We start from the raw sequence: 288,358 nt of genomic DNA, 5'->3' as shown, positions 1-288,358 counted from the left end.
ATCAGATCCTGACATGAAAAAAATGGGACTAACCTGAAAGAATATTCATCCAAACAAAAAAGAAACGGTTTACAAATGACGGAAATATCGCTGTAAATACGATACGATTCTTTTTGGAAGTCGGTTAAAATTCTTGTCACCAATGCCAAGCTGAGCAAAAGTTTTATGAGCTTGCACATTAAAGTGCATAAAATCCGCCATTTTGATTTTTTAAGAACTAAGTTACCCAGTGACACTCGGCCTATCTAGACGAGTCTAATGACATATCATTTATCAGTATGTGTGCTTGGCAAATTTGTTCGTAACACTCCCGAAGGTCGGCGCGGTCCGGGAGGGGGGTAACGATGCCCAGCGCGTACGACTTCACACCCGCGCAGTCCTTTCCTCCCGTCGCCCGCATACAACAACAAGTCATAACATTCAAACACATACTCCTCCTTTGGGCTTCGCCGCAGTCGGGTAACAAAACACAAATGATCCGAGCACAGTCACACAATACATTGTACAAGCAGTCGAGGTTTTAATACAAGCTTATCGTACCTACTGTATCGTGATTCATGAACCGCGTATAGCTACATATTTCAATCGTGTCAATCACTTTCCTTTACTCTATTCACTTTATTTACTAATCCAGATACCTACCTTTATTCTGGAGATAAAAGGAAATACCTTATCCATTAAAAAATACAAGATTATGTACCTACCTACTAATAAGTAAATTTATTTTAAAGTTAACCTTTCAGAGTTTCCAGGTAACTTAAAAAAAGTTATCTCTGGATGGGATAATTTTGAATTCATGCATCCAAAAACGGCACAGTATTTCCTACTGGTCATAATTAAAAAAATCTAATACTATTAATACACTTTACTCTGTTAATACACCGTGCGTTCGTTCGTCACCGCGGCACAGTCGCGACTGTCTTCACCCCACGATCACCCCATGTTCAAGGAGCGTAGGTATAGCTCGCGTTTCGACCTCTAGTATGAAGTCCAACTACTGGTTGTAATATCTTTTCTGTGCTCGCACCCATTAGCTCACTGAACTACACTTTAATGGTACTCTTTAAACACGTGTGCTAGAAAGTTGTGAGAAATTTCGTTGCTGCATTATTATCATGAAGTTATGAAGGTTTAAATTCTTGAATAGATGTAGGATGTACATTTTTATTTTGCTATATTCCGCGTTAATGCCACAATGTCACCCAACATGAACAAAATGATCTCAATGATAGTAGCTTACAAAGTTCCATGCAGTTATAGTTGAGAACGCAGCACACGAAATTGTAGACGAATACATATACCTAAGACATATGATCCAGTTAGGTAGGTCCAATTTCGAGAAGCCGATGGACGTTGGTCCCAAGGTGCTGGAATGGCGACATCGCACTACAAAGCGCAGTTTTGGTCGCTGGTTGACTGACGATGTTTGGAAGTCTCTACAAAAGGCCTACGTCCTGTAGTGGACGTCCATCGGCTGATATGATGATGATAATGATAGTGATAGTAGCATAATACCTATGTATGTAAAACTAGAAGCCTAGTCGCAATTTTACCCGCACAATTTCCACTTCTGTGGGAATACCATGCCAGTGAAGAAATAATGTTTAGAATTGGTTTTGTAGTTTCAGAGCCTGTTCGTAACAAACAAACAAGTTCTATTATATTGAAGAACAAAGAAAATATCATGATTTTCCTTAATTCCTTTTACTAAAATTCTTTGAACTCTATTTAAAATTTTTCTAAGAGCTACGGAAATTGAAATTGATCCAAATCTAACTGAACTAGAGTAGGATTAAACTTTCTCAGATAACACAAGTCTCAAAGTCTTAATGGGACTTAAAGATATGGAGAGAAATCGTTAAGAAGTTTTACTTTTACAGAACTTTTCCCAAAATGTTCTATTCCATCTGAGAAATCGGGATTAAAAATTAGCCCCGGCTTTACAGCTCCAGTTAATTGTTTTAAGTTTATTTTCCATCCGCTTCTTGTCTTGGGAATTATCAAATGTTAGCTGACCCGACCGACGTTTTCTCGGAATATTCCTTGTAAAATTTATCTGATTGAAGCACTTTTTCGCATAATTGCATTTCTTTTCTAAACTAGCGGACGCTAGCGACTTCGTCTGCATGAAAGCCCTGAATCTAACCACTACATTCTTTATTATACTTACAATGGAAAAGTATAAAACTTATGTTTCTCAATTAAATTAAATTTTAAGTCATAGACACTTATTTAAATTTTATTGTGTTGATAGTTTATAGTTGACAACAATGATGCAAAGTAATTATTAGCTTAGCTATGGTTTGTATTGATGGTGCACAAATAATGTTTTAAATCTTTCCTGTTAATAAAAATACGTTTTCTATGGCAATCCGCGGTTATCTCTATATAATAATTAAATGATAAAGTTATAGGGTTATAAGTCCATCAAGTCAGCTACCTTTAAACCACGAGGAAACCATTAAACAGTAATTGAAAACATGTTGTTTATTACGCATCTAAAGTTAAATAGGAGAATTTATTGCTCAGAACGTTAATGTAAATTACCGGTATCGTTTAAATCACAGTACTTAATAGATGAGGAATAAATATCATTTTGTATTGAGGCCGGGACCCCCGGAGTGTGTGAAAGGCTCTAAGTATTAATAGTTTTGCATACAAGTAGCCTATTTGTCGCCATCAGTGGTTCCTTCCCACGAAAAAGGTATGCAGTTTTGCCGTATATGCGTTCGTTATGATTCGAATTTACACTTATCATTATCTGTATATATTAACGGCCTACTACAAGGCCTGACCTCCTAGGTATAGCCATACTTAACCGGACCTTAAATAAATAAATTATCATTAAAGTGTTTTAAATTAGATAGCAGGCTAATTCACTAACGACGTAGTTGTCATCAAATGTCATCCGGTGCCTACTGACAACCCTTCGTGAATATCATACAGTAAGAAGATGACATTTCTCTGTTGATTTGATGTTAGGTTGTTAATAAAAGCCAAATTAATGAATAAGCCAGCTAATTTCAAAACATTGTGTAAAATATTTCAAATCTAAAATTTTCAAATTTAATTCAAATAATCCAAGAGTATTGCAACTTTCTGCCTAAGCTACATACTCACTTACCTTTAGGTAAATTTCTATAATGCCCGAAAATAGAACAGTATTAACAACTGCAGAGCATCAACAGAAATAAAGCAATACTGTGTGGCACATACATACCGACTTAACTCAAATTGTTCCAACTCGTTGCTTGGAGACTGGTTTCAGTGAAGGCTTTTACAGACCCACAGAGATGTTCTCTGTCCTTCTGAGACTTAAGATATCTGATAAAACGACTCCAAGAACTCATTGCACCTCTTCTAACCCAAAAGCTAAGCTCAAAGAGGTGAATTCGCTGTATTCCTTTTCTGATTCTTTTAGGGAGGGTCACAGGGTCCCCAACTTCTTATCATCTTTGCTTTTGAAAACATCTCCATTAAATGAGTTGCAAAATCATACTTCACATAAATAGTGCCCCAGATCTCGGCGTTACCCAACGCGCTAATCATCCAAGCATCGTTAGTACAGTTAGAATCGATCCCGCATCAAGTACAGGCATGCATGCTAATGACTTCTTTGTTTTTTTCATGCCTTTGTTATGCCGAGTCATGTTGGTCGGCCGCTTTTGATTCTTGGTATAGGTTGGTACTAATGTTGTTTTTTTCTTCGACACTATTGTCTAGGAGTGGGTCCAGTTACACGGTATTTTTCGGATAAGATCGAATGTGGTGTGTCGAATTAGATGACTGTATGAAATGACCGCTCAGTTTGAAATAGCAGTTTACTGTAAATGTGTACATCTAAATTTTTTTACATAAAATTATAATGTTTATTAGTTATTTATAATCTTAAGTTTCTGTTACTTTTAACAAGCTTTAAATGCACAATTTTGAATTACAATTATTTAATTATTATGAAACACGGCTAAAAGTCACGCGTTATAACGTTTACCCGGCTAGTTTTGAATCTATACGGGGCCCTTAGTCATGAGCTGGTTCTTGCAACACAACACTATCCAAACAGCGTGCGGCAGTTTTGGATTATTAAGGGCCCGTATGGGTTTGAAACTAGCTGGAAAAACTCTGATGTTGCATCACGTAAGTTTTACCGTGTTTCACAATAACAGCATGGTCTTGAACCGCTTGCATACGACGGCTCCGTGAAACTCGCTTGATCCATTTCAGCACCTTGTGACAAGACATCCATTGGCTCTTCGAACTATGTGCCTGTTCATTGCCACTTCGTCTTTGCTACTCGTTGAATTACGCCGATGACTAATTCTTCTGAAGATTTTCTCAATTCTGAATTGATCACACATAATATGTATCTCACATAAGAGAAAACAAAGGGTACTTTTCTTCTGGGAAAAAGTACCTACTGTTAACAAAGGATTGAAAAAAAATCTTCGCGCGAGCAAAGCTGTGAGCAATAGCTAGTTATTTAATAAAGGGCCTATGACTTAACGTTGGGGGTTATCGTAATCCGTGACTTGTCATTTCCGACTCCGAGACTACAACCTTTGTACGTAACATTAGCGATTTCTAATCGAAACCTATGTTAGCGTGTAGGCCGAGAGCTAGCCTATCAGCGGGGAGCATTAATAAAACACGCGCTATTGACATTTGACAAGGAAAGCCCCGCGTAGAGTTTATAAACGATAAGGAACGTTATTTACACGCAGCGATCTAAATGGCAGTGCGATTTATCGTTAGCTATCAATCCTAGGAGTAGAAATTATCATAGGAGACTTATGGACTATACTATCTTATGATATAGTCTGACAAGTTCGTTGATAACACTCCCATGATATGCGGGCGTCGGGCGGAAAGACTGCGCGGGTATGAAATCGTGCGTGCGGGGAAATAACTTGCATCAGTCGTGGGTTTTTGATTCATCGCTACAACCTGCGCGCAACATCGGGAGTGTTACGAACGAACTTTCCAAGCTATATTTGAGTTTGTCGTGAAATTTATTGAATCAAATCCTTCGTCTTTTAGATCACTAAGATCCAAAGAAAATTATTTACTCTTTTAAGGACTATTACAGAATGTACTAGAGTAGGTACTATGAGTTTTTAGTGTTGAAGGTCAGCCAGTAAAACGAACGTTATACAAACAGGTACTTCGTTAATTTATTGTCGTGAAAACGCTTTCACAGAACAGCTGTATGATAATTTTGTCCATGTACCAAGGGTACATGGCTGTGAGGTCACACTATTCCTCGGGTGATTTCTATCACAAAGCGCTGCTCTCCTTTTAAAAAATATTATCGTAACCGATATATCGTGTCGTGAACACTCAAGAAGATTCCGTTAAAACCTTAGGCCCAGCCCGTTATCCACTAAGCGTGGACAAGTACATGATCGGTTGACAATTTGACGAGAGATTAATCTGCGGCTGCTCCATGGGAACTGTTCTGATGGGACGCAACCAATGTTATCGCTGCTGTCATGTGACGTTGGAAGAAACATGAATTAGTCGGGAAGTGCGTTCGTAATGCTGGTCTAGGATTACATCAGCACTTTACAATTAAATATATATATAGCTAAAAGTTACCTACGTAATCAAGGCGTAATACATCTATGTACAAGATTACTCGTACAAGATTTTATTCATATACTAGATCTATTAAACTTTCATTTACATATTAGTTTATCATGATCATCATCATTAACAGCCGATGGACGTCCACTGCTGGACATAGGCCTCTTGCATGGACTTCCAAACAAAACGGTCTCGAGCCGCGAGCATCCAGCGGCTCCCTGAAACCTGCTTGATGTCTTCGGTACACCTAGTGGGGGTCGACCAACATTGCGTTTTCCGGTGTGGGGTCGCCATTCCAGCACCTTAGGACCCCAACGTCCATCGGCTCTTTGAACTATGTAGCCTGCCTATTGCCACTTAAGCTTCGCGACTCGCTAAGCTATATCACAGTGACTTTGGTTCTTCTGCAGATCTCCTCATTTCTGATTCGATATTATTGGGATTTTATTTACAAGAAAAACCTTAATATCAGCCTGAAGTTGGGAAATCGGTAGTGTTGATACACCCCCGTGCCTCGCTTAGCACGTAAAGCCGTCGGTCCTGCCTGATCTTTCACCGGTCGTGTCGGTCTGCCGTCCCATCGGACTATGAGAATGAGGTAATGGAGGCGCCATGCGATTAACCAGGTCAAAAAACAATTACCTATTATTTTTGCCACTATTCTACGTAGGCGTGATTTGTATATAAGGATAAGTTCCCTTTCCTAAATATATATATATATATATATATATATATATATACACAGAGCTAGTCCAATTATCCGTCCACTTTCCTATACTCGCGTCATATTAAAGTGGGCTGATAATTGTGCCTCTGAGTATATTTGATACATTAAAACTCGGATAACAGAAGATACCCGTCATGTACGCTAAATTGCATTAGCGTAAGGCGCCGCAGTAATTTAGCTTCGGGCTCAGTTTAGTGTTACTCTCTGGGTTATTGAAATACAGAAAATCTACTTCACAAGTTCACAGCTCTTAGTACATTTAGAATACACAGATACTAGACTACAGTTTAGAGAGTCTGGTTATAAATATATTTCTTTTAATCTTTTTTAGTACTTCATTATATTATGGCAATATAATTTTTACATATGCACCTCTAATTTACAACAAATTACCGCAAAATTAGCTAATAGAGATATAAATGTTGCTATATTTAAAACTAGCGGACGCCCGCGACTTCGTCCGCGTGAAAGTCGTTGTAAACTTTCAACTACCAATACCCTACCCTACCCCTGCCCTACCCCTACACTACCCCTACCCTACCCTACCCCTACCCTACCCCTACCCTACCCTACCCTGCCCTACCCTACCCCTACCCTACTCATTAAGGCTGCACTTCTTTATTTATTCCCTCCCCCGCGAGTCGCGTCGAGCGCGGCAACCGTTACACAAAAATAATCCATATACCTAGCATGAATTAGTATGCACGCGCGATGGCTTAGCGTATTTCTTGTATAACATTGGTGTTTATTTACCGATTTTTATGATTCTTTTTTTATTAAATAGGTAATAATGTTAACTTTTTTAGTTAGGGATGAGTGATGAGTGTTATAAACATAAGAGTAGACAATTTTAATTACAAATCTCCGAACTGCTAAACTATCGGGAGTTACACGTGCTATTGTGAGTCAACCATAACAGATAGACATATATATGCTGTTGTGTTTTTATAGATAATTTTAAGGAGAACATTTTCGTCATACATGATTTCTATGTAGCTTTAACCTTTAAGGCTGTACACGCGACGGAAGCTTAAAAAATTGAGTGACTTCTCCCGTTTTCAAAAACATTTCTCTTCTCTGCTCTGCTCCTATTGATCGTAGCGTAATGAAAAGTATACTATAACCTGCCCAGGAGTATGTAAAATAATTGTACCAAGTTTCGTTAAAATCCGTCCAGTAGTTTTTGTTTCTATAAAGAACATACAGACAGACAGACAGACAGACAGACAAAAATTTTACTGATTGCATTTTTGGCATCAGTATCGATCACTAATCACCCCCTGATAGTTATTTTGGAAATATATTTCATGTACAGAATTGACCTCTCTACAGATTTATTATAAGTATAGATTAAAACTAAGGCACTATTGCAAAAAATACGGTATTACACTATCGAAGTATTTAACTGACAAATAATAATTAATAGTACATTTTGTTGACGGACATATTAGTTAGTTAGTACGTATTAGTTAGTTATTTAATTTTAGCATCAAAAATATCATAATAAAGTTTAACTAATAATGTATTTAAGATTTTTTTAAATAATTAGTTAACCTAATTTATTGATCGTTTCATCAACGCAAAGTAAAAACTGCTATAACTATAAAACTTGTTATCATATAATTTTTTTTATAAGATTTAGTTATAAAATCTGCATGCTATTTTGTAGCCAATTGTATGCTTCCACATTTATATGAATTTTAAAACTAGTTATTAAAAGAAATATATTTTTAACTTATTTTATAGGACGTGTTTTAATGTACTATTACACACTGTATCCTCTTCTAATCCTCGATAATATAAATAGCTAGAATACCGACTTTTATATCTAAAAATTATTTCCACCATGATAAAAGTTAGAGCCCATCACGCTGTTTCGGTTTTGGTTGCCGGGCTTAAAGAGCTAACGGTTGACTCTGTGACGATCATCACATGCGTATGGGGGTTCCGACTGATGCCGGAGGCTACAATATCATTTCTGGATCGAGCTAAAAATCAGCACCGCATTGTTCAGCACATTGCTTGGTTTATGCAGCACAATGCTGAGCATTTCTGCACAATGCTGAGCATTTTTTTTTCAAGGTTGTGCCAAATATGACAGAAACAGAGTGGTGTTTGCTTGCACTACTTGAGTTTTGATATTCAATTGTACAGGTGGTTGAAGCTTGAAGTATTGCTTGCTTAGGCATTGGTGTGTATTTTGCTCAATTTTCAAATATACTTTCATTTATTTGAAAATTGATAAAATATCAGTAGCATTTGATTCATTGATACTTAATCAATGAATCAAATGCTACTTCTCCGCTTTAGTACTCCAGCGAACATTTGGCCATAGAAAAATTATAAAAAAAAAGTATTTTTTTTTAAGAAACTTACTTTTATCAAGACAATTATTTACCAGGTCCTTATTTATACATCACATTGTCATCACCATTTACTTTTATACGGGGGTATACCTGGGTTCCTTGCGCCGAAGTTGTATGGGCCGTGTGGTTGTAAAGTTAGTGGTGTTCCACCACCGTGCCTCAGCGAGTCTTTGTTTCCCATCAATATCAATAAAATCTAATACTGCTCGTTAAAAAAAGATTACAAAATCGCCTATCCACACTGGAGCTGTGTGGTGGGTCGCTCCATATCACCTCTCCTGTAAAGAGCCTGGTCCTGTAGAGAGCCGTTAAAATAGGCTAGCTTACATAAGCAGAAGAGCCGTGATAGCCCAGTGAATATGACCTCTGCCTCTGATTGTGGGTTCGAATCCGGTTCGGGTTTCAATTATATGAATTTTAAGAAATTAAATGAAGGAAAAAACATCGTGAGGAAACCTGCATACTCGAGAATTTTGTGGTCTACCAATCCGTATTGGGCCATGCCGTAGTGGACTATTGGCCTAACACCTCTCATTCTGTGAGGAGACTCGAGCTCAGCAGTGAGCCGATAATGATGATGATAACTTAAGCAGAATTTTAAATACATCATTCCAAGAAAATCGCAACAGAACGCGTAGATATGGCGACTTCCTCCGACAATACTGTCCAATAATATAGCCGGATCAATAAAGTTATACATTACCATTTTTTTCTTGTTACACGTACGTGGTCCATCCGTCATCGGTAACCCACTTGCAAATGAGTGCTAAACATTCCCTATTACAATAAAGAGTGTATCAATGCCAATAACAATGAGTGCGTTGACCTTTACGGCATACGTGCGTTTATTTCTCGTTGCACGGCTGATGGGTACTGTATATAAAACTATTTTAACTGGCACGTCAACTCATTCTCAGACTATGCTTCTATGAATTAGAAGACAATGTCTATGAACCTGAAGACATCATGTCGCACTTAAAGTAATGCCTTCGTTCATAGACGCTATATAAGTTAGTAAGTGAGGTGTTAAAGTTATGAGCAGTACTTGCACAACGTGTATCTCAGAAATCTGAAAGGGTTCAGATTATTTAAATATTGTAGAATTGTCTAAAATTTAGGTTTTTATGTCTTTCTATTTATGTATAGGTAATTGGTGAGAAAATTTTAAATGTATGCCAATAAGAAACATTTTATTAAAGCCTCCACAATTAGAATTGAAGCTTTGTTAACGAACTAATTCCTCGAAACTTCATTATGATTATAATATACAACATACTAACAAAACCTTGCAGTTTCACCTGCTTAGTACTCATTCAAACACGGGGATAAAATATAGTTTATGTTACTCCCTGATAATGTAGCTTTCTAATTGGTGAAAGAATTTCCAATTCAAATCGGTCAAGTTATTTTGAGATTGTTACATACCAAAATACAAATCTTTGCTCTTTATAATATTATTGTAGACATAGTCGGTCGTATTTATAACAAAAAATTGATTCAGATGTAGCAAATAAAATTTTTCGAAAACCATGAATTTATAAATGTTGTTAACTTTGATATTCTGCTATCTGTGAAAAAAGGAATCAAATTACAATATGACTAATAAAACATCACAAAAGATAATATAATTGCAAATTTAATGAATTCTTCGCACATTTTAAATACCACAGTACCCATCAGCTGTGAAACGGAATGTAATAGTTATGCAGAACAACTCGCATCCAATATATCAGCCATCGAAGTTAAACTGGCGACTGATAAATAAAGAGCTAGATGTACGAATGCCAATGTGACTCACGAAGTTATTTCAACACAACATTCAAGATGTAATTATTTTACTATTGTTTTATTTAAGAAACGAGGAGATCCGCAGAAGAACCAAAGCCACCGACATAGCTAAACGAGTCGTGAAGCTGAAGTGGTAACGGGCGGGGCACATGGTTCGAAGAGCCGATGGACGTTGGGGTCCCAAGGTGCTGGAATGGCGACCCCGCACTAAAAAAGGCAGTGTTAGTCGACCCCTCATCAAGTGGACTGACGACATCAAGTGAGTCGCAGGGATACGCTGAATTCAGGCGGCTCAGGATCGTGATGTTTGGAAGTCTCTACAAAAGGCCTACGTCCATCGTCTGGTATGATGAATAATTTTATTGCTTTTATACAGAATGAGGGCCTGGAGTTGCCAGACCGTCTTCATTTTATAAAAGCTTCAAGTTTGAATATTCCTAAAAACAAGTATATGCCTTGTTGCTCCAGTGGTTAAGATTAGAGGTATCACTAGGTTCTCGAGGGTCGAGGGTTCGAATCTTGGATCGGTATATAATGAGACCTTTGGCAGCATGTTTTAAGGGTCCAAACCCACAACGCTCCAAGTCTGAAACAAGTGTAAAGAGTGTATTATTTCAATAACAATGGAATAGAAATCAGATTCTTCAAACTATACATCAAAAATCGATTGACGTCTGAGAAGCATAACCGTTTGAATATAAAAATCAATTTTAACACGTTAGAACTATTCTCAGAAATAAATAACATCGGTATGGCCATTGAGACCTAATACGGGCTATAATTTAGTGTTTTATAAATATATATTATAGACGTGATTCACATTAAGAGACTTTATGGAACGTGATATTGTTTCAAATTCAATGTGATATCAAATGGAGGTAATAATGGCCAAATAAACTTTAGAGATGTCTAATAAATTGATATCGATAAAAAGCTAAGAAACTGGTTATCCATTAAATTACTAAGCATATTTGAACGTTTGTCATTCAATTAAACGGCTAAATAGATTTAGATGAAATTTACACATAGGTTGTATAAACATATAATATAATAATAAAAGTTCGTTTAAGTATATTTCGTATATCTGTGGCCATGCAATTACGCAAACAAGCATGTAAGCAAAGTAACCAATGTAAGCAAATTCATAATGCATATTTTGAAAGGGCGTATAAAGAATTTCCAAATCGAAACGGAAAAATGAATGTGAATGTGAATGTGAAGAAACGGAAATGTGAATGATGTTGAAATCAGCTATTTAAAACCGTGTTTCGAAATCGCAACAATCGTCAGTTAACAATAAATAAGAAAATATGCGCGGAAGGTCATATTACGCTGCTAGTTAAATCATATCTGTCCAAGAATCACCGATAAACAACAATAATGTCCGAAAAGCCAATATTATTCGTATATAATACAACAATTTGTATGGTAACATACGTTCACCGTACATCGATACCGCTTATCGATTGACATTTGACATCACTATCTGTTTAAGTGTGTGTTACACGCTGTTACTCTCTCCATTATCGAGAAATTGCAATTATTGTGCTCAAATAGTGTTGTGAGTTTACGATTGCTGCCTTGTCCTTTAACGACGTCTTAAAATGTATGTATACCTATAAAACTTATACTGAAATTGCGACGGTGAGTTTGTTTGTTTATACTGCTTTCACGCCTGGACTAGTGGTCCAGTTTTATCGTGAAAGTTACATTCTCAGCAAACAACATAAGCTATTTACTTAAAAATCTATAGAAATTTACAATATTCCTCTATCTGCTATTACTAAATAAATGCTTTGTTGAATTAATTTTAATTAAATTAATTCACCTACTATTTTGTAGCTCGACGATCCAATGCAAAAACACTTTATTTAACTTTGAACAACTGCTTGATAATTTATTATTATTTAAAGAATTATAATATGAACGTACCTACAGATGTGTTCGAGGTCATTCAATAAGAACGAATGGGTCCACATGTACCTAGATACGAAATAATTTTTAACCAAAATTGTATTATTTTCAAGTAAAAAAAACAAAATTTAATGTATCCTCTAAAAGGGTTACGAGATTGTTTTTTTTAAGAAAGTCAAATGCAATTTTTCTACTTATTCCCAGCTACAGGTGCATTAAGATTTACAATTTCAACACGTGATCAATTAAAATATTGACTTAGACTATTTAAACACTTTCTACTTTTTTTTTTTAGTATTTATTAACCGACTTCAAAAAAAGGAGGAGTACAATTCGAGTTTTTTTTTTGTATGTATGGTACCTGATTACTCGAAGACGCCTGGACCGATTAGAATAATTCTTTTTAGGTTCGAAAGGGTCCTGAGGTAGTCCCATTTTCATCATGTCAGGATTACGCAAACAAGCATGCAAGACGATGGGATCCTGGAGAAATCGAAGGGAACTTTCAAAAATCATAAGAGCCCCGTCTAGCTACAAACCTTTTGAGTGAAGAACAGTAGCTATCTTGTGATTGGGCTTGATTAATTATTAGTATTGATGAGGACATTTCACCTAGTTATAGGTTGTGACTGTCATTAGGGGTTTTAACACGACTACACAGAGCGACATACCTTGGGGGAATTTTTCTTGGCTACATCTAAATATACTCGTAGTATGAATTCACTTAAAATTAATAAATAAAAAAAAATATTAAAATAAATAATCTCAACAATCAATCTAAATGTTTTATTACGCAACTAGGACTTTCAGACCGTTTTTACAATTGCAGTGTTTATTTTTTATACACAGATAATACTCGTATATAAAGCATTTCGCGTTTCATATATTCACTTTTGTGTAAATTTGTTTCGAAAATGTATTTAGTTGGAGTGTTAAGTTTGTTCATGCTGGTAAATACTATTATTAATGTATTTTAATAAAACGTTGTGACCACCCAGAGTATTTTTAACGATTTTTATTAATTACGCAAAGAAATAGAATTAAATAGATTTAATAAAAAAAATTATAATTTAACACTCACCGGGCGCAATTTTTCTAGGCAACCTATTTGAAATGTATCAATGTGAATATTTCCTATAATTCATTGCTTATCCTACTATCCTACTAATATTATAAACGCGAAAGTTTGTATGGGTGTACTCGCATGTTTGTAACTCTTTAACGCCGCTACTACTGAAGCGATTTGGCTGAAATTTGGAATGGAATTAGATTTTACTCTGGATTAACACATAGGCTACTTTTATCCCGAAAAAATCCATGGATTCCCGAGTTTTGCGAAAACCTGATGATTTTGTTGGTATGAATGTTTGTTACTTTTTCAACTGTAATTTGAAATAGAGATAGATTATACTCCTAGTCTGGATTAACACATAGGCTACTCTTCTCTTTCCGGAAAAATCCATGGTTCCCGCGGGATTTGTGAAAAACTGAATTCCACGCGGACGAAGTCGCGGGCGTCCGATAGTGCCAAATAAATAACAGTTATGGGTAAATATTCCTTATGCCGGTACTCCTATCTAAGCGTGCGTTCTTTTCCATGTTCTGTGGAAAAACCACTGTGTTTTAAATTATTACAAAGTTTAATAAAACTCTTTTTTTTTATTTACATTGCATGTTTGGGTAGTTTTTTACAAAACTTTAATTTAAATATTTGTAAATAGGTACAGATACAGAATCATGCAGAAGCTACAATAGTGAGAGTGGAGCAAGGCGTGTTGAGAGGAGAACAAAAAGTGACAGTCACAGGAGACACAGTGTACTACAGTTTTAAAGGTATTCCGTATGCAGCACCGCCTACTGGACGTTGGAGATTTATGGTAATAAAATAACTAACTGTTATTACAATTTACTAGTTAAAAATATTGCAAAAATACTGATAGTGATAGTGATACACACTATCACTATCATACACTATCACAATCGCACACTATTGGATGAACGACAAAAAATTACTTCACGCACCTAACTGTACTTAAGAAGGTAGGATAAGAGTGTAGGTAAGATAAGGTGAAGGGAAGGAAACTCAAAAGTTTTTTTTTTTTCAAACTTTCTTTTTACCTTTTATAGATGTGATTAATATATATATACAGGATGCTCGGGAGTATTTCCCATGACTTCTTATTAACGAGACCGCTTATAGGAACCGAACCGCATAACTAACATTTTATTAACTACAAAATAAATGTGTTTTCATCCAAAGTAATTCAAATAATACCGAATATCCATGTATGTAACACACGCCCTTTAGCTAACAAAGCGATTACGTTGCAGTTTAAAATATAAATAGTCTACGTCATTATTAAAATAAAAGGATGCGTATTAGCGACACATCAACAAGTAGACAAAGATCTAGTAACAAAAGAAATATTATTTAATCCGAAAATTAAAAGACACATGTTCCTTGAACATCTTAAATTCATTTTTGTTACAGAATTTAACCCTAGAGTTATAGAAAAGACTCCCAAGCACCCCGAATATGCACGTATATTTATGCCAAATTTCTAGTTTTAATAGAGTGTCTCTTACTAACAACTTTGTCTATATAACTAACTAAGGAATTAGTATGCAATTTTCGAATTACTATTACGTTTTCTAAGTTGGTCGAATATAACTCTCTAAATAGCAATTACTACCTAGCTGTTTTAGTTTTTCTTATAATTTATTATAAATCCTACTTTTGTAAGTATATTTTACTTATCCATAAACAACTGTTTAGCTGGTAGAGGGGGGGGAGGGGTGAGTGGACTATAATAGTAAAAGACCCTTCATATCTTTTAAAGACCTATCTAACGATACCCCACATTTATATGTAGTGAAACTTTCTATTTATTTAATTCAGGATAAAGAAAGAGTGCATCTTATACACTTAATATACCTTTTTTGAATTATTTTTAGGCTCCTCGACCTCCTCTATCTTGGACAGGAATACGAAACGCCACTCAACATGGAAATGTGTGTCCACAAGTTGACGCTCAACAAAACATGCTATTCGTGCCTGGTAGTGAAGACTGTCTTTTTCTAAATGTTTATTCTCCATGCTTGGATCCAGAATCACCTCTAGCAGTTATGGTCTATATACACGGAGGTGGTTATGGTTTTGGTTCCGGAAATGATGATTTTTACGGTCCAGATTTTTTAATGAACTCAAGAAATGTCGTTGTTGTGACAATGAATTACAGACTTGACACTCTCGGGTTTCTATGCTTAGATATAAAAGAAGTACCAGGAAATGCAGGTTTGAAGGATCAAGTAGCAGCGTTGAAGTGGGTACAAGCAAATATAATAAAATTTGGTGGCGATCCAAATAAAGTAACCATTGTTGGACAAAGCGCTGGAGCTGTTTCTTGTACTCTACACGCAGTGTCCCCTATGAGTCAGGGACTGTTTCATCGAGTTATAGCAATGAGTGGAGTGGCACTAAGTGAATTTAATACTGAATTTGAACAAACACGTAGAGCTTTTAAATTAGGAAATAAACTGGGCTTCAATACTACTGATCCTAAAGCATTATTACGATATCTCCAGACAGTTCCTGTAAGACAATTACTGAATACTGATATATCGATCATAGCTGCCGAAAAATATATAGACTTTGTAATGAAAGTGTATTATTTTGTACCCGTTCTGGAGAAAAACCTTGGTCAAGAACAATCATTTTTAGAAGAATCACCTCTTGTTTCGGTTAAGAACGGACTACATAACGTAGAAACTTTAATGGGATACACTTCAGATGAAGGACTTGTTGGTATTCTGTTTTATGAGAATGGACAATCTTTCGAAAATTATAAAAGATACCCTGAAGTTTTGTTGCCAAGAACTTTATTATATAAATCCTCACCACAGATATATATGGAGCTTGCAGATTTGATTAAAGGATACTACACTGGATCGCCATTAACGACCTTAGAAACTATGCAGCAAGCCGTAACTTACTGTACGGATGTTTTTATTTATCCTATTTTCAGATATGCAAGACGTCTGGCTAAGTTTAACAGAAACGATAACATATATATGTATGAGTTTGCAAGTGTTTCTAACCGTAATGTTGTAAGCCAACAAGGTATTGGATACGAATTGGATGGAGTCGGTCACACTGATGAGCTACATTATCTGTTTTACGCAAATGCTTTGAATATACCGATCGACGAGAACACTTCTAAATTAATTGAACAATTTGTTGCCTTGCTGACAAACTTTGCAATATTTGGGTAATACTATGTTTTTTTATTTACAAGTTAGCCCTTGATTACAATTTCACCTGATGGTAAGCGATCATGTAATCTAAGATGGAAGCGGGCTCACTTGTTAGGAGGAGGATAAAAATCCACACCTTTCGGTTTCTACATGACATCGTACCGGAACGCTAAGTCGCTTGGCGGTACATCTTTGTCGGTAGGGTGGTCACCACCCACCAGTCAGACCTGGACCAATTAAAGAGAAAACCTCTATCGGCCTAGCCGAGGATCGAACCCAGGACCTCCGTCATGTAAATCCACCGCGCATACCACTGCGCCAAGGAGGCCGTCAATGTTTATTATATTAGTACTATAAAATAGATTCTTATACCCCCAACTTAATTGGGGTCAACTAAGGTTTTAATAAGTTTCATTAAGACCTGTTCAGCAGCTACAGGTAGAAAAAATAAACTCAATTGTGATTAATATTATATCACTGGACCCACTGCCTCTTTGGTTAAGTGCTTAACCTATGTTGCTTCGAATCACAAGATGGCTATGAAATACTGGGGTTTTAGATCACGTTAAGCCAACGGTTCCGATCGATGCCGTTTGCATCAGTCTGATCGTGAGCAACAGAATCAAAAATTAACATCCTAAGCTTAAAGAGCTTAAACCTGTTTCGGAGCATGATGGCCTGGATCGTAGGTTTATGTTCCTATTTCTTGAGAGGAGGCCTATGCTCAGCGGTGGATCATATAAACTAAGAACAACAAATAACGACATCGACTTCATAGCCATCAGATATTGTACCAAAGATCTCCCGGTCGGCAGTAAGCCTATACGAGATTAGTATGTCTCTCAACAACCTAAGAATAACAAGGCACGAGGTACTCGGCTGGAATAACAGCAGAGCTCCTAAAAGTGGTTGGAAAACTATACTTAATATCCCTCCTGCAATTGTTCAATTCCGTCATTCTGGAGAGCATAGTTAGGTAACCTTAGGCGTGGCACAGTATCGTGGTGATTTTATTCTTCAAAATTATCCCATCTCACTTTTAAGTTTTATATTAGTTGTTCTTAAGAGTAATCAAGAATCGTTTCGCTCGTAGGTTTGACGACTTGCAGCCTCTTAACTGTTTTACGAACAAAACTTTCGTGGTTACCATAGACCACATCCATATATTCTGCGGTAGGTTATACGGTAGAGCAAAAAGTATAACCAATCACTTTGAGCCGATGGACGTTCCTAAACTGGTTGGACCGAAGACGATCGGGTTTGGAAGTCCATGCAAGATGTCTATATTTAGCAGTGGACATACATCGGCTGATAATGATGATGATAATGGTGATGATAATGGTGATGATAACGGTGATGTTAATGATGATTGATTTTCAATAACAATACGTATCCAAACGTATAACGTTGATTTATTTCATTATCTTAAGAAAGTTCTAATAATTGTAATATTTTATAGAAATCCAACACCTGACTCAAGTCTCGGCATCACCTGGCCCAAATATACTGCTAATTCAGAAAAGTATTTATTGATGAGTGAGAACTTGACGGTTGCAGCTAATCCAAGACCAACTATGACTAGTTTCTGGGAACATATGTATCACTTAGCTGGTGTAAAATTTTAAGTATTTTCTTACTTTTGTATTAAAAATACAATTAAAACATTCTGTTATATTTCGTAATAAATATATTATTTATAATATGAAGTATGTGTTTATTATCACGGTTATTCATATTCGATATAGGTTATTAATATACAAGTACATTCTAGAGTCCTCAGTCGTATCTGTATGAACGTTTGTCTCTTCACGAAAAACTTAAAAAGAACTGAAGGAATTTTCATGCGGGTTTCACCAATAGATAGATTGGTTTATGAGGAACGTTAAGGGTTTTTTTTATTTTGTGAAATTTTTGTATTAATTGATTGAAATAAGACGATTATTGGTGTAACAGTTTTAGAAATAAATAAGATAATTAAAGGATATATAATTTGCCTACCCATTTAATCTCTGAAATATCACCATTGTTATATATATAACTTATTAACTGCGTGATCGAATCAGAAATGAGGAGAGCAGAATGACCAAAGTCACTGACTAGTTCAACGAGTCGCAATGCTAAAGTGGCAACGAGCGGGGCACATAGTTCGAAGAGCCGATGGACGTTAGGGTTCCAAGGTGCTGGAATGTTGATCCTGCACTACAAAGCGTAGTTGTCGGTCGACCCCCAGTTGGACTGACAGCATCAAGCGAGTCGAATTGAGATATGCTGGATGAAGGCGGCTCAGGGTCGTGATGTTTGGAAGTCCATACAAAAGGCCTATGTCCTGCAGTGGATGTCCATCGGCTGATATGATGATGATGATGGTATAATAACTGAGAGAGAGGAGACCCGAACTCAGCAGTGAGGCGAGTATGGGTTGATAATGACGACTATTTCGTTTTGGTCAACCCTTCACTAGGTAGACCGAGGATATGCTGAGCTGTACACCTTTTCTTTTTAAGGGTTACAGACAGACATGCTGTCATAAGGATAGGGTACTGACTGTCTGTAACTTTTAGATTTGAATAAATTTATTTTCTTTCTTTTTCTTATCAAGCGGGTTGCAGGGAGCTGCTGGATGCTGGCGGCTTGTTGTGCTTGGAAGTCCATGCAAGAGGCCTATGTCCAGCAGTGAACGACTATCGTCTGATAATGATTATGATGATGATCACTATTTCGTTAGGCATCTGAGCCGCATGAATTTTGTTTCACAGTAGACTCTCTAGTTTAACAGGTCTAACGCGCGACTTAGGTCCAGTAAGCAAGCAATCACGAATGTGCCCCGTTGGGTGTAATATATTATGTTTCAAAATAAAAATAACTGAATTTGTTGATACAGCGGGTGTCGGAAGCCAAACTGCGAATCTTCAATGTTAACCTGGCGTGAAGTAAGTGAAAAATTGTTTCATCAGGTGTTAGGTGCGTACGGCATACCCAAATAATAGCTGGAATGATTTTGATACAATAAATAACCCAGTTACAGTTCTAAAAGTACTTAATTGTCTGCATTTCACGCAAAAACTACTGAATGCATTTACAAAACTACTGATAGACTAATTTTTATCTCGAAAAAATCCATAGTTCCCGCGGGATTTGAAAAAAACTTCATGTGGATGAATACTTTTATTGGATCTTATAGCGGAATTCATAGACATTCTAGGTGCACCCCCAGGGGATCATCAACCCACTGAGTGTCAAATTCTCATACAAATAGAGGTTAAATTCGACACTCAGCGGCTGAATGATCCCCTGGAAATTCCCCTACAACATCTATGAATTCCACTGTTAGTCTTAGTGGAGTCAGTGCCGGTGCGGAGGTCCTGGGCGCTGTTTTACATCGGGAATAACGCCCGGTTGAGTTTGTGTCTCTCACACTCACACGTGTGGTGTGTAAAGCCGGATTTATATTTGTCTGACGGGTCGTGTCGTGACGCATCAGAACAGAATCGGTATCATACATTTTATATGGCAACGTTTACACTTATGTGTTGTGACATGTCGTGATGGCTTCTGATGTGCTGCATACAAAATGTATGATGCCGATTCTGTTCTGATGCGTTACGACACGACACATCAGACAAATATAAATCCAACTTTACACACTGTTGCTCTCTCCTTAAACGTGAAATTGGTATTATGTAGCAATTTCACGTTAAATTAAATTCAGATCACTTTTTGCGGTAATTTTGTAGAAACGTAACATATCTATAGTTTAAAATATCCTTGGCTTTAATAGTGTTGTGAGTTTACGATTGACGTCTTGTTCTTTAGCGATGTCTTAAAATGTAAGTATAACTATAATAACCATACGTTTATAAGCTTTCACGTCTAAACCATTCATCATTAGCAAACCCATTTTCGGCTTACTGTTGAGCACGAGTCTCCTCTCAGAATGAGGGGTTAGGCCAATAGTCCACCAGGCTGACCCAAAGAGGATTGGCAGAATTCACACACGTAAAAAATTAAGAAAATTTTCAGGTACTTATGCAGGTTTCCTCACGATGTTTTCACTTTACCGTTTGAGTCCTCTAAACCACTTAACTGATTTAAAAAAAAAATTGGTTGCCTGTAAAGTCGGTATACGGGCGAAAGTTTTATGTGACTTTGAGTGGTAAAATAATTTTAATGTGAATATTCATTCGTATAGTAGGAAGAAGGATGAAATAATAGTAACAATTTAAAACATTTATTTATACAAAGAATTATATTTAAAACATTAATTTATACAAAGAATCTCGCACTGAATTTCATATTAACAAAATTTTATTCACTCGCTCTCATTGTGAGCGCATAACGTGAGCGGAGCGTAACGCAGTTTATTGAAGTGTCACCCGGCAAAATTTATAAGACGTTGTCACGTCAAAAATATTTTATCAATTAGCATAGACTACATTTATCCCTGAATTCTCACGGGAACAGGAACTACTAGACTACACTTCGACACATCGTATTTTTGCCACTCGCGGCGCCACTGGCACTAAATGGCGCCTACAACCACATTTTTCCCTTTCGTGTCATCGAGGCTTTAGACTCAGTAAATATTTAGGAATAAAATGAACTAAAAGATATCTTAAAAGTGGCGCCGCGAGCGGCAAAATACGAGGTGGCAAAATGAAAATTCGAAAACAGCACCTGGAAAACTATAAATATACTCATTTTCTAAGCACTCTGGAAAGTAGCTCACTACAAATGATAATTTTATACTATAGATCGGTTACATCCCTACAAAATCACCACAAAAATTTATCCGAATAATAAGCTACAACACTGAGCGCACACATGCACAATTTTGTTTTTAATTCCATTATATATTTATGTATACATATATAGTTTTTACACTTCCTAAACACATAACTCGACATTGTTGATGATACTTAGGTATAATTTGTTTAAATAACGTTCGTTGTTGACCACAACTAACATTGAGTTGTGTGTAAATTTCTTCTTTTGACGCCTCATTTTTCATTCGCTAGTAACACATCTAACAGTATTTAATATCATTGCTCACTATACTCTGGCTGTAGGAGTTCGCATCTTTCGACTCTTAGTACTGACCCCAGATATTACAACTTTTCTCCTCTTGACGGTGTCAAGTCGCGCCTCGTGTAGCCAACAAGTCACCTTTTAGCTACGCGCTTAAATTCGTTCCAGTAATGTAACCAAATAAAAATACCAAATTTAACTTTGTACACCTGTTTAAAAATATTTTATTGTTCAGTTACAATGGTCTGATGACGTAAAAATAATCAAGGTTATTCATTTTTAACGAATGGGTCTTTTGCGCCTAGCAACATGATATTTTAACCATTTAATTTTACACATAATAATACCTAATAGTAAAGTTTTGGGCTTATAGCGAAAAGCTTCAACCAACACCATAAGAAGCTTTCGCTTAACTGTTGGATCAAGAGTCGGATACAGAAGGCAGTGATTCTTGAGACGGCGCGTATTGTGAGGAGGTTCCTCACTCTGGAGCCCTGACCACCGGTTGCTTGAGCACTCAAATATCCGTCAGAAATAATTGAATGAATGAATGAGGGAAAAATATTAATAATCCTGGGTTCGATCCCTGGCTGGACCGATTGAGTTTTCTAAATCGGTAATCGGTCTTCATATACTCATATGTGATGTACCTAGGCATACATTGCCATTTTTTTTATATTTTATACATTATTTAATTAATATACATTGCCTGCAAGTTTTGGGTATTTTGCCTACATTACATTTTAAATACATTGCCTGGGCATTGTATAGAATGCCTGTTTATACACATTGCCGGTAACATATATATATGTCGTAGAAAAACGGTCATCGGCTCTGCCACAACAGAGTTGTGTTACAACAGGTACGCTAATACTTAAAATCACTAATAGCTTACACAATAGACTACTCTTAATTTTACTATTTGTGGTAGAGGAAGCACATCGAGCAAGTCCCAGGACTTGTGACAAGGGTGTGGTTTAAAGACGTCTTTTAAAATGCATAAACACTCACCAACCCTGCCCGACATGCTCTCCATTCCCACAGTAAACAATTTAAGATCAATAATTACTTCATTACGAAACATTATATATACGACTAGTGGACGCCCGCAATGTAAAATTCAGGTTTTCACTGGTCCTGCGGAAACCAAGGATTTTTTCTGGATAAGAAGTATTGCGTTGCCCAATAACCTCATCTGTCTAACAGTGAAAATTTCATTTAATAGGGTCAGAGTTGTGTAAATAACTATACCTAAGCACTAAAGAAAACACAGTTATTATAATTTATATATTGTTACGCCTATGGTTTAGTCAAAACCTGGCGCTAAATTTAACAAAGATTATGTATTAGTTAGAAGGGACAGAACTCTGAAAACCTACATTAAAGTATATGATTGGGTCTAGATAACAAAAGAAATGAAAATTCCGCTAAGTTTACAAAGCGAAGCTTGACTTTGTCAAAATAAAGTAGTAAAGTAATTATATTTTTAATAAAGTTATCATTAAAGATAACAATATTAATTTTTCGGGAATCGAAAAATACCCGTAGAAAGAGACAATTTTGTATCGATGGGGCTGGAATGTCTGTGTTTACTTGCAACTTGAATGTTATTAAAATAAAAACAATAAAGCATTTTCCTGTAAAATGCGCTTTATCTTGGATAATGGGTTATAATCTATACTAATATTATAAAGCTGAAGAGTTTGTTTGTTTGTTTGATTGAACGCGCTAATTTCAGGAACTACAGGGGAAAATGACGGCCTCCGTGGCGCAGTGGCATGCGCGGTGGATTTACAAGACGGAGGTCCTGGGTTCGATTCCCGGCTGGGCAGATTGAGATTTTCTTAATTTGTCCAGGTCTGGCTGGTGGGAGGCTTCGGCCGTGGCTAGTTACCACCCTACCGACAAAGACGTACCGCCAAGCGATTTAGCGTTCCGGTACGATGCCGTGTAGAAACCAAAAGGGGTGTGGATTTTCGTCCTCCTCCTAACAAGTTAGCCCGCTTCCATCTTAGACTGCATCATCACTTACGATCAGGTGAGATTGTAGTCAAGGGCTAACTTGTAAAGAATAAAAAAAAAAAAAAAAAAATAAATAAATAAATAAAAAAAAAAAAAAAAACTTTCAGTGTAGATAGCTCATTTATCGAGGAAGGCTATAGGCTACATATTATCCCTATATTCCTACGGGAACGGAAACCACGCGGGTGAAACCGCGCGGCGTCAGCTAGTATATGATAATATTAATATGTATACAAAGAGCGCATATATTACAGGTACAATCCTGGAAGGTTTTGGTTGAAAGTGAAGAATAAACCCTTTGTGCATAAAAATAATTGATATCAATGACTCAAAAACATTTTCTATTAATTTTTGTAATTAATAAATCATTCTATTTCATTTGTAATAAATAGGTCCAACTAGGACTTTCAGACCGCTATTACATTTGAAGTGTTAAATACTAAATCAGCATGTTTTTTTTGATACACAAGCGTAATATAAAGTATTGATTGTGCGTTCATATTTTATTTGATAAGCCTACTAGCGTTTACGAGCACACAGAATAAAAATAGTGGCATTAATTTTTCAAGTGAAATAAATATATAAATAAAATTTTTGTGTTTCGAAAATGTTTTTAATTGGAGTGTTAAGTTTGCTCTTACTGGTAATTATTACTGCGGCAAAAAATCACGAAGTACCTTCATTTTTAGCCGCAATCAATAGCGTTTACGTTGCGTAGTTTGTCACAAATTCCACGGGAATCGTGGATTATTCCGGGATTAGGTACTTTTTATCACGGAATAATCCATCTGCCAAATTTGCCCGGACATCTGTTCGCCCGGGCTAATTCCTTAAGCGTCTCTCAGATCCACAGTTATACAAAAAAAATTAAAATGCTTGATTATGATTGCTTGTAACAATAAACACGTGAGAAAATAAAGTTATTTTAAATTGGTATAGCAAGAGCCGTGATAGCCCAGTGGTTATGACATCTGCCTCCGATTCTGGAGGGCGTGGGTTTGAATCCGGTCCGGGGCATGCACCTCCAACTATTCAGTTGTGTGCATTTTAAGAAATTAAATAGCTCGTGTCTCAAACGGTGAAGGAAAACATCATGAGGAAACCTGCATACCAGAGAGTTTTCTTCATTCTCTGCCTGTGTGAAGTCTGTTAATCCGCATTGGGCCAGCGTGGTGGACTATTGGCCTTACCCCTCTCATTCTGAGAGGAGACTCGAACTCAGCAGTGAGTGAGAGAGTTGATGACGATGTTATATAGGTTCGATGACTCGTCATTTCTATACATTTTATTGAATTTTATAAGTAACAAAATAATGTAAAGTTAAAATGATACGTATCAACTAATATAACTATAACTAGCTACCTTCTAAATTACAGAAACATGTGGATTCTGTCACAGTGTCAGTGGAGCAAGGGATGCTGAGAGGAGAACAAAAGCAGACAATCACGGGAGATGCGACGTATTACAGTTTCAAAGGAATTCCATATGCAGCACCGCCCACAGGCCTCTGGAGATTCAAGGCTAGTAAATATATTAAAAAAAAAAACAATTGAATAGGTTGCGAAGCGCAACACTTAAAAACTTGATAAATTCCTGTTTGAACCGACTTTAAAAAAGGAGGAGATTCTCAAGTTGATCGATACATCGATTTCTCGAGGACACCGAACCGATTTGATAAATTCTATTTTGTTTTAATAGGGTATATTCCCCATGTGGCCTCATATTCATCATGTTCAAGATTCCATCATCTTCTGATGTATTAATTCAAGCCATGAATATTGAAATTTTTTTTGGTATTTCAGACAGTGCTCTTTTAAATTGTTCTTTCAGAACCAGCTAAAAATAAGACACCGGCTTATCACTTTCAAACTGATTATCAAGTAGAACATAATAATATTATGACGTTATTTTTTTGTTTTTTAGTTTAGTGGGTACGTTTTTAAGTTTTGAGTCTTATTAAAATATTTTCGACATTAAATTAAAATATATTATAGTTTAAACGTTTTTTTCTTTTACCCAGGTTAACTCAAAAAATGTGTTTTTTGTTGAATAAACGGCCGTATCTTTTTTACGTAAACTTAGAAGTTTGATTTGACCTGACCTGAGTCATAAAATTAAATTTGAACTTGATACCTCAATGTATTTCCGAAATAAAGGGTCACTGACAGATAGACAAAGTGATCTTAGCTCTGCTTTTTCCTTTGAACTACGGAACCCTAAATAAACGCAAAAAAATCTGGCAAAATGGTAAAACTAATACTTTGCTTTTCCCATCCAAACTAAAGATGAATCCCTATTTCCCTTGGTCATTCCAAAACCTGAAAACGACTAAACCTGATATCATTTATCTGATACTTTGAAGATTTTTACGGAATAATAATTAAAGAAAATGGCGAAAAAAAATTATAATTTTATAATCTTAACAGCTGAACGGTTCTGAATGAAATTACTCGCTCCTCAAACTATATTTTTTATTATTTTTCCCTCGTTTTAATTTTTTATTAAATTATTTATATTTGATTTATTTTTAAATTAGTTGATTTTATTTATTTATAGGCACCACAACCTCCACTACCTTGGAAAGGAGTGAGAAACGCCACCCAACATGGAAATGTATGTCCACACGTTGACGCCCTTCAAGATATGCTGTTTATACCTGGAAGCGAAGACTGTCTTTTCTTAAACGTATATACTCCAAGTTTGAAACGGAAATCTTCTCTAGCAGTCATGGTTTTCTTGCACGGAGGAGGTTATGCATTTGGCTCTGGAAATGATGATTTTTACGGTCCAGATTTTATAATGAACTCCAAAAATGTCATTGTCGTGACAATAAATTATAGACTCGACACATTAGGGTTTCTTTGCTTAGATACTAAAGACGTGCCTGGCAATGCTGGTTTGAAAGATCAAGTAGCGGCATTGAAGTGGGTACAGAAAAACATAAGAAACTTTGGTGGAGATCCAAAGAAGGTTACCATCATTGGACAAAGCGCAGGAGCAGCTGCAAGCGCTCTGCACGCAATCTCCCCCATGAGTCGAGGACTATTTCGTAGGGTCATACTAATGAGCGGAGCACCTATAAGCGAGTTTACAACTGAATTTGAACGAACACGAAGAGCCTTTGTACTTGGTAGAAATCTTGGCTTTAACGCTACTGATCCTACAGAACTGTTACATTTCCTCCAATCTGTGCCTGTAAGAGACTTACTCGATACCAGCGCATCAGTCATAGCAGCTGAAGAAGTTATTGATTTTATTGTGAAATCACATTATTTTGTAACGGTAGTGGAAAAAAATCTTGGACAAGAACCATTTTTAATGGAATCACCTACACTTTCGGTTGAAAAAGGACTGCATGAGGCAGATACTTTAATAGGATTCACTTCAGCTGAAGGAATTTTTAGCGTTCCTTTCTTTGAGAAAGCATTGACACTCCAAAAATATGGCAGATACCCAGAAGCATTGGTGCCGAGAACTATTTTTTATAAAACATCACCAGAGACGCATTTGGAACTTGCAGATTCGATTGTAGAATTCTATACCGGGTCACAGTCGATGGCTTTGGAAAATATGCAGCAACTCATTGCCTACAGCACGGATATGTTTACTTATCCAGTAATGCGATATGCAAGACGTTTATCCGATTTTAATAGAAATGATAATATCTACATGTATGAGTTCACAAGTAAGACCAACCGGAACTATTACAGTAAAGAAGGCGATCGGTATGGAATAGATGGTGTGGCTCACATAGATGATCTACTATATCTTTTTAATGCGAATTCTCTAAATTTAACTATCGATGCGAGTTCTGCTAAAGTTATTCACGAGTATGTCACCTTGTTTACAAATTTCGCGATATATGGGTAATTATACATAATATATATTAACATACTCTCGCAATTTTGTCCATGTTTGTTTACGCCATCTTCGCAATATTGTGTTTCTAACAATAAATGAAGGGCTCAATTGAATCGGAGTCGTGGGAATATGAGTCTCGCCGCTTCTATATTTATTTTATTAATATACGAACAATAAACTAACTAATATATTTCAACTTTTATAGGAATCCAACGCCTGACACGAGTCTCGGCCTCACCTGGCCCAAATATACCACGGAATGTGAAGAGTATGTTGTAGTCGATCAAAATCTGACGATCGCAACAAATCCAAAGAAAATTATGGTTGATTTCTGGGAATATATTTACAACAAAGTTGGTGAAACATTTTAAATACACCTCATACAAACCTACAAACCAAAATACAGTAATATATATTTTAATAAATTTTATTAATTTTTATGTTTGTAGATTTCTTTTAGCTTTATCCTAGATATTATGTAAGAATATTTCATTAATGAAACAGATGATAAAACACTTCAGATCCGTAGTAAGTGGCAATGCCTATACAATGTTGTTATTTTCTATTTTTACGAGACTTGGTCGCTAACTATGGGCCTCATAAGAAGGCTCAGAGTCACACAGCGGGCGATGGAACAAGCTATGTTAGGAGTATCTCTGCGTGATCAAATCAGAAATGAGGAGATCCGCAGAAGAACCAAAGTCACCGACATAGCTCAACGAGTTGCGAAGCTGAAGTGGCAATGGGCGGGGCACATAGTGCGAAGAGCCGATGGACGTTGGGGTCCCAAAGTGCTGGAATGGCGACCCCGCACTAGTAAGCGCAGTGTTGGCCGACCCCCCACCAGGTGGACTGACGACATCAAGCGAGTCGCAGGGATTCGCTGGATGCAGGTGGCTCAGTATCGTGATGTTTGGAAGTCCCTTCAAAAGGCCTATGTCCTGCAGTGGACGTCCATCGGCTGATATGATGATGATGATGATGACGAGATCCTTCCTTTTATTGTATTCCTAAATTACTTGTACTTGTATTTATGAGCAGACAAAAAAGGGTTGAAATCAGCCAATTTAAAATTCTTATATATTAATGGAATACAAATAATTTCTTTTATTTAAAAAAATATGTCTTCTTGGCTTGTTAAGATGAGATCTTGAGTAATGTACTTTTTTACATTCTTTGAAGACTGTTTCAAATACAAGTCGGTCAATGAAAAAGCTATGATTTTTTGAACGCAAAAGATAAAATATATTCCATATCGTATCCACAACTCGACTGCCTCCATGGCGCAGTGGTATGCGCGGTGGATTTACAAGACGGAGTTTCTGGGTTCGATCCCCGGCTGGGCTTATTGAGATTTTCTTAATTTGTCCAAGTCTGGCTGGTGGGAGGCTTCGGCCGTGGCTAGTTACCACCCTCCCGGCAAAGACGTACCACCAAGCGATTTAGCGTTCCGGTACGATGCCGTGTAGAAACCGAAAGGGGTGAGGATTTTTAACCTCCTCCTTACAAGTTAGCCCGCTTCCATCTTAGACTGCATCATCACTTAATAGTCACGTAATTTCACAGTTTAAAAACTTTTAAGCAAATTTCGAAAATAGGAGTGCGTGTGCCGCGATAAATAATTTTAGAAAGTTTCAAATAAACAAAGCCCGGGCAAAACAAACGAGTCAGAGTGTGAAACTGTTTACAAATGTTTAAAACTTTAAACTGTTTCGCGAACAAATAACAAGAATTAGCGACACGGTTTTATGTTTAACCAACGCGACGAGACGTGAGAAACAAGAAACTACGTGACGACAAGCGAAAAGTATGTTGGAGTACCCGACTGGCGAAGGTTATTAAAACTCACGTGAGAACCAGCTCATGATTAAGGGCCCCGTAAGGGTTCGAAACTAGTCGGGGATACTCCGACCTAATATCACGTGAGTTTTAGCCGTGTTTCATAATCAATTAATATGAATAACACTCACAATAGTTTAAATTCTAAAAAAATAGGATTATGTTTATTTTAAGCTGACGCCCCGCGGTTTTACGCTCGTAGTTCGAGTTCCAGTGAGAACAGGTGATAAAATATAGTCTTTGACACTTAAAAATAACGTGGTTTTCTATTAGTACAAGATTTTTTTCTCGTAAGCTTCGTAATACGCAATACGTAATGCTCCTCGCCGGGTGATTTGGACAGCGCAAAAGCTTTGCTATCTACAGACGGCGCCGGGGCTAGATGAAGAATAGTGGGGCCGTTACAATAGGGTTAGTAGGCTGAATGTATTTATTCCTAACGCCTCCGTTACCGTGGTGGGAATACACGTGTATGATCAATGATAATTTTATATTATAGATGGGTTACGGCCCTACCAAATCACCGATCCGAATAATAGGGATACAGCACTGAGCACACACATGCACAAATTTGTCTTTAATTCCATTATTTTTGTTGCTAGAAAGGCGTCGTCTATTGCGTTTTTATTGCGCGAATAGTAAACGAAATTATTAGGAAATTTATGTTCCCGCTCTGCTCAAATTAGTCAGAAAGGCTCAGAGTAATTCAGTAGTAACTTCTTACACACTAATTATAACTATTGTCACATTTAACTATGGTATCGTAACTTTAATTTTAAGTTTTCGACTTCAATTACCACTATTAAATCATGAAAGAAAGAAAGAAAGAAAGAAAGAAAATAAGTTTATTCACTTTTTAGTGTCACAAACAGTACATCTTATCTTAGATATTACATGACTGTCTGTGACACCAAACAGAAAGGGTTTACAGCTCAGCATTAGCCGTTCATCGCAGGAAAGCAATGCGCAGCGCTGATTTTCAGCTGAGACCCGGGTGACGTCACAGTCAGTTATAATTATAAACTAAACATCTAATCAAAATACTTTAAATACATCCAAAATAAAAATTCATACAATAAGACACAAAATTAAAAAAAAAAACCAAAAACAAAAAACCTTGATAAGAGCGTATAAATAAAATGATAATAACATAAAGATAAATGCCAACATACAATAATTAATATTACATATATATATACATATAATATATATAAATAGAAATATGAATACTTATACCAATTAATAGACTGTACCTAAATGTGTTATTTGCATCTAAAGTTCCCATTAAATAATTGATGCCTCCACTGCATAATCTTCTAACTCTTTTTGTCTATATAACATGAACTTCTTCAATTTCTGAGAGAAGCTAAATTTGGATTGAGAGTCGCGAATAGGTGGCGGAATGTTGTTCCAGCATCGAGTGGCGGCATATTTAAATATGACATAACTTGACTTTTCAAAAGTGCTTGTAAATTAAGCCTAATTGAAATAAATGAAATTTGAATTTAAATTTATTGAGCCCAGCCTTATTAGTATATAATATATTATTTATATTATGACTATATTAATAGCTCATTTATATTATAACTATATTCATATAAAACTAGCGGACGCCCGCGACTTCGTCCGCGTGAAACTCGATGTAAACGTTCAACTGCCCCTACCTAACTCTACCCCTACCTTACCCCTACCCTACCCCCGTACCCTACCCCTACCTTTTCCTGAATTTTCTTTGCTATAAACCTCACGGAGCCCGAGACCTTTCCAACGAATGCAAAACCGTAGAAATCGGTTCGTGCGTTCTGGAGTTATAGCGTTAGGAAGGAAAACAGAACTTATTTTTATATAGTAGAGAAGAAGACTATAATTAACTTAATACTTTACTCATATGACACGGCGCCAATTGTATGTTCACAACACTATTATAGCACAATAATTGCAATTTCTCGATAATGGAGAGAGTAACAGCGTGTAACACACACTTAAACAGATAGTGGTAGAAATTAAAGTGTAGCTACGATAGCTGTCCTGCTTCATTTTATCCTTTCCCCTATCTTCCATCTCACGTTACGCACGTTCGCCTGCTGCGATCGACAATGGTTGGAGTCGCCCCGCTAATTCGTTGAGAGCTGGTCGTGCGCACGCTGAGAAATATTTTACCGCCATCACAAAAAGCCGTGTACGCGTGTGTTTTGTGGATAAATCATTAAAAACCAACAAGTTGAGTGCTCCTTATAAATAATAGACTGTGAATCAATTTTGCTTGTTTTGTGTTGCCACGCACCCGCTGTTTAAGTCTTATGGTGGACGCATCCTGGACAAAAGAACGGGTCGAAGATCACGTGAGTTCCTTCCTATCCCGTATCTTATCATTCCGGGTGTATTCCAACGAAGCTATCGATCGAAATTAACGTAAATTACCACCATAACATTTTTGGTCCTATTCGAGCGGATTTGTACTATAATTTCGTTGTCTAACCTACCTCCGTTGTGACGTACTAAGTTCGCTATTTCTTATTTCGTATTATATTTTTATATTATTGTTATAATATACTATTCCGCACATATATATATTTATTATAATCGAAGAATAAGATGTTTTCTTCGGTTAGTTTCGCTATATAAATAAAATCGATACGCTAATTACGCTAAACTATTACGCCGCGTCATAACTAGTAGGTAGGTACATAACGGTACATATTCCGAATTCATTCATTCATTCGTTACGAGAAACGAAGTATTCCATTTTATAGCATAAATCTTTTGATACTTATAATAGATTTCAAGTAACTTTTTGTTGACATCTTAGTATAACGCTGTTTGTTAATATTTTTTAACACTTATTTAAAGAAGAAGTATTTACTTTCTTTTATTTAATTAATTTACAAATTAATATTTCATCATGAGTAAAAAAGAAGTCTTGCCTGCAAGCTACAGCGCAGATGAATGCCATCTCAAGCTGTTAGAAGCGAAGAAAGAAATGATGTTTAGCCGCTTACAAGGTATTTACGACTTGACCTTACTAGTTAGCGATGACAGTAGCAAACTACCTTCGTTATTGGTACAGGCAGCCAATATAGACGTTTTGCGTAAGGAGTTTGAATTAAATTTGGATCAGTATACTATGGCGCAAATGAAAGTAAATCCAAACGCTGTTATCAGTTATCAAAGTTGGAACGCATTTGAGGAAATGTTTTGTTTTATTAAAAAATCTTTGGAACCCTATTATTATAGTAAAAATGATTCTACAAAACCTTGTCTTTCTAAATTTCCCACAATGAAATCCAGTCTCCCTGCTATTGAATTACCCGACTTTTCGGGAGATTCGTCTCACTGGCAGCTATTCTATGAACAATTCAAGAATTTAATACATAATAACCCAACGCTTTCTGACAGTGAAAAAGTGTGTTATTTAGTTGGAAAATTGAAAGGTTCTGCGGCATCCGTGTGCGCAGGGTTGCCAGTATCGGGTGAAAATTATTCTATTATATGGAAAAATTTGATAGACAAGTATGACGATCCTCGTTCATTGGCTGGTACATATGTAAATCAACTTTTGAATTTTAAATCATTAAATAATAATACCGCTTCTGGTCTCGAATTATTTTTAAATTCTTTCAACTCCTCCGTCGACGCTCTTAAACAATTAAAATTGGATAATTTAACAGATTTTTTCCTATTACATCTCGCACTTCTGAAGCTTGATCCCGAAACGGTGAAACTTTTTGAAATAACTTATCGCAAAGAAAAAATTCCTTCTTACGGACAATTAGTAGAATTTGTCAAAGAACAAAGTAAGGTTCTTTCTAGAGGATGTAATAGTAAACCATCTGATTCGCACGTTTCAACCAAACCTCATAATAAAAAAACGCCTATTGCAAAATTTACTAAATCTTTTGTGAATACGGAGTCTATTCAAAACTCTAAAGACTTTAAATGTATTTTATGTAAAAATGAAAAGCATAATCACTTATATAAATGTCCGAATTTCATGAAATTAACGCCGCAAAAACGATTTCAAGTAGTAAAAAATAATTCTTATTGTACTAACTGCTTAAGCACTCTTCATAAAACCGCCTCTTGCTTATCGACTCACAATTGCGCTCATTGTAACCAGAGACATTCGTCTCTGTTATGTTTTTCTCACGCAAATAAATTTAATTATAGTGATCCGGTTAATATAAACACTGCACAAAACGCAACGCACTCTCATTCTATATCGCTACCCGCTAATAAAACCGCTAACTCTCATAATAATTTTAATTCTTACGCTAATATACCCGCTGATGTAGCTACACAAAAAGCTAAAAATGAGTCGAATAATGACACGTCCGCTAATGGACACACATCGCTATGTACAATTTCTCGTGATTTTCATGAACGCAACGCAACTACATTGTTAGGTACCGCTAAAATAAAAGTTATTGATAACTATGGCCGCACTCACTTTCTGCGATGTCTAGTAGACCCTGGCTCGCAGAGTGATTATATTACTATAGCTTCTTGTAAAAAATTATCGCTTCCTGTATATTCACAAAATCGCTTTACAGAAGTACAGGGCATAGGTGGGACTTCTCAAAAAATACTTGGGATTTCTAATTTGAAATTCACCTCACGCTTCGATGACACCAAAGTATACGATATACGCCCTCTGGTGGTAGAAGGTATTACTTCTCAATTGCCTGATGCTAAAGTAAACTTGTCCGCACTAGAAAGCTTGATAAAAAACATTCCATTAGCCGATGACAGTTTTTCAGAACCAGGTTGTGTTGATTTATTAATTGGTGTTAAATTATATTGCGATATTTTGCTTTTTAATAAAATTACCGCTGAGAATAGCTCACCGTCTGCTATAGAAACCTCGCTCGGTTACGTCATCATGGGCGACGCGCCGATCGCTTCTGGGCTTATATCTACTTCTGCCTTTTGCGCTTTCAGTCGTGAACCTCTAGATAATCTCTTAGAGAGGTTCTGGAAGGTAGAAGAAGCTCCTCATCAGAAATTTTTGAGTCCCGAAGAGCAGGAATGTGAAAAAATATATGTCACAACGACTACTCGTAAAACTGATGGCAGTTTTATTGTATCTCTTCCCTTTAAGGAAGACCCGGTTCGCTTGGGTAACTCTTATATACCCGCTAAGAGAAGGTTTCTCAACCTTGAGAAGAAGTTTAATAACTCACCTGATTTAAGAATAAAATATAACGAAGTTATTCAAGATTATTTAGATAAGGGTATTCTTTCTAAGATTTCTCCTCAAGAAAGCATTATGCCTGGTTTTTACTTGCCTCATAGGCCTGTTATACGGGACGACAAAGCGACTACCAAACTTAGAATTGTTCTAGACGCTTCTATGAAAACTAATGTTAATATATCTTTAAATGATATACTTCATACAGGCTGCAACTTGCAAGCTGAAATATTTAATATTTTAATAAACGTTCGCCTCTTTAAAATCGCTTTTTTCGCAGATGTGAAACAAATGTATTTATGTATTGAAGTTCTCCCCGCTCATCGTAAATTTCAGCGAATTTTATTTAGATTTTCTAATAATGAACCACTAGAAATCTACGAGTTTAATCGCGTTACTTTCGGATTGCGTTCGTCTCCTTTTTTAGCGCTTCGCACGTTACGCGAATTGGCTAAAAGAGAGAAGGATAGATGGCCCGCGGCCGCAGCGATAATCGAAAGAGATGTTTATATGGACGACCTCGCTTCCTCTGCCTCTGATCCTTCAGAAGCAGTAGAGAAGGCTGAGCAGTTGATCCAAATGTTTAAGTCCGGAGGGTTCGATTTAATTAAATGGACTAGTAACTCTCCTGAATTATTACGTAACATACCTCAAACGCACCGACAGTCTGAAGGAATATCGTTTGACGACGAACACACCTTTAAGATTTTAGGATTACATTGGTTTCCCGTTCATGATAGTTTAAGTTTTTTTGTATCTCCCCCCTCGCTCAAATGGACGAAACGCTCTATTCTCTCCGCAACTGCTCAACTCTACGATGTCTTAGGACTCGTTGGGCCTGTGATTTTATACGCCAAATTGATAATTAAGGAATTATGGATTTTAAAGTTGTCATGGGATGAAACGCTCCCTTCTCATATTATAGAGGCTTGGTTACAATTTATAGATGAGCTGCCTCTTTTATCAAAGCTTAAAATTCCGCGACACCTTGGTGTAGAAAATAACTCTAATTTATCTTTACTCACATTCGCCGACGCCAGTGAAAAGGCGTATGGTTGTGTAATTTATACACACGTGACAAATGGAGATAATAAACCTATCATTTCATTAGTTTGCTCTAAATCACGTGTGTCTTCTCCCTCTAGTTTAGTTACGCTGGCTAGACTAGAGTTAAACGCTCTTGTATTACTTGCAAAATTAGTTCGCAACGTATATGATACTTTAATATCGCGACAACCTGTAGACAATATTTTTGTATTTTCAGACTCTACTGTCGCTCTGTGTTGGTTAAAGTCCTCACCTCACAGATTTCAAACTTACATTGCTAATAGAATATCGCAGTTTCAGGAACTATTGTGTACCGATGATCTTTATCATATTTCTGGTATAGAGAATCCTGCAGATTGTATATCTCGTGGACTATTGCCTTCGCAATTATTAACCCATGAACTCTGGTTCAATGGGCCAACATGGGCTTCGTCGCCTATTAATCAATGGCCCGTTCAGAAATTCTCACCTAACGCCTCTGCGCTTCCAGAACAGAAAACTATATCTCTTGTCATGCGAAGTGTAGATGAACATCCTTTACTGACGTTAAGTACTAAGTTTTCTTCTTGGCATAAGTATCTGAGATCGGTTGTCTTTTTATTGAAATTTCTCAAGAAATTACCTAAAGGAATTCATATTACCGCGGAAGATTTAAATGTCGCAGAAACAAAAGTCATTGAAGTTGTTCAAAATACAAATTTCTATGAGGATATTCAAAAACTAAAAAAAGGAATTTCGTGTTCGCGTGCTATTCAAAAATTAAATCCGTTTATTCGCGATAATATTCTTCACGTAGGTGGTCGCTTAACTTATTCCTCTTTAGATTATTGTCATAAACATCCGATTTTATTGCCTAGAAAAGGTCATATAATCGATTTGTTAATTGATTACTACCACCGCGAAAATTTACATGCAGGTCCTCAGATTTTACTTTCTATAACTAGACAAAAATATTGGATTTTATCCGCGAGGCGCGCCATAAAACAACGCATACATAAATGTATCAAATGCTATAGATTAAATCCTAAGCAAATATTCCCGTTTATGGCTAATTTGCCGCCATGTCGCATAGAGCAGGCTAACGCTTATACCTATACAGGCGTGGACTTCACAGGTCCGCTCTACATTACTCTATGTAGAGGCCGAGGTATACATAAGCAAAAAGCTTATCTTTGTATCTTTATATGTCTGGTTACCAAAGCAGTTCACTTTGAACTTGCACCTGATCTTAGTTCCGCTTCATTTTTAAATTTATTTAAGAGATTTATCTCTAGATCTGGTGCAAATTGTAAATTTATATATAGTGATAATGGGACTAATTTCGTTTCATCGAAAGGATATTTTGATGAATTATTTTCGCTATTAAAAAGTGATGAGTATTATAAGGATTTTAGTACTGAACTCGCTAAACGCCGCATAATCTGGAAACTAAATCCTCCCACTGGGAGCCATTTTGGGGGCATATGGGAAAGCAACATAAAAAGTGCAAAATCCCTTCTTTTTAAAGTGATAGGTAAGCAGATTTTGACGTATGAAGAGATGCTTACAGTAGTTACACAAATTGAAGCGATATTAAATAGTAGGCCGCTTTACCTTGCGAGTACGGACCCTTCTGAGCCTTCTGCACTAACGCCAGCTCACTTTTTATATAGAGTGCCTTTAGAGTATTTATCTGCGCCCGATCTTAGTGGTGAAAAGGAACGGTTACTTAGTAGATTTATGCTTTTAGATTCGCTAATTCAATCATTTTGGAAACGCTTCAGGGTTGAGTACTTACACACCCTCCAAACACGCGAAAAATGGAATACTACGTCTCTTTCGGTTAAGGCAGGGACTGTGGTCCTTATTAACGTAGATAACGCTCCGCCCTTGCAATGGCCATTGGGCATTATAACACGCATATTCCCTGGCAAGGATGGGATTACTAGAGTCGCTGAAGTAAAGACTAAAACTGGACTCTTCATTAGGCCTATGGTGAAGCTTTGTCCTTTGCCTGCGCAATAGACTAGTCTTACGTTATTTTAAGTAAGTGTCTTATTGTATTAAATATCTATTAATTTATCAGAATTATTTTATTATTAACTATATTATTTATCGCTATTAATATTTATAACTCATAAATATTTGTCTCTAAGTACTTATACGTATAATTTGTTCATTTGTATTATGTACTTTCGCTATTTTCTTTATTTTTTTTATTGCGAGCTTAGTAGCTCACAGGCGGGGGAATGGTAGAAATTAAAGTGTAGCTACGATAGCTGTCCTGCTTCATTTTATCCTTTCCCCTATCTTCCATCTCACGTTACGCACGTTCGCCTGCTGCGATCGACAATGGTTGGAGTCGCCCCGCTAATTCGTTGAGAGCTGGTCGTGCGCACGCTGAGAAATATTTTACCGCCATCACAAAAAGCCGTGTACGCGTGTGTTTTGTGGATAAATCATTAAAAACCAACAAGTTGAGTGCTCCTTATAAATAATAGACTGTGAATCAATTTTGCTTGTTTTGTGTTGCCACGCACCCGCTGTTTAAGTCTTATGGTGGACGCATCCTGGACAAAAGAACGGGTCGAAGATCACGTGAGTTCCTTCCTATCCCGTATCTTATCATTCCGGGTGTATTCCAACGAAGCTATCGATCGAAATTAACGTAAATTACCACCACCAGATAGTGATGTCAAATGTCAATCGATAAGCGGTATCGATGTATGTTTTCATACAAATTGTCGTATTATAGCCGAATAACAGCATTTTTTTAGACATTGGGGTAATTTATGGCTGATTTTTAGACGGATACGTTAACTAACTAACTAGCCGGTTTTTTTTAACTTTATAAACTATACTAATATTATAAAGCTGAAAAGTTTGTTGAGTACGCTTATCTGTCGGTTCCGGTCAATATTATTAATTTTCAAATTCAGAATCATTTATTTCAAGTAGGCTCAGTTTACAAGCACTTTTGACACGTCAATTGACTATTTGTAAAGATTCTACCAGCGATTCGGAAGGTTCTGCTGAGAAGAAACCGGAAAGAAACTCAACAGTTGCTCTTTTTTAACCGACTTCATAAAGAAGGAGGTTCTCAATTCGGTCGGTATTTTTTTTTTTTTTTTTTATGTATGTACACCGATTACCATTTCTGACACCACATGAAACAACACTGTCTGCAAAATCTAAATCTATAAGATATTCTCACATGGCTTGAACATATTATGATGTTATTTTTCACTTTTTAGTTTAGTGGGTACGTTTATAGGTTTTGAAGTCGGTTGTATTTTTTTTATTAAAATATTTTAATATTACTAATAACCCATGCCCGCCAGCTCTATTTGAACCAGCGTGATGGATCTAAATGGCAACTTTAGTGGCCAAGTGCAGAAAAACCCCAGGAAACAAGAAAAAGACTATCACTAGTAGGTAAACAAATAATAATTAAAGAATAAATATTTAATTATTAAAACCCTGATTTTTCAATGGCTAACTGAACTTGAAAAAAGAAGTGACTATTCATACATATACCCTACGAGTTCTTAAAAAAAAAGTAAAACTTTATACCTATCCGGAAAAATAATTATATATACCTAATTCATACGGTTACCGTACAAGTAGGTCCAGCCGAGTATAAATACCCGTAGTGCAGCGCTCACTGTCGCGACCGCTTAACTAGCCGTTATCAAAACATCGTATAATGTGTTTGACGTGATTAATTCCTGCTCCCTTTGTGTCGCTAATTTAATTATCTATACGAATATAAATCACCGCAATTATTGCCGTTTGATTTATTCAAGCGCGCCCATTAGCGGCCGAAACGCGTAAATTCCGCCTATATACGTACCGTGTAATTTATCGGACGTTAGTTTTTACGCGACTATAACTGTTATAGTCTAGGATCCGGCATTAGAAATATATACGCTCATCTGTTATTTATTAATGATAAAAATTAATGATAGATAATACTCACAGTGACACATTGTACATAGGTAGCCTAGTTAAATTGCGGCCAGACACATTTTTCATACAAAACCTACTAGTAAGAAACCATGGACTAGATCGAAGACAATTTAATACAGTTAAATAAAACATAAAATAAACTTTCATTTGACATATTAGACGACTAAATAACTGATGAGAGTTAATAAATTAAAATAACACGAGTCACTAGGTGCGGTGTGAAAGCAGGCAATCTTTACTTTTTCACTTGCTTTGGGTATATTCTATTAATTAGCGTACGATTTTTATAATTCACCAAATATGGAAGGAGATTATATAAATTATAAAAATATATATCAAGTATTACTATCCGGCCGCAGTTTATCTAGGCAGCCTATGTACAATGTGTCAATCTGAATATTTTTTATCATTTATTTCTTATCCCGAATCAATAACAGATGGTATATATTTTTTATGCTGGGTCTCGTACTATTAAGTTTATTTCAGTTACATAATGTACTATGATTTAATTGCAAATATTTGGTATAACAAAGAATACAGATTTTTATCAGACTGTCCTTATGATTTTTTATCTAGGGCTTGATTACCATCCCGCCACTCCACAAAAGTTTACGCAGTATACTCGTACAAGTATAGTAAGCCTATTTACCTTTAACCTGAAAAAGACCTTAGCTTCGTGGCAGCACTTCGCTAGAGACTCTCAAAGTTTGATGTTTCAGCAGTGGGGTTATCTCCTCCTGAGAGTTCGGATGGGGTGGGCCTCGAGGCTTGGCCTCCTTGCCCGAATAAGACGCGGGGAACTTGCTCCCCCGGTGATTTTTTCCAGTCCCTTTCGGGGTGAGGCCTCTTGGCCTATGAGTCGATTTTGTTTGTTCAGTCTAACCAATGCCCCTGCCTTGACTGTGATTCCTTGCTATCCAGAGCTGGGACGATTATGTCCGGTAGTCTGTCCCATATTTGTAGCGATTCGGTGGCTACCCTCGGGACGGTGTGACCAGTTCTTCGACTCGCGCGAACTGCGGTCGTATCTTGTGTTGTCCGATGATTGCGTCATCCTAATCGTCGTCTCCTTCGTTGCCTCCGGTACCCATGGCCAGCCCGTCCATACGGCGAACGGAGCAGTCGCTCCAGGCGCCAAATCCTAGAGAGCGCCTTAATGATAATCCTAGTCAACCGTTGACGGTACTGCGCCTGATTTTCAATTGATTACCCCAGAGTATGGTCGAGATCTTTGCTTCGCATTCTTACTTTACACTCATAATTTGGTATAGGTATCTACATATTATTAGGAGCAAACAGGAGAGGCGCCATGATTAGATCTCGCTCCATTTTAAAATTTACTTCGGGCCGGCGCTGCCGGTACCTATACCCTATGATGATGATGATGAAGTTTAAACAATATAATTAAACTTGAGCAGACAGATAAATCCAATCATCGATCAAAAGAATGTAACACTAACGACCTACTTATCTCCCCGTTCCCAGTTTCCTTCGTTAACTACCCAAACTTTCGTAGTTACGAAGTTTTCCGCGCTGACATCGTCTAACGATTTAGCAATTTAATGGTTTCAGCAAGAGTAAGTCAACATGTTTGGATTCCTTTGCCAACTCAGTTTATATACTTCGTATACTTTACCTGCTTCTGATATCGACCAGAATGTTTTCCAATGGGCGTTTATAAGCTATTGAGATGAAAGTTTGAAGGACTGTCCTTTACACGGTTTAAGGTTTTTCAATAGAAGTGTAATACTAGTATTAAGAGTACTTATTAAATATTTTCCAATTTTTTTTAACATTTACAAGTTAGCCCTTGACTACAATATCACCTGATGGTAAGTGATGATGCAGTTTGAAATGGAGCGGGATAACTTGTTAGGAGGAGGATGAAAATTCTTACCTTTTTCGGTTTTTACACGACATCGTACCGGAACGCTAAATCGCTTAGTGTTGTAATCGCTAAATCGCTTTGTTGGTAGGGTGGTAACTAGCCACGGCCGAAGCCTTCCACCAGCCAGACCTGGACCAATGGAGATCGAAGGCAGGACCTCCGTTTTGTAAATCCACCGCGCATACCACTGTGCCACGGAGGCCGTCAAAAAGATAACGACCATGATATTTTTGCCAAAATTACATCATCGATAAGTCGATGCTATAAGTATAAAGATCCGCCCGTGAAATATATGACAATATTTCAACGGGCGGAGATCGAACTCACGACCTCTCAAATGTGAGTGTAGTCACTTAAGTACTGAGCTATAGATATTTAAATATTAATTTAAGGGGGAACGCACACATGCAATAATATTGGCAATATTATTGAAAATGTACACAAACAATGAGTTCCCTAAAATTGATTTTGTACTTACGGCTTGGTACGAAATAAGGCAAGTGGGTTCATATTTTATTATAGGTACCTATTGTTGATAATTTTGACAACATTATTTTATTCACTGAATATGTAGAAATAATGAATAAGATATCTAAAAAGACACCCAAATTACAACGTCATTATCTAAACTATCACAGCACACGTCCAACATCAAACAAATCCTCTCCTTCCCGAGATCCCGACATAGTCCGAACTTAGACAATCCTGGTTCCGTACTTAGGCGCCGAGGGAGTCGCTAATCTGACAAGTAACAAAGCGCAATACAGCCTGTGGCCATTGGATTTATTAAGGGACCAATGTCACTCCGCCGAGTAACTTTCAATTAGGAGTTTCCGTGGAATTAGGATCACAAAGAACTTAAGCGCTACCTCATTACGTAGCGATCAAAATACATTGCTAAATCAAACGAACATTCGAATTGCAGAGCTATTTAAAAGCGGCGATGGAAGGTGTTTACTAAAATGTGTAGAGATTATAGAAAACATAGTCAAGGATGGGAACATAGAAAACACAATTAGGGTACGCGAAAATTAGTAAATGGATACAACAAGACTGCGGATGCAATGTGAATCTTGAGTGGTTGAATCTAATTAGTTTAACCTATATTCGTGTGCTAAGCTTGTATTTGGAAGAAGCGTTGTTATATCTAACTAGCTGACGTCACGTGGTTTCACCCGCGTGGTTCCCGTTCCGGTAGGAATACGGGTATATTATACAGCCTATAGCCTTCCTTAATAAATGGGCTATCTAACACTGAAAGAATTTTTCAATCCGGACCAGTAGTTCCTGAGGTAAGCACATTCAACGAAATAAACAAACAAATAAACTCTTCATCTTTATAATATTAGTATAGATTTGTAGGTACATATTCTCTTAGTACGTAGTTACATACTAAGGGTCGTTTGCTGTCAGGGTCTTTCAGTTCTTTATGATATTATATATTAGTCTTGTCCTGCAATCTTGTTTAAGGAACATTATGATCTCCTGATCTATCTGTTGTAATTTATTTTCCGCATTTGAAATTACACGCGTGTGACATGTAGGTGTATTAAACGGGATGACAAATCGTATTAAGCGTTAGGAAATGTATAAAAACATGTCTCAAGTTGTAGGGACTAGCGTAAAATGACGTATTATGTGAGAAATCGTTTTAAGCGTGATAGTTTTAAGCGGGTTCTACTGTATTTAAAGGTGAAATCATTTAAACTTTTGTTTACAAAAACCTTAACGTTAAATCAAAAACTTGTATAGATGTAAATGGGCTCGAATGAAAATGTGCCAATATATTGTCATTTATAATATAGATCCGTGATTCAGAGCATTTTAACAGAGGCTATCTTAAAACAAATAATGTAAAAAAGTATCAAGTCAAATAAGTGTCCAAAACGTATTATTCAAATCAGATTAGGGTGATAATAGTGGGTACACACCGATATAGATTTGAACAGTCGACCGGTTTCTGAGAACGTCATCGCTCCCACCGAGTGCAGATCAAATAATAGCTCCTTTGACCGACTATTTGAGATGTGAAAAAAGTCGATTCGAAGTCACCGGGCGATGTGATTTGAATAAACATTCGATGTATTTCTGTTACTAGAAATCGAAGTTGTTATCCCGACGCGGGATCGGTGTTGGAACTTCGATTCGATAGCTCGATGTCATAGACAGCTTTTCGTAACGCGTATAAAATGCACTCCAATACGAATTGAACTAGAATTGACGCATTAAATTCGATTCTTTTTTTTTTGTTTCGTTTCTCTAATGACACAAAACAAATTAATAAAATTATTATACCTATGTGATAATGCAGTTGAGGTCAGTAGCCTTATAGTAAGCAATGTTCAGATGGACGGATAAAATAATCCAGGAAGTGTTTAATTTTACCTGACTACTTTGAAACCAAAACAAAGATATTTTAGAAGTCTATGTATTAATGTTATAAGCTCATGTATTACATTTGACCATTTCAACCACTAATCCGATTTTAATAATCTTACGTGCCAAATTGCTCTATCATCATCAACTTTTAATAGACTTCAAAAAAGGAAGAAGTTCTCAATTTGATTGTGTTTTTTAATTATTATTTTTTTTTGTGTGTGTAACTCAAAGTCTCCTAGACTGATTTGAATTTATTCTTTTGTTATTATCTAAAGTCTTCATTAGAACTAACTTATGGGCAAACAAGACAAAGAAATAATAAATATACCCAATCATATTTAAATATTAACGAGGCAATATCCCACTAATATGCAGCGGACATCAATATCACGTACTCAATAGCTATAAATGGACTGAATAATAAAATCAGCTAATATAAAACCATTGAATATTCTGAGACATGTATGGAAGGCTTTTGCAATAACGCTGGACGAAGATTGAATAGACAAGTCGAGAAACCTGTTAAGTCTTGTAGAAATTATTGCTGGCGGTATTTGGCAAGCGTGAATACAATCCAGGGCTTCATAATAAAGATGATTGCTAATCATATCCGCAAACCAGGCACCAAAGAAACCGCAAATAATACAGACCATTGTAAATTCCACGTAATTTATAGGTATGTTTTTTAACTGACTGCCAAGAAGGGTTTTCACGCGTATCTTGTTTAATATTTTTAGAAGGTACTATTAATTAATAAATCAAGCAGAAATCTACTTGATTTTAAATGGAAAAGTGCATCAACTGACACAGCATTCTTGCTAGAAAAAACCTACTCTTCAAAGGATTCTCTATCTTCATCAAGAAAAATAATATGTATTGAACCTTGTGCCTGTAATATTAAAGCAAGGTGTCGTCCGTTGGTCTTACGGTAAGAAATACAGATCAAAAGAGCCTGGTCTTATAAAAAAAGAATCAGAAAAAAAAAAAATCAGGCTATGAATTAATTAACCAGAGTTAGCACACTCTAGCTACTCGTATCAACAGGGAAATCCCAGTTATTCACATTTAGTAGTGATCGTCACAGAGTCTTATAACTCTTTACTTACAGGAGCGTGCTGGTCTGAATTCAGTGTTTCTTTTTATACTGGAGAGAGAAGGATCTCATCTGTAATGATACATCAAAGCTGATATTAACAAAAAAAAATATTTTTTATATAGATTACTTAACAGTTACGTATGCAAGTAATGTTTTTTCGGGTCTGTCGGTTCCAGTGTACGGTCAGCCTTAGCATGAAATGCAAACATGACGTTAAAACGACTGCCCCATTGTATACAGTGGACGTTGTTCCCGACAGCTATCTCAAACATCTGATGATGATCGTTAACATTAAGTGGCGGATTATTCTAATCTTAACTGCTACTTGTTAGCCCTCTTCAGGTTAGATGAGTATCGCTAAGTACAGCAACTTGTTGGTAACCGCTCAACATAGTTACATACGTATATTACGTATTTCCTGGGACCCCGTAATTGTGTTATTGTCTCATAGACCCATTGTGCAACACAGTTAAAATGCTTACTCTCGTTACGTTTTACTAACCCTCATTCATAACAGAATTTTCCATTTTCTCTCTATATTGTCATAAATCTATACTATAAAGCTGACGAGTTTGTTAATTTGTTTGCTTGAACGCGCTAATCTTCAGATAGATAGATTAGTTAGATAGATGCTATCTATCTATTTCTTGATAAATGGGCTATGTATGGGCTTAATAATATATAGCCTATAGGCTATATATTATTCAAACCATGCGGGTGAAACTGCGCGGCGTCAGCTAGTGTCTTAATATACTTAATTCCTGATATTGTGTCCAATTAATTTCTCGTTTCTCTAGAAATCATGTCTTAGATTAAGATTTAATATGTATTTTTTCAATAGTCTGAAGACGTTGGATTTGTATTAATATCTCCACTTTCAAAAGACGTAACAATAGGTATTAAAAGTAAACATTGTTTTCTTTAAAATTCACTCTATCTATAGTCACAAGTTATTTGATTTGTGCCAGATAGCTGTTCAAATAGCATTCTAAATGAAATTGGATGTTCGTTTTAACAATAAACAATAGGTACGCCTACATTATGTAGTTTATGTATTAGTTTTGGATAACTGGTTTTCAGATAACTACAACTTTGGTGCAGTTCAGCTCTTCATTCAGGATTGGTATGGATATTGTAACATCACCAACTTCCAACTCCGAGTTTCTTGCTTTTTTTGCTTGACTAGGACTTCATAAATTGAATTCAATATAAGTCACTAGGCCGACAAGAGTCGTGGTAGCCCAGTGGATATGATCTCTGCCTCTGATTCCGGCGGGCGTGGGCTCGAATCCGGTCCGGGGAATGCACCTCCAACTTTTCAGTTGTATGCATTTTAAGAAATTATATGTCACGTGTCTCTAACGGTGAAGTAAAAACATAATAAAGTAATTCTCTGCGTGTGTGAACTCTGCCAATCCGCATTTGGCTAGCGTGGTGGACTATTGGCCTAACCTCTCTAATTCTGAGAGGAGACTCAAGCTCAGCAGCGAGCCAAATATGGGTTGATAATGATGATTGTGAAACTAATAAAGTAGTTATTGAATACCTTTAAACCTATTATGATATATTGAGTACCTTCTCCAAGAAGCCTTTTAGAGATAACGTTACAAAATCATTAAAATAATGCAAAATACGATTTTACAAAAAAACACAGAGCTCGATCGCCCGAATGTTATTATAAAATTCGTCTATCTTCTAAAAAATCCAACCAATGAATTTCGTTTATGTAGTTTCGTCATGATGACAAATCTATATCAATAAAACCCAAACTCGTCGTCATCAACCCATATTCGGCTCACTGCTGAGCTCGAGTCTCCTCTCAGAATGAGAGGGGTTAGGCCAATAGTCCACCACGCTGGCCCAATGCGGATTGGCAGACTTCACACACGCAGAGAATTAAGATAATTCTCTAGTATGCAGGTTTCCTCGCGATGTTTTCCTTCACCGATTTAGACACGTGATATTTAATTTCTTAAAATGCACACAACTGAAAAGTTGGAGGTGCATGCCCCGGACCGGATTCGAACCCACACCCTCCGGAATCGGAGGCTGAGGTCATATCCACTGGGCTATCACAGCTCTCCCAACCCAAACTCACTATAACCTATATTCACGCTCATCAATTCAGTCTATCACCATACAAAGGGAGGTACGGCCCAATCAACCAATTACAAAACTTGACAAAGAGGATTTAGCCCATTAGCTCATTGGAGGAAATTAACAATTGCTTGAACTCTAAATAAAGTCGTCAAGTTAATTCCGTCATGTCAGTTATCATTTGACTTGGTTTGCCGTTAAGAGGCCGAGTTGATTGACCCGATTCTCAGCCGTTATCTCGAATATTGAACGCCTTAATAATTGTTAGTCAATCGTGGAGTGCTGCAGCAGTTATTGAGTCAAAGGACGGCTATATTTAACTTAATTGGCTAATAATTAGGTTACGTTAATCAAATATGCGATGAATAATGTTTTGGTTTTAAGAAATTAAATACCACGTGTCTCGAACGGTGAAGGAAAAACATCGTGAGGTGACCTTCATACCAGAAAATTTCCTTAATTCTCTGCGTATGTGAAGTCTGCCAATCCGCATTGAGCCAACGAGGTGGACTATTGGTCTAACCCCTTTTATTATGAGAGGAGACTCGAGCTCAGCAGTAAGCCGAATATGGGTTGATAATGATGATGATAAACGTTTTGATTGTCGTTTTGGAGATGAATTTTTTAATGACATTAAAACCAATAAAGTTAAATTTTGAACAGTCGTTGATCATAAATAAACAAATGTGTAATAAAAGATATATAATTATATATAACTCTCTGTTTTGTACATTTTGTACTAAAATATGCATTTTCTACATCCTCTACAGAATTTAATAAAATTAATATTTAGTTATCTATAGAAAAGTATACTATTTATTTGATTTATTAAGTAAAGGTTAAATATGCAACACATCCCAAAGCCAGCTTAATTTAAATAATTGTTTCGAGCTGATTGTAAAATAGTTAATACGTTCGCTGCGGTACTAATTTTTCTTTACTTTCCTCTGGTGCTGTACGAAGTTTTTTGACCTCATACTAAAACTTTATGTGGTGCGGTCCGAGGTCTATTGACCTTGTATCTCTTGACGACGCTAGACAATTGACCTCGTACGTAAACATTGTTGAGATCTTCTTTTGCATGGGCAATGGGCATGATAGTGCCTGTGCCAGACTTCACTCTTCCATAGCCAACATAGCATCTTGTATATTTGAGGGAGTGTCACTTATGTTTATGATGAATTCAAAAAATAAACATGTACTAGGCCTGTAGTAAAATAAATAAATAATAATAAAATAAAAGTTTATGCAGAGCATACGAAAATCTCGTAGATTGAAAAAAAACTAAAAAACGCGCTTTTAGCACGCACTAAAACTTTGACAACTGTGACTTTTTTCGTATTCCTGACAGCAAACCCTTTTAATTGATATCCATATCATGGATATCAAATGAATGGATTTCAAACAGCCAGTCCGCCATCTTCGGGAGGCTGCCATATAGGATTTGTAATAATATTTCTTAGCTAGTCATTTATTGTCATCAGAATTCAGAGCGTGTGCAAAATTTCATCCTAATCGAAAACCGGGAAGTGGGTACATTTTCTTACATACATAGTTACAAGTGAAGCTAATTTAGAGCGTGATTTAGCGCGTAAAAATGTTGCCCGTCAAACCATCAAAATGAAACTTTCCATCCAAAAAGAAGTTTTTGAAAATAAAATAAACCGAGTTTGAAAAATTGTTAAAAAATTTATGCAGTCGTATGAAAAATTTTCAATAAGCAACTATGCTTTTAGCGAAAACTTTGCAATGTTTTCGTGAGCAGTTTTTGTTGCTTCTTTTGTTATACATTGTGAATTGACGGCGAAAGTTGAGAGTCCGCCACCGAGGAGTTCCTATTATAGGATATTCCTGTTTTTTGACAAAAATATGAAGTGACTTTCACTATAAGTTTTGTTAATTAATTAAATTTTTATTACGAGTAATTTTTGAGTACAAGTGACATCTTTTATACTTATGACCTTCATTCGTCTTTGATTAATGAACCCCTGTGAACAAAAATCAGCTGCAAAAAATGTTACTATATATGTATGTACCTATGTAGTAACTAATATCTATGGTCTCATTCCTTCAAAACGGATGGACTTATTGATATTTTTTATATCTATCACGCGAGTTAAAATGTAATTTTATTTTTATAATCAGTCTTTTTTATTTAAAATATTTATTTATGCTTTAATTTATTGTTTTAATTTATCACACTAATATTAGAGAGGCGAAAGTTTGAGAGTGTGTGTAAGAGTGAGTAAGTGAGTTTATTTGTTGCTCCTTTGCGCTGCGGTTACTAAAATGATTTGGCTGAAATTTGGAATGGAAATAGATTTTACTCTGAATTAACACATAGGATTAACACATACTGAAAAAATCTATGGTTCCCGTGGGATTTGTGAATAACTGAATTTCACGCAGGCGAAATCGCGGGCGTCCGCTAATATAGAATTATTAAATAAAAGCAGGCATTACTTTCGGAGGTTCATCATAAATAGAGAATATTCGATTTACTATTCTTCGAAAAACGATTATTCCAGGCGTCAACATCATCTAGCAAGCTAGCTAGCTAACGTTGACGTTTGCTAGTTGACATAAAATTATGTCATCCGGTGCTTACTGGTAAATATCACTCATAAGGTAAATGAAATTTTGTCAATTGATTTACTTTAACAGTTTGTTATTAAAGACAAAAATAGTAAATAGGCCAGCAGATCAAACTTAAAAAACTCAGAAAATAATTTGCTACAAAAAATATGCAATCTTAATGCAGTTACTTGTTCAGTTCTAGCTTGTCCATTTCTACTTTACAATCATAAAAGCATTCAGACAACGTCAGATAAACATAGTTTATAGCTCGCCTATGTCGCGTGGGGTAAACTTCGAATTTCCATATAAATCGTCCTCAAGATAATTCTGCGAAGTAATGTCAAGTGTGAATATTCTCATATATATCTCATACATAGTAACCATGGATATTTCTAAAATTATTGACTCTGCTACTTACTTTATCATGGTTATAGAAAAAGTATTGTATGCCACTGCACGTAATTACCCATTGTATCACTCGTGCTGTCTATGGTGCAATTCACCTTATTGCACAAGGATCACTTGTGCTAAAATGACCCTCATTACATGACAGTGACATAAATTTAGCCCCATTCAGCTGAATGCTTAATATTAATTAAGTAACAGACTAAGTTATGACTGTACGAGTATATCCTTAAGTAATTTTAATATTTTAATTAGTTTATAAGGTAGTAGATTGTAATTTCTTTATCTTTGGCTGAATAAAGGATCTTAATATTATTATTATTATTAATAACTATTATAATCGCATAAGTCACCGACATAGCTCAACGAGTTGCGAAGCTGAAGTGGCAATGGGCGGGGCACATAGTGCGAAGAGCCGATGGACGTTGGGGTCCCAAAGTGCTGGAATGGCGACCCCGCACTAGTAAGCGCAGTGTTGGCCGACCCCCCACCAGGTGGACTGACGACATCAAGCGAGTCGCAGGGATTCGCTGGATGCAGGTGGCTCAGTATCGTGATGTTTGGAAGTCCCTACAAAAGGCCTATGTCCTGCAGTGGACGTCCATCGGCTGATATGATGATGATGATGATGATGATAATCGCATTCCCGCGGTAGGATGTTTTTAACGTATATCTTTAGTAATACGAGTATATCTTTCAGGATAACTTTTAATTTTCTTTTTAGTATAACTTAAAAAAAACAAAAGCTTCCGAAGTCTGTCTCCTACATACAAACTGACAAATTACCTCTAATAATTAGTGAAGATAAAGAAAATAATTATTAGTGGTTAAATGCATGTTATAAAAATTTAGATATTGTTAATTTATGTATTAAGGTTGGAGATAAGTATAATTTCTTATGTAAATTAGTAACACTATCACCTTATATTACTTCGTCTAATGAGGTTAACCCGTTAACGTGAAAAGGACATTTTTGTCATTTTTTTTGTTTATAGGCAAAGACGTCCCGCCAAGCGATTTAGCGTTCCGGTACGATGCCGTGTAGTAACCGAAAGGGGTGTGGATTTTCATCCTCCTACTAATAAGTTAGCCCGATTCCATCAGGTGAGATTGTCAAGGGCTAACTTGTAAAAAAAATAAAAAAGTAAAAAACTAATAATAATGAATCATGATCAATGATGTTAAATACTGTTAGATGTGTTACTAGGTCATGAAAAATGAGGCGCTCAAATGAGGAAATTTCCACATCTCAATGTTAGTTGTGGTGAACAACGAACGTTATTTAAACAAATAATACCTAAATATCGTCAAAAATGTCGAGTTGTGTGTTCAGGAAGTGTAAAAACTATATGTACATAAACAAATAATGGAATTAAAGACAAAATTGTCCATGTCTGCGCTAAGTATTGTAGCCTATTTTGTAGGGACGTAACCGATCTATAGTATAAAATTATAATACAATTAAAATTTCATTTTATACAGATTTAGGCAACGATGTTTTCCGATTTATGTGGGTAAGTATGTCCGAGGAAGGACTACCATCACCAAAATTAATGCTGCTGTGTCCATAAACGATATCCTGAGAGGTCCAGAGTTCGATTTCCAGCTCGGGCCAGTTTCGGATTTTATAATTTCTAAAAAGTGATTAAGCGGTCCGGTACGATGTCGCGTAGGCCTCTTTCAAGTAAGCCTGCATCTATCTTAGACTGCATCATCACTTAACATCAGGTGTGAGCGTAGTCAAAGACTAACTCATATAAGAATAATTATTTTTAAAAAAAAACCTGACTGCCTAACTTGCTCGCACCTATTCTAACTGAAGTTTTTTTTTAATAGGATGATCCTTCAATTTGATACCATATCGCAATATTCGAAAAAAAATATTTTTGTTTTTTTTTTATTCTTCACAAGTAAGCCCTTGACTACAATCTCACCTGATGGTAACTGATGATGCAGTCTAAGATGGAAGCGGGCTAACTTGTTAGGAGGAGGATGAACATCCACACTCTTTTCGGTTTCTACACGACATCGTACCGGAACGCTAAATCGCTTGGCGGTACGTCTTTATCGGTAGGGTGGTAACTAGCCACGGCCGAAGCCTCCCACCAGCCAAAACCTCGAGTCTATAGCGTCTCACAGACGTCGTATTGTTTTTTAACTTCGATTATCTAAGAACACTTGGGTCATTAAGACGAATCTAACGATATCTTAATTACGTAAATCCATTCGGCGGCTTGGAAGATATGAGGTAAAAAAGAATATTACATACATACAAGATACGCGCGAAAAACAATCTTTCTTGGAGTCGGGTAAGTAAATACTCCTATATTAAGTATAAAAGAAACAGCTCTACATAACATAATCTAAACTAATATTATAAAGAGGTAAGACTTGTTTTTTTCATTGGTCACGAATAGACAAAAAAAAAACGATTTTAAAAACTTTTTTCACCAAGGGAAACCTTTATTTTTATCAAGTAATATATATATATATTACTTGATAAAAATTTTATCCCACCATTCCAACCGAAATAGTAGAAACGCAAGTGAAACCACGCGGTATTTCTATTATTAGAACTTATATAACTTATTATAATTATTAGAACCCTCGTAACTTTAATTTTAAGTTTTCGACTATTATTACCACCATTAGATTAAATTAAATTATGACATAATCCTGAATTTTCAGAAGTGCTTGTAAACTAAGCCTAATTTAAATAAATGAATTTTGAATTTGAATTTTTTGAATTATAATAAACTAATCGCAAGACACATCGCGGTTTTACCCGCGTATATAAATATCTACTCACAAATAACGTGACTTTCCAATGGTGAACGAATTTTCAAAATGGGATCAGTAGATCCAGAGGTTACCCCCTACAACACAACAAACTTTACCTCTTTATAACATTAATACATACTAATGAAAAATAATTTAAGATTTGTTAGACCCGGTACTGTTAAGTGTTGCATTACATAAAACTATATGTATACATAATGTGCCGGTATATTGAATGTGTCTGTCTATTGAATGTTAATCGCAGAATTTTCTGATGATTTCCGCGAGCTGAACTAATAATATAATAATTATCTTTAAAATATGTAATTTTTTTACGCCGCTGAAAGCATATATAATATTCCTTAACCCTACATCCAGTAGTCACAAGTCCTGAACTGTGCTTAGTGTTTTTCTCTCTACCAGGCGATGGACCCGGCACCTGCACATCGGCTGAATCCATGGAATGCAAAGATTTTCGTCTCTCAACACCTAATCATTTATTTTTATTATCATCTAATAGGTCCCTGCGACGCTTACATACACATTAGCATAGGCTCCTAACATCGTACTTTAATTTAAAGGGTTTTCCGTAACTCAAAAGGAACCCTTCTAAGTTCACTTTGTAGCCCGTCTGTCTGTCAAGACCCTTATTTCAGAAATGCGTGGAGGTTTTAAATTGGAATTAAGTTGTAAAAGTTCATGTAAAAACAAAATTCAAAAACGCATTTTTCTGCACTATCAAGAGAATCAAAACTCAATAAGTACTTCCCGTTGACCTTTTTTTTTAATTCTTTACAAGTTAGCCCTTGACTACAATCTCACCTGATGGTAAGTGATGATGCAGTCTAAGATGAAAGCGGGCTAACTTGTTAGAAAGAGGATAAAAATCCACACTCTTTTCGGTTTATACATGACATCGTACCGGAACGCTAAATCGCTTGGCGGTACGTATAGAACTAAAAAATCCAGAGTGACATGACAAAAACCACAAGTTCAAGAATATATTAAAAAACTGGAAGTCTGAAATTCAAAAAAAGATTGGGAAAAACTGCACAATTGTAATCGTGAACTAATAATACAATAATATAATGATCTTACGTACTGAACCATCGGTGGGCGACCCCGATTCCCACTTGTCCGGATTTTTCCTTTCCTGACTAATCTTCAAACCTACTAAGCGCATTTAGTGGTTCATGAACAGATATTTAGGTGATTTGACACGAACGAAGTCATTGTATACCTATATACTCGTTCATCTATTATAAGTAATTATCAGTAAAATAAACAGTCACTTTCATAAAATAATTTAGAAGAATACGAGTGGGAATGTATTTTTTAATAACTACATTTATATTAGTACATGGAGTGACATGGGTAAAAACATTGTAATTATTTTTAAACGACTTAAAAAAAGGAGGAAGTTTCTCAAAAATGTTGAATAATTTATTTTTGTAAATAAAACAGAACCATGCAGAAGATGTAATGGTGAGAGTGGAGCAAGGCGTGTTGAGAGGAGAACAAAAAGTGACAGTCACAGGAGACACAGTGTACTACAGTTTTAAAGGTATTCCGTATGCAGCACCGCCCACTGGCCGCTGGAGATTTATGGTAACAAATATTCAATGATTGTTTTTATAATGTAACTAACCGACTTAAAAATAGAAGGAGAATGTCAATTCGATTCGACCCATATGTTTTTTTCACGTAGTGTTAAAAAGGAACAAAAACGTTTTACAGTAAAAGTATTAGATGCATTCCAAAACACTCAAAATAAAGTTAACATACGTTTATGAAATGTCAGTCTAGTAGTACTCATCATTTAATTCATGCTTCACAGGTAGCAAACAAAGTAAATATCGGACAATTAATTACTATACTTTAATTAAAACAATTAATTTTTAGGCTCCTCGACCTCCACTATCTTGGACAGGAATACGAAACGCCACTAAACATGGAAATGTGTGTCCACAAATTGACGGTCTACAAAACATGTTGTTCGTGCCTGGTAGTGAAGACTGTCTTTTCCTAAATGTTTACTCTCCATGCTTGGATCCAGAATCACCTCTAGCAGTTATGGTTTATATACACGGAGGTGGTTATGCTTTTGGTTCTGGAAATGATGATCATTACGGTCCAGATTTTTTAATGAACTCAAAAAATGTCATTCTTGTGACAATAAATTATAGACTTGACACTTTAGGGTTTCTATGTCTGGACATTAAAGAAGTACCAGGTAATACGGGTATGAAGGATCAAGTAGCAGCATTGAGATGGATACAAGCAAATATAAAAAACTTTGGTGGCGATCCAAAGAAAGTAACCCTTGTTGGTGAAAGCGGAGGAGCTGCTTCATGTTTTCTACACGCAGTGTCTCCTATGAGTCGAGGACTATTTCATCGGATAATAGCAATGAGTTCAGGGCCACTTAATGAATTTAATACTGAATTTGAACAAACACGCAGAGCTTATGTATTAGGAAACAATTTAGGTTTTAAAACCACTAATCCTAAAGCCTTACTACGATATCTGCAGACTGTTCCTGTAAGACAATTACTAAATACAAATGTATCGGTGATAGCAGCTGAAAATTATATGCATTTTTTAGTGAAAGGATATTATTTGGTACCAGTTGTGGAAAAAGACTTAGGCCAAGAACGATTTTTAGTAGAACCAATTGAGTGTTCAGTTAAAAAAGGGCTACATAAGGCAGATACTTTTATAGGATACACCTCATATGAAGGACTTTTCAGTATATCATTTATTGAGAACGGAAAAATAGTCGAAAATTATAAAAGATTCCCTGAAGTTTTGGTGCCGAGAAATATATTTTATGAATCCACACCACTGATGCATATGATACATGCAGATTTGATTAAAAAATTTTACACTGGGTCGCGATTAAAGGCACTGAATACGGTGCAGCAATTTGTAAACTACTTTACGGACATTTTTACTTATCCTATATTTAGATACGCAAGACGTCTATCCAATTTCAACAGAAACGATAACATATACATGTATCAGTTTGCAAGTGTATCAAACCGTAATGTTTTAAGTCAAGAAGGTATTCGATACGGATTAGATGGAGTCGCTCACACTGAAGATCTATACTACCTGTTTCACCCAAATGCTTTAAATTTACCGATCGATGAGAACTCATCTAATTTGATAAAGCAGTTTATTGCCTTGCTGACAAACTTTGCGGTATTTGGGTAACGTACCATGAGTATTATAATAGAAGTCATAAAATTAGTTTCTTTATTACCACCAATTTAGTTTGATACATTTAGGTTTTCTAAAGATCCATAAATTTCGAAGAAAACCAATTTTATCAAGATCTATTTATAAAGCAAAACCTAAAATAGGGTACATACAGTGGCGTGCACTTCATACATGCATTTAAGTACTGCACACCCTAAGAATTGTCTTCTTAATGCTTATTTAATGAAGATTTTTCCAGTTTGCTTAATTTTATTACTAGTGCATACCCTGATTGACAACCTTATGCACGCCACTTGGTACAGTACTCAATTCTGCTAATGCCATGACACTGAATCAACTGCCTCTTTTGTCCTGTGGTTATCTAATATGGCTGTATATCACGAGGCTTCAATTTTACAAAAAAATACTTGAATTATTGGGTTTTGAGACACATTTCAAGCAATCGATCCCGGTTAATGCCATTAACAATAGTTTGTGATTACAGAATCAAATCTTATCACTGAAGACTGAAGAGCTCAAACCTGATTTGGAGCAAAGTTGAATGGGGCTTAGGTTTTAGAACCTCTTTTCTAAGAGCATGAACGTGCCCAGTAGTAGATTATTTAAAATAGGGTGATGATAATGATTAAGAGAGCTGTGATAGCCCAGTGGATATGACCTCTGCCTCCGATTCCGGAGGGTGTGGGTTCGAATCCGGTCCGGGGCATGCACCTCCAACTTTTCAGTTGTGTGCATTTTAAGAAATTAAATATCACGTGTCTCAATCGGTAAAGGAAAACATCGTGAGGAAACCTGCATACCATAGAATTATCTTAATTCTCTGCATGTATGAAGTCTGCCAATCCGCATTGGGCCAGCGTGGTGGACTATTGGCCTAACCCCTCTCATTCTGAGAGGAGACTCGAGCTCAGCAGTGAGCCGAATATGGGTTGATGACGATGATAATGATGATTGATTTCTATTATAATGCAATAGGCATTCAAGTAGTGATTATCTATTTTATAATAATATAAGCACAGTAATATAACAAACAAATGTATTTTTTATAGAAATCCAACACCGGACTCGAGTTTCGGCGTCACCTGGCCCAAATATACTACTGAATCAGAAAAGTATGTAGTTATCGGACAGAATTTGACAATCGCAGCTCATCCAAGTCCAATTACGATTAATTTCTATGAATATTTGTTTCACCTAGCTGGTCTAAAGTTTTAAGTATTTTCTTACTTAGATAATAGAAATATATATTGAATAATAAATATTGTTAAAACATGAAGTGTGTGTTATTGAGTACATTAAAACAGAGTCATCAGATGAATTTCTTTGTCTGTTCACGATAGACTTAAAAAGTACTAAATGGTTTGCATGCAATTTTCACCGAAAACGTATAGTAAAAGAAAAATTATGAAAAGGAATTTTGTATATAATTTATACATTTTTTGTATTAATTGATAAAAATATACACACGGTCACTGGAAACGTATAGCGATCCCTTTAAGGGGTGATAGTAGGGATCACTAGCTATCAAATTGCATTGGATTATATGGGCAAAAATGTACCAATTTAAAAAAAGAGGCTTTTCTTTTTTTAGGATTCAGAACGTATGTAGTACAAAAACGGAACCTTTATAATATCACTCGCGCACATTTTAATTTAATTTTAATTTCCGCCGCCTTCTTTTTCTCCGGAACTACCAAACCTAAAATTTTGAAAAAAATACAGAAGTTAGCTTTCTACTTGAAGATTTTTGGAGAACTTTGAAACTGTAAATATTTTTATACATTTTTTAACTAACATTTTTAACTAACTTCAATATTGTACCAACTTGCATAATATCACGACTTTTCATCTACATCCAAGATGGTATTTAAGTATACTGCTATCTAATCGACTGGCAGAATCAGATGACAGAACCACCGCCCTTGAAGCAAGATTTTCTAATGAAGAGTAGCTTGACTCTTACATAGTTTGAGGACAATATTTTTTTTTGTGATTACCTTTTTTTTTTTCTTCCTGTCTGAGTAGGTGCCGATAGCTCCCTGCGGAACCACTACGGCGTCACCGGGGGGGTTGGGCGAGCGCAGAAGCATCGCCTGATGTGACCCGAAGGCTGAAAGAAAGATAGAGGACGGAACGGCTCTCTAAGGGCGTCTCCTATGAGACTCGGACCTCGGCTTAGAGGGCCACTCTGGAGGAGGTAACCGTGACCTGAGTGAATCAGTCCGGACGCCCCCAAGAACGTGAGTTAGAAAACCCACGTCCGAGTGACGTTAGATATCGGGGACCTCGTCTTCGCCGGCGAAGACGCTGTGATTACCTTACCACACCCAATCAGTGGCACAGTAACAAAAAGAGTAGTTAAAATGTTGGTAACTAAAGTTTCAGGAAGACCAAGTACAAAATCAACACGTGAAGGTTATAATAAAGCTATGACAGAGACTCGTAAGCTCATGCCGAAATTCGGATAGTACGAAAGCTTTTCGTGTAGATTCAAGTGCCTCTACAATAAACGAATTAATTTTGGCTACAACTTCATGTTTAAGTGGTTTTAAATATAGGTCTCCTCATTACGTTTCATTATAAACATCTACACTTACAACTACTATTGGGTCATTAATCGATGTTTAAGAAATCCTTTGTTTTCGACATTTTTCAAATTTCAGGATCAATCCGGAGGCAGAAGATAATATTCGATTATTTTGAAACTTTTTATATAACTTCTTATAATCATGTATCTAACACAATTTTACTGCTATAAGAAATTAAAACAAAACGACTATTGTTTTTCATACAAACGTGACCCAATATTTAGGTGACTTCACATAAACGAAGTCGCAAGGTATACCTACATACTAGGTATGACACATGCATAAATTAAATGCAGTTTATACAACTGCATTTAATTTATGCATGCGTATTTAAACAACAAAATAAGCATTCACTTTCAATGAATCATTTACAAGCAGACGTTTGAAAATGTATTTATTAATAACTACATTTATACTAATGTTTGGAGTAACACGGGTAAAACACAATTAAATATTTATTGAAATGTTATTTTTACATGTTAATTAAATTATTAAAATAAATGCAACAGAATCATGCAGAAGATGTAATAGTGAGAGTGGAGCAAGGCGTGTTGAGAGGAGAACAAAAAGTGACAGTCACAGGAGACACAGTGTACTACAGTTTTAAAGGTATTCCGTATGCAGCACCGCCCACTGGCCGCTGGAGATTTATGGTAACAAATATTCATTGACTGTTTTTATAATCTAAAAGTTATTTTACTTTATACCCTTTAGCTATTTTTTTTTCTCCGTCTCCTATAAAAATGGTTGAGGTGTCATTCGATTCAAAATTGAAAGTAGATTGTTTTGAAGGCCCGCTTGCAAAATTTGCAAAAATTATAAGCAAAGTTATAGCAACTAAAAATAAAAAAGGGGTTCTGTTTTTGACTTTTAACTAAAAAATCATTTAAAATATTTTCAATTTGATTAAAGATTTAAAAAAAAATGAAGTCTAAATAAATGTTACTTTATGCTTGATTTGACTGCGTTAAATTAAGCATAAAGTGAGCTTTAGATTTAGTTCATGGTTTCTTAGATTTTGTATGAAAAATGGCCGCAATTTAACTACACAACCTATTTGCAATGTGCTACTGTGAATATTATATACCATTTATTTCTTATCACTAATAAATAACAGATGATGGTAAATACTGGACTTTAGACCATAATATAATTGTACTAAAAATTATAACAATTTTTAGGCTCCTCGACCTCCACTCACTTGGACAGGAATCCGGAATGCCACTAAACATGGACATGTGTGTCCACAAATTAACGGTGTACAAACCATGTTGTTCCTGCCTGGTAGTGAAGATTGTCTTTTTCTAAATGTTTATTCTCCATGCTTGGATCCAGAATCACCTCTTGCAGTTATGGTTTATATACATGGAGGTGGTTATTCTTTTGGTTCTGGAAATGATGATTATTACGGTCCAGATTTTTTAATGAACTCAAAAAATGTCATTCTTGTGACAATAAATTATAGACTTGACACTTTAGGCTTTCTATGTCTGGACATTAAAGAAGTACCAGGTAATGCGGGTATGAAGGATCAAGTAGCAGCATTGAAATGGATACAAACAAATATAAAAAGCTTTGGTGGTGATCCAAAGAAAGTCACCCTTGTTGGTGAAAGTGCAGGAGCTGTTTCATGTGCTCTACACGCTGTGTCTCCTATGAGTCGAGGACTATTTCATCGGATAATACCAATGAGTTCAGGGCCATTTAATGAATTTAATACTGAATTTGAACAAACACGTAGGGCTTATATATTAGGAAACAATTTAGGCTTCAAAACCACTAATCCTAAAGCATTACTACAATATCTGCAGACTGTTCCTGTAAGACAATTACTAAATACAAATGTATCGGTCATAGCAGCTGAAAATTATATGCATTTTTTAGTGAAAGGATATTATTTGGTACCAGTTGTAGAAAAAAAATTAGGTCAAGAACCATTTTTAGCAGAATCATTTGAGGTGTTAATAAAGAGAGGATTACATGAGGCAGACACATTACTAGGACATGCCTCAAAAGAAGGACTATTTGTTATATCGTATTATGAAAACGGACCAACATTCGAAAATTTTAAAAGAAACCCTGAAGTTTTGCTACCGAGAACATTATTATATAACTCCACACCACGGACGTATATGACACTTGCAGATTTAATTCAAGAATTTTACACTGGATCGCGACTAACGCCGTTGGATACGGTGCAGCAACTTGTGAACTACTTTACGGATGTTTTTACTTATCCTATATTTAGATACGCAAGACGTCTATCCAATTTCAACAGAAACGATAACATATACATGTATCAGTTTGCAAGTGTATCAAACCGCAATGTTTTAAGCCAAGAAGGTGCTCGATATGGATTAGATGGAGTCTCTCACACTGAAGATCTACGGTATCTGTTTCACCCAAATGCTTTAAATTTACCCATCGACGAGAACTCATCTAAATTGATAAAGCAGTTTGTTGCCTTGCTGACAAACTTTGCAATATTTGGGTAATGTACCATGCATATGTTATCACAATATGTAATATTATAAAGCCGTGTGCGCGCGCGCGTGTCTGTGTGTGTGTGTGTGTGTGTGCATGTTTGAGTGTCCGTGTGCAAGGTTTTAATTTAGAGCAAGGTAGAATAGGCCCATGTTTTAGAAGAGCATGACATGAAGAGTGCCCAGTATTGGATCATTCAAAATAGAATAATTAGCGATTATTCATTTATATTTATCTATATATATCTATACTTACAATAAAACTGTAGCAGGTCCAATTCTGTACATTGAAGATATTTTGAAAATTTTTGGTGGGGTTGCATTAAATAATCGATACTGAAACTAATAATATTCATTTTAGATTTTTTGTCTGTCTGTCCGTGTTTTTTTGTTATTCGGGCATCACGCTGAAACAACTAAATGTTTTCAAATAAAACTTGGCACTGTTTAAGACCATAATGTAAAAAAGGTTATAAGATACTTTTTATTGTGAAAATAAAATAGGGGTTGAAAATTAGTATGGAAAGTCCTTTATTTTTAGAGTTTTTTAAAAATTTGTTTATAAATCATTGTTTATAAATAAAAAAATACAAAATATATTGTAATTCAAAAATTTTTAAAATTACACCTGTAAAGTGATGAAATAGAGCTTGAAAGTTTACATTGATTTCCACGCAGATGAAGGGCGTCCGCTTGTTTTTTTTTTTCAGTCAATTCATTTATTTTGCTGAGAACACATACATTCTAATGTATTCAGCCATTTCTGGCATACAATAATTTATATTACAAATACTATTAACAAAATATAAAAAAATAAAATCAATAGCAGATGATTAATCAAAAAATAAAAATTAGAAAAAGTTAAAAATTACAATCTGTGCAGGTACAAGTACTTATGTCAAATAATAATAATTAATAATATAATAATAATCTTTACAATGCCATAGGATAAACATAATTAATAAATACTAACAAAAAAAATTGAAATATTAAAAATGTCACAATACATAGTTTTTTATTTGCTTTTATAATTAAAAAAATCTCTAGTTGAATAAAATCTATAATTAATGAGCCACTTTCTAAGTGCGGGTTTAAATTTTTTATAGCATTATTATAAGCACAATAATTTAACTAACAAATGTAATATTTTATAGAAAACCAACACCTGACTCGAGTTTCATCTGGCCCAAATATACTACTAGTTCAGAAAAGTACGTGGTTGTCGGACAGAACTTGACAATGGCAGCTCATCCAAGTCCAGCTATGGTTAATTTCTGGGAATATATTTTTCACCTAGCCGGTCAAAAGTTTTAAATATTTTCTTACTTATAATTATAATATAAAATAATCCGTTTCCACTTGAAAATAAATATTGATAACATAAAGTATGTGTATTATTAACGTATTTTGATATTTGTTGTTATCAACCCATAACTGCTGAGCTCGAGTCTCCTCTCAGAATGAGAGGGGTTAGGCCAATAGTCCACCACGCTGGTCCAATGCGGATTGGCAGACTTCACACACGCAGAGAATTAAGAAAATTCTCTGGTATGCAGGTTTCCTCACGATGTTTTCCTTCACCGTTTGTGACACGTGATATTTAATTTATTAAAATGCACTCAACTAAAAAGTTGGAGTTGTATGCCCCGGACCGGATTCGAACTCACACCCCCCGGAATCGGAGGCAGAGGTCATATCCACTAGGCTATCAACGACACCGACTTTTGATATTTACGAGTAGGAACATATTTGTACTCATATTTATAACATGTTCTGACTGTTTTCATGCAAATTTTACCTCATGTTCATTCAATAGGTATTCCAAAGATGTAAAACATTAGAACATTATTTTCAAACACTTCGATACAATTGCTATTTTGGTTCCAAAAGGGGTTGATTATGTAAAAATCGTTACTTATTAAAATTTGTACCAGTCACTTGAATAAAAAAATAATTTACATTAAATCATAAGATAAACAGTTGAAATAAGAGTTAATGTTTTACATCTTTGAAATCCCCATTTAATGAACATGTTTTTAAGCTAGATGTATAACTTTGCCTAGTACGATTCTTTTTCAGTGTGACCGAAAAGTACATACACAAAAAAACTTAAAAAAAAATTAAAAAATATTTATGATGGAGTCGACCGCAGTTACTCTGTGTGCCTGTAGTTCCAGAGATTGCCATACAAACTGACATCTAAGCTTTACTTTTGATGATGTTTTTAGTTGTTAAATGAATTGTAATGAAATTTTGATTATAAATATTGTTAATTTGTGTATTGAGGTCGAAGACAATATAAATAATTATTTAAATTTGTCATAAAACGAATTTTATATGTAAAATTAAAGATAATAATATGTAAGACCATACGTTTACGGTAAAGTGTTGCATGACAAAAAATTATATATACCTATGTTTGTAAATTGAATGTTACACCAAAGATTGAGAGAATGCTGTAAAATAACATTGTTTAAACTCAAAAAAAAATCGAACGTGCTTATGGGATGATTTTTGAATTTGCATTGTTGAGTATCACCACGTATAATCTTTTAATTTATGTAATTAAAAGTACGATTAGGGCGAAGAAAAAATCCAACTCTAAAAAATTTCAACTGTTTTTTGTTGTTTAACAAAAAACAGTTTTTTTTCATATCAAATCAATACAAATGACTGGATTAGTAAATTTAGGCAAGTAGATTTAATAATTATACATTTTGAAAAAAAAAGTTGAAAAGTGCAAACTTTTTCTAGTATTGGAACCTACATTTTTACCAGTAATTTTGTAACTACAAAAAGTAGATAAAAGTTTTATACCAATTTATAAACCTCGGTAATTGTACAAATTTTCAAAATAATAGTACACTTAAGCCTCATACATTTTTTACAGGACAATATGTTTAATTCGGGTCATCATTTTTTTCATTAAGAAAGAAAAATAACTATTGCTAAAATAATTATTCAAAGCTTTTTCTACAAAACCAATAAAACAATATTTATAAAAGTAGTAATATAGTACATTGGTAATTTAATCCGCAATGCTTAACAAAAACCAGATTTTTAAAATCTTAGTTACAACAGCTACACAATTGAAAAAACTGACTCAAGAAAGAAAAATTTGTAAAATCCGAAAAAAATATATAACTTGGTCACCCTAGGGATTTTTGGAAAACTATTCAGAATTAATTTTAGATAATTAGTAGTTGTATCTACCATTTTCGTATTATCCATTAATTACGGGAAACCCTGTACATATCAACACTGAAAGCAGTCACTTTCAGATAATCATTTAGAAGAAATACGGATGAAAATGTACTTACTAATAACATTTATACTAATGTATGGAGTAACACGGGTAAAAATACGATTGGATTTTTCTATAAAAATATTTTAAATATGTTGAATAAAGTATTTAAAATAAATGCAACAGAATCATGCAGAAGATATAATAGTGAGAGTGGAGCAAGGCGTGTTGAGAGGAGAACAAAAAGTGACAGTCACAGGAGACACAGTGTACTACAGTTTCAAAGGTATTCCATATGCAGCACCGCCCACTGGCCGCTGGAGATTTTTGGTAATATTTTTTTAGTATATATTTGATTAGATACTCCAGGCAGAGCTCATTTCATCGCAGTGTTTTGGTGAGTGGAAATGGTAGCTTTAAATAAATCTGTAAATTATTAATACGATTAATTTAAATTTTCTCTGTCTGTATGTCTAAAAGCGTTTTGCAGTAAAACTATTTTATTCAAAAGTATTTCTTTTTTAGTATTAAAAAATAACTAAAAATTAAAATATCAAATGCCAGTCTAGATGGTGGAACTTTTTATTTAATTAATATATCACAGTTATGACAAAGAAAGAAAGCATATTATAGGAATAAAATACTTTTATTAAATATTTCATTTTTAGTCTCCTAGGCCTCCACTATCTTGGACAGGAACACGAAACGCCACTGAACATGGAAATGTGTGTCCACAAATTGACGCTTTTCAAAACATGCTATTCGTTGGTAGTGAAGACTGTCTTTTTTTAAATGTGTATTCTCCGTGCATACATACAGAATCACCTCTAGCAGTTATGGTTTATATACACGGAGGTGGTTATGCATTTGGTTCTGGAAATGATGATTATTACGGTCCAGATTTTTTAATGAATTCAAAAAATGTCGTTGTTGTGACAATGAATTACAGACTTGACACTCTTGGGTTTCTATGCTTAGACATAAAAGAAGTACCAGGGAATGCAGGTATGAAGGATCAAGTAGCAGCATTGAAGTGGGTTCAAGCAAATATAATAAAATTTGGTGGCGATCCAAAGAAGGTAACCATTATTGGAGAGAGCGCTGGAGCTGCTTCTTGTACTCTACACGCAGTGTCCCCTTTAAGTCGAGGACTATTTCATCGAGTTATAGCAATGAGTGCAGTACCACTAAGTGAATTTAATACTGAATTTGAACAAATACGTAGAGCTTATATATTAGGAGACAATCTAGGCTTCAAAACCACGAATCCTAAAGCATTATTAAGATATCTCCAGACTGTTCCTGTAAGACAATTACTAAATACAAATACATCGGTCATAGCAGCCGAAAATTATATAGATTTTATAGTGAAAGCGTATTATTTTGTACCAGTTGTGGAGAAAGAATTTGGTCAAAAACAGTTTTTAAAAGAACCGATTTTGGTTTCGGTTAAGAAAGGACTACATAAGGCAGAAACTTTAGTAGGATACACCTCAAAAGAAGGACTTTTCGGTATATCATTTATTGAGAACGGACAAACATTCAAAAATTATAAAAGAAACCCTGAAGTTTTGGTGCCCAGAAATATATTTTACAAATCTACACCACGGATGCATATGCAACTTGCAGATTTGATTAAGGAATTTTACACTGGATCGCGACTAACGCCGTTGGATACGGTGCAGCAACTTGTGAACTACTTTACGGATGTTTTTACTTATCCTATATTTAGATACGCAAGACGTCTATCAAATTTCAACAGAAACGATAACATATACATGTATCAGTTTGCAAGTGTATCAAACCGTAATGTTTTAAGCCAAGAAGGTGTTCGATATGGATTACATGGAGTCGCTCACACTGATGATCTACAGTATTTGTTTCACGCAAATGCTTTAAATTTACCGATCGACAAGAACTCATCTAAATTGATACAGCAGTTTATTGCCTTGCTGACAAACTTTGCAATATTCGGGTAATGTACATATTATGTTAGAAGTCATAACATTCGTTTCAATATTAATTTATTAGTTACACTTAGGTTTTCTAAGGATCCTTAAGTTTCGAAGTAAACATGTTTTATCAAGATCTATTTATATAAACCAAAAGTAGTGTGCAAAACTCAATTCTGCTTAATGCCATTCCACTAGATCAACAGTTTCTTTGATTCTGCGGTTATCTTGTATGGCTTCATATCACGAATGTTCAATTCTACAATGATCGTCGTCATCAACTCATTCGGCTCACTGCTGAGCTCGAGTCTCCTCTCAGAATGAGAGGGGTTAGGCCAATAGTCCACCACGCTGGCCCAATGCGGATTGGTAGACTTCACACACGCAGAGAATTAAGATAATTCTCTGGTATGCAGGTTTCCTCACGATGTTTTCCTTCACCGATTGAGACACGTGATATTTAATTTCTTAAAATCCGGAATCGGAGGCAGAGGTCATATCCACTGGGCTACCACGGCTCTTCTCTCTACAATGATAGATTTGAAATACATATTTAGTTTTGAAAACACATTTTATGTAATCGGTCGTATTCATTGCCATTAACATCACTTTGATTGTGATTATAGAATCAAAACTTAACAACGAAAATTGAAGCGCTCAAACCTGATTTGGAGCAAAGTAGAATGGGGCTTAGATTTTAGAACCCAGCATGACTGTGCCCAGTAGTGGATTATTCGATAGTGATATTGATCGATTTCCATTTTAATGATAATAGATATTCAAGAATTAGCAATTATCCATTTTATAATAATATAAGCACTGTAATTTATCTAATAAATGTAATATTTTATAGAAATCCAACACCGGACACGAGTTTCGGCGTCACCTGGCCCAAATATACTACTAAATCAGAAAAATACGTAGTTATCGGACAGAATTTGACAATATCAGCTTATCCAAGTCCAACTATGACTAATTTCTGGAAATATATTTTTCACCTAGCCCGTCAAAAGTTTTAAGTATTTTCTTACTTATGATATAATTATAATAAAAATAATTTGTAAAATGTTCGTGTTAACTGATTAAATTATGAGACGATAATAATTTAAAGTGTCAAAGCCACTGCCATAAGCCACCTGATTATCGAAAACGCTACCTAACCCCTTGGAGATATAAAAAATATATTATGTATAAATAAGAAAATATAATATTACCTCTTTTACGCGGAGTATTTTGTTGGTATTTTACATATCAATAAAAAAGTCCACGACAGCATAATATATTATTAAGAATAACACAACTTTAAAATCTTTTTTATAGAAAATAAATTTGTTCCAAAACTAATGCATTATTTGCGAAGGTGCTTTTAAAAACATTTTATTAAGTTTGCATTGTATTGCGTCACAGGTATTTGATTTTGAACGAAATTGTCTTTGACATCATTCACTTTTAATGAATATCTTAAAATGTATTATACTTAGTTTTAAAGAAAGTTTGTAACAAAATAATGTTCAATTAGCAACATACCCATTTATGATGATATTTGACAGCCAGTAACTGTATAAAACAATAATAATTTTACACTATAAATCGGTTTGTCTCTACAAAATCACCGCAAAAAGTGATCCGGCTACAAATGTGGAAATTTCCTCTTTTGAACACCTCATTTTTCATGACCTAGTAATACATCTATTAACAGTATTTAACATCATTAATATAAAGTACCTATTCGTAAATTGTCGCCAGACTCAGACTTCCACGGACGAAGTCTAAAATTTTTATTTTTTTATTTTTATTTTCCCGAATACTGTAGAGCCAACGATATAAGATACTTTAGCAGATTATGTAAGATTCTTTTACGGTTTATATTATACCGTTTCCATCACAGAGCCGATTTTGATTAATGTCGTGTCAAATTGAAATAATTGCAACTGCCGAAAATTAACTTTGTTATTATTTATTAATTTTAATTAATTATGATAGTAATACTAAAATCAATAAAAATAGGTTCAAAATCATATTCAATAAATCAACCTATTTTTATTGATTTTAGTCTTAACCAAAAATAACTAATGGAGCAACGAGACAAAGAATAATAAATAATAATATCAAAAGACGATGTGTACCAAATAGTCATCACACAGTGTAGAAGAGGAATAATATACAAGCTTAGTATACCTATCTTCCCGCGAAAAAGCTTTTCAAGCGTTGAAAAAAAAAATGGGTCAATAAGTTAATATCATATTTTACGGATAATTTAATCAAAAAATTAAATAAAAGCGGGCCTATAGTTCCGAAGTTTACCATACAAACTTAATTATGCTTCGATAATAATGAAATGTTTTTAGTTGTTAAATGAATTGTAATAAAATTTTCATTATAAATATTGTTAATTTATGTATTGAAGTCGGAGACAATTATAATTAATTGTGTAAATTTGTCATTAAACGAATATTATATTAGGTAAAATTAAAAATAACATGTTAGACCCTACGCTTAGTGTAAATTGTTACTTAACAGAAAATTGTATACTTTATTAAAAATATCATCATTAACAACCCATATTCGACTCACTGTTGAGTACGAGTCGCCTTTCAGAATGGTTAGGCTAACAGTCCACCAATGCTGAATGGCAGTCTTCACAGACGATAAGAATTTAGAAAATTCTCAAGTAGGTTTCCTCACGATGTTTTTCCCTCACCGTCATGTCTCAAACATATGATATTTAATTTCTTGAAAAATTATATATATATAGAATATGTGTCCGTAAATTTAATTTTAAACCAAAGATTGAGAAAATGCTATCACTGAATATTTAAAACACATGAAAAAATATAGGGTCGACCAATGATGTTAGAAGAAAAAAAAGAGATAGACAAGTCACCTAAACCACATTCGATGTTTACAATTGGCACGCAAAAATTATTTCAGCGTTGTCAACGGCGCGATGACAGTGGGACGACTGAGCTCAGGTTTGCTAATTAGCATAGTTTTAATGTGCCACTTGCGGACCGCGTATAACCTATCTACCTCTTTTTTCTTCTTACAACATCGGGGTCGACAAATAAAAATCAAAGGGGGATTATGATTCCTTATTATTGTGGGTACGTTTAGGGCAACCAAAGAAATCTAACTTTAAAAATTTTCAGGTCACGGTTGGGTTTAGGCAGTTTATTTTGTTTATTATGTAAAGATGGATTTTACCATCATTGTACATCAAACAAAGGAGCTTGATAAGAGGGTTGCAAATATATTTTTTTCCGTAACTAAAAACCTAAAATTTTGAAAAAAATACAGTAGTTAGCTTTCCACTTATATTATATTAATATACTATTATAACAATCTAAGTTTTAGATAAATATTTAACGAAACAAATAAGTCCAGAAGAAACGAAAATAAATATAGTTACAATTATTAACAATTTCAGGTCAGTTTTCAAAAATATCATAGATTAACAACGTTCGGAACCCTCGTCACGCGAGTTCAACTCGCACTTGTCCGGTTTTTTTTCTTGTCTGTCTATAATTTCCTACTAAAACACACTTCATGCGGTTCATCAAAAAAAGGAAAAAAAAATATTTAGCTGATGTTGCAGGTATGTAGGTACATGTATATCTGAAACTTCGTATTAACATATTAAGTGTGCATGCATAAATTACATGCAATTATGCAGTTATATATTTTACATAAACAAAATTAGCAGTCATTTTCAATCAATCATTTAGAAGACAGCTAGTGGAAATGTATTTAATAATAACTACATTTATAGTAATGTATGGAGTAACACGGGTAAAAATATAATTATTTTTTTCCATAAAAATACTTTAAATATGTTGATTAAATTATTTAAAATAAATGCAACAGAATCATGCAGAAGATGTAATAGTGAGAGTGGAGCAAGGTGTGTTGAGAGGAGAACAAAAGATGACAGTCACAGGAGACACAGTGTACTACAGTTTCAAAGGTATTCCATATGCCGCACCGCCCTCTGGCCGCTGGAGATTTATGGTAACAAACATAAGTTATATTAACTTTAAAATAATATTTTACGGCCTCCGTGGCGCAGTGGCATGCGCGGTGGATTTACAAGACGGAGGTTCTGTGTTCGATCCTCGACTGGGCCTAGATAGGATAAAGTTTTTTTCTTTGTTGGTACAGGTCTGAATGGTGGGAGGATTCGACTGAGGCTAGTTACCATCCTACCGACAAGACGTACCGCCAAGAGATTTATTATACGGTACGATGTCGTAACCGAAAGGGTGTAGATTTTCATCCTCCTTCTAACAAGTTAGCCCGCTTCCAACTTAGATTGCATCATCACTTACAATCATGTGAGATTGTAGTCAAGGGCTAAGTTGTAAAAAATAAAAGTATTGCTTTTCTATGCTACTAGTTTATACATATATTTCATCAGACACCGAAAACAGAGATAACCAACTAGCAGTTTTCAACAAACAAACAGTTTTCAAATCGATTCCTGAGATTAGCGCGTTCAATCAAACAAACAAACAAACTCTTCAGCTTTATTATATTAGTATAGACAGGTATATATTAAAAACATAAATGAATATAATGGTAATATATTGTTTCTCAAAAGTTAGTCTAGGTGGTGGAAGTTATTATTTAATTAATATATCACAGTTATGACAAAGAAAGAAAGCATATTATAGGAATAAAATACCTACTTATATTAAATATTTCATTTTTAGTCTCCTAGGCCTCCACTATCTTGGATAGGGGTACGAAATGCCACTGAACATGGAAATGTGTGTCCACAAATTGATGCTTTTAGAAACATGCTATACGTTGGTAGTGAAGACTGTCTTTTTTTAAATGTGTATTCTCCGTGCATACATACAGAATCACCTCTAGCAGTAATGGTTTATATACACGGAGGTGGTTATGCATTTGGTTCTGGAAATGATGATTATTACGGTCCCGATTTTTTAATGAACTCAAAAAATGTCGTTGTTGTGACAATGAATTACAGACTTGACACTCTCGGCTTTCTATGCTTAGACATAAAAGAAGTACCAGGAAATGCAGGTTTGAAGGATCAAGTAGCAGCGTTGAAGTGGGTTCAAGCAAATATAATAAAATTTGGTGGCGATCCAAAGAAGGTAACCATCATTGGTGAAAGCGCTGGAGCTGTTTCTTGTGCTCTACACGCAGTGTCCCCTATGAGTCGAGGACTATTTCATCAGATCATAGCAATGAGTGGAGTGCCACTAAGTGAATTTAATACTGAATTTGAACAAACACGTAGAGCTTATATATTAGGATATAATTTGGGTTTCAACACTACTAATCCAAAAGAGTTGTTACGATATCTCCAGTCTGTTCCTGTGAGACAATTACTAAACACAAATACATCAGTCATAGCAGCTGAAAATTATATGGATTTCATGATGAAAACTTATTATTTTATACCAGTTGTGGAAAAAGACTTTTATCAAAAACAATTGTTTTTAATCGAACCACCTGTTTTTTCGCTTAAAAAAGGACAACATAAGGTAAAATCTTTACTAGGATACACCTCAAAAGAAGGACTTTTCGGTATATCATTTTTTCAGAACGGACCAACATTTGAAAATTATAAAAATCACCCTGAAGTTTGGGTGCCGAGGAGTATATTTTACAAATCCACACCACAAATGCATATCAAACTTGCAGATTTGATTAAGATATTCTATACTGGGTCACGACTTAGGACGCTGGTTACGATGCAGCAAATTGTAAACTACTTTACGGATGTTTTTACTTATCCTATATTTAGATACGCAAGACGTCTATCCAATTTCAACAGAAACGATAATATATACATGTATGAGTTTGCAAGTATATCTAACCGTAATATATTAAGCCAACAAGGTATTCGATTTGGATTGACTGGAGTCGGTCATACTGATGAGCTGCAGTATCTGTTTCACGCAAATGCTTTAAATTTACCCATCGACGAGATCTCATCTCAATTAATTAAGCAGTTTATTACCTTGATGACAAACTTCGCGATATTTGGGTAATACTATCAATTATTTTAGTAGCTAATTTATTCTTATTACCTGCATGTTAGTTGGCGTGAAACAAGGTTTTTCAGAGATTCTTTGATTTCTGAAACACAATAAGTTTCGTCGAGATCTGTTCAACAACTAAACCGAAAATAAAGTGAAAAGAAATCTCTAAGTATCATTTCATTGGACAAACTGACTCTTTGGTCCAGTGGTTGGCGAATGTTGCTCTAAATCACGAGGTTCTGGAATTCCAAGGCTGGAATACTGAGGTTGGAACACACTTTAGACCATCGTTCCCGGTTATTCCTAATAACACCAAAATGATTGTGATAATTACAGAATCAAATCTTAACACACCAAGATTGAAGAGCTAAAATCTGATTCGGAGCAAGTTATAATCCGGCTTAGGTTTTAGACCACCTTTCCTGTGCCCAGTAGTAGACTTTTAAAAATAGGGTGATGATAATGATGACTGATTTCCATTATAATGCAATAGGTATTATGTATTCAAGAAGTAGCGTTTATCCATGTTATAAATATATGTACAGTTGCTTACCTAACAAAATGTAATATTTTATAGGGATCCAACACCGGACTCGAGTCTCGGCGTCACCTGGCCCAAATATACTAATCAAACAGAAAAGTATGCTGTGATCGGAAATAATTTGACAATCGCCGCTTATCCAAGAGCGACTATGATTAATTTCTGGAAAAATATTTTTTACGTAGCTGATGAAAAATTTTGAGTATGAATAATCTAACGAAATAATCGTTATGAATTTTTATTTATTTTTAAAAATATATTAATAACATAATTATTTTTTTTTTTAATAAAATCCCTTTATCCTTGTTTTGTTAATAAAATCCCTTTATCCTAATAAACAATATATTAACACGAATTTCTGGCTCCTTATCTTAGTTTAAAGTTGTAGATTTTAAACATTAGTTGTAATTTCAAAATATAGTATTTTGTTGGCTTTTGTGACAAGTTTTATTTGTATTCAAATACAGTGCTCGATGCTCTACTTCTTTTTCACTGTTCGCAATATGGTACAATATTAAAACTTAATATCGTTTAAACTACTTGAGTTGTATTCGTTCGAAAATTTCGTGAGTTGTGAATTTAAACTAGAGATGTTACATAAAATAACCAGTTTGCTTAGTATTTGCAGTTATAAAAGAAACTTATCCTTTAACATTGACGTTTATATTTGCATTTTCAATTAAGTTGTTGTTATGAAATACGCAATGTACGTAGTCTAAATGAAAATGTTAGAATACGATTAAGAGAAAATGTGTAGTATAGGGTGCGGGATAACGTTGCATTGGGCTTTATCGGACCCTTATCAGCCAGTTGTTTCGCTTCGGTGAGCGCAGTTGCTAATCGGTGCATCGGCTCTCCCTACAGATTGCTTAGTGGATAATGCCATGGGGGTCTCATATAGGATGGATTTGAAGAGATTAGGAGCAATTTGCCAAGCGTTGCCAAAATAAGATAGCTTGGATTTTAAGAGGGTCATGCAACGACAGTCTCAATAATTAGACGGTTTATAGAGACATGCAAGAGATTCAATTCAATTCTTTATTTGCTTTACCTACCAAATTGTAATTTTTATTCTCAATGCAATAGAATGACGAATAATATATATAAATTAAAACTAATTTTGTATTTGCTGAATACATTCAATTTATATTAAAGATGTCCATAAAGGAAAGAGTCAAAGGTAAAATTAATTAAAGAAAAAATATTCACAGGTATGGCATTTTGTATTACTCTAAAAAAAAGCAAAATACTCTAGGCCCGTGATATTAATTAAATTAGTATCGATTTCTTAGAAATGTAATAAGAAACACAATAATAATTTCATACTAATGAAAACAATCTTCATTTCCAAACCAGTGAACATAAAAGTATAAACAAGTTATGTTTGTAGAAAGTATTGATATACGTGGGAACAAAATATCAATACAATAAACACACAGTCACAAATTGCACAAACTCTTAAGCCACTGGCTTCATGATTGAATGATTGTGTATTGAATAAGAAAGGCAATTGGGCGTTAAAATTGGAAACCTTTGTTATGAATTTGCCGTCAATATAGTATAGTTCAATAGATTATTATTTATTGACTTATTGAATCCTTTAATGATTTTACTTTTATGTACTAAAGTTTTCCTACCAACTACGGATTATTTTGTATCGCAGTGTTTGTTCTAATGAGACATTAGTTATCGACTACAGTCTAAATAACTTGTAGTCTTGGTACAGTCATGACAAGTGAACCCAGACAACACAAAAGCAAGCTACACTGCGTCTTCGTCGGCGAAGACGAGGTCCCCGATATGTGACGTCACCCAGACATAGGTTTTCTAACTCACGATGTTAGGGCGTCCGGACTGATACACTCAGGCGAAGACACCTTTCAAAACGGCCTTCTAAGCCGAAGTCCGTGCCTCACAGGAGACGCCCTTAGAGTCATTCCGACTTCTGTCTTACATTCAGCCTTCGGGTCTCATTTGATAATGCTTCTGCGCTCGTCCAATCTACCCGGTGACGTTCCGTATAAGGCCTACAATACTTACACAGACAGAAAAAAAAACACTTATTAGGAAATTTACTTTGAAAAGATACAATATTGCTCTAAGGTTTTGGGCATTATGGCGGAATGTTAAATCGCTTGGTAGTACATTTTTACGGTAAGGTGAGTTTCAACCTTACCGTAAAAATAGAGTAGAGTAGAGTAGTAGAGTAGAGTAAAATTTAGAAATTATAAAATACTAAATTAGTTCTAGCTGGCAAAATCCAGCGCATGACGGGACAAGTACTAATTAATCAAGACCATCCAAGTGTTTAATGTTTGTTGTCAAAAAATCATTTGAGTAATACATAGATTACATTGAATAATAGGTACAACGATTCTTGCACTAATTAATTAATTTTGTGTCACAGTAAAGCGTAAGTTTATTAGGTTTATTTGGCTGGTGGGAGGCTTCGGCCGTGGCTAGTTACCACCCTACCGACAAAGACGTACCGCCAAGCGATTTAGCGTTCCGGTACGATGTCGTGTAGAAACCGAAAGGGGTGTGGATATTCATCCTCCCTCCTAACATGTTAGCCCGTTTCCATCTTAGACTCCATCATCACTTACCATCAGGTTTGATTGTAGTCAAGGGCTAACTTGTATAGAATAAAAAAAAAAAAAAACAGGTACGTTTGTTGTTTGTTAATTTTTGAAAATATAGTTATTTGTACACGTTCCCCGGGATTATTATTATTAATTGACAATTCACCATAATTTATTAACTGTCTGACTTACGTTATTTAGTCTTAATTTGCGTTCAACCATTTGCGCACAATTAAGAAATTATGGTGAATTTTCAATTAATAATAATAATCCAAGGGAAGTTAACGTAATTTTGTACAATTAATTATATTTTCAAAAATTAACAAACAATAAACGTACCTAATAAACTTACGCTTTACTGTGACACAAAATTAAACAAATACATGTGGCACTAGACTTTGTACTCTAAGCCAACGAAATAAGAGTGCTTATGAGTGAAATTAAATTATGACATAATAGTAAGGGGGTAATATGAAATGTGTGGGCAAGTACAATGAAATAAAATGGTTGAACGGACGGATCTCTACAATGGTGGGGTTCAAATCGATTAGTAGCGTGATAATAGCATCTAGCTGGGATCACCATGATATCCAAAATTACAAGGACAAGTTTTTTTATATCTAACTAGCTGACTCAATAGACGTTATAGACTCAAAAATACAAATAACTATCATGGAAGACATATTCTATGACAGATCCGTAAGTATTGTAATCTATGTAAAGTAATTAAGAAGTGAAATAAGAGTGATCTCCATACAAAATTAGCTATCTATCGGTTTTGTAAGTTTGTGCACGTTTCTTAAGGTTTATCATAGTTTTGTTATTTTTTAAGCCTCTCTTGTATTTATAACAGGTTTATAACACGTTGCATCTGCAACGCATTTATGTACTCGTCTCGTACTCGTAAACAACGTCTTCACAGCACATATTTAAAATTTCGAAAAAAATGCTTATATATAAAAAACCCTAGCAGTACTATCAATCCGTCTGCAAAAGACGGACATAAATACTTAGCATCAGGTAACACGCATGTCCTATTACTTGTACTACATAAGTAAGACAAAAGCAATAGCAAAAGATAATCAAAATCCAACAAAATGCATCAAAAAAATGAAAATTTTCAAGTAAACCATGTCCCGGGATTTCCAAAATGATGTAGTGCATACATTGTAACCCCATGTTAGATCACTGGCAGCGATCAGGCTTAGCCCTTTCTGCCTAATAACGTACGGGTTACTATGATCATTTTAACATGTTCATTTCAATCAATATCTTTTCATTTTTTATATTTATTATAACATGTTTACTTAGATTTAGGTTAAACCTAAACCTGATCTTGATGACTTGATCGCGAACATTATTTTCTTAGATAAAATTAACTTATATTACTTTGCCATCATATTTTTGGTAATTCCCTTTCAAGTTCTAGTTCAGTCATCATTTAATGTGGATTACTTATAATAATATTCTGCTATAAATCTTAATTTAATTTTGAATACATTAAGTGACTTTACATATCTATACTAATAAATAAAGCTGAAGAGTTTATTTGTTTGTTTGTTTTATTGATTGAACGCGCTAATCTCAGGAACTACTGGTCCAATTTGAAAATTTTTTCCAGTGTTGGATAGCCCATTTATCGAGGAAAGCTATAGGCTATACTATTATCCCCCTACGGAAACGAGAACTACGCGGGTGAAACCGCGCGGCGTCCGCTAGTTATTTATATTTTTTTATTTTATGTTCTAATAATATAACAATCAAGATACAAGACGTACTTGCATATTTTATGGTTATACAACATTAATTTATTTATTTATTATTATATATTTGAAAAAAATGCTAAATATCTGGTTATTTCGTCAAAAGTAAAAGTATTTCAGCCTCCTTATAATTTATGGTATTCTGGTTATTGAGGCCATCTCATGTTATCCCACATGACCTTTTTTTCGATTTTGATCACCACCATGAACGAGCATGATCTAAGCTCCATAATTGCATGTTTTAACTTAGCATGAGCATGGGCTGAGAAACTTTAAAATATCAATGGTCTAAAACTAACTAACTAAACAAAGCGTTTTTTTAAAAACCACGCAATGTTTGTATAGTACTCGTATTTTGATTAAATTAACACAAAAGCAAAGACAAGTTTAGTTAACAATTCTACAATATGTATTATAAACAATAGCTTTAAGTATGATTGTGCCACAGATTGTTATTGTTTTTAGCTTTTACCCCGAGGGCTCGGTACATAACACGAGTCGGTTATGGCGATCTTATTGTTATAATTGTTATCAAGCGAGAAGCGTTTAGCGTATTTATTTGTAAATCTGAATATATTTTTAGCAGAACGCAGAAGTGGATTACAAAAATAAGAAAACCAATGTCGAACAAAAATTCACAATATTTGTCAGAACAATTTAATTAACAAATCAAGCTGTAACCAAAATAATGACCTTGAGTGGAGTCACGCACTTGTAAATGCTGTGTGTAGGGTTAAAGGATCCTTTTTCCACTCAAGTCACTCTCCCCGTCTATCCCAAGTAACTCATAAAGTAACTCATATAACACACAACAAATAATGTGGACGGCTCGAACGCCACAAGCACGCTGAAAAAGACCGCATGACGAGCGCCTTCATATCCGTCTCAGACTACTATTTGCTACAATATTATTTTATTTAAATCAACATCCCATTATGATATTTTGAAACGGCGCACTACTGGACCAGCTATTAACTTATTTGATATTTATTAATAACATATTTAAATAAACAACAAATCTACTGAAAATGTCATCTACCTACTGACTATCCACTTTTTTTTTTGTTTTTTATTCTTTACAAGTTAGCACTTGACTACAATCTCACCTGATGGTAAGTGATGATGCAGTCTAAGATGGAAGCGGGCTAACTTGTTAGGAGGAGGGTGAAAATCCACACCTCTTTCGGTTTCTACACGGCATCGTACCGGAACGCTAAATCGCTTGGCTGTACGTCTTTGCCGGTAGGGTGGTAACTAGCCACGGACGAAGCCTCCCACCAGCCAGACCTGGAAAAATTAAATTCCACGAAGTCAGTAAGCACCAGATGACATTTTTTTACATAAAATTTCAATTTCGTATAATATGTCAACATACGTCAAAGTTAGTGAATTACCCTGCAAATCTATTTTTATATTAGAGTGAGGGTATTTGTAAATTAATTAATTTTTAAATAGGTTACCCGCCTTTAACTTGGACACACCCGTATCCTTTGTTACGGCGAATTTCATTGTCGCGATTCATTGAATCGTTTTTTGAATCGAATCGTAAAGTGTTGAGTGCTATGAATGATTTATATTAGGCTTTGTGTCGTTTCCAGTGCGAATTTTATTTACTGCCCACTCTGTATTAAACACGTGTAGATATGTCAAAATGTTTTGGTGATTGATTCATTGAATGAATGAATGAAATATACTTTATTGTACACCAAAAATTATAATAACAGCCAAGAAATTAACTTAAAAACTAATGTACAATTGGCGGCCTTATCGCTAATGAGCGATCTCTTCCAGACAACCAATCGAAAAAAGAGAAAATAAATACAAGGAATAATGCATAATGACGGGTGTACACATAAAAAGAGAAGTAGAAGATATATTACACTTAGATAATAATATATTAAATCAAAATATATATATTCATTGGTGCTGCTGTTACTGGAATTTTGAGCATTGGTTTAACAAGAACTGCAAAAGTTGTAATTTAAAAGCTATGAATCTATCTATACTAATATTTTATAGCTGAAAAGTTACTTTTGTTGGAGTTTACACCTTAAGAATAAATTTTAAAATTTTACATATAGCTATATGAAAAAAATATGGGCACTAAAATTCGATGAACGAATGACAGCGTTTCGTTTTTTTGTGCGCCACTTATTCTGCGCACCTTTCAGGTGTATGCTGCGGAGCAACATACACCTATTGAGACAGTCGATCTGAAACAATTAACTCCATTCGTGCGTCGGAGTTTGCTTTTTGGTTGCATGCGCTAATCTCAAAACCTGTTGGTTAGTATTGAAAAAATGTTTTTGTGTTAGACAGCTCATTTGTTGAGGAAGGTTTTTAAATTACGCGGAGAAGAAAAGCGGGACATCAATGAAAAATGTGGAATAACATCCCCAATGTAACATGGAATCAACTAATTGGATTGGTATTAACTGTGATTTAACTAACATTTAAAATTAAGTTGTAGTTTTTTTTGCCTATTTTCTTTAGTAACACATTTTTAAGTGTCAATGCTTGTAAAATGTAAGGCATAATAAAATTTTATAAAAAAATCCAGTAGGTAGGTACTCGTATTTTGATAGACAAATTTATTTTCCAACTTATAAAACTACTACGGAATAATAATTTTCATTCATGACCGAAAAAATTTATAATATTTTGAATAGATTAAGAAATATTCCATAAATTGTTCAAAAATAAGGACCGACACAAAAATCCTGTATGCCATGCACAGGAGTAGACTTGATGAATTATTGCGCTACCAATTAGCCACACACAATTAAAAATGCCATTAAAGACCACCCGAAGTGACTTTCACTATTGGAGCTATTATTTTTACCCTGGTATAGACTATACACCGTCCACAATACTATTTTAAATTTGACAGATTGATTTTATGATTTTTTATTTCATACCCACGCTGTATTTTTTAGGATTATCTAGTTTTCACTTGCTACAAACTATTATTTTTTAGTTGCAAAATCGATATAGGTAAATTATAATAAAAATAGGTATAATATTGCATTTGATGAATTATTATTTACATTATTAATAAAAAAAGATATATAAGCTTATATCCACCCCGCTGCTCCAGTGTAGGCTCGGTTGCTATACTTCACGTCTTTTCGTTTTTTAATCAATAAATATATTCTGCTCGATACAGGCTGCTCAAGGTTAGTGTTTGGTTTACCTACAGGAAATCTATGTTCAGCTATATATTATGTCCATTAGCTTGTGATGATGATAAATATGTTGTGTTCAATGTACTATCAAGAGATACGCAATTTGACAAGTTTGTAAATATCAAATATTCCTACTTTAGTATTTTAGTCAAGTACGACCGATTTTTGAGCGGTAGCAAGTAGTTCAGTTAAAATGCTAAAGTAGTCTGAACTAGGTCTTACTTTTAAGGGATTAAAAAAATGACAAGTTTGTAGCTGTCAAATAGAGAACAGCATATTGAACGGAGTATGGGGCGTCTTTGACAGAGGAAAGAAGGAAAAAAATTCACCAATAATAAAATTATCGGGGTACCGCCGGCTATTAAATGCAGACCGCCCGTGAAATACGGATAGCCCGACGGCCGCGGTTTTATTGTAGTGTGGAAGCGGCGAATTGGATTTTTTAGTAAAAATAGTCTCGCCTGCGGCCGGCGTGTGTAAGAATGGTGTTTTGTCGGATTTTTGTCGATGTTTGGCATGAAAAAAGTGCTACGGATTTAAACTGAAGCATACAAAACATGGTAGGATAAAATATTGTTTTGTTTGGCTACGGATATGCCTAGCATTCGGGGTATGACGTAACTGGAATAGATTTTCACAGTGGATTTACACAGCAGCCAAATCCATATTGTAGACGCGAAAGTCTCTGTTTTCCTGCTTAAGACTAAATCGCTTGACCGATTTAGATGAATTTTGATACAGTGATAAATGCATTCTTAATCTTGGAATGAGAAAAGAAAATGCATCCTTAACCTTGGAATGAGAAAAGAATAGTCTTGTGGTCAAGGGGTAAATTGTAAAGAAAAAAAGCCTACTTAGTTACTATTTAGCCTAAAGCGAATAAAACCATGGTTATTAAAATCTTGAATTTGTGAAAAAATTTAATTTAATATTACATTCGATATTTTTATTTATTAGTTAGGTAAAGGGTGATGCTTTCTGAACCGTTGGTAGAGTCACTAGTCAATTTAAAAACAGACAAACCTGACGTTTCAAATTAAGCACTCGTAATCCAATTATACTTAAAATAAATGAATTTAGAATTTGAAACAATCATTATGTACAACAGGCTAATTCACTGTCTTTGACTTAAGCTACTTCAGTTATACGAGATTGAGATTCTATGTAACAAATGTCATCCGGTGTCTACTGGTGGAGTACACTATGTAGATGACATTTCCCAATTGATTTGACGTTTATTTTAATATTAAAATAGTGAATAGGACAACAGGTAGGTACATATTATTTCATAAATTTATAGAAATTATCCACCAGTGTCGCTTACAACGTTCAACAAATATAATAATAAACCATTACAGAACCTTCTTCACTAACTCATGTAGATAACATTTAAAACGGCCATAAATCCTGTAACCTCAGTCACCTCTCCGCTCAAGCACCATACACACCGCCTTAGCGATAAAACGCGTGATATTTATGCTTACTTTATGCAGAGAGACTGCAGAATTCCCTTGATACGGAACCCTGCGAAATTCATTTAGCGATCGAAACTTAGTTCCTAACTATAGTAGGTATCTACAGTGTTTTAGACTCTCTTTTTTAGAAGTACTTTTGTACCGCTCTCAGTAGAGTGAACTGGCAGAAATTGTTACGCAGCGCAAAATCGTGAATCAAAGTCAAACAGGGTATAAACCCTAACTACAATGTTTTTTTTAGATTTCTACGAGAAAACACTTTGGCGTTAAACAGACACAATCTCAAAGTAGCAGAGTATTAACCTCCTAAGATTATTACTGAGGTTTTATTATACTTCGCCCGCGACTTCGTCCACGTGGAATTCAGTTTTTCACAAATCCCACGGGAACCATGGATTTTTTTACAAAGTAGCCTATGTATGTATGTAATCTAAAGTAAAATCTATTTCCATTCAAAATTTCAACCAAATCGCTTCAGTAGCCGCAGCGTAAAAGAGGGACAAACATACTTTTGCCTTTATAATATGAGTGTGATATCCTCTTTAGAAACTTCAGCATTAAGAAATAAGCTTAGCTCACGTGGTATTGTTTTTGTTGTTGTTGTAATTTTAATTTACACGGGATAAATCGTCCCGTATTTAAAACTGATGATGATGGTGAGTCCCGAGCGAGTCTATGGTAAATATTTTGCGTTCTAATACGAGTACGATCCTATGAATAGCCCAGGAGCCGTGGAACATTTTTACAATTGATTACTAGCAAGTTATTTTCCGTGAGTAGCTCCATCTCGATCTAATTTTTCAAACAAAAAATATCCTCGTTATTGATAAGTTGGAGAGGAGTTTACCAAAAGTTACTAACCGATGTTTATTTTACTGTTGCTTAATTAATAGATATACAACTTAACAGCCACAATGTCCTACAAACTGCGTGGTACATTATCTCGACGCTCAGAATTTTTTTTCTTTACCTTGTAACCGAGTTAGCTACCAGAATCAAGAATATCGTAAATAAAAAAGTTAAGCGTCTCATCGAGATGAAGCTACAAACAGATGAAGTTATTTACGGAAAATTAATTTTATATTTATCTATTGTATAAATGTGCCATAGATCCTGGGTTAGAACTGATTACGAGCATGTTCAAAAAACTACCAGTTGAGATCAAAGTCGTCAGTAAAAGAAATACGATCTCTAATTCAGCGTCATATGCCAAGAGCTAGTGATTTAAAATATGGTGGTAGTTCAACTGAAAAACTCGAACAGAGACGGAATATGCAAATTAATGACCGTCGGGGTCTATCTACTTATTCATCTGAACATTTAATAGTCTGCGAGTCTCGTACATTTTTAATACACCATTAGGGCTTGACAATACTTATAAGAAGAAGAACTATTAAATTTATAACATAAATTCCTCAATTACTTCAGCTTCAGAACTGAATGAACGCTTGATATTTAGCCATTGAAGTTACTTTGACGGCCTCCGTGGCGCAGTGGTATGCGCGGTGGAAAGACGGAGGTCCTGGGTTCGATCCCCGCGATTGAGATTCTCTTAATTGGTCCAGGTCTGGCTGCTGGTGGTGAACCGAAAAGAGTGTGGATTTTCATCCTCCTCCTAACAAGTTAGCCCGCTTCCATTTTAGATTGCATCATCACTTACCATCAGGTGAGATTGTAGTCAAGGGCTAACTTGTAAAGAATAAAAAAAAAAACTTCCCTCTTCTGTAAGGGACGTCTAGCCTTATTAGTGTGATTCAAAGAGACTGATAATGATGCAATTTGTACCTAATTTTCAGCGCGACTAGATCTACAATAATAAATAACAATAACAAATGTTGAAATAACAAAGCATAATGCAAAAATACTCAGTATAATTTTAAAATGGCATCATGCTGTCCTTTTTAATATTTTCGTCTTTCTTATCAACCTACTACGAGTAAAATAAACGTCAAATCAATTAAAGAAATGTAATTTATCTACTATGTGATAACCACCAGTTAGCACCAGATGACATTTTTACATTGAATATCCTATAACTTCCTATATATCAACTAACATACGTAGAAGATACTCGTAGTAAATAAGCCTGCTGGTCCCTAAACTATTCTACAGCCTTTCTTAATGAGTACTGTTTACCAACAATTAGAAATGAAGGTAGAATACGCATGTAATTTGTCATGTTCTAAGCTTGTTAATCAAATTTATTTTCATTAATTTAAAAACAAATTAATTATAATTATTATTGTGTCTTAAGGGCCAGTGACTTTTCATAAGTACATAATCTTTCTAAGTAAAGCGTGCGCTAAATAAAAATTTAGCGTTATTTAAGAATATAATTTTTTAAAGTACCTATGGGTGTGTCAACACATACGAGTCAATTATAATAATTACCAGTAAAAGGGTTCAAAATATCAGGTACTACTTACTTAAATCAACAAATCAAACCCTTTATTAAAAATACTTTTAGGAAAAATTCATTTTGGATATGAGTAAGCAACTCAACATGTTTACCAATCAGACAGATGAGCCTTTATGTTATGTTATACATAACGTAAAACATTATAACATATGGATTATATAATTTATTATGTTTCTGGATTCTGGATAAGACTTTTAAAACTTAAAAAATATAATCAAACACAAACGACGTATATCTAGCATTAGACACCTGTAAACTGATTTGATGACAATAATGTAGATATTTTCGTTAATAAGAAGGTTGTTGTGTGTCTATAATATATGCACACTATTTATTTAGTTGAATGTTATATAAAGAACAATTCTTGCAAATACATAATTTGAATTTGAATTTAAACTAACCACCAGATGAGACAGTGAAGCGTGAATAAATACGTATAACGGTATAATCACCCACTGTATTATATACAAACTGCGCACCCAGTATCATATGGCACTGCATTTGATTATACAATCGCCCCAGTAATTGTTCGCGCCACCCACGAGCTAACAAATGAAAGTCGTTCTAATTAATTAGAACAGCCCTGGCCGTGAGAACTATTGTGCGACTGGTGTAAGTTACAGTAGGGTTCCATGTGTTTTGAAGTCGCGAACTTTGACTAAGGCTTAGCGCACACTCATGTGTTGTAAGACCATCAGTTTCTCAACTTCAGGCTGTTACTGAGCATCATTATCAGCCTTTTTTAACGGCTCACTACAAGCTTAGCTTAGCTTGGATTTTGTCATTTACCTTACCTTATCAGCCGATAGACGTCTACTGCTGGACATAGGCCTCTGGATTCCAAGCACAAGGGTCTCGAGCCGCCAGCATCCGGCGGCTCCCTGCAACCAGCTTGCTGTCTTCGGTCCATTTAGTGGAGAATCGACCAACACTGTGCTTTTTGGTGCGGAGCCGCCATTCCATCACCTTGGGACCCCAACTTCCATCGGTTCTTCAAACTATGTGGTTTGCCCATTGCCACTTCAGCTTCGTGACTCGCTGAGCTATGTCAGTGACTTTGGTTCGTCTGCGGATCTCCTCATTTCTGATTCGATCACGTAGAGAAACTCCAAAAGGATCTTACCAAATTTGGCTAGGCAGGGAGAACAACACGAGCAGAGAACGGGGAGTGTTGATCGATCGTCAAGGAATTCCTTAACCCTACATCCTATAATCACAAGTTCAGGACTCTGCTCGGAGTTTTTCTCTCTACCACGCGATGGACCCGGCATCCGCACGGTGAATCCATGGAATGCTAAGATGTTCGTCTCTCTTTTAATAAATATTACGATATTGCCCTTATTTTACATTTACAAGCAGCGACGTCACACGAAACTTTATAACGAGCTCATTAGACGTTAAACTTCTCTTATTGAGTTAGTATCGCATTGATCGAGCTCTGTGAATATCTAGCTCAACTTTATAGGGATTTGAATAGAAGCTCACTGAGTGGAAAGGACTGATATACTTTTATGGCTTTTTGGTCACCTCTAGTGGCGTGCACACGACTTCTGCCGGTGAATTCACTAACTTTTACGTAATTAATCGATCTTGAGTTATTGAAATATTGTGTATTGTGTATAACACGTTATACACAATTCTTATTGTTTATTTGTTAGCACTATTATTTTTACTATTCTTGTACGCTCAAACTGAAATTGTATTGTGGCGTATAAGGCGTTTTTAAAATACCCACGTCGCTTGAGTTTTTCACTCATCCGACAATTTTTAAATTTCAATCAATTTACATAAAACTTTTTTGAGAAAATTTGATGACCCTTTAAAAATCACCTCACCTACATCAAAGTACGTAGTTTATCTACATCTTTCATTCTCGAAACATACCGCTCAGTAACTTATAGATGGAATTGTTTAATCAATAGCTGCAAGTGGGAACTTTTTAATTGCGTCGCCTTATAGGAGAAGTTGTGAAATGAATGGTATAAAGGCGTACTACCCTCATAGCTATCTTCGTCTCGCAAAGATCTGACTTATCCCCGCCAACTTTCCTAAGAACTGCGTTCTTTCCATTTTGTAGTGGAACATAGTACCGGTATAGTCTAAGAGTTTAAGTTAACCAGACCTTTGTCATATGGTGTAATTTGTCATATTATAGGGATTCGTGGAAAAAAATTACAAGTGATTACCAAAAGTTGTTACTAAGCTGTTTTATTTACTGTTGCTTAATTAATAGATACACAATTTAACAGCGACAATTCCCTACAAATTTCGTGGAACATTGTCCCATTCCACGCTCAGAAATTTTCATTACCTCGTAACCCAGTCCACTGGTAATCAAAATGAAACATTGATATAAATAAATGGTCGCATTAGTAATGTTGCAGACCTCATACTAAACCTATGTTTTTTTTTTTTTTTAAGTTAGCCTTTGACTACAATCACACCTGATAGTAAGTGAGAAATCTTGAAACGAAGATCTTTTCATGTTAGTTTACGTATATTGCGGTGGAATACACGAAAAGTTATTTTAATTTGAGGGTACTAAGCCATTCAGACTGAGAAATGACCAATAATAAATACATTTCTATTTATTGTATTTTTTTATGATCAGTCTAATGTAGAAACGGCAATTTATTTTTATTTTCACTATCAGCATATATTAACCTGGTCTCTCGTCTTATATATAGGAGAGAGGATATGGAGCTTAGACCACCATGCTACTTCAATGCGGATTGGCGACATTAGGATTAATTAACGATAACACTATTAAATATTAATGATAGTGACCGACTGGCTTCACATGCTTACCGAGGCATGGGGTGTAACACCACCAATTTCCCAACTCCGGGCTGTTAATTACAGAATTTTTTTAAGAAAAAAGAAATACTCAATATCCCATTGTGCCCAACCTTAGTTTCAAATCCAGGCCCCTTACGATCCGTATAAACTAACCACTGGACCAACAAGGCATTTTTTAAGATTACCATAATCATCATTATCAACCCATATTCGGCTCACTGCTGAGTAAGAGTCTCCTCTCAGAATGAGAGAGGTTAGGCCAATAGTCCACCACGCTGGCCCAATGCGGATTGGTAGACTTCACACACACAAAGAATTTAGAAAATTCTCTGATATGCCGGTTCCTCACGACGTTTTCCTATTGAGACACATGATATTTAATTTTTTAAAATAAACAGAACTGAAAAGTTGGAAGTGCATGCCCCGGACCGGATTCGAACTCACACCCTTCGCAATCGGAATCAGAGGCAGAGGTCATATCATTATTACCATAATATCAATGAAAAAAATAACGTATCATAAGCGTCACAAACAGATCAGCGCGTGGTGACGTGACATAAAATAATTTCAATGCGCACAAATTGCCGCCCCGAGGCGAACGAGAAAAATATCATTTACACAAGCGACTACGTCACGTCCGACGTGTTTGACGTCGCGCGTGCCGAAATAACAGGCGGCTTGCGTGTGTGTGCACGGCTTAATTGGACTTTGACTTTTAATAATATTCTAAATTCTTTATTATTTTGACGGCTTTCGTAGCGCAGTCGTATGCGCGGTGGATTTACAAGACGGAGGTCCTGGATTTGCTGATAGAGGTTTTTTTAATTGGTCCAGCATGGTTATTATGTAACTCGGTGTACCATTCAAGTAATCAGTCACTACATCGTATTTTGTTTTTACAATCATCTAACATTGTGTTTTTAACAAAATGACACAATAATCATCATTTTACGTAAAAAAAACTGATATTTATGTTATTTTGTTAAAAATATTCATGTTAGACGATTGTTAAAACCAAAACATCACTGCCACTTTTTTCATTTTTTTTTTATTTATTCTTTACAAGTTAGCCCTTGACTACAATCTCACCTGATGGTAAGTGATGATGCAGTCTAAGATGGAAGCGGGCTAACTTGTTATGAGGAGGATGAAAATCCACACCCCTTTCGGTTTCTACACGGCATCGTACCGAAATGCTAAATCGCTTGGCGGTACGTATTTGCCGGTAGGGTGGTAACTAGCCACGGCCGAAGCCTCCCACCAGCCAGACCTGGACTAATTAAGAAAATCTCAATATGCCCAGCCGGGGTCGAACGCAGGACCTCCGTTTTGTAAATCCACCGCGCATACCACTGCACCACGGAGACCGTCACTTGATGTAAAATAGCGTAGTCAAGGTGATTTCGTAGAAATAACTACTTTAGATGATCACAGAAACGAAAATGCGACGAAAATTGATGTAGCGACTCATTGTTGAATGGTACACTGAGATACATAATAAGGCCGCTGGTCTAGATAGTTTTTTTTTTTTTATAAATATACTTAAATAAATATACTTAAACAATACACACCACTATCTAGCCCCAAAGTAAGCATACAGAGTAGCTTGTGTTATGGGTGCTAAGATAGTTGATATTATAATATTAATATACAATTATATACTACATATAAATACTTATATAATGTATAAATACACACAGACACTGGAAAACACCCATGCTCATTACACAAATATTTTCCAGTTGTGGGAATCGAACCCACGACCGTGGATGCAGAAAGCAGGGTCACTACCCACTGCGCCACGCGGCCGTCAAAGAATAGTTAATAGAAGCCACGTAAAACAATTGGGTCTTACAGGTCGTAAAAAATTAATAAGTTATCAATTTATCAAACAAACAATTTACAAAGTAACAAAGAATAGATAGATAGATAGATATACTTTATTTGCACACCACAAAGACAAATACAAGTGAAATAAAAACAAATCAGGAATAGATCAGCATACAAAAGGCGGCCTTATCGCTAAGTAGCGATTTCTTCCAGGCAATCTTCGGTTTAGGAAAACTTAAGACATCAGCAGGTGGCGTAAAACAAAAATAACCATAGCATTAGTAATACACATACATACAAATAATTTGCATCCTAATACATAAACAATATTACACAAATACCTACAATAATGAATAAAATACATATCACAATATACTAATAAATACATTATATTGAAGAGAAATAATAGATACAGATCGTCTTTCCTGCACCAGATAGTGAGTCTTAACGGCATTTTTAAAAATGTCCAGTGTCTTTGATTGCCAAATGTTCAAAGGGAGAGCATTCCATAACTTAACGGCTTGCACAACGAAAGAATGTTTATAAAATTTCGTCTTATGCACGGGTAAACATAGCGTTAGTAATCGACACTGTCTCAGTTCAGACTGCACTCCCTGAAACGTAAATTTCTCCTTCAGATACACAGGAGATTTTGGATTAAACAACACAGTACAAAAGTGAAAGTACATGCAGATCCCATGCATGACTAATACACGTATTTACAATGATATTTAACTTTTTTATTGAATTAAAATTACAAAGCAATTAATAATTTAATTTAATTTGTGTAGTAACTGGGAAATGCAGCAAAATGAGTCGAGTATTGTTTTCAGATAATAATTGAGTTAAACGTGAATGCGGAATTCAATTTCAACGATATTGACAAACCCGACAAATCGAGTTACAGCACACACTCTCGAATTTACAGTGCCAATGAGCTTTTTGGTGCAGCTTTTAATCTGAAAGTTCTGGCTTCGATTCTCGATTTGCAAATATTCAAAATTTTTGTTTTAGATAGTATTTGAACCTGATCTCCTTAATGAGTGTAGAAATGGTATTATATTATGAGAGACACATTATTATTATTTTAGCAGCAGAATCAGAAGCGGATTACAAAAATAAGAAAATCAATATCGAACAAAGGTTAGATTCGCAATATTTGTCAGGACAACTTAATTAACAAATCAAACTGTAACCAAAATAAGACCCTAGAATGGCAGAGAATGACTTTAAGTCCCGCACTTGTGAACGTTGTGTGTAGGGTTAAGGACGTCCTTTACATTTAAGCAACACTCCCCATTTCAAGTCACTCTCCCCGCCTAATTACACAACAAGAAATATGGACTGTCGACAGCTCAAATGCCACGAGCGTACTGATGCCGATAGTACGACGAGCGCTTTAAATCGCAAGTCGTTCCCGCCAACCGATCGCTACCCCTCTCTAAATCCCTACTCTTTACGAAACAAATCGCGCCATCTGACGTCATCCCAGACTACTATTTACAACAATTATATATTACTAACGGACGCCTGCGACTTTGTTCGCACGGAATTCTGTTTAACACAAATCCCGCGGTAATCATGATATTTTACAGGACGAAAAGTAGCCCAAGTGTTAATCCAGAGTAAAATCTATTTCCATTCTAAGTTTAAGCCAAATTGCTTCAGTAGCCGTAACGCAAGCGTAGCTAAGTACCAACTTATCTGGTTGGTGGGAGGCTTCGGCCGTGGCTAGTTACCATTCTGCCGACAAAGACGTACCGCCAAGCGATTTAGCGTTCGGGTAAGATGTCGTATAGAAACCGAAAGGAGTGTGAATTTCATCCTACTAACAAGTTAGCCCGTTTCCATCTTAGATTGCATCATTATATAACATCAGGCGAGATTGTAGTCAAGGGCTAATTTGTAGAAAAAAAAATAAAAATTAGGGTTCATTTACACGAGCAGCAAATGCAAGTGATACGGACGACTACCGTCGAATGCAGTCGTCGGTAGCAGTTGCCAGCTGCCGTTGGCTCGTGCTGCTCGTGTAAATGAACCCTTAAACTCCATGTTAAATACACATAAAGCGAGATCGAAAACTTTAAGTCGTTATTAAATAAACAAAACATAAACGAATTTTACAGTCAGTACGTTCTCTCGATAGCAATTTCATTCACGATCCCACTTCTGTAAACGACGCACTTAACTCTTGCAATCGATGATTGCACTGAATCGTTTCATAATCGCCTGTTGTAAAGCGATCACGTTATTTCGATTTCATTTTTGTAAACTTTCTAGAAGTTTGTAGAGTATCGATTATTATTAAAAAATATATACACGCAAAATAAACCATTTTGATTAATCTATTTTATGTGAATGTTATGTTTGTGTTCTTTCGTAGGATTATTTTGTTACAGGAAATTAAAAACTATGTAACAAGAAGACACAGCTTAAATTTCAGGATGACCAAATAAATATCTCACCTTCAGGTAGACATGAGTTTTAAAATCTCTAACATAATTCATCATACTCGTAATTGATAAATATTAATATCTATAGATTTACTTCACCGATCTCCTTATACTACTTCTTCCTTCTATATTACTACTGCGAACCTCGTCTTCTCGCAGAAGACAGGTACCTCAAATAGACACGTTAAACTATTTTAAGAAACAAATGGTGTTGAGATACTATTAGTATCGGAAACTCACTTCACACAAAAGAGCTACTTTAAAACCCCTAACTACAAGTTCTACCATACAATGCACCCAGATGGCACAGTTCACGGTGGCTCCGCTAACGGTTCCAGTCAAAAATGCTGGGCATGATTACCAATGCTCCTTACAACTTTAAAAAGGCTCAAGAGACGAGCACCACAAGATGTCATGAAATAGGCACTACATTATTATATTTGGGCAAACCACTGGATATCGCACCAAACAGGCCTTAATACCAATCCTTAAAATCCCGCTGAATATCTCACGACAGATTGCAGGAATATGAGAGACAAAAAAAAAGACACGTATGTGTCTACGTAGTTAGCGATGGACACACAAATACACGTGGTAACTCACAACACCAATTCCTACGTCAGGGGTTAAAAACATTTTGCTTCAAAGCCATACAAAATCAGCGCCCAGCACAAATTAAAATCCGAGCGGGTATCGCACAATAAATCTCGAGCCATACAGCGGTCAGACATCCAAAACAAATACTACACTTTTATAGGGGGACACAAACTAATTTGCATATGGAAAAGCGTCACATGTATCACAGAGTGAGTGCGGGCAGAAATTTGCGCGATCAATACGGGTGACCGTTTGTTTGGAGTGAAAGCATTTTGTGCGAAAGGAATAAATTTGTCTTTAAAAAAAGTCCATCAAAGCGTGAGTGCTCACACTTTTTGGACTTGTTTCTAGTATGAGCTACATTTTCAAATCGAAGGCTTTAAGTTAAAAGCTTAAACTAGTGGAGAAGGGACTTCGTAAGCTTGAAAATGTTACTGACATATACCGCGGAAACCATGTATTTTTTCGAGATAAAAGTAGCTTATAACACATATATGTTTTTTCGGTCCCATTAAAATCGGTTAAGCCGTACCAGAGATTAGCCCGGCCAAACAGAAACACAGACAGACAGACAAAACTTTTAAAAAAGTTAGATTATGTTTTATTTTGAAATTTTAATTTTTATTTATTTATTTTTTTATATATAATAATGACAATGATAAAATTAAAAGGTGCACACATAAACTTGTTAAAGTTTTTCTGCGCACCCTGCGCTGTTGACAAAGCTGTAATTAAATCTATTAAGAACTTAAAAATAATAAAAAAAAAATTAAAAAGTCTAATTTTACAATTAAAAATACACATAAAACATAAAAACACTACGTATAACTTGATATAACAATAATCAGAAACAAAAACGGAAAAAGTGGGAAAAAAACAAAAACAGAAAAAGAAGACATCAGAGACAGACCCCTCCATTTTATATTGGGTATTGTTGATTATAGTATACAAGTAAACGAGGGAGGCATAAGTATTGGTTAAAACTAAAAAGAAAGTAGTGGTTGTTTTAAGGCGCCGAGTTTTTTTTTCCATTTACATCTTCATCATTTGCATCTTTTTTTACTACAATATATAGAACTAGGCAGTAACCGACGCAGTACTGAGTCTAAATTAGTAAAAAATAAAATCTCATTATTTATACACAAGGCGGTATTCCACGAACGAATCTGACCGGTGTCAGTGACCAGAACGATCGAAAAAATAATTAATGTTGCATTTAAAAAGATAAGAGATAAACTTTACTTCGTATAATTAATAATTGATAAGAAAGACAGCGTTCTATCATCGTAGGTGTATTTTTGTGATACAACCATGTCAAAACCAAGTACCAACGACGACTAATTTAACTAGCTTTGACTTTAACTTAGTACACGTGAAACTTTGTTACCCAAATATCAATTTATGACAGGTACCTAAAGATTTTCTTCTAAACTTTTTTGAGTGCATTCATAATGCGATAATAGTAAAATTTGCTGGGAATAATAATGTTTTGTAAATACTTTTAATTTTTAAAGTTACATTATTTTTCAATTGTTATATGAAAGCAGAAATCTAACCAATCGTATCGCAAAGCCACAAGTGGTCGAAAAGTATGCCTAGTAAACTCTTTGTGCCATAACATAATTGAAAACACTACCAAGGCAAGCCAAGTTGATTTTTGCTGCTACAACATTGCTGTGTACCAGTCTAAAATATATGATTCCTGGTGAATGAAGATTAACGCTTTCATCATAGATTGACGGTTTATGCTAGTGAATTCTACGACATATTACATAGTATATACATTATAGTACATCTACACTTCACAGGATTTTCCAAGTTCTTTTTAAGCCATATCTTTGATCTATCAATGTTTTATATATGATAAATATATAATATGATAATAATCCAAAAACTTCAAAACTATTGGCCTAACCCCTCTCACTCTGAGAGGAAAGTCGAGCTCAGCTGTGAGCTGAATATGGGTTGATAATGATGATAACGATGAATTTGTAAATGTTTCAAAACTGGCTTTGTTTGGTGAGGAAGCCGATAAATTCAGCCGAGATTTAAAAAGTGAAAACGGTATACAAAAAACGGAGTGCGTTTTTATTGGTAAGCGCTATCGATAAGCAACTAGTCGATGCACCACGAACCGATGGACACAAAAAAGTCACTAGACCAGTTCTGGCACCTCAAATGCGATTTAGATTTATTCTCTCCGCCCGTCCTCGTGTTTTTTGTTTGTCTGCGAGCATTGTTACATTTGAAACAATAGCTATAGTGTTGTCATATCCTGGATTTATCATTCTAACACCATCAGCGGAAACGGGCAGTGATATGAGTTTATAATGTGGCATCATGGTCGTTTTTACTCCTTTAACTGTTTGTATGGATAATCCGAATGATATAAGCATTATATTCGTACTTGTTGTGAATGTTGAATGAGTCGTGTTCGTGTCGAGGTGTGGTCGTAGTTTCACTTTCTGTTTATTTTCGTTACAAGTGTTCTTTGAAATTGTCGTTAAGATGTATATTTGTTTGCATTTGAAAAGAAAAATCCAATTCAAATCTGCGATTTTAAAAATGCATCATAGGTTTAAAAATAACAAAACAGATTAAACAAGGAAGTTAATTAAATTTAGATAACGTTGAGGTTAACTAAAATATCAATAGTATGTTATATAAAAATATTTATATGTTAAGCACTGGAACTTGTCGGAGAAACTTTATGTACAGCTGGAATTATTTGAAAACTATCTTTAAAAATGTTTCTAAAAATCTATTTCGACTAAATAGCTGAAGCGAGAATTTCTTTTGGTCTAATAACCATATAGTTAAATATCAGGATAATATCAAAACAAAACGCTTCCTAAAGGATAATATTACATTGATACTGTATATATTATTTTAAGACATTCCGAGCAATAGTGATGAATCGAGTCAATATTATGAGACTACCCGATGTTAATCCTACCACAACAGAGGTTGCTTATTTAAAAAACAACGCGACTAGGGGTGGGTGCTAAAACTTTGTGTTTGTTTGGGGGCTCGATTTTATGCGTCCGCCGCTATCCGGTATTCAGGCGCCACTCGCATTAGAAACTCCGATACCAGAATCAAATTTAACATTAATGGAACATAAAAATGTTTACCTGCACATAAATTATCGTCTAAAGAAGCCGATGAGTTCTCAAATCTAACGACCAATGTTTTATTACTAATGGATGTTGGCGGACTCTATAATTTCCTTTTCGAAATACGAGAATTTATTAGCGTCGCCTCCTCTAGGAATTAGAGAATTAAAATTTTAGTGCCACTAAATCACCGCACGAAATTTTTTACTGTCCAAACTATAATTTTCATTCACCACAAAGCTTTATATCAATTGTGCCGTGAATGGGATAGGAAGGTAAATAGGTAGTAAATTGAAATAAAACGTTTTCGGATCGCCCTCTTGACAATAATTTGGCCCACGCGTTCGGGCAGCGGTGAACGTTACAATGCTTCTAGCGTAGTGTCACGCTAGACAAGTCGGTCGACAAAAAGAACATTACACACAGTCGGACACAAAATAAACATTATAAACCATCCAGGAATGGACGTCCATTGAAATGGACGATGATGTTAATGGTATTTACAAACAGTAGTATAATTTAAAAAAAAAATATATATATATACACCAAATAACAATAACAAGTAGCCAATGACGATAAAATAAAATTATTCAATCCAAAAGTCTTATGAGTAGGTGTAGAAGATCACTTGTTGATACTAAGTTGAACACTAACTTACTTAATTTAATTTATTGAAATTACTTCAATTATGTTACATAAGTAAGCTAAAATTTAACTGTCGTTTGCAGTTGTAACATTTGAATAAGACAGTAAAATATCAAGCAGTTTATCACTACATTGATTTTGGATTTTATTTAGATGTTTTTATAAAATAAATCTACTTGTAATGAATCAAACTTGTGCTGTTATTTATTGCAAAGTGTGAAGCTAACAGACAAGACATAAAGTCGTGAGACAAAATATCGCCAGTGTGTCGCATCACAAATGCGAGAATGATTTGAAGGACGCCGAGGAATAATGATATAGGTCCCTAAGGACCTACACAATGCTTGGGGGATAATAATAGTTGTAGATTTGAAAGTAATTTGAATATGAATGGAACCCTCCCGCGCGGTCCTCGCAATAACAAATATGAAGTGTTGCCTTTATTATGCTCCCTTGATGATTTTGACTTTGGTATAACGAAGCTTGGACCGTTGGTGGTAATTATGGGTGTAGTTGAATATTTGGAATACGTTACGGAGAATATAATGCATGAGGCGTGACTTGTATTTCTCAGTGTTTTGAATTCACACTCACAATATTATGTAGAAAATTATCATCTTCCGAATATTAATTCTGTTTTCACACAGATTAATACATATAATAGCATATCAAATAAAAAATATAATAATTATTATTTTCATTATTAACAATTGATGCTTGACATAAGCCTCTTGTATAGACTTCCAAACACCACTGTCTCGAGCCGCCACCATCCAGCAGCTCCTCGCTTGCTTGATGTCTTCACAAAAATATTTTTTAATACTCGTAGTATTATAAAACAATGAAACCTATTCAGCTATCTATAAAATTAACAATCCGTATTTTTTTTCATATTTGTATGAACTATGAAATTTTTCACAATTAATTAGATTTTTAATGATTTTTAATCTCCTCCCCAAAAATTCATCCTGGTTATTATTTATTTATGCTTATAAACGATTACAGTTCTTCTTTTATAATTTCTTCCTTTTAGTACCTATGTTGTATTTTTTTATGAATCTCATATTGGTTCGCTTTTAATATCAATAAAAATATTTACCTTAATAATACAGCGGTCAATTAGGTACGAGTAATATTTAGTCATATATTTAATTTGTAATTAATTTTTTGAAGAATTTTGTGATTTTAAAACATTTTAAAATCATGTTAAATCTGATTAAATTACGATAAAATTTCATTATTCTTTGCAAACATTGTAATGACACTGAAATTTTTATTTTCTTATTTTCAGGATTACAGGATCTTCACAGGCAAAACAACGAAATTTGCTTTATCACAAAGAAACAAAGAAACCTAGAATCCATAAAAACCCTAACTAAATAGGCGCGGACGACGCGGCAAGCTTGTGTTGGTACTAAATATTTATTATTCTATTATGAAAAAGTAAGGAATGAAATGGACTTCGATGCATCAACAACAACTCCCTTATAAGGCATTATGAAGTCTCACTCGCGATTTCATCATCCGATTTTGTAAAACTGGGACCACCCGGGATGGAGGATTTAATAAAAAATGTACCTAAAAAGATAAGCGGGCTTAAGGCCTTAAGTGCACATCATGTTGACTCTCTCGCCCGATCCTTAGTCGATTAAACTAATTTGGGCCGTGTATGTGGTCTAAACCAGACTCTTGCAAATAAAAAGTTGGAAAATATATCAATACTGATGATAAAATAAGGTAAATATCGTTTAGAGCACATAAATATCTCCTATTTGGGAGTAAGAGCCTATTTATAATGCTTAATCGTACTTATTCATCTCTTGATCTATTTGATACACTAATAATAGTTCAATAACTTTGTGGTGTCAGCTAAAGGTCTGAAACAAGAAAAAATTATAAAGGCTTAAAAATCCCAATAGGCTAAATTCTTATCTCTATCTAATGTAATAAATTATCGTGACGCAGTGTTTGTTATCAAACTTCTTCAAAACGGCTAGATTGATTTTTTGTGAAATTTTGTGTGCATATCGGATAGGTTTGAGAATCGGTCAACATTTATTTTTTAATTAAATAAATAATTTATAATGCAAAACTACGTTAGCTGGCCCAGCTAGTAGATTGTTATAATATTTTTTCTGTATTTTGTAGTACATTTTTCTACCAACAATCGGGTTTCAATTGCAGATATTATGTAATTTTGAAAAAACAATCTGTCAGCGAGTTCTAAAAACAGATTCTACCGTAAAAAGCAATTGCTCGCGTAATTAACAAAACATACTACAACAAAACTTACTAATAATCTGGAGAGTCCTTATCCAAATTGGTAGGTAGATCATTATTTTATTCGATAACATTAACAGGGATTTTAATTGAAATCGCGAGAGGAAGTCAACTTTTAACACCCTTCCAGCGAACGTGCCTTATCGCAGGAAACTTCAAAATTGACGCTATCTCGCAAACATCATCGCAAATGCGTACGCTGCGACCACGTTTACATTTTGTCGTATCTATTTCTGGTACGAAAGCTTTACTACATTTTTAGATAGATGGTTCTCATCTTTATCATTCGTCTACTTGCAGTCGGCCACCGTAAGATTCAGGACTTCTCTCTCCTAAAAGAAAAGCGGTAAACTCTCACAAGCTGCTTTTGCTTTTAACATGTTAGTTTTAACCTATGTCAAGGTCACTACAAATGTTATTGAATATCATCGGTTAAATTTACTGCTATACTTATTTACTTACTTAGAGAGTAAAAGAGTGGAAGTGCGAATACAAATAAATATGGCTAGCATGTTGATTAATCTTTTGTCATTAAATTTTATGCTAAGCTACCGTCTACAAATTACATTTCTATCCTTGAGATTAAAGTTTATTTATGGATCAATTTATTTATTAATTAATTTATTTATTTATTTATTTATACTTTATTGCACAAAACAGAAAATAACAATAGAACACATAAATTTTTAGGCAAAAGGCGACCTTATCACTAATAGTGATTTTCAATTATTTATTTTTGACACAATATCTAATTCGACAACTTTAATAACGATCGCTGAATAAACATTCTCATTTAATAATACTAAATAAGAAGAAGTCTTAATTCACCTGTAATAAAAAAAGGTCTAATAAAGTTTAAAGTTTAAAGAGCTTTGGACTTTATTAGACCTTTTTGGTGGGTTTACAAGGTAGTCGACTTCCCACTAGGTGAACCGATACATCAAGCGCGTAACAGTAAGCTTTTGGTTACTTGCGGTAAGACTGTGGTATTTGGAAGTCTATACAAGAGACCTATGTCCTGCTGTGGACATTCATCTGATGATGATGATGATGGTGATGATGATGATGATGATGAGTTAAAAACATGTTAATTTTTAGTACAAATATCGGAAGATGAGAATTTAAACGTGTTCTGCAAATAAAATACTTGAATAAAATTATAAAATCAGTGCCGACGTTGCTCGAAATTCCAACGTGAATATGTTTCAAGATTGCTACCGTGTTAACGAATACGGAATGTAATGTTTATTTGATACGAGTTACTCGCAAGTCATGCCCCCAAATTATTGTGCTGGTATAAATTGGGTAAAATACAAGTATCCATTTTGTGGAAAATTCTTGGGGAAAATATTATACCTAAACATCATCATCATTATCAGGCGATGGACATCCACTGCTGGACGTAGGACTCTTCTGATGACTTCTTTTTTATATGTAATATAGGCTCGCGCTGGACTACAATTAAACCTGATGGGAAGTATTAATGCGGTCTAAGTTGGAGTGCACTTATTTAGAAGATGCCTATTGACTCCCAGTTCCAACTGGGCAAAATCTGCAAGGGATCGAGAATTGTGGAAAAGTTTGGAAGTGCCTTTGTCCTGAAGGGCAATCTGACAAATATTGAATATAGGTTCATATTATTATAATTATTATTGACTACAACCTATCTTTGTTAGCAAAGTTTCTGCTGTCACTCTGTTCTTCCTGTTGCAAAAGGTTTTTCTAAGCAAATAGGTTGTTTTAGGGATAATTCATCGAATAACAGTTAAAAACTTTTTGTATGGTTTGGATATTTTTAGTAAAAATATAGAGTCACTATGATACTTAATTTCAACTTAACAACATCAGCGTAAAATTACAACATGTTTGATCTTTTGACTTGCCATGACTCGCAGTTTGCATGCTTGTCTTAGTAATTAGCGAATGTAACGCTATTACAAAGAATACAGCCTGCTTGTAAGTCTGTGTGAACAGCTGTATACAGGTCAACAACTAAACAAGATTGATGCCTCTTTAACATGAAGCTTACTTATCTTTGATCTTGTCGTGACCTTTGTACCATGGGCCTTATAAGTGGGCGATCCACTATCCATATCCTGATGGTATTGAGAAAATAAAAAGACATTTTTTTAAATATTTTAAAAAAGACTATTGAAACTTTATTGTCTCCTATCATTATAATTATCTCCAAAAAAATCTAATAAAACCAAGACATAATTTGGTGCTATATCAATCGTCTACAAGTACCTATATCCAAATTTGACTGCCCCGTTAGTCAAGTGGTTAATTAGTTCAGCCACAGATCATGAGATCAGTATTTAAGTCTGGCTAACTAGGTATTTGATTTATCTTCTTTCCACGAATATTTTGAGCTGGCAAAGCCCAGTCCCGTGGAGAACCTATATAGGTATATAACTTAACTTAGGCACTTCGTCCGCGTAGAAACTCTTTTAGATTTTTTAAAGAAGAACAATTCCGTCACCCTCTAAAGGATATTTTTTTCGTTCTCGCCATTTTTTATTATTGCTTCGCTGTTATTAATCGAAGCGTGATGTTTATACAACTTCTTTATAAGTTTTCAATTGTAACCAATTAAAAAGTTCCTGAGATTAAGGCGTTTAACCAAACAAACAACATTTTCAGTTATATAATATAATGTTAGTATAATTATCCGGTGATTTTATGTATAAAGTGTGTTGTCTGTATGTTGATAGGCAGTGATTATTATAATTTATCGCTGAAGTCGACGCACAAGTAGGTGTCGCCCTCTAACCCGCGGCTCGCTGCAGACACTGACTGATGTATCAATACGTCATCTCGAAACGTGAACCTTGAACGCTACGCGAGAACAGAAATATGAATATTATTATTCTACTTACTTAGTACTAACCTTAAAATATGATGTTTCTCGGTAACGCGTTTTAGTATACAGTTGAAAGTAATGCTCGTTGGTGGCAAATAACGCATGGTGGCAAAAAACCTATATTATACTGATATTGTCCCCTACCCCTAGTACCCTTCCCTGGACGATTTCAGTATTCAGGTTCAGGTACGGGTATTAAAACCTCTTTTTTATAAAATACTAGCTGACGCCGCGCGGTTTTACCCGCGTGGTTTCCGTTCCCGTAAGATACGAGGATAATATATAGCCTATAGCCTGCATCAGTAAATGGGCTATCTAACACAGATAGAATTTTTCAAATCGGACCAGTTGTTCCTGAGATTAGCGCGTTCAATCAAACAAACAAACAAACTCTTCAGCTTTATAATATTAGTATAGATAAAATTTTAAATATTTCAGCAATGCTGTCATCTCTACAGAAGTGCTGGCTCTTTTTGAGCAAAGGATCAGCCTCGCTAATGGCTGTCCAAGGCGGAAATGCAGGCAGTATTTTTTCCACCGTTCCACGTGGATCTGTTCAAATCATGCCCACGTTTTTAAATAAATTAGCTTAAGTTTCTTATTGAATTCGATTAAACGAAAAAAAGTATATTTCGATTATTTTTTGTTGTGCACTTGCGAATTGCTACAACTTTATAACCGAAAGGTCTTTAGTTCAATTTCCCTCGCAGTCTTTTTAGCTACTTTTCTAATTAAGTACCAACTCTAAAAGTCTTGCCATAATTATTTGCCTATTCTACCTCAATCTATGATAATTAATAATACTACAATGTATGTATGTACTTAACTATATCTATGGGTGAAACTTATTTCACCTCACGATTAAATGTTAATGAATCTGTCAGAATGCAAACTCCCATCTCGTAAAAGCAGATTATAGTTATTGTACATGTATAAAATTGCTTTAATAAATAATAAATCAGCAAGGCTGTAATTAAAATCAACGAAGTAAAAAACGAAGTCCAAATCCGAGATGGAGGTACCTACAGTTAAAACAAAACCATAACAACGCTTTTGAGAGCCGAGGCTGAAAAAGTTACGAGCACACCAACCGATTTGATGATAACACATTTTCTAAGGACAATAACACACTGGAGACTCTTTGGTCTTAAAACTTCTTTGTGTTGCAAAAGATCTAATTACAGTAGTAAGGACGTCTTTTAATAATTTACTTGAGTTTTAGCTATTTTATCGAGTTCAAAATCATTTATTGCCGGAATGTGCTAATGTGCAGCTATTAAATTATACGTTAATTCGTTCTGTTTTTTTTTTTGACGTGACAAGGTCTTATAATTCGATGGAGCCGGCTGCACACTCTTTTATTACAAGAAATAAAGAATATTCTGGTTTTTAAAAGATTATTTAAACAGTATCTTAGAAAAACGAACATTTTCTTTTGAAAAATGCAACCATTACATCAGTATTTTCATAGGACGTTCAACTATCGTCAGTAAACCGACTTTACAGACGGGTTTTTTTACTTTAAAATAAAAACAGAACTAGGTACAAACAATATTTTTAGTGTTCTGGTTGTACCCAAGTGATTGCTATCTTTCATAAGTACAAGAACAAATACAACACACATTAAATTAATCGTACAACCAGTTGAAAATAAAGATTTTACACAAGATGTCAAACACTTTCTGTTAACCTTATCGCCGGAATACGCCGAGTTATCGAATAACACACCTGCTGGCCTATTTACTAATTTGGTCTACAATACCTAAAAACATATTAAATTAAACACCAGATCAATTGAGAAACGTCATCTACCTACAGTTTGATGTTCATGACGGGTTATCAGAAGACGGGTTACCAAATGACATTTGTTACTTAAAATCTCAATTTTATATTTATGTCAACTAAAATACTTTAAAATTAGTGAGTTAGCATGCAGGGATGTACGTTAGTTTCTATTAAACTATTATTGACATTGTCACAAATTAAAGTAATTAATCCAGCAACTAAATCTCATAAAATATGTATAAATGGGCACCATTTTATGGCTAGTATATAATACCCTATCTATACACTAGCCATAAACAGGGTAACTACATCAGTTCTACTAAGCGACTTTAAGTCGCGCAACATAATGTCGCCACTACGACTGTACCCTAAAATATTACGAACGCAAAAATAGATGTGTTGATAACAAAATTATAATCCCCGTCCCTTCAGCCGCGAAGACTAACTGCCCAAGTTTGATGAAATGGCTTTTTGTGTGGCCTCACTTATTAAAGTTTGTCCGTTAATGGGAAACTTGTAATAACAAAACTCGTTAATGATAAACTAAGCTGAAGACCATAACACTATATTATAAATACTTTGGCTTCATTACTTTTATTTATTTTCTTAAGAATAGTAGGTACCTTCTTTTTTTTATTCTTTACAAGTTAAATCTTGACTGCAATCTCACCTGGTAAGTGATGATGCAATCTAAGATGGATGCGTGCGAAATTGTTAGGCGTAGGACGACATCGTACAGGAACGCTAAATCGCTTGCCAGCCCGTCTTTGCCGGTAGAGTGGTAACTAACCACGGCCTCCGCAAAATACGTACAAGTTTACTTCATATATTTTCTTGACAGTCTTGGGTTTCCCAATTGTGTGTATTTGCAGTCAATTTAAATTATAAGTGAAAAATGCTTGCGAGTGAAAAATAAGTAATAGTTAAATTATAAGTGAAAAATAAGTAATAGAGTGGATGGTGATAATAAAAATACCCGTGTGAGTTTCTTGAGGGCTTCTTATTAAATAAGGCACGTTAAAAAACTCTCTTTTAAGTAACAATTTTTATTTATTACTAACATTACCTACATAACTTTATGCTATTAGTATTTGAATTATTAGCAGGCTCAAAGTCACTCAGCGGGCGATGGTGCGAGCTATGCTTGGAGTCAGAAATGAGGCGACCACAGACAAACTAAAGTCTCTGACATAGCTCGGCAAGTCGCGAAACTGGCCACATAGTTCAAAGAGCCGATAGACTTGGGGATCCCAAGGTACTAGAATGGCGAACCCGCGACGGAAAGCGCAGTGTTGTTCGACCCATCACTAGGTGGACCAAGGACATTAAACGGGTATCAAGGAGCCGCTGAATGTTGGCGGCTGGAGACCGTTGTGCTTGGAGGTCCATGCAAGAGGTATATATCCAGCAGTGAACGTCTTGATAATGATGATGATGATGATGATGATGATGATGATGATGATGATGATGATAGCATTTGAATGTCAGCAACGATTCACAGTATAACAAGACGACACATTTGTCCAATATTTCAATTTAGCCTTTTTGCAAAAAACCAAATGCATTTAATTAAAAAATAAAACCTTTAAAGCTTCGAGCGCAGATAGCACGGCACGATGAATAAAATTTTGATTTAAAAGCGCACGACTTGAACTAAATGCACTTTCAGACGTGCCAACTATATCCAACCTAATTGGATATTAAGTCGGGTGTAAAGTCAGGTTCATAAACAGATTAAGTTTGATCGTTGGTCTTGTTAATTGTATTGCCAACCCAGTGTAACGCAATGTTATTAAAACTAAAAGAGATAAAAAATCATAACATCCCACAGCATTGTACAATGTACACTCTTTATTTCTTATTTAGGAGAAGGTTATATTGAATGCGGTAATAGAGTGATATTTTTTGACTTAGTATAACTATTTTTGATACTTTTTGATCGTGACCGGATTCGATTTAATGTGCTCTATAATACGGGCAAAGATGTTTTACAGATACCCTCTGTCTCATGACTAAACGTGAACTTCATTGTCCGTAGGCGAATTGTTTAAGCAGGTAGTAAAGAAGCTGTTACTCGAAATATAATTACTATATACATGATGTAAACTACTGTATATGTTCTCATAATAACGACATTATAATCTGAGATAATGTGGTTAAAACGACACAACTAATCACTGGCTTTATACATGCAAAAATAATTTCATAAAAATCAGTCCAGTCGTTTCGGAGGAGTTTGGTAACAAACATCGCGACACGAGAATTTTATATGTTAGATAATATTTAAAAGTATAACTTACCACAGTTAAAAACCTTGTGCAAGCTGCTGTCAACGTAGTCACAAATATGTGCACATCATGTCATTTTGTGTAAATTTTGTACTATTTTTCGGTTCCAGATGGCACGACTACGCATTTGAGGTCGTCGGCAAGTCCAAATTTGGAGTTGGGAGTTGGCATCTACAAAAATGCTTTAACAGAATAAGGATGGGGAACGTAACGAACTCGACCTAAAAACTATGGCTAAGGTATTGTGCGATTTGAAAGTATAATAAACAAAATGCATTTGACATTCGACGGACATCACCAAGTTTGGTCGATGGCTTCCATGCTTGAATTGTAAGGGTCTTCGCACACTAGCAACTGTTGTGCTTTCGTACCACGGAATATAACAATTTTCAAATTCAAATTCAAATTGCTATGCTGATGAAGTAGTTGCTAGGTATTTTTTTAAATAAACTTGCATTTAGGCATACAGAAAAACATTTTAAAATTTTTAGATTCTCTAAGTCATGTTTCAAAAACAGTACGACATTTGTGTTTTTTTTTTTGGATTATTCTTATGTAATAGGTTGTTACTAACCTAAAATCACCAAAACCAACCACTGAATACGTAAGTTTTATTTTATAATCCACATAAGTAAAGTAAACCCACATTTATTAAAAAAAGAGAAAAGCCTTTTCTTTCAATATTGGTACATTTTTGCCCCATCTACCTATTTGCCATTTGATATAATGAATCCTACGTTCACTCTTTTAAGGGATCGCTATACGTTTGCAGTGACCCTGTATATCTTGAGATATTTTAGAATTTAAACTATCGTGAGTGTTATTCATATTAATTGATTATGAAACACGGCTTTCCGGTTCCGGTTGTCTACGGCACCAGACGTATAATTAAACCTCTCGGGATAATTAATTTAGTAACTCGGAAAAATAGCAACAAACACTGTTTTGGGAAGCTACAATCACTGCATAAACGAAGAACTCAAGTGCAAATTACGAAAATACGCCTCAAAACACACACTGTGACAAGTTATCCAGAAGTAAATAAACACATTTTGGCGGATTTCAAGATATCAAACTGAAAAGTCATCCAGTAACCGTACGTACATACTTTCAAAACTATAAACAAACACGAAGTTAGCTACACACGAGTTGACAGTCGAACGTGCTACCAACATAACAAACTTCATTTGTGGTCTGTGATAACAAAGGCAGTTAAACGTTTCATTTCACGTACTGGCGACATACAATAAAAGTTTTGTTACTGCTACCAACTGCCGTAACCACAGATAGCCGACACAATACGAAGAAGCATAAAGCATCCTTTAGACGTTCCGACAAACTTTGAAAGTGGTTTTTCACATCACGAATTTAATAAAATTTACTTCACACATACTACTCTAAGATGGATAAAGAATTAATTGCAAACTTTTGGCAAACAATGAAAGAAGAAATGGCAGCGCAAACAAGGGAGATAACCATAGCAGTCACTAAAAACGTTTCAGAAAGTATCAACGAAAAATTATCAACCCTTATAGAAGAAAATAAAAACCTAAAGTTGCAAGTTCAGTCCCTAGATGATAAAATTAAGTTAATGGATGAACAGAAAAGAAGAAACAATATTATCTTCTTTGGGATAAAAGAGGAACAACACCGCGAGTCTCCAATGGAAACTATTATAAACTTGCTTGGAAAAAATATGAATATTCATATCAACTCAACTGAAATCAATAACGCTTATCGGTTAGGCAAGAAGGAAAATAATACTCCTCGTCCTATTCTTGTAACCTTTACTACATTTTGGAGAAGAAACGAAGTCCTCAAGAACAAAAAGAAACTAGGCTTGGGCACTTATGTCAAAGAAGATCTCAGCAAAGAAACTTTAGAAATGAGGAAACAGCTTCTGCCACAACTAAAGGAAGAAAGGGCAAAGGGAAATATCTGTTATTTTGTCAAAGATAAGATAGTTACAAAAGAGCCAAAAGAAGATAAAATCGACAAAAGGAAAAGATACCGCAGTGATTCACCAGAAAAACTGCCAATGGAACCAACCACGTCAGTCCCAAAAAAGAAGAATAATAGGACAAACATGCTAGACTACATAGCACGAGGCAGATCCGCGTCATTGTCACTACCTTCAAGCCCAAAAAACACCCTATAGACACCGGCAACAGGAAAACCAAACATAAAAACAAAAACTATTTACCCAACGAAACAACCAACACCCCAAGACGGCTGGTCACCGCGGGGGAAAGCGACCACTACCCTCCTAACATTACCCCTAAACGCCAAACGAATACTTTGAAAGATAAAAAACAGCAAAATAACAAAAACATCCATATTGCAACATACAATACACTTTCTCTACGGTCCGAAGAAAACTTACAAGAACTTATATACTCCTTACAAGACATCAAGTGGGACATTATTGGATTGAGTGAAGTAAGAAGAAATGGTGAAGCTATTGTGGAGTATGGTCAATTCATACTATACTACAAAGGTGAAACTCCGGGAAGACATGGTGTGGGATTCTTAATTAAGAAAGAACTCAAAAACCTTATTATTGAAATGATTGGAATATCTGAAAGAATTGCCATATTGAACACGAAAATCCCGTCAAGCAAAGAAGTATGGTCTATTGTGCAGATATACTCACCAACTGAACAATCCACAAAAACAGAAATTGATACATTCTACTCGTCCCTCAATATCGCAATTAAAGAGCACACTCACAAAAACTGTATAATAATGGGCGATTTTAATGCACAAGTTGGAACTCCAAGAAATGGTGAAGACATCGTTCTAGGCCCTTACAGTTACGGCAAAAGAACAAGAAATGGACAGAAACTAATGGAAATGGCTTTCGAAAACAATATGACAATACTTAACAGTCAATTTAAAAAACGAACTTCCAGGAGATGGACATGGATATCGCCAGATGGCCGGTATAAAAACGAAATAGACTACTTCTTAACGAATAAACCCAATTTATTTGAGGATTGTGGAACCATCACAAACTTAAATTTTAATAGTAACCATAGAATGATTAGAGCTCGTTTGAACGCACCGTTAGCCAAAAAACGTCGACCATTCAAAGTAAAACCTGCAATGCCAAACAACAAAGCAAGAATAGCTGTCATCGAAACAAATCTCAACTCTGTTACAGAAGCATCCCTGCAATACTTGACTACTCAAGAAAAATACAATATCTTACATGAAATACTTACAGAAAGACCGGAGAACACCGAGAGCAAACCAAAAGATAAAGGACACATATCAAAAAAAAACATACGAACTCCTAAACCAGAGGTCCGACCTAATTAATACTAAAAATAAAACGAAAGCTATCAGGGCACAAATAGCAAAATTAAGTAAAGAAATTAAAAAACAATTGAGAAAAGACAAAAAACATTTTAGACTCGATACTTTTGAAAAACACATAGTAAAAACAGGAGGTATTAAAAAAGCCCTCAAGTTTTTATCAGATAAAACAAATTGGATCCCTAAAATAAAAGACTGCCACCATAACACAAATACTAGAAGGCCAGACATTCTATCAATTGCTACAAATTTTTACAAAGAATTGTACTCTAAAAAGATACAATTAAACAATATAGTTTTAAACAATAATGATAATGTACCACCGATATTATCAGAAGAAATTGATAAAGCAATCCAAACTCAAAAAAGAGATAGAGCCCCTGGTCTTGATGAAATTAATAACGAACTACTTTTAGACTGCAAAAACTACATTAAACCATTATTAAAAAACATTTTCAATGACATACTATTGACGGAAAACATTCCAACACAATGGACTACATCAACAATAACCTTGCTTCACAAAAAAGGCGACAAAGACGTTATGAATAACTATAGACCTATTAGTCTAATGTCTAATATCTACAAAGTTTTCGCGAAAGTAATTCTCCGTCGAATAACTGGACCGTTAGACGAGAATCAGCCCAGAGAGCAAGCCGGCTTCAGGGCAGGATACTCTACATTAGACCACATACACGTTGTAAGACAAGTCTTTGAAAAAAACAAGGAATTTAAGGTACCATTCTACTGCTGTTTTATAGACTATAACAAAGCTTTTGACTCAATAGAGCACGAAGCCATTTGGTTGTCTCTTAAGAACCAAGGAGTAGAACATAAATATATTAGAATCATAAAGAATATATACACCAATAGTACAGCTAAGATAAAGTTAGAAAAAGTGGGCAAAGAAATAAAAATAAATAGAGGCGTACGCCAAGGAGATCCACTTTATTCCACGTAATCTAAGATGGGATCAATATGGGCTTAACATAAATGGTGAAAAATTATCTCATCTACGATTCGCTGACGATATCATAATATTCGCTACAACAACAGTCCACCTACAGAACATGCTCGTAGACTTAGAAAAAGAAAGTAGCTTGGTAGGTCGTACAATAAACACCTCTAAAACAAAAGCCATAACAAACTCATCTGAGGACTATATCTCTATCTATGGTGAGCCGATTGAGTATGTAAAGGAATATTCGTATCTGGGCCAACTGATCTCGAATACCGATGTTATGTCAAAGGAAATAGACACCAGAATTGGTAATGCATGGAAGTGTTACTGGGGATTAAAAGAAATCATGAAAAACACAGAAACCAAGATGTCTCTTAAGTCCAAGCTATACAACACCTGTGTGTTACCAATCTTGACCTATGGTTGTCAAACTTGGGCACTCACTAAAGCGCAAAATAAGAAATTAGAGACATGCCAGACAGCAATGGAGAGGAGCATGCTAAATATAAGAAGATCAGACCGAATAAACAATATGACAATAAGAAAACACACGAAAATAGAGAATGTCATAACAAGGATAAGGAAACTTAAGTGGAAATGGACAGGCCATATAATAAGAGGAACAGAAAAATGGAATAAAACTATTGTATATTGGTATCCAAGAAATAGCAAAAGGAATCGAGGCAGACAGTTCCGAAGATGGGAAGACGAGTTAAAGGCGGTAGTAGGGGAGGCATGGACAAGGAAGGCGTTGGACCGACCCAAATGGAAGGAAATGGAGGAGGCCTTTGCCAAAGTTGGGCAAACAGACAAAGTTGTTGGTGTCACCTTAAATTAAATAAATTGTAAAATATGTACCTACGTCTGAATAAAGGCTATATTATTATTATTATTATTATTATTATATGAGTGTTATTCATATTAATTGATTATGAAACACGGCTAAAACTCATGTGATATTAGGTCGGAGTATACCCGACTAGTTTCGAACCCATACAGGGCCCTACACTCAACCCCTCTCCGCGCGCGCAATGCGTGCAGCAGCGCGTCGAGCAGCAGCTTTGCAGTTTGGATCGTGCCGCGATGCAAGAACCAGCTCATGACTAAGGGCCCCGTAAGGGTTCGAAACTAGTCGGGCATACTCCGACCTAATATCACGTGAGTTTTAGCCGTGTTTCATAATCAGTTAATATCTTGAGATAGTTTATAATAATATGAACTAGTGCATGAACACCCTTACCTCTAATGAAAACTTTTTGCGAAGATTTTTGAGTCCAAATTTAGGAATCGCTCGCCGGGTCTCGAGTTGTTGCCACGCCGTATAAAACGTAAGCGACAAAAATGCGCTCGACGCTTATAAATATTCATTCGTTCGGGGATAACGGCGGAAGGCATCAAAGGGGACGGGGCCAGGGGCGTAGCTTGTATTAAAAAATAAAGGTGTTTTGAGCATTTTCGTTTGTTAGATACTTATTCGCACTGCGGAGATATGAAATTCTCTTCTAACTGAAATTTCAATTCACTAAATGAAATTTCAACTGTTCAAAATATCAAAATTACGCGATTCGCCAAACTGATTAAAAAAAAAAAAAATTTAAGAAAAAATTTTTTTTTAACAAATTTCAAATATTCATATTTTTGAAAAAACAAAAAACACAGTTCCAAAAATTTCAGGATCTTTTAAGATTGGTACAAGGTAGTACACAAAAAAATTTGAGCCAAAAATTTATTGTCGACGGTCTATTTTGACAATTTTCAAAAATTCAAAATTTCACAAATTGGAGATTTTTCAAAATTTTTTTTTGGAATTTTTTTTTTTAATAGCCCCAAGTATCCCCTTTGAAGTTTACCATAATCGATTTTTTTAATTGCAATAGTTTTCGAGATTTTTAAAACATAAATTTAAAAAATATGGAAAATAGTGAAATTTTGGAATTTGCATAACTTTTGAAAAAAAAATTTTTAATTTTTTTTCTTCGGCAGAACTTCGTTATAGGATAAAAGAAAACTTCTGACCAAAATTTATCCAAATCGAAAGGGGTCGAGTCCAACTATTGGTCGATTTGACGTGGAATGACCCAACTGCCGTCAGAAGTCACGCCTGAAGTTTCCTTAATTTCAATAGAAAAATTTAAAAATTTTCTGTTTTGACTTTTATCTATAAGTTTAAGAACCCACACCCTTTGGAATTGGAGGCAGAGGTCATATCCACTGGGCTATCACGGCTCCTTTGGTTATCTTCTACTAACTTGAACTCGAGTGCTATATTGCTTTGACTACGTCTCTGAACCCCCGGAGGAAGGCTAAGTACAAGATATATGGCGTTTGTCAAAGAGAAAGGTAATCATAATTTTTATATGGAATATTGTGCTTGCAAGTAGACGCGAGGATATTAAACAGAGATGGTTTTTATAAGCATAGATGCATTATTCGCTCAATATTAGCGAACTAGCGGACGCCCGCGACTTCGTCCGCGTGGAATTCAGTTTTTCACAAATCTGCGGAAACCGGGAAATTTTTTCCGGGATAAATAGTAGGGAATTATCTATCTTTGTTTTAAATTTCAGCTAAAACGGTTTAGTACTTGCTGCTTTATAGAGTAACAAACATCCATACATAATTTCGGATAGGAAGTAGGATTTAAATCAGGGTAATTATCTAATTATCATTTAAATACACATTTCACTGTTTATCATTTAAATATATTGCCGCAGTTATTAAAAACAACTGAGAATTTAAATGAAAAACAAAACTTATTTACTAAGGGATTGTTCAAATGTGCACTACATCTTCCTTTGTCTTTGTTCCTCTTAATAAAATTTAATGAAAAATTGCTCAGATTTTTATTTTTTATTCGATAATATTGTAAGTTTTACTTTTTTCATACTGACTGCACAAAAGTTTCGTAATGTTACGATACAGTAAACTACGTAACACCGATCAAGATGCATCTTTAAATATTAGGCAATGACTCGTCTATTTCTAAGACGTCATAGTTATCGCAACCACATTAACATGCGACTGCTGCATGTAGGGGGATAAATGACGTCTCATATCTTACCGAAAGACCACACAGTAGAGACTTTTGACATGTCTGACGTCATTGTGTCAAAGGGTCGTCAAAACAGTAATAATTTGCAATTACACGATATTAAATGCATCGCATGTAGACTTTAAGATAATAATTAATGTTGACAATATATTATGAGGATGCAGTCGAGTAGGCTGGTCTCTATCTAATTTAACTTAGATGAGGTATAAGTTCGCCTGGCGATATATCTGCCGTGTAATTTATTGCCGGCTCTTCTTAAAAGATCCTGCCTTTCCAACCTGTGGTAGAGTCACTACAAACAGACAAACCGGACGTTTAAACGTGTATGTTAACTGAGCCTTTTGCGCTCAGGAACTTTTCGATCTAGTTCCCTCTTCCAGGCATCGCAGAGGTCTGCATCCATACGTAGTTGATGTCCCTTGGACGCGTACGAAGCGTTTCGGTTCTTCGTTCCTGATCCGCACTGCAAATTTATGGAATACCCTTCTAGCTTCCGTTTTCCCTACCACCTACAACTTGGGTATATTCAAGTCAAGAGTGAATAGGCATCTTCTAGGTAAAGCACGTTTCACCAAAAGCTGCTCGATTACTGTCAGCTGCAGCTAAGCGTTCGCCTATATAATGTAAAAAAGGCCTCATGAAAAAAATATATATTTAAATTATATAAATTACCCAGGCAATGACAAACATCCATCTTTGTCACTCTGATATTTTAGTTGTGAGAATACTACCCACTACGCCAATACACCGTCATATTTTAATATTAATAAAAATATAAAAATATACTTAATTTAATTAAAAACACGAATGAATATCCCGCAGCGATGATGAAAATCTACAACAACCCAAATGAAGATACAATAAATTTGATGCCTCGGTATACCATATAGATCGAAACAAAAATAATAAAAAAAAATAACCAACAAAAAACAATACCCTGCCAAGATTCCCATATACGTGCCATAAGGTTCAATCAATCAATGTCCCTGAGAATAAAAAAAGGTAACTAACACGACCCACGTTAACTAAAAAAAACTGAACTTCAAAAAAAAAAGTTTAGTCGTTTTTTGTGACCCGACCGCGGATTCGTTCCAAACTATTACTGATTCGTTGGTTTCTATGTTCTATTTTAGTTAAATTAGATGCATGTTTCAAATACTAACATTAGAAACATATTTGAAATTGTTACATCTTTAAGATGTTCTACCGAGGCATGATGAATTGACACTGAGGATTTTTGTTGTTTGGGACTTTGTACTTTATTGGCATTAATTTAAATAAATGTATTCATCGACATCATCATCCCTTGTCAGCCTACTTTACTTAAATGACCCTTTTATAGGGCTGCCGGATTGCAATACTATTGTCTATTCTTTCTATGCAATACTATATTCTATCTACTTTTCGATCTTCCAAGAAATTCTCCGTAGCACCCTAAAAGTACGATGCCTTGGATCTTAAGCCGTCTCCTTGAGTTATCCTATTCTTGAACCTACTCACTTGATGTCAACGGCTCACTTAGTAGAGGTGATCTTACGCTGCGCGCCTTGGGACCCAACGTTCGTCGTTATCAACCCATATACGGCTCACTGCTGAGCTCAAGTCTCCTCTCAGAATGAGAGGGGTTAGACCAATAGTCCACCACGCTGGCCCAACGCGGATTGGCAGTCTTCACACACGCAGAGAATTAAGAAATTCTCTGGTATGCAGGTTTCCTCACGATGTTTTCCTTCACCGATTGAGACACGTGATATTCAATTTCTTAAAATGCACACAACTGAAAAGTTGGAGGTGCATGCCCCGGACCGGATTCGAACCCACACCCTCCGAAATCGGAGGCAGAGATCATATCCACTGGGCTATCACGGCTCTCCCCAACGTTCATCTATGTGCTATTGCCGTTTTAGCTTCGCGACTTCTTTGATTTTGGTTCTCTCACGGATCTCTTCATTTCTGTTTCGATCAAGCAGAGACTCTATCGTTTGCTGATTGACTCTGAGACTTCTTTCTTGTAAGGCCTTCTTTTAATCCATAGTTAGCGATTAGTGGCAATATGTACTGTTCGAAGACTATCGTCTTTAAGGATTTTCTTTTTTTAATTGAGGATATTTTTATAATATTCCTGGCAAAACGAATGAATATAAAAATATATAGTTTTGCGTTATTGATTCATCCAATTGAGGCGTGCCAGTGGAGACCAGAAAAAATATTGTTTCCCCAAATATAACGTTTCTACGAACATGTGTTGATCGAATTAAGATACCGCAAACAAAACTGAGACCGCCGGGGGCTCAGAATTTACATAAAGTTCCGCCGCAATTTATATTTGGGCAATAAAATGCGAGAACATCATATTTGGACACGGAATTTTGCAGTAAAAGAAAACACGACTCGGTAATTTGCGTACATATGTATCTTTTTGGTAAAATTTCAATATTTATTCGTATAAGGGCAGAACTGACCTGATGTTTTCATGTCCATCGACTCCGGATTATTATGCGTGAACTGTTTTTACGTTAATTGGAACTTGTTTGTTTTAATGTAAACAAATAATTAAAAATTATTTGTTTTTGTTAACGACGTTTTGAAAATAAATAGAAAGAAAGAAAATTATTTTATTTGGACACACACACAGACACACAGAAGACAACATAAAAAAAGAAAATAATTGATACTTCAAACTATTTTAAAACTGTTAAAAGAATCTAAAGAAGAAAGAAAGAAAGAAGAATTGAATTGAATTGAACTGCTGATGGTGCTTTTGAATGCAAAAGTAACTATCAACCCCTAGTCAGGACTCCAGAGTGACAAACTCTTTCTACCAAAATATTCTTAGTAAATTTCTTAGACCAGAATTGGGAAATTGGTAACATTTGCTAGCCCACAAACCCGTATTGAAACATCAGGCTGAATCTCTCCGTATCATCTTTCCTTTATGGAGAATAGCTTAACTCTATAGTTGGCCATTAAAATAGGTACATGTAACATTTACAGAACATGGTCTACAATAACTTTATCATATTACAAAGCCCTTCACCTCCAACTAGCCACACAAAAGGGCATCTTCTCAACGTAAAAGGAAGACAATTTCACAGCGCCATTAGTGTAGGGGCGGCGATATAAATCTACAACAATGAAAAATTGGGACATAACGGGTTCCTACGTGACTACGACCCGGGGTCCGAGCAAGGCTTCCACCTTTTCCGTAATACTATCTTGGTGTCCTATTGTACCTTTACTTGTGAAACATAATGCTTATTATCCAACTACACAAGCATCGTGACACGATGCAGCGTATCAGCCAAATTCGAGCGAACGCCAGTCAGTATAATTAATATTTCTGGAGACCAGTGGTAGTCTTTAAAAAATATTCAAACTTGAAAATTTAAATTTGATTTTTGAAATTGAAAATGAAAATTTGAATATTTTAGACACCAACAGGTGAGAGTGAAGTCAAGGGCTAACTTGTATAAAATAAAAAAACAACAATATGGTGAGATGGACAAAACTATGAACAAGGCTATGCATAAATAGTAAGCTACGCATAATTGTAGGCTATGCATAATAGTAGGGCGATATCCAAAGTCACAACTAATGGTATCACGTCATTTAAAGAGGTAAAATGTTATCGCCGCATTTGCCGCTTCTAAATTTACATGTTGTTAATAAATAGTGTAGGAAATAGTAGTCTGTGACAGTGACGTCGCTCAATCTAGTGTCGGCTTCAGTGTGCTCGTGGCGTTCGAGCCGTCCACATCTCTTGTTGTGTAATTCTTTATGGGTTACTTGGGATAGTCGGGGAGAGTGACTTGAGTGGAAAAGGGGAGTGTTTGATATCAGTCAAAGGATCCTTTAACCCTACATACATCGTTCTCAAGTGCGTGACTCCACTCAAGGTCATTCTCTGCCATTCTAGGGTCTTATTTTGGTTACAGTTTGATTTGTTAATTAAGTTGTCCTGACAAGTGTTGTGAATCATAACCTTTGTTCGACATTAGTTTTCTTATATTTGTAATCACCCTTTTAGTCTATAATATCAGAAGTGGGATAAAGAACTTGTGCCCACATAGTGAATAAAGATAACGACGTAATTTAAAACTACCCTAGTTCAGGCCAATCGTGTTACATTTCTTTGTTAATATGGTATGAGAGCATTTTTTTATAAAAGAGGGTAACAAATTAATTGAGTATAGTACACTGATGAATTTTACATTACGGTATTGTTAAATTCGAATGTAAATAGTGTGTGAATCGTGATTTCAAGTTTTAAGTGTTGACGTAACTTTAGTATTGACGGTATTGACGGAAATTGTTTAGAAATTACTTTTCACGGTTTCCTCGGTGAAATTTTGCGTTTTAATATTATGACAAGATGCGAAATGTTGCCGTATAAATTTTGTGTTAATAATTGCAACTTATAACTGTTTGAAATTTGTGAATTTTGGTTACCGGATTAAGTAACCCTACTGCCATTTTTCGATAAAAATGAATCATACCCGACCTTACATACAATGGTGACTTGAACTATACATAACCCTAGATACACAAGGCCCATACACACAAGGCCCATACACACTCATTCGATTAAAAATGAGTCATACACGACCTTCAATAGTGGTTTGTACACGCTCAAGTTTTCATAAACGCAACTACACCAGGGACGGACGCAATCCAGGGACGGATGCGTTACCAGGATGGCCGAATGTTATCGCCGCATTTGCCGCTTCTAAATTTACATGTTGTTAATAAATAGTGTAGGAAATAGTAGTCTGTGACAGTGACGTCGCTCAATCTAGTGTCGGCTTCAGTGTGCTCGTGGCGTTCGAGCCGTCCACATCTCTTGTTGTGTAATTCTTTATGGGTTACTTGGGATAGTCGGGGAGAGTGACTTGAGTGGAAAAGGGGAGTGTTTGATATCAGTCAAAGGATCCTTTAACCCTACATACATCGTTCTCAAGTGCGTGACTCCACTCAAGGTCATTCTCTGCCATTCTAGGGTCTTATTTTGGTTACAGTTTGATTTGTTAATTAAGTTGTCCTGACAAGTGTTGTGAATCATAACCTTTGTTCGACATTAGTTTTCTTATATTTGTAATCACCCTTTTAGTCTATAATAAAAGCTTGTGGTGTCGCAGGGGGTAATGTCTATATCTACTGAACCGATTTTGAACATTCTTTTATCAATAGTAAGCCCCGTTATTTGTGAGTATTATAGGTTAAATTTAATCCCCGTATTCTTACAGGATATGAAGCTAAGTGGGTGAAACCGCAGGGCGACAGCTAATTTGATATATCTTTCTTTATATAAAACTATTCTGATAGATATTCCGTGGACCTAATACCATGATATTATATTTTCTATTCTGTAGGTATAATTAAAAAAAGTTCTCATCTTTTTCCTATAAATCCATCACCACACAAAGCTGATCCCAAACATAAATTCCAACATACGGGTCTGGGGAAAAATTGTGGTCCAATTTTTCATGTCGGTTTCCTCCTTATATTTCACAACTTGTAAGCATTTTGTTTCCTTACTTAAATAAATCATAATATTTCCAGCCGCTGCGCTGTCCCGAGGGATTATCACTGATGTTTTATTTGACGTCTGTGCGTCCTTTTATTTTGCTCACGGATCCGCTAAATATAAGATTGTTTATAAACAGATATCGTAAACCTTTTTTATTTTACGCCGCTTTGTCTCTCTCTTGTTTATGAACGTCTGTTTAAGATTTTGGACGTGACAACGACAAGGTTCTTTGGATACTTTGCATTATTACGAAAGAATAATTTTAATAGGGTAATTAAAGCAACAATGTCATATAAATAATTATAAAAGCATCTTTCCTAATCCATCAGCTATGTTTAATGTATTGTCTTTGTCACTGATTAAGATCATAGCAGTCATATCAATTCACTACAACAACGATTGAGTCAGATCGATGGCTTACGGTATTCTCGAGGTACGGGGATGTATCACACTCAGCTTCCCAACTCCAAACAGGGAATTTAACTGAAAATTTCTTAGAAGAAGGAACTCATAATATTGCTAGCTAGCCAGAAGTCGCTTAACCGACGTGGTGGCCGGTCATAGGCCACTAAACTTCAAACCTCTTTGCGTCCAATCCTTTAACAGAAACTGATACTTATTTAGCTTCCAAGATTTATCCCATACAAACTGATAGAACGAGTTAAATATTTCTGATCTATTCTAGAAGTCGTTAATTCGACGTCTAAGAGCGTTATACGACCTGCTTCTCGCATGCACATTATAATTACCCATCGATTACTTTGTACAGCATATCTCGTGGTAATGACGCAAGATGCCCAGTAAAGGCTCTGATTATCATGAGGTTTACAAGCACATGTTTTATTGAATTTTATGCGCCGGCCCGCGATCGGACCGCTCGGGGCGATCTTTGTAAGACGGTATTTGCCGACTGATTTTAGCATACGAACGGTTTACGATCGCTGACAGGAATGTAGGCTTTTAAACTGTGATACAGTCTTGTGTTTCTTTTTTAAACGATTACTAGTTATTACTCAGTGTTAAGGCCGTATTATGCATCATATTGTACACATGCCTACATACATACCTGAGCCTCGATTTCACACGTCACTTGAATGTTGATTAAAACCTGGACTTTTTGTTCGTTTGTGTACATAGGTTCAAGGATAATGAAGGTATACCTAGTGTTGATTTATATCCTAACATACACCAACATTATCTTCACAATGATGGAAGGTAAAGTTTTGTTACTATATTATTTGTGTATACTACCTTACCTTATCAGCCAATAGACGTCCACTGCTGGACATAGGTCTCTTGCATGGACCTCCAAGCATAACGGTATCGAGCCGCCAGCATCCAGCGGCTCCCTGCAACCCGCTTGATATCCTCGATCCATCTAGTGTGGGGTCGACTAACACTGCGCTTTCCGGTGCGGGGTCGCCATTCCAGCACCTTTGGACCCCAACATCTATCGGCTCTTCGAACAATGTGGCCTGCCCATTGCCATTTCAGCTTCGCGACTCGCTGATATGTCAGTTACTTTGGTTCGTCTGCGAATCACCTCATTCTTGATTCGATCATGCTGAGAAATTCCATGCATAGCTCGCTCTAGCGCTTGAGCCTTCTAATAAGGCCCATAGTCAGCGACAAAGTCTCAGACCCATATATATACTAATAACTTGTAAATTAAATATAAATAAAAGACATAAAATCTTTATGACTAATTTGTAAGACAACGTTTGGACAGAACAATGTCTGTCCTTATATAACAAAAGCTGGACGACCCACGAGCTACGAGTGCAGCACAGTAATTGCGGGACAATATTTCTTGCCCTCCTTCGGGCATAATTTACTCGCAGAAATAGATACTGGACAAAACAAAGAAATGTTGAAAATGATATATCACCCATAGAAGTAGGTAGCTACATGGTTATTTTACGAACGCTTTCCGCGAAATTGGCGCCCTAAGGCAGACTTGCGTGACTCCGCAACTGCAATCTGATCGTAAAATAGGTCAGCCCGAACGCGAAATGAATATGTTACTATTGTTATCTACAAAGCAGGGTTATCGAGAACTGAGATCGCAGCGCTGGTACCGAGCTTCATTACGAGCAATAATGTTGGGAATTTTAACAGCCGTTTTCAATCATCTATTCCTAATCTGCAGGGATTGCTATGAATCTCATGTACCATTCAAGTAATCAGTTTCTACATTAATTTTCATCGTATTTGTAATCATCAAACATTGTGTTTTCAACGAAATTACATAATTATTGTCATTTTAGGTATAGTTGATGCATTAAAAAAACGGAGTGTCCCAAATGCATGCAGACCCCAAAGATGATGTAGAACACTGTCCTCGGTTCCGAGCTAAAAGAGAGGTAGTAACGATGGATCTGGGCAAAAGCTGACAGTAGATAATGTAATAAATATAATGTTGGAAAGCAGTGAGAAATGGAATGTAGCTTAGAATTTTTTGGAATATATAATGAAGATCAAGGAAAAGTATAAGATGGTACTTGCTTGCCTTCAAGGTGCGTATTCACTCTTGCTTTGATACCCAAGGTAAGATACCCAAGTGATAAGATTCAGGAAACAGACTAAACACAGGAAGGGTATCCTAAACCCAAGCCGTGCGTATGAAAGAAGAAGACTCAAAGCGTTTTCTATGAGTCCAAGGGACATCTACAACTTACCCGATGTTTTGCGGTGCGATGGTAAAAAAGCAAAGGTGGTATGACGTCGAATAGCTCCTGAACACACTCTCCAAAATATATACTACAAAATACTGACAAAGGATAAAAAGACTCGCGACGTCAGTGGTAGGCTTTATGGCAGGGATATGGCCGTAAGATGCTTGGTAATTTTAATGTGTAGTATTAGTTGAATCAAATTTAACCTGACAACAAAGTAATCGAAAGTCCGTAAATTAATAAAATATATTCTATGTTACCTCCACAACTGACACAAATCATCGTTAAAATGGTCTCAGAACCTGATGGACAGAAGTTCGTCGTTTTAAAAAAGTTAAAAGTTTGTTCGCCCATCTCATATTGGAAACTATGGAGTTTGGATCTTTGTAGTTTCGAGAGGTAACTGTCAAAACTTAAAATTTTTCAAAACCAAGCATTTTTTCTGGATAACATGAGCAATCATTAGCTTCACGACAACCTGTCGCCAGACATTCCTAAAGTTTATTTCTTTAATGATAGAAGGATAATGATATTACATATTATTCCTTAAATAATACACTAAATACGCTATATACTTAGTTAAATGTTAGCTGTAATAAACTAATTTTCATATAGAAATCTTGCAAGTCTAGTAATTAATTTTCCCAAAACTTAAACAATCAACCAACTATAATAAAAGGGGGTTCACTAAACTTTCAAATACAATGTAGGAAGTAGGAAGACAAGCCCGCGTCGCAGCTTAAAACTTTCAAAGTACCAGGGCGACATATTTCGTTGGGGCTTTGAATAATAAACACGGGCCCGAGGCGCGCGTCGTGTGCTACCGGTGCGGTCGGCGCACGAACACCATTTGTCTATCGCCTGAGGCCTGCAATTTTGCATTTACCACGCCTACTAGCTCCTGGTGCCCTAGTACCTACTGTTGCTGTTCAACGCTCCTTAACATGGGATTTTTCCGTGAGCGACGTTTTGACACTCAACTTCTTGGCGGCTATAAATTGAAACTACTGGAAATGGTGAAAGTTTTGTTATTACAAACATAACATTCATAATGTCAAAACGCGTGTAATATAGTAAAGTTCTTCTTCTTCTTCTTCTTCTTGTTTGGAGAATTAATACCTATACTTAAACCTAACTACACTAAATAAGTAGGTCGAATCACGGTTATCTAAGTATTTATCTTGGATACAAATCTTTGTCAATAAAAAAAACAGGAGGTAAATTTTCTAAATTAACCCAAACCGGAAACCTAATCCAGGACCTCTCGGTTATGCAAGACTTGCTTCATTCGTAATTCTCTTACTGATTGTATTGAATTGTGTTTGAATCAAATGTAATTATATCACAGAATTCTCAAGTAGTTAACATTTGAGTATACTTATTATAATTATAGTCATTCCACGAAAAACAAAAACATATGGTAAAGCTTAGAGACACGAGCGTACCGAATTCAAAGTTTCTCAATAGTAAAAATTGGAGCAAAAACTCGTTTTCAGAATGGATACACGCACCGTCGGAATCATAGTAAAAACTATCTTGCAACACAAAAAATAAGTGCTCTCAAAAGGTGCACGCTTTTTGCCACAATATCTACTCAAAAATACGAAAAAAGCGTCAATGCTATACAGATAAAACCTACACATTCAACCTTCAAGTACAAAGCAGTAAAAAGCACGGCTTTTTACAATACAACATTATATTTTAATCCCACTAATAATATAAACGCGAAAGTTTGTATGGATATATGGATTGTTCTTACTCTATAACAGAATAACGAAAAACGTAAATAGTACGAGTAGTAAGTCGAGAAAGAAAGAAGGAGAAATACTTTATTTCCCACAAAATAAAATATATAGACATACAAAATTAGAAATGGAACAAAAAATTTGGCATGCAAAAGCAGCCAATACTACAAGCAATCTCTTACAAGGTATCAGATGTTAGTGGTATAATAATAGAATAATTTATCCGGTTGATATGAAAACGATCACTTTAGGTGCACTATCAGAAGATATGTGTATAAAATAAACATAGTACAATAATAAAGTCGCTACGTCTGCCAGAGGCAACCGCATGCAGTATAGTATGTATAGTAGGTATGTATCTATTGATGACGTCACTCGCTCTCGCACTCGACCGTCTACTAAGCGATGAGTTCTAAGGTCTCGACTTGATGACATTTTTTGCGGAACCCTAAAACGTGAGTGTAAACGGAAAGCATAACCGTTACGAAAGATTACTCTCCAACAAAAGGACGCGGCGCTGAAAAACCTCCGAAGGGCCTAATGGAATCTTTAGACGAGATATTATCGGCGCAGTCACGTAAAATATTAGATAGGTATTCCTAAATAAGGAAAAGTTTGCATTGTGAAAGCGCGATATTATATTATTATTTATGTCAAAAAGAGTTGGGTTACTTTTTTTGTAATTAGTGGGTATATGTAGATTTTTTCTATCCATGCTTGGCGTTAACAAAATTGTTATAACTATTGATGACGTCATTTTAAGAAATTAAATATCACGTGTCTCAAACGGTGAAGGAAAACATCGCAAGGAAACATGCATACCAGAGAATTTTCTTAAATCTCTACGTGTGTAAAGTCTGCCAATCTGGATTGGCCCAACCCCCCTCATTCTGAGAGAAGACTTGAGCTCAATATGGATTGATAACGATAACTATTGAAGATTATAACAATTAATCAAGTGTTTAGTTGAGCTGTTCTAGAATATTCTGATCTGCGGAAATTTCCATCGAATTTTAGAAAAGCAGGAAATTGGTTGAAAGTAATTAATACAGAATCTGTTGTTGACCAACAAACTTCTGCTCGGCAAGTCTAAGCGATTTCCGATGGCGCCCGCCCTCCGATGTTATGATTTGAGTTTCAGTTATTACAACTCTCATTTTGTATTTCAAGGCTGTCTGGAATATTTGATTGATCGGTGAAATTAAACCTCTTTCTTAATGTTTTTGCGTTAATTTTGCTGACTATATTTATTAAAGTGGGTATCGAGGGACGAAACTGTTGGACATGTCATGTTAAAAAGATGGTGATTGACATAAGTTCATATTATCAGCCTCTAGCTTTCGCAAAGTACAAAAGTACTTCATAAGTTTGGGTGTCCTAATTTATAAGACTAGCTGACGGCGCGCGGTTTTACCCGCGTGGTTCCCGTTTCTGCAGGAATACGGAGATAATATAAGCCTATAGCCTTCCTCGATAAATAGGCTATCTATAATCGTCGCCATCTGCCAAGCAACTCTGGAAGGATATCATGGCCTCGGGATTTTTCTGCCACCTTCCTCCAATATACACTCGACAATAGTTTCGCGTCCAAGTCCCATGGTGGAGTTCCGGCCAGGACACAAGCAGCTTCGCAAGATATAGTACGATACCCCCTTGCCACTCTTACCGCCATGATCCTTTGTGGTCTACGCAAAAAAGGTCTATTTCGGACTGTGAGAGCGTTTGCCCAAATTGGAGCTCCATACATGGCCATTGATCGAATAACACCTGTATAAAGGCGGCGACACCCAGAATTTGGACCACCTATGTTTGGGAGCAGTCTACTTAGAGCCCCAGCAGCTCTAATAAGTTTAGGAGCCAGAAGCCGGAAATGCTCATCGAATTTCCATCTACTATCCAGAATAAGTCCCAGGTATTTCATCGTTGATTCAATAGTGATGGAAATTCCCCCAACTACCAGAGTTGCTCCAGCCGGAGGTGCCATCCTCGGCCCGTGAAAACACAGAGCCTCAGATTTGCTAAGGGCAACTTCTAGTCCTAGCCGCCGGATCTGCGCTACCGTTTGGGCTACTCCTGCAGTAACCAGAACTTGCGCGTCAGCAAAGGTACCACCTCGAGCCGTAATTAGGGTATCGTCTGCGTAGCAGGTCACTTGGACACCTGGAATATTCGCACCCCGCAGTACCCAGTCGTACCCAATGTTCCACAGGAGTGGACCGAGGACCGACCCCTGTGGGACACCACACGTCATTTCTCTCCTGGCCCACTCCCTTCGCGCAGGATACTTCACGTATCTATCTGATAGGTAGTTATGAACAATTTCTCGCAGGTAACAAGGCAGTTCGTGAAACCTCAGTGCCTCCATTATACAACTCCATGGCAGAGAATTAAAAGCGTTGGCTATATCTAGAGATACCGCCAATAGAACCTCGCCATGAGACACTGCATCGTCCGCAAGAGCCCTTACCCGAGCGATGGCATCTATTGTGGATCTGCCCCGACGAAAACCGAACTGGTTATCACTTAGGTTTGGTCCCGTTTCTTCCAAGTGCCAGACTATGCGATCTGCTAGAATACGCTCAAAGAGCTTGCTCACATCGTCCAACAAAACTATGGGCCTATATGCAGACGGAGATTCGGCTGGTCTTCCCTCTTTACGTACCAGGACTAACTTTCCAGTTTTCCAAACTCTTGGAAATCTGCCCTGCGCTAAGCACTCACTGAATAGTGACCTGACTAGGGGTTCTAACGGACCCATAGCCAACACCCAAGCGCGGGCAGGAATACCATCAGGGCCAGGAGCAGTCTTCTTTGTCCTCAACCGGACCATCGCCGCTCGTAGCTCTTCTTCCCCTACTTCATAAACACCCACATCAGATGCATCGCTGTCTGGTAAGGAGGATCCCATGTGAAACTGGTTTCCTACACTGAGCGGGAAAAGAGTATGTACAGCTGATTGTAACAGCTGAGGCTCTAGAGTCTGCGTTAATGGTGGGGCTCGAGGCTTGAGCTTGCACCTAACCATTTTATATGGCCTTCCCCATGGGTCACCATTGAGGCTCTCTAGCATTTCATCTTCAGCCAGATTCTTTGCTGTCTTTATGGCTACCTGTAACGAAGTAACAGCTTCCCTATAGAGTATATAGAGGCGCTCTTCTTCTGGTTCATTCCTCAAACGCCGTCTCCGTTGCCTGGTGTATTGACGTCTTGCTGCAACACATAAAATGCGTAGTTGCGCTATTTCCTCGGACCACCAGTATACCGAACTCTTCGAGGACAGTCGTCTCGCCCGAGGCATTGCTGCGTCGCATACATTCTTCATAGATTCACCAAGGCCGATTGCTGCCTCATCCACATTTATGATAGTTTCTGACCCTGTAACCCACGCCTGAACAAGAGCTGCCTCAATCAAGATGTCCCGATCTAAACGCTTTAGCGACCATCGGGGGCTGTCACCTTGGTTGGTTATCCTACTTAAGCCGCTCGATACAGACGTTTGTTGACGTATATTATACCGTATGTATCGATGTTCTGACAGTGTTTCCTCATTCACTATCACTTCCCAACCATAAACTTGGCGTGTCAATGCGGGATTGGCAAAAGTGAGGTCCACAATGGAGCCGCCTTGTCGCCGCACGCATGTGTTTACAGATCCTCGATTGAGAACTGTCAGGCCCGTCACGACCGCCCACTCCTTGAGTGCTTCTCCTCGTGCATCAGTCCTTGGAGATCCCCACGCCCTAGATTTGGCGTTAAAATCCCCAGCGACGAGCATCCGATTTGAGTGACTCTGGCCAATAAAGGCCCCCAGTTCTAACAGGAACTGTTCAAATTCAGCCAGGCAGCGATTTGGCGAAAAATACACGCCGACTACTGTTATGTCGCCCAACATAGCAGACACATAACCTCTACCTCTCACTGGATGCTCAAAGGTTGGGGAACCGATTGAGGTTTGTGTCACCAGAGCCGCCAAACCATCTAGGTCACCAATCCAGTTGTCCCTGGCAGGAACAAAATAGGGCTCAGCAATCACAGCAAGGTGAATCGATCGTTCCGCCATACTCTGAATCAATAGATCCTGAGATCTGGCGCAGTGATTGATATTCGCCTGCAAGACTTGTAAAGTCATGTTAGTCTTCAGCCATTCTATTCCCACCATCGCCCAGAGACTCACCTGTATTCACAGATGGACAATCAGTCTGCACGGTACGCTGAGGTCGTACCCAGGCCTTTTTGCTTTTCTTACCGTTTTGACACAGCCCGCCCCCAAGCTTATGATTTGCGGGCCCTCCTGCTGCTGCGCAAAGAGAGCAGTTCGAGTTGCTCGAGCAGTCCGCTGCCTTATGGCCAGGTTGACCGCAGTTGTAACATTCACTACTGCGGTCAATTTCGGCTGTACACATAGGGCGAACATGTCCAGTCTCTAGACAACGGAAGCACCGGAGAGGTCTTTGCTCGAGCAATCGAACATTGGCCGATACCCACCCTACCAGTAACCGGCCTTCTTCCATCTTCTTAGCTGCAGCAACAGGACATCTGATCAAAACTGAGCCTGTGCTCTTAGGGATCCACTGGATTTTTCCTACTTTCACTGCCTCGATTGGGCATCCGCCTTTTACTGAAACAGCAGCAGCAATTTCAGCTTCATTTACAGAATCGTCTAACCCAGTGATTCTAAGATTTACACACTTTTCGGGCCTGGACACCCTCACAATTTCGTCAGGTAAGATCTGTCTGAGGCTTTGGGCTAAAGTGTCGGCCTGCTTTCCACCAGATTCGCCAGGAAGCTCCAATATACGGGCGCCAGTGGCAGCTCGACGGAACCTCAAAGCCGATATACCTATGCTGGAGAGATCAATTTTAGATTTCGCCTCAGACAGTATACTGGCGTAGGTAACAGCTTTATCAGTAGCTCCAGGCTGTAAAGTTATAACCACAGCTGCTGACCGTGCTAACCGCAGTTTCTTTACAGAAGGTTTGGAAGAGTTTGCACTGGTTTTGGACTTTTTGCCACTCTTTCCAACCTTTGTCCATTCCTCTTCATTTTGCGTTGAGCCCGAAGGCTGCGGGGCACTCTCACTTTTGTCCACGGGTTTTGTCCCTGTACCTGTCTTTCGCACATTGCCCTTCTTGGTTTTAGGGGCTGTAGCTTCTTCTCTTGGCTTCGGCCTTGTCTGCGGAGCACCAGAAGTGGAAGCAGACGCATCATTTGCACTGGTTCGTCGATCCGTAGACAATGGTGGACGAATCCTTTCCTCTGGTGGGAGCCTCTGCTCCAGCAAATGTAGACGTGCATCTATCATGGTGCCAACTTGGATCATGATGGACCGTGATAGCTCATCTACAGCTTGAGAATCAAACGTTGATGAGGGCGCCGGTTCTTTAGTTTGTTCAGGGGCAGAGGTTTGGGTTGATGGAGTATAACAACTATTCGTTCTTCGCTCCTCCATTCGCAGCTCTGCCATGTCCTTCCTAATTTGTTTTAACTCTTTTCGGAGTGCGGCGTTTTCTAGCTGAAGCCTTGTTACTTCCTCACTCGACATTTTGTCTTTTAGGGCTTCTACCGTTTCTTTTATTGAAGCCCCCGCGTCTTTAAGTGCCTTCTGAAAGGTGCCCTTCAAATTTTTAGATTTGGTAGCTACCTTTACGATAATATTTATATCGTCTTCCACCCGTTTCATGAGCACCTCATTATCAGCAACGGTAGGAAGCCCTATAGAAGAACGTGCCATTCTCGCGGCACGTGCTAGCTCCTGAATGTGTTCCTCTCCGTCATCAGTAGCTCGTACTGGTTTGAGAAACATTTCTTTTTTAGTGCAGGGGCCCTTTCTTCGAGAAGAAATATTCTGGCTCGCCACTTCTTCCGCCTCGCTTGTAGACTCTCCACCATTGGAGAGGCGCCGTCTTTTGACAGATGACGACTGTTTAGTTGCAGGACGGACGCTACTTCTGTCTGAGTCAGAAGCACATGATGTTGCGTCCATTCTGTTTTCTATTAAATCCTCCACTACATTTATATCTCTCTCCAATTCCATACTCAAACTTTCTCCCCTCTGCGCGTTTCCTGTTCTCTCTTCCTCCCTCATTCTTTCTAACCTAGCCTCTATGCGTCTGTTGGCCCCCCCGTATACGCTGGGGCCGATGCGACGGCTATCCGACGCACCAAGGGATTCCCCCCGAAGGGGACCCTCCCGGGTAGATTTATGTTCAGATCGCATTTTCATATTTATTTTTTAAGTTAAACCCCTACCCCCCCGGATACCCTAGCGACTGAACTCCCAACAGCCATTCATCCTATCAGCGGGCATCAAACCTTAGGATTGGGAGCGCCCTAAAGACTGTATCCCCAACAGCCACACATCCCCTCGGCGGGCGCTTAACCTTAGGATTGGGTTTTAACACCCGGTGACCCGGTACTCTCCCCTTGTTTTACAACCCGGACGCTCCATAGTCTACTCTGATTAGCAGAGCAGTACCAGGAGCATCCAGGTGACACGTAGAAGCGCCGAAGCACCCTCCCCCCTTTGCTAGTATGGTTCACGCCGGGTTACCCCGATACCTCTCCTATGGAGAGGCTTTCCCCTATCCACCACCCAGGGGACGCACCCGATGGAGGACTAGCAACCCCACACGGGATGTTTTATAGCCTGCCCCAGGATATCTTAATTCGAAGTAACATAGGTTAACCAATATAGTAACGAAGTACAAGGAACTTATTAGTATACTAAGATTACTAAGAGTAACCACAACCATTACAAGACTAAACGGCCCAGTACTTGAACAATGAGTAGCATGTAAAGATATCGTCTCAAAAGATTTACCGATATGTTTTATATATACCCAGGATATCGTAATGCGCTGCTAACGCAGTACTTATTAAGGTACCTACTAAGAGTTTGACGGCCTCCGTGGCGCAGTGGTATGCGCGGTGGATTTACAAAAACGGAGGTCCTGGGTTCGATCCCTGGCTTGGCAGATTGAGATTTTCCTAATTAGTCCAGTTCTGGCTGGTGGGAGGCTTCGGCCGTGGCTAGTTACCACCCTACCGACAAAGACGTACCGCCAAGCGATTTAGCGTTTCGGTATGATGCCGTGTAGAAACCGAAAGGGGTGTGGATTTTCATCCTCCTCCTAACAAGTTAGCTCGCTTCCATCTAAGACTACATCATCACCTACCTTCAGGTGAAATTGTAGTCAAGGGCTAACTTGTAAAGAATAAAAAAAACCACAATCATTGCTAGACCAAATGGCCCAGTACTTAACACATCGGACAATTAGCAGCATGTTAAGTTATTCCCCGTCTCAAGAGATTCAATGATAGACGTTTTAATCAAGAGGCGTCAAATCGTGACTGTCAGTGATGCAACGCCTTACAAATAGTAAATTAAAATATTAGAGGCTCGTGTAAGCATGTATAGTTCGGTCAACAAGAACTGGCACCTTCACAGAACTCACTCAAACTTAGGTTATAAACCGACTTCTTCCGCTAGTTTAAATCATGAAAACTTTATCTCGTTTATTTTTTGTCATTAAATTAAAAATCAAACTGTTACACGCAATATCACCCCTGTAGTTCCCATTCTCGTGTGAATACGGGAATAAAATATAACCTTTGTCACTTATAATAAAAGTCCCGTATAACTCATAAATAATAAAAAACAATCTTTGTCACTCACTGTTAAGGTAGCTTTCTTTTAAAGAATTTTTAGGTTAGGAAAGGTAAAGGATAGGATAAGACCAGTAGTTTTAGAGCATGTTCAATGCAATAAAATAAAAATCAAATCTTTCCTTCCTTTTATTTTATAATATTATACTAGTCGTCACTTATAATATTACACTAGCCGACGCCCCAATGTTTCACCCGCGTAGTTCCCTTTCCCATGAGAATACAGGACAATGTGCAATGACACTCACAGATAAGGTGGCTTTCTAGTGGTAAAAAATAATAATAATCGGTTCTGTAGATACAGAGATATATACCTACTCCCCCTATAATACCACAAACTTTACTTTTTATAGTATCAGTATTGACAAGTATTCTTGATATATAAATGTCGTTCATCTCGAAAACCGCTTGACGTATAAACATGGAATTTGGCAGGGAGGTAGCTTATAGTTAGTAGATATCCGCTAAGAACGGATTTTGCGATAGAGCCAGATTAAGGAGGTCAAAGGACGGACGAAGTCACGGGCGTCTGATTGTATTAATATAGATATTATGAGTCTTAGATTAATAAACAGAGTTATGAGTGAATGTGTATGCCAGCTCTTGCTAACAGAACTATAATAGTTCGGCGCGCAAGTAGGTCTTTAACCAATTGATATTGTTTATTTAATGGCTAACTCACGTCTGTTTTAATAGGTTAGATATTTCTCTATAGGATAACATCTCGAGTGTCCGATGTGTTTTATAGGTTTACGGATGCAAACAAATAGGTTCGTGAATTATTAATAACTGGAAAATCTAAAGTTAAGTTCGCAAAATTATTTTTAGTTTCAACTAGCTGTACCTACCTACAGTTGTATGTGCAGTTTTCTTAAATGTTTGCCTTCTAAGTGTTAGAAGGCAAGCATACGTAACAAGTTAGTATACGTAGCTTAGTTAGTTACGTACCTATTACGTACACATACTATATGCGGCCTCCATGGCGCAGTGGTTTTCGAGGTAGGATTTACAAGACAGAGGTTCTGGGTTCGATCTCCGGCTAGGCCGATTGAGGATTTCTTTATTAGTCCAGTTTTGGCTGGTGGGAGGCATCATCATCATCACCGCCATTTAGCGTTCCGATACGTTGTCGCGAAGAAACCGAAAGAGGCGTATTTCATCCTCCTCCGAACAATTTGGCTTCCATCTTAGATTACATAATCATTTACCATCAGGTGAGTCAAAGGAAGCCCTTGTAAAGAATAAAAATAAAATGCCACAAGGTACAAAAGTAATTTCAAAATCAAAAATTAATTAACCCAGCTATACTCTTGTAGAAGTTTAGAGAAAATATATAACACTTCTAGTTTCTGTTAACCTGGTAGTTTGAGATTGTGTGTGTCTCTAAATGAACTTTATACTCCTCTGTCACCCTGGTACTTTCTCTGACGCTTTTGCGTTAGGTACGTGATGATTTCTGCCAATGCACTCATCATCATGCATGTAAACCGCATAAAATAACTTCCAAAACCGAAGTCAAACGCAACAAGGCTGGCTGGTGGGAGGCTTCGGCCGTGGCTAGATACCAACCCTACCGACAAAAACGTACCGCCAAGCGATTTAGCGTTCCGGTATGATGTCATGTAGAAACCGAAAGGGGTGTGAATTTTTCATCTTCTCGGACCAAGGCGCGTTTGGAACCCTCGAAACTTTGATTTTAGGTTTTCGAATAATTATTATCACCTTTACCTTATGTTTAATATTATTACCTGACGTTTTGAAAAAGCTGTAAACTAAGCCTATTTGAAATAAATGAATTTTGACTTTTGACATCCTCCTCCTAACAAGTTAGCCCGCTTCCATCTTAGATTGCATCATCTTACCATCAAGTGAGATTGTAAAAAAGAATTAAGAATATTTATAGCTGAAGTCCTGTATTATCCGTACAAGCACATTGAAGGGTTAAGGAAAGAGATGGAAATAGAATTGGGTACATACCTCCTTTTTGAAAGTCAGGTAAAATGGGATTAAGTTGCTCTAACGTTACTGTCGGGGTAAGCTCATTAACCCAGTGAGCGCTCGGATTACTGCGCTCCCTCATGCGTCGTCATTTTACTCTTACTCTACCGTGTGCATAATGTTTGTCGTATTTCCTTAGCGTTATAGTACAAGAGACCGTGTTACTTCGATTTGCCCTCAACAGAATTAAAACAAAAACACGATCTTTTTAAAATTGTGCGGTATCTATATGTATTGTATAGTTACTCAAAACTTTAATTGTGACTTAAGTTTGATAGTGTGTTTGTTTGCTTTGTTAAGATCGGAGGTGTCTGAAACAAAAAAAAAAACTAATCCGAATAAATTTTTACTATATCAACGCGTTTTAGGTTAGTAAAGATCAAAAATTTAATTGTTAGTTTGTTTATTTGCATTGAATAAGTTTTAAAACTGCTGGACTGATTTAAAAAATCTTTTTATCAATGAAAAGCTACATCATTAAAGTTTTTTTTATTCTTTACAAGTTAGCCCGTGACTACAATCTTACATGGTAAGTGATGATGCCTAAGATGAAAGCGGGTTAACTTGTTTGGAGGAGGATGAAAATCCACACCCCTTTTCGGTTTCTACACGACATCATACCGGAACGCTAAATCGCTTGGCGGTACGTCTTTGTCGGTATCGTGGTAACTAGCCACGGCTGAAGCCTTTGACCAGCCAGACCTGGACCAATTAAGAAACCTCAATCGGCCCAGCCGGGGATCGAACCCAGGACCTCCGTTTTGTAAATCCACCGCGCTTACCACTGCGCCACGGAAGCCGTCAAAAGGCTAAGGCCGTTAACATAGGCTAAATTTTATTCCCGTATAACCACAGAAATGGACACTACGTGAATGAAACCGCGTGGCCTTTGCTAGTTATTAATTAAAAAAATAATTACCTTTTATGCTGTTTAGGTATTTTTTGAGTAACTAAAAAATATCACAAATCATGCTTCTTATTATGTTTTAAATTTATCGAACACATTGCACATCACCAGTATCAAAAATACTCCGCAAACTATGATAATAAATTGCTAAAAGGCAAAGTTGCCATTTATGAATCAATACTAAATGATTTCCAGGTGTTCTAGGATCAATGGTCTCTTAGACTACAAGTAACTTAGTCCTCTATATCGCATTAACCATATAGGTCAAGCTTGTTTTGCAGAATAGATGTAATAATCTTATTTGTTTTATACTTCTTCCTTTCCTGCCTCATTGATGAAGTAGTTAAAGTTTTTTTTTGTGCCAAAAAATGTTCTTTGCTGCCTGGAAGTAGTCTTACACTGTTATTATGTCCGATCCTAACGGACTAAGGGTTTTGCTCTGTCTAAGGGTCTATTAGATAGACCCTTAGACTGAACAAAACACTAAGCGCTCATTCGCACGAGAGCTTTTTTAACCGACGTTAAAAAAGCTTTCATATATAGTATGAAATTAAATGAAGGTCTATTTCCAACGCTCAAAATTGAAAATGCAACACTGCTCGAAAAGCGTCGTTTTTTAAAAACGCTGTCCATGTGAACATATATTTGGGAATGCATTTGTTAGTTGAACGCTTTTTAAACGTCCGTTAAAAAGCTCTAGTGTGAATGAGGGCTAAGGCCGCCAAGTCAAGTTGGAGAAGCGGGGTGGGTCAAAACAAAAGGTACATACATACGAACAGTCGAGGAAATATAGTCGAAGTTAGTTTAATAAAGACAGTGTGTGTTTGTCAGTTCCTGACGTTTTAAATAACCCAAACATAATCTCAATTGAAAGATGGCACATTACGCAGAAAATCGTAACGTTAAAAACGTTTTTTGGTTACGCTTGAATGAATATCACTGCTTATAAATTTTTTCATATCGAGGCCTTTCTATGAAAATGTTGAATACTATTTGTCTCCACAAAGATCCGTCAAAATGGGCGAGCTAAAGCGGCAAACAGAACTGTCAATGGCGGTATAAAACTTCACGGCGACATCAGAATATCCCCGAGTGCGCAAATTGGTCGTAAAGTCGGCACCGGTGCAGTGAACCAAAAACGAGCGCGCATCGCCGGATGGGTGATGGGGACGCCGCTTGCATGACAATATGGATGGGTGGCGTCCTAAGCGTTGCAACTTGCATGTGATCAGCTTGATCATTGTAGCCAAGGCCTCTGACCAAGTCACGTGATTCTATTTCTACAAACACCAACCGCTTCGAAAAGTTAAAAATGTATCTGAATGATATATTCGATTGATAGGTTCATCACGTGACCTATCGAGATATTACGACTTAAAGTTAAAACCCTAATATTTTACAAACGGAGCCCTGAATCGAAAAATAGTGTTTCCAGACCCACCATATTTTATAAAAACCTATTCAACAATACCCCACACTATGAAAAAACCAGTAAAAAACATTCATAAGTATATGTAATAAGTACCCCCATATGTAACGAAACTAGTTTAAACTTACGAGTTTGTCGACATTACAGTACAAACTCTTGCTAAGTTACACATTTTTAGTACTTAGTAGTCTTTGAGCTAAACAACGGGCAGACTATAAGGGTTCGTTGTGGACTACGAAACCCTCACTCACGTAATATTGTTAGTTATTTTGTTTCTGCGTAATATTCACTTCTATTTAAATATATATTTTTTGAAAATTTTTGACAAAGCAAAGAAAATTAATTAAAAACGTGATTTATTTGTTTACCGCTATTCAAAATGCGCTGTCCGTAGCCATAGGAAAGTGTAACAAAGTGCAGTGGTCAGAGGCAATCAAGGGCGGTTAGAGCCTACGATTTGTATGGATTAATTAGCATGTCCGGAAGAAAGTAGAGACTGAGGGAAAGCAATCAGCGGCGCTTTTTAATTATCTCCGAATATTTTGCGGTCAAAAACGGCCGGGAATTCGGGACGGAAGGCAACTTTGGGGAACGGCAACCTTAAATTTCTAATTCTTATTAAATCCATTAGATTACGTTGTAATAAAATTGTCTAATAGAAAAAGGTTTTTTTTTTATTCTTTACAAGAAAGCCCTTGACTACAATCTCATCTGATGGTAAGTAAGTGATGATGCAATCTAAGATGGAAACAAACTAAGTTGTTAGGTGGAGGATGAAAATCCACACTCATTTCTTCTTTCTTTTCTTTTTTTTAAATAGAATATTTGCCCTATCATTTAAGAGATGACCAATATTCCCATTTCCCTCCAACTAGTCGGGATGAACTGTGCTGGGAGTGGGTACGACAATAGACCAACGGGGTGAGGATTGAACCACCACCCTTCGGTGATGAGTCCCACCGCTATTACCGTTGAGCTATTGAGGCTTATTTTTTCTGTTTCTACACGGCATCGTACCGAAACGCTAAATCGCTTGGCGGCACGTTTTTGTCGGTAAGGTGGTAATTAGCTACGGTCGAAGCCTCCAACCAGCCAAAATAATGTTTGTACATCTTATATAATATCAGTCACTGCCCACTGTGTCTGGACTCCTACGCTGTACCAGTTAGGGTTAACGGACTGGGTGGGAAATCAATATAAACTTTCAACCCCTATTAAACCACTTTAGGGGTTGAATTTACAAATTCTAGACTCACATTGTATTCCGTTTTTTTTATGATTTATGAACAAATTTTTAAAACAGTAACTTTAAAAATTAAGGACTTTCCATACTAACTTTTAACCCCTATTTCACCCCTTTCTTTTTTTTAGGGTCAAAAAGTACCCAATATTTTGGTCCAAGGTTCTATTTACTATTTTAACAAAATTTATCTAACAGACAGACAGACTTACTTTCATTTATAATATTAGTATAGACATAGATTACGTATTACCATAAGTATGATTTTCATATATTTAACCATTTCTATGACGCTTTGTACAAATAACACTGCAATGAAGAAATCAAAATAAAAACCTTATTTTATAACACTACTAAGTAATAATAATAAACTCCTTTGACACAGCAATAAAAATATAAATATCTGCCCACTGAGGATTCCATTACAAGAAACATGGATGTTAATTGGTTAAATTAATTATGACATATCGATTAAAATTACAGATACCGTTTATCTGATGGAGGCTCGTGACAGACGGCGGCCATCTTGAATGTGTTTTGCGTTTGAAGAAAATTACATTAACTGTTATTAAAAATCTTTTTAACCAAAAAATTTTACCGACACCAAAAGATAAATAATGTATTAATATTTCATTAAGGGTTCATGATCATCATCCATCATTATCAACCCATATTCGGCTCACTGCTGAGCTCTAGTCTCCTTTTAGAATTAGGGTTAGGCCACCACGCTGGCCCAATGCGGATTGGCAGACTTCACACAAGTAGAGAATTAAGAAAATTCTCTGGTATGCAGGTTTCCTCACGATGTTTGTCTTCACCATTTGAGACACGTGATATTTAAATTCTTAAAATTAAATTTAAGAATTAAGGGTTACTAAAACAAAATTAAATTATTGGCAAAAACTCTGTTATCAATTTCGGCGATGAAAATGAGGTATTGAAAAGGTGATAAATACCTCCGGGCCAAACACGATTGCGATCTCAACGGGTGTACGCATATGGCAGGCAGTTGACACAACCGGCTGTAAAATTCATAAGTAATGCAGTTAAACGCAAAAAGTTGGTTAAGTGGGAAACGATCTTGGACGAGAGTTCCGTATACAATATACTGGCTGGTGGTATATTTTTGACTGGTGGGAGGCTTCGGCCGTGGCTAGTTACCACCCTACCGACAAAGACGTACCGCCAAGCTATTTAGCGTTCCGGTACGATGTCGTGTAGAAACCGAAAAGGGGTGTGGATTTTCTTGTAAAGCTAACTTGTAAAGAAAAAAAAAACAAAAAAAAATACTCGTAAGCTCAGCAACGATTTTATTATTAAAGTCTTTGAAGCTGAGGTATTTCTAGACTACTATAACTCTGTCAGTCATCAATCAACACAATGTGTGACATTATGATTGTGCAGTGTATTTTAAACAAAAATCATTAAATTTATTTCTGAGTATATGTATTAAATATATTAAGTATATTACAGGGGTGTAAAAACACCAAGTACAAAACTCTGCGCTGAAAATTTGCCCTAAAAATTTCCTACAAGAAAAAAAATCTTAGTATGTAAATTCAAACCAGGATGTGCTGGCAAGCCTATTCACTATTTTAGTTTTTATAAATTCACTATTTTGACAATTGATTTAATAGGTTGACATTATTATCTACATATTAAAATAAACACTAAATCAATCATTCAATTCGATATCATTCAACTACTATGTGATGTCCACCAGTAATCACCGGATGATATTTTTACATATAATCTCAATTTTGTATATGTTAACTAGCATACGTCAAAGATAGTGAATTCGCCTGCTAGGCCGAATCTACATAGGCGTACCACTGGGTCAAACGAAGTAGTAGATTATGGAGTAGGTACTTCAAGTATGTGATATTTATAAGCCGCAATTTTTTTTTTTATTCATTACAAGTTAGCCCTTGACTACAATCTCACCTGATGGTAAGTGATGATGCATTTTAAGATGGAAGCGGGCTAACTTGTTAGGAGCAAGATGAAAATCCACACCCCTTTCGGTTTCTACACGGCATCGTACCGGAACGCTAAATCGCTTGGCGGTACGTCTTTGCCGGTAGGGTGGTAACTAGCCACGGCCGAAGCCTCCCACCAGCCAGACCTGGACAAATTAAGAAAATCTCAATCTGCCCAGCCGGGGATCGAACCCAGGACCTCCGTCTTGACTGCGCCACGGAGGCCGTCAATATTTTTACTAAGAAACAATGGTGCAATAAACTTTTCCTATCGAGCTACGGTACCCTAAAACACCACCCAGAGATTACAAAAAACACCAAGCAAAGGGTTCAGTTGTTTCCAATAAAAATGAGTTTTTGGAACCCGGCGAACGTTTATTTAAAGATCATTTATTATATCACGCGTTCATTCCAAGTAGGGGTGGCGTTGCAAAAAATATCGTGGTATACATCCACGATAATAATTATAATAAAAGGATGTCTGACTGACTGACATATATCAAGGCACAGCCTAAATTATAATTTGCGTACGTGTCTCCTTTATAAAAGTACAAACAAAGGATTTTAGGATATTCTTACAATGAAGGAGAAAACTGTTAATAAAAAGGAGAGAAAACTCTTATGTTGAAGTCTAATTGAGAATAAAAAAACATAAATAAAATAATTACATTATTGTGATTGACCATAATACTTATGGGATACATAGGACTTCAGGATTTTTGGATATTTAAATTTTATGATGGAAAAAATGGGGTGGTAGTAGTTACAATATACATGAATAAGAAGTTTCTAAAGCGAAAGTAAAGAAGTATGTGTTTATTTAATAAGTTTTCCTAATATATTTTTGTTTATAGTTACAAATTTTAATGAGAGAGAGCAAGTAAAGTATTACTTACCTGATCCAATACGAACAAAGACGAGGGCTTTACTAGTTGGTTTTATAAAGTTTTAAGTACTAGCTACTATGTCCTAATACAAGGCTAGCATAGCAATGTACAAATTGTTCTATACACGTGAATATTCATACTATTGCGGTATAAACAGACGCTGCGAACAAACAACAGAGAAGACCGACTTACCGTTATCTAAATTTTAACAGTTTAACAAAGATATTTGAGTGTAGAGAGGATAAAAAATAATAAATTCCGTTCAGGATAAATGTGGGATTTTTTAAAGATACCATGGGACATCTTTAATTATCGAGATAACAGTATGCTAAGTTAGTTTCGCAAGCCCGAATTTTGTCTAGATCAATTTCTACAAGAACCTACATACCTCTGAATATATTTTTCTTTATTTTTTGACATGTCTTTGACCAAATTAAGTGGTTTTTAACAACTATTAAAAGTCCGTGATTAATTTTCAAGAACACACATTAATAATTTTTTCTCACCGTACTAAGTACGAAAGTTGAAGAAATCCAAGCTCTCTTTTAAGTTTAATCTGACTGAGATAATTTCATACAAATTGATTTAATTGGATTTGGATATTAACATGAACAGACTGACAAGAAATATAAAGTCCTTTGTCCTATCTGTCACTGATATAAAATTTAAAAGATATCCCTACATTTCACACTCAAGAGTCTGAACGAGATAAGTGAAGGAACATTTGAGGAACATAGAGCCATTATAGACGGCGCGCCGAGAGACGCCGATGACAGATGACGGCTAAACTCCGGGGCGTTGAGTAATGAACTAGAGTCCATTACTCATTACCATTGATATACTGGAGCTCTGAGACATAACTATAAGATCCATGCACTTAGCTTTTATTCCAAACAAACCTTTCTCAAATTAAATACAATTTAGATTTAATCAAAGAAAACCCTTTTGTTTTCTTTGCATTCTAATATCCGAAATGCGATTTTTTCACAGAATTGCTAAACTGATTTTGATGAATTTTAGAGATACATAGAATTTTTGAGAAGAACATAAGCTACTTTTTGTAGCTAAAATATAAATTATGTCTAGTGAAGTAGAAGTTAAAAGTATTTAGAGAGTCTGTTATTAATCAAGATATATCACGAAAATTAGTAAAATTAAATGAAAATAAAAAGGTAAAGTTTGCACAGTTTTTTTCACGGAGAAAATCCTGTGCATCTTGCAATTCACAAGTCACTATGAACAAGAACTGTGTATCTTTGGTTACATATATCAATACTCATTACCTTCCGTGACTTGCTGTGGAGCTTTTATTTCAAAGCACACACTACTGTGCTGTCTGATGACTTATCATCATGTGGACTGAATACAAATTTTTGCGGTCGCGTACATCTATTTACTCTTATTGTACTATTGTGTTGGTCGACAGTAGCCTCATTGGTTTTGTGTTTGTCAAATATTTGAATCGTATTTATTATGGTGTTTGTTTTTAGTTTTTTTTAACATGTTTCATGCGTTACGGGGTCGTGATATCGTGCACTTTCTATTGAACTATATGATAAACTATCAACTAAACCATATAAACAAACTTGTATAGATACATTGCTGATTTGCTGAGCGGCTAAGAAAGATATTCATTAACTTATTAGCACATCTTGGATTTATATGAATCTTCTTTAATATCGCATAATTATATATTGCATGATATTTATTAACCGCGTTAGTAGTTAGTAGCCTTAAAGACTACATCAGCATTGAACTTTTGTTTACTTCGGCGTTGTATTATTTTTCTAGATACCATAGTTTTATTCATTTAAATATCTGATTTTAATTACAAAGCTTTTTCATGTTGTAACAATATTAACAGATTACACTATCAAAAACTTTCACATTTATAATATAACTGTGTCGTGTAATAGTGACTAGGTGAAACATCGACCATGTTATAACCTAACATGAAAAAACAAGTTGTACTAACTTCCTGAATGTTAATATCAATAAAATTAGTTTGTAAGCTACTCAACGGTACGCCCACAAAACATCTGTCTGAATTATTTGCAAAAAAATCTTTAAGTATAATGCATTTCGTATTGCTTGAAAGTGAGAGAATTATCGAACCGATAAACGATACGTTAATAACAGAAGCTGATGTGATCTTTTGTGCTCTTTTGTTACACGTTACACACAATGCAGTTGTAAATTTTTGGGTTCTTAACTCCACAATGTTCTCATCAATCTACGGATCCGTTGTAACTCGAAGCGGGGTCTCGGGGTCTTTTGTACCTGCTCCGTTCCTCAGCCCTTTGTGATGTCCCTGACATGTGCGGGGCTGCGACAAAAACCGCCTTGCGCAATATCTGCCTCGACGTCTGCGATGATGTGAAAATAATACGGAAGAATGTACGACGCAATATTACGTCTCCTATTTCCCTCGTATGTACCAGCCGGGGAGATTTTAATCTCGCCTAAAACGTTTTTGTAGTATCTCCAGATTTACGGCTAATCAATGGAGATTGGGGTAAACTAATACGGGGTTTACTTTTTTCTGACGTTACTATTTCAGATGCGTCCGACGATTATAAGTACGTTTGAGAAAATCTGAAGCAGTGTCGAGTATTACTGAACATTGTTAGTATACATTCATCGTGGAACAGACTCGTAATTGTATATCCAGGAGGATAAAATAGAAAATAAATTCTGAATACTTTACTAATAGTATTACATACTCCATAAAGTCCAATCAACCCGCACGAAATGTTGTGCATCAACGTTTCTAATTAAAACTGCTATCTTAGCAGTTTTAATTAGAATAGATTTAGTTTTAAGTGTGAATCCGGCGTCTGTATTTCCTGATACGTAAAATTTGTGCTCTTTCAAGGCAAGAGTGAATAGGTATCTTCTAGACAAACGCGTTCCAACTTAGACCGCAACATTGGTTTTCATCAAGCATGATTATAGTCAAGAGAAAACCTATACAACATAGAAAAATGAAATACGTTACTGGTTTTGCAATAGCTATAAAACCATTAATATATATTTTTTTCTATTTTGTTGGTCCAATAAAAATCCTGTCGTTAAGTTGCTAAGGATAATTTGTACAATCAACTTATCTTTTGTCTTTATTAATATTGTAAATTGTTTTCATATTGGATCAGTGCTTGAATTTAGAGTTTGCCACGATGAGGGTTATTTTTAGAAATGTCACCCGCAACCTTCGCTCCAGTGACTTCTAACACGTCGTTTCTCCTAAGCCCTTGACATGCATTAACACTTAACTGACGTGCACTTTTTCTGGCTCTCCAGATGTGAGTGTGTCATTAAAATCTTCTATGGCACCAAAAAGATCAAAAGTTATCTCCTCAGTTGGAGAGACTCCCTTGTCCCGTCCCCCGCCATTCCCAATTCCCCTCTGTTTGGAACGGTTAAGGCAGTCGAGTCGCGTCCACGGCGGGAGGAGGACGTATCCGCGTAACCGGGAATCCGTTCTCGAACTCGCGTATTTGTGGAAACTGTTTTCATTGGTGTCATTTGCATACGTGAAGTGAAATCTGATTAAGTTACGGTGTGATGTGAATTTGTACTATTTACTTGACTAAATAAATTGGATTCGGTGAATAATTTGTGACTACCTAATTTATTAGTGCTCATTACCATTTTGGATTTTTCTATTTGCGGTGTAAGTTGGTTTTCATGAATTCATTTATTAGTGATTGTTTATTGAATAACTTAACATTGTTTATTATGATTTATTTTAATTATTAATATTTCAATACTTTGAAGTGTCATTATTTACATGTTTTAGACTATTGTAAAATAACTTGGGTAAGTAGATACGGAACTTAATACCAAAAGCTTCCGTTAGTTAAAAACGTAATCTTTGCATTGATAAGTTTAAGTTTTTAAGTTACTATTTGTAGTTCTGTTTACATGATATATCTTTTAAGCAATAGAGGTTCTATTGTTTTGTTTATTTGATAATTGATGACTTCTTAGTAGATATATCGGAACGCTTTTTATATTACCTGTGATAGATACTGATTATAAAGTGATTAATTTAAGAAGATCGCTACTGCGTGTGCCTATTAGATATTTACTTTATTTCCATTTTATTATTTTTATTTATGGCATTGTACAAATAATAATAGACCGTAATATTTTAATTATTGTTATTCTTGTAGTGTAATTGTTATTATGAATTTACTTTCTAACCGTTGTCAGCGTCCATGTTCAAGTAAAATTATTTATTTTAGATATTACTTTTCCTTAGACGACAATGAAAAGAATCTTTACATTGGCTAAATTTCAATTTGTTTCGGCTATCCGAGTAAATACGCAGAAAAACTGAAAAATAAAAGATAGCTAAGCATGTAATCTATCAGAACTACTTTGCATTTATAATGTCTATCTATCTAAGTTTTTATACTATTATGACTTTTCTTTTTTTCTCTGTAATCAAGAATTTGTTTATTGTTTGTTTGATTAGTAAATAGGTGCGTAATTACTTTGATTGAGTCGTTACTCGTTAGTAAGTCGTAACGGTTATCACCAATCCGTTGCGCCTTTTTTATTCTAGTTACCATCTTGTTCAATTAAATTTCTTGTTTATTATATTGTTCGTTAGTTTGTTGATAGGTTTAAATTACTTTAGAAATTTTGTTACGTTCTGGATAGTTTCGTTGAATCTTTTAAACGTTGACTATTCAAACGAAAGAAAGTTTGGGTTTGTTTTGATTGTATCCAATTCAACTTATATTAAAATTCTTATTTTATTATAAGTTCTCCAGTACACTTTATAGCTTTTAAAAACTTTATATTTGGTAGAATACGATCACGATGCTCGTGATCTGGAGCGCTATTCTGTAACGAACATTCCAACTCATCCAATCCTCCATACAAACTACTTCATTCTTCCATACAAACGCATCCATCTTTCCATACAAACTTATCATACTATTACGGTTCAGGATGTAATACCTACCTACCTAATTAACGTTAAGTCCGTCGGTTCGTGCATTGGAACAAAAGTTTCGTATGAACATTTACAGATAGTATCTGAATATATTGTGTTAATTTACACTCCAATTACAAGCTATTAATATTTATAAGGCATCGGTAATTTGAATTCGTAACAATAACAATCGAATTATTTTTTGTTAAGAAATATTAAGAACCGCCTGGCGCAGACTGTCTGCCTACAAAAGGTACGGTTTTTGTTCGATTTATAACTGATTGTTAAAGATTTTACATTTTGATAAAGATAAATTTTAAGATTCTAACGTATTCATCATCATCATCATCATCATCATCATTATCATTACAGCCACTGCTGTATGCTGGACATATGGCTTTTGCGTGGATATTCTGCGTATCTATACTAATATTAAACCTTTCGCATTTATTATATTATTACAAACACACAATCAAAAAAATATTTTCAAAACAAAATAAATGTTTTAATTGTAATTTTATTTTTTTTTAATTTTTAAAATACGGTAAAATAACAGATTCATATTAGATCTCATAATGGTTAAATAAACAACAATAATTATAATTTAGTATCGATCGATAACTTTCTGACCGAAATTCTTATCAATGACAGAACTCTATAAATCTTGCGTTATCGAGAAATGCTGCTGCGTGGAGTTCTTATTATTATTAATTACCATTATTATCTAAGATTACCTACCGACAGTTCGTAGAAAATGTATAATTTGATTTCGTATTGCATCTTTGTCGGTAGGGCGGTAACTTAATAAGATACTGGCTAAGTGAATCCTATCAAAACATGTGAAAATGGGAGCCAAATTCAATATAACAAATGTGTTTCGATTTTGCAGACAAAAGAAATGATATCTAAATGGGTGCCAAATTCTATAGATTATAGAAGGTAGAATACATTAAACCTCAAGATTTAACTTGCCAAAGGAGATCATTCACGCTCCATACATTTTTGAGTTTTTTTTGAAAGTGCCGACTAACAAAATAAAATGGCATAACTCGTAAGAATTAGCCATTTGGAGCAATAGTTAATATGGCATAAAAATTGTCAGGTGACTCTGTACCAAGTTATACAAATAACGAATTCGAAATAACGAATCGTCGAACCTGTATAACTTAGTTTAGAGCCCTCCTCTTTTATGCCATATTAGCTATTACTCCAAATGGTAAGTTCTAACGATTCATGCCATTTTTTTTATTGGTCGGCACTTTCAAAAAGGGCCCAAAATGAATAATCTCCTTTGTGCATAAAAGTATCTATAAAATAATTTATATCGTTTTCAAATTCCTTATGTTATATGCACTTACTCTTTGAAGGATTTCATTTGGCTAGCAAAAACTAGCTACTTGACCAAATTTTACGTTTTCATGTTAAATAGGTTTTGAGTTATTAACGGCCAGTTTCTTCATCGCAAGTAACAGTCAAAGTAACGTCATAAATCAAAAGTGACAGTCTTATTCACTGAAAAATAAAGTCTTCTTTACTACTTACTACTTTTACTGTTACTTTAGCTTTACATGAAGAAACTGACTGTTAGTAGACAAAACTGTCCAATCACTCTCCGCGCGTCTTTACTTCTAAATTGATTGGCTATATTCCTAGATTAGCAAAAATTACTCATTGCGTTTTTGTCATCAACCCCTAATGGTTTGCGTGGTGCGTTTAAGTATCTGATCCCCACTCCTTCATGTTGTGAGATCTTTTCCTACAGGAGGTCATTAAAACTATCGGTGATCGAATCAACTCGAAGTAATCAAAGCCAGATTGATAAATCTAATAATATCTCATCACTCTGAAATCGTCGAAAATCGGGGTGTATCTTTGCAACTCCTTCACGCTGCAACTACTAAGCCGATTATGGGCTAAAATAGGCTATCCTGGATTACTTAACATCTTCCTGTGATCCCACAGGCAAAATCCATGGCACTAGAGAGATCTCTGAAAAATAGAATTTCAAGCGAACTAAGTCGCTTCCGTTTGCTAATTTTTTATACCTAGTTACCCAGAGTTGAGAGTATAACTCTACCACAAGATACGTACGCTCAGTTCTAAAGTACGTACCATAGAACAAGACAAACATACACAGACACACATAGCCCTAAAAACATAACCTCAATATACAATGTCGGATAATAAGAAATCTTCAAAAATGCCTACCTAATCTTAACTCTGTACCTTTCTTTTTACGACACACGCAGCCGCTTGATGGGTGCTCTTCAGATCAGATAAAACACATCCATTATGCGTTTCGAAAATAGGTTAATGCGGTACCCACATTATCATGCTAAGTCACGTGGTGATGAACGCTGATAGGGAGGAAAAAACGCTCTAATAAGGCGCCTGAACGAGAAGAGATACGTGACAGATACTAGATTGTCATTGTCAATGTTTTTTTGGTGATGGATAACATTTTTTTAAGTTTACTTCGTATTGAGAGGCTCTATATATATTAAGGAGTAGCGTGATGTCCAGACTTTCGTGATTTTATAAATGTCTAGCATACGCTTCACTCTTGTAGTCCCCTTTCACGTAGGAATACGGGGATGATATACTCGTATAGCCTATAGCACTCGGAGATAGTGAAGCTTCCCAACAGACAATCAAATCTTTCCTCTTTAAAATATTACTATAGATGAAAGTTTCTAAGCCCCGTGGCACTGACATGCGACCAAGTGAAGAGAAATAGACAAAAATGGAAAAAAATCGTCCAATGGCGGCGAAGTTCTCCCAGTTCAATCTCTTTCGTCTCATCGTAATGAAAGAGTTATGCGGTAAGTATATCCGGTTGCACTACTATTGCTTGAACTTTGTCTATTTCTCTACACGAGATTATCTCCTTGGTCGCAGAGGTCCAAGCATTAGGATAATAATAATGGTATAACAATAGTTTGGACCGAACTAGCTATGAAAAATGAGTGGTTTCCAGGTTCCAGATCTTTATTTGTCTTATAAAACGTAATATTTTAAATATTTTCTTCAGCATAACATGAGTTCCTACTTAACTACCTTTCAAAACACACTGCATAAGATCAAACGCGAAATTCTATGAAGCTAAGTTAGTACATACCTACCTATCTGGCGACAACGCGTAAAAATTAAAAAAAAAACACATGTTATACTTGGACAATTGACTCTTATAACCCACAAACCACAACTTCACTATGGTATTTAGTAGTTCAGAGAAACTTTCATCTTTCATGACGAAAGTCTGACCTTGCCAGGCTCTAAGATCATTATAATTACACAGCGGTTTGCTATAACGGTAGAAGTATAATAAACCTGATTATAATCCGTATCAAACTACTTTACAATTAAGAATTTGTTACTTGGTTAGCTTAACATGTTCAATCGCATTACAAACTATGAAAGCTTTATTGAATCATAAATTACCAATAAAGCCTTGGATTAAAAGTGTACAGTCGCAGCTAGTTGTTTCATTATTTCATACAAGCTTGTACTAGAGCGGGAAGCCGAAGGCTGTTTGTCCGTATGTAGGGGCCTTATTTGTCGTGAACAAAGATTAATATCTTTTATGATTGTATTGAAGATAGTTTTATAACAGACGATTTGTCGTGTCGTGAAATGTGATACATTTTTAACCCTCGTCGACAATGTCTATAACTTTTTTATCAATAATTTCATCAGTAGGTATTTCTGATGATCGTGACGGGTTACCTAAAGGTTGAGATACTCAATAACATGCAAGTTTTTTATCCTTGTGTTTATTTGCCGCCTAAATTGCTCTGCATCCCTAAATATCTTACTGGGCTCTTCTACCAAAGGATTTTAACGTAAATATCAACAAAATATTATGTACCATAAGTAAGTGTGGAATTTCACAATTTTATGGGGTTTGTGTTTGAACTTCTTAAAGGGACTATGATCTCTACTAGCATTTAAGAGATTAAAGTTTCTAAGGTTCTAAGGGCTGGCTCTACGGAACTGATTAAAAAAAGTAATTTACCGGTAGAAAGCCACGTTATTTGCGAGTATAAACATATTAAGAAGAGATCAGCATACAAAAGGCGGCCTTATCGCTAAGTAGCGATTTCTTCCAGACAACCTTCGGTTTAGGAAAACTTAAGGACATCAGCAGGTGGCGTAAAACAAAGATAACCATAGTATTAGTAATACACACACATAACATATATAAAGCGACTAAATATAACATAGGCTATATATAGTCACTTTATTCCCACGGGAACGAGAACTACGTGTATGAAACCGCGGGGCGTCTGGTAGTAAATCAGCTGTGCAGGCTAAACAAGTTTCATTTTATGGCCTATTTGCTTTAATACGCAATAAGCAAGGGAGCCGAGCATGTCCCAAAGGCACCTTGTTTTATTTGAGATAAGGCCAACTTCCGTCGCCTTATCGGCTCCCATCGACAACCTCCCAGCTTTTGCAAGTTAAATAAACTCTCATACTGCCGAACTAGTAGATGTTTGCGACTTCTTCCGTATGTAAATAAAGTACAACTATTTATTCTTCTTATCATCTTAGATACCACATCGAATAAAATACCCGTGACGCTCAAGTAAATTCCCACTTAGCATCATGTGCCCTTCTACATTATAAGTGCATACATACAAACGATAAAAAAGCTTGGAAAAGAGTAGGCCTGGGCCGATTTCAAAATCACAATTTTAAACCAATAACCATGTTAGGTTTTATACCTACTTAACTTTAACTTGAATTTTGCCATAAATAATTTGGGATCTTTATCTTTAATACGTTTTCTTTTAATCTATACTTATAATAAATCTGTAGAGAGGTCAATTCTGTACATGAAATATATTTCCAAAATAACTATCAGGGGTGATTGTGACAGTGATCGATACTGATGCCAAAAATGCAATCAGTAAAATTTTTGTCTGTCTGTCTGTATGTTCTTTATAGAAACAAAAACTACTCGACGGATTTTAACGAAACTTGGTACAATTATTCTTCATATTCCTGGGCAGGTTATAGTATACTTTTCATCAGGATACGATTAATAGGAGCAGAGCAGTGAAGGGAAATGTTGGGAAAACGGGAGAAGTTACTCCATTTCCACAAGCTTCCGTCGCTTGGTAGGGTAGGAGTAGGGTAGAGGTAGGTTAAGGTAGGAGCCGGGTAGGGGTAGGGTAGGGGTTTGGTAGGAGTAGGTTAGGGCTAGGGTAGAGGTAGGGTTGAGTTCCTACTCATCCCCTGTATGGTAGGTTAGCTGTAAAGTGGGAGTAGGGTAGTAGTAGGGTTCCACGCGGACGAAGACGCTGGCGTCCGCTAGTATATTATATAACCATTAAGAATAAAGATTTAAATTATAAAGGCTGTAGTCCAGTTCATATATAATTGCTATACTGTAGTTTCGAGCTAGGTTACTCTCAAGCTTTTTCTGTAAACTTAACTCACTTGTGGCACCGCATAATGCACAGGGAATCCCAAAGCTAGCACTCTTGTTAAGTTTAATATTGTCGCTTGGCTGGTTCAAGTGGCTTTTTTAAAACTTTGTACTTTTATTTCTATTAAGCAAACCGAGTTTCCGAAACTTGCAAGTTTATACTCGGGGAATTTAAATATTGAAGAAAATTTTTAATTTAATACTAAAGCAGCTTTTTTTCTTTTTCGGCAAGACTGCCAATGTACAAGGACCTAAATAAAGTAAATTTTTACGGACCATGTGCATAAATATTACACATCATTAAAAATTCAGTTTTATTCTAAACTAGATATGACCTCTGCCTCCGATTCCGGAGGGTGTGGGTTTGAATCCGGTTCGTGGCATGCACCTCCAACTTTTCAGTTGTGTGCATTTTAAGAAATTTTATATCACGTGTCTCAAACGGTGAATGAAAAACATCGTGAGGAAACCTGTATACCGAAGAATTTTCTTAATTCAGGAGATTTGAGCTCAGCAGTGAGCCGATTGATTGATAATGATGAAACTATGATTTTTGTAGTTTAAACTTTAATTCGAGTTGTTTCGACTAATTCGTCCTCATAAATTTTTATTTTAATTCAAACCGTTTCAATAAAAAAATTTCTGTGGTTCGTTTCGGCTTTGATTAAAACATGACACTGGATTGGCACCGCCTTCAAACTGATCAGAATGCAGCACATAAGTAAGATGTTATTTTTTGGTTTTTAGTTTAGGTTAGTTTTGAGTTGGAAGTCGGTTGAATTTTTTTTATTAAATTTTTTTCACGCATCCATTCCTTTCACCTTAGACTTATACCAAAAACCATTTAATTTCTCTACGCCCGTAATATTTACTTAGTTTTACCCATACAAGGTAACTAGCTGTAAAAGTAATATTGACTTTGCAATTTGCAAACGTTCAGTCCATAATTTGCTGGGCTAATGACTAGAAAGTTCCGCAAATTGTGGATTTTACGGCTAATTCGATTTACAGTGACCGTTTCATCAATATTTTAACAGTGTTGTAGAGCTTGTTTGTGACAGAGCACGTTCTGGGAAGTATGCTGTCTTAGTAATCAACCCATATTCAGCTCACTGCTGAGCACAAATCTCCTCTCAGAATGAGAGCGCTTAGGCCAATCCACCACACTGGCCCAATGTGGATTGTCAGACTTCACACACGCAGAGAATTAAGAAAATTCTTTGGTTTACTCACGATGTTTTTCATACACCGTTTGAGACACGTGATATGTAATTTTTTAAAATGCACATAACTAAAAAGTTGGAGGTACATGCCACGAATTGGAACCCACACCCTCCGGAATCGGAGGCAGAAACAGAGAGTTCATAAACAAAAAAAGTTTTCAGTAAAAATGCAATACAAGACTACAACTAGGTTCTAGATATAAACAATGTTATAAATGTATGATAAACTAGCGGACGCCCGCGACTTCGTCCGCGTGAAAGTCGATGTAAACTTTTAACTACGCCTACCCTAGCCCCACCCTACCCTATCCCTACCCTATCCATACACTACCCCTACCCTACCCTTGCCTATCCTACCCCTATCCTACCCTACCCTATCTATAGCCTACCCCTACCCTATCCCTACCCTACCCTACCCCTACCCTGCCCCTACCCTACTCCTACCCTATCCCTACCCTACCCCTACCCTACCCCTAATTTTCTTTGCTATAAACCTCACGGAGCCCGAGACCTTTCCAACGAATGCAAAACCGTGGAAATCGGTTCGTGCGTTCCGGAGTTATAGCGTAACGAAGGAAAACCCGACTTATTTTTATATATTAGAAATAATGTTAAGTTAAAAAAAAACTCGGGTTAAGTTTGTTTTAGGCTGACTGACTTCCGCGTTGAAGAATGTGTTTCTATTATAAATTTTGAGCCACAGCTCACAGGTAAAGCTAGTAGCTACGTACATCAGTGTTAATGGAGGCAATATATTAATGGCGTTTACACGAGCATTAATCAGTGTAATCTTTTCAACAGTGTTATCTGTGTTGTTATCGCTCGGGTAATTATGAAAGGCTCGCTATGTGCTACCGTGTGTCTATCTGATGAGAGATTACTGGACCGCCCACGATTGTTTGCCCTTGCATCATTTTGCCTGAAACTACTAGGTTTATCAAGCCTTCATATATTCCATTCTGGGCACAAGGCAAAGTCCTACTATGATATGTATGTCAAACTCAAGTGAAAGATCCAAGGTTCATTACCCGTTGGACTCTTTTTGCACCTACCGTGATTAGTTTTTAAGCTATTACGTAGTTTTTATCGCAGGCTTTTAGGGGCTGTCGCGGTAAAGTTATTGCATAGCATTTTTCATCGACTTATGCAGTTATAATTTTTTTTTAATTTATGTAGTATTTTATTTTCTTTAGAAAATAATAAAAAATAAAAGAATAAATAGAAAAAAATAAAAAATGTCTTTACGTTGAACTGGAATTCAAACTTTGGTTTAATAAGTTAGTGTCACACCATTTGTCCAGTTGAGTCGATATTATAACGTCGAAATGTGCACGGCTTGGGTGTTAGGTTTATTTTCGTTACGAAATTTATTGATTCGGTCGCCGTGCTTAAAGCCCGCGATAAAAGTTATGTAAGAGCTTATACATACTTTTAAAATGTTATTTTACATCAATAAAGTTACTGTATATACTATATAGTTTATTTACTCGTATCGCGCCATACGTTAGTCTAGTTATTTTCAAATAAAAAAAAAAACAACCAACATTAACAAGTGCCGCGAACGAAAATAAATTTCCTAAATTCGCAAAGCTTTATGGCTCTGTAATAAATTCGCTGGAACACTGAAATTATTCAACTGAACTACTAACGATTGCACCGCACCGTACATCTACGCCCAAAGCTTGTCCTATTATTTGACAATCCGACCGTTTTAAATGCGTTTACTATTTTTTGGCTCGTTTTGGGCCTTAACGAATTGATTAGTTACAGTTTGGTTTTGTACAAAAGTTTGGTTGACTCTTGTACTACTATTTTTCTTGTATTGATCTTGATTTTGAGGTTAGTTTTCTGGTTAGGTCATTTTATTTCAAGAAGTTTGGCTTTCGATTTGATTGACATCAGAAATGCGTTGTTGTGAGTAAACTAAAGGACAGGACAACAGAAACGCATAGCTAATTATTTAGAGTGATACAGACAAAACTGTTGACTAGGAAGCACTTTTAGACATAATATGATAATGTAAAAATATGTTTTTGATTCGTTAATACTTTTTCAGTTTCATACTTAAATGCGCCAGACTGAAAATAATGATTTATCTAATAATCTATACTAATATTATAAAGCTGGAGAGTTTGTATGTTTGTTTGTTTGGCTGTTTGATTGAACGCGCTTATCTCAGAAACTACTGGTCCGATTTGCAAAATCCTTTCAGTGTTAGATAGCCCATTTATCGAGGAAGGCTATAGGCTATATATTATCCCCGTATTCCTACTGGAAGGGGAACCACGGGGGTGAAACCGCGCGGCATCAGCTAGTAATATTATAAATAGAAAAGATTTGTTTGAATTGAATAGGCTCCGAAACTACTGAACCGGTTGGAAAGATCTTTCACTGTTGGGAAGCTACACTATCTCCGTTTGCTATAGGCTATAATTTATCCCAGTATTCCTACAGGAACGGGAACTACGCGGATAAAACTGCGTGACGTCTGCTAGTCATATATCATTCTTTACAATAAATAAGTAGAACAGTCCATAATGCATAAAATTAATAATACTCCAGGCAAACTTTTTTAGAATGGCAAAGCTTGATATTAGATTTACCAAATCCGCATAACTATAAAAAGCAACAGAGACTCCAAAACTGTTTTCCAGCAATTTTTTCGACGCAATAATAAATTCGTGCGAGAATTATATACCAGTAGCGTCAAAATTATTCACCGCCGAACAACAAACCAGTCCATTCCTGATCGTTTTGTGTCGAACTCTATTATTTAACGATTCGGCCGAATCCAAGCGGTTGAACAACATTTCTTGTTCGGGCCCACAACAGTGGTTTACGGTTTTTTTTCCCAAAATCTTGTAAAGGAACGAATTAGTTATGGGGAGAATGCGACACCAAAATAGTGGTAAAATCTTGACAAATATTACTATGTATGAGTAGGTTATATTATGTAGGTAGTGTTATGTTATGAATATACTACTATTGGGCTTATTGGCGAGTCACTTAATTTTTTTTTTATTCTTGACTACAATCTTACCTGACGGTAAGTGATGATCCAATCTAAGATGGAAGCGGGCTAACATGTTAGGAGGAGGAGTATCCACACCCCTTTCAGTTTCTACACGACATCGTACCGGAACGCTAAATCGCTTAGCGGTAGGTACGACTTTGCCGGTAGGGTGGTTAGGTTTATGCAAAGATCTTAAAGATTTCACAGGAGCTTGAAAGCTGTACTAATCTTTCTTTTTTTCTATAGAAACGTCTGATTTCAATGGAACTATTATACATACCTAGATTGCTAACTAATGAATGATTTACTCATGAAAACAATAAAAACAATATGAAAATATGTTTAAGTACTCCTTTTGACTTGGCATTATTTCTCCTATTTTGACGATTGCATTCAACATATCTCTTTGTTGTTGCTGTTTTTTATAAATTATATAAAATCGAAATCAAAATCTCTGATACATAATATTACAAGCAAGAGAACAACGGTCAGATAAAAAAACGTGTATTTACAAAAAATATTGTTTGTAGTGACATTCAAAAGCAGTTTTGTTGAAAGATTTATATTTTCGATAGTACTAAGCTACTTGCCAAGTCATAAAGTATTTTCCCGTGCTTACAGACGCGCCATGATTTACTGTGACTTGGGAAGTTTTCACTGCGTTTCGTGTCAAAAGAACACTTGACAATACGGATAATAAAACACATTATGCCTCCAAGGCACGTAGTCGCAGAGCTGGTGGTTATTTTTTGTCATTTTTCACTTTTTTTTTTATCTGAATATAAAAATGTACGACTCGTAATGATGAGCCTAAGCTAGAACCTTTAATTTTAGGTTTAGTAAAACTTTCTGCATAGGTACATTAATTTACCAAAATAAAATAAGCAGTAAACAAATGGAGGTGATTTGAAATCACCCGAAGGTCATGAAATTATTAATTACAATCTCGATCAAGTCATCAATATTCTCTTTCAGTGCGCTTTCAATGACTGCAAATATACCCATTCGAGTATATTTGCAGACATTCGGTTGCTCTTCTTCACTCTCACCCCCCAGAACTTTTAAACAGCTCAACCAATTTTCATCAAACATGTCTAAAAACACTCGCACAAAAGTCACCTTTCATGCAAAACGAATTAAGTTGAAATCGTTCACCCATTTGGGAGCTATGGTGCGACAGATAGCCTGACAGACATACACGTCACACTTATAACACCCCTCTTTTGCGTGGGGGTTAAAAATAAATTTGAGTTTAACCTTGGTTGAAAAATTAACCTAACCTTAGTTATTACAAAATTATCTGATTGATTAATGATTCAGATGAGACGTCGGGTTTGTTTGTAGTGAATATGTTTTTAAACTTATGTAAACTACAATTTGTTTCAAATGTAAATCATAAATTAGAAGCATGAACGACAGTTTTTGTATTTTTAAACAAACCAAACTCAATTAAAAGCAAAGCTTAAGCCAAATGAGCAAAACCGCCGCTAGCTCTTAGTCTATTATTGTAGGCTCTCGCGGGCCGGTTCCAAAGTAAAAAGGAAATAGTGTCCTTACCGCATTCAACACAGGGTAAACGACTGTTGAATGCAATCGTTGAAATATGATCAAACTGGCCTAACTATGTGTCTTTCTATTTTGTTGAGTCAACATTTTTTAGATACTATCGCCATGAATAAAACATTGTATTATTAAACTATTTGAAATAAATATAGTTGTAAGTCATTCGAAATAAATGTAATTTCAATTGTCTTACTATTTATTATCAACTAGCGGACGCCCGCGAAATCGTCTGCGTGAAATTTTTTCACAAATCCCTCGGGAATTATGGATTTTTCAGGGATGAAAAGTAGCCTATGTGTTTATCCAGAGTAAAATCTATTTCCATTCCAAATTTTAGCTAAATCGGTTCAGTAATTGCGGGATTGAAGAGTAACAAATATGACCAGCTCAAACCAAACCAAACCAGCTCAACGGTAAGAGCGGTTGGACTTATCACCGAGGGGTGGTGGTTCGATTCCCGCCCCGTTGGTCTATTGTCGTACTCACTCCCAATACAGTCTTTCCCGACTAGTTGGAGGGGAAAGGGAATATTGGTCATGTTTAAAAAGATATGGCAAATATTCTTTTAAAAAAAAAGAAAATAAGGTTATTCAGTTTTAGTGTCAAAAACAGTAGATCCTGACTATCTAAGATATTATATGACTGTCTGTGACACCAAACAGAAAGTTTTTACAGTTAATTACAGAAAAGCAATGCCCAGCGCTGATTTTCAGCTGTGACGTACTTAATTATGGTCCCACAAATTTTACGAAAAGGCGATGTAGGATCATCAGAAAAACTGAATACTTACCTACTAATTTACAATATAATATAGGTACTTAAGTTGTTCCAAATTAATTATTTTAGAAAATTTTCTATCATGCGTGTTCTCCTAACGTTTGTAGGTACTCGTGACGTAAAGTGCCTTACCTACCTACCCTTTTCGTCAAGTGTTCAAATATTGGTCTTCTTTTATGGATTCGTAGAAGGGTTATTGTTTTAGGTAACGAGCTTGCGATGTTACTGGAATATCAACACTTAGATATGATATTTTGCCATAAAAGCTCAACTATCTCAGGTTTAATCCCAATGCCGTATCGACTTTACCCACAAACTTTAGAATAGACAATCGTAGATAATTTTCGCTATAAACGGAGCAACATCTTGCAAGTCATAGACGCCTAAAACGTCTTTTAGGACGCTGATGATGACTCAATAATAGACAACGCTTCTAATGCTACACAATTACAAGCACAGTGACTTCGCCGTCGAAAGTGTAAAAATTACACATACATACCTTTCTTTTCCTATTTCTAGAGCCGATTCCGGAGGGTGTAGGTTCGTATCCGGTCCGGGGCATGCACCTTCAACATCTTAGTTATGTGCATTTTAAGAAATTAAATATCACGTGTCTCAAACGATGAATTTTCTTAATTCTCTGCGCGTGTGAAGTCTGCCATTGCCCCTCTCATTCTGAGAGGAGACTCTAGCTCAGCAGTGAGCCGAATATAGGTTGATAATGATGATGATGAAACCTTACTCTTAAATCACCCTATCTATTGGTTTAAATCACATTATAATCCGGTTGGTAGTTTTAAGCTTATTCCAAATAGACAAAACCGGTGAAGGACTTCATGTAATTTTGTAAATGTCTATCATGTAACTAACGTGTATTGTTTAAAGCAAAAATTACAGAATATTAACTGAAACTGACTAAGAAAATTTGAATTGAATACTACTAAATACCATTACCTACTAAATACTATTAAGTGAGAGAGAGAGTACCAATTTGGAAAAAAATGTAGGCCACAGGGTCTGAGTGCTTTGGTCCGTGCAAACAGTTGGACACGTACAAATATTGGTCGCCTTTCACGTACTCAAACAGCGTTATTGTTTTAGGTGATGCGCGCGCGCATGTGAAGCGATGGCGCGCGGGAGCGTGCTGCTCGTGCTATGGGTGCTCGCCGTCGCCGCGGACAAACATGGTGAGCTCTTGGACTATTATTTTTTTTTTGATTTGGCTGAGTAAGTAGTAAGCTGGTGAAAAGTGTAATCGAGCGAGGCAACCGAACGTTAATAGTGAGAGAGAGAGAGCTAAATATGTTTTAATTCAAGCGTATAGTCTATAATAAAAATTTTAATAAAAAAAATACAACCGCCTTCAAAACCTAAAAACGTACCCACTAAACTAAAAAGCGAAAAATAACATCATAATATGTTCTACCTGCTGATCAGTATGCAGGCGGTGACCAAATGGGGACTATACCGTTTCAGACAAAAAAAGAATTCTTGAAATCGGTCCAAGCGTCTTTGAGTAATCGGTGTACATACATAAAAAAAAATACCGACCGAATTGAGAACCTCCTCCTTTTTGAAGTCGGTTAAAAATATACTCGGTTTAAACAATCTAAATCAATAAAAAATGAGGGTATACATAGCTAGTTATTTCGCACCTTATAATAATTATAAAAACTTAATGAAAATAAAATCAATTATTATGCTTAGAACAATAAGTTAAATATATAAGTACCTACTAAGTTCGTTCGTTATCAACCCATATTCGGCTTACTGCTGAGCTCAGATTAAGAGGTGTTAGGCCAGTAATCCACCACGCTGGCCCAATGCGGATTGGCAGACTTCACACACGCAGAGAATTAAGAATATTCTTTGGTATGCAGGTTTCCTCACGATGTTTTCCTTCACCGTTTGAGACACGTGATATGCAATTTCTTAAAATGCACACAACTGAAAAGTTGTAGGTGCATGCCCCAGACCGGATTCGAACCCACAACAATCGGAAGCAGGGGTTATATCTACTGGGCTTACCACCTACTAAGTAAAGGTGATGAAAAAAGTCATCAAGGTTTATAAGGCAGGCAGTTTTTATAACGACTTTTTCATCACCCACCTCTCTCAATATCTGAGGGTGGAAGTAATTTGGAGCCGAAATTTCACTTAAAGTCTTAGTACCTAATCTTGAACGCGATAAGGAGGTCGCCGGCAAAAAGTACCCGTAGATAATTCAAAGATTGCTTACTTAGCAAAAACTGGGGGGACAAATCTTAGTGGGTTCTGTCCAATGTTATTATTATCACTTACTTTTTGCAAGCTTTTGTTTGTTATACTTTAAATTATTATAAATTATTAGCTGACGCCGCGTGGTTTCACCCGCGAGGTTGCCGTTCCTGTAGGAATACGGGGATAAAATATAGCCTTCAGCCTTCATCGATAAATGGGCTATCTAACACTCCTCCGCTCTAAGGATCATACGGCACTTACACAATCAGAATAAAAAAAAAAGAATTTCTAGAAAAAAAATATCCCAATACTTTTATAAGTCTCGAAGCGTGGCCTCTTGCTTTGATGCCTAAAATAGACTGACTACTTGACCAACAAGGCATTTAAAGATATATTCAGAATTTCCCAAGGAACCCTAAAAGGGAAGAAGACAGTTTTAAGAGAGGAACGGCGGTGTACGCAAAAAAGTCACAAAATCGTGCCCACAGACCGTCGACTTCCGTACACGACTTTCGCATTAACCATCTATAGAAACACAATTACCTAACGAATCACATTTTATTGTACGAACAAACTTTACCTTACCATTGTTACCTATGTACCCTATTGTTTGGATTTATTGTTTGAAAGAATATAAAATAACGCTTAACTATTGATTTAAAAGCTTTGTTCCGAAGAATGCCATAAGAGCAAAATAGTGCTTACTCGTATTGAATGAAAGACTTAGAAATACTTCAGGTCTTTCGTTATAGTTTGTTATTTGTATTGGTAATAGGATGTGCTCAATTTACTTCAACCCAAAGCCAGCAAAAATACTGGTTACGCATGAATAAATATTTTTAGTAATAAAAAATAAAACCGAGAAATTAGTATTTAATCGCTTCGAAATGAACTTAATCATCAAATGCATATTGTTGAACACGTCTTTCTATTTACACAGAAGGTGTTAAAATTGAAAGTCGTGTTGTGGTTGAGATTTGGCTTATAGTATTTTAGTAACATGAAAGATGGTATTACTAGATGTCATGCCATTGCTAGGTGCGTTAAATATCATATTTATTTTAAAGCTAAGGCCTGAGTGTAGCAGTTTTACCCGCATAGATACCGTTCCCGTAATATGCGGAAAATCGATTATATTGTATACCAGACTATCTATCTTCTTGCCAAATTTCAAAAAGGTCAAAACAGTTGATTTGAAAGTTTGAAATGATTGAATACCGCGCTTTCATCCCTGCAAACTCTCGTATTTATGATAACAGTTAGATCAAATACAAAGCATTAAGCTGCATATCATAACTACTTAATACATGTACCGTCTTAGACTGCAGACGAAATAACGAAATCCAAAATCATCACAACTAAATGATACTGAACGAATGTATGCTCCATAAACCAAACAAAACAACATCAACATCTCACATTTGCCGACAACTTGAAACACGTTGACCTGTCGCACTTCAGGAACAGAAATTGAAACTCGATTCACATTGAAATACGAAACTCCAACATGCGCCACAGCTGCTGCAAACGAAACAGAAAATAATAGAAGACTCCCCGGAGACGCCATTATAACACGACTAACAAAGGGATTATCTTGTTTGGGAACCTCTTGACTGGCACTCGACTACTCTTTGTATATATCGTGTTACATTTTACAAAGTAAAGGTGTCTATTGAAGCAGTTTTTGTGGGTGTGGTCGGCTTTTATGTCCTTTTTTCTGCATCTCGGTGAGAATCGTTTCCGAATGGTTTTTCGAAAAGTAATTTCGGATTTGGGTTTGCACCTTGTTGACATCAATGTATTTTTGGAGGAAGCTCAAGTTTCGGAGAGCTAATCCCTGTTCCTTTTCTATTAACAAAAGCTAATGTACTTCGTTCTTCCTTGAGTGTTGATTATGTTCGTCCGGATTGATGTTAGCTTTATCTTTTTAGAAAGTATTTCTTATTTGCTAAAAGATTTCTTAAGTTCTTAGAGACTTTGAAATTTATAGCTAGGTTTTGTATGTATCTTTTACTGTTTACTTATTTTAGTCAATCTATTCCTGACAATGCGTTTGTCTATGGATGTAGTAAGACGACTGACCAAGCGTGTTTGTATGTCTATACCTACTAAAGGTTTGTTTCTATAAATATATTTCTTAGTTTTATATACACCATCGCACTGTCAACTGTTTACTGTCAATCGTTTGTCTGAACACTTTACTACAGCACTAAAGTTAAATAGACTTTCAAAAGTAGACAAGTTGGACTGGTTTATCTTCGAATCCTTTAACTTTCCGTTATGTGCATTTTAAAAAATTAAATATCACGTGCCTCAAATGGTGAAGGAAAAACATCGTAAAGAAACCTGCATACCTGAGAATTTTCCTAATTTTCTACGTGTGAGTCTGCCTATCCCTATTGGGCCAGCGTCGTTAAATGATTAGCCTAACTCATCTCATTCTGAGGGAAGTCTCATTATCAACAGTGATCTGAATATGGGTTGTTAATGGTGACACAATTCACTTATTCGCGAATAACATGTGCCCGTTTGATAGACGACACACACAAATTAAATTCAAAAATAAACCTAAAACGCATCTCCCATTAACTCTAAAACGAATCCGTAATAAACCATCTGCAACAGAATGTCCTCCAACATTTGATTTACGTACCTTATGAGCAAATAGCCGAGAGTTCCATTAACTAGCGAATCTTTTTACGTCTCGCAGCTAAGTGCATTTACGAGTAACTGCACGCTGAGAGGGCTGAGGCGTCTTCCAACGGATGCGGGGATGCGAGTGAATCCTTGAATGTTTTATGACGTTCCATTTTGAGAAGATATCACAGTTCCATGTACGGGTGTACAACTATTTTTGTCGACGGTACTTTCGAATTCAACTGTGCCGCTATACTGTAATGTTTTTATAACTCTACAGGGTGAGCTTGGAATTCGTATTTATCGCTCTCTATCGAGTTAGCCAAAGAGATATAGAAACAAATTCGAACCTTACACTGTCACCTCGATATTACTTATGGCAGATTTCTCTCTATGTTGGATTGAAGCTGGCGTTACTTTGCGAAAGTTCATCGTGATTATATATATATATAATGAGTTATTTATTTTGCTATCATCCGCGAAAAGCCGATGATAGCAAAATACGATACGATAGACGAACCCATGCGACAACGTCACCCAGGTCCGACAAAATACTCTCTACGTACGTACGTGCAATTGCACGTTGTAGAGTCAACATCTCCTGAGGACGCTCCGGTTTCGGGGTGAAACGTACGTAGAGAGTATTTTGTCGGACCTGGGATCTCATGATAAGAAGACGCATTATCCAATCACTTTAGTTTGAATGACCCGTTAGTGAAAAGGAGCACTCAAACTCACAGATCGTTAAAATATATGTGACAGTTAATGTTTCATAGCTGGAAGAGTTTGGACACATAGACTCATTAACTTCGTTAGAGGATTTTGAAATGCACTCATATGCACAAAATGCATATTTAAACATCAAAGACAGATAAGTGCGAACTGAAACTGTACAATAATGGAGGAAGAAAAAAATAAAAGTACAAAAATTAATATCACACCAATATCTATACTAATATTATAAAGCTGAAGAGTTTGTTTGTTTGTTTGTTTGCTTGAACGCGCTAATCTCAGGAAGTACTCGTCCGATTTGAAAAATTCTTTCAGTATTAGATAGCCCATTTATCGAGGAAGGTTATAAGCTATATATTATCCCCGTATTCCTACGGGAACGGGATCCACACGGGTGAAACCGCGCGGCGGTAGCTAGTTACTTATAAGGCGATAGTTTGTCCGTTTGTTTGTTAGTCTTAATAGTCGTAACTACATAATCTACATATTGTAAGCAAATTAAATACACTATCATCATCATCATTATTATCAGCCGATAGACGTTTACTGCTGGACATATAACTCTAGTATGAACCTCAAAGTACAACGTTCTCGAGCCGCCAGTTAAATAAATACATACGTGTAGGCTCGTATATGTTTTATATTTCAAGTAAGCTCATGTTTAATAATAAAATAATAATAATAATACTCATTCATTCAGCTGGTTTATCGCTGGATTTGTGAAAAACAAAATTTCACACGAACGAATGGTCGTCATAGTCCGGTAGATATAAATATTGAGTTGAAAAATTAACGTAATTATTATAATCAGAGTCAATATTTGCTTTTCAAATATCACTAATACTTCACTAATTGGGTTGATTATTATGATGCCGCTAATGACAATCGAATTGATTTACTGCGGTAGATTAGCTGGATATAAAATGAATGCAATTTAGTTTAGGTTTAGTTTATAAACTGCACGAATTTAGGTTTATAAACTACTAATGTCACGAAAGTAATCTATACGTCCCGCAGTCAAAAATTACGGTTCCATCCGCGGGTTGGACTGCAGTCTAACCCGCGTTCCGAACTGTACGTGTAAAGGCCACTTGGTGTACCTAGTGGTAACGTATTTGATAGTAGACAGGTTTTAATTAGTAGATAGAATTAATCAAAGATAATAATAATTCTGTGCATTTATTTTGGTTTATAATTTTCATTCAATCTATTTCAATTTTTAAAATTCAAATAATAAATAAGTTTTACTGCAATTAGGGAATATAATACTTTATATCTTATAATGCTGTATCTTTAGTAGGTACACCTTCCAGATGTGGCTCGATATTTACGAAGGTTTGAGCACCTACCATTTGAATAATATTTGCGCTTTTGTACTGATATATATAAAATTTTATATTTTTACCAAAAATGTATTTAAAAATGTTTGGATTTAGTCAACTTGTAGGTAGCTAATAGAAAGAAAGAAAATAAGTTTATTCATTTTTAGTGTCACAAACAGTACATTCTAACTTAGATAAATAAGAGTAAGAATTGTTTATTTGAAAAAACTCATACACATTACAATGACGTCCTGACCCTGAAACTAGGTAAGCCCGTGTCTGAAGGGCCAGTGACTTCTCTAGGTGCATATGCATAGGTACACTGACATTAATAATGTAATTAACATAAAATATCCAAACAGTTAGAATTTTTAAAATAATCTTGAAAATTTTATACAACGGTTTTAACGGTTTACAGCTTAGCATTAGCCGTTAATAGCTTCAGTAAGTCTTAGCCATCTTTGTTAATCTTTTCCTTTTTGTCTCCTCTTCCAGCCTTAGATCCCTTTGTGGGGCCAGGCTTAAACCTATCACTGAGCCTGAAATTGTCTGCCGGTAATCCCTTAACGCCCAACCCTGTCACCATGAAGGTACACCCACAACACGAGCCTTGTTGTATGACCCCGTCATTTAGATCCATACAGCCGGTGGTCACAAACAGTATGTCGTAGTTAGGGCCTCCGAAGGCAACGGAGGTGACTTGCCGCGCTGGTATGTCGACTCTCTGCAGAATTTTACCATTGGGGTCGATTTGAATCACGCCGTAACCCTTTAGCAGAGCCACCCATAGATTGCCATTAGAGTCGATGGTGGTACCGTCTTGCACTGCCCCTAAACTGTTGTTTGATATGTCGAATATGTATTTGGGGTTTGCTGAAAAACAAACGATTTTTTTTTAACATAGAATACACACATCACTCTATACCACTATCTGGCCCCTTAGCGTATATCTAATATATATATATAATAATATATATACGATATAGTATCTAGCGTAAGCTTTATCGGTGCTCTTCTCGGACGAAGGCGTTTGAACCCTCGTAACTTTAATTTTAAGTTTTCGACTTTAATTGTCGTCATTAAATCATGAAGCATAACTTAATGTTTCAAAAGTGCTTGTAAACTTATTGAAATACATGAATTTTGAGTGCATGACACCATGGCGATATCGACCAACACGTGATCAGTTTTATCGGACGTCAAGCCTTAAGCGCTGCAGGCTAGTAAGATAACTTGATCGTCAGTGGCTGACATTAGGCTTAATTAAAAAAAAACTAACTAATGACAGAATCAAGACCGAGAGTCACAGCAGATAAAGCTGAAACAGGCACGTGGCTCAAGTAAGTATGCCTCTCTGACTGAGAGTTACATATTTGTTCCATATTTGTTTTTGACGGCCTCCGTGGCGCAGTAGTATGCCCGGTGGATTTAATGACGGAAGTCCTGGGTTCGATCCCCAGGTCCAGCTGGTGGGAGGCTTCGGCCGTGGCTAGTTACCACCCAAAAGACAAAGACGTATCGCCAAATTTTCATCCTCCTCCTAACAAGTTAGCCCGCTTTCATCTTAGATTACATCATCACTTACCACTTTGTAAAGAATAAAAAAAAAAGAAGTCGCAGTGCCATAAATTTTCTCCGAAAGATTTCACTGCGGCTATCCCTACTGGTAACAAAGAATCAATCTGCCTATCCAGCGCGGAAATGCAGTCAGTATTCTTGCCACCATTCCACTTGGGCATAATATGTATAGTTATTAGGATCACTTTATTTCATAAAAGAAAAACTTACATATTTCTCCCGTCTCGACATCATAGTCGTATTTCCGTATCTTGAACTCCAAGCTGTCGGTATAGTACATGGCTCTCTTCTTCAAGTCCCACGCCAATCCGTTGGAGATGCCAATACCATCATCCAGCTTAGTGATGCCGTTGTCGTCGAGTCGGTAGAACGAACCCAGCCCTGCTGCCTGCTGCTGTAGTAATGTTCCAATTGGCTTGTCGCTCATTGTACCTTGAATTATAAATAAATTATAGCTTGATTCATCATCATAACAACCCATATGCAGCCCAGTGTTGAGCTCGAGTTTCCTCTCAGAATGAAAGAGGTTAGGCTAATGGAAAAGTCTCAAAAATTAAAATTAAGAAAATTCCCATGTATGCAGTTTTTCTCACGATGTTATGCCTTCGTTTGAGACACGTTATATATAATTTCCCAAAATCAGGTCATATACGACACGACTAAAAAATCCGGGACCGGATTGGAACCTTCGTGAAAATTTCTTGCTAAACTATATTACAGCCCTACTCGATTACTGCCCTACTCGTGTACTGTTTACTAACAAAAATAATAAAAACGATGGTTCAGAACGATGGTCATTTCACACCTAATCCTTTTTAACACATGTAACGCTATAACTATGAAATAAGGCAGTGGTTTGCACTGAGCCTATGGGTCCGCGCGCTAGATACCTATTTATAATAACTGAACGCACTCGCGCACAGTAAATACGATTTCGCACGAATCTTTTACTTCGGCTGCACTCGGGAGGAGCGACGCTAACCGACCGCACATAAAGTGCGAGGCATTCTTATACCTGCGTCAGGTGCCGAACGTTGTGACGTTACGTTAGTGCCAAGTAAATAATTAACTTTGGTTGGTGTTGGCCTCCTGGGCTCGAAACCTAGGGAAACCCGCTGGGGTTCTCGCCTTCTACGCCTTCTGCGCCGTCTTCGCCTTCATCGCCTTCTTCATCTTCTATCCATCTGGTCTTCCTTCACCAGCGCACGCCGAGGCCTAATACTTACGGACCCTGGAGCGGGAACCAGACTACTACCTACGTTCAGGCCAGTGACTGCTTGTTATAGTTACTTGACGGTGTAAGGCGAGTTTGAAAAAGTAAAGTCTGAACCCTGAACTATAACTTAGAGTTTCATTTGTATACCTACCTACATCTACCTGTGGCAGGCATAGCCCACTGCCACACACAACTAAACTAAAAATTGAAATAAATTTCAAGAGTAATACTCAACAATACTCTGTAATATACTTTTTAACGACTTCCTTAGCGCAGTGGTGTGCGCGGTGGATTTACAAGACGGAGGTCCTGGTTTCTCCGGCTGGTGGGAGGCTTCGGCCGTGGCTTTTTACCACTCTACCGACAAAGACATATCGCCAAGCGATTTAGCGTTCCGTTACGATGTCGTATAGAAACCGAAAGGAGTGTGGATTTTCATCCTCCTCCTAACAAGTTAGCCGGCTTCCATCTTAGATTGCAATATCACTTACCATCAAGTGAGACTGTAGTCAAGGGCTAACTTGTAAAGAAAAAAAAACTTGTACCTGCATAGAGCCTTCCCCTCGGATCTGCCTTTCCGTCGTTAATAGCTGTGGTCATCACGTCTTTATCTACAGTGGCTAGCTCGCGTACCACGCTAGCGGGGCTGCCCTCCTCGCCGTCCCAGCGTACCACTACGAAAGTACGCTCCACTCCCACCACGTACTGGTCCCGCGTACCTTCCACCGGTACTATGAATCCGACCCGACCAGCTGATAAAATATTAGTCAAAATTAACAACATCACTGTTGAGCACGAGTCTCCTCTCAGAATGAGAGGGGTTAGGCTAAAGAGCCCAATGCGTATTGGCAGACTTCACACACGCAGAGAATTAAGAAAATTCTCAGCTATACAGGTTTCCTCACAATATTTTTCCTTTACCGTTTGAGACACGTGATATGAAATTTATTAAAATGCACATAACTGAAAAGTGGAGGTGTATGCCCTATGGGCTGAATTCGAATCTACACCCTCCGGAATCGAAGACAGAGTTCATATGCACTGGGCTATCACGGCTCACGAAAGTTACTTGAGCATAATTAATACCTAAATATTATCTACAATGCCGAGTTGTGTGTACAGGAAGTGTAAGAACTACCTACTATATATAACTTACTATATAAAGTTACTTAATATATAAAGTAAGTAGGTAAATACAAAATATTGTGCATGTATTCGTTTGGAACACTTTTCTCGGTGATTTTGTTGGCACGTAACATATCTAATAGTATAACATCATTGGTACGAACATGAAGTAAAAAATCATCGGTACAATACCACAAACTTTACCTCTTTATAATATTAGTATAGATATAGAATCTTTCAGACGAGAAGGAGCTTTAAGATCTGGTAAGACCGTAGGATTTACCAAGTTTGGTCTTGGTGTGTCTCTTGGTGGCCAGCTCATATTTGTGTATGTAGCCCTGCAGGATGTTGACGAAGAACAGAGCCTGGTGCCACGGGTCCCAGTGTGGCGCCTCGCCTAACTCCAGCGACGAAACTATTGGTACCACGTTCACTGTCGTCTGCAATTGAAGGGTAACAGGAATTGTTCATATTTAAACGAAGGCAAAAATATTCGTAAAAAAAAGGGTGTGTCTAACGGCGCTCGACAGAAGTGATAACTTAACCTGCTACCGTGCTCTCGGCGGCAGTCGACTGCCGTTGGCTGCCGCTGAGACGTCGCTGACTGCAGTCGGCGACCGCCGCCGACTGCCGCCGAGACGTCGCTGAATTCGGTCGTCAGTAGAGTTGCTCGTGTAAATGAACCCTAAGAGATAGGGAAGACAGACAAAGTGGCACACGTTTTGCGGCTTACACTGGGAGTGTAAGAAAGAAGAAAAAAAGAAATATCTTTATTTTTAGGTTGAAAATGCTCAGACTAATTAGATAAAGACCTGCCTCGCAAGACATTATTTTTCTGTCAAAGTATATGATCAACGATCTTATGCGATTATAAACACTGTCTCTAAAGAATCGATGTTTCATAGTTTACAATCGTGTCCGACGGTTAAAAACCTCCGTAAAAATACCTTTTTATGTAGTTAAATGGTGTAAAAAACGAACAAAAACTGCTAGTTTAGTATAAGATATGTGTGAAATCTAAGCTCGTTTTCCTTAGAAAATGGCAGAAAATTTTGTTCGTGAATTTGGGTGCGATACTAGTCCTTATGTATTTAGTCTGAGGAAAAATGCCCTAACTCAGCATTTTGCCACATACTAAAAAAAGTATGCAGCACTGATTTTCAGTTAGGACCCAGTTCTAGTGCCGCCACGTACACAGTTCAACATCCTATGTAAACCAACGACCTTTTAATAATGTAAGAAGTTATCACTTCAAAAATATTCACCGGATTTAACAATAAATTTGTTGAGATATGTCACAAGTAGGTCTACCTATCTAGAAAACATAATTTACAACTTACCTTGAAACACGGAGCATCTATAAAGGTATTCCCGTTCATCTCGATTTACTTTTGTCAGGCCGGCGTCCTAAGTTAACAAGAACAGACGACTGACGGTACCAAGGTCCGAGGACCTACAAAAACCAACGCTAACGGGTAGCCAGCTGTAAGTCAGGTCATCAAATGGAAATATCGAAATAAGTAGGTAGATATTTATGTATGTATATGCGCGTTATTAGTCTGCAATGTAGATATGACTGGAAAAACGACTAATAATAATAATTAATGACATATTAAAATTGCATATTTAATTTACCTATATACAATAAAGATTGTACCTAGTACTTGCTTTAAGTCGAGCATTCATGCATTTCGCGACAAACACACGATGAGTTTTACTGGCAACGTCATATCAGCTGCAGGCATGTAGGTATATCGAGCGAGGTGGCGAGCATTAGCTATGAAAACAAAAATGTCGGAAGTTAATTATGTCAGCCACTGACAATCAAGTAATCTCACATGCCTGCAGCGCTAACGGCTTGACGTCCTATAAAATTCATCGAGTGTTGGTCGCGATCGGCATGATGTCATACACATCTCACTTTAGAAATTGATTGCAACTAAATGTAAGTAGATAGGTACTTACTTAGTTTAACCCGCGAATATAATACGGTTATCGGAATTCTAGTTACATCGGGGGTTAAAAATGCCTTAACAACATCATTTTATAAAAGAGCTGATATTCTTTGCTGGTCCGATATTAACCTAACATAGCAAAAAACCATCGCAATTAAACTGAAAATGAAAAAAATTAAAAAAAAAAAACCACATCCAAATCGGACACACATCCACGTCAAATTTATAACACACCTTTTTGCGTCGAGAGTTAAAAATAACTAGATACGTTACATCAAAACTTTTATAAGTTCCAACACTATCGATGCACTCAAAAAGCAGGCGAGTGTAACGGCCGATAGGAATATCTCCGATATTACTGTGAATGTTTTATTCGGCTACATTCATTTTAAGCACCACTCATTACTTGTTATTGCTTGCATGTGTTATGTGCGGCGATAAAAATGTGTGAGTTAAACCATTAAACATTTTTTTTCATGGGGATCTATTAACCAATAAGTAAATGGTGATTTAAAAGAGGACCATCTTACTTGATAAGATGAAAGTGCTTTATAAATTTCTGTATGACTCATAGAGAAAATTATCTTAAGCACTTTCTGGATAAACTATGAGTATACTTTGAGGCACTTAATGATAAAAGTTTCAATTGGACTGTAGATCCATAGAAATTAAAAGCTTTTAAGTTATAAAGTTTTAGAGCTGCGAAAGTCCAGTGGATATGACCCCTGTTTCCGATTCCGGACGGTGCGGGTTCGAATCCGGGGCAGGACCTCCAACTTGTCAGTTGTGTGCATTTTAAGAAATTAGATATGATATGTAATTTTTTTTTAAAAATCTCTGGTATGCAGGTTTTCTCACGATGTTTTTCCTTCACCGTTTGAAATACGTTTGAGACAAGTTTCTTTGGCTACATCATTAACTGCAGTTAAACGCTGGCCTACTATACTAATATTACAAAGCTGAAGAGTTTGTTTGTTTGGTTGAACGCACTAATCTCAGGAACTACAGGTCCGATTTGAAAAATTCTTTCAGTGTTAGATAGCCCACTTATCGAGGAAGGCTGAAGGCTATTTTATCCCCGTATTCCTACAGGAACGGGAACCTCGCGGGTGAAACCACGCGGCGTCAGCTAATAATTTATATTAATTTAAAGTATAACAAACAAATAATAAAGGCTATATATTATCTCCGTATTCTTAGGGGAACGGGAACCACGCGGGTGAAACCGCGCGGCATCAGCTAGTAAAATATATGTTTAACACGTGCAGTCATATATTTTTTTTTTTATTTTTACAAGTTAGCCCTTGACTACAATCTCACCTGATGGTAAGTGATGATACAGTCTAAGATGGAAGCGGGATAACTTGTTAGGAGGAGGATGAAAATCCACACCCCTTTTGGTTTCTACACGGCATCGTACCGGAACGCTAAATCGCTTGGCGGTACGTCTATGGCGGTAGGGTGGTAACTAGCCACGGCCGAAGCATCCCACCAGCCAGACCTGGACAAATTAAGAAAATCTCAATCTGTCCAGCCGGGTTCGAACCGAGGACCTCCGTCTTGTAAATCCACCGCACATACCACTGCGCCACGGAGGCCGTCGAAATCGAGTTGATAGTGTAATATGAATCAATCAACATTCCAATAAGAAAACTTAAAATTATCAAACTTCAAACGTATTTATCGCGGCGCTTTGTGAGTAAGCAACGCGTCAAGTGCATTCCGCGATACAGTACGTCCCGGACGTTGATGAAGCATTGCTCATCAATAAGCCCTTCTCTATCCGGAGCAACATCGGTCAAGTGCGAGATGGGGCACAAAACAACCTTTGATCAATAGTCGTTTGCTTTTTTAGTTGGATTATGCACATTATAATACTTTCTCTTAGATGTGGGTTTTATTAGAAGCCGTTTTTTGAAGGTTTTTTTTACAAGTTAGCCCTTGACTACAATCTCAACTGATAGATGATGATGCAATCTAAGATGGAAGCGGGATAACTTGTTAGGAGGAGGATGAAAATCCACACGGAACGCTAAATCGCTTGGCGGCACGTCTTTATCGGTAGGGTGGTAGCTAGCCACGACCCAATCCTCCTACCAGTCAGACCTGGATCAATTAAGAAAACCTCAGACCGGTCGGGGATCGAATTCAGGACTTCCGTCATAAATCCACCGCACATACCGTATGCATGAGGCCGTCAAAAAGGAAGGTTGAAAATTTGTCAGCCTATGCTACTATTATAGATACCATAGTATTGTGGGCTAGTATGGGATTTGGACTGCAATGGCTTAGGTAGCTGGTTCATCAGAGTTCAGATCTTCAACCATCGAAGTACAAAGCGTATTATATTCAATATTTTCTTTAGCATAATATGAGAAATAATGTCGCCAGTCCTTAGTTACTTCGTGGCAACCTTTCGATAAACACGGTTAAAAATCAAACTTTAAGGGTATCTAGCGAAGGGCTATTCATTATAAACATTCCATAGGTGAAAACATTGGCGTATCTAGATTATTTTCTAAGGGGGCCTGGCCCCCGACATCAAGTATATCTAAGTATAACTAGTCTATATTTAGTATCATAATACTAGCTCAGAGTCGTAGGGTGGGCACAGGTCCATTCTAGGGTTGGCACGGCCCACCCGATCCTCCCTCCCCCTATATACGCCTATGGGTGAAAAACATTTCAATTGTATACAATGAAGAATGTGTAATTATGTAGAAAAGAATTCTAAGAACGGTTACGTATTGTTCAGTGCATGACTGTACTTTTTGCTCAAACTTAATAACTGTATTGAATTTTCTCGCAAACGTGCAATGAAACGATAAAGGTAAAATGCGAAAACATAATTTAAGTTTCTGTGACTTTTATTGTAGTCGGATAATTTTAAAATGTTTCTATTATCAATAATTTTATTAGTGTAAGGAATTATATTATGTTCTATTTGATGATTCAAATAGTGAGGAAAATAATATACAACCTATTCACATACATACAAGAACCTATTGTAACCTAAAACACCGTGACTCGGGATTTTCATCTTGTTTGCAGGATATAACTTCAATCAGTTACCCATTTTCTCTTTTTTTATCCGTAAAATCTTAACTTTTATCAATCAAAGTGGAATAAAGACGTACCGAACCAAATGAAACAAGTTTAGTATCGACTCAAATACAAGAAATAGAAAACACTAATTCTATAAAAAATACATTATCGTTCCGAGCAAAACGCATTGGATTTCATTAGTCCAGAACTTACACGCTGATCCCATTCTTAATTATCCGAATGCCGGACAAAATGACAGGAGTCGGCCCCTTTCAACTTGAGATGGCTCTGTTATAACAAGCAACACATCTAAAAGAAGACAACACCCTCCCTTCCTGTATCCAAAAGTTGTGATTGTTCATCTACGTAGAATAAGTACATATTTTCTGATATAAGGTACATGGTGTTTAAAATATGATTAATTTTCCTGTCTCTCCTTGAACTAACCTGCGTTAAAATTATGTACTTACAATAATACCGAGCCCGTCTAGTATTAAGTCGGAGCCGTTAACAGTAAAACTTCGGCTTAGTTAAGGCCTTAACAAGGTATAAAGATATCATAAATTCGTTTCAGCAACAATAATAGTTCTATAAAAACGATCAAAATTTTTCATACAGATATTGGATTTTAATATTCTTAAAGTACGCAGAACCCGGCTTCAGCTGCTTTAAACAAACAGACATTTTTTAAAAAAAAGCTTGATTGAAGTGATTTAGTATCTATATATTTTAGATCTAAAATCTAAATAATGAAATCTTATTTTATTTACAAGTATGTATTGATACAAGTAACAATTATTATTATTTTTTTTTATTTAATTTAATATTTATTAATTATGGACCCAGCGGTCCTGTAGTTTTTTAAGAAAACTAAGTCTATTTAAGGTTTTATTCCACGGGAAGAGCAACGTTGCTTTTTGTTCATATCTGATGAAAGTAAGTTTATTTTTAGACCTCGTTAGCAGTCTGCGGAATCTGACCATTCATCAGCCAAACATATTTCAGTTCGCTCTCAGGCAAATACGGAATTTCTCCATTTGAATTCATTTTCCCGTTTCGTCTTGTTGTAAGGAATTTTAAAACTACCAAAACATCCAACAATATTTTGGTTTACTAAAATAAGATTAAAATGAGAATGTCTTTATTTAAAATATTTAAAAAAGTTTTTCTTCTTTGTATATGTCTTATTAATAAATTATTAGTTTTTCTTCTAATATTATATGAAACTCTTTTAATCGAAAAACATCGTTGACGATCAATGATTAGAGATCTCTAACGAAAGGTTCTTACGAAATTAAGTATCGGGCGACAGGGAAAATCATATTTCATACTACCACGTAGAAAATATCAAAAAAATCATTTTATAGAAACTGGAAAGTTGAGGGACGTTAAGTCAAGGATGAAAAGTTAAAATATTTTAACTCTCAAAAGCCACCATGGTTCAAATGGCATGCCAGCATGGTTACATGGTTACCTACCATACTACCTGTGGTAAGTGACTGGTAAGCTAACAATCATTCAGCTTCTATATCTCTTATCTTTTTAACATTAAAATGAAACCGACTTCAAAGACGTATTTCAGTTATTTTAATTCTAACACAAAATTACTAATTTAACTGATTTTCACGAAAATGAAATGTGACCAATCTGAAAGTATACTCTTTCAAACAAAAAAAAAATCAAAATTGGTTAATATATAACGAAGTTATGAGGTAACAGACGCGTCAAATTGAAAACCTCCTCCTTTTTTGAAGTCGGTTAAAAATGATGATGATGGTCATCACAAACACTCAGAGCAAAACAATGTATCAATTTATTTCAATTAAATTTTAAGCTAGATAGATGGCTCTAGATATTAAGATAATCTGACGATATGTCCCATTTAATATGTTTAGGTATTCCAATAATTCATATTGAACATGATGGAACGACTCTCGTTAAAATAAACGTAGCTGTTAACATTTTGAAAGTAAAGAGTGATTGATCTTATGAACCGTCTACGAAGTATTCTGTTTAAATATTTTTAGTGTTCCAATATTTTTTTCTGCCTTGTGTTTGTTTTACTTAGAAAACCGTTAACCTTTGGCGTTTACGTTTTTTAGACGGCATCTTTGTTATGAGATTTAATACAAAGGCATATTATAATATTTTGCGAGCACGTTAATATAGCCTTTGTATTACACGCAACATATTATAAGAAACTATCTGTTTTTTTCATGTCTTAGCTCTCATATTTATTATTTATAATAATAATAAGTGTTGTTTTTCTCAAGGCATCTATAATTGTAAATAGTAACATTAGTTTAGCAACTTTGTATTTTATTTTAGCTATTTTGTAGGACGAAAATATTGTAATCATCTTACAATAACTTTAATTTCAAGATTGCTACAAAAATTGTTATTACCTCATTGATTTTACTAACCCGCAGAAAGTCGTTTCGGGAGTAAATTTTGAGAAAATATTTCTTAGCGAATATATTAATAACTATTATCTACATGCCAAATTTCCGCGCAATCTATAGTAATACTATTAATGCTAATAATCTAATCTATAGAAATGGTTAATCAATTGCAGTAGTTAGAGCTGGGACTTGATAGACCTTTTATATTACACAGGTGTATAATATAACCCAGCCCGTAAGTGTTGTCATAGAAATAATAGTGATCAAATATAATGCAACAAATCCTCACACAATACCACATAATAAATTAACAGTTCAGTATAACAGCAACTGCATGGAATATTAGACCACACAGAAGCGTTTACTAAACATTAATCTTGTTACAAAACATAAAATTGATTTCAAGATCACAGCTGGAAGCTTTTACGTTGCGTAGTTTATTGGTTATGTATAAAATTAAAATCAATTTTCGAGACAGGCTTTCGTATTTTGAAAGTTTATAATATGTAAGCAATGTTATGCAAGCCAACGCAGCTGATTAATATATTTACCATTTAATTGAAATTACATTGTCAATCAATCATGTTTATAGTATTAGGATTAAAATTAACAAAACGCAATTAGTCTCAATGCTTGATAATTCTGAACTTGTACCAGGCTTTTACTAAGTTTAATATTAGTTGACATATACGAAATTGAGATTGTATGTAACAAATGTCATCCGGTGCATACTGACAACCCTTCGTGGATACAGTAGGTGGATGATATTCCTCAGTTGATTTGATGTTAATTTTAATAGGTTGTTATTATAGATCAAATTAGTAAATAGACCAGCTGAGCGATGTTCTACTTTCGAAAAATTCTCTAATTTTAATTTGACCAGAATATTGTGGAACGTGTTCCTAAAAGAGAACATCACCTGAGATAAGACTTTCTGTTTTAGGCCATAGATTTGGTTTAAAATGTGTTAGGCCATTTACCTAACAGATTTTGAATCAAATTTGATCAAAATATATGCTACTTTAATTATGGCTAATATTTTTATTTCCAAAAAATCTGTTTGTTCTTGTCTTTTCGACATCAATCATAGCTTTTAAAGGCCTTTGGATTCTTGTCTTTATTTTCTTTATCAAAAGTGTCTTTGCGTGTATTTTCCTGTAGTCTCATTATTATAATTTTGTATTAGAATATTGTCCTGGAGTATTCAATTATGGTCACGTAAATTTCAATTATGTGCCGCGGTGCGAATATTAATAAAATTCTCTGCGCTCCTCTTTGACCAAGTGGCCATTTATTTATTATATTCGCTTATAATGAGCTCTTTGCTCTGTAAGAAGTACGCCAAACAAATGAAACCGAAATGATGTGGTGTCGTAATTTGAATTATAAATAGCTTCTCACGATTTGAAGACGATAATAAACAGGGAATGTTAATTAAATATTGAAGATAAGAACCCATAAAGATTAATATAGGCGCGAAGAAGTAAAGGTGGAGACAATTTTATAATACTCTGATCTAATAGACAAGATACGACACTACTCATAAGCCAAATCGATGTATACTGCATTTAATAACCAGTATTACTTCGGAATTAATAGTGTTGGTATAGTACCTATTGAGGAAATTTCCTTTAGTGAGATTAAAATTGTTTATTGGTCCAGTGCTAATTCTTTGATACTATGAGTCATGATTTCTTCAGGTCTTATTTTCGGACTAAAATGGGCTTTCTTTCTAGAAATACTCAATAACAACAGTTGAGAAATTGGTGGTGTTTCACCTCTGTGTCACAAATAGTATGTTAAACCGTCGGTCACAATCATTGACACTAACGTATGCATAACATTAAATATAAGTTTTCTTTATCACCATAGATAGCAACATAACCATACGTTTCAAAAGTGCTTGTAAACTGAGCTAAATTTTATATTGGTCTAGGCTCCAAATCTCATTACCTATAAAGCTGGCCTTCTAGGTCATTACAAATTAAGATGACGATGAAGATGTTTTGTTAACAGTGTCTCACTATTAAACATTTGAATCCGATGTTACAACAAAAAGCTCTTGGAATAAACGAGGCACAGATGCTTGGGTGAGCCAAGGTATAATGGCATATGTAATTGGTTTACCCACGTCAGAATATATAAGTACGAGACAAGAACCGAATTACTGGAATATCGATCTGAACTCATGATTATAAATAAAGCCGTTCCGCTTAAAGCCTTCGTAAATATTGATAGCCTTTCTATTCTCGGAGGTATGAAGACAATAAGTTGGTAGCCTTCTGACTGCGATGTTATTTTATTCATTCTTTTGTTAAGGCCGTGTATTTTTTTTTATAAAAAAATGCGATTGATTTATTTACAATTTTCGTTTAATTTATTTTAATATACAGTAGGGATGAATATTAAATCTATAGCAGAAATTTTGTATCTTTATAAAATAATTGTCAAGCCACTGAAAGTTGTCTTGCTTTTTACAAAATTTTGGTAGGTACTTTTGTCTTTTATATAAATTCAGCAGGTTAAAAATTTACTCCTATAAGTATAATAAATTATAAAGTAGAATTTGGCAAATAACTCGTTTGTGACTACTATTCTTATGTCATTTCTATACTGCCTGTTATATTTAAAATATTTACTTGGATAGTGTAATATCATCATTATCATTAACAGTCGATAGACGTCTAAGAAGGACTTCCAACACCACGTCATATAATTCTTTTAAATGTTAATTTTAACACCTGAAGCCTTAGAATAGTAAAGTGTTAATAATACTGAGTAGGTCGCCGTAACCGCAGAGTGAAGTAAGGATCCATCGAAACAAATCCCATTAAGGAAAAATAGAATCGAGAAGGAAATAGCGTTCGGTCCCTACGAAATCGGAAATAGAAATACACTGAACGGAAGTGAAACTAATTAAGTTATCCTCGCTTCAGTCGAGTTGCGGTTTATTTTTGTGCCATTCCTCGCTCCAAATAATAATACAACGCTTGAGGTATTACTGTCAGCACTGTTATAGAAGTAACATACACTTAGGTACTGATAACAGTTCTGAGCAAAATTTTGACGAGGGTGTTTGATTTTTCTGCCACTGAAATTTTAACTTTAATGCTGTTAGCTTTGAGTTCAAATTTAAAGTGTAATTGGCAAGATTGGAGGAGTAGTGTGTACGGTATCCAAATATCAGCTATGTTTTGCGTGTAAACAGGCGCGAGTGAGGCGTCAAACCAGGTGCGGGCTTTTGGGAGAAATCGATGGCGCTACTTTGGGGGCGTACTATTATGACAGTTGCCATTTATTTCGAGTCACGTAGAGTCTATTAACACTTCTGTAATTAGAAATACAATACCAAGAGGAAGATCCCATAATGTACGAGTATATTGTAATACAATTTATAAAATTTCCTATAAATTAAAAAGTTCACGATTGGTACAAATAGTAGCAATATATTACAACATTGTATTTCTTTTGTTACAGACGAGCCAAGCTCTACTGAACCGGAACACAGCACAGTCGCTCCAACACCTCCTATACCACTAAGGCCAGAATACGCACATCCAGCCGGTGTTGAAGCCCTTGATCCATACAATTCAGAAAAGAACAATGCTCCCCTACATCACAGAGATTATTTAGAAGAAGATTACGACCATGAGTCTCATAAAGAAGATGAACACGAGAATAGAGATGACGCAGATGAGTTGCCTTCTCTATCAGGAGATCATCTCTTGCAGAGTTCTACAGATGATCTACCAATGTTCTTGCTAGAACCGCAGCACGCGTATGTAGTTCGTAATAAGCCAGCAATGCTGAGGTGTCGAGCAGCTAATGCTTTGCAAGTGTACTTTAAATGCAACGATGTCCGTTCTGTTGGGAGCACACAATTTGAATTTGTGGATCCTCAAAGCGGTGTGAGGATAGTTGAGGCTGAATGCAATGTAACGAGGGATCATTTGGAGGAATATTTCGGTGAAGATAGATTTTCGTGTACATGCCACGCGTGGAGTAGCCGAGGAGATATAAGAAGTCAGCCGGCTATTGTTGAATTATCATGTGAGTATAGTATACATTTTGAAACATTAATACATAATACATTATTTTATAAGCTTTAGTCTAAAATATGTAAATCACTAATGATTTCTACGTACAAAATTTGTGTTGTAAAATCCCATAAATTCCATAACTTAATTTTGTAACCGATCGTTTTTGAGTTCGATTCTTGGCACGCGTCAATTAATATTTAGGTTTTATAGTTTGGATCACCTCAGGACTAATGGAAGGCTTTCGTCGTGGTTATTACCACCCTACAGGCAATGAAAATGTAACTTGACTAACTCCTAGCACACACAACCATAGTCTTATGGGCTCTAATAGATGTGGATCGAGCTCTAAGACTTGGTTCTTTTAAGCGTCGTCCAAAATTGGGAGAACTTTTAGTCATGGGGTAACTAATCGTTAAATTAAAATTAATAAATAAATGATCCCTAAAAATAGGACATCATCGTCTAAAATTATATCGATAAGAAATGAAACAGGGCCCGCCCTTATAAAAACCATAGTGATCCCTGTTACAAGCAATAAAGCGTAATGTTTGATTGTATAAAACTATATTAACCGATTTATCAAACTATATCACGTTTCTCCAAACATAAACAGCAATAAAAGCATCAATAAACTGTAATTAGATATCGGTGTAGCTTTAAAATTCATATTTCCGGTGCCAACGGGGCGTGAAGCAACATTTCATCAAAACTAATAATTTGAGAGTTTCCGTTCGTTATTTTGGTCTAACCTACTTTTATCGCTCGTTTCGCTGCAGTCGTCTCTGAGCCATAAAGGAGCCTGCCGCATAAAATCCTGGTATTATATTTTCATAAAGTTGACCAAACTTCACTATTTTTCTCTGTGTAGGTACGCAGTGCTATTTGCGAAATCCTGGCATCTATTTTCATTTCAGAATACGCTGTTTTACGGACTTTTGCGATGTTTATGTCTGTCTTTTGTTTCATTTTAAGTAAAATAAATGTAAACAAAGTGGTTCATTGAACTATTTAGTTTTAGTAGGCTTTAGTAGCATCGCTAAACACTGCCCATAAATGGCTATGTCTTATTTGCATGCTACATAATTTATCAAGATACTCGTACTTTAGTTTAGGTTAAAACTTATCTATTTTACTCTATCGTTATGTTTGATGACAAGGCTTAAAAGGAAAGGCTTGCTCATTTGTTACACAAATAACAATTCAGCCTAGTTGTTATTGCGGAAATATAACCAGCCTCCTTGGCGCCATATCACGCGGTGTACCTATACACTACTAGTAGGATCTAGGTATATAGTTGGTTATATTATTATTTAAGACATTAATCTTCATTTTATGCTAAATTTTTGATTTTATCATTTGTGGCTATTTGTTGTTTAATTCATTTCAAAATTGGACATTGTTTCGCTGTGGCAAAATTCTTATCAATTTCAAAATCTTCTTTGAAGACATTGTTCTTTGATAAGACATATTTTCTAATTTAATTATTAAGAAAATGTCATATTAATTTACTCTTTATATTTTGTTTACGGACTAAATGAAGTAAATTGAGATTTATTAAATTTTCCATAATAAGTTGCTGTAATAAAGTATAAATCCAATCTGTACTCACAATTTCTTCATTAATATTCATTTCAATATTGAAGAGAAAATAACTAGTTCACAACTCCAATAAAACATTTTCAATTAAGCTCACGAACTTATCTCCTGCGACGTTTATTAAATTTACAACGAAGTTGATATAATAACATCATTACTTTATGTATAAAAGACATAATAATATCCTGATACACGAGGTGTTTCATAAAACTCAATAAACATCTACGTAACGAACGTATTCATTTAAAGATACAATTACTTTTAGTAACTCACAAAGAGATATATTCAAATAATGATAATGATTTTATGAAGAGAGTCATCTCTTCATAAAATCATTATAAATATGTGATTTAAAAACTAATATACCAATAGTTTTTATTCTGATAAACAAGCTTACACGTGGTTTTTTAATACCTTACTTACTTTAAAAATGACCTGCAATTTCTAACATTGAAGTGTATTTCACTTGTTGAGAAACTACCATAGGGTATTATCGCATTGTGATACAGCAATATCAATAAAAAGACTCTTTAGTTTAAGTTGGTCACAAGTGGACGTACCTACTTTCTAACAATTACATGCATTTTACGAGTGTGAATAAGTTATCTCACTGTTTTATAACTTGTACCGACGAGTGAATGACCATTAAAGTTATTATTCTTGTTTGTTACTGCATCGCTGATATTGATATCAATAAATACTGGTTATTATTTTATTTACACTAGTAATATTGTTTATTCGAGTATATTTGTATGTCTGTTATTTTCTTTGCAAAGCTCTAAATTAGTTTTGATGAATTGTGGCACAGGGATTGGCAGATTAGACAGTGGATTAGATAACAACTTAACGATGTGAAAAATCACAAAAATCACGAATTTTGCTCAAACCGAAACGAATAAGAGTAAGAATCATAGCAAATGGTATTGTTCCTAGAATCTAGAACCAACGAAGCTTACTATGTCGGAGTTCATCCGGATAAGGACCATGCTTTTTAATGTATTCGAGCAGCTGCATTCATGCAGCATTGCTGTATTCGAGCCTAAAGATTCTGGTGTAATTATGGACACATTTGGCTTAACTGCATCTCAAAATAATGGACCCGATACGTCACTTTGTACGACGTGTTTCTTGCATGCCCGTGAGGTGTTACTCTGGTTAATTGGCATTGGTATTTCGCAGCCGGCAATCAAGAACTAAATGGAATTTAAGCTCTTTTAGTTATAGCTGCTAAAATAATTATTAATCTATGAATGAAATTCATACATAAATCATTTAATATAAAATCTATATAAAAAATAAAATTTCATCTACCATAATTTATTATTCAAGCAATTACTAACCTAACCTAACATCGAGTAGGTTATCTGCTCTAAGTCATCATTCGTTACGACAAATAACGTTATAAATAAATATATTTTATATAAAATAAATTATAATTTTGTAATTACAAAGTTTTCAAATTGTTAATTCCATTATTAAGCAGAAAGGTCAAAACAACAAGCCCTTCACGTTTATAAACATTTTCGCTTCCACAGAACGTATAATTCTAATTAAGAGTATCCGTTTAATCCTTTTGATTTATATACCCACAATAGATTTCCATATTAAGCAGCCCAGGAGGCCGTGTTCCACTATATCTACACGGCTCACTTGGTGCGAATCTTATTCAGGAAATGAAACGTTGCTGGTTGGATTTATAGCATTGCCCGTACTCTCTGCCACCGGTGTTACTTGCAACTTATCATTTACGCCCATCAGACCTGGCACTTCTGAAATAATATTATGCATGAAAATTTCAAATACGACGTACAGAAGGAAACAAAGTTTATTATTTTTAACTATATGAGTAATAATAATCTTTTTAACATAAAAATGGAACCAACTTCAAAGACTATTTCAGTTATTTTGATTTTAACACAGAATTACTAAATCGATTGTCATGAAAATAATATGGAACCAATCTAGAAGTATACTCTTTCAAACGATTTTTCAAAATTGTCACAAGCATTAAAAAAAAACACACTCGTCGAATGGAGAACCTCCTCCTTTTTTAATATTACAATTATTATCTGGATCTGGATTTAAATTATTTGATTGATATCGTTTTTGAAAAACATTTTTATTACTAGTTTTTTCCGCGGTTTTATTTAAATAAATATCTGTTCTGTCAATCAAATTTAAACTCGGACAAAGTATTTTTCTGAATGACAACCATTCATTCTCTGTCCATTTTGTTACCCCTGTCTGGGAATGATCATTTTTATGGTTATTAAAATGAATGCCTATCTTAAAGCACAAGAAAAAATAAGGATTGGTATCAATTAACATAATAAATTTTGACAATCATCATATTTATTTGATTTCGATAATTTTGATATTTCTTTCGGTCTTCATAATTGATTACAATTTTTTACCTAACAAATTATATAAGAAATATTAGGTCATAAAAACTTCAACAAGTGTTTCACCTTTTAACCTTATACGTATATTTCATGTTTGTTCTTTCACAATATTATTTATTCACACGATCGAGCTACAGCTCTTTAGTATTTTAACATTCGTTACAATAAATAACATATTAATCCGACAAAATAAGATATATTGTCGTTCTCTTGCCAGTACGAAATATATAGGCCTTTTAACTGTAACATGTGTTACGCCATTAAACTTGCAACGTACTTTGGAGATTGAGTAAAGTACGGCAGCTTGTAAATCTTTAACAAGAAGTCTTAGCTGCGACAATTTTACACGCGCGATCCTGTAGGTATCATCATTAATAGCTACATGGATACCACTTGAGAGCGTATTTAAAGCTCTCGCAGAACAATTAAAACTGTCGAGATGGAAATTTAGAGACGTTTCTATTACACACGGTTGCCTCGCGCAATTAGAAGCAAGTGGGAATTTCTGAGTCGCTTCTGTTTCATGTATATTTAGACACTTATGAGTTTCAACTGTGCGTGCTTATTCTGGTGTCTCTGTCACCGAATTCGCTAAGTTTTTACTGCAGCGCTTCAACTTTGAAGTTGTGTTGTTTTGAAACTTGATTTCAATGTGTACTTAATCTGAAGTGTTTGGTAGTCTGCCAAGCGTTAGCATCTCGTTCTTTTGCGTTTGGAAGTGTTTGTTGCTTTAGGAGATTGCCTTTCAGAGCTTCAAAAGAATTCAAATGAGGCATTTCACTATTTAAAATTAGGAACATAGAAATTTGAATACGTTTGAAGTTCTTTTGTATTTGATGTGCAACATGTTTATCTATCTTTGTGTTTTCTATTCCGATTGTAAAAACTTTTGCAATTGTAACGAACTTTTCTTTTTATCCATAAGAATTTTTCTTGTTTGTGAATATTCTCTTTCAAACTACTGGATGCTCGCGATTTCGTCCGCGTAAGAAACCTATTATACTAAATACGTTTAGCCCTCCCTATTGAATTAATCTATCTGCAACACACGTTGAAAACCTTAAAATCCGTTGCGTAGTCTAATGGACCTAAGCGTTCAAACGTCGGAAAGCAACTTTGGTCTACATATTATAGAGAATAACATAATTTCACGGAAACAAAACCGCTAACGTTTCTGTACAATAATTCTAATTTTTTCTTGTGTTTGTAATTTAAATTCACAGAATTGGCACAATTTCTTTCCTATAAATGTATTATAGATCCTTTGAAGTAGAACGTGAGAAAAATTTATAAGGATTTTGTTTCAAAAGAGGCGGTTAAGATAAAAGAATTCACGTTAGGAACGCGTGGAAGCAGATGTTTGTTTTTGCGAAGCACTTATGCTTCCAAAAAACAAAGTACACTTTGTGGTTAATAATTTATAGTGTCGGGGATTTATTTGTTGTGACTTGCGTTTGGCTTTTAATAAAGTGCGCTTCAAATTTATTACATCTGTCTTGCGTCTTGTCGTATACGAGTGCGTGCAAATTATATTTTAACATTTATTATCATCGCTTTGTTATCTTTATTTTTTTTTAATTTGTAATTTCATGAATTTATTGAGGTAAAGCAATTTTATTATATAATATTGTATTTTTGCATGATATGGCGTGCGTTAATAGTGTAGCTTTATTTGAATAACTTTGCATAAACAAGATAAATTATTAATATCACGATACGTTTTATTCCTGAAACAAAGATAGGACTAATTATCTATGGACTAGTATTGCAACAAAATTTAACAACAAAAATATCTGTCGGTTTTAAGGGGGACGCGGTAAACTCACACATGGAAAATATTTAACACAAATAAAATACCGTAATAGCAGAATCATAGGTTTAAGAAAAATAGCTATCGGAGTTTTTAAAACGGTTTTCCAGCCACACAACTGCACTAAGCAGAAAAATTCTGGCCAGTTGAAAATGCATAGAGAACAAACAATAGACTTAGCAAATCTCTTTTAAACCCACCACAGTACAGAGGCCGACAGCTTAGCAAACATATCAAATAGACACACTGCAGTTTTATAACCGTACAGTGGGGCATATGTTGCTATTGAGCTTTGCTCAAATTGAATGTGAAAATGTAATTTATTACAGATTCCTACTACCTATCAAACAGATAATTTAGAAGTTTCTTTGAAGCCTTTTACCAGTATGCTAAGAAACTAATTCTTCTAATAGATTGTCAAAGTGCATCTAAAATTATAAGCTGACAGTGCAAAATGACTACATTTATAATGTGAGTACTAATTAGAAACTGACAGGTATCTAGCCTAATGTACAACTGTATGTGAACACATAATGCAAATCTCATGCAATCCAAACCAATTAAACTAATATAAATAAAAAATTAAAGACGTATTAAACCAACTAAACTAAACCACCCTCAAAGTTAATAACGTGTTAATAACGTACTCGGCATCCACACCCTTGAAGCAGAAACAAAGCAGTATGTATGACATATGAATGGTATGCTGGTAATGTAAACTTCTTACTGCAGGCGAACTATGTTACAACCATTAAAAGCCATTCACTTATCTGTCCACCCATCTACTACTTTAAAAGTTCAAACTTGCCAATCTGGAGGCGAACTGTATAATTGGTAAGCTGTGGCCCACATTGGGACGCGGTCGAGTAATGGAGCGTACACTCACCAGATTTATAGCTTCGCTCCGCTTAAAGCACTCAAGAGTTGAAACGTTCATTTTGCACCAGTGCGCGTGAACTAGGGAATATTAGTTTCATTTTCAAAACATTTAGTTATTTATGAGCCACTTCAAGGAACTTATCAAACTATTCTCGGATTACGTGCCTAATGTCATTTTGGGTTTGCAATTATATTAAAAGCTTCTGAATCTAGAACACAAAAATCTCGAAATAAGAGCCGTTAGACGTTGGGGTCCCAAGATGCTGGAATGGCAACCCCGCACTAGAAAGCGCAGTGTTGACCGATCCCCCACCGGGTGAACTGACGACGGGGATTCGCTGGATACAGGCGGCTCAGGATCGTGATGTTTGGAAGTCCCTACAAAAGGCCTATGTTCTGCAGTATGACGAGGTTTAAGAATAAAGTGTTTCGCACCCAGATCCTTCTAAATCATTTAGCAGTTGAACATCGTTTAATCGACTTTTCCCTCGGACACTGGTTTCGGATTGAAATGTACGTTGAGTGTATTTTGATAAGACACAAGTGTTTTTTAAGGTTCCGTACCTCATAAGGAAAATTCGTCGGTTGTCTGTCTGTCTGTCAGTCAAGACCTTTTTTTTCTATTTGCCATTTAACATGTCCAATATTCCTCTAATTGCTCTTAGGACCATTTGTACGGAAATCAAAATTTCTAAATGTCGAACGAATAACTAAATTAAATTATTATTTCGTCATACTATTCGTAATAAAGTTTGTTTTATGGTAATTTTTATTGCTTACTTGCTTTACCGAATCTCTTATTTGAAATCACGTAAGATATTGTGCTAAATTATTTAAACTAATGTGTCAATTTTTAAGTTCAGTTCCCGCAATTTTCTTATAAGTATACTGAAATATCGCTTCACTTAATGATACCTATAATATATTTTCATATTGCTGATATTCTGATGAATCGAAGGAAAAACAAATAGTAAAATAGTAAGCACCGGTGTATTCAATAACGGATTTCCCCGAAATTGCTCCAATTTCCGAGGCGTCCGGGAACATCTGGCCAATTTTTATGAGCGGCTTTGATGATGACGCAGCTTCAAAAGGAAATTAGATAAACAATAAAGAGTTAACATTATTTTTTGTAATATTTTGATATTGGCGGACGTGGTTGTAACATATAATAAATGTATGCAACTTACAAGCACTGCGTGCGGAGTGCGGGCGCGGGGAAACGAAACAGAAGTCGTACCACACTTGCGTTCCGTGACGTTGTGCGGGTAAGACGCATACTGTGTAACTGCATAGTGTTTTATTCTAACCTAACTTATTACGGCCATAAGAGTAACCTGTACAAGTGGCGACCCTGCCAGGATACTAAACTTCAAGGTTAGTAAGAATGCGCACAATGCGCGCAATAAAAGAAATGCATAATGAAACTTTAATGCAGTAATCGAGAGGTAAATCAGTAACCGGTCAGCTTTGTTGTTTAACATCATAATCTGTTAAGTATTAAATATTTTCTATTACTTTTTACTATCTAAAATCTACAGATAGGTCCCAGGTAGATGGTATAAATGAATACCTACTCGGTTGTGTACCGTTAACATAAAGGTAAATCCAAATAAGTTTTGTTTTGAGGAATAGTGGGTACCTAATTATAAAATAACGTAATAATAACGGAGTTATACAGCAAAGCTGAATTTGTTACATTGGTTAGTACCTACCTAAATATTATATTTCTACACCCATGACACATCGTGTGTAAAGGTACCAATCGACATATTGTTGACAGAAAGTACACAGGATATAGGTAGTTAGGTAAAATAATTTATAGTGATGTTAAGAAATTTACAAGATAAAGAAATATTACCTAACCAATTTACTTTTTGCATTACGCCACTTCGCACCTACCCCACAGTACAATCGACGACGGCCGTCGTCAATGATAATTTTATACTATAGATCTGTTATGTCCCTATAAAATCACCGCAAAAAGTGATCAGAATAATAGGCTACAAAACTGTGCGCACTCATGCGCAATTATGTCTTTAATTTCATTATTTATTTGTACTTATATCTAGTTTTACACTTCCTGAATGTATTATTTGTTTAAATAACGTTCGTTGTTGACCACAACTAACATTGAGATGTGGAAATTTCCTCTTTTGAGCGCCTCATTTTTCATGACCTAGTAACACACCTAACAGTATTTAACATCATAGGCCGTCGTAGGTAGTTTATTAATTTTCAAATTATTTGCACTGAACTTGTGATACCTATATGCCTACCTAAGTTATAACTTAGTTTCATATTTGATTGTAAGACCTAAATATATAAAAGTGTGTATTACTCACTTTATTTATAATTAACTTACTTTCGTTATGTCAACAATATTAGATTAAAATGGGTGTAGATAAGAGGAAGTTTGGTAAATCAAACAGTTCCTAAAAGATCTTTCAATAATAAGATCTAGAGGTAGTTCGGCGAAAGTCGGAACAGTACCTAAAAAGGACATTACTCCTTAATCAAGCTAAGAGGAAGTTTGGTAAATCAAACAGTTCCTAAAAGATCTTTCAATAATAAGATCTAGAGGTAGTTCGGCGAAAGTCGGAACAGTACCTAAAAAGGACATTACTCCTTAATCAAGCTAAGAGGAAGTTTGGTAAATCAAACAGTTCCTAAAAGATCTTTCAATAATAAGATCTAGAGGTAGTTCGGCGAAAGTCGGAACAGTACCTAAAAAGGACATTACTCCTTAATCAAGCTAAGAGGAAGTTAGAAAACTAAATGGTTCCTAAAAGATCTTTTAATGGCTAATGCAATAAGATCTAGAGGTAGTTCGGCGAAAGTCGGAACAGTACCTATAAAGGATGTTAACTCCTTAACCAAGCTAAGAGGAAGCTAGAAAACTAAACGGTTCCTAAAGGATATTTTAATGGCTACTAGAATAAAATCTATCTATCTTGATCTAATGGTAGTTCGGCTAAAGTCGGAACGGTACCTAGTATCAACTTTTTGGTCGGAGTTCGGCAAAAAAAAAAATATCCTGTAATGGTAATATTGAAATATACCTACTATGTGGCCAGTATGGATAAAATATAAGATGTAAAGGTAATTCGAAAAATCGAATAATGCGTATCCTAACAGGTACACCAAAAAATGTCGCACTTATCATCTTTAGAATCTTTAGATTGCGACGGTGATCCAGTTTCACTTGGGTTACGTTGGGAAAAATGAAAGCGTGCACCTGGGTTGTACCTCAGCGGCCAATGTTACCACGCCAGAAACAAAAAGAGCTGTGCTCTTACATATGGGTGGATTAAGCTTGCAGGAAATATATTATGATATACCAGGGGCCCATATAGACACTGCTGACGAAAACTAATGACATTTGTGTAGTAGCTATAAATAAGCTTGATGAGTACTTCGCTCCTAAACAAAGTTGTGTAGTCTATGAGCGCCATTTGGTTAGGCTAATCAAACAAGAGGAAGGAGAGAAATTTGAAAAATTTCTTGTCAGGCTAGACGTCAGTGTTCTAAATGCAAATTCATTGCCCCTAAAGAACATATGATCGATCAAATCACTAAGAAATGTGAATCGGCCAAATTAAGGAAAGCGATTCTGACTCTTGGTGACGAGATGACTCTGGATAAGATTATTACAGAGGCGAACGCCTTAGAGACAGTAAACCGACAACTTAGTAACTTCAACTCATCTGGACCAAGTAAAGATATGTCTATAAACATAGTGACTGGTAATAAAAAGAGTTTGAATGCAACTCCCTGATCTCGCTGTGGTGGCAATCATTCAAGCGATGACAAGTTTAGCCCAGTCCGAAACAAAAAATGCATAAAATGTGTGTATCTATTACATTTCCGCAAACTGTGCAGAACTAGATCTAGAAAAAGGATTATTAGCGAAAATAGTGAAGATAGAAATTCCAAGAAGAAAAATCTAGAGATTTTTCTAGAAAAGAATAAGTGGATTATATTTTCAACGTTTGATACCATTAAGTGCACATTGGGGACCGTAGAAACAGTTAATAGATTCGGGTAGTAAATGTAACATTATTAATGATGTTACCTGGAAATTTTATAAAAATAAAATGGTGTTCGTGTTGAAAACCAACTTAGAAATCCGAACAAAGAATTTATGGCTTACGGAAGTCAAAAGCCTCTTTATTCTCGGGTCCTTCGTCTGTACCACAACAGTCGAGAACAGGTTTCCAAGTATCAAAAGCTTTTTATGTTATAAAAGACGCCGCCACTGAGCTTGGGGTTTTAAAGGTTGGAATAGATGCTTGGAGGCCGTTAGATCAGCTTCCACCTTCACACAGGAAGTAAAACTATAAGAAATTGTAATGTTGTCATCAATTGTAAATTACAATGTTGTATGATTTTTTAAAAAAAGCAACTGTTCAGTTTCTTGCCGGTTTCTTCTCAGCAGAACCTGCGTTCCGAACCGGTGGTAGAATCTTTACAAATAGTCAACTGACGTGTCAAAAGTGCTTGTAAACTGAGCCTACTTGAAATAAATGATTTTTGATTTGATGTAAATACAGTCAAACATAACTATGTTTCCTAAGTTCAACGATGTTGAAAATCATATGCCCATAGACATTTCTATCAAAACAGTTGCTCAAACTTGCCGAAGAGTTCCCATGCCCTTGAATGGAAATAGAAAATAGAATCAACAAGACAATGCAAGAGCTCATGGATTTAGACATTATAGAGACTGTAACGAACCATCAGATTCGATTTCACCATAAGTGCCTGTTTTAAATGCAGATGGATATGTTTGCATCTGCGTAGACATGATACTAGACTTATAAAGGTTTTAAAAGTTAATCTTGGTCTGCTAAATGAAGCCAAAGTACTTACAAGGTTAGACAAGTTGAATTTCTTGGACATAAACTGATAAGTACATATAAGCAATAGAAGCGTTCCAAGAACCTGTAACTATTGAAGAGGTACAGAGCTTTTTAGGATTTGTTAATTACGTTGGTAAATGGATTCCAAACTCAGCAACGTGGACTGAAGCTTAACGCGAACTGTTAAGACTAAAACTAGGAAAGAGTGCTGATATTACTTCTCATTGGTGTGATCAACATTCACAAGCATTTGATGGTTTGAAATGTATCATGAGTCAGATTAGAACTTTAGGTTATTATGACCCTTTTGATCGTACTTAAGACTATGCTGATGCCGTTTCATTTGGTTAGGGGCTGTGCTCGCTCAACTTAATAATAGAGGGCGCGTAATAATGCATACGGTTACAATAGAGAAAGAGGCGCTTGCATTAATCTGAGCGGTAAAACATTTTAATATGTATCTGTTTGGTAAGGATAGTTTCGAGCTTGTAAATGTCGTTAGAAGTAATACTTGGATCAGCTGGCCTATTCATTATTTTGGTCTTTATTATCAACCTATTAAAATAAACATCAAATCAATTGACAAAATGTCATTTACCTACTGTGTGATATCCACCAGTAAGCAATGGACGACATTTTTATTACATAGAATCTCAAATTCGTTAATGTCAACTAGCATACGTCAAAGAAAGTGAATTTGCCTGCGGACTCCAAACCGTGCGCAAGAATAGAACGATGGGTTCTACGATTACAATCGTATAATTTTAAAATCGTCTATACACCCGGTAAGAAAAATAATCTATCGATCTAAGTTAATCAATTTCCACTACCTTTTGACGTCGAAAGTTATTTAAATTTAGTCATTGACCAATCACGGCCAATTGTAATTACCATGCGCGAACGAAATTCTCAAGCAATGTAGGTAAAATGGCACAACCCATTCCGTCATAGGAAAATCACCTGCAGAACTCTTTTTCAGGCGTCAGTTTAGAGATAAGTAACCTTCTATTATAGTATTTACAGAGGTAGATTACGAAACCAAAGACGGAGATACGCTGAAGAAAATGAAGGGTAAAGGAATATGCTGACAAGGAAAGAGGGGCAGTTTGTCTAGAAGCGAATGAATCCGTGGGCAGTTGCCCAGAAGCGAATGAAGCCTGATTGTATCGACTGTATTATGTTTTGTAGATTTGATTGAAGATTAGTATTGAAAATAATGTTTACTTTTATTTTTCAAATTTTATTTTGTAAAGGGTAGATGTAACATATAATAAATGTATGCAACTTACAAGCACTGCGTGCGGAGTGCGGGCGCGGGGAAACGAAACAGAAGTCGTACCACACTTGCGTTCCGTGACGTTGTGCGGGTAAGACGCATACTGTGTAACTGCATAGTGTTTTATTCTAACCTAACTTATTACGGCCATAAGAGTAACCTGTACAGTGGTGACTTGTAATCGGCTTTTACAAATGATTATTTATTCCATTTAACATTGAAAGGGCAAAATTTTGAAATCTTGGAAACTTTATCCCATTTAACACAGCAGGAATGAAGTTTTAAATTTAAAGAATGCTAATCTTGAACATACAATGTAAAGAAAGGTTAATATACCTATTTTCATGAATATTAGTTACAAAATGAGAGTTCTTATAAATTTTTATTCTCTAATGGTTAACATCACGCCCTATGAGTTCTATAATTGGGACGCATATCCCTTGCACATAGACAAGATTCACTATAATAAACTAAGCGGCACTGGTAAATACATACTCGTGGATGGTATTTCTGCATTAGATTTTAATTTAAGTATCTAATTTCAATTTGAACTTTAAAGGCAAATGAAAACAATACCTGGCAATGTATTTTTGTGGGTTTCTTCTCAGATTTAGCGCGATGAATCACATAGAATACTCATGGTTTTTTGTTTACGATTTCACTTCCTATTATACTTACTTAAACATTTTAAATATAATGCAAAAATATACTAGATGTACTAATGAGTCAAATTAACTTTCCTGTTCTCAGTAAATTTGACTTGGACTAATTTAAAAAATGTCCTCGAGTTTCCTACGATATTCTTACTCTTTTCGACAATTTTCCATCAGTCTCTCTATGACCAAACGCTGTCCATCCCAATTTCCCTAGTTAATTAACTACCGATGATCTAGGACGCGCCAAAATAGCGGTAAATTGTTTAATGAATAGCAATTATGGCCCGTGGAACGGAACGCGGTCTACATTATATAATCGCTCCTGTTCGCCTTTTTTTATTAGGATTGACGTGGGAAGACTAATTTCTTCATTGCCCAAACGATGAGCGGAAGCGGTAATTAAATTTCAATAAACTTGTTAACGTTTCATTAGTTCGTTATTTTTTTACAATTATTGTGCCGTGGGAGTCCAACATCTCAAAAGGCCTGTAGAAATGAATAAATATTATGAACTAACAAATGAAATGCATGGTAAGTAAGCCGTAGAAGTGGGAAAGAAAGGATTACCAGCAAAATCTGTCTATAAGCTTAAAGACCTTGGCGTCACTAGAAAAGCAAGAAGTGTTATATTAAATCGGGTATACAAAGCTATTCTTGAAGGATCTTATGAAATTTAGCTGGGCAGGAAGAACAACACGAGTGAAAAAGGGAGTGTTAACCCATTTTAAAGGAATTCCTTAACCCTTACACTCGTTGTCCACGTCCACAAGTCCCGGGCTCTGATTTTTTTTTCTTCAACAATCCATAGAATGCTAAAAACAATCGTCGTTCTTTTCTTCAAAGTTATTCCTTTTATAAACTATGTTTATTTAGAAAATTGTTGGTTATACTGCGTTTTTAACTTGCACCAGGAACGGCATGACGTAATAGTCAATGCATTGTACAAATAACACCAATTATTGACTTACGCGCTTCCAGCTCTGTGAAGATATCACGTGTCCCATAGATTGATATTGACGTTTGATCTCCATATTGTGGATTATTTCGTTATTAAATTTGACACAATATGCGGGCTTTGATGTAATTGCTTACTGGAGTTAACGCATTAATTCATAATCAATAGTTAGGTAACCATGAATAATAAATTTATTTGCTACTAGCAGACTTTTTACGTCAGATTTAGATATAACAAAATCTATATTCGCCTGAGAATTAATTTAATCTTCTTGTGAAATCCAAAAGTTTTTCTAACGTTTATGCAATTCAATAGTTTATTAGCTAGACAAAATATATTAATTTTATAAAATGTGAGTTCTTTTGGTAATTCATTATGAGACTTGTGCCATTAACCTACTCTATTATGTATGTGTACTTAAGAGTGTTTATTTTATTTATGTGTACTTTTATTTTAAAAATTCAATAATTTTAAAAATTATGTATTCAATCAAGTGTGTATATTATGTCCGTTATATTATTACAATCATATTATAAAATATCATGACTTTGCACTTACAGATAACTTTGCACTCAAAGATAAAATTATCTCTGTTTATTTTGCTCTGTTAGATGTAGATGTAACATTTGACCTATCCCGGATCTTAAAACTACGGTTAATCAAATGCAGATGCTTAGGTTACTTAGTTGCCTTATTAAATCAATATCACTATTATGCACGATTATTTTCTCTAATATATTCTGAAAACCAGAAGAGCAAAGTCAGCCACGCTAGTCAAATGACAAGTCAACACTTCATTTGACGGACCTTGAGAAGTTTTAAGCATGCAGGCAAATACTTGCTTAGATATTTATAACTCCGCGCCACGAAACAAGTCCCGTTGACGCGGCGCTAATGTTTTAATGGCGCTTATTGTCATATGTGTAAGGCGCTGTCAATTTTAGTTCAGGTTTTGGTTCAGGTTTGACTTCTTTCGTGGCGCAGAGTATACATATTGAAACACGCTACAAGTTATTATGTATACGTATGTGTGTATTTTTAGTAAAATAATACATATTAGCAACTTATGAGTTAAAAAAAATTATTGATTAGATAAAAACGTGTAGTTAAAGTTCAACGGATTTTTTTATTTTTTTATTATTTATTTATTTTTTTTATTTTTTTTTTATTTTTTACAAGTTAGCCCTTGACTACAATCTCACCTGATGATTTGAGTGTTGTGACTGTTTTATAATCATATTTTTTTCTTTTAGATCTTAAGAAGCAGTTCGTGGTATCGCCATCACCGACATCAGTAGAGGCAGGGTCGGCAGCATCCCTCCGCTGTTCCCCTCCAGCCGCTGCTCCTCCTCCAAGAGTCTCCTGGCTGAAGCATGGAGTACCGCTGCAGCAAGACCATAATGTGCTTATATCGGCGGAAGGGAATCTGCTTATATCTAGAGCTACGTTACAGGCAAGTCAAATCTTATATCTACGTAAATATTTGTTACTTGGTATCTCAACACATTTATGCACTGGAGCATGTAGTGCTTAGAAGCAAACTAAGTGACTACTTAAAAGTGTCTGAAAATGACATTTGCTTTCAATAATACACATTTGTAAATATCAGTTTGTTATCTTTAAATATACTAATCTATATAATTTCTCATAAATTGTTAGCAATTTGTTCATGATTTATTAAAAAATGTCCACCTGACTCAGGACTCTTGAGTCCTGGGTCGCGATCACTCGACTCTCGAATTTGTCTCTATCTTTCTTTGTCTCACACGATACTAAATATAGAGAGATGTAGAGACGAAATCAAAACTCACTCACTAACGAATTTTAAAAACATGGTCACTCTCAAGCTTAAGGTTACACTCGATCTGTACTATCTTATAATAATACCTAAACCTTGACTGACTATGTGAAACTACATCCAAACAAGAAAGTTCCAAACTATAAACCAAAAAAACTCCATCGCTTATGTTGGTCAAAAAGGCACAGGAAACCGCTAACCGTTCTTATAACACATTGTGCTTAGAATATTCCTTACATCTCGCCCGATAGCGCATCGACATTAGTAAATACACGACAACGCTGTGCATTTATTTTACACGACTTTCTGGAAATTAATATATTTACATTTTATTGAATTGCAAAACAACCTACGACCGCGCATATTGAAACTGCTTTTCCGCTAAATGCGAATGGCGTTTGCATAAATTGCATTCAAATCGCGCCCATTCAAAAGATCGAGTGTATTCACGTTTACTGTTGTAACAGAATGCTTCCTGTTCTTTTCTAAATATAAATTCTCTAGTTTAGTTATATTATTTGTCGTCCGTTGTTGTGAAATAACAAATAAAAGAATAACATCATTACTTATTGTAATGATGTTATTCTTGTATAGTAGTAAGTATAATTACTATTTAATAACATAAATGAACAAATGAAATTCATTACAAAAGTATTTTAAAACCGGAAATTTGTGTGTATTCGTTTGTACGTTAGTTACTCCTCGATTCTGCAGCTACTAAAGCGGTTTGGTTGAAATTTTGAATAGAGATAGATTGTTAAGTTAGTTTCTCTTACAAACAACAACATTCACTTAATTAATTCAAAAAGAAACATTACAATTAATAACTTGTTTCCCAATATGGCCTTCTTTATCACTTAACTTAATATTTTATTCATCATCGTCTTTAATTAAAATCCCTCGATGAGTTTTTAATTAATCGTCAGCCATAGATATAACTTTTGATAGCTTTATGCCTTAATACGACGCGATATCTTGATAAATCCTCATTTGCATTTGATTCGTTAATAACTACGAGAATTTTATGATTAACGACTTATTCGATGTTAGTTACCTATTTAATATTCAGATTGCTGTCAGTATTTTGTTTTTTCATTTTGTCTGCTGTTTTATTATGGCGTTTAAAGATTTACGGCCTTTCTTATGCTGTAATTAAATTGAGGCAAGAAATTTGTCTCTTACAATTTCCTCCTTATTTAGCTTTTAGTTTATTTATACTAGGTAAGCAAACATTAAATACGATAGATAAATTTTAGTTAACTAATTTCCATTCCCGTGGGAATATGGAGATGAAATATTACCTATGACAGTCAAATAACGTGACTTACCTACTATTGGTAATTTTTTTTAATCGGTTCAGTAGATCCAGTTATTACCCCTACAACCTCACAATTTACCTCGACTTTATAATATTGGTATAGATTTCACAATGGCCTTACATTAACATCTCAATGAAATGTGTCTCTTAGACCCAACCTTAATCTACCAGACTAGACTCTACAATCTACAATTTGGAAAATATTGAATAGAAAGTGTTACGATAAGTCATGAATAGTGACATATATGTTATTTTCCGCAAAAAACCGACAAGTTTAAGCAACGCCATAGCAGCAAAATAAATTAATTGTTCATCGTTCAAACTGAATCGAGCTTTATGTAGATAGTATTTTCCCGGAAATCCCTAAACATACACCCTTGATCACTGAATTATATTAAAAAGCAAGTGCAATACTTGACTACTTATTTCACTTACATTTTCAACATCTGTCAAGTTCATTTTGTAGTGCCAAGTGTAAAATAATTTGAAACAAATTTATCATTAGGATTAAAGATGAAAGAGCACAAAATCCTTATTTAATCCCGCCAGTACATTTAGTTACTCACAAGAAGATGAGTCATTCAAACATCACACTGACACATGTGTTTTCGTTTTTGTTCATTCCAACTTGGTTCGTATATTTTATTGCATATTATTTATTACGTCAATCATATCCTGGGTTGTATTTGAATGTTTAATTTTATTGTGCTGCAGAGTAATGTTGTGAATTAATCAAAAAATATGATTCACACTGTAGGAGGTTTCTTTTTAGCACGATAGTCTATCAGGTCGTTTTTTAAAACAAATGTTTGGCCTTTGGTAGTTTAAATCTTACTATATTTCAAATGGTGTTTTATAATTTATGAAACCACTAGATTTTGGGATTCTTTAATCTAATCCACGAAACACTTGAAACATTAATTCTCTTTTCGACTAACTAAATCAAAAGTTTCTTGCAGAGGTCGGTTTAGAGCAAATGATATGAAATAATGATCAAATAGTTAATTTAAATAAAAACTAATAGGGTCCATACCCTGAATTTGAGAAGAAACCTGAAACAATCAAGGACCACAGGAAGTAAAGGAATATCATGAAAGGAATATCATGTTTCACTTTGTAAAATGTAATCACAATTCATTAGTGTTTATATTCGTACCAAGGATCAGTAGAATAGTTAACATAATTGAAAACGTGAACAGCTTAACTAGACTTCGGTTAATTTTAGTTATTCGTACAATTTGTATTAGTCCCTATAAACAAGCTGGAGAACCTTTACTTAACTTTAATTAAACTGCACTGATCTTGTCAGCTTAAGTATGCAGTGAATGTAACTAAATAATTGCCATTAAACATCGGGCTCTTTCTTCACTTTAGATAGAAACCCGATAAGACAGGAGTCCATACATTCATGAGAGTTGGTGTTAAAGCTTTTACAGATATACCGACTAAGCAGGGTGTTTGATATGGAAAGCTTGTTCAGTTTGGGAATGAAATGTCTTGTTCACGGCACAGTTGAGATAGAAGAGGGCGAGAGAGCGCAATGTTATCAAAATATTGCTGTTTAGCAGATGAACCCCATTGTCTGTTTAGAAAGTATACAAAAAAGTTATATTTTAATTTTAAATACAACTCCAACCTACCAAATTATTTTGAGTATTTAAAATAATTAGACACAATAAAGTCTATAAACATTTTATTAAATGCAATCAATGTTTATGCTAATAAATTCATTAATCTGTGGTTTATATAAAACAAATTTTTGATAGTGAAATCAAAAACTTGTTTTGCGGATAGTTACAATTTCAATTAGCTTGTTAAAATTAGGATAAACTAACAGTACTCGTACTATAGAAATACTACAAAGTTTAAAAAATAGTGGATTAATTTATCATCATCATCATCATCATCATCGTCATCATCATCATCATCATTGGGGTTAGGCCAAATAGTCCACCGCTGGTCCACCGGGTTGGTTGGGTGGATTAATTATGTGTAGACAACTACGATTATGATAAATTTCTGTACAAATCTGTTAATAAATTCTATAACCTATTCTAGGACACAACTCAGCTTTACATAATTTAACATTGTAAATTGGTACGTCTGTAGAAGTTTCTAACCCAACAAGTACAGACTCCCAACCACATTGGTGTCGGAGTGCAGACAATCGCAGCATCTTGTCGCGAATGTTTATTTATCAGGACTGCGACTAATTAGTCGACCGGGACAGACGTTTATTAATTGCGACACAAGTAGGTGTCGCCTCGCGATCGTCTTTTTGTCGCGTTCCGGTGCGCTCCTTCAAAGCGCATGGACGGCACTTGATAAAACACTGAGAGCTTGGTTAATTTAATTCTACATTTCACTGGTACATTTGTCTTTATAATTAATTAAATTTTATAACCCTTGTCGGTTTAAATGTACTGCGATGTCTGAGAATTTTCGGCATAAATAACTATTAAGTTCCAATTTCTACAAAAGCAGTAACTTCCTCTATCTGATTTTCCTTTACATTGCCTTTATTTGTTTTATACGATGATGATACGATTTTGATCATGAGATTATGGGTTTGCATCCAGATTATGAAACATTGAGCTTTCGAGTTTCTTATAAGCAATTCTGTGTAACAGTCAAGAGTTGGGATTATTTTTGCCTCATCTCATTAAGATCATTAAGCTTAATCATTAATATCTATAAGTGATTTTTACGAAATCCAGTAATATCCTAGTACTAATAGTAGGTTTGCAGGCTTTAACCCTTTAAAGCCTGCAAACTATTGGTGCATTGAGTCCCAAGCTTTAATTGCTCGCTCCTGTAAGGAAGAATGCCTGACCCTGTAATGTGCCATGAAAAAGGGTGGTAATGATAGAAGAAAGCACCTTGGGATACAAATTTTGTTAATCTTTTCATAAACTGTTATAATCATCGAGCAACAAGCAGTACTTTGATTACTACCACGCAAGCTGTACCAGTGTACAGCTCGCTCATAATTACAATCACGGTCCACTGTCCACCGTAATCAACTCTACCCCGGACCGTGACGACAAAATTGCAAATAACTCACACCATCTCCGGTTTCCTACACAGAACACTCACTAATTAGCCTTTGCGGCGAGGCATGGATTAATTGCAACCAGTGTTACCCCTCCCGTAACATTATCTCGGTAGGTGTTGGAGCCATTTTCTTAATTAAATGTAATGTTTATAGCCATGCGTTTACATCGTTCAAAGCTATCTTCATCTAATGTTACTCTGGAGTCTCTTTCAATGTAAACAGGTTGGGAAATGCTTTCGCCTCTCGCGAATTCCCGACCGTTTTCTACAGTAAATACACGTGTTTTTAACGTGTCTAATGTAGGTATGTAGATTTCTTTGGAGTCAGATAACACATTAGCTACGTATTAGTAAATTAAAAAGTCCTATATAAAATCATGGATTTTGGCTCGGATTATTATTGGATTTGTGTTTTCTAATTGATCTATTATTACCGTGTGTTATGTATTTTTTGCAAAACCCTATATTTACACTAATATTATAAAGAGGAATTTATGGAGGTAATACCTGGATCTACTGAACTTATTTTGAAAATTCTTTTATAGTTACGTTGTTGTGAATGTCATAGGCTATATTTTATCCCCGTATTCAGACGCTACGCGGGTGAAACCGCGGGGCGATAACTAGTAATTACTAAAGATATCTTACTAAGAAAATAATACTAATGTGTACTTATAATTCAACTGTTAAGTTACTCAGTAAAATATTCGTATTATCTAAAACTAGCTGAAGCATCGCGGTTTCTCCCGTGTGGTTCCCGTTCCCATAAGAAAACGGGGATAATTTATAGACTACAGCTTTGCTCGATAAATGGGCTATCTAAAACTGATAGAATTTTTCAAATCGGACCTTAGTTCCTGAAATTAACGCGTTCAAGCAAGCAAACAAACAAACAAATTCTTCAGTTTAGTATACAGTAGTTTTAGAGTAATATATAGAAACATTAATTTTAAAGCATATTCTTTAACCATCAGAAAAATGTTGTCCAAAAATTTAATAGAAATAATATTGTTCAACAGGACATGGCGAACTACAGCTGTGTGGCTGAGAACATTGCGGGGAAGAAGATATCGGAATCTGCTACTTTAACCGTTTATGGTGAGCCTTAATTTTCATTATAGATCAAAATTTTGATTCGGTTGTAATAGTATAGTTGATCAGACCTACATTTAAGTGTAAAATTGAAAGAGTGATATTGAAGCAGAAACTTGAACTTATCATCTCTCTGCGAGTTGACAAGAAGGAATTCTTTGGTAATTTTACACTAGATCATTCAAAAATTTGACGGCCTCCGTGGCGCAGTGGTATGCGCGGTGGATTTACAAGACGGAGGTCCTGGGTTCGATCCCCGGCTGGGCAGATTGAGATTTTCTTAATTTGTCCAGGTCTGGCTGGTGGGAGGCTTCGGCCGTGGCTAGTTACCACCCTACCGGCAAAGACGTACCACCAAGCGATTTAGCGTTCCAGTACGATGCTGTGTAGAAACCGAAAGGGGTGTGGATTTTCATCCTCCTCCTAACAAGTTAGCCCGCTTCCATCTCAGACTGCATCATCACTTACCATCAGGTGAGATTGTAGTCAAGGGCTAACTTGTAAAGAATAAAAAAAAAAAAAAAAAAAAAAAAAAAAGTGGGTTTCTACGGTGCTGATGTTCCTTTATTTTACACACACAAACGCGCTTGTCCGGGTACTACTACAGTAGTAACTGCTACTGTACTACATACTGCTACAGTAGTAATGTTCCAGGTATATCTAAAAATGCATTATCATTATTCATTATCATCATCAATCTTGAACAGTGGTGAGCACTTCGTAGATGCAAATTTTTTGATAAATATTGTAAAAGTAATAATAACCAGTGCACAGTAAAACCAACTGTGGTTTGTGTTGCATCATGGTTAGGTTTAATTTAAATATTTAATTTGTAGAATAATAAATAAATTAAATTAAATTAAAATGCACTGCCTAACTTGAGGTATCATTGCAACCCTGTGTTGTGAAGGAATTTTCCATTTTGGACAATTCGTATGTACAGTGCATACCCTAGTTAAATAACTTGCACGCCACTGATCATGCAAGTAGAGAAGATAAGTGATAATCCAATCTAAGATGGAAGCGAGCTTACTTGTAGGTAGGTGGTATAAGTTTATTCTCATCATACCTTTGACGGTTTCTACGTGGCATCGTACCGACCGATCGACCAGATCTAATTTTGAAAATTTTATAATATCACCTGATCTGGGATTCGAATCCTGGACCTCTCTGTTAAGAACCACTACCACGCCAGAGAGATCGTCAAAATTCGCAAAGTACCTACCGTAGGTATCAATGCAAATTAGTTACAACATATTTAGCACCATTATTTCATTACGGCTTAGTGAGTAATTAATTTTAATACTTCGTGTACAAATGTAATTACGTGTTTGTTTAAATTTGTGCTTGGAAACTGGGTCACGTTAGCTTTGGATAGTTTTAATACTATATTGTTTTCTCTACTATAAAAAGTATTGTTTTTATAGTGAGGTAACGTTTATAACTTTTTTTTAATCCCTACAAGTTAGCCCTTAAGATCTCACCTGATGGTAAGTGATGATGCAGTCTAAGATGGAAGCGGGCTAACTTGTTAGGAGGAGGATGAAAATCCACACCCCATTTCGCTTTCTACACGACATCGTACCGGAACGCTGAATCGCTTGGCGGTACGTCTTTTTCGGTAGGGTGGTAACTAGCCACGGCCGAAGCCTCCCACCAGCCAGACCCAGGGCCTCCATTTTGTAAATCCACCGCGCATACCACTGCGCCACGGAGGCCGTCAAAAGTTATAAGACTGAACTCAACGACGAGAGCAGATTGATTACCGACAGTTAGACTTATTATATTATTATTGGCTTAAACACTCTTGTAACACAATATTTAATAATAATAATAATAATAATAAAGCCTTGATGTGGATCCCGTTTGGGTGAAGGCCTCCTCTTTCTTCTTTCAGTAATCTCTATCTTTTGCGAGAGACATCCATTCTCGCCCTGTTTTGATAATGATGTTATCAGCCCACCTTTTAGTTGGTCTGCCGACGCTTCTCTTTCCAGGTAGACCTTTCCAGTTTGTGACTTTTATGGTCCATCTACTGTCTTTAATTCTTGATATATGCCCAGCCCATTGCAATTTCAATTTTAGAGCCTGTGTCACAAGTAATAAGTATTTTTTAAATTATTTTTCATTTATTTTAAATAGACTCAGATTAAAAGAACTTTTGGAACGACTAGTTTCATGATTTGTAAAGACTTCACCACCGGATCGGAAGGCAGGTTCTGCTGAGAAGAGCCGGCAAGAAACTCAACAGTTGCTCTTTTAAACAGACTGCTATAATAAGCTTTAGGCGCCCATAACCTAGTATATTTTTGGTTAGGCCGTAATAGTTATTAAAGGAGGACATACACTAAATCCTCTTACAATTATATTAGAGGGATTTAGTTAACTCTTCGACGGTTTGTAACTTGCGGTTGTGACTGTAGCCTACGTGGTCACGTGTACCGAGGCATATCATGCTAAATAATCACCGAGTAACTAGCTGAATAGTCTAAGAGACGGCAGTGAAATATTAAACTTTGTGACAACCGTAAAAATTGTATACTTTTTAATAGCTGCTTAGTTTATATATTTACAAAATATATTTAAGGAATGTTATAAAAGATGTTAGTTGTTGAAAGTGAAAGACAAAGTTAGTAGGTACTCTACTTAAAGTTAAAACTTTCAATCGATTAATAATTATTCAAATAATAAGCAATGCTAAATTTTATTATAAGTAAACGTATAACCTTGAATTAAAGTGTCCAGTGCGAAAACATTACACATTGCATTTCTTATTATACAACGGTACGCTTCAGATCATCAAGACCCAATGAAGTTTTAAAGTATTGTTAATTAGTAGTAAAGTGAGTTACAAGGAATAGGTACTTTTTGCATTTTGGATTGTATATTACATACCTACATACACAAGATTGAAACAACATAAATGACCAAGATTACGCAGTTTATTTTGCATTATTATTCTTACCAAATTTGGATAGGCAGGGAGAACAACACGAGCAGATAAGGGGAGTGTTGATCGATAGTCAAGGAAATCTTTAAACCTACATCCTGTAGTCACAAGTCCTGGACTTTGACTGGACTGGACCCGACACCTGCACGGTGAATCCATGGAATTCTAAGATATTCGTCTCAAAAAATTCAAGAGGATAAATCTTACAACTGTCTCCTTAACTATCATCGTTCTCTAGCTTAGGTGCCTTAACAAGGCGTCTAACACGTTTTATTATTTCATGTACAATTTATCTGACAACCGACAATTCCCGATCCTCTTTAGCGCTCATTTCACCCTCCGTTGTCTGTAATAACTATACTTTAGTGAGATCAAAGGGCACGCACCGATAGCTTGCAATTATTGCAGCGCAAGCGCATGGGAGAGTCATTAGGTGCTTCGCCCACGTTGCTTGGGAAATATGGCGCCTGGCTAACTGATTGTAATCTTTACCTCCGGCTCGGCGCGTCCAATAAGTACAGGTTGATTAAATACCCTCATTTTAACGTTCTCTTGAATTCTTTTTACCTTTTTTTAAACGTGTTGTGACGTCATTTGTTTCCTGATCTGCGAAACGATCAGTAGCGTATTCTGTTACATTAATTATAGTGAGAGTTTCGAATTTGTCTTTATATTATCTTTCTTTTTCAACACGATACTCTAGACAGAAAGAGATGAAAAAAATTTGAAACTCATACAGTCGAGTTATATGTCAATCGTTAAATCCAGAATAGATCCGCTTATTAAGAACTTTACTTTAAAGTCTATGCCTAAGTTTCACAATTGCCGTATTTTAAAACAATTTAATTAAATTAATTAAGAATTAAAGTGCGTAATTTGAAATAGTTTAAATATAAATTTGGATTATTTTTTATATAATGGCGAGATAAATGGTGCAATATCAATAAAGGCACATAGAAGACTCAAACGTTGCCAAACCAACGCAACTTTTAAATATAAATCAAAAACGTAAAACAAAACTTTGATGTAGTCACAATAAGCTTTTAAAACGAAAATCAAAATGCGGTTTAACTAATGAAACACCAACCAAACCCGTTGGCCGCAGAACTTCCGAATTCCAATTTCGGGGACAAGTTTAGCCTACACACAGACGAGTCGTACGCTCTAAAAGCATTACGTTGATAAGTTTGTCCGTGGAATTTTCATTAATTTCCCTTCAGACGTCAAACTCAAACAGTGCAGTTAGTGGTTTGTTGGTTACCTAGCGGGAAGTGACCGAATCCGCGGGAAACGACTTGTTTGCTCAATAAATTCCGCTTTAGAAACGTGGATTCTAATTGGAATAGTTCCAGGTATAGATGAATATTGTTGCTACTTAGCAATCAAACAGTTCCGGTTGACACTAATTGAAAAAAACTGTAAATCAATTACGGTTAAACTAAAAAGTTGAAGAAAGTCTTCGCCAGTTATACATTTATAACGTAATGATTATTGCATAATCATAACTTAGGTCATTTTGATAATTTTTGTTTATGCCTGTGACACGACTAAAATATAGAATAAATTCATCGAAATCGACTTAGTAAGTTAGGCTATGTCTAAATTTATTAAGTACAAACATAGATAACTACTATTTTTTGGCTCGACGATGACGAAAAAATAATGTTGTCTGTATTGAATACAGAAAAAAAATGCATTATTAAATTGTAAAAAGATTCTAATTCGCTCGTTCATCATTGACTAGTGGACACAATAGCATTGCTATGTGCTTGGTATATTTCACCTTTAATCACCTTCAATTTATTTCAACTGCAGCAGTGAAACCGGTACCGGCAAAGACGTACCGCCAAGCGATTTAGCGTTCCGGTACGATGCCGTGTAGAAACCGAAAGAAAGGGGTGTGGATTTTCATCCTCCTCCTAACAAGTTAGCCCGCTTCCATCTTAGACTGCATTATCACTTACCATCAGGTGAAATTGTAGTCAAGAACTAACTTGTAAGGAATAAAAAAAAAGTGAATGTCAATAATAGTTTCATATAAGCGCTACAAAGTACATTGTAAGATATGCGCTTGCCCTAAGGTGTGTTGCCCTATTTACGAACTCAGCTAGCCACAATTCAGCTGGCCAGGAGTCAGTAAATAATTTATAGTCTAACGTAAAATAATCATGGCAACTGCATGGTGTACACCGTACGTTTTGTCTCACAAAGAGCCTTACTCGTCTAAATAATTAAAGGTACTGATGTACCACACTGTACTGTACGATCACTAATCTGTGCTACGTTCGTTTAAAACATGATAAAGAATTATAGCTCCTATGTTATACGTCCGAGAGTTCAAAATGAACTGTCTTGTGTAGTGTAGGCTGACCAATTAAGTTTATTAGAGGGCAAAAGCCCTTTGTTTGGTCCACGGACTTGTACTCGTAGATACACGTAAGAGTTGGTCGACTTTGCTAACAAATTTGGGTTCACCTGCGTTTGTAGATTTACTGTTTCCTGTTTTTTTTTTCTACTTGTATGGAAACATGTGGATCAATTCTACAATTAAAAACGTTTAGAGATTACATAGAGAGATAGACATAAAAATGTTTTTACAGAGTACCTCTGCATAAGCCGATTTCGAAATCAACACTGAAGATTTAAAAGAACTTTCCTTTCTTCCTTTCGCAATCGCCAGGGCAATGGAACATCAACTTGTTCCATCGGTCGTTAGTAAAAAAAGTTTTAATCCCCGTAAAAGTTAATTAACGACCAGTTAACTTTACCTACTAAACTTTATAAAACAACATAAGCCTTGCCGGCATCGCATGACAATCAATCACCTGTTATAATTAAATACGCTTTGTATACGCGTTGAAATATTAAAACTCTTTAAATGAAAGTCCGCGTGTTTATGACGAGAAGCCCTTTATGGGGCTTGTTCACAAAATTAATACATTGTTGCGAACTTGTTTGTTGTTTTGTCACGCACTGGCTAATTGATGGATGGCTTACTGCGGGATTTTCGTTGGGAAAACACTGGGTGTTTGCTCATATTGTAATGAAAATGTTCGTTGTAGTTAAGGAGATTACGTTTATGTTGATATATTGAATTGTAGTACATTCTGTTACATTCCAATTGTACATTACTGTATTACAACTTTAGATTTATACCACTTCTATACAGCGCCGGACCGAGGTAAATTTTAAAATGGAGCGAGATCCAATTATGGCGCCTTTCGCGCACGTAAATTCATCACATAAATTTCTTTTCGATCTTGTCTTTACCATTTCGGCGCCCCCTAGGATTTGGCGCCTGGAGCGACCGCTCCTTTCGCCGTATGGACGATCCGGCCCTGCTTCTATATCTAACTATATAAAAACAAAACCTGATTGTTGTACATACAAAGATGAGGTTTGTCAGGGAGATTTATAGTTAATGAATGTCCCCTAAGAACATATTACGTCTGGCCCAGATGAAGGAGTTTTAAGGGCGTACGAAATCGCAGGCAACTGCCAGTTTTTTTATATTTTTCTTTCGTACTATTTATTAATAGTAGAGGTTTTTATGACAGATTTTTTTCCGGGGAAGTTCTTCAAGTAGGTACTCTCGTTATGCTCCGATCTGAAGTGTAATCTTCGACACACGAAGCTTAGCATCTACGCCTTGGTTTAGTGGGTGGAGGGCCAGTACTTTGTAGGAAACACGTCCTACAAAGACTTTGCATTCTTTGTAAAGTGTAACTCTAGTCTGTCAATGGTCAATCTGACGAGTTCTTCTTGGTTCGACAACTTTTGTAAAGTGTTCTTTACATACACTGAAGGTGGCAGTGGTGTATTGCAGGCTTTGTTATATGTCTAATGGGTCTTATTTAATCTTGTTTCTACTACCGTTACTATTAGTCTATTAATTCAAATATAACTAATAACCTCGAAGCTTTCCTAATATTTACAGCAATATTCCATCAGTCATAAAGAAACCTTTCACCATTTGAATTCGAGTCATACCTTTAATCGTTTACTACTGAGACTTCAAAATGTAAATGTTTAAAATTAACACAGCTTCGCCGCTTTCCCTAAAACGAAATAAACATTAAACCCAAAACTTAATCAAGACAAACGTATAAAACCAACCGACTGCTTTAAATTCAAAACCATCCTTGTCTTAACCATTATCATTAAGCCGAATACCGGAGTTAATAGCTTTAATAGATTTTCAAAAATCCCCATTAGATCGGAGATCTTTATTTATATTAAGTTTAATAAAGACGAGTAATGGGCAATCAATTTTTATCGCTAAGAGAACGCTCGTGTTCGGGCCACGGGTGGTCATCGACTATTGCCTTGTAATATTGGGCATGTGGCTTTTTTCTCGGCTAATCTTTGTCGAACATGACCTTAACCGAAATTATATAGTTGTATAATACCAGCTGCTATATTAGTTCAGTGGTTAGTCTACATCATGAGATCCTGGATTGTAGTATAATTTTAATCTTCAACAATGTCTCTGAAACAGCCCAAAATACGAAAGTGGATGTGTTACATTTTTGTCGTCCATTATGATTAACACATTTCAATAATGTTTACTTAATTATTAACTTAATTATTATCTTAAGCACTTAATGACTTGGAAATTACAACCCAAAAAATATAGTTATTAGTCCATAGTTTAGGCTCCTCTGTCTGCGATTGTTTCTTCATTTCTAAAGATCGTGGTCCTGGTAACATCCCAATCTCGAATTGGTCCACTTTTACCACTGTCTTCTTCTGGTGGATATTTTTGCTAGCGTATAGCATGGCTCTTCTGGTCCTCTGTTAGCTAGTCAGCACGTCGTGTTAATGAATAGTCTCTCGGTCTTTTCCCGTCAGTGTTACCTACTATCAAATTTTCCACGTTTAGGCATAAGCAAGTAATAAACATACAAACATTCCAGTAAAATTACAATTCTTCCTTCTTACACTTGACAATTTTGAGGAGGGTAGTAAATAATAAAGCAGATGAGAAAGCAAAGACATGCTTTCTCTAATACTCAAGTAGGTACAGGAATTTTTGGAAATGTAGAGGGGACCTTTTTGTGACAGACGGACGGACGTGCGGAAATTAGAAAATTAAAACGGCTTCCCTGAAGCCTCAGACATAAGGGGTCTGTATTAAGGGTCCTTTCCTGGCAGCTAACAAAGGATACTGGATAGATTAGTCTTTGTAGACTTTTTATCTTTTACTTCTAAAATGATATCTATCTAACTAATGATTTAAAAACGCGATATTGTTTCTTTCCGTTTTATTTGGGGTTATTAAAGACTGACAACACATTAGCAATATTCTTAATGGCGCTATCGTACGTACATGGGCGTTGGTAATCACTTAACAGCAGGTGAGTTGTATGCTCATTTGCTCGCTCGCAAATAAAGCAAAAGAAAAGGCAAAGATACAGAAAAAATGATTTTTGGGAGAAAATGAAAAAACTTTTTTATTTTCTCCTAAAAAATCAAATGCGTCTCGTGGAGACTAAGATATTTATTTCAACTATTACAACTTTTTTAATTAAAATATGAATAAAATATAGTTACTCGCTATTCGTGTAGCTTGCCATTTATGAAAGACTGTTTATAATTGGTTTAATAATGTAGCCATAAAAGCGTAACAAACAAACAAACTCACATTCGCATTTATCTAAGTTAGGATGCACGAAAATATGTGTTGTATCATAACTCTATGAAATAATTACAAAAGTAGGAACTATAACCGTTTAGCTTAATATCTTTAAATTTATGCCAAAAGTTTTGGGTAAACTCAAAGTTAGGTGCTTCCGTTCTACTCAACTAATATTGTGAACCTTTATGGCCAGAATATTACTGGTGAAGCGAAGGTTAGTGCAATAGTTAAAATGGAATGTAATGGAAATCGCATTTCCCATCCACCGTGGCTTACACCGCAGAATACAGTAAAGCCTTGACACGCGTCTTGTTTTTGTGTTATTGTGAAGAGGTTCTGGATCCCTGACCACCAGTTGCTTGAGCTCTCATACTAGAAAACTGATTTTATTTTCAACTATTATAAAATAATATTTTTTTAGATATAAGTATACAAATAAATTGCATTTTTAAACTATTTACTTTTTTTTAGTTTTTGAGAGAATTATAAATTAATTAAATTTATTTTAATATATTTATATCAATATTTTTTATTGTACACAAAAATGAAAAGCTCACAGTTTGCCATTTATAGTCATGGGTTATTAATGAACCAAACCTTCTCAACATCTTACGCGCGGCGCCTTAAAACAAAAAAACTGGCCCATTAATCCTGATTCCCAAAGAACATGTGGTGTGAAATCTGGCGATTTATAACATTTAAGATAATGTTACCCCCATTACGAGTAATTTGGGGAAATATCAGCCATTATACGACGTTTTGGGTAAACATCCTCCCACTTTCGATGTGAAAGGAAATTATGGTAATGTTTCTTGGGGAGCAATTTTTACCTAATGACCTTCTTTATTTTGTTGCTTAATATTTTTTATCTCGTCTTGTATCTATGTAACGATGCAGCTGATCGTCTTTTTATGAAATGAAATGTCGTGTTTTAAAGGTATATTTCCTTTATTTGTAACTAGTGGACCTCCGCGACTTCGTCCGCGTGGAATTCAGGTTTTCACAAATCCCGCGGGAACCATGGATTTTTCCGGGATGAAAAGTGTTAATCCAGAGTAAAATCTTACTCATGTAATGTATTAGTCTACTTTATATTATGGACGAGCGGGGCCGCCCGTCACAAGTTACAGTAGTAATACTGCAAACTTAATGGGATGGTTCCAATCACTATACTGCTATGTTTGAAAATAATGTACTAATATGTTGAATCTTTGGAATAAACTATATATAAGAGTCGGTACACACTTACACACTTAGGTACACACTTTCACACTTACACATAAACTTTCGCCTTTATAATATTAGTGTGACTAGCGGATGCTCGTGACTGCGTAAACCTTCGTTTTGTTTTCTTCGTCGAATATTAATGAAAAAACAAATCTAAACCAAAGAAGAATAATTTGGTTTTTTGTTACGATTAGAATGTTCGTTTGTTACGGTTTATCTCAAAAACTACTTATTTTATAAAATTCTTTAAAATGATTTCATTATTCTTCACCAAATAATGATTTTATGCCCCGCCCATTGAACTATTATCTTACATACTACTACTCTAGTACAATTTACGACAAAAAAGGAAAAATCGTAAAAGTGCGAGTCGGGCTTGTGCACGAAGGGTTCCGTACTATAAGAATGCAAAAAATAATAAAAATAAAAAAATATAAATTCATCATCTGTGAAAAAAAAATCAAGTCTGACAGACTTTTTCATTTCGGTTCGGTTCATGATGGATACCTATAGGTATATATTTATGAAAAAATCACATTAGCTTAAATTCTAAAATGTTAACAAGCAGCTAATTTCTCTGATTAATAAAAAAATATTTATCACCTGAGGATTAAGTAATAGGCGATCTCCCCGGCTCACTCAATACGATATATTTTAACATAAAATATTTGACACTTCAATTTCACGCTGAAATTGAAATTGCTTTTCCTTTGTACACCAAAAATATCGCCGAAAAAATATGAAAATTGTTTTGTACCGGGACCTCGCTTTTGCGAATCTTTTTTTCAATCTACGCACTTCAAAAGTAAATTGGAATGCGTATCTACATATTGCATAAAATATATTTCCATAAAATCCCATCTATGATTCCATAATAAAATAGTATATAAACATAAATTGTAAATAGTATAATATAATGCTTGTTTAAGTCTAAAGTAAGTTTGTTTTTTGTTACATATAAACAGTGGCGTGCGCTATATAGGTGCAAAAATGCCCTACCTACCCGTCCATTTTTACGAATATATATTGAAAAAATAGTACAATTTTTGCACATAGTGCCCATCGATATAAATCGTTAGATGGGCCCCTCCATACTAAATAACGCACAATTTTATGTCATTACCCAAAGACGTGCACGCACATCTTATCGTATTACGTAACAAGCGCATGCTGTGAGTGGACATTGACTTAAAAAAATAATGTTTTAATTTATTTTAATCCCTTAATTATGCCTTCGTGTTCATTTTGGAAGTGCAAAAACACAAGCCATAACATGAATAAAGAGAAATGTGTTATGAGTGATGACGTACTCAATGTGCGAAACCAATAACAATTCCGCGACGCGTTGAGGCCCATCTAACGATCTACGATCAATGATAGTGCCTACCCTAACTGCCTATAGCAACTGATTACCTAGGTTAACAGCTACGCCGATCATGGGGAAATTAAGCACCGATAGTCATTCATAGCTGGGCATAGACGGTTTGTAGAGAACACAACACGGACTTGAGTCGCCTACATTCAGCAAATCCCTGTGACTTGCTTGATATCGTCAGTCCACCTACACTAGTGGAGGGTCGACTAATTTCTATACGTGTAATCCGATGTCCGCCATTCAAATAACTTTGGACACCACCAACCAATAGTTCTTCGATCTAAATGCTCTTCCCATTGCTACTTTAGCCAAGTTTATTTAAGTCCATTAAATAGTTACACAGCTAACAAAATTAAAAACCGATTTATATATTGGGCTTGTGAAAATTATAATTTAAAATACAATTCAATTGACCATTTATTTCTCAAGTGTGATAATTTTGAGTCTGCACTAAGAAAATGTAAGTAGGTATGATTTAAATTTTTATATAGTGGTACTTTGTGGATAGTGGCCGGTATAGAACTACTATTTTGGCGTCTGTCAATAGATTGCCACCGTTTTTTTTTTTATTCTATTATGTTATTTGTTTTGTACTCATGTTTACTATTAATAAGTCTTGTTGCCAACTCCATAAATTGTGTATGTACGATCTTTCTATGGAAACTTGATTGGCCTAAGTGTTTCTTAAATGTGTAAATTATTGTTTTTATGTTAATGCTGGTTGTTTTCTAAAGAAATGAAAAAAAAATATATCAATAAACAAGTGCTTAATTAAAACCGAACAAGCTATAAGATTTTAACGAACCAGTGAAGCGCACAAAATGTTTTCCATGAAGCAAATAAAAGGTAATGTCGGTATTAGCACGCAACACCGCGTAGGCCAGTGTGTAGTTTTATATCTTTTCCCTGGATCGCGCACGTAGACGGACATGCTAGGTCGCGTGATCAGGTGACCTAGCCAGGGTAGCGCACATTTTCCGTGGGATATTTTCTATTCGAGTGCGCTTGTGCCTCGAATTTGTTATGGTACAAAGGAAGTAAACATTCTTGTAATTATTTATATACAACTAAATAAAATAAATATTAAAATATACGACTACAACTGAAAAGAAAAAAAAACTTGCCACCATTCCACGTGGGCATGATTTGTATAGTTATTTGAATAAGTTAGTAACTTCCTACTTGTATTATTTCTGTATTAAGTACCTAATGTCAGCCACTGACCATCAAATAAGTTTATGAGTTTGCAGCACTAACGGCAGGACATCCGATAAAACTGATCGTGTGTTGGTCGCGATCTGCATGATGACGTGCGCATCGCGGCCCACACACTGGAGTTTTATCGGATGCCTTACCGTTAGCGCTGCAAACTCATGAACTTAGGTATTGGCTGACATAAAATAAATAAAAAAGTTCATTAAAGTATAAACTTTTTTATCTATACTAATATTATAAAGCTGAAGAGTTTGTTTGTTTGATTGAACGCGCTAATCACAGGAACTACTGGTCCGATTTGAAAAATTATTTCAGTGTTAAATAGCTCATTTACCGAGAAAGGCTATATATTATCCGCGTATTCCTACGGGAACGGGAACCACGCGGGTGAAACCGCGCGGCGTCAGCTAGTGTATTTATATTTATAAAAAATAGCTAACTCGTTCTCTTGTTCCACAGTGAATGGCGGATGGAGTCAGTGGGGCCCATGGACCCAGTGCCGGTGCAATGGGCGCGTGGCGGGGCAGCGTCGCACCAGGACCTGCACGGAGCCCCATCCCCTCAACGGAGGAGCACCCTGCCAGGGGCAGAGCGTCCAGAAGACCGCTGACTGCGTACTTTGTCAGAGTGGTACGTTGGGGTTACAAATTCAATTCCAATATTTTTTTCTATATACATATAGTATCTAGTCGTATGTTAAAGCTAGTCTTATTAAAAGGCTAAAAGGCAGTGATCAACGCGTACAAAGTTAACCTAAATAAATGTTAGATTGTAAATTCTCAGGGTTAGTGTGTAGTGGGGTAGTGTCAGTTACTATGCTTTTAGGTGTTGCCAATTCACTACACGTAATGTAAGTTATAGCATGAAAGTTATAACGTATTATGGTTAAAATAACCCTAAGTAAGTCATCGCGCGTCATCCACAGTTAAGCGTATTTTGACAGCCTAGCGTTTGGAGTGCCATTAATATTTGAAAGGATTTATATTGGAACTGGTATCCAGCTGTTCTAGTAGGATCTTACCACATTTGGCTGGGTAAGGTACCTCGTTAGTTCAGTGCTTAGCTTATGTTATTTCGGATGACGAGGTCCTGGGTACGAGTCCCAGGACGCGAGCTTTAAAATGTTGAGCTTTTCTTTCTTCTAAGAAATTCTCTGTAAAAGTTCTCAGCCCGACTGTTGGAGATGTGTATATAACACCAAGCCTTGGACATATTAACATCAACTCAACTTATCGTTTGCTAAAAGTTAGGAAACTCATAGAGGGATCCCCTTTGCAGATGCCCAAAAAATACTATTGTCCTTCTCTTGATGATGTCATGAGAAAGAAAATTCACAATGGATCACTCAATTGTGAATTTTCTTCCTCATGACCTGGACATAGCGGATTTTTTTTTTTGAAAGAACAGTATCAAATGTTTATCAGTAGACCAACGATGTAGTCAATGTGTCCTTTACATGTTACCTACTCCTGTTTGCTATACTCCACATTAATCTTCTAAAATGTCGTGTCGAAAGTTACGTTCGAAAAAGGTAAAATGAAGCAGAACTTCCATCCTGTTTTTCACCGTGAACAAGCTCCGCAAATAGCGAACGCGTCGTTTGCTTCAGATCACTCGATATTTGACCTCGTTGCTGGAGGATCATCAAGAACTGGAAAGTAGGACGAGCGATTTCAATTATTGAATACTTTTACAGGTGGATTTTACTGCAGTATCATGTTTGATTCAGTGAAATATTGGAAAATGGGTCGAAATCATAATAAATGCATCGCAGCCGAGTTGTTCTATGAGGACGTTTGTGTAACTTGACTGTGCTAGTTTCGAGATATATCTTGCTCTGACTAACAACATAGTAGTTAATTCACTTAGCAATAATAAATTTTACAATTATTTACATAAATACAATAATTTTTAAATTACTAGTAACTCATCATCACCATCATGATCAACCCATATTCGGCTCACTGCTGAGCTCGAATCTCCTCTCAAAATGAGAGGGGTTGGGCAAAAAGTACACCACGCTGGCCCAATGTGGATTGGCAGACTTCACACACGCAGAGAATTAAGAAAATTCTTCGAACCCACACCCTCCGGAATCGGAGGCAGAGGTCATATCGACTAGTAACTAACCTAACCAAAACTTATTATAAAAATAAAATAAAAGGAAATATAAAATTAATATCTACAGACTTAGGATTCGTAGAATTCATCCGAATCGATGATCATTGGTAAAGTGGCTGGCTGGCCCAGAAGGCTGGCAGTATTGCCACGTTGTATGGCAATACTGATTTTCTGACCTAAATATAGCCTAACCTAGCCAGCCTTCTGGTCACAGAAGGCGTCGATTAAACGCTTTGCGATTTGTATAGGTTTAAGTTGGTATGGACTTCTGCTACTACATATCATGTTGCTACTCGTAGTGTCGTGTAGTGTACTAGCATTATAGTAGGAGCATGACCTGACTTACTAAGCCCTCATTCGCACGAGAGTTTTTTTAACGAACGTTAAAGAAGCATTCAAATACAACAAATGCATTCCCAGGTATATTTTCACACGACAGCGTTTTTAAAACCAGACGCTTTTTTTCGACCAGTGTTGCATTTTCAATTAAGGGCGTTGGAAACAGACCTTTATTTAACTTCATACTATATTTCTTGTGCGAATGAAGGCTGGATAAACCACGAGTATAGATGACATAATGCAGCTTAGCTCTATAATTGATATCTATTATTTGTAACGCAAGCTTTGTTTCTAATACATTTTACCGTATGTCTTTATTTGTAATTTCGTCGTTCTAAACGTGATGTACTTTGAACTTTATTGGCAATGCAACTAGGTTTTTGTACAGAGTTAAAACAAAATTGGTGATAATAAAGCCATTGCAAACCATTAAAGATTTGATAGTATGTTCAGACCAATTATTGTATAGGACCTGCCTCGCTAGACGTTACTTTTCTGTCAAAGTATATGATCAACGATCTAATGCGATTATAAAAACTGTCTCTATAGAATCGACGTTAAATGGTTCTAATCGTGTTCGTCGGTTAAAGAGCTCCGTAAAAATACCTTTTTGTGTAATAAAGTTGTGTGAAAAACAGGCAAAAACTCCTAGTTTAGTATAAGATAAATACAAAATCTAAGCTCGTTTTCCTCAGAAAATGACAGACAATTTTGTTCTTGATAATGAGTGCGACACAGGTCCTTCTTTAATTGGTCTGAGATAGTATGCGAGTATAATACCAAATCTAAAAGCTGCAATGTTCAATTTATATAATTGAAGGCCAACCTGACAATTTCAGATAGAGTAGCAGATATAAACCCAATTTTCTTGTTAGTAATCTATTGGAGGAAAAAATTACGAATCTGCTTATCCGAACGAGAGAAATCAAATAAAAGCGCTATTTAAATTAAACGTTATAGGACAAAGACCTGGAACAAAAAAGTGATGAGAATTTTTTGGAGCGTAACCGTTAGTTTACAGATGGTAAGATGTAATTGCTTTCGTGCTCACCGGCTCCAACGAGATGTAGTGATGGATCACAAGTAAAATACGATCCTATTTAAGAAGATGGATATATAATATTATAATCAAAACTACAACCTAATACATCATAACTTTTTTCTCTCATATATTTTTAACAATGTTAATATAAAGCATCTATGAAAAATATTTAAAAAATTTAACCCTCTCGCTGCGGGACATATGAGTGCCGAAGGAACCGGTGGTCAGTTCTCCAGAGTTAGGCTCCTCACAATACGCGCCGTCTCAAAAATCACTACTTTCTGTATCCTTTGATCCAGCATTCAAGCGATAGCTACTCAAGGTGTTGGTCGAAACTTTTCACAATAAGACCATTGGCTGAAACGACCATCGGAATAATAACAGTTGACTCAACATTCCACTTGAGCATCATCATCATTGTTATTGACGACCGATGGACGTCCACTGCTAGTTTTGGCCTCTAGTAAGGAATTCCAAATACCACGGTTTTGAGCCGCCTATATCGTACGATGCCCTGCAATTGCCTTTAATGACGTTAGTCCACTATACTAAGTGTTGACCAAAACTGCGCTAATTGCAACTTACTGCGCGGCTTCATCATTCCAGCACCTTGGGAACCCAAGGTCCATTGGTTAGCACTATGAGCCCGTCCATCACATTTTCAGCGACTCGTGGAGTGGATTCTCTCCGAATCTCTTTATTTCTGATTCGATCGAGAAATACCTCGAGTATTGCCCATTGAGTGATTTTAGTCTGGGTCTAAGGATATGGCTAAATACGGCAATGGTAAAAAAAAAGATGTGACCCATTGATTAAATAAAGAACTCCTTCTTAGGACTGAATCTACCAATGGTAGAATCATAACTCATGGTCCAAGCTATCAGCTTTTAGAAAATGACGCTAATCGATACAATAATGTTGGCAAATGACCTATTTATTAGTATATTCCACTTACATTTGAGAACTTCTTATATAACATACTGATGATAATTACAAGTATGAAATGGGAGCCAAGACGAGAGTTATTAAGTCCTTTGATGGTGGCACAAAAGAGTCCCTATAATTAGTATAAGATGTCGGTCCTGCATGCAATGGCCGCGTATGATTTATGGTTCTATGGGGAATTTCTTGCTTTAGATACGCGGTGGGACATCAAAGAAATAAATTACGGCTGCAGCTTTCCTAGTAATTTGTATTCGTATTCAAGGAATACGAAGTTTTATTTACCTTCTATTGATTGAGTTAATACGAAAATATCATATTTGTAGTCCACCACGCAACTTAATTTCTTAACTTCGCATTGGGTTTAAGGGCTCTTTATATTTACCAATATTTTCGCAAATATATGAACATATCTGTATTTTTACATATGTAATACGAAAATATCATATTTGTAGTTCGCCACGCAACTTAATTCTTCGCATTGGGTTTAAGGCCTCTTCATATTTTCTAATACGTTCGCAAATGTATCAACATATATTATGTACTTATACGTATGTATGTATTATATTGATTACATACGTTTCAGATTTTATAGTTACACTCTGGGTATCAATATTAATATTTTAGTTATTTATTTATTTTCTTTAAATTTGCAAGCTAATTCTCCTATTCCTAATTCTCATAACAATTTGATTGTTTTAATGCTTACTCTGAAGATGGATACAACATGGATCTTCAAGTTTACGACAACACTCAACAACTATTAATTGGTAAGTAAGTTACTTCGGTAAAAGTAGTTACATAATCATCAAAAGTAGTTTATTGTTTTTAAGGAATTTTATTTTTACAAAAGGCATCTATTTTTTACCTCGTTTTTATGATACCAGTCTGCATAATGGGAATTTTCAACTTTTTCATACTGTTAATATCGCGTTAACGTAAACGCGAATTTATATGGAATTTAAACAGTTGTACAGAAGTGCGCGCGAAGTAAGGCGCTGTTTCAATTGCTTAGAAATTCGCGTTTACGTTAACGCGATCTTCGCAGTATCAAACTGCCTCTAGGCCCTCAGAACGCTAAAACGGTAGGCCGTATGTTTTTACCGGTGGTGTGGTAACTGGTAAATCCGAAATTGGCTGATTAGAAAACGTACTAAGAAGCTCCCTTTTTGCTTTTGCACCAAAGAGGTTATCAAATATGTAGTAAGTAGTTTCTTCTTCAAGTATTGATTATACGTGCACTATGACTTTGTTTCGTTAAAGTCAGTAACACCGTGCTCATACAAAAACGACTCAATAAAAACTCCCAATTAAAACAATACGAAACCGGAACCACCCACTTACGCTTTGTATTCGATGTAAACATCAGAGCACGTGCTCGGCTATATCTCTGATCTAGATCAGTGATCCCCAAATTTTGTGTTGTAACCCAAACTTGCTGTTTATAAAACAAAAGTGTTTCCAAGACTTCCCGTTTTTTATTTTTCCCAAATATGAAAGAACAAATTATTGTGTTTTTTACCTACTAGTGAAGGAAATATGTAACTAAAATTTAAATATCAGTCTCAAAAGATAATTTAAATATTGTATAGCGGATATTTTGACACATAATTAAATACTTAATAAGACATTTTTGTACTTTAAATAGCAAAATATTAAAAAATGTATTTAGAAATTTTGTTTAAAAATATATTTAAATTACTCGTTAGTATGCGTACAGAATGTACGAGTAGTTACTACTAACCCGCATTACATTATTTTATTATAGCGAAAAGTGTCCCATAGATTAGTTTATTAAGCGAAAATATAATTCACTGATTCAAATTAAATTGCTGTATAAATGACAGATACGAGAGATTAAAATCCTTTTCCTTTTTAAACTCGTTTGATAATCAAGTGGGCACTGGGAAACAAATGTTTGGGAACCACTTTCGTTAACAATAAAAATCCCGCAGTTTAATACGTTAAGGCATAAACCAGTATGCGGCTGGTCACATCAAAGGCTTAAGTGTTTCATAGCGATAGTAAAATTACAGCCAGCGAGAGAGGAAAGCTTGGGATTTCTTTCCGAGACACACAGATACTTTGAACTAAGCAATTTGAACAATTTGAGACACACAGATATTTAAACTTAAACAAATTAAATAAGTTTCCTCTATCTATATATGTAACATGAGTATCCAAACTAATATTATAAAAGTATTCATTATAAAAATATGAAAGTAAATCTGTGTCTGTGTGTTTGTTTGTGTACCTATTCTGTTTTGTAAGCATTAATAGCCGAATCAATTTTGATGAATTTAATGTAGGAAATTAATGCACTATTGTATAATACTTTACAATTCTGCACTAAATCCTTTCAATTGAATTCAGAGCCGCAAATATAAAATGTAAAATAATGCATTAGTTAGTTAATGAAAAAAAATATCAAAGTAAACAAATATTTTTGGATGTCTCTTCAGAAACTACGGCTCAACGGCTCTACTAATCTGGATTAAATTTGGTACAAAAGATAGCCTAGTATAGCTTATTACGGTGTATTCCGATATTCTATTAGTCATGGAATTTATGCGGGTGAAAACGCGGGACACAGCTAATAATATTAATTAGAAAATGTATGGAGAATATTAATTGTGTATCAGGACAGTTAAATCATTTATAACTCCACATTATTTTATTTATTTGGAATAAAAAAGTCGTATACAATTATGACTTAAAGCTAAAGTAGATTAAAGAATGGTTTAGCGATGCACAACCCACATCTCTATCCACAAGTTAATTTAACAAAACATAGATGGGGCTAAAAAAATTATTTTCAAAGTAAGTATTTATCAAGAGTACTAAGTTTATACATAAAAAGTAATTCATATAAAGACAAGAAAATAATATACAACTAAAAATTTAAATAAATAAATTACATGTTCGTCGCGAAAGAGAGATTCAAGTTCGCCAAACGCAATCGCAGTGTGTATCACAAACTAGACCAACCGGGTAGACAATAAAATCTAATCAAGAACGTTTATTTCAGTGAAACTCCGGATCATTGTTCCCACTAATTGCTAGCACATGTCGCGTACCGCCCCGTACACGGCACCGTGTGAGTGTAAGGCACATGTGACTTGTAGGTGCATGCGTGTTATGACAAAAATATGTGTGTCTATTTCTCGTGTGAGCGACAGTTTTGTTTAAGACTTAAAAAAGAAGAGAAAAGTCTTAACGTTAAGTCTTTGACAATTTATAAGTTGTTTAATTAGTAAATAGTCTTTGTACTGGTATGGTACTGGCATAAAAACCTAAATATCTTAATTTGTATTAAATTTACCCGGTCATATGAATATTAAGGTTAATTTTAAACTTAAGGAGAAAATATTAAGCCGATTTCGTTGTTTTAAAAATCATCATTAATACAATCAAATAATTTTTTTATAATAAGTTTAGCCTATTTAAGTATTATCTTCATTAATAAAATAAATATCACTTCTTAAAAAAAAAAACATTAATACTGTTAAAATATAAATATTATTGTTCATTAAGATTACTTATATAAGATCTAAATGAAAGTTACGTTAGAATTAACATAATGATATTGTATTTTTTTATTCGATAAATAATATAACTTATGAACCTGTATGTAAAGACATGTGACTGTTTTCTTTTGAAAAAATTGTTATAAATGTGTAGCTACATACAATGGATGGAGTTACAGTTAGACATTTTAGATTTTTAATTCAATTATAAACTTTTTGCCATTGGTTTCAAAAAAATATTTTTTTCGTACTTTAGTAGCGTTAGCACGTCAGAAGCTCTGACAAACTTCACTCTAATAGAAGAACGAACGCTTTTATGATCCGTGGTAAGAATTTACGTCTGAATGACGTAAAATATCCAGCTGGCCTATTCACTATTTTGGTCTTTATTATCAGCCTATTAAAACATCAAATCAATTGACAAAATGTCAATTACCTAGCCTGTGATATCCTCTAATAAGCACCGGATGACATTTTTACTTCAATGTCAACTAGCATACGTCAGTGAGTAAGTCTGCTAGCAGGTCCTTAGTTTTATACGAATAACGAACACTTTGTTTATTTTTCTTGATAAAAGATTTCTCATTAACTACGGAACACTTAATCACAACAATTTCTCCTATGAGTCCCAATAATCGTGTTGTAAGCGTCGGCTCGGTATTTTTGTGTTTTAACGATTATGGTAATGCCCAATTTATCTTGTAACTTCAGTGCGTGTCTCAGGACATCTCAAAGATTACTTCCGTGTTCAAGAGTATTTTTGTAAACACTGTCGGCTCTCTTTGAATGAGCCACAGACTTGAGAACACAACATTGAAGAGACAAAACAAAAAAAAATATTTAACATTTTTTAGAAAGAAATATTCTGTATAAAACTATATTATTATAGGTGTGGGTACATTATTTCTTTTACTTGGTCTTTTGTTTAATAAAGTGTTTGATTTTGCCATATCTTTTAAATATGACCAATATTCCCGTTTCCCTCCAAACTAGTTTGAAAGACAGAAGACCTGTCTTTCCGACTAGTTCTACTAGTAGAAGTAGACTTCAGAAGACAGAAGGTGACGAGTCTGTCCCGTTTACTACTTGAGCTGTAACAGTGGCTTAGTAGGCTCTTTTAGCAGTTTTTCTTCTATCTACTCGTATCTATCTATGATGACACAGACAAAAAGAAAAAACGGATTGCCGCAACTCCCTTGGCGTGAAGTTCTGTGTTCACAAATCTCGCAAGAACCATGGATTTTTCCTAAATAAGAAGAATATTATGTGTTAATCCAGGGATTTCAAGTAGTACAGTAGCTTATGCGTGAAGGAGTCATTTAATACATGAACTTTTACCTTTATAATATTAGTGTAATACTGATTTTGGTCCATGCTGGGTATCACAATACAATTTCCATTTATAAAGCAACTTGCAGAGATGCTCACACATTCTTCACGATTCAATGATTTTTTTGAAGGGAGAAAGGCACATGTGAAAGTCCACATAACTCCTCCTCTAACGAACCTCGACTGATTTATGTGTGCGCATTAATTAATAAGGCACGTCGCACACATACTCGAAGTTTAATGTGTATGCACCCACGCGGGTGGTTATTGATTGGTACAGGATACGAGCAAATTGCGTGATTTACTCGCCATTGTTGGAGACGTTGTAATATTTCTTAAGAAAAGGGTGTGTGTGTGTGTGCTTTATTTTTTCTGTACACCTTTTATGTAGATTGACAAGTTGTTGTGGTCTACAAAAAATTAAATTATTGTGTTTGCATTAATATGCTAAAGTTTCATACAGTGACATACAATACATTCTTTGGACACCTACAGTGAGGAGCACCTCACAGTTTTCGTTTCTAACATTAGTCCTGGAAACTTATGGAAACTTACGTAGGTACTCGTAGTGAATAACACTTGGCATGTCTGAGTTTTCGTCTTTACAAAAACCAGTCTCACACTGTCTCTAGCAAGAGCTCTGTTAAAATATAATTCCTTGAGGGTATTCTGACAAATCTGTGTGGCATCACCACACATATCATTACAAAATGCATGTTAGTTATTTTTATGCATATTATTTGTTGAAATAAGTTTAAGAAAAAATGTTTCGAGTGTTTATTAAATCCTAGCGGACGCCCGCGTGGAATTCAGTTTTTAACAAATCCCGCGGGACCCATAGATTTCACGGGATGAAAAGTAGCCTATGTGTTAATCCAGAGTAAAAATATATTTCTGTTCCAAATTTCAGTCAAATTGCTTCAGTAGCCGCAGCCTAAAAGAGGTACAAACATACTTACACACAAACTTTCGCCTTTAATATTAGTGTAAAATGTGATGTGATTAGTATGATAGTGTGAAAACACAATCAAACGAAAAAGATATAGAAATAGCATTAGGAGAATTTCTCGTATCTAGAAAAAAAAACAAAAAGTTACATAAAAATGGCATTTGAATTTCGGAACGATCTTTTCATTTAACTTGGACCACACCCTAAGAGGACGACATCAACTCTATTATTCCTTTTGTAGAAAAACAAATGTGATTTATCCCAACAGGGCCACGGCGTCGCTTACTTTAATTTCAATTTATAGTGATATACTTTATTAGTTAACGCGTTCACATTATGAGATACTAGTAATAACTTACAAGTGATAGTACATGTAGAGGTATCAATACAAATGAACACACAGACACAGAAATACGTCCAATGTTTGGTTGGAGAAACCTGCATAGATACCTGTGTGTGAAGTCTGCCAATCCGACTTGGGCCAGCGTGGTGGACTATTGGCTTAACCCCTCACATTCTGAGAGGAGACGCGGATTGGCAGGCTTCACTTAAAGAATTGAGAAAATTCTCAGGTATTCAGGTTTCTTCATGATATTTTTCCTTCACCGTTTGAGACACGTGATATTTAATTTAATAAAATGCACATAACTAAAAAGTTGTCTATACTATAGGCCTTATTAGAAGGCTTAAAATCACTCAGCGGCAAGTCGCGAAGCTAAAGTGGCAATGGGCAGGCCACATAGTTTAAAGAGCCGATGGACATTGGGGTCCCAAGGTGCTGGAATGGCGACCCCACACCGAAAAGCGCAGTGTTGGTCGACCCCCACGAGGTGGACCGAGGACATCAACCGGATCGCAGGAAACCGCTGGATACTGGCGGCTCGAGACCGTTATGCTAATGATGACCTACGTCCTCCAAATTTAAGGTAGAGGTCATATCCACTGGTCTATTACGGCTTCTTTCTATTTTGAGTCAAATGCATATACCAAGTTAAATCGTCGTCGGGTTAAGTTGGTATCATAAATCATGCACCCATTCGTTTACTTTTCCAATCGATAAATGATTCACCACAGAAAAAAATCGTTCCCCATATTTTTCATACAATTTGCCGGAAGTGGCCCATTACTGCCCAGGGGCTGTAGGCACAGCTATCGAATTTGCAAATTGTCAGATCGCATGCTAGCCAGTATTAATAACGTCGCTTGGCCAACGTTACGTATCAATTTTGTAATAGGTATTGTTAGCTCCACCCGACTTCCTACTTTGCGAATTGCTTTTTCGCGGTTTTTGAATATCTTAGTTCGATTAGCTTTTATGTAAAATACTAAATAGATTAGGGATTCTATTTTATTTTTAATTTTTTAAAAGTTAGCCATTGACTACAATCTCACCTGATGGTAAGGGGGCTAACTTGTTAGGAGAAGGATGAAAATTCACACCCCTTTCGGTTTCTACACGAACATACCAGAACGCTAAAACGTTTGGCGTACGTATTGTTGGTAGGGTGGTAACTAGACACGGCCGAAGCCTCCCAGCCAGACCTGGACCAATTAAGAAAACTTCTCACATAAATCCACCGCGCATACCACTGCGCCACATCATCATCATCATCATATCAGCCGATGGACGTCCACTGCAGGACATAAGCCTTTTGTAGGGACTTCCAAACATCACGATACTGAGCCACCTGCATCCAGCGAATCCCTGCGACTCGCTTGATGTCGTCTGTCCACCTGGTGGGGGTCTACCAACACTGCGCTTACTAGTGTCGCCATTCCAGCACTTTGGGACCCCAACGTCCATCGGCTCTTCGAACTATGTGCCTCGCCCATTATATCTTCGCAACTCGTTGAGCTATGTCGGTGACTTTGGTTCTTCTGCGGATCTCCTCATTTCTGATTCGATCACGCAGAGATCGACTGCGCCACGGAGGCAGTCAAATTCTAAAAGTGTTTCTCTTCCAGCGTCTCCCGGCCGCTGGGCGGTGTGGACGGAGTGGTCGGTCTGCGGGTCAGACTGCAGGCAGACGCGGCGGCGCGCCTGCACGGGGGACGCGTGCTCTGGCGCGCAAGTGCAACACGCAGACTGCGTGGGGGACTACTGCGGGGTGCATGGAGGTTTGTGATTAAATCATCATCATCATCAGCCTGTTTGAATGACCCAATCCTTGGGTCAATTGGAGACGAGATGTCGTTCGTTATCAACCCATATTCGGCTCACTGCTCGAGTCCTCTCTCAGAATGAGAGAGGTTAGGCCAATAGTCCACTACGCTGGCCCAATGTGGATTGGCAGACTTCACACACGCAGAGAATTAAGAAAATTCTCTGGTATGCAGGTTTTCTCACGATGTTTTCCTTCACCGTTAGAGACACGTGATATTTAATTTCTTAAAATGCACACAACTGAAAAGTTGGAGGTGCATGCCCCGGACCGGATTAGAATTCCACCCTCCGGTATCGGAGGCAGAGGTCATATCCACTGGGCTATCACGGCTCTCAGTTAGTTAGTTTGATAAACCCTCATAAATATAGAAACTCCTGATCTTGTATTATTGATATAAGCAAATTATCGTTCAAGGTCGTTGACGACGATTTCTCTGAGACTTCTCTGCCGCCATTGGCCGACATTTTGTCTATTTCTCTTTACGGGATATGTCGTTGGTCGCATGCTAGGCGTACTGAGATATAAAAGCTGATACCAAGTTAGCACGTCTTACATTGCACAGTCTCTCAACATTAAATGAAATCGCAGCCGAGAAGAAACTTATCGCCGAACAAAAATATATTTTCTTCACATAAAAGAGCTGTGTAATACGAAATTCATTCCACAGAGCTACGACCAACTTCCAAACTTACATAAACTACCGTCCATAACTCAGAGAAACTCGCTAGAGCGCCATTTATCAGTTTTCTCTAAGAGGAAGTTATCAAGGCCCATCGAAATTCCAAGATGGCCATTTCATAAACTCTACAACTTTATTACTGCTTCGTTTCCTGCAACACGCACGGATTCACGCAATACCGTCTTGTTTATACTACTGTAATGGGATATCTAAGAAGTTTTTTTTTTATTTTTACAAGTTACCTCTTGACTACAATCTCGCCTGATGATAAGTGATGATGCAATCGAAGATGGAACTAATTTGTTAGGAAGAGGATGAAAATCCACACCCCTTTCGGTTTCTACACGACATCGTACTGGAACGATAAATCGCTTGGATGTGTAGTCTTTGCCGGTAGAGCGGTAACTAGCCACGGCCGAAGTCTCCTAATGACTGGACCTATTAAGAAAACCTCAATCAAAATCAGCCGGGTTCGAATCCAGGACGTCGTCGTCTTGTAAATCCACCGCGGATACCACTGCGCCACGGAGGCCGTCAAGTTCTCTTATATTAAGTTGTTTCTTTCTATATAATGAAAACGTAGAACTTCAATTTCTGGAATTGTAAATAACAGACAATATGATAATAACAATAAACTAAAATCGGGTTGCAGTTTTATGACATTCCTATATTGATTTCCAAATTTTCATCAATCTATGACAGGTATTAAGTTAGGCAAGGTAGGTACCTCTATTACCTACCAAAATTAGAACCTAACATAACCTACAACCTCAAAAAAAGGAGATTAATTTTTATTTATTTACACCAAAATCATATTTGTGAGAGCTTATTTTGGATTGTTTTCCAAAAACGTTACCATATAACCACGACAGTCAGGTACAGTTTTCCTTGTCTACAGAGATAAGTCAAATAAATTTTACTATGGAAAAGTGGAACTGTCACTTAGTTTGAATGTGTTTGAAAAACTTTTTCTCACAATCCTAAAATTGCCCGACTGGAAGTCGGAACTGACCAATTAACACATATTGCGTAAAAATCGCAGTTCCCGAAGTCTGCCGCCTATGATCTGCTGTCACTAACTCCTCAAAGTTATGAAACAGTTACCAGGGCGACATGTTAATTAAGGCGATTCCGTGAAAAGCGCCCAGCACCGCCAGAACAGATGCCATAAGACTAAAAATATACTTCCTTTTCCGCGCCCGCTCATAACTATGAAATGTTACACGAACTGGGCTCTTCATAACAGGCTATCGGTTGTAACCCTAACCTACCAGGGTAACATGAACCACCGCACCTTCTAAAAGTTGTAAAAGTAAAGAGAATTTGATGGGCCAAACACGTAGATAAGGAGCGTAAAAGCTCCCGTCTGGGTGGTCACGTTAAAAGATTGGAGATACTAAAATCGGGTGCCGTGACCATCTGGGCCGTATCATACCGTCTAAATATAGAAGAGGACCTAACATTTTATGGTACACTTACGTAACATTGACTTAAATATTCATATCTTTATGTTCCGTGCCTAAATTGGACGGAGTCAATGTTCCACCGTAGGTACTAACCGACGTTTAGGAAAGAAGGTAGATTTTTATTTTTTTTGGTTTATATATATATAGTTTCCAGTTGTGTGCATTTTAAGAAATAAAATGTCACGTGTCTTAAACGGTGAAGAAAAAACATCGTGAGGAAACCTGCATACCAGAGTATTTTCTTAATTCTCTGCGTGTGTGAAGTCTGCCAATCCGCATTGGGCCACCGTGGTGGACTATTGGCCTAACGCCTCTCATTCTGAGATGAGACTCGAGCTCAGCAGTGAGCCGAATATGGGTTGATAACAATCCTTTTCTCCTCTAATGAACTACTCGAAAAAATGTTTCTCTTAGTATATTTTTAGCTACTCTTAGTCAAAAGTTATACTATTAGTTATAATAAATTCCGAAAACTGACAAAATTACTTTAAATTATCGGCGCTTCCTTCTCCACTGTTTATGAATAAAGTTTTAACTAAGCGTATAAAATTGTTTGATTCTTCAGCTATCCAATAGTGTAATTATATTTTGGATAGATGTGATAGTTACGTAGCTACAAAAGTTTACTGTATTCCGCGATTTTCAAAACCTTAATTTTTTTAGAATGACACCCCTTTATGGAAGCAATTTTAAATACATACCCCTTCTAAATAGAAGAGCCATTAGCAGTATTTACTTGTTGATCAACATTCTTGCTAAAATTTCATAAGAGGATGGTTAAAAAAAGGTTTTTGTATACAATCGCAAAAATGTTATTATCAGATACTTTTAACCTCAATGGTGTTAAATGTACATTCCCGCCCTCCATTTCATAATGAATGTAGCGTATCTTTTATTCGCGTCGTTACTGAGTGCCAACCGGCCTTATTTGTGTAATTTTCGCTAACATTTTCCATATAAATGCAAACAATTTGCGCTTAGAACAACCAGTTTCACGATGATTCACGCATACATTTGTAGGGTTTTATTTTATGGATTCACATTGCTTGTTATATTTGCATTTGCATCGCAGTCGGATCAGTTTATTTAAAAGCGGATTTTTGCGATAATACATACAACATCCCTAAATACAGTAAAAGGAAATAAATATTTAGACCTGATGTTTATATGCCGTAGAAGTGGGTACCAGAGGAATACAAGCAAAACCTCTCTATAATCATGCTTAAAGATCTTAGCCTCGCAAGCCTCAAAGCTTAGCCTAACGTCGTAAGATTATAAAACTGTTCTAAACCGAGTTGGGATTATGATTCGCCCGCGAATATACATCTGACACTTCTGAATAGAGTTGACTCATATGAAAGGAGAATGGCGAAATTGCATATATTTTGGGAACTGCTGATAGAAGTAGCGTGCATAATGGAAACGTATTAATATTTGTTTAGCGTGATTAAACTAAGAAATAAGTAAATGGTAAGCAGACTTAAAACGCAAGGAAAAACGATATACCTGAAATTAGTAGATACCCTATTTATACAAAATGCTGACATACTATTGCGTGATTGCTTCTTAAATACGACAAGGCATTTTTGCAGACGACTATTTTTGTTAATAAAATGCACTTCTTTTCTTTTGATTCCCGTTCTTTAAAATCTTAATATTTTTTTACAAGCATCTTACAAAATAATAGTTTTAATTAGTACAAATCTTACATTCTGAAGTGTCGTACACTCATACGTACGACACTTCAGAATGTGACTCCCACTTTCGCCATTCTCCTTTATATAAACAATATTAATTTCGTGTTGTACATGGAATAAGGGTCTGAAATATTATATATTAATAAAAGTTAAGGATTTCTCAATATTCCCAGTGGATTTATTAAGCTAATGATGATGGATTAGCGAAAGAGATTTCACGCCACAATTCCCACAACAGTACCCAATCCAATACAGCAAATGGGGAAATGATCAGTCCATATTTTTGTTTATAATGCCAATAAATCACCCCCCCTCCCCCGCGCCGACTCGTTTTCAATTTCCTATTCTGTTTATCGTGTGTTGTGATAAATAGCCGGCGGCAACCAGCGTTTGGTTAAACAGTTACCACGAGCGCCTTTCTTTCACAACCAGTTGCAACCGGAATTTCCGCTATCTTTTTCATTAATGATTTTAAACTAATGATTTTAAACTTATTTCGTGGTTGTTCATTATGAATGATATTTAAACGGGTACATACCACGATAAAACGACGAGATTTATCGTGGTATGTACCCGTTTAAATATCATTCATAATCTTTTTCATTGTCTTGGGAAGAAAGAATTTGGGACTGGGACACCTCAGCTTGGACAATTTTGCCCATTTATCTTCACTTTGTTGCATGTTAGCACCACTGACCTGCTATTGAATATGCAAAGTTTTTTTTTAATTTGCATATGGCTAACCTAAACTAACCCCTAACCTTGGACATATACAAATCAGGTTATACCTACTGGGCTATCTCGGCTTCAGAAATATACTTTGTACATACATATTTGGATTTAAAAACATATCGGAAAATGTTCAACGTTTCGTAAAAAGCTGAGCATAGTAATTAGCAAATCCATTTGTAAATTACTTTCATAAATTATTCTAGTACTCTGAACACATCATAAAGAGGTTTTAGGTTAAAGCAATGGCCGCCAATAAGCTCTGAAAAGCAGTAAAAAGGTCAGTGGGAACTAGCTAATACTAGTTAAACACTACTTGACTCACTAGGGTTGTCTACACACGGATTTATTTATTTATTGTTTAAGTAAAAAAGTCAACGATTTATATGCCGCAAAATATATTATTACCTACGCATCTTTTGTATCGCGTTTGATTATCCCGGCTGAAAAATTTCCTTTATCATCATGACGTCAATGTTAAACAATGCTTCTCAGCTTACACTTACACAAGCAAAACAGCGTACACGGCAAAAACGAGATAGCTTATCTCTGACGTCACCCGGGACCGGACTTCTTTCAGTCATGGCAACGTCAGGTATAATACGCTCAGGCCAAACCACACCGATTGGTCGACCAGCCGCCGAACCAGCCGAGGTTCGAATCTCCAGGAGACGTCTTTGGAGAATCGTCGCGGCATATTTTCTTCTGCCTCACCAGGCAATGCTTCTGTGCTCACCGAAAATCCCCATTAAGACTACTTTTAGAGCTTACGGCAAATACACAAAAGGCTACCTAGCTATTTTTAAGCGAAATCGTTAAAATTTTAATTTCGGGCAAACAAAGATTATAATTTTTACTCTTATTATTAATATTTACATGTTCTACTAACTGACGCTGGCCGGTTTCACCCGCGTAGTTCCCATTCCTGTAGGAATACGGGGATAATATTTACCCCTTCTTTAATTAATTAAATTAATTAAGCCTTTACCCTTCCTCGATAAATGGGCTATCTAACACTGAAAGAATTTTTCAAATCGGACCAGTAGTTCCTGAGATTAGCGCGTTTACCCAAACAAACAAACAAACAAACTCTTCAGCTTTATAATATTAGTATAGATTTGTTTAGTAAGCTAAACTTAATTAATAACTTACAGCCGCGTAAATAAATGGAGAATTTTCTGTGACAACCCTGCCCGCGTCGGTAAATTACCCACATGAAAGGTGAACCATTCAGCGGGAAGACCGTGGAGGAGTCATTCATTCGCGCCGGCCTCTTCATTAGCCTAATTGCGAGCGCACAAAGGGGGGAAATGGCGGAATTTTATGGACTTTCCATCTTTTGTTGCCCAAACATCGGAATAGTGCTCCGTTTGTTCCGAAAGGAATCTCACATTGAAACTAGATCTTTCGGAAGTTTACTTCTTTTAGTAAACACGTTTTCCGATTTTTATTTTACTTTCTGTGATAAATCTATACTATCGGACGCCTGCAACTTCGTCCGCGTGGAATTCAGTTTTTTACAACTCCAATGTGAATGGTTCCTCCTACACTATCTTCCAGTGAAAGTCCCATTGAATTTAGTTCAGCTGATGCAAAGGTTAGGTATAACAAAATCTCAAAAGCAATGCATTTTCTCCGTTATCGCAACATTTTTAATCGACTCTTTGCTCCTTTGGTGGTAGTATGATGTTATATACTTCATACAGGTCTAGTATTTAATACCTATTCTATACCAATAATATAAAAAAGACAAGCTGACGACGCGTGGTTCCCGTTCCCGTAGGAATATGGGGAATATATATAGCCTATAGCCTTCCTCGATAATTGGGCTATCTAACACTGAAAGTATAATCTAGTATAATATAGTAAATAATAAAGTATATCTTATAAATCGGACGTTTAAGCAAACAAACAAACAAACGAACGAAGGAACGAACAAACAAACAAACTCTTCAGCTTTATAATGTTAGTACTCATAGATTATGAATTTAGGAGATTTAAAACAAAAATAATAAAACCAAGTACATTACAAAAATAGAGCAGAATAAACTATAATATAACACACCTGTTTAGTGTTTTGTGTATTTTGTGACAAGCAGTGATTAACGATTCACATTAAGCTCTTTATCATTAAAATTAGACATCGTTAAAATGTAAACCGTATAAATTGATGGCACTACAGCTTTTTGAAATGCAAATACTACGTTTTAATCTTTTTATTTGACTGTATTTCCGTTCGCTATTATAAAGATTGATAGCCATAAGCTTACAGAAATACAACTATTTTTTATTGTGATTATGCTGTTTTTTCTTCGTTGATAGATTTACTAGCTTTTTGAATTACTATCCTAACAAGAATTAATGTGATCGTGATTTTGTTTCGTGTCTTATACGTCTTAACAACTTAACCGATTGTCATGACAATACATACAAATACTTCGTAACTACTATTACTCAATGACTATCACTGACTATAACGATTTGAAAAATAGTTTCACCTGAAACTAACTAAGCGTGTTTGAAGTCTGCCAATCCGCATTGGGCCAGCGTGGTGACTATTAGCCTAACCCCTTTCATTCTGAGAGGAGACTTGAGCTCAGCAGTGAGCCGAATATGGATTGATAACCAGAAAACTAACTAAACTACATTATCGGGGAGTAACATATGCTATATGTTTTTTTTTTTTTTTTATCCCCATATTCCTCTGAACGCGGGTAAAACCGCGAAGTTCTCATAGTAAGCTTTTAAAATGCAAACTGCACGCAAACAAAATACATGCAATGGCTATATCTAGGGTATTCGATCATTTCTATTTCATTCTCCGTACAACGTAATGCTCAGATTCGCCTATAAATTCAATCAGCAACTTTTTCCAATACAAACACGACGCACCGAAAGGGATGTGCAATTCTCATTACAATAGGTGGGTTCCATAAATGATTTGTTGTGATTTCGCCGAGCAAGCGCAGCGGGAGATCGCAAACTGCGCTTGCACGCTTACAGGATTATGACTTTAATCCGTAATGGGGGTAGATCTAGATTCCCGTGAGCGGATATTGGAGAATTTAATTCAGAATGGCCTCCTACCACGTTATGGCTAAGCGACAAGGGCCCGTAGATTTCGATTGGATTCAGTATCTCAAATCTCTGTACTGGACTCGGATATACGGCTGGCACTGACAAATGTTTACACAGTGTACAAATTTCAACATAACCCTCCACTGCGCAGCGGGGTATGCATTCAAAGCTCGTTTCATTTCGCACTTGACTCTTTATAGTCAGTAATTTTCGCACTAAATCAAAATAATGTTTGCTGTCTTTCAATATTTCATTGTTGATCTGCTGTGGAGTGGAATTGTTATTTCATTATTATAATAAATCTTTCAAATTGTTTTCATTCCTTTTGCTAAATGTATTAATGTATTGCATAGTTATGGTTTTATTTGTGTTTTTTATTTCGTTTTACTATTTCTGCTAAAACATGATATCCTATATCCAAATCCTATTAAAATATCTTCAGTGCTTGCTTTACCTTATCTATACTTATAATAAATCTGTAGAGAGGTCAATTCTGTACATGAAATATATTTCCAAAATAACTATCAGGGGGTGATTAGTGATCGATACTGATGCCAAAAATGCAATCAGTAAAATTTTTGTCTGTCTGTCTGTCTGTCTGTCTATATGTTCTTTAGAAACAAAAACTACTGGACGGATTTTAATGAAACTTGGTACAATTATTCTACATACTTCTGGGCAGGTTATAGTATACTTTTCATTACGCTACGATCAATAGGAGCAGAGCAGTGAAGAGAAATGTTGAGAAAACGGGAGAAGTTACTCAATTTTTTAAGCTTCCGTCGCGTGTACAGCCTTAATGGTTAAAGCTACATAGAAATCATGTATGACGGAAATGTTTTCCTTAAAATTATTTATAAAAACACAACAGCATATATATGTCTATCTTTTATGGTTGACTCACAATAGCACGTGTAACTCCCGATAGCTTAGCAGTTCGGAGCTTTCTAATTAAATTTGTCTACTCTTATGTTTATAACACTCATCACTCATCCCTAACAAAAAAAGTTAACATTATTACCTATTCAATAAAAAAAGAATCATAAAAATCGGTAAAGAAACACCAAAGTTATACATGAAATACGCTAGGCCATCGCGCGTGAATATAATAATTAATAATAATTCATGCTTTAAGGATTATTTTTGTGTAACGGTTGCCGCGCTCGCGGTGGGAGGAATAAATAAAGAAGTGCAGCCTTAATGAGTAGGGTAGGGGTATGGTAGGGTAGGGTAGGGGTAGGGTAGGGGTAGGGCAGGGGTAGGGTTGGGATAGGGTAGGGTAGGGGTAGGGTAGAGGTACGTTAGGGTAGGGTAGGATAGAGGTTCCTAGGGGGGGGGGGATAGTTAGTTGAAAGTTTACATCGACTTTCACGCGGACGAAGTCGCGGGCGTCCGCTTTACTAGCGGACGCCCGCGACATAGCTAAATAAGAGTTGACACGATATTAATCAATTGTTTAAAGTTTTGTCGTACACATTATATAGAAAAGTTTTAAAACGAAAAACTTACTGGTGTGTAAGTTTTACTATCAATGGAGATAATAAATTTCCTTTGTAAATCAGTTACAAGAACGAATGTTTCAATTATGTTTTCTGATCATTTAAATACCTACAATACGGTTTACAACGCTGTCAAGTAAGGTTTATTGCGATAGTGTAATATATTCCGATGTTTTATTTCAAAATATACACCCACATGATATTTAATAACATTTACAATATTTAACGTTTTCCGCCATCAATTCAGTTATGGGTCGTAAAGGCCCGCACGTGTCCAATGCGCGGCCTGCTTGTCCCAGTCACTGAAGGGTTAAACGGATAAACGTAAACACGTAACACGCAAATTAATTCCGGTGACGTCTCGGTTTTACGATATTTTAGTTAACGATCAGATCAAGTAGCGGATGTGTGATTTATTGAGATAAAGATCGCATAAAACTCGTAGCCAGAACTCGATGGGAGATTTATGGTATCGATTAAAAACAGACTCGAGTCAGAAATGATATACGATTCGTCGATTTAATACATCTTGTGGTGTCATTATATTAAGTCGTGGTCATGTTTAAGGTGTTGTGGCAATCCATGTGACCCAGTTTTCAATGCATTGCTTAAAACTGGATGTGGTTAAATTTAGGAGTTTATAATTCTAATATCGTTCGTCATCAACCCATATTCGGCTCACTGCTGAGCTGAAGTCTCCTCTCAGAATGAGAGGGGTTAGGCCAATAGTCCACCAAGCTGGCCCAATGCGGATTGGCAGACTTCACACACGCAGAGAATTAAGATAATTCTCTGTTGTGCAGGTTTCCTCACGATGTTTTCCTTCACCGATTGAGACACGTGATATTTAATTTCTTAAAATGCACACAACTGAAAAGTTGGAGGTGCATGTCCCGGACCGGATTCGAACCCACACCCTCCGGAATCGGAGGCAGAGGTCCTATCCACTGGGCTATCACGACTCTTAAACATAACCACGACCATGAGAATTCTAATATGATTAGTATGAAATCCCTTAAACCTTCCTGTAGAGTTCGTCGATAGAATAATCTATAATAATAAACGCTTCAGTTACTCTAAGCCTTGTCTGGTAGCTTCCATGCTACTATAGAATACACGCGATAATTGGCTACTAAGTGATAGATAGTCTCCTATTCATCACAATCTGGACGTTATGGATTTTCTTTAATTCTCATCATTGCATCTACACACTGTCTGCACAGTACACATCTAGTTTACTGTTGTCGTGTCATTTACCAGTGTTATATTAGTCATGGATTGTCACATTGACTATTAACTTATCTAATAGAAGCTTTAAGGAGCGGTTCCACTTATTTTTACATATTTACTGCCAAACTTTGGTTCGAGAATGGTACAAGATGATAATGATTGTTGCCACATTAGCTTTTTCTATCTTCATCTTGTGGACTTCAAGAAAATTTTCACTCTATCATCAGAGTTATAGTTATCGATCATGTCTCTGATCCTTGCGTCTAGCAACATACACTTTTCGAAGACTTTTTAGTGTGTACGTTCCCTGGAACTGCAATCTCTGACCGCAGCCAGGTCAGACGTGGCCTGCGCGACAATGCAGGCTATCTGTATCGGGTCCAGATTAAATGTAAGTGCTCGGACTTGTAGCGCCTTAATAAATAAATGTGCAAACTTCGGACGTGTTGTACGATAAATCTTAAGAACTTTAAATCTTACCGAAGTTTCTAGAATATTTTTTTTATAAATATACTCTGTGTGAAGAAACAATTTAATTCTACTTGATAATATACAATCAAAGTAACATTACATAAATAGTTTGAAATTTGTTTTTAAATATTTTAAGTAAACTTTGCTATTACTTTATTAAATGACATACGTAACAGATTATCATAAATGCCAAAGCTGAATTTAAATAAAAAAATTCAAGTTGTTCTCGTACTTGTATATTAATTAAAATTGTTCTTTATGAACTTCTTCAACTGGTTACAAAATACGTGAAAATAGATATATAATTGAAAAATTTTTGGTTAACAGGTAAATATCTGTTGAATAGAAACACCGTACACTTTAAAGGAAATGGCCGAGTTTTGTATGAGTTACTAAGTTCAATTTACACAAATTATATTTGGTTAGTTTTATAATCCTAAAAATTGTTATATTAAATTATTATAAATATAACACTCGCAGATGTTGTCATTAAATACACTTGCTAAGTACGTGTAAATGCAATGTAATTTTTTGGCCTTGTCCTTTACGTCTGGATACTACTAAAATCCAAATACTTATCTTAATATAAGCGGATAAAAACTCTGTTTGTCCCCGATCGCTTTAACGCGATTGGTTGCTTGCGTACAAGTTAAAGCGATATAATTATGCTCGAGCAAAAATTATTATTTAAAAATGTATCTTTATCAAATGGGCCAAACCAGAACGTTCTTATCTAGTATCTAACATAAAACAGTAATCGCAAGAGTTCTGTCAACTGTCATCTCATCAAAATCTGTCATGTTGGTTACGGCGATTGCCTGTCAACATGACGTTCGTGTGTCGAGGTCTGCAGCCGTAACAGACTGACATGCAGACATGACAGCGTGCTCGAGCTAGTATCCATGAAATGTAGACAGAGAGTTAGTTATACAGATAGAAAGCATCTGTTGAATTTACGCAAGAAAAAAATGTTATGAGTATGTTTATCGAACACCAGCCGACACTCCGCGGGTTTGGTTCCCGTTCCTTGAAAAATACGGAGATTAATATAAATATATATAGCATCCGGGAATAATGTATCTTCCCAACAGTGAAAGAATTTTTCAAATCGGTCCCACTGTTTCCATTCCTGATCGAATACGGTTAGCGTAGTTTCCATTCCCGTGCGAATACGGGGATAAAATATAGCCTATGATCATCGTCATCATCATCATCATCATCATTATCAACTCTTATTCGGCTCACTGATGAGCTCGAGTTTCCTCTCAGAATGAGAGGGGTTAGGCCAATAGTCCACCACGCTGGCCCAATGCAGACTTCACAAACGCAGATAATTAAGAAAATTCTCTGGTATGCAGTTTCTCTGGTTTCCTCACGATGTTTCATTCACTGTTTGAGACAAGTTATATTAAATTTCTTACTCAAAGCACACAACTGAAAAGTTGGAGGTGCATGCCTCGAACTTTTTTTAATTCCCTGCCAATCCACATTGGGCTAGCGCCTCTCATTCTGAGAGGAGGCTCGAGCTCAGCAGTGAGCCGAATATGAGTTGATAATAAATGATGAATGAAAATCAAAATAATAAAATAAGGTATATCTGGCCATAGCAGGTCTTAGTTCCTTTCCAATAAGAGAAGTCACGCATCAAAATATTACTTTAATCACAAATTCAAAATGGCTTCTTCATTTTAATACTCGGGCATTTATCACACCGATCGTTATCTCGATCGAGTGGGACGACTTCATCGTAATTTCCGATTGGTTCAAAAGATAATTTTTCGGTGTAACAGCTGCAGCCGCTCATTCTATAAATTCTGTCGCTGTAATTGAACGTAATGGTATCGTATATCGCCTCAGGGCACTTTAAATTCGAGCCTGAGTAAAAGAAAAGAAAAAGAAAGATAACTTATAAGAGTGGTATCTTTTGAGAGCTTTCTTATTGATCAGCGAGTCAATGATGAAGTGCTTTGCCAATGAATCGCACATTACGATGGTTTTAATCTAATGGCTCGTATTGTTATTTGATTATAATTAGGTGGTTAAGTGTGATTTATATCTGCATTACGAGTGTATGTGATAGATGGATTTAACCTGATCTTAGGGAGTATTTGACGGCCTCCGTAGCGCGGTATGCGCGATGGATTTAATGACGGAGGTCCTGGGTTCGATCCCCGGCTGGGCCGATTGAGGTTTTCTTAATTGGTCCAGGTCTAGCTGGTGGGAGGCTTCGGCCGTGGCTAGTTACCACCCTACCGACAAAGACGTACCGCCAAGCGATTTAGCGTTCCGGTACGATGTCGTGTAGAAACCGAAAGGAGCGTGGATTTTCATCCTCCTCCTAACAAGTTAGCCCGCTTCCATCTTAGATTACATCATCACTTACCATCAGGTGAGATTGTAGTCAAGGGCTAACTTGTAAAGAATAAAAAAAAAAGTAGAGATTTGCAGTTTAAGACTCGACACGCTTCTCCAATAATGCGAGAATTTCAATAATGTCTAAATATGTACTTATATAGAAGTGGAAAGTCATTCAAAGGGGTAGAAAGATGTAATTTGGCAGATAGGTAGTTTATAGTTAGTAGAAGTCCGTTAAAAACGAATTTTGCGATAGGGACGGATTAAGGAAAACACATGGTCTGGCTTCTTTAATCCGACCCTGTTGCAAAATAAGATATCTAAACGAAGGATAAATTAATAAAATAATAACAACTACCATTAACAAGTCTTTTAAATAATGCAAATATTGGTATCTATACTAATATTATAAAGCTGAAGAGTTTGTTTGTTTGTTTGAGTGAACGCGCTAATCCCAGGAACAACTGGTCCGATTTAAAAAATTCTTTCAGTGCTAGATAGCCCATTTATCGAGAATCTATATTTTATCCTCGTGTTCCTAAGGGAACGGAAACCACGAAGGTAAAACCGTGCGACGTCTACTAGTAAAACATATATTTCATTATTAATTATTATATGTGTAATTTAGAAATTGATAGCTAGAAAACAGTCGGTAAAACAGTAACAAAATTTTTAACAGCCAAATAGACCTTTACTTATCAAATAGTAACAAAGTTTCGTCCGACCAGGAGACCAGAGCTTTAAAAGCTTTCTCACAAACAAAATGGTTAACCAAAAACGTCCCTTTCATCCCTTTCACGTCACCGAATTACACAAAAAAAAAATAACTCGTTAAAATGCGCCGCGACCACTCGTAAAGTTTGGGACGCGCTGACATAAATAATATTAAGGCCCGTTGCCAGAAACACGATGCCTATTTCATTTGTGAGCAATAAAAACACGCGTTATGCTTTCATTTTGAAAAGTTTTAACCATAACGATAATGCACCTTAAATTGTAGGCGCAACGACAGGTTTCGTTGCGGCTGTTTGTGGTCGGACCTTTGCGTTATTTTGGTCAAGCATATTTCACGTTTTACGGCCCAACTCGTAAAGCGTTAAAAGCTTATCATACAGGTGTGCATTCGTTTTATAGATTCGCTTCATTTGAGAGCTGGTAAACGGCCTTTTAAGAGTTTTATACGAATACCTTGCGTATTCTATTAACATCGTCCTCCCGTATCTTTATCGTTAAGGCCCACGATGCTGGAATATTGACATGACAACGTTTGACTTTAGGTATAACTGAAATACATTGTCTTGGTACAATTTGTTGTAAATGTTTTGATTCATGCCTCGAAAAATTCAGTCTCCATGAGATAAATGTTGACATTGAACTGAAACTGGAATTGAAACTGGAAATAAATGAAAAAAAGTTAAGTAAAAATATCGTTCTTTTTATTATGTAGAGTTGTAGACACTCCCTAAAGATTTTTTTTGTAATTTCGACTTTAACGAGATATGCGATGGGGAATTGTGTATGAAAGTCTTTGTTCTTACAAAGTAGAAACTCGAAAATTTGAATTAGAGTTACTAAGCGTGAATAATGATAAATAATGACCCGTATCATCTTTTTTGGATATTCGCTTTTTTGTGGGAAGGTAACGGAGGGTGAAATTGTGTATGAGACTCAGTTTTTTAAGGTAGGGCCTTTCAAAATTGAATTGTATCTCCTGAGCATAAAAATTCTGATCTCTTTAAAAAACTACTATATGAAAAAGATTATTAGAAATTTGTAATTGTATTCGCTTTAATAGTATGAGCTTGTTTTAAGGGTCTACTAGAGGGCCCATCCTCCCTTATATTAAGAGTATATAGACCTTACAGCCACCACACTATACCATTACTAAACACATTCTGAGAGGAGACACGAACTCGGCAGTGAGCCGAATATGGGTTGATGATGATGAAACTCCACATTCCCAACTCTTACTCGTAAGACAAAGAAAATATTTTGTCACTGAAATGTTCTTAGGAAAAAGGGAATCTCAGTATATAGAAAAGAAAGAAAGAAAGATTTTAATCTCCCAAAAGTGAAACAGGCTGCATTGCAAAGAATTATCGTACTTTGTTATAATAAAACTTGGTGTTCAGCGAGGAAGGAAGTTAGTAATATATATGGCTTTTGTGGACGTCTGGAATACATTTTGTATTAACCTATATAGTGCAAGAAAATGTAGTAACTTTCTTCATTGTTGAAATTTGGCTGGTGGGAGGCTTCGGCCGTGGCTAGTTACCACCCTACCGGCAAAGACGTACCGCCAAGCGATTTAGCGTTCCGGTACGATGCTGTGTAGAAACCGAAAGGGGTGTGGATTTTCATCCTCCTCCTAACAAGTTAGCCCGCTTCCATCTAAGACTGCATCATCACTTACCATCAGGTGAGATTGTAGTCAAGGGCTAATTTGTAAAGAATAAAAAAAAAAAAAAAAAAAAAAAAAATTTTGTCAGAACAAATCTAAGCACGAGCCAAACAATGGCACTAAATCGAACTTAACCTTGAAATGCTTAAGGTAAAACTAATTTTAGTTATGGTTTACTTAAGTTTGATTATTGTTTACTTCAAGCTTTTTGTGATAGAGCTCATTCGGGAAATTAATACCGTAATGCTTATTAAGATCTAGTTCATCTAAAATTAAAGAAACTAGATCTAGTTTCTTTAATTGGAAAACGATAATCCAGTTGAAACATCCTCTTTGGTTTGGTTGGTTTTCAATAGTAGCCCGAAGTTAGAAAGTTTGTGTTGTCCTCAAAAAACACGTTGAGAAGCAGGTCCAGGTCATTATTCTGAATATGACTTACTTACAGAGTCAAAAATTATTACCTATTAAGTCCGCCAACCCACATTGGAGCGTCATGGCGGGCGGGATCCCCCAATCTTATTTAATACTGTATGATTTTTTTTTTAAAGATTTACTGTTGAGTTTTCTGTCAGCTCTTCTCAGCAAAACCTGCCTTCCAAACTGGTGGTAGAATATTTACAAATAGTCAACTGATGTTTCAAAAATGCTTGTTAATGAGCCCACTTGAAATAAATGAATTTTGAATCTTTTGAAAATTTCATCTCCTGTAATAAGAGAGGTGTAGACCTCTGATTTGTCTGATCAATTAAATTATCATGCTTTTAGGCGAACAGTCACACCTTCCTTGTTGGATTTTATCAATTAGATACCAATTTAATGATATACTTTTGTCAACAGTTGCTGCTCACAGCGATATACCGCTATACATCGGGATAGCGGTGGCAGTGGTGGTATTCCTGGCGGGCGCTGCCGTGGTGTACAAGTTACTGCAGAGGAAGACCAGAGACCACTCCCTGTATACTATGACCAGAACGGGTAAGACTTAACTTTGTAGCCTTAATGAGTGCGAAATCGTCATTTTAAAGCCTTAGAAGCTAAGCAAAATCCTTTATATATGAGATCGTTATTACCTCATAAACTAGACAGTGTAATTTCGCAATAAAACACGATAACGTTGAGCTTAAGACTGCTTTATTAACTTGACATAATGATGACGCATACATTTATTGTTCAACTACCCACAATACATCATAGACAAGAAGCCCTAATGAAAGTGACATCGTCATTTTAAAGCTTAACAAGCGAAAAAGATATGAGAATGAAATTATCACCGTGAAGCTTCAAAAGAAGCCCATCTCATGCAGTTTGTGATGCTTTGACTTACAGAAAAGAATACAATACCCAATTATTATGTAGTAGTACGAGCATCTAGAATGCATAAAGTATAAGGATTAATCAGTCAATTTTATGTGTTTCCTGCTATATACACACTCATGATAAGAGTGAATAGGCTCTCTCTAGACAAGCGATACCCATCTTTCATTATTTGTTTTCAAGCATGATGGTCATCAAAACTGAGCTTATTTCCCATAAAAAATTAAAAATCAAAGTTTCATATGTTTTCATTATTGTTGTTCCTATAAATATAGTTGACTCTATCTGTTAGTCTTTTGTTCTGAAGATTTTCAACCGGAGATCTACCCGACTGTGGAGAAGCAGTCCCTATCGCTGGCGCCAGACCTGATGCAGCACCGTCCGCCAAGATACGAGCACCCGCAGGCGGACCCGAGGACAGAGCACCATTATGATGTTCCACATCTCACTAACAGGTACTTTTATCATCACCATCATCAGGTGATGGATGTCCACTGGTATACATGGGCTTCATTTAAGAACTTACAAACACACAGCCTTGAACCGGCTATATCCAGCGGTTTTGAAGCTTACCAAAGCGGTGCTCTTTTTTTATAGTTATAGTTTCTCTCCTAATTTTCCAAACCGATGGTTAGATAAGAAGGTGATTATCGAAGGTAAGAGACGCAGAGTATAGTAACATAATAGATCATCATTATCAACCCTTATCCGGGTCACTGCTGAGCTCGAGACTCCTCTCAGAATGAGAGGGGTTAGCACACGCAGATAATTAAGAAAATACTTTGGCAGGTTTTCTCGCGAAGTTTTTCTCTTACCGTTTGAGACACGTGATATTTAATATCTTAAAATTAATTCTAACCTAACCTAACCTAACTTTAGATTTGAAAATTAAGTGTTTAATAAAATTAGGGAAAGCTGGCCACCCCGCCGATTTTATTTCTTTTTCTTTTTTCTTTGATTTCACCATTGTAATTTTTTACTATTTTTATTATGCCCGCTGTACTATTTTTGTAACTCTATGGTAAATTTATCCTGATTGACAATTCCAATTTTCTTCCAATCTTAAACAACCTCGTAGACTATATTTATATACATCACATTTATAGATATAAAGATGACACTTGTAGTTAAAGGCAATCATATTATATAAAAATAACACTATAATTTGTCCACAGTTACGCGTCGCCGGTGGACCATCAAGTGACTCCATGCGCCTCGAGCAAGGGACAAAGCGACGAGTATGACAGCAAGCCGTACACGGAGTCCGAGCACTCGGCCTCCAGTTGTTTTACCAGTTGTGAGTTATCATTAAAATAGCTTTTTAACAGTAGCATCGCCCAGGAGCTAAAAATCGACCACAACACAGTTTAAAACCATTTGCAGAAAGCTGGATTCAAACAGAAGCATGATGTTTTGAATTGTGAATTATCGATCATTACTTTACGAGATGTCGATCACTAAAAAAATAATGAATTATTTTTTCCCTAAGCAAATTTTTTCGAGGGCAGTGGTCAGTTAAAATATATGGCCATTGCCTTCAAAACGATAAGTAGAAAGCACATTTTTAAGTTTTTTAAGTCTTATAATAATAATATTAATTAAGTCACATTTTAAATGGTTTTTGATACTTTTTCATATCCGCATATCAAATTTTGAACTAAGGCCGTTGTTTCAGCCGGATCGATGTACGACGCAGCGAATGAGTCAGTGACGCTCCAACTAGCGGAACTCGTTTCTAATTCACCCATTTCTCAATCCTTATCAGTATCCGCTTCTGGAGCAAGACTCGCTTTACCAGCTGCCGGTGTTGCGCTGTCGATACCAGAAGGGGCACTTGGTAGGGGACGCAGAGAACAGATCTACGTCGCTGTTGTGAAAGACGATAGATATAGATCGAGATTTGGAAAAGGTAAATATGACTCATTTAGTATAGCTATAATATATAATATTGCATAGATATTCTCTTTATGTAATTCAATGATTTATATTCATACACAAATGATCTTTAATGAGCAGGTTTAGATACTTTATAATTTATACGTGATTACCAAACAAGCTATGTAGATATCTCAATAAACGTAGGTAACTCTAAATTATTGCCACATGCTATGTGCTTATTACAGTAAACTTAGATAAAATCTTAAAAAGAATTGAAAACCTAGATGCAAACTATAAATATAAACCATTAAAACTCCTATGTAATTACACCGTGAAATCGTAACGGATAATTTATGCAAAGTAATATCAAGCGAGCCGACGGCGCAAGTCGGTAACATCGTTGTACGTTTTGTTGAAACAGTTTTTTGCCCGCAGGTATCACGCAACTCAGCCCAGTAGTTAAGTGCGGGCCTCCTCGTCTCCAGCTCAACAAGTCGGTCGTCCTTCAAATACCTCACTGCGCCAGTCTCAAACACGGCTTCTGGAATCTCGCCCTGTACGCCATCGACCACAGCAATTCCAAAACAGACGTCCAACCCCAATGGAAGAAAATAGTAAGTCTCGGCCAAGAAACCATAAACACACCCGTCTTCACACAATTGGATACAGACAAAATATTCCTAGTAACAGACATGCTATCCACTTTCGTACTGGCGGGTGAAAGTTTTAATGGAAAGGCAGTAAAGACACTACAATTAGCGGTGTACGCACCTGCCTCATTAAACGACTCATGTACGGAGTACAGCATACGGCTGTACGTTTTCGAGGATACTCCGTGCGCGCCGTACTATTGTCAAGAACAGGAGAAGAAGTTGGGCGGCGTGTTACTCGAGCGTCCGAAAACTTTGCTATTCCAAGACGGTGGATCCAACTTGTGTTTGAATTTGGAACATTTGAGTCCCGGCTGGAAAGCTAAACCAGGAATCGGTTACCAAGAAATCCCTTTCAACCACGTCTGGGGATCCAACTACAATGCTTTACATTGCAGTTTCGTCTTAGAAAGGACGTACGATTGCGATAGCATCGACTTCAGCATCTCAGCGTGTCAGAGAACGAATCCATCTTACAAGCAGACGTTCCGAATATCTGTGGACGATTTACGAAGCCGATCGCCGCGAGGTCGATCACCCCGCGAATCGCAACGTAGTTTTAACATTACAGAGAATTTATTGGAGGCGAGGATGTGTAGGAGCGAGGACGGGAGCGATGGGAGCGGTAAAAGGAACGTGACCGTTAACGAAACGGGAGTGAACGAGTGCGCTGAGAGCCCATTTAAATTAAGCGTTCGGTTGAAGAGGCAGCTATGCGCCATATTGGATCCGCCGAATGCCCGCGGTAACGACTGGCGCGCTCTGGCTGCGAGGCTGGGAGTGGATCGTTACACGACGTGGTTCGCCACAAAGAGCTCGCCTACGGAGGCCATCTTGGAGTTGTGGGAATGCCGAGAGCGCGGGCCCGGCGCCGTGGCCTCCTTAGCCGGCGCACTACGCCAAATGGACAGGCACGATGCGGCTGAATTACTGCAGGGAAGACCCTCCTGGTTATGAATTCCTAATCAGTACGACTCGAGTAATCTACATAATACGTGAGTGTTGAAACACTGAAAATAATACAGTGCATTTCTAAGCGACTGTTTGCTTAGACCGCCACGCAGGGCAGAGCACGATCGCATTTCAAACTGAGTTTTAATGCATTGGAATAAGATTGTGAATTTACATTTTATATCTTCGGGCGATGAACGTGAAAAACGAATCGTATTTCAATGCATTATTTAAATGGAATCTTTTGTCATAAGAATAAATGATATAACGAGTATCGTCAGATGAGTTCAAGGTCATTATCATAGCCAACAATCTCACACTGGACTAAAAAGTATCAGTCAGATTTGGCTTTACAAATATGCTTTTAGATACAAATAACCCTGAAGGTGTCATCAAAGATTTTGAGGGGATGTTTGGTAGGTGTTCATGGTACTTGTGACTTACAAATGGGTTTATTAGATGATCAATTCTACCCTTAAGTTATTCTTAAAGCAATGTGTCTAAACGATTGTTGATAATATGTGTAGTTTAAATGTTGTTTAGAGCAAAACGAAAAAAAAAATAGTTTCGTAGGCCGTCGGCCTAATTTGTAAAATCGTGGGTATGTAGTTTATTTTGTATAGAGCCTATATATATTATATCTATGCTGTAGATATGCGGGGAAATAAATTATATTGTAGTAGCAATAATAGTGCCTAACGTCTTATAAAGAACGACACCAACGATTTATAGTTGGTATACACGGTTGGTTATTTTGTTATTTTTTATAAGTGTTTGAGTGTTCTACATATAACTATAAACTATAATTATTATAGAGCTTGGTTCTTGTTTCTTTAGCTTACGATGTATTATTTGTATTGATTTATTATGATTTGAGTTGTTTTATGCAATAACCTTATATGAGAATATTGAAGTACCAACAAGATTGAAGCCTTTTTTGTACGTACATAATAATAAAATTCAAGTTACTTATCTACATTGTGTTTCTCTGTGACTACATGTAATATTTATTTTTTAATAGATTTTACAAAACTTTGAAACTTAGGATTTGGGAAGATTTCAAATAAATTTCGCTCTTTGCAGAAATGTTAAATTAACATTCGACTCGGTATAGGTGTAACAAAAAATATTTAACTGCAAAATATAAAATGTCAAATTTATTTAAAATTAACCGAGTTAATTTTCTTTTGAACACGGAATACTGACAGACAGTTTTAACTATTCAAAAGTGATTTGATGATTTTGGAATTTGGAATTTGATCATAGAGAGGTTATTGCATATAAGGACTTGTTTAAATACAACGTGCCAAATTGATGATGCCGCAGCATTACTTTTGGCAATAATATAAAAAAATAAAAATGCACTATGCTGAGCTTAAAATTATAAGATTCTATGTAGTTTAGTATGTTTGATTTACTCTATAACTAGAAAGACTTGTGTCCAATGCATTTATTTATAAAATCAATTAAACCTGTTTCCATGTAGTGCCGAATTTGATATTATTTCAACCACCATTGTTTTCGTATTGACAGAAAATTATAATATTTTGTATAACACAAGATAATTGTCTTAATAATATAAAAATGTTTTTATAAAATCAAAAATAGCAAACGTAAATGAAAAGAGGATGTAGTCGATGATGAAAATTAACTTTCATTATACGGATTTTGATGAAACTTTTACATCAGAATAACAACACATTAATATATTTATAAGAACGGTGTCATTACTATTGATAATAACAAAAAAAATAGTTTGATTTGTACTAAAAATGTCATTACAAACAATTATTGTATAACCGGTAAACATGTTACTAGATTATATTGTTTAGATCGGCACTACTACATGAATCGACCTACACTTGCACTGCCAATGTGTTTCAGTCAAAATACCTATTTACTTTAAACCATTTACATCTAAATTGTATTAAATAAACCCTGGTACTCATTGCGATTGAGTTCTAGGTTTATTTTTTTTTATTATTTTGACTTGTTTCTCGAACATAAAATTAAAAAAAAATGTTTTTTCACTACAAGTCGTGCGCTTGTAGCATGTTGCAAGTGAAATTTGCCTGTATGACGTTATTAATACTGTACTATTATCGTAAATCACGGCAACTTTCAAGAGTGAAACGAACTATCACCCGCACCATGCTACAGCACAAACTATATTCCGAAATACTTTATAAATCAAGAGTTAAGTTAAGTTTATCGTAGTTGGCTGAAACGCATTTTTACCTACGAAATACTACTAACATTTTTCTACTTAACGTCTGTATATAAAGAAGGCATAGATTGTAAATACTTGTATCGCATTTAACACGTACTATGAGATGGGTTGCCATGAATTTTAATTTTTATTGGATGGAAATTTAAATTGCGACGTCTTTAAGAAAATCTCGGTAAAAAGCTTCATCTCAACGCGCTGAGTCTGAGACTTATTGTGTTATTTTTTTTTTTTACTTAGCAAGTTTACGTATTCCAAAATCGTGGTAACCCTAAGCGAAGTGCAGACAATCAATAAATATTGCGGCGTTAATGATCACGTCAATAATTATTGACGTTCAACGCGACGTTATACACCTTTGTAGTATCGATATAAGAAATACGATTACACTGTACAATATGTTACCAAATGTAACGAAAAATATTAAACTTATACAATATGGCTCCAATACAAGTACTATAATTTTAATAATAATTTTCTATACGTTTGTACCGTTGACATGAAATTCAAGTGATGTTACAAAATATGCTCGTAATTTGGTTCAGATTTGGTCCGATACTGGCTACCCTTGCGCGAAACTATATCTATGGTTAAATGTATAGTCAATAACAAATCTATATACTGAAAGTTTTAAAAATATTTAGGTTTAGCGTATGCGGTTTTTGTATTTTTCTACTGAACAAGTAACAATATTTTACCGCAATATTTATTGAATGTCTGCACTCCGCCGTACATAATAATCAAGGCAACAATGTTTTGTATATGGACAGATGTCACCACTGTAGACTATATATATTTTTGTTAACGTGATGACTATTAAAATAAATGGATCTGTGATAATTAAAATAATATGAAATAAATTATGTTTAACTGTGGAGTTTGTATTTTTATTTTAAAACCTATCTACGCAGACCTATCTATTCTATCTAAAGTTCTAATTAGACCAGGCGCTGTGAGGTATAAAGTTTACACAATTCGAGGACCGCTTTCTGTTTACAATTTTAAACTTAGAAAAGCATGCTGATTTCGATTTTGCATGCTGCCAGGATTTGAAGAGCTGAAGGAAAAGTTAATAAATAGGAGTTATTCCTATTTCACCCCTTATATTTTAATTTTCGCAGCATAGTAAGAACTCGAATCGTGCCAAGGTTTAGTTGAATTTATCTAGTAGTTTCAGGTTTATAAAATGGTTGTTTTTAACTTTCTTTTGATTTTTTTGTAGATTATCTATCAGTGTGATAATTTCATGATAAAAATTTGATATTTTTAATGAGATAAGCAATAAAATTGATACAAAGCTTTTGTTCAGTCCACACCCTCGATACCAAAGGGAAAAAAACAAAAGGATTGACCAACAAACCTCCTATTATATAAGCTGATCATTAAACTTACACGATATTTAAGAAAATATATTTAATACAAGGACTTTATATACATCTAGGTCAATGTTTAATACCGTGAGGAAACCTGCATACCTATTGAGAATTTTCTTAATTTTCTAATTGTGTGAAATCTGCCAATCCGCATTGAGCCAGCGTGGTAGACTATTGGCCTCTCATTCTGAGAGGCGACTCGTGCTCAGCAGTGAGCCGAATATGGGTTGATAATGATAAAGTAAATTAGTCTAAACAACTCGAATTTAAGTCTAAACTACCTAAAATCATAGTTTCATCATTATCAATCAATCGGCCCACTGCTGAGCTCGAGTCTCCTGTCAAAATGGGATTAGTCCACTACGCTTGCCCAATGCGGATTGACAGGCTTCACACACGCAGAGAACTATTGGCCTCTCATCCTGAGAGGAGACTCGTGCTCAGCAGTGAGCGGAATATGGGTTGTTAAAGGTAACCTAAATATATAGAGACATACGTGCATACATATTGTATAACCATATTAAATGATCATGAAACACGGCTAAAACTCACGTGATAGGTTTTGTGTAACCATCTTTTTAAATTCCGTTTAAAATACACAACCTATTCGTCCACAACCTGCTTTAATAAATTAACCATTGTATTTGTAAACAACAAACAAAAGACCGAACCGAACCATTTGAGGTGCATCGGTCACATTTCACGCCTCAAACCTTGTCCACATACCTGAGCATCAATTTGGAGCCGTTGTTAAATTATAGAGACAAGCGTGAACGCTCGCTAATGTGCCGTGACTATGTTACATTTGTAAACGAAGGTTAGTTAAAATAAAACCTCGGTTAAAATATTTTGGGCAACCTTCGTAGCTTCTAAACTGGTTTGATTTTCGAATGCATTACGTACTTTCAACAAGTTCTTATATATGTCTTAACTCGTAGTGAACCGTGTCAGTTGGTGGGAATACAAATCGTGAGGTTGGAAATTCAAGTCCTGGGTCGGTCAAGTAAGCAGCCCATCAAACCATATTGAAGAAATCTCTTTCTAAGCATTTCATATAATTATGGAAATAGAAAAAGTCTTACGAGTAGGTACTAGGTAAGGTAGCTACTAATGTTTAAAGTGTATAATTAACTTAGCGAATACTTCCTCTGCTCTACAAACCGGTGAAAATGACAATTTGAAACGTCAAAATGGATTAAATTTGATGTCAGCCTACTTGAAATAAATGTTTTTTTGATAGATCATTGCCTGTGCCTGTGTGGCATTTTCATGGCATTGTTCTGTTCCGGTCTGAAGGAAAGGTTGCCGAAAACGTATAGAATAATACATTTTACATCGATACAATATTAATAATGTATAAAATATTGATGCAAAATGTATCAGTCAATGGTCTTATAGCGAAAAGCTTCGACCAACACCTTAAGAAGCTTCTACTAAACTGTTGGATCAAGAGTCGGATACAAAAGGCAGTGATTCTTGAGACGGCGCGTATTGTGAGGAGGTTCCTCACTCTGGAGCCCTGACCACCGGTTGCTTGGGCACTCAAATGTCCCGCAGCGGGAGGGTTGAATTTTTTTATAAATTTTCTTTAGTGTTTTTATAAACATTGTTAAAAAAAAAATATGGACAAATAAATAAATAAATAAAACAATAAACACCCGTTCACAATAACCCTGCCCTACACAAAACATTTGAAGCGTAAACCCTTCCCCACTACATCAGCTAGCGAGTAACGCCATGTGACGGCCAATTAGTCACCTCAGTGACGTGTGGAGTAACAGGGACGCACCTGGTCGGTACAGACACCGGCACTTTTAAAAGCTGTTAGCTTTACGCAGGTAGGGTTGTCAAATTGACTGAAAACTATTTCTCTGAATCAAAAAACTATAAGATTATGGCTTTATAATTAACTAACTAGACATGTAGTAACCTTTAACAAATAGATAATGAAAAATCCCAGCGTAATAGAAATCAAATTCGCAATCCTAATACCTTTTATTATAATCCTAATTACTGACTAATACACGAAAATGGCCCATCTATTTCGAAAGTAGCAGATCCCCAGTGGTTTCGCGAAATTCCCGTTATGTACCATGATAAAATATACCGAAAATGTAACTTTCTAATGGTGAAATAATTTTGAAAATTGGTCAAGTTGTTTTTCAGTTAAATCGTATCAAACAAATTTTTCATTATTATCAGCTGATGGACGTCCAATGCTGGACACAAACCTCTTGCATTGCCTTCCAAACACAACGGCCTCGAGCCGCTAGCATCCAGCGGCTCCCAGCAACCTGCCTAATGTCCTCGGTCCATCCAATGGGCGGTCGACCAACACTGCGCATTTCGGTGCGGAGTCGCCTTCCAGCACATCTTCCACCAGGGACCCCAACGTCCATCGGCTCTTCGAACTATATGACCTGCCCATAGGCATATTTTTAAACAAGTGACAACCCTAACTCCCTATTGGTGTTGCTTTTTGGATTTTGAAATAAAATTACTTTGACTCTGAATCAAGTTTGATGCACTGAGATTACTGAGTCCAGCCCATGTGATGTGATGCCATCGCTATGAAATATTTGCTCTTTAGATAGAGAGGCCTGGTTTACACCATAATTTTGTCAGCCTATTAGCTGTCCATAACAGGGAAAGGCCTCCTTGTAGGAGAGGGAATATGGAGGATAGATCCTCCACGCTGCTCCGATGCTAGTCGGCGGGCTTAGGCCGACAATGTTTCTTTAACTACCACTATCAGATGTTAAAGCCGTGATAGCCCAGTGGATATGACCTCTACCTCCGCGTCCGGATAGTGTGGGTTCGAATCCAGTACGGGGCATGCACCTTCAACTTTTTAGTTGATGTGTATTTTAAGAAATTAAATATCACGTGTATCAAACTGTGAAAAAAGAACTGTATACCAGAGAACTTTTCTTATTATCTGCGTGTGTGAAGTCTGCCAATCCACATTGGGCCAGCGCAGCGTGGTGGATTATTGGCCTAACCCCTCTCATCCTGAGAGGAGACTCGAGCTCAGCAGTGAGCCGAATATAGATTGATAATGATGATGATGATATTCAGATGTTAATGATAATAATTGTGACCGGCATATCGTGCTCTTAAGGCGGTAATAAGACAATTCCCTATTACGAACTGTGAATTTAACTGAACTTTTCTTATAGAAAAACTCAGTATCTCATAGCCTAACCCAGGACTCGAACCCTGAATCTCATGATCCGAAGCAACACAGACTAACCACTGGGCCAACGGGGTACAGGCTAATTGCGATCTTAATATTTTGACGACATCTCTTGCGCAATTGGTTCTGCTGATTGGATCTGCTGTGGTTCTCAAGAGAGAGGTCCCGGGTTCCATTCCCGGCATGTTTTATTATCTAAATTGGCTCAGGTCTCGTCTGGTGGTTGACTTCGGCTTCAGCAAAGACCTTCCGCCAGCGCCAAATAATTTAGCGTTCCGGTACGATGCCGCGTGGAAACCGTCAAAGGTATTGGTTGAATGAACTTGTTATTTCAAATTTGCCCGCTTCCATCTTAGACTGCATCATCACTTCTTCTCTCATCTTCAGGTGTGATCACAATCAAGGGCTCATTTCATTGAAAAAAAAAGGGTAGTTATTATTATCCCTAAGGTACTCGTAGGGTCAATAAATAGGGGTAGTTTGTAAGGGCAACAGTAAGTAGCAGGTGTTACAGAGTTTACAAATGCAATGAGTTTACAAATGAGTTTACAAAAGATGGAAGCGGGCTAGCTTGTTAGGAGTAGAATGAAAATCCACACCCCTTTTTGGTTTTACCGGAACGCGAAATCGCTTGGCGGTACGTCTTTGCTAGTACGGTGGTAACTAGCTACGGCAGAAGCCTCCCACCAGACCTGGACCAATTAAGAACATCTCAATCGGCCCAGCCTGAGATCGAACCCAGGGCCTCCGTTTTGTAAGTTCATTGCACATACCACTGCACCACGGAAGCCATCAATTAAAAAGCATAGGTATTTGTTACTTTGACTCGCAAGTATCCAATTATGATGAACTTTGTAGTGCTGTTCTGACTTAGCTTAGCTCGCTTCTATCTTACATTGCATCATCACTTACCATCAGGTGAGATTGTATAATTTAACTTATAGTTGGACACACACTCAGATCTCACCAATCTCAACTGACCGATGATGGAGCCAGCAGGAGCGCCGCGCCCAGCCCCTCGCCGAGCCTGCGCAGCCTTCGCGACAGGCCCGCGGCCCACAGCCAGCGCTGACAAACAAACACACAACACTATAAACCTAATCGCAATGAGCCTCGCCCAGCCACCTCTGTTGGTCAGCTGTTAGTTTTTGTCGCCGCAATACCAGGCCTCTGAGGGGGGCCTGGCATTGCGGCGGAGCCGTGATAGCCTAGTGGAGAGCCGTGATAGCCTAGTGGATATGACCTCTGCCTCCGATTCCGGAGGACTTGGGTTCGAATCCGGGGCATGCAATTCCAACTTTTCAGCTGTGTGCATTTTAATAAATTAAATATCACGTGTCTCAATCGGTGAAGGAAAACATCGTGAGGAAATCTGCATACCAGAGAATTATCTTAATTCTCTGCGTGTGTAAAGTCTGCCAATCCGCATTGGGCCAGCGTGGTGGACTATTGGCCTTACCCCTCTCATTCAGAGAGTAGACTCGAGCTCAGCAGTGAGCCGAATATGGGTTGATGACGACGAATGCCAGGCCTCTGAGCGCGGATGGCCCCGCACAGAACAGCGCATTGATAAACTTACCTATTCTATACAAAATCACGAAAAAACTTCTCACACATTGATATTAATCAATGAGAATTTAGAAAAAAACCGGCCAAGTGCGTGTCGGGCCACGGGCTTTGTATGATTCTATATATTTTTAGCTTCAGTATAGATTATATAATGCCTCCCAAGAATTTTTTTTTAAATATGTTCAATGTACAGAACACACATAGTGCGAAGAGCCGATGGACGTTGGGGTCCCAAAGTGCTGGAATGGCGACCCCGCACTAGTAAGCGCAGTGTTGGCCGACCCCCCACCAGGTGGACTGACGACATCAAGCGAGTCGCAGGGATTCGCTGGATGCAGATGGCTCAGTATCGTGATGTTTGGAAGTCCCTACAAAAGGCCTATGTCCTGCAGTGGACGTCCATCGGCTGATATGATGATGATGATGATGATGAATGTACAGAACTGGACCTGCTACAGTTTTATTATAAGTATAGATTACTTAAAAACGTAAAGTACAAGGGCTAACTGGTTAACCGCTTGCAAATCTAACATATTGTCATTACAAAGAGTTCAGAATAGAATACTAAGAACAATTACCAATGCGCCCTGGTTTACACGGAACAATGAAATACACCAGTATTTAGAAATGCCAACAGTCTTAGAAGAGATAAACAAATATAAGCTGAAACACAAAGAACGATTGCTGAAAGATGCCAATCCACTGGCCTCTGGGCTATTAACTGTGGAAAGAGTTAAGCGGTTAAAGCAGCTGATGTGCTCGACTCTGTGCAGACTTGAAGACAATGGTCTTCTTGTCTGGTAAAGTCAAATTTATTTCACCAAATCTGCTTATACTCTGTCAACTGATTGCAGATACACAAGACGGCAGAAAAAAAAAACTTGTAAATAAAAAAAAATCTATTCCCCAATTCCGCAAGTAATTTATCAAATGAACTTTGTAAAGTGTCCCTTACAATAATCCCCCGTTCAATGCACACCGCAACCTCACTAGCTGCATTATGCCGGCTTCCTCCAAGACGCCGTACAAATGAAAGGCCTCAAAATGTCGGCTAATCAATCGAAAAGGGCACGCGCCCTTATCGACGGCTAAAAAGGGCTAAGGAGGGTAATTCATCAACGGAAGGTCAGGAGGGACTTCCTGTAAGACCTTTTTGTAGGTGGCGAATTAATTACGGTGTCGATTCCCGGCCTTGTGTCATTTTCTTGTTTGTTATGAGAGGGCAGAAAGGGCTACGTTACTTGCTCACGTCACGGCGGCTTTTGTTGATATAAATAAGCTACAAGAAACAACCCCTTTATCATGCAATGGTGACTTTTTTGGCTACAGAGTTTTGCTGTTTACAAATAAAGGATGGTTTCATTGTCACATCTGCTCAATTCCAAAAATCACATACCTTGTTTTCTATAACTGTAATATCCTGGGTTAAATTTTCAGTAATATCCTGAATAAGATTTTTTTGCGTACTAAACTTCTGTTGAGTTTACACTCTAACATCTGTCAACATTCATAATTTATTGCAAATGCTATCAAAATTGCATTTCATGGTAAACTGCAAATAAAATTTGTTATTAATTGTGCATTTTATAACCAAACAAAACAACACGTTCATCAAATTATTAATTATGCAAAAAAAATATCCACAAATTGATCTAAACTTGCATTGAGGCATCGTTCAATATTTGTGCAACATTTATTTGGCAAACCCCTAATGAATTTGTAAAATTAAGCCCAACAGTTTTAGCAAACAATGCGAAAATTAGTTGCCCAAAATTTGTGGTTGAATTCATTTTGCCGCGGCTGTGTACAAATTCCCGTATTATGTATTTCTATTTTATTGGTTGACTTTAAATTTTGTACACAACTTTATTTGCGTGTATTTCTATTTCTAATGCCAGTGTTAAAGTTGCCCAACCAGTGACTGGTTGGGCAACTTTAACACTATCAAATCGTCAAAAAAAGTTCGGAGATACATATTAGTAGTAGATACTACTAGCTGATGCCGCGCGGTTTCACCCGCGTGGTTCCCGTTCCCGTAGGAGTACGGGGATAATATATAGCCTATAGCCTTCCACAATAAATGGGCTACCTAACACTGAAAGAGTTTTTCAAATCAGACCAGTAGTTCCTGAGATTAACGCGTTTAATTAAACAAACAAACAAACAATCAAACTCTTCAGGTTTATAATATTAGTATAGATACTATTCGAGACCAATATTTTTTTTTTTGTGGTTCTTACTGATCGAAGAGGTAACAATGCTATGCTTATTTCTACTGGCAATCCATAAAGTTTGAAGGGTATGGTTGCAGGTTCAGGCATATATATGCATCAGGTTTCAAAAAAATCTTTTATTTAAAATAAACCTGAAATTAGAAGGACGTTCGGTCCTTGTATGCTAACTTTATCAGGTTCCCATGATTTTGATTGGGATCGATGTTTGGATTACGTATGAAAAACAACCCTTAGGCACAATTAGATTTCGGGACTGGGCAGCAGTCAGCACATGGGATGTGTTTCTTACAACAACAAGCATCATCATCAGGTAAAGGAAAAACATCGAGGAAACTTGCATACCTGAGAATTATCTTAATTCTCTAGATGTGTGAAGTCTACCAATCTCCTTTGGGCCAGCGAGGTGGACTATTGGCTTAGCTCCTCTCATTCTGAGAGGAGACTCGTGCTCAATAGTGGGCCGAATATGGGTTGAAAATGATGATGATAACATGCCATGCCTCGCCCCTTATAGGAAAGGGGATATGAAGCCAGCAAGCTGCTCTAATTTGGGTTTGCGGGCTGAGGGTAGTTACCTAATAATGTAAATTCATTAACGACTACTGTTATATGTTAATGATAATGACCGGGCCCACAGCTTAACGTGCTCTCCGAGGCACGGGACGCAATCCCAAACTTCCCAACAACAACTTTTACCGGTCTGAAGATTTTTACTGAAAATTTCTTATAAAAAAGATAGAAACCGAAAACACATAAGGTCGTGGGACCAACAACAACCATTGTATTTTGATGAAAAGCTGTGTATTTCATTCTAAAGTTGTACTTTTTCGAAGTCGGCTAACGATTAGAGACGACCACAATTAAACCACAAAGCGCCAATACGGGCCACAACCGAATAGCGTTCAAAGGTCCAGCGGGTCAAATGGAAAACGGGAACGATATTATCAAATGTCGCTTTTGGCTCGGTGGCCGGTCGTGACTTACCTTACACGTTCGGTACAAGGCTTGAAGCATAAGCGATAGCGTTTTTGACCACGTCTTTCTTCGTATTAGGATACAATTCACAATATAAAATTCAGGGCTGTATACCTATATTAGGTACTTTTCGACGGCCTCCGTGGCGCAGTGGTATGCGCGGTGGATTTACAAGACGGAGGTCCTGGGTTCGATCCCCGGCTGGGCAGATTGAGATTTTCTTAATTTGTCCAGGTCTGGCTGGTGGGAGGCTTCGGCCGTGGCCAGTTACCACCCTACCGGCAAAGACGTACCGCCAATCGATTTAGCGTTCCGGTACGATGCCGTGTAGAAGCCGCAAGGGATGTGGATTTTCATCCTCCTCCTAACAAGTTAGCCCGCTTCCATCTTAGACTGCATCATCACTTACCATCAGGTGAGATTGTAGTCAAGGGCTAACTTGTAAAGAATAAAAAAAAAACTTATTTTATTTCCTTCTATAGGTATATCGAAAGCTTTTTATCACATCAGTCGACAGGTAACACAAAACTTCGTGGAAGTTTATTATGAATAGGGCGTATTTGTTTTATTTTGTAAAACCCCAACCAAACAACGTCACCCACATTGACAGAGAAACTTCGTATGTTTCGCTTCAAAATCAGAGTATCTGCAGGCGATGTCAAGAATGTTCATTATTCAAAAATTAAAAATTCATTTTATATGAGGCTGTTACTAGCACTCTTGATACTTCAAGCTTGATTATTATTTGTTAACTCTGGTTCGATTTCGATTGCGTTGTTATGTAAGTAGTCTGTCGTTTGATCATAGTTATACGCATACAGCTTTAGGATTTATTATCGTTCAACAATGTAGAAAAACATTAAACAAAAACTTCAATTTTCCATTGAAAATACTGGTGCAAATTCTGTTAATTTCATTGCTGACTAACGCTGTCATTATCGAAAATATAAATAACCATTTTAATACAGACGGGTAACAGCCCGCTTCCGCTTATAACTCGGTCTCATAGCCCAAATAGCTCGGACAAAGGAGTGGGTGTAGAATGATGCGAACGGCTTTACAATTGTTAATTTAAGAATGGATACTGTTTGTTTTGGGTTTAATGAGCGGGAGATATGCATCTTGATTGAAAATTCCAGCTTAGAACAAGCTGTAATGGCCCGATATTGCATATTATGTCGTTGGACATTGCTGGAATAATGGAATAAGCTGTCTGCGTTTATATTACATTGGTTTAATGCTGGAATGGTTGGCAGTTGGTTTGCATTTATACGGGCTGATCTGTCGTCTGATTACAGTCAATTTCAGACTGTCTCCCGAATATTATAGGTTTATAGAAAAATGGAAATTAAATGCAAAGGAGTTTAAAGTGGAATTAATAACTACGATAAACCAAGAAAATAGTAATTCCAGGAAATAGTAAAATTAGAAAAAAAGGTAGCGAAAAAGGGAACATTCTCAGGATAGGTACGTCATGTTTTAAAACTTGGTCAAACTATAAACTCAACTTAGAATGGGTTTTATGCATAGAATGCAAGATGTGGGTGCATGAGAAAAGTGGTGGGAATAAGGATTTATTTTATTGTAACAATGACCTCATCTGAGACAACCTACCCCACGCTGAGGGTAACTAGTCCCAGTCGACTTTTATTTTTTCACTCTGACTCAACGTGGCGGGGTTTAAACTCTATTACCCCTCTCGTACAAGAACTTAGTAAAGTTACTTACTAAGGAACAAATTTGCCCGCAGAGGGTCGTTAAATTACTTAATAATAATGACAATCACAAAACGATAATTAAAATTAAAATGTAACACAGTTTTTTAGAGAATTTTAAACAGAGAAACAAATCCCGGACCTTTATAAAACACAACTGCACCACTGCGGTCATCATAATCTAGACAAGAAAACAAAGCAATCTCACGCACAAGTATGTTTACGATCAGCCGTCCCTCTCCGATGCAATAGAGATAAAGCGAGAGATGTTTACCACACACGGCATAATCAAACACGCTCTAATGATTGGGAACAGCGATCTTCCTTGATAACGCCGGCCACCTACTGTGACTACAGGGAAAAGGTATTAGAACTTTTTCTTGTAAAATAAAATAAAAGGTTGACCTTAAAGTTTTAACTTAGAGATATATATCTGGTGCAAAAAGCCTACAGAGATACAAAATAACCGAATAATTAAGCATAATTAAATTTTGTGATAAACAAAAAATAAACCCAGGCCACAGGCTGCGTTTGTTGTAGGCTCTTCTCAAATCATGGCGTGTTTAGAATCCTCGTAACTTAAATTTTAAGTTTTTAATCTAAACCTACCTTACGTTTCGATAGTGCTTGTAAAGTAAGCCTGGCTGAAATATATGATTTTTTTCCACAATTACAATTTACATCAGTAGAATATAAATTTTAATTACAAGAAAAACTGTAACTGCTAATTAGCGATTGCTATTTACAGAGTAATAGTTGACCCACTTAAAAAACGTAGTTAGAAATCGAAAACTGCGTACTAATTGCGTTGTTAATTAAAAAGATAAAGTTGTCAGTAAGATAACTTCGAGTCTGTTAAAACAAAAAGATGAAATTTGTTATGGATATGTATATTAATTTCTTCTGTAAAATGGTAAAAAGAAAGTTTCAATTTTTTTTTTTTATTATTGGTCTTCCTTACTTACATGCAATATGAGAATGAATTGCTTATCTATCCCACGGTGTGGGGTATAGACGATTTGGTTATCGGTATTTTTGTGCATTACATAAGGCATTAAAGTGCTAACTAAATCTACGGAACTCTACACTGCGCGTGACCCGACACGCACTTGGCCGGTTTTTATTTTTACATATCATTGATTTTACGCCAATTTAAATTAATTTTGTACAAAGCCTCAAATGTCCAAGTATAAAACGAAATTATTTTATACGATTTTACATGATATCAAGAACCAATAATAGGCCGGTTAGTATGTGCTCTTATTCTTTAGTATTTTCTAAAGAAACTGACTACTACAAATGTAATAGGAAAGCACTGCAGCCTTATCGGTAGCTCACGTTGCATAGCTCGCGTGACTCATGCTAAAGGAAGCAGACAATCGTGTGCCAAGCGAGTCGCTGCGGGAAATGCTAACCGAAATTCGCTTTTATTCTACTAACATGTAAATAATATATGTAAATACGTTTGTAATGATAACGCAAAAGCCGTATTAGACGCGCAAAATGTTTTTTTTTTTTCTGAGACAATCGTGTCGTCATAAGATTTGATAGCCTAAAATTAGTATCTAGAAGACGAGGTATTTTGATAGCCTAAAATTTGTATCTAGAAGATGAGGTATTTTAATTGCCTAAAATTAATATCTAGAAGACGAAGTATTTTTATTGCCTAATATTAGTATCTAGAAGACGAGGTATTTTGATTGGCTAAAATTAGTATCTAGAAGACGAGGTATTTTGATTGCCTAAAATTAGTATCTAGAAGACGAGGTATTTTGATTGCCTAAAATTAGTATCTAGAAGACGAGGTATTTTGATTGCCTAAAATTAGTATCTAGAAGACGAGGTATTTTGATTGCCTAAAATTAGTATCTTGAAGACGAGGTATTTTGATTGCCTAAAATTAGTATCTAGAAGACGAGGTATTTTGATTGCCAAAAATTAGTATCTTTTTTTTTAATTTATTTTATTGATAAGATATAACAATTATTTAACATATCGATACTCCCGCCAAACTGTACAGGCAGTTTGTTGGCGAGTTGACGCTCATTATTCTAGTTATTATTTAAAAGTAATTGCTAAATCTAATTTTAATAAGATACTTAAAACTAAGGTAACCTAAGAATTTTATAATTAAGCATAATTAAGAAAATTCTCTGGTATGCAGGTTCCTCGCGATGTTTTTTTTCACCGTTTGAAACACGTGATATTAAATTTCTTAAAATGCACACAACTGAAAAGTTGGAGGTGCATGCCTCGGACCGGATTCGAACCTACGCCCTCCGGAATCGGAGGCAGAGGTCATATCCACGAGGCAATCACGGCTCCTCCACGGCTTGTTTTCTAAATACTACACTTAAATTCTTATAATATAACATAATACCTAATGATGATGATGATGATAATGATGATGATAATGATGATGATGATGATGATGATGATGATGATGATGATTTTTTTTTTCAAAGTACAACGTACAATTTTTATATCAAAAAAGTATATTTGTAAATGCACATAAAAGCAAAAGGCCCTCACAATAGGTGGAAAGCAGGTCAGTAAGTCGCGCCGGCTTCCTGTAGTTATCAAAAGACTAGAACAAATAAAATGCATCGTTACACTCCCTTTTAGTGCACCATACGTGCGTCGAGATATAGGAATACATAGAGCCGTGATAGCCCAGTTGATATGACCTCTGCCTCCAATTCCGTGGGTATGGGTTCGAATCCGTTCCGGGGCATGCACCTCCAAAATTTCAGTTGTGTGCATTTTATAAGAAATTAAATATCACGTGTCTCAGACGGTGAAGGAAAACATCGTGAGGAAACCTGCATACCAGAGAATTTTCTTAATTCTCTGCGTGTGTGAAGTCTGCCAATCCGCATTGGGCCAGCGTGGTGGACTATTGGCCTAACCCCTCTCATTCTGAGAGGAGACTCGAGCTCAGCAGTGAGCCGAATATGGGTTGATAATGATGATACATAAGACGATAGTATTATATTGGACAAATGAAACTATGTGTTGCTCTGAAAACAGAATGAATTATTCCTTAGTATTATTACAATGATTAGACTAATACGCAATATTTATGAACACATTAACTCACCTGAAAAAAGAAAAACGACATTAAATATTCCTTATTTGTCTTGGTGTAATTAAATAGTTTCGAAATAAAAAGAAATAACCTCTAACGACCGTAAACTTCACGCTTTTTTCCCTCTTAAAAGTGACAGATGACATTTGACAAATATAATATAGTGTCATCTGTCAACGTCACTGATCACAGACAGTCGATAGACGCGCCAAATTAGAATAGGGTATACCTACATACATGGTATACCCTTACATACAAATTTCTGTCAAGAACCTTAACGTTTGTTTGTGCTTACACCACTAAACTTTTTCTAAATTGTTTCACCAATAGAAATCTACTTTATTATTGAGTAACATCAGGCTACATTAAATTTTCTGGAAAACAACGTGGGTACGGAAGTTTAGAATATATTTTATAGAAAAACATATACACTCATACAATTTGAGTGGTGGATTTAATTTTCATGAATTAGCTGGCTAAGCGAATGCAGTAACACTATTCTTTTTAACCGACTTCCAAAAAGGAGGAGGTTCTACGTTCGGCTGTATGTATGTTTTTTTTTTTTTATGTATGTCCAGCGATAATTCCGTCATTTATTGACCGATTTTGAAAATTCTTTTTTTAAGTTAGTCCTTGACTACAACTTCAACTGATGGTCCCTAAGTGATGATGCAATCTAAGTTGGAAGCGGGCTAGCTTGTTAGAAGGAGGATGAAAATCCACACCCCCTTCGGTTTCCTAACGAACGACATCGTACCGGAACACTAAACCGCTTGTCGTTGCGCCTTAATACCAGCCACGGCTGAAGTATCCCACACCTGGACCAATTAAAAATACCTCTATCGGCCCAGCCGGGGATCAAACCCAGGACCTCCGTCTTGTAAATCAACAGTACATATACCACTACTGCGTCAAAATCCTTATCAATAGTCAAGTGCTTTTTCCATCAAAAAATTAACTAAAAACTGTATCATTTATTTCAATAGCATCTTTTATCCCAACCCTTTGAACCACTCAGTAAAAGTATAAATTTTATAATATCAAACGCACCGTATACATATAACCCTGCGTTCAACTAAAAATTACACACAAACAAACGGAACAAAATCATAAAAACACCTGCTACACGAATTTGATACATATGTCGACAGGTGAATCTGATAACGTGGGAACTTACACAAAAGATAGGTTACGTTCATATGTACTGATATTTGCTTGTTAAGCTTTCACGCCTCAACTGATTTAGACATTATTTCACAGATGAAAAGCTACATTTTTTGTTTTTGTTTTTATTCTTTACAAGTTAGCCCTTGACTACAATCTCACCTGGTGATGATGATGCAATCTAAGATGGAAGCGGGCTAACGACTTTGCCGGTAGGGTTGTAACTAGCCACGGCTAAAGCCTCCCACTACCAGACTTGGACCAATTAAGAAACCTCAATTGGCCCAGCCGGGGATCAAACCCAGGACCTCCGTCTTGTAAATCCACCGCGTATACCACTAGGCCACGGAGGTCGTCAAAATTATCTTCGATTTACCTTCTTAAAAACACCTGGTATACAAATTTGTTACATGTCGACAGGTGAATCTGATAACGTGGGAATTTATACCTACATACCTAGGTTGCGTTCATATTTGTACAAAAGTCGTATTTCTACGAAATATTGTGCTATCTGTAAGTTTACTTGTATGTTTTTTAGGCTTTAACGCCTAAACCACTAATCGAATCAACTATATTTTTGTCTTCGCATTAGTACAGGATTGGGGGTGAAATCTGGATCTCTACACTAGTTATAAGAAGCATCATAATCGCATCAGTTTTCAAATAAAAAACTTATTTTCTTATTTAAAATTTAGAGGTGTAAATAAATTGTAATGAAACAAAGAAAGAAATTTCTTTATTTTTAGGTAGTGCCACATATTACAAAATTAAATTCTAAATGTACAGCTTATAGCTAGAGCAATAAAAAAAGAACGTCCTGCACTATGTGGCATAAGCCAGAAAAAGGCCCTAACTCAGAATTTTGCCACATACTTACTATACAAATAAAAAAGTATGCATCACTGATTTTCAGTTAGGACCCAGTTGGTATTTATTAAAATTGTATTCTTTTTAACCGACTTCCAAAAAGGAGGAGGTTCTACGTTCGGCTGTATGTATGTTTTTTTTTTTTTTTTTATGTATGTCCAGCGATAATTCCGTCAATTATGGACCGATTTTGAAAATTCTTTTTTTGTTTTGAAGGGTTTACTTCCAGGGTGGTCCCATTTTTTTCATGTCAGGATCTGATGATGGCATCCTGGAGAAATTGAGGGGAACTTTCGAAAGTTGTAGAGACGGCTAGTGCGTTTGTTAGTGTTTCCATAAGGTATTTTAAACCACTACAACTTTATGAAGGTTTGGAGTTGGTCTGATGATGGAGCCGAAACACAGACGATGGAACTCGTCAACGATTTACAGCAGTCACCTTTTGTTTGGGCTTGATTAATTTGTATTGATGAGTACTTTCCACCTATATGGGTTGTGACTGTATTAAGAGTCTGGTGATGAAGACGAGGAACAGTGAAGAGAACTCCTCGACGGTTCACAGTAGCTACCTCGTGTTTGGACTTCATAAATTTGTATTGATGAGAACTTTCCACCTAGATGGATTGTGTCTGTATTAAGGGTCTGGTGATGAAGACGAGGGACAGTGAAGAGAACTCCTCTACGGTTCACAGAAGCTACCTTGTGTTTGGACTTGATAAATTTGTGTTGATGAGAACTTTCCACCTAGATGGATTGTGACTGTATTAAGGGTCTGATGATGAAGACGAGGGACAGTGAAGAGAACTCCTCGACGGCTCACAGTAGCTACCTTGTGTTTGGATTTGATAATTTTGTATTGATAAGAACTTTCCACTTAGATAGGTTGTGACTGTACACACGCAGTAGGTATGCTAACACTAAAAATAAAAAAATAAAAATTTTAATAAAATAAATTTAACCGACTTCCAAGTCAAAAAATAACTTTAACTAAAAAGCAAAAAATAACATCCTACCTATGTGCTACCTTCTGGTCAGTTTGAAGGCGGTGCCAAGCCAGTGTCGTATTTTAATTAAAGCTGTTTCTGAAAGAACCCCAGAAATTTTGTAGTTAAAACGTGTTTAATTAAAACATCACTGGCTTGGCACCGCCTTCGAACTGATCAGAAGGTAGCACATAGGTAGGATGTTATTTTTTGCTTTTTAGTTAAAGTTATTTTTTGACTTGGAAGTCGGTTAAATTTTTTTTATTAAAATTTTTTAAAAGCCATAAGTTCGAAACATATCACTGTGAACACACCCTTAGTTGATCAATACTGATAAAAATTTGGACTTTTATTAAGACGAGGGTAAATTTAAAGCGGATTCGGCCTCACGATTTTAGGATTGATTAATTCCCTTCTTGTAAAAAGGATTTCATTTTGAAAGTCAATTTTAATTAGACAGCTTCAGAAAAAATAATAAATCGGTGTTTAGTAATTAGTTAGAAGCTTTCGCTTGATTTTTTTGGGAGCAAAATTAAAAAGGTTGATTTTGACCTCAAGTCAGATTACGAATGTAAATCAGGTCTGAAGTATTTTTCTCTTATATAATTAAGTATTACTTAATTCTGGTAAACTTATCGCAGTGTTTTTTGGTATAAAAGGTGGATAAGGTTGATATAACAATAAATAATTTAGGTTATAAATCTTACGCACAAGGTTTTATAACTAGGGTAAGCATTATACGTAAAGATTGTACAAAATGTAAAATTCCTTCTCCGAAACAGTTTCGTATGAACTCCACAGGATAGGCAGTGCATTTTTGCATCTATGAAGCGCACGCCACTGACTGTCAATGAGGCATCTTTGAGAGCCATACCTATTTTTTATCATTTATTTATTCATTTTTAAAATTTTTAACAATGTTACTACAAAACACTATTAAAAAATTTATAAAAAAAAATCAATGTGGGATATTTGAGTGCCCAAGCAACCGGCGGTCAGGGCTCCAAAATGAGGAATCTCCTCACAATACGCGCCGTCTCAAGAATCACTGGCTTAGTATTATTAGCGAGTAATCTTGCATTTCGACAAAAAGGTATCGACATTACATCACAAAATATCACGTTCGAATTTCAGATTTTACGACTCAATAAAGAGCCATAAACGTCGATCTTTCCAATGTCCAGACGGACATCTTCATCGAAGGCCCGTCATTAAAGATAATAATTACTTCGGCTTTTAACAACCGATTATCATACGAAGTTTGTTTGGTGATTAATATTTTAAGTGTACTTTAAATCAATGGACCATGAAAGGGCACTATAAAAATGCTATAGGTACGTATATTGTTATTTTGTATTACTCGATTCATAGACTGTGAGCTTCAATACATTTTTAAAAATTAAAATTTTCCTCCAACCAGATTATTTTCATCATTGCTATAATTCATTGCTAATATCATAAGGCTGAACAAACAGTTTGTTCGTTTGATTTTTTATTTGCTAATAATATTATAGCAATGATAACGCGCTAATCTCAGGAACTACTGGTCCGATTTGAAAAATTCTTTCAGTGTTAGATAGCCTATTTATCAAGGAAGGCTATAGGATATATATATTATCCCCGTATTCCTACGGGAACGGGAACGGGAAAAATTGATTTATATTGCTGTTTATCTACATTTTGCAATCGAATATTGTTTATCTAACATCTCCTGAAGCTTTCGTTTCAGGGTGAAACTTTCCTCTGAATCTAGTAAAGTTAGTAGGCCTTAACCTAGTTGTCGCTTGCAGTCGTTAGTTTTTCGTGAAAATATCAAAATCAATTAACCACTCACTAATGAATGAATTTCCACAAAATGACGAATGCTTCTATGCAATTATCCGTCAATCAAAGCGAAATATCTAAAGCTTCTATCATATATGTCAGAAAGTTTGGTTTATGAATAAACATGCAGTTTGTGAAATTGTATTTTCTTTAACACATTACCTTCTTTTTTCTAAAAGAACGATAATCGGAAAAAATATAATAAATTCAATATTGATGTATCAGATTTATTATATTTTCCGATGATACATTCTGTTTTTTCCATGTTCAAGCCCCGTCCGTAATTAAGATGTGAACTGGAGCGCGCATTGGAATATTTATTCACTTCATTGTTTTTGGGATTTATTGTTTTACTTGTATCATAAAGGGGTTCGGGTTTTATTATTTTGATATCGAAATATCGTCGTAATGCATGCCTCTATGGAGGAAGGAACTAGTTCCTCCCTCATAGAGGCTCACTGTAAGATCTAGGGTTTAATCTTCGTCCTCAATTTTGTTGCGAAAACTTTTGGCTTAAGAAAGATATTTAATACTACAATAGCCTAACGATTGAAGAGTTGAATGGAATTCAAAACGTCTTCTGCATTCGATCTCGATTGGGAAATGCATCGAAAATAAGGCCTAGACTAGAGACTAGACATCCTAAATAAGGTAAATCGGTACTTCACAACAGAACAACTTCTCACCCTTCTATCAGGCACAGGTTCGAACCAGCATGGAGTACTGCAGTCACCTATAGGATGGGTCTGCTCAATATCAGCTCGCTGCATTAGACTCGGTTGATCGTCGCGCTAGACGTATAATAGGTGATGAACCGTTGACACGGACGAATCGGCAAAATTTGAGAAAGAAAGAAAGAAAGAAAAAGAAAGAAAAAACGTTTATTTGCGACACCGATGCAACGTCGCAAATCAAATCTGTCGATTGGTATCGGTCAAATCATCATCGACAAAAAATATATAGTTTACCTAATAGTTTTGATAGAATAAATATATATTTATGCATCGCTACATACGAAGCCGGGTTAGGTAATTTGTATAAATTAATTGATACTAAACACAAATCTTTATCTACCTTATTGGTTTCTTATTAAAAAAAAGTGTAAGTAACAAGAGTCGTATCATTAAAATGTATTTTATATTCGCAATTCACATACTCTTATACTGAAGATACCCCTCAACTTTATTACCGCAGACAACCAGATATATTAAGTCAGAAACACATTTATAAGACGCGACGCACTTAAATAAGTGTAGCGATAAATTATTTTAGTAAAAGTCCAACCCGGTTTTTGTGATGCCGCGTGGCGTGTTCTAAGTATGTTTCCAGTTTCACGTGCTTTATTGCTGTCCAATTTGCGTCGTGTTACCATTCCCTTATGGCATTATAAAGTGGCATTTATCTAAATACTTAATTGCACGTAGGCGGGCAACACTGCCATCTTCACCTTAACAAAGGGTATTTATCGGGCGCACGGCTTAAGGGTGCTGCCTCACTTACCGCGGAAACTGAAATCTGTCGTAAGGTAAGGGCAGAGAAGTGTTGCCAGTCTTATTTCTATCGCCATATCATACTGTGTTTCGTTATAGGAAATTGGAAGGCAAAGAGCTTGTTTAATCTTAAATTAAATTAAATTAAAGTAGGGACATTCCATTTTATTTTCGCAATATGAATAAAGAATGATGATAATGACGGTGAATGAAGGCTTTTGTATGTGTCTTTGGAATATAAGAATAAAATATGGTCAATAATTTTATAAACATAGTATCATTGCCTTGGATTAATAGACGTAATGTAGCACTGGTAGAATGTTTCACATGCATTTCCTGATAAGTTATATGATTTTAGACAATAAGTTTCCACTTTACATCAGTAAATGATGACTTTGTCAAGAGATGAGCGAGATGATTTTGTCAAGAGAAATACACAAATTTCAACCATTGGCAGTGGAACCGGAAATACCGCAATCTCTTTCATTGCTTTGGACGAAAGAGATAATGACTACACCACCGCTATTGGACGACATTTTTGTCTATTTCTCTTCACTTGGTCTTGTGTGCCCTACAGGTAGGCCATCTTCTAATTTTGTCAACTTTCGGTATCGGCATATCTAATAAAAAGTTTGACCACTTTGAACACCAAAGCAAGTGTTAGTTCCGCTGAAAGTCGATCGCTTATGGGTTGCCCGCTAATTGTGCGGCCTAGCCTAGACCCAATCAGGGTGAACAAGGCTTTAACTGCAAACAAATCGGTTTAAACAGTTAATGAGCTCGTTATTTGTCGATCGCGGTAGACGATGACGCAGCGAGAAATATACGGCCGATCTCCACAATAAATAAGCTCCGGCAATATTACGTTCAAAGTATTAACTTCTTGTTTGTAGAATAAGATAAGAGGTTTAACGTGTAGTTAGATAGGTATTATACTTTATTTACAGTTTCAATTAATAAAGTTATTTTAAGTTATATACCAGTTTGTCAACGTAAGGAAAGATGTCACTGTTAGATTAACTTGTAAGTAGCACTGACCACTATATCATATTGTTATCCGTTAGTTTATTATTTAGTAGTTGATGCTCCTGACATAACTGAATTTGAAATTTTTATCACGCTATAATTCCTCTGAATTTTGGTAAAACCTTTCTTAGCGGTTGTATCTTCATCATCATCATTTTAGAATTTAAACTGTCATGAGTGTTTTTTTTTATTCTTTACAAGCTTTTACTACAATCTCACCTGATGGTAAGTGATGATGCAGTCTAAGATGGAAGCGGGCTAATTTGTTAGGAGGAGGATGAAAATCCACACCCCTTTCGGTTTCTACACGGCATCGTACCGGAACGCTAAATCGCTTGGCGGTACATCTATGGTATTTGTTGGCGGTTGTTATTCATATTAATTGATTATGAATGAGTGATTATTAATTGATTATGAATTAGTGATTATGAAAATGAGTTTAGATCGTGCCGCGTTGCAAGAACCAGCTCATGACTAAGGGCCCGTATGGGTTCGAAAGTATTCGGGCATACTCCGACCAAATATCACGTGAGTTTTAGCCGTGTTTCATAATCATTATCAGCTGATGGACATCCACTGCTGGACATCCTCTTCAATGGACTTCCAAGCACAACGGTCTCGAGCCGCCAGCATCCAGCGCAACCCGCTTGATGTCCTCGATCCACCTAGTGGGGGGTCGACCAACACTGCTCTTAACGGTGCGGGGTCGCCATTTCCAGCACCAACAAATGTCTAGTTAGTGCCTATTAAATGTTTATGTGCCAAACTTCAGTGCAATCTGTTTTCAAATTAAATTCAATTTAACGGTTTCACTTTGTTAGATTATAATATACCGAAAAATAACACAATATATTGTAATCAGTATTAGTTTACAATATATCGACAGATTACAATATCGCTAGTGATTAACGTATTTTACAATTCAACGGTAACATATACAAAGAATGCGTCCGATACGTACGATGCAGATTTTGTTTGAGATTTTCTTTGTCATTCATGAAATTGTTGACGTCATTCTTTATGCTGTTATAGTAGGTATAATAATAAATCAACATTGATGTAATAAAAAAGGCCTGTGCATGTCAGTAAATTTTAACGAAAATTTTTGGAGCGCGACCACTAAAGTAATATGATAAAATAATTCGCGTGACGGCATACAATAAATTTTGTTCGGTAATTTTTGAAGCACGATCCCCGAATTGATTATTATATTTTTACTTTATTAACTTTCTGCATAGCACCAAAACCCGCCGGCCGGACCAGTTCTGACAATAGGTACTTGAAAAATGTTTGACAGGTTTTACCCATTAATGGAGCAAAGAAAGGTAATAAATCGTCGTAATCGGCAATAATCCACCACGGTGTTCCAATGCAGATTGGCAGACTTCACACATGCAGAGAATTAAAGAAATTCTCCAGTATGCAGGTTTCCTCACGATGTTTTTTACTTCACCGTTTGAGACACGTGATATTAAATTTCTTAAAATACACACAACTGGAAAGTCGGAGGTGCGCACCCCGGAACGGATTCAAACCCACACCCTCCGGAATCGGAGGCAGGAGTCATATCCACTGGGCTCGCGGCTCTAGGTGATGAGGTAATAAGTATTGGAGAAGGAATTTACCATCTTTTTTTTTATTATTAATAGTAGCCTTGCGCTTGTCTACAATCGTGCCTGGTGGAAAGCAATGATGAGGTCTAGGTTGGAGCGCGCTTGTCTAGAAAATGCCTATTTTCTCTTGTCTTGAATGTGCACAAATCATAAGTGTTAGGAAACACAGAAGCCGGAAGGGCATTCCACATCTCTGTTCTTATTAGAAACTCTTACAATTTGTACGTAAAATGCCTACCTTAGATAAAAACTTTACGCACGTCACTGAGGATGTTGATACAATTCGACCTCGGCGCACTCCCCAATTAGCTTTAATGAGACTAAATAGCCTGTACCAAATCCTCTTAATCGTTTTAATCAGAAATCAAACCATTTAAATGCAAAGTGGACTAATTTCACCGTATCTGGAAGCAGGGAGTGAATTTTAAATACAGTATTGTAATTCTGAGCCCCTGGATGATGCAGCCTAGCCGTTTAAATAGTGCAAAGGATTAAATAGTGCAAAAGAAAGGAATAAAAAAGAGAGTGACTGAAGTGGATTGACAGTCGAAGAACTTTTCCGCCTAGCCATGGTCAAAGAGAAGAAGGAAGCTGACCACCGACCTTCAGTAATGTAATGGTTAACTTTAGTCCATTTTTTTTTATAGCTCATATGTTTTTTTTTATTTTTGCTGTAGGCTCCATAATGGGACCTCAGCTGCGTCACCGGGGATTTGAGCGAGCACAGAAGCATCGCCTGATGGGGCCCGAAGGCAGAAGCAGAGTGGATGGGCGGAACGACTCTATAAGGTCGTCTCTGAGACTTGGACCTCGGCTTAGAGGGTGTTTTTGGCCTGAGAGCTCAATAGCCATGGGGTCTTTATATAATATACAAGTTCAATGCATAAATGTGTTGAGACTCCAGATTAAAATAACCAAGATGTGAATTAAATATTTGTACCACGATTCGTAGTGTACCTAGTGACCGCCTCCAAAATTTTTAAATTACTATTAAGGTTTTGTTCTAACTCACTTAAGGTGACGTTTTAATCGTTTACACAGTTTTGTAATATTGCTTGAATATTTTGTATATTTTTTTTTTTTTTCCAATGACTAAGAAACTTTTTATTATATATTCAATTTTATAAAGTTTTACAATAATATTAAAACTACGTACCTAAATATCTATAACTACATATTATGAAAACTAAAAAGAAAATATAATAAATTTAAATTATATCTAAAGGCTCAGGCGTCGTAGAATTCGTCCGAATCGACGATCATAGGTAAAGTGCCCAGAAGGCTGGCAGTATTGCCACGTTGTATGGCAATACTAATTCTTGCTTGAATTAAATCTTATAAATGTACCAAGTTTGTTATTTTCGCTGCATTCGCTGAATGCAGGTGACTCAGGCTCGTGTGTAGTATGGAAGTCCCTACAATGGGCATATGTACTGCAGTGGTCGTCTATCGGCTGATCTGATTGATTGATTCCTTCAATTTTTAATTCTAGATAGTATTTTTTTAACCAGGATCTTCATCTTCTTCAACCGCCCCACAAAGTTTTACTGGCCTAAATAGTAGATATGGACTCTGTTTTAAAAAGAAAATTACTTCTTATTCATGAAAATGCCTGCTTTAGGAGTGAATACGACAATAGTTCAACGGCGGGATTAGATTTATCCCTATCTCGGATTTATACAGAACCTTTAAACCGTGAACATATTAAAGTTTAAATTACCACGAGCCTTCATTATAATATTGGACCTATAAACGAGGGCCGAGCCTCCTTACGCCAAGAGGTGTAAGGAGGCTTCCAAATAAAAAAAGATCCAAATAAATAAAAGAAAGCAACCAAAGTTTTAAGGCCATTAATTGGACTAGCTTTTCTAATTAATTCTACAAACCAAGTTTTACGACGTCACGAGATTTTGTCAATAATGTAGTAGACATTAAGTTCTGAACCGTTATTTTTGTAATCATTGTAAGATATAGACTCGCGCTTGAGGTGTAAAGCTTCCATGCTTTTGGCTGTATAAGCTTTTTTCCATCCTCCAACATAAGAAATATCTACCTACCCACCATGCTATTGGGCATAAGCTATATCTAAGTAATACAGTAATCATGTTGGAATGTAAAACTGAATATCTATCCGCAATGATAATGCTCCGTCAGTGTTTTTTTTTTTGTTATTCTTTACAAGTTAGCCCTTGACTACAATCTCACCTGATGGTAAGTGATAATGCAATCTAAGATGAAATTGCGCTAACTTGTTAGGAGGATGAAAATTCACACCCCTTTCGGTTTCTACACGACATCGGAACGGGACGCTAAATCGCTTGGCGGTACGTTTTTGCTGGTAGAGTGGTAACTAGCCACGGCCGAAGCCTCCCACCAGCCAGACCTAGACCAATTAAGAAAACCCCATCGGCCCAGTTGGGGAAACGACCCAGCAAACGGCGTTCCTGGAATATATTGACTATATCTCGTTAATGTCGTTACACACGACTCTATATAGAAACTCCACCTTAAAAAAGATAAAGCACGCAATTTAAAAATCGAACGTTTCAATCTACCCCACGCACTTTCTGAGAAACGCCTCAAACGCCAAACGCCCAAAGCCATAAATCCGTGTACCCCATAATTACTTGCCGGCACTCATTAATAATGCATGGCTCGATCAAACGCGCGACTGAGAGCCATTCATATGGATGTGCGATAGTGGCCCAGTGAAAACTATTTAAATATTAATAAAAAATATACGTAGACAATGGATATTTTGAAAGGAAATATATACACTTTGCGTCTCTAATTATTGCGGCCTGATGACATTCGGTCCCTCAGCTTCTTAAAGCTCAGGAAAATACTCAGAACCTGTTTGTTATACGTTTCATATTGTCACTTTTTTACATTAGTACAGTATTACACAAAAAATAGTTAAATAGTTGATTGTTTTCCTCATCATTAATAGCCGATGGACGTCCACTGCAGGACATAGGCCTTCTACAAGGACTTCTAAATAACTATGTATCGAAGCGCCAGCATCCAGTGGCTCCCTGCAACCCGCTTGATATCCTCTGTCCTCCTAGTGGAGGGTTGACAAACTGCGCTTTTCGGTGCCGAGTCACCTTTCCAACAACTTACTCCATTTTTTTGCCCACGGGGTTTTAAATGGGAAAATCCAATGTTTTGTGGCCTGACGTATTATTTAGTACAAAGTATTTACTAAAGCGGATAAAATTGTATTAATCAAACACTGCTGAAAAACATTTGGAGCAGCGATGTGGAAATAACTTAAAGCAATTATCCAGTGCAGACAAAGCGGTATTATTCGATAAATTAAAAGCTTCGCACGCATAATTGAGTAAATAAATATTGACAGAGTACCACAGGTTACCGAAAAATATTGTTTTCACTACTCTTGCTCAAAAACACTGTCATATTACCACTCCACAGCGGGGCTAAACAAGCATTTCAGCCCCCCTAGAGGCTGAAATGCTGAAAAAGTTTTGTTTTTTTTAATTCTTGTCTGTTACGAGTACTAGCCAAGCACTAGGCTACTATAAAACGGAGGAGGTTTTATAGGTTTTAGGAATAATTATAGGTAAAGCCCTGATTGATTTGAAAAATAAATAAAAAACTTTAAATTGAAATGAAATGCAGCGTTCTTGTCTGTGGAATGCGTAAATTTTTTATTTAATATTTATTGAGTTGCGAATAGAGCGAGATTTGAAGACATTCTGTATGGTGGGTGATACCTTTGCCTTTTTCTCATGTGAAAGAAAAATAAAATTAAGAAGCGAGAATTTTAAAAACAATTTTTTTGGCACCTTGTATAACAATCTACTATTTATTATTTATGTTTGCCTTCTCCGGGCAAGGAAGCATAGCCTCGAGGCCCGTATCGCCATCCGGATTTTTATCTGGAAGGAGATGACCTGCCTGCTGATAGACGTTAGATTGAAGCCACACGGTGCGGTGCGGCGCCGCGCCGCAGACGTGTTGCCGCATCACTGTAAACACGTGGTGTGCGGCGCCGCGGCAAAAAGTGTGCCAGCGTCTCGGCGACAGCATATATCTTCTATATTTTAGAAGATATAGTACCTTTTGTACTTGAATAAATTATTTAATTCATATACTAAGGTTTACGTCATTATTTACACAACTAAACACAAATCCTTATCAAAATGAACTACTTAATAATCAAGAGGATATTAAAGAGATAAGATTTGCTTTTTACAATATGTTAATTAGTCATATAGTTTCGGAGATAATACAAAATTTCTAAAAGACAGAAAAATGCAGCTAAAAGACACCCCGCGGATTCACCCACATAGTTCCTGTTCCCGTAAGAACACGGAGTAAAAACATAGCCTATGATACTCGCAAATAACGTACCTTTCTATTGGTGAAAAAATTTTCAAAATCGGTTTTGTAGATCCAGAGAGGTCCCCCCCGAGGTCCCCTACTACCACACAAACTTTACCTCTTACACACTAATATTATAAAGGCGAAAGTTTGTGTGAAAGTGGGTGGCGCATCGCTGTACACATGTGGTGTGCGGCGCCGCAGTACGGCGCTGTGGCAAAAAGTGTGCCCGCGACACGGCTCCGGAGAGCGCCGTCTGGCATACCATTGATATCTGTATGCGGTACGCCGCAGCGACACCGCTCCGGCGCCGCGCCGCTACCGCACCACACAGTGTGGCTTCTCCCTTAGTTATTCAAACAAAGGAGCTGGTCCATTTCAGGTCCACTGTTGTACCCCGTTGCATTAAAATTTAAAAAATACAATTATTTTTAAATAAGTGAGTAATTTTTAAGGAATTGAATAAATATAACTAAATAAAAAGAAATAAATAAAATAAAAATCCAAGTTTTTGAGTTTTATAAAGATGGCGCCCTTAAAGCAACTATGACATGACAATTGACAGCAAACATCAAATCGACAACTGCATTGAAAACGTCATCAATCCGCCATTATTACCCGTATTAGTGTTGCATTTCTTGGGAGAGAATTAATATTATTTCGAAAGAATTAAAGTAAATTCATAGATTTGTATAATCAAAAAAAGTTAAAAAAAAAAAAAATTCTTTTATTTCCGCCAGGGTACAATGTCTGATCTTGGGTTCCGTATAATTTTAGAACATCTCCTTTAAGTATACTTACTATATCATTTTACTACACTTAATTAGCATAACCCTGTGCCAAAAACAATGTTTTAATACAATTGAATTGAAACTTTTTAATTAATTATTTTAATCACAAATTTAATATTCATATTTTCAGATTAGCATTCAGTTTAATCAAATTTTTACATTTTAAGTATTCTGAAACAAATGGCAAGGCCTGTGAGTATAATTGATTCACATTTAAAATGATAATTAGATTCTTACCATCAAGTATGCATCTATGTCGTACTTTCTTCTGAGGACAATGCCATGACACAAATACTATCATAACACTAGTACACGCCCGAGACTGCGCCCGCGTGGACACCCAAACCTTTTTTTTGTTTTTTTTTTTTTAAAGAATATTTACCATATCTTTACAATATGACCAATATTCCCATTCCTCTCCAACTATTCGGGAAAGACTGTATTAGGAGTAGGTACGACAATAGACCAACGGCGCGGGGACCGAACCACCACCCCTCGGTGATGAGTGCGACCGCTCTTACCGTTGAGCTATTGAGGCTCTAAAAAGTCTTAAATAACAGATTTTCATACAAAATTTCCTCTCTTACTATATATATTCTAATTTAACTGCCTGGCTTGTGAAAATATTGGGTCCAATGGGGTGCCGTTTTTTCTTATAGGTAAGTCATCATCATCATCATCGTTGACAACCCATATTCGGCTCACTGTTGAGCACCAGTCTCCTCACAGAATGAGAGGGGTTAGGCGTCTACCACGCCGGCCAAATGCGGATTGGCAGACTGCACACACGTAGAGAATTGAGAATTCTCAGGTATGCAGGTTTCCTCACGATGTTTTTCCTTCACTGTTTGAGACACGTGATATTTAATTTCTTAAAATGCACATAACTGAAAAGTTAGAGTTGTATGCCCCTGACAGTTCGAACTTACGTCCTCCGAATCGAAGGCAGAGGTCAAATCCACTGGGCTATCACGTCTCTTGGTAAGTAACCAAAAAACCTAGTAAAGCTGGATCATCCAGGGTAACATTGTAAGAACCGCAAAAGAAACAAAACATTAAAATATCGTCGAATAAGGATACCTATAAACATCTAGGTAATAAAACTTTACGACGCTTCGCATGAGCGTTTTCGTCCCGTTTAACAGAAGCGAAATTTTCGCGAAATATATTTCCGCGTACCTTGTGCTCCCCCTTTCCATTGATTTGCATTTAAGTCAAGCTTACTGGGGTTACCAAAAATAAGTAAGAAAGTAGGATAAATAATCTTCCTACTAATATTATTATAAAATATTATAAAGTATGTATGTTTGTTTGGATGTTTGTTACTTTTTAACGCCGCTACTACTGAAGCGATTTGGCTGAAATTTAAAATCGAAATAGGTTTTTTCTGGTTTAACAAATAGGCTACTTTTCATGCCGGAAAAATCCAATTACTTAACCGATTTACATAAAAATTAAATGGGACCAATCTGGAAGTAGAGTATACTTCAAACAAAAAAATAATTTTCAAAATTGGTTAATAAATGACAAACATTAAAAATAAACATACGCGTTGAATTGAAAACCGCCTCCTCTTTTTGAAGCCGGTTAAAAATATTACATTGAAGTAAAATTTGTGAGGTTCTAAGAGGTAATCTCTAGATCTACTTTTGAAAATTCTTTCACCAATAGAAAATCACGTTTCTTGTTAGTATTATAAGCATAGGCTTTATTTTATTCTCGTTTTCCAACGGGAACGGGAACTACGTGGGTGAAACCTCGAGATGTCTGCTAGTTATTATATTGTGTATATTAGTCTTAGCCCGTGGTTTACCCGCGTAGATGATCTTATTCCCGTAGAAATATTGGGATAATACTAAAATATACCTATGTATGTATCGTACTTTACAGTTCGTGCGCTGTAGCCTGGTGCGGGTGACAGTTGCTATATGAAGTTCATAATACGTACTATTATCCTGAATCGCAGCAACTTTCAAGAGTGAAATTAACTGTCACCCGCACCATGCTACAGCGCACGAAATGTTGTTAAGTTTTCCCTTACTCGAATGCCAAACAATCTTTAAAACTCTCGTTTTTTGTTTTTGTGGTTGCATTCCTGCAAATCGAGTGGACTGATTTTAACTATACGAGTATTATTTTGTATATTTAAAATGTATTAGAATAGGTCGTAAAATATTTACCCCACCTATCCTAAACCCTATTGTCAGCTATGTAGTTTTAAAATAATAAAATCCGCTGTAACCATACAGTTTGGTTACCCTAAGTTAGCAAGTCCAGGTCAGGTACACCCCTAATCTTCCGAATTAGGGAAAGCCGATAATGACCTATTTTAATTGTGGAAACCTCCGGGTCGAAGACCCTAGCTTAGAAGGGATGAAGGGAGCTGTTTTATGTAAATACTGGTCGCACGCTATAATGTGATATACTAGCGGACGCCCGCGACTTTGTCGGCACTTCGTCGTCATCAACCCATAATCGGCTCACTGCTGAGCTCGAGTCTCCTCTCAGAATGAGAGGAGTAAGGCCAATAGTCCACCACGCTGGCCCAATGAGGATTGGCAGACTTCATACACGCAGAGAATTAAGATAATTCTCTGGTATGCAAATTTCCTCACGATGTTTTCCTTCACCTTTTGGGACACGTGATATTTAATTTCTTAAAATGCACACAACTGAAAAATTGGAGTTGCATGCTCCGGACCGGATTCGAACCCACACCCTATATCCACTGCTATCACGGCTCCTTAGACCTTTCTAATCTGGCCCTCACGCAAAATCCGTTCGAAAGGTAGACTACCATTCTTGGCGACCGCGACCCACGACCGTGACCTGCGACCGCGCGACCGACTGCTTAGTATGAATTTATATAGAGCACTAAACAAAGCCCGAGATCGCGACTCGCAACCACTTTTATATGGTGCTCCATATAAAGCACTGGGTCGCGCGATCGCAGGTCGCAGTCGGTTGGTCGTCAAGAACGTAAGTCTACCTGTAGCGGACGTCTATTAACTATGAACTACATCCCTGCACAATTTTAAGTTTGTACTTCCAGCGGTTTACAAGATATCGTGACCTACCGTTGTTTCACCGTTCATAGTTCCCGTTCTCGTGGGAGTACAGGGAATAATTAATTATAGCATGTGTTACTAGCTGATAATATAGCTTTCCACTGATGAAAGAATTTTGAAAAACTCTAATACGGGTGACAATAATCTGTGATTCTGTAACGATCACTCTCAAATTCTATTCATAATAATTCAGTAATTGTCGGGTTAACATATTCTCAGAGGCAAATTCCCAACCTCAGGCTTGGAATATTTTAAAAGAAAGAGAAGCTCAATACTACAAAGCCTGACTAAACTCGAACCTGAGACCTCGTAATCTGAAGCCACACAAGCTAATGACATCACTGTACAAAGGCTATAATTATTAACCTTATCATTTTTATCGAGTTTAATACCTACATGTGACTTAGCTTTTCCATGACTACATCAGATATCTACAACAGAAGAAAAACATTTTCTCAAAGTGATTTATAGAAAAAATTTCCCTCGTTAGTAACAAGTGAGACATTCTGAACTATTATGTTATTGGTACCCCCAAAATCGGGGTTGCTTTTGTGATAAAATTAATTGGTTTTTCCCCTTGGGCCTTCGGTCGGCTGTGGTCTGTTAAAACAGCTTACAGAGATAAAAGTTAAACGTCCACAGTTGTATAAGTGAAATATCTTTATTGATCAACTAATCTATACTAATATTATATAACTGAAGAGTTAGTTTGTTTGATTGATTGAACGCGCTAATCTCAAGAACTAATAGTCCGATTTCAAAAATTCTTTCAGTGTTAAAGGCTAGGCTATGTATTATCCCCGTATTCCTACGGGAATGGGAACCACGCGAGTGAAACCACGCAGTGTCAGCTAGTATAAGGATAGAATAGAATAGATAGTCCATTAGAATTAATAGCGAGCGTATTTGTCTAGACCAAAAAGTTCTCAGCTTCGTTGTACCTATATTTATTGTAATTTTCATTGATGTTCTACGAATGCACATATCGATCTTTGATGTAACGTAGAAACTGGATTCTATAAAACCGGAGAAGTGTGAGTTGAACTCACGTGATGAAGATTTTAACTCTGTAACAGATTAAATTAATCATTAAGATAATGATTTGATACCCATAGCATGGAGGTGTCGCTATAGTGTTATACCTATAGTAAAACCACCAACTTCCAATCCCCGGCTGAGAATTATGCTGAAAATTTCATAGAAGAACGCGCTCAGTAGGTATACCATGGCCCGACCCAGGATTCGAATCCAGGAACTCGTTATCTAAAGCCAAATAAGCTGATAACCAGACCAACGAGACAATTAAAAAAACTAACTATGACTATTTAAAAAAAAATGTTGAATGATTTGTCCTAACAATTAAACGATACGAATATTTTATTAATAGAAAACTTATTCTCTGTTCCGCGACTAGAACTAGGGGTAAAAGTACCCAATTGTATATTAATATACTGCAAACTAGCATGTGGTAAACGCGGGTTTTATAAAAGTTTAATTTTTCATTACATACCACTCTTACTCCTTTGACATAAGTGCGGTTATCCGTTGCACTGATTTATTGTATCGATGTTAAGGTATGTGTAGAGTGATGCGTGTAGCTTTTTATTTGCTTGAGCCTTGCCCTTTAATTTAAAGAATTAAAGTTGTTTTTCGTATAACTAACTGTGGTTGTAAAATTGTCAAGTTTTGCAGTAACAGATGTTGTAATCGACCCCAAATATTAGAAGGGTACTTCAGAATTGATTACGGCATTGTAGGTATATCCGTAAGCGGATTTCTTTTTAATGGTATTTCCCTTTGAGAGGCTTTGGGAAGATTGGTCAGTTGCTAGATAAGAACTTATTGTGTGAAATGATTGAGTTGCACGTTGCAATCATGCAATGAAAATAATCCTATACATTTTAGATTAATTCAATTATACTTATTAATTCGTCTTCAGGCACTGAGGAATTTCGGACTGGCAGGCTCTGAGATTGCAAAAATTTGCAATTGCACGTTGTAGAGTCAACATCTCCTGAGGATGCTCCGGTTTCGGAGTGAAACGTACGTAGAGAGTATTTGTCGGACCTGGGTGACGTTGTCGCATGGGTTCGTCGACTTTTCGCAGATGATAGCAAAATAAATAAATCATTATATAATTTCGGCTTCTTCGTTATCAGAAGTAGTATTTCGTCTCCCCTGCCGACATATACGATTAGTATGGATTGAAAAAAAGGGGTTTTCACCGAGGATAGAATAAAAAAGACAATGCAGTCTGCATAAACTGCAGACTTTAATTTGCCTGCTATAGCATAACGATTATGTATTAAAAAGACTCCATTTAGGCATATTAGTTTCGTAGCACCTCTTTCAAAGACAGGCGAAACGGGAGCGGTTTTCGTGCGAAACGTGTCAATTTGCTAGATCTTGTGCACTCGGTACGTAGCTCTGAATAAAACATTCCCGTATAAGTTTAGTCGGGAATCGTAAATGGAATAGCAAACACGGGCAAGTGTGGGGTCCGCCATGCATTCATATCGACGGATTCGGGCTCACGTATCAAATGACAACTTTACTGTTTCCAATGGCTCCGAACTGTGATTTAAAGCGTTGCATTTTCGAGAGTAAAATTGCTTTTCCTTAAACGCAAATCGAATAACGTTTTCAACCTGTTATCGACATTCTGGCGATCGATCATGCGCGATTTTAAATCATCGTTATTTAATATTTAGCTTTTTTTCAACGACCACTACAAGGCGAAGCCTTATCCTTATCATTATGCTTATCAGTAGCGTAGCGTGCCCTGTATCAAAATTAGTTGGGGGCCCAAATTAAGGGTAAAGATTTCTCATGAAAAGAAACAAAAATGCTGGCCATAAATATGACAGTGACTTAACCTACGTAGAATGTTTCCAACTTTAAGGAGCACGCTTGACCAAGAAAAAAAGAGATTCCTTTTTTACTTTTGTAATTTCTAAAGTGAAATCTCTGCAGTATTTTTATGTTGTTTTCCGGGAATCACCGGATTAAGAGACATTGTGGATTACATTTTACTAATTTTTAGTGCTTTCACACATTAGGGACCCCGTACGAACAAATTTGTCAAGCTATACCTCTTTCATTGCACTGAGACGAAAGAGATGGGACTGAGACAACTCAGTCGCCATTGATCGGTATTTTGTCTATTTATCTTCATTTGGCCGCATGTTGTCTTCACAGGTCACCAATGAACGCAAACTGTACGCCTAATAACGTCGCACCCTTCTGTTATGAATGTAGTTATTTTCGTCACAAATCAGTTTGTTTTGAAGTGTCACACAAAATAAATATACGCGAGAGCGTCACATCAAACGGGCAGTTATAAATAAAACGAACAAACAAACAGACGAAAATATAACTTTGTTTAACAAATTGTTTCCGAACATAACATTCCAAATGAATACTTTTTTTTTATTCTTTACAAGTTAGCCCTTGACTACAATCTCAGCTGATGGTAAGTGATGATGCAATCTACGATGTAAGCGGACTAACTTGTTAGGAGGAGGATGAAAATCCACACTCCTTTTGGTTTCTACACGACATCGTATCGGAACGCTAAATCGCTTGGCGGTACGTCTTTGCCGGTAGGGTGGTAACTAGCCACGGCCGAAGCCGAAACCAGCCAGACCTGGACAAATTAAGAAAATCTCAAACTGCCCAGCCGGGGATCGAACCCAGAACCTCCGTTTTGTAAATCCACCGCGCATACCACTGCGCCACGAAGGTCTGATTCCCCGAGTGAACAGTTTTTCTCGAAACTACCATTGCTCCGTGGTTTTACTCGCATAAATCATATTGTCGTAAGGGTACCTACCTAGATGAAAGTAACTTATATAGATTGTAGATACTATCCCAAACTATAAACTATCTTTCTTCCAATTTTCCATCAAAGGATGACCTAGATAATAGTTAAGACAGCAATAAACATGGATTTTTCAAAAAAAAGTCGAGTTTGAATGTTGTATTCAATCCAGGATCAATCATGCACAGTGGGATTCATAATGTTTGTAACTAGGGTATCATACTACTACTACTACACTATAAATAAAAAAACTGGACAATTCTGTGGTTTTGTTTTGTTTTACGTCCAACAAAGTTGTGTTTTAAGTCCATACCTACATACTCGTAGTAAGGGTAAGCAGTGGTTTTTGCAACTATGAAGTGCACGCCCCTGATCATGCTGTGTCTCAGATAAATTATTTATGGTCATTCATTAACAACCCACATTCGTCTCACTGATGTGCTCGAGTCTCTCTCTCTCAGAGAGGGGTTAGGCCAATAGTCCACCACATTGGCCCGATGCGGATAGGCAGACTTCACACACGCAGAGAATTAAGAAAATTCTCTTGTTATGTAGGTTTCCTCACGATGTTTATTTAGCCTTCACCGTTTTGAGACACGTGATATTTAATTTCTTACCTCCTTCACACCTTCCGGAATCGGAGGCAGAGGTCATATCCACTGGGCTATCACGGCTCTTTACGGTCATGCGAAAACTATAATGTGTTCTTAGCATTTATTATACGTTGCAGTGGTATAGGCGATGATTTACACATAACATCCAGTATCTACTCAGTAACTTGTTCCGTCAACTAATTACTATAAAAAAAATAATAATTGCACCATAATTTTGGGCGTTAACAGTTAAATTAGAGTTAATTAAATTGTAATCTCGTTTTACGTTACAGGGAACGCCATTAACATTACAGATTTAATCTGACGAAAACAGGCGGTCAGAGCGACTTGCTACTTCAGACGCAACTTTGTGTTGTAAACATACGACGACGGAAATTGTTAACAAACGCACGTTTTAATTAACATATTATCATGGTGATTTAATTTGCCTTCTTCAGCGATTTTTAATATAAGATTTTACAGATATCAATCATTACGGCTGCCGATGGACGTCCAATGCAGGGCCTTTTATAGGGTTTTCCAATCAGCAGTACTGAGCAGACTACATCCTGCAGTCTCGGCGACTCGCTCGATGTCATCAGTCCACTTGGTGGGGAGTCAACCAATACTACGGTAAAGGAGGTATTTAAATTATTATTTTCCGACATCAACAGATTACGTATGTTAATTGCCCCATAAAACCTAAATTCGATAGCTTAACCTTTTTTAGTTTAGAAGATCCTATGACCAGCTTTCAACTTTTTCATCAGAGAAGCTTCATGGTAACACTATTTATTATTGTAATGTCACCAAAGAGATGTAAGTAAGTATACTAAATTTCAGTCTTACCTATTCATAAAAAAAAAGTTTGACTTTTAAGATTTAACCTACCCTTATTTACGAGACAAGTTACCTAAAAGCGATACTGTTGTAAACGATCTTGTCACTGTGTAATTATCTCCCGTGTGTCAGCACAAAGGTGTTCCCTTTAATCTTTCCAGATCCTCATTAATTCGCTTAAGTGACGTTCAGTAAATCCGCTCTGACGTTCTTAATGTGAACTTAATTAAGTTTTATTAATGAACTTTCTTTGGGAGCCATAAAATTCAAATACAGATTGGCCCACCTGAGCTTTTACTCTTCAAGTATTTTCAAATAATCTGTTACGTCTTATTTCGTATTTGACTATTCTCAGGTGTTAAGTAAGTGACAATGCAAATTATGGTTCTTTAAACGCTATTCTGTAAAATTTATATAACTCGACAGCGTAAGTTATAAATAGTAAGCGATAAAGAAAAATTAGAGACTCTGACAAGTTATAGGAACATCACTTAAAAATCGCACTGCTGATTAGCACAATACTACCGAAAATGCCTATTAGACAGCACAGAATACTAAAAAGTAATAAAACATTAAGAGTGAATAGAGACTTTTAAAGCAAGTGCGGTCCACTACATCTTTATTTAGAAATGAGGGTAAAATTAGACAATATTGCAGTCGAGCGCTTGTACATATGTTTTCTGTGCCGTAACGCTAAATCTTTTGATTTAACAAGTCGTCGTCGTCGTTATCAACCCATATTCGGCTCACTGCTGAGCTCGAGTCTCCTCTCAGAATGAGAGGGGTTAGGCCAATGATCCACCACGCTGGCCCAATACAGATTGAGTTCTTCACATACGCAGAGAATTTATGAAAATTCTCTGGTACGCGGGTTTTCTCATGATGTTTTCCTTCACCGTTTGAGACACGTGATATTTAATTTCTTAAAATGCACTCAAAATACAATGCATTCAAATTCTGAGAGGATACTCGAGCTCAGCAGTCGGTTCTTTGGCTAAATCATTATTATTATTAACAACCCAATGGAGTGCGAGTGTCCTTCCAGAATGAGAGGGATTAGGCTATTAGTCCACTACGCTGGCCCTATGCAGATTGGCAGACTTCACACACGCAGAGAATTTAGAAAATTCTCTAGTACGCGGGTTTTCTCACGATGTTTTCCTTCACCGTTTGAGACACGTGATATTTAATTTCTTAAACTGCAAATAACTGAAAGTAAAGTAAAGTTGGAGGTGCATGCCGCGAACCGGATTCGAACCTTTCCAATTAGCCGTCACGTGTTACCCACAGGGCTATCACGGCTGCTGGATATTATTAAACGCAAGCTTTTGGGAAAGGCTTATTATAATGTTAATGATTATATTAATGATAAAAAAGCTTGGTGTTAAACTTTAATATACGACTGTATGCTTAGTTTTAAATAAGTTTGTAAAATGGTCGTAAACAAAAAATACCTTGGCTGAGTTTGTTGTGGGCTCTTGTCGGGCCAAGGCGCGTTTGGAACCCTCGTAACTTTAATTTTAGTACCATTAGAATAAAATAAATTAAGACAAATTGAAATAAATGTTTTTTTTATTTTTATTGTTAAACTACTAGTTATAATAATAATTATTTACGCCGCAGTCCCCTCAGTAGATAGTAATGCTGCAATAACTCCGCAGCTCCGGAACATAACAATGCATGTCACAGCGACTTCCGTGCGGACAATGCCTGTCATGCGAGCTGCATGCACATGCACATGCACATTGCACTGCTGACTCGCTTTTGTTACAACTACGGTTGTATGAATGATTACATTAATTTTTTCTTTTATTAATTAAAGTTATTGCTTATTAATTATTAATTAAACTTATTATTAATTAAATTTATTAGGTTCGAAAGTAGTCGGGTCCTTAATCATGAGCTGGTTTTCACAACGCAGCATGATCCAAACTGACTAAGCTTTTCGTATGTTTTTGATATTTATGAAACGAAGTACCAGGCGAGCATAGCTAATGAGGCAATGACCGCTGACGTGACTTTATAATACGTGAATTCGTCACATGGTCAGTGACGACACTATAGCTAGATTTTCTAATGTAAATGTTATCTATACTAATATTATAGAGAGAAGTTTTGAATGTTTGTTTGCATTGAATAGGCTCAGAAACTATTAAACCGATTTAAAAAACTCCTTCCCTGTTGGAAAACTAAACTATCCCCGGGTAATAAAGGCTATATTTTACTTAAGTCATTTTAAATCATTTTTAACCGACAGAAAGCTACGTTATCAGCAAATAACAAAAGCTAGATTTAATCCTTGTTTTACACAGGAACGCTATTAAAATAAAGGTACATATTGATTTTACCAAATATTTCTTCCCGCAAAATGTACACTCCCGAATTTATATCGCGATGCAAAAAAAAATAAACAACGTATGCATTCAGAACTTGCGTCGGCTCCAAAAAATTGACATACGCCCCACTGGATATCGATAACGAAACGCCGCGCGAAATATTTTTAGTTCTGCAAAGGATATCATAATATGAGGAATATCCCAGACGGACTGAAATATGCGGCGCGAACGTTAGAGTTACGGCGTATAGTTCTTTTGAATATGTGAGATAGGTATATATCCTATAATACATTTTTGTATGAAATAAATATAACAAGCATTTTTTAATACCACCAACAGTTATGAATTTCTACTCTTATTACAAAAAGGATACGTTTTTTTTTGTTTGTTTGTATTCATGTGATGGCCAAGTCAATTTATTTCAAATGTAAAATATTTTTAATATTGATATGGTCACTTTAAGATGTTGTTAGGTTAGTTAATTACGTTATAACTTAAAACAGAAGATCCCTTAATTACGGACAGAATAAAGTAATCGACTTGGTATTACATGGATCTCACAACTTTATACGGTAGCCTGATTGCGAGAATTGCTATATTTTACAAGTGTTGTTTTTTATTTATGGCATTATTTTTTCACTAATAAAAAACTTAGATATCAAACATTCAAATCTAACCTCTTTATATTATTAGTATGGACAACATTTAAATAGGCTATAATTAATCCTCGTATTGTCACAATTCAAAAAATAACTGCAGGCTCAACCAGGCGCAAATAGAAAAAATATATAGTGCAAGAACAAGTTTATTACATGCTAAGATTAGATTTCGTGGTAACCTTTCAATTTCTTATCAATTGAAAAGGCTACTTGGTTTTGCTCACTACAAGACTACCAAAGTGCACCTCAGAAAGTTATGGAACAACGCGCGATATATAGTCATGATAAAGTAAACCACTTTATGATATTCAAGAGTACAGGACATTGCGACTCTGGCCGAGGATTTTTACAGTAAGTATTTTTAGCATACTCAGAAGTTATTACAAAAATAAGAAAACTAATGTCGAACAAAGATTAAATTTATGATTTAAATATAATAAAAAACATTTGTCAGGACAACTTAATTAACAAATCAAACTGTAACCAAAATAAGATCCTAGAATTACAGAGAATGACCTTGGGTGGAGTCACGCACTTAGGAACGTTGTGTGTAGGGTTAAAGGCGCTTTTGACTGTTAACAAACACTCCCCTTTTCCACTCAAGTCATTCTTTCCACCTATCCCAAGTAACCCATAAAGAATTACACAACAAAAGAAGTGGACGAACCCGACGAACCTCGAACGCCACGAGCACACTGAAGCCATCCGTACCGCAAGTCGTTGCAACGCGGCGATAACAGTATTTTTATAATGGAGAGAAAAGGAAATCTTAGAGCTTCAGTAGCTCAACGGTAAGAGCGGTCGGACTTATCACCGACGGGTGGTGGTTCGACCTCCGCCCCGTTGGTCTATTGCCGTACTCGCTTATAATACAGTCTTTCCCGACTAGTTGGAGGGGTAGGGGAATATTGGTCGTACCTATTTAAAATAAATGACATTTTTTTTTTAAAAAAAAAAAGGAGATCCGTATGTATGTATAATGATTCGAATCTTAGATTTCCATGGATTTACATGAAGAGAGAGAATCTTCATGCAGATCCCAAGACTTGTGTCACTGGTTTAGAAGTTGGTATAAGGGATCCTTTCACATACACCACCAGGCCTTCATCAGGGGGCACTGCTCATATTGTTCTAACTGCCCAGCCAAAGTCAGTAGGATCCTACTAAAGCAGCTTTGGATACCTGTTCTTATATAGAATTCGTTGCAGTTCTAATGAAGACAAGGTCTTTATGTAGGTTACAGAGAGGTTTTACTGATCCAATTTGGGTGGGTTATTTGTTATCTGAGCCGTGATAGCCCAGTGGATATGACCTCTGCCTCCGATTCCGGAGGGTGTGGGTTCGAATCCGGTCCGGGGCATGCACCTCCAACTTTTCAGTTGTGTGCATTTTAAGAAATTAAATATCACGTGTCTCAATCGGTGAAGGAAAACATCGTGAGGAAACCTGCATACCAGAGAATTATCTTAATTCTCTGCGTGTGTGAAGTCTGCCAATCCGCATTGGGCCAGCGTGGTGGACTATTGGCCTAACCCCTCTCATTCTGAGAGGAGACTCGAGCTCAGCAGTGAGCCGAATATGGGTTGATGACGACGACGAATTTGTTATCTAAATGCTAGTACCAGAAGAGTAGGATTTAGTAAGTTTATATTTTGAAATTGGAAAATACTTCAGTACGAAACAATCCTGCAATTTTCCAATACCAATAAAATCAGAGCCCATCCAACACTTTTATGGGAAACAGCAAGATGGGTAGTCATATTTTTCTTGCTCTTTATGTCTACAACAAGTTCTTGGCAATATCATTGCTCGATTTTTTAAGAATACTGAAGAAAGAAAAGACTGAACCGCGACAAAAGTCACGCGTCTCATTCTCTTGGCTTCATTGCAGTATGGGTACAAATTGGAACGAATTGCTTTCTTTCAAATGCACTTTTACGATTTGCTGTTTGATGGAAAATGTACAGTTGACTGCGTTCCCATCGTTCCTGTAATGAATATTCTACGGTATTTCTTTCATTTATAAAAGTCGTTTCGTAGTACACGAATACAAACAGTCTCGAAGTCCTCTAATGAAATGTATATTCGTACTATCGTCATCAATATTACAGGCATATTTTTAGTAATA

At 36.2% G+C, this 288,358-nt stretch overlaps 10 protein-coding genes across 13 annotated transcripts; 8 read left to right on the top strand and 2 right to left on the bottom strand.

Annotated features, from left to right (window-relative positions):
- Positions 1-13,793: 13,793 nt before the first annotated feature.
- On the top strand, positions 13,794-18,338 carry LOC112058199 (juvenile hormone esterase). Its single transcript, XM_024098907.2, has 3 exons — positions 13,794-14,255; positions 15,334-16,646; positions 18,092-18,338. The coding sequence occupies exons 1-3, from the start codon at positions 14,253-14,255 to the stop codon at positions 18,255-18,257; spliced, it is 1,482 nt and encodes a 493-aa protein (XP_023954675.2). The 5' UTR covers positions 13,794-14,252; the 3' UTR covers positions 18,258-18,338.
- Positions 18,339-24,561: 6,223 nt separating this feature from the next.
- Positions 24,562-27,549, top strand: LOC112058200 (juvenile hormone esterase). Its single transcript, XM_052882627.1, has 3 exons — positions 24,562-24,585; positions 25,056-25,199; positions 26,236-27,549. Exons 1-3 carry the CDS (start codon positions 24,562-24,564, stop codon positions 27,547-27,549), a joined length of 1,482 nt encoding a protein of 493 aa, XP_052738587.1.
- Positions 27,550-38,054: 10,505 nt separating this feature from the next.
- Positions 38,055-57,501, top strand: LOC112058201 (juvenile hormone esterase-like). Its single transcript, XM_052882376.1, has 4 exons — positions 38,055-38,191; positions 54,247-54,390; positions 54,685-55,994; positions 57,054-57,501. Exons 1-4 carry the CDS (start codon positions 38,150-38,152, stop codon positions 57,217-57,219), a joined length of 1,662 nt encoding a protein of 553 aa, XP_052738336.1. The 5' UTR covers positions 38,055-38,149; the 3' UTR covers positions 57,220-57,501.
- Positions 57,502-58,544: 1,043 nt separating this feature from the next.
- Positions 58,545-62,854, top strand: LOC112058148 (esterase FE4-like). Its single transcript, XM_024098835.2, has 4 exons — positions 58,545-59,028; positions 59,102-59,245; positions 59,774-61,083; positions 62,230-62,854. The coding sequence occupies exons 1-4, from the start codon at positions 58,981-58,983 to the stop codon at positions 62,387-62,389; spliced, it is 1,662 nt and encodes a 553-aa protein (XP_023954603.2). The 5' UTR covers positions 58,545-58,980; the 3' UTR covers positions 62,390-62,854.
- Positions 62,855-63,018: 164 nt separating this feature from the next.
- On the top strand, positions 63,019-67,056 carry LOC128198208 (juvenile hormone esterase-like). The gene is made up of 2 exons (XM_052882377.1): positions 63,019-64,649; positions 64,988-67,056. The coding sequence occupies exons 1-2, from the start codon at positions 64,497-64,499 to the stop codon at positions 66,296-66,298; spliced, it is 1,464 nt and encodes a 487-aa protein (XP_052738337.1). The 5' UTR covers positions 63,019-64,496; the 3' UTR covers positions 66,299-67,056.
- Positions 67,057-67,355: 299 nt separating this feature from the next.
- Positions 67,356-73,180, top strand: LOC112058202 (esterase FE4-like). The gene is made up of 3 exons (XM_024098911.2): positions 67,356-70,279; positions 70,981-72,290; positions 72,863-73,180. The coding sequence occupies exons 1-3, from the start codon at positions 70,127-70,129 to the stop codon at positions 73,026-73,028; spliced, it is 1,629 nt and encodes a 542-aa protein (XP_023954679.2). The 5' UTR covers positions 67,356-70,126; the 3' UTR covers positions 73,029-73,180.
- A 31,848-nt stretch (positions 73,181-105,028) lies between these two features.
- Positions 105,029-247,536, top strand: LOC112047393 (netrin receptor UNC5B). 4 transcript variants are annotated; one of them, XM_052882373.1, is made up of 12 exons: positions 105,029-105,145; positions 156,347-156,432; positions 176,955-177,527; positions 193,207-193,406; positions 199,143-199,221; positions 212,080-212,250; positions 223,835-223,987; positions 240,477-240,614; positions 241,261-241,408; positions 242,129-242,250; positions 242,629-242,862; positions 243,267-247,536. In XM_052882373.1, exons 2-12 carry the CDS (start codon positions 156,372-156,374, stop codon positions 244,436-244,438), a joined length of 3,051 nt encoding a protein of 1,016 aa, XP_052738333.1. In that variant the 5' UTR covers positions 105,029-105,145; positions 156,347-156,371; the 3' UTR covers positions 244,439-247,536. The 4 variants fall into 4 exon arrangements, with proteins under 4 accessions (XP_052738333.1, XP_052738335.1, XP_052738332.1 ...); XM_052882375.1 differs by lacking the exon at positions 105,029-105,145 and adding an exon at positions 141,717-141,963 and having other exon boundaries at positions 242,719-242,862; XM_052882372.1 differs by lacking the exon at positions 105,029-105,145 and adding an exon at positions 141,717-141,963.
- LOC128198269 (uncharacterized) lies at positions 106,357-108,227 on the top strand. The gene is made up of 2 exons (XM_052882626.1): positions 106,357-106,958; positions 107,000-108,227. Exons 1-2 carry the CDS (start codon positions 106,357-106,359, stop codon positions 108,225-108,227), a joined length of 1,830 nt encoding a protein of 609 aa, XP_052738586.1.
- Positions 126,315-128,402, bottom strand: LOC128198268 (uncharacterized). The gene has a single exon (XM_052882625.1). It carries the CDS (start codon positions 128,400-128,402, stop codon positions 126,315-126,317), a length of 2,088 nt encoding a protein of 695 aa, XP_052738585.1.
- LOC112058149 (regucalcin-like) lies at positions 161,993-169,246 on the bottom strand. The gene is made up of 5 exons (XM_024098836.2): positions 167,416-169,246; positions 166,359-166,515; positions 165,496-165,702; positions 163,945-164,166; positions 161,993-163,029 (listed from the first exon to the last, which is right to left on the bottom strand). Exons 1-5 carry the CDS (start codon positions 167,452-167,454, stop codon positions 162,608-162,610), a joined length of 1,047 nt encoding a protein of 348 aa, XP_023954604.2. The 5' UTR covers positions 167,455-169,246; the 3' UTR covers positions 161,993-162,607.
- Positions 247,537-288,358: the final 40,822 nt, after the last annotated feature.

Source organism: Bicyclus anynana, chromosome 7, assembly GCF_947172395.1.
Source record: "Bicyclus anynana chromosome 7, ilBicAnyn1.1, whole genome shotgun sequence".
Classification (NCBI taxonomy): domain Eukaryota; kingdom Metazoa; phylum Arthropoda; class Insecta; order Lepidoptera; family Nymphalidae; genus Bicyclus; species Bicyclus anynana.
Note: the sequence above shows the minus strand (reverse complement) of the source record. Positions and strands in the feature narration are given on the sequence as shown.

Excerpts from the sequence above, each read along its gene's own strand:
- LOC128198268 (XM_052882625.1), bottom strand. The coding sequence starts at position 128,402 with ATGCGATCTGAACATAAATCTACCCGGGAGGGTCCCCTTCGGGGGGAA.
- LOC128198269 (XM_052882626.1), top strand. The coding sequence starts at position 106,357 with ATGGCAGCGCAAACAAGGGAGATAACCATAGCAGTCACTAAAAACGTT. Across the intron at positions 106,959-106,999 it reads CTGCCAATGGAACCAACCAC|ACTACATAGCACGAGGCAGA; the intron begins GTCAGTCCCAAA and ends CAAACATGCTAG.
- LOC112058202 (XM_024098911.2), top strand. The coding sequence starts at position 70,127 with ATGCAACAGAATCATGCAGAAGATGTAATAGTGAGAGTGGAGCAAGGT. Across the intron at positions 70,280-70,980 it reads CTGGCCGCTGGAGATTTATG|TCTCCTAGGCCTCCACTATC; the intron begins GTAACAAACATA and ends TTTCATTTTTAG. Across the intron at positions 72,291-72,862 it reads ACAAACTTCGCGATATTTGG|GGATCCAACACCGGACTCGA; the intron begins GTAATACTATCA and ends AATATTTTATAG.
- LOC112058149 (XM_024098836.2), bottom strand. The coding sequence starts at position 167,454 with ATGAACGGGAATACCTTTATAGATGCTCCGTGTTTCAAG. Across the intron at positions 164,167-165,495 it reads GAGGGGAAGGCTCTATGCAG|GTACAATGAGCGACAAGCCA; the intron begins GTACAAGTTTTT and ends TTATAATTCAAG. Across the intron at positions 163,030-163,944 it reads TGTCGAGACGGGAGAAATAT|CAAACCCCAAATACATATTC; the intron begins GTAAGTTTTTCT and ends TTTGTTTTTCAG.
- LOC112047393 (XM_052882373.1), top strand. The coding sequence starts at position 156,372 with ATGGCGCGCGGGAGCGTGCTGCTCGTGCTATGGGTGCTCGCCGTCGCC. Across the intron at positions 177,528-193,206 it reads GGCTATTGTTGAATTATCAT|ATCTTAAGAAGCAGTTCGTG; the intron begins GTGAGTATAGTA and ends TTTTTCTTTTAG. Across the intron at positions 212,251-223,834 it reads CTGCGTACTTTGTCAGAGTG|CGTCTCCCGGCCGCTGGGCG; the intron begins GTACGTTGGGGT and ends TTTCTCTTCCAG.
- LOC112058199 (XM_024098907.2), top strand. Across the intron at positions 16,647-18,091 it reads ACAAACTTTGCAATATTTGG|AAATCCAACACCTGACTCAA; the intron begins GTAATACTATGT and ends AATATTTTATAG.
- LOC128198208 (XM_052882377.1), top strand. The coding sequence starts at position 64,497 with ATGCAACAGAATCATGCAGAAGATATAATAGTGAGAGTGGAGCAAGGC. Across the intron at positions 64,650-64,987 it reads CTGGCCGCTGGAGATTTTTG|TCTCCTAGGCCTCCACTATC; the intron begins GTAATATTTTTT and ends TTTCATTTTTAG.
- LOC112058200 (XM_052882627.1), top strand. The coding sequence starts at position 24,562 with ATGATTGCTTGTAACAATAAACAC. Across the intron at positions 24,586-25,055 it reads TTGCTTGTAACAATAAACAC|AAACATGTGGATTCTGTCAC; the intron begins GTGAGAAAATAA and ends TCTAAATTACAG. Across the intron at positions 25,200-26,235 it reads CAGGCCTCTGGAGATTCAAG|GCACCACAACCTCCACTACC; the intron begins GCTAGTAAATAT and ends ATTTATTTATAG.
- LOC112058148 (XM_024098835.2), top strand. The coding sequence starts at position 58,981 with ATGTATTTATTAATAACTACATTTATACTAATGTTTGGAGTAACACGG. Across the intron at positions 59,029-59,101 it reads TAATGTTTGGAGTAACACGG|AATCATGCAGAAGATGTAAT; the intron begins GTAAAACACAAT and ends TAAATGCAACAG. Across the intron at positions 61,084-62,229 it reads ACAAACTTTGCAATATTTGG|AAAACCAACACCTGACTCGA; the intron begins GTAATGTACCAT and ends AATATTTTATAG.
- LOC112058201 (XM_052882376.1), top strand. The coding sequence starts at position 38,150 with ATGGTGGACGCATCCTGGACAAAAGAACGGGTCGAAGATCAC. Across the intron at positions 54,391-54,684 it reads CTGGCCGCTGGAGATTTATG|GCTCCTCGACCTCCACTATC; the intron begins GTAACAAATATT and ends ATTAATTTTTAG. Across the intron at positions 55,995-57,053 it reads ACAAACTTTGCGGTATTTGG|AAATCCAACACCGGACTCGA; the intron begins GTAACGTACCAT and ends TATTTTTTATAG.